Source organism: Bufo gargarizans, chromosome 6, assembly GCF_014858855.1.
Source record: "Bufo gargarizans isolate SCDJY-AF-19 chromosome 6, ASM1485885v1, whole genome shotgun sequence".
Classification (NCBI taxonomy): Eukaryota; Metazoa; Chordata; class Amphibia; order Anura; family Bufonidae; genus Bufo; species Bufo gargarizans.
The window spans coordinates 383,253,959-383,542,316 of NC_058085.1; the positions used below are offsets into that span (position 1 = coordinate 383,253,959).

Genomic DNA, 288,358 nt, shown 5'->3' on the forward strand with positions numbered 1-288,358 from the left:
ATGGGACTGTATATTGGAGGGGGCTGGAGAGATGATGTGATGTTATTTATATCTGACTCTATGGCAGAGGGAGGGAAATAATGTTATTTACATGGGACTGTATATTGGAGGGGGCAGGAGAGATGGTCTCATGTTATTTACATGGGACTATATTTTGGAGGTGGCTGTAGATAGAGAGGGGTGTTATTTACATGGGACTGTATATTGGAGGGGGCTGGAGAGATGATGTGATGTTATTTATATTGGACTCTATGGCAGAGAGAGGGAAATAATGTTATTTACATGGGACTGTATATTGGAGGGGGCAGGAGAGATGGTCTGATGTTATTTACATGGGACTATATTTTGGAGGGGGCTGTAGACAGAGAGGGATGTTATTTACATGGGACTGTATTTTGGAGGGGGCTGGAGAGATGATGTGATGTAATTTATATGGGACTCTATGGCAGAGGGAGGGAAATAATGTTATTTACATGGGACTGTATATTGGAGGGGGCAGGAGAGATGGTCTGATGTTATTTACATGGGACTATATTTTGGAGGGGACTGTAGACAGAGAGGGATGTTATTTACATGGGACTGTATTTTGGAGGGGGCTGGAGAGATGATGTGATGTAATTTATATGGGACTCTATGGCAGAGGGAGGGAAATAATGTTATTTACATGGGACTGTATGAGACGAGGCGGCTGAGAGAAGTTGTCCGGACTGAATGGAGAAAATGATGAGAGAGAAGATCTACATCGGAGGAGACGTCACCTGGAGGCCCTGGATGTGGTACGTGCTGCTGTATAGCTGTATAGCAAGTACAGCAAAATGTCTTCAGTGCTAGTGTTTGCAGGGGTGAGAGGGGCTTCGGGGACAGTTGGTTGACTTAGAGAATGGGCCATATGCATTGAGACACTAGCAACACCCCTGGCGCTCGGATTAACAAGACACACTTTACAATATTGATGAAATCATTACAGAAATGTCTCTTACCGGGAGTCTTCATGTCTATAGCCGCTCACGGGGATTTTTAAGATGCTGTAGAATGGTGTCAGGTCTTACAGACACTTCAGTATAAGATGTGTGGTGTCTTCTCTCAGGATGACACCCTTTCCTGTGTCTTGTGAAAAACATTTTGTCACCCACATCCGTCCAACCAACACGGCGGTCAGTAGTTATCAGCCTTCTGTACAGAGCAGTCAGTGCACAGAGGAGACCACAAGTTGTTTCCACTTCTGATCTCTGTGCCTCCATATACAGTCATGGGGAGAAGTAAGTGTCCCTCCTCGTGTGCTCCTCACCAGCTTCTATAGATCCTGATTAACCTCAGGTGGGAACAAAAACCAATAGACATCAATGTGGTGTTATTTCTCCAAAAAGGAAAACAAAATTCTGAAAGTAGAAGTAAATGCCCCGTCCTCCTTAAAGAGTTGTTAGGGGAGGAATCAGCAGTTTTGCTGTAACTTATTACTAATTAGTGGCCTCTCTGCTTAAGTCTTGTTTCTGTACTTTAGATCTGTTCTGGTGTCCTTGGATGGGGTGCCGTCGACTGTTATCCCCCTTCTAACACTCAGTAAATAACTTATCTTCAGCCGAAGAACTCTTCCTCTTGCTGATTTCTCTTATGGGGACCGAAGAACGATTTCCTCTGGCCCCTATGGCTTCCAGACATCTGCTTCCATGGTCAGCAGAGCTTAGGCTGCTCTGGCTGACATAGGCCCCCCCCCTCCCCACCTTACTTCTCTCCTGTCCAGACTAGAATCCTGCTCTAACTGGAACTTCTACCAATCCCTACTGGTAGGAAGCAGGACTGGCCCACTTCTGCCCAGAGAGGGTAGAATTGAATGGTGAGTAACATTCTCTCGAAGTACTGCTCTGCCAGATACACTCCCACCTGCTGGTGAACCAGGCATATTACATGAACAAACAGTTGCATAGTAATCATATAATTGCACAATTAAAGGACCTGGAAAGAAATACATAAGATGGCATTTATGTTAGCCCATTAGAGACAGTAGCAGGGTGTAGGAATGGTAACAGCACTCCAGGGTGTTACACTTGTGATTTACTACTGACTATCGGGACACACCTGGACTGAAACAATGGCAGGTCCAGGAGCAGTCGGCTGTCAGTGGCCTCTAATGATGCGATCAGATTCCACCTTTCATTTTTAATTTTATTTTAAATTTTTTGAAAAATAAAAGGTAGAATCTGATTGGTTGCTATTGGCAACTAAGCTAGTTTTCCTTTAAGCCAGTTTTGATAAATCTATGATTGCGGCAGCGAGTGGGGAGATAGTCTTCCCGCTTACAGTCAGGGGGGCACATTTATCAAGCTCAACTGTTTTTGGCCATAAAATTAAAAAAGGGGTATTTCATTCATTCGGCTGTCTTTTTTTTGCTTAGTATTTTTAATAGTCGCACAGCGGTTGATGAACTAGACCCTCCGAGTCCCTTGCCCAAATGGCCAGATGCATGCTGTCATGTTTGTGTAGTGACATGCTGTGTGGTCAGCTGGTCTCTGCCTACGAGCGCCATCACCCGTCCTCAGGAAGGTCTGACCTCTGCGCTCACGCTCCACTGCCATTGCCGGTGGGGGGGAGGGGGGGGGCAGGAGCAGTACCAGCTCCATAAGCAGCAACTTCAGTCTGGAGTCTATGATGAGCAGTTTTCTTCAGCCATCTACTGAAGAAACCAGCCAGCAGCAGCAGGACATGCAGCAGAACCTCAGCCAGCAGGAGGTGGCATAATGGACTGCACTCTGTCACCCATGATCCAAGATCCCCTGGATTACTAGGCATTCAAACTTGAAGTGTGGCCGCAACTGGCTGAGTTTACCATGTGCATGCTTTCCTGCCCAGCCAGTAGTGTGGCATAAGAGCGGGTGTTCAGTGCGGCGGGCGACCATAGCTACCCCTAAGATAACTTGCTTTTCCTCCCAAAATGTTGAAAGATTAACCTTCATAAAGATGAATTAGGCATGAATAACCACGGATATCCAGACAGAATAGATCTTTCTGCCACTAAGGATCATACTGTAGCGTGCTGCCACACCGGAATATTCTGCAAAATGGGCCGTTACTTCTGGCCACCTGCTACTCCCACCGTTCTGATTCTATCACCAACCTTATGCATCTACTGCCATTCCTCCAATGGATATTCTTGGCCTACTGATCATCGCTCCCAGCCGATTACGGTCCCAAAAGAAGCAAACACCGTCTACCGTAACCATGTTCCCCCAAGTCCTTGGAAGTTACAAGTGCGGACACCGCCGATGTAAATGCTGTAGTAACATCTCCTCCCGGGTCACCAGATTTTCAAGTAATGTCACCGGTGAACAATTCCAAATTAAAAGTTTTCTAAAATGCTCATCATCTTACGTCATCTACTTACTAGAATGCACTTGCGGATTACAATACATAGGCCGCACTACCCTGATTCTGAGAGAGAGAATAAACAAACACCGGTGGAACATTACAAATGGTTTCACAAAACATGGGGTCTCGCGACACTTTCTCCACTGCCATAACAAAAATCCTGTGGACCTTTCCATAACACCAATAGAACAAATTCCTACCGCCTATACCAACCGGTATCAGAAAATAAGAAGAAAAGAAATGTTCTGGATCTTCAAATTACAGACAATAGAGCCTTATGGCCTTAAACAAATCCCTTGAAAGCAACTGTTTCTAAACTTTTTGTTGGCCCCCCCTTTTTTTCCGCCCTACATCCACCGTCCCATACATTTCTATCCGCATCCGCCTAAATTTTATTATTTTTTTTATTTATTTTTATTTTATTTCATTTCCCTTTCCTTTTTTTTATTTTTATTTTTTAATTATTATTAATATTATCAAGTTTCACCTTCATGCCTTTATATTTTCACCTTGTCCTTTCAATTTACTACAGTGCCATCATCTTATACACTATTCCACCATCCCTTGCCTCAGTCATCCCAGCCCATTCTCCATTATGCACACCAGTACACTCACATTCAATTGTACTACCCATCCTCGTTAATTCACCCCTACAACATTACCAAGCACATATCTGCCATCCATACCCCTTATCTATTAGTGCCAGCACTCCAATACAGAGCGCTCTGACACCGCGCACACAGTCAGTTTCACTTCAGCGGTCCGTCAGTAACCCCGCCCCCGCCTTCCCATATCCTCCAATCGGCAGCCCGCAACCAGCCATGCCCCCCCCCCCCTCCTGCCCGGCTCAAAAAAAGCGTGCGCTCCCCCACACGTGGGAAGCCGCGCTACACACACAGGACTCGACACCAAAGTAATTCCTGTTCCCCTCCATTTCAACAGACTCATAATAATAATCTTTACTTCCATCTAGATCCACATATTCTAATTCACTATTTAAGTTCCTAATCATTAAATTTTCTTGACCCACAGTATCTGGATCAGTCGCGCCAACTGTATGTACCCGGCTCCAAAGGTAATTACCCCCATCACCCTCTCACCTGTGCCTCTTATCATAATTATTATCACATCTACCAAACATTAACCATCTTCATTAATTAACTATTCACACATTTATCTGGACGATGTCTCCCTCCTTCTCCCATGTGTGTGCATATGTGTATTTATATATATATATATATGTATATGTATGTATACGTGTATGTATGTATTCACATTATCTCATCTAATACTGGCGGAATTATCATGTCAATATAACGCCGTGATTATTGCTATTCACTATCGCTGTGATAATTGTCAATTTGCCTGTGTCAATGTGGTTAGTGCAATTACAATAATGTCAGTGACACGATTAGTGTAATTTTGTTTCCCCTAAAACTTAAATTTTATCAGTCTCCCTGTTTTTTCGGGCCCTGTTCCCTTGGGTCCCGTTTTTTGTATCAAGGCCACCACATTAGTTTTTCCTTTATTATCAAGTTATTACTATCGCTATTTTTTATATTATCAAGATTATTAATTTTAATATTAATATTCCCCAACTGCGAAAAAAAAATTTTTTTTGTTTTTTTTTATTACCATACAGCTACCCACTTTTAGATTATATCGGATCCTTCTCACTATGTCCATTACATTTATGTGATTATTTTATGTGTTTATTATATTGTCTATTACCCTCACACCATGCTGATGAATTATACAAGTCTATTTGTTTTATTTTTAGCTTATTTTAGTCATTCATGTTTTACCCTTTGGCATTATTACTTCACATACTACTGTTTCTTTTAGACTTGATAAAGGAGTACCCTTACTCCGAAACGCGTTGTCACCTGAATGAATAAATACCTTTCAAAAAGACGTCACTCGCAATTGTAGTTTTGCGCCAAGAGTTATCACACCTAGTACACAGCTTTTTACAGTGCTGGCAACTCCAAGGACTGAGAAGATACCGGCAGCATACCCCCCTCCTCCCCCCGCCTTTGCAAGTGTTGTACTGACACAAGCACAACACCAGAAGGTGAGTGTAACAATTGACACAGCACACTCTCTGAATCTGATATCCAAAACTTACTACCCTATGAGCGCCTTGTCTCCCGTTTATTTTGCCAAAATTGCTGGCCTACTGATATGTACATGTTTATTTAAACCGGCGTTTTAGACGCCAGTCCTAATACCCCTTTAGCTGGCGGTGGATGCACCGAACTTGTGTAGAGGCGCCGACCTCTACATAACTTCAGCATATCCACCACCTGTCTAAATCTATGCCCGCTCTCTGCCCGCTTCCTTGCTAGCATAGATTTAGACTATTCTCTATACCTAGAACAGGCGTAGAAAATGATAAATAAGATGGGCCTGATGGCCCGCCCCCTTTTTAAGACTAGTTCGCAGATTTGGCCGCAAATCTCCTTTCTAACCGAATCTGCGCCAGATATATGCCAAAAATTGTCATCTATCTGATAATAAATGGCCCCCTAAATTTTTTTAATGATATGCCTGCCATTGGGCCTTACTTTCCCACTGCCGTTTTTGGGTTCTGCTATTACTGTGATCTTCCACCATCTTGTGCTTTATGCCACTGCTGCTGTCCCCCCAACTCTCCTATGGGGCCACTATTGTCCCTGTTACTGCCACTGCTGCTGTCCCTCCTCCTCACTCTGTTATGGGGCCACTATTGTCTCTGTTTGTGTTGACATCAATGTTTATTTTTCTGTTCTTCTTAACCCGTAGAGGACCCGCGCTGTACATGAATGGCGCTGGTGGACGTGACTTAAGGACCAGCGCCGTACATGTACGGCGGGCTGATTGGGCAGGTGCAGGAGCTGCGCCCCCTTTTCAGCGGCGTGGACCAGGCCATACCAGGTTTTGAAAAAAGAAACCAACCCACCCAGCTGATGAGCGTCATCTAATTAGTAAAGACTTTATAAGGAGATTCAGAAGGGGGAGGCATTACCACCGAGGAAGGGGTAACAATAGACCCCGAAACGCGTTTGGTGCCAGGACCCCCGTTACATTTGGACGCCTAAGACTACTATACCGCTACTATCGGAACCTCTGCTGCTGCAACTACAGTCTTGACGCGCACTCTCTGGGAGCGGATTTTAACATCTAAACACGCTCACCAGCACAACGAGTGTAGCGCGAGAAAAGGAGGCTGTGAAAACATCTAAGCGCCGGCTCTTTCACCTACGGAGCGACGCTAGAGAAACAGCAGGGGAACCGCGGACTGCCGGAGAAATCCCTGATCCAAAGGACTTCCACAACAGGGGAGCTTAACGCAGGAGTTTAACAGTGAGTAACAGCGGGACGCCGCTTAATACAATCACTGCACCAATTTCTGATTGCAATAACTTGTTCTTGCGGAACTATATAAAGTCATTCTTCCTAAGGACACATACTTCAAGGAGTGATCTATACCCCGAATACCTAGAGGCCATTCATTCTATTTTAACAATATAGATTTTTATTGGTACCAATAGGTGGAGGAACCTATTGTTATTATCATTTTTATTGTTAGTATATGTATTTTTATGCTTAATGTATTGAAGTGTATATGATGTATTTTATTAAACTATTAGGTTCCATCAGTTAGAGAGTGCCCAGTAACTTTTTATTATTGATTTTCTATTTAAAGGAAGGGTGATATCCTTTTTACTGAGAGCACCTCCTGTGTCAGCACCAGTCCAGTGCGCCACTTCTCTTTTCTAATTTTTGCCACTTTTCACCCCGGTGGCAGCACGGACTGAATACTGACATGGACCTTTGGAACCATATAGATTTAAAAAAACAAAAAGTTGACAATTTCTTATTTGAAGACAATAATAGTGGGGAATTTGTGGATGATGATATCTATATAGGCACAGTGTTTAGAGAATTGGAGGGACTAATTGTTCGACAATTAAAACAAAGATGGGAAATAAAAACCCTTAAAAGATGTATAGAAATCAATCGGATCCCTAAAGGGCTGTGCCATTTAAAAACCCCAGCCCAGGATTTATGCAGCCCGGATTTTAATCAAGAGTGGGATAAATTACTACAAGAGCAATCAAAGCTCTAACCCACCTGATTATTACCAGACGCAGCAAAATCCTGGAGGAAACTACACAGAAAATCGCTGAAATTAAACTGATAACAGATAAATTTCCAATAAATGAAGAAACTAATATATTACAAAATAGAATATGTAATAATATAGATAAAATTGAACGAGAAATAATGGACAAAAAAATAAAAAAATTCTTTTCTTTTAAAAAAGATAGAAAGGAAAGGAACGAACATAATGTGGAACAAACAATGACAGAGAACGAAAATGACATACAAATAGGCACGAACACAGTAGAAAAAGAAAAGTCAAATAGAGAGACAAATAAACAACCTCACTACACCATTCCAGTACACAATAGATTTGAAATGCTTGAGGAGAGGGAGTCTTTTTTAGATCGGACTCCCCCACATCACCGCACTCGCACGAGAAATCCATCACCCTTGAGGAAAACACACAAAACTCACTACAACCCACCAATAGATCACCATTACAATTTGAGGGACAGACCTCAAACACATTGGACACAGCAGGATTACAAAACACCAAGAACAGGGAGACACCAACACCATCCAAATCTGCACAATCACAATGCACAAACCAGAAGGTATCACGAGGAAGTAAGGGGAAAACAAGGAGAAGTAGGAGGAAGAGAGCACTATCACAGATAAAAGACATCACAATTAACAATGATGCAATTATAAATTTGAGTTCTACCACATTAACAGGAGTCCAAAGTCAATTATTAAATAAGGGTCTGAAGTTTGCTCCAACCGAGAAATTAAATAAATTTACAACTTTTATTGGGATTGAGAAATTTATTAGACGGTTGTGTTTGAAGAAATACTTTGCCAAAAATCCGATAGGAAGGGAACAAGAAACGATAGTAGAAAACGAGAAGTATACCCACACTAATTTAAAAAATGGTTCCAAAAAATACCCAAGAAATGAAATTAGCCAAGAAATGGCAACATTTAGAGAAAATGTGGGTAACGATATACGTAAGTTAAAAAATACCAATAGATACAAACGCCAGAATTTGACGAAAGGCGAAATTGGAATTATAAAACAATTTCAAAAAGATAATAATATAGTCATCCGACCTGCAGACAAAGGAGGGTCTATAGTTATACAAAATGCTGAAAACTATAACTCCGAATGTCTCAGGCAATTATCAGATATTAGTACCTATCAAAAACTTATGAAAGATCCCACAAGTGAATTTTTTGAGGAACTTGTTAACCTGTGTGAAGAAGGCAAAATGAAGGGTATTTTAAAAAATGAAGAATACAATTTTATTTTAAATAAGCACCCGAGAATCCCTATTTTTTATTGTATACCAAAAGTCCATAAGGATATGAAAAATCCCCCAGGTCGCCCAATAGTGTCAGGGATAGACTCATTAACATGCAATCTGTCCCAATATATTGACACACATCTACAATCAAAAGTTAAGAAAATTCCCTCCTACACCAAGGACTCTACAGAAATAATTAAAACTATAGAAAATATGTCATTTCAAGAAGGTTGGTGGATGGGATCCCTAGATGTGCACTCGTTGTATACGATCATCAGACACGAACAAGGCAAGGAGGCAGTGAGCGATCTGTTAAAAAAAGAAGGTAGCCTTAAAGAAGAACAAATCGAGTTTTTAATAAGAGGGATTGATTTTATATTAACACATAATTATTTTTATTATGAAGGTAACTTTTATCTACAGACCCAGGGCACGGCGATGGGCACCAGGTTCGCCCCCAGTTATGCCAACCTTTTTATGGCATTTTGGGAAGAATTGGTTATAGCCCCTCGACTGGGGACGGACCTGGTGCTCTGGAAAAGATATATAGACGACGTGTTTTTTATTTGGAAATCGGGCAAAAGTAGTTTGGAAGATTTTTTAACCAATATTAATGTGAACAATTTTAACCTCAAATTCACCCATACTATTAGTCAAGAAATGTTAGAATTTTTAGATTTAAAAATATATGTAGAAAACAGTTGTATTAAAAATTGCACATACATTAAACCTGCCACTAGGAACAGTTACATCCTTTATAGTAGCTGTCATCTTCCAAATTGGTTGATGAATATCCCACAAGGACAATTTCAACGAATCAAACGTAATTGTACTATGGAAGAACAATTCGAAAAAGAAGCAGCAGTGATGGTAGAAGCGTTTAAAGAAAAAGAATATCCAGAGACATTAATTAAAAGATCCCTAGACAAAGTAAGAGGAATGCAAAGGAAAGATTTTTTTGAGACTAAAAAAAAGGAAAATAAAGAAGAAACAATTGAACAAATTAGGATTTTATTACCGTTTAATAATGAATATAGAAAAATCCAAGGAATCATACGCAAACATTGGCACATATTAAAGAAAGAAAAAACTATAGGCGCCTTGATTCCATCAAAACCATGTATTACATTCACTAAAGCCCCCAACTTGGCTAATTTGGTAGCACCAACCATAAAAAAAGTAAAAAGAACTGAACCCTCCATACAAAATTGGATGCATATGGAGGGATTTTATAGGTGTGGGCAATGTAATAACTGCAAATTAACAACATTCCCTCGCAAAACAGGAGAAATAATTTCCTCTGTCAATCAATATAAACATGTCATAAAGGATTTTTTAACCTGCAGCTCCGAAAGTGTAATTTACATTATAGAATGTCCCTGTGGGAAGCAATATGTCGGTAGGACAAAAAGGACTTTGAAAAAACGTATATCTGAGCATGTGGCTAACATTAAAAAAGGATTGGAAACACATGTATTGTCCAAACACTTTAAAACGACACACAACCAAGATCCATCAGGGATAAAATATGCTGCAATAGATAAGGTGACTAAAGAATGGAGGGGAGGGGATCATATATGCAGGATGTCTAGGGTGGAAACACAGAGAATATATGAGCTAAACACTCTTGTGCCGGGAGGACTGAACTCAGAGTTCGAACTATTCGGATTCTTATGAGATAGGGGGGGGCCCGCGGCAGGGGTCGGGATCCTTCCCAGTGATTTTATTTCTGGGGGGGTCCGGTCCTCCGCGGCGGACCTCCACCGGTCATTCGGTCTCACTATCCGACACATCACGTATGCGCTCTGTGGATCCACAATACCATCCTTCAAATTTGACTATGTTAATAATAACACATATATGTTTAATATCAGAAACAGATTGCCCCTACCTCCACAAAAAACTATATAATACACCAAATTAACAGATGCAAAGAAAAACTGAATTGGAGAAGATTTAAGAAAACTTTTAACAATAATAAAAATAAACAAAAAATGACATCCTAAGGATGTAATGAAGGTTAACAAAAATACTGTATCTAGAAAGACACTGTTTTTCTTGTCTGTTTTATTCTCTTATGAACTTTTAGACATATATTAAAAACAGTTTTTTATTCCTATATAAACATTTTATAATAATTTTGATGTACATGTAAATGGAATTTATTTGGTATATCCTTTCCAAAACCGCATTAATACCGCAGATGAGATTGCGGTAAAAAGAAAATACCATATAAAATCGTACAGGGTGTAATAAACCTGCGCAGACTTGGGAGTCTGTTCCACGCTAATTAAATATCTTTTAGCCAGCAAGTAGCACAGCAAGTGTGCCATAAAGTTCAACATAAGAATATATATGTGAATAAAGGACTGATGGCGAAGATAAATATTCTCTTGACAAATAGATGTTTTTCGGGGCCATACCAGGTTTTGAAAAAAGAAACCAACCCACCCAGCTGATGAGCGTCATCTAATCAGTAAAGACTTTATAAGGAGATTCAGAAGGGGGAGGCATTACCACCGAGGAAGGGGTAACAATAGACCCCGAAACGCGTTTGGTGCCAGGACCCCCGTTACATTTGGACGCCTAAGGACTACTATACCGCTACTATCGGAACCTCTGCTGCTGCAACCTACAGTCTTGACGCGCACTCTCTGGGAGCGGATTTTAACATCTAAACACGCTCACCAGCACAACGAGTGTAGCGCGAGAAAAGGAGGCTGTGAAAACATCTAAGCGCCGGCTCTTTCACCTACGGAGCGACGCTAGAGAAACAGCAGGGGAACCGCGGACTGCCGGAGAAATCCCTGATCCAAAGGACTTCCACAACAGGGGAGCTTAACGCAGGAGTTTAACAGTGAGTAACAGCGGGACACCGCTTAATACAATCACTGCACCAATTTCTGATTGCAATAACTTGTTCTTGCGGAACTATATAAAGTCATTCTTCCTAAGGACACATACTTCAAGGAGTGATCTATACCCCGAATACCTAGAGGCCATTCATTCTATTTTAACAATATAGATTTTTATTGGTACCAATAGGTGGAGGAACCTATTTTTATTATCATTTTTATTGTTAGTATATGTATTTTTATGCTTAATGTATTGAAGTGTATATGATGTATTTTATTAAACTATTAGGTTCCATCAGTTAGAGAGTGCCCAGTATCTTTTTATTACAGATGCCAGTGTGTTAACCCCTTGTTTACCGTGGTCAAAGCTGTACCCGATGGCAGAGAAGGCAAGCCCGATGCCTTCCATAGGCATCGGAGCTTGCCTTCTACAGAAGCCTTAGGCTGGGTCTCACAGGTAGGCTGTCAGCATAAAAGCCAACATGTAATGTATTACAATACAGGATCTATTGTAATACATTGCATAGGGGATCAGACACCAGAAGTTGAAGTCCCAGAATGGGACAAATATAAATTTATTTTTAAAAAGTAAAAAAAATGCTTTCATAATAAAAAAAAGTTTCAAGTAAAAAAAAATCCCAAAATAAAACACATAAAGTTGTAAAATAAATAAACTAAAACCAGACATATCGGGTATTTCCGCATCCATAACAACCGGCTCTACAAAAATATCACATGATCCATCCCCTCACCTGAATGCCATAGAATTTTTTTTAATAAAAACTGTTCTAAAACAATAGTGCAACACCAAGCTATCAAAAAGGTGTATGTCCCCCAAAATAGTACTAATCAAACCGTCACCTCATCCTGCAAAAAATGAGCCCCTACATAAAACAATCGGGCAAAAAAAAAAAAAAAACTATGGCTCTATGGAGACACTAAATAGGATTTTTTTTGTTTCAAAAATGCTTTTATTGTGTTAAAAGTGAAAAAAAATGTAGACATATTAGTTATTGCCGTGTCCGTAACAACTAGGTCTATTCAAATATCACATGACCTAACCTCTCAGCGGAACACCGTAAAAAAAAAAACGGTGTCATTTTTTGGCACCTTACATCTCAAAAAGTGTAATACCTAACGACCAAAAAGTCATACGCACCCAAAAATTGTACCAATCAAACCGTCATCTCATCCTGCAAAAAATGAGACTCTACCTAAGACAATCGTCCAAAAAATAAAGAAAAATTATGGCTCCCTTACTTTCAAAGTTTTCCCAATTTTTCGGCTGACTGACTGACCTTCATTTCTTAGAGTAATGATGGCCACTCGTTTTTCTTTACTTAGCTGCTTTTTTCTTGCCATAATACAAATTCTAACAGTCTATTCAGTAGGACTATCAGCTGTGTATCCACCTGACTTCTCCTCAACGCAACTGATGGTCCCAACCCCATTTATAAGGCAAGAAATCCCACTTATTAAACCTGACAGGGCACACCTGTGAAGTGAAAACCATTTCAGGTGACTACCTCTTGAAGCTTATCAAGAGAATGCCAAGAGTGTGCAAAGCAGTGATCAAAGCAAAAGGTGGCTACTTTGAAGAACCTAGAATATGACATATTTTCAGTTGTTTCACACTTTTTTGTTATGTATATAATTCCACATGTGTTAATTCATAGTTTTGATGCCTTCAGTGTGAATCTACAATTTTCATAGTCAGGAAAATAAAGAAAACTCTTTAAATGAGAAGGTGTGTCCAAACTTTTGGTCTGTACTGTATGTGCACCACTTATCATATGTACAGCACTATGGAATGAATGGCGCTTTAATTATAATAAATAATAATAACCTGCTGTATAAAAATTTCACATGAACTAGCCCCTCAGGTGAACAAAGTATATGGAATATGAAGAATATGGAGACACTTCAAAAATGCTGTTATTGTGTAAAAACTTTTAAAAAAGTATACATATTAGGCATTACCGCGTCCGCTGCTGTATAAAAATATCACATGATCTAACCCCTCAGATGAACACCGGTAAAAAACTAAAATAAAAACTGTGTAACACCTTACATCACAAAAAGTTTAATACCAAGCGATTAAAAAGTCATATGCAACCTAAAATAGTATCAATCAACCCGTCATCTCATACCGAAAAAAATTTGCCCCTACATAAAACAGTCGCTCAAAAAATAAATAAAAACTATGGCTTTACATAAAAATGCTTTATTAAGTAAAACTGAAACAAACAACCCAAAAAAAACTCAGCTGCTGCAGAACATCATATTTGGTATTGCCGCGTCCGTAACAAACTGCTCTATAAAAATAGCACATAATCTATCATGATCAGTATTTGTAAGTAAAAAGCAGAAGTGGGTTCAAGACACAGAAGAGATACAAATATTTCAAAAAATGTACAGTACAGACCAAAAGTTTGGACACAACTTCTCATTTAAAGAGTTTTCTTTATTTTCATGACTATGAAAATTGTAGATTCACACTGAAGGCATCAAAACTATGAATTAACACATGTGGAATTATATACATAACAAAAAAGTGTGAAACAACTGAAAATATGTCATATTCTAGGTTCTTCAAAGTAGCCACCTTTTGCTTTGATTGCTGCTTTGCACACTCTTGGCATTCTCTTGATGAGCTTTAAGAGGTAGTCACCTGAAATGGTTTTCACTTCACAGGTGTGCCCTGTCAGGTTTAATAAGTGGGATTTCTTGCCTTATAAATGGGGTTGGTACCATCAGTTGCATTGTGGAGAAGTCAGGTGGATACACAGCTAATAGTCCTACTGAATAGACTGTTAGAATTTGTATTATGGCAAGAAAAAAGCAGCTAAGTAAAGAAAAACGAGTGGCCATCATTACTTTAAGAAATGAAGGTCAGTCAGTCCGAAAAATTGGGAAAACTTTGAAAGTGTCCCCAAGTGCAGTCACAAAAACCATCAAGCGCTACAAAGAAACTGGCTCACATGCGGACTGCCCCAGGAAAGGAAGACCAAGAGTCACCTCTGCTGCGGAGGATAAGTTCATCCGAGTCACCAGCCTCAGAAATCGCAGGTTAACAGCAGCTCAGATTAGAGACCAGGTCAATGCCACACAGAGTTCTAGCAGCAGACACATCTCTAGAACAACTGTTAAGAGGAGACTGTGTGAATCAGGCCTTCATGGTAGAATATCTGCTAGGAAACCACTGCTAAGGACAGGCAACAAGCAGAAGAGACTTGTTTGGGCTAAAGAACACAAGGAATGGACATTAGACCAGTGGAAATCTGTGCTTTGGTCTGATGAGTCCAAATTTGAGATCTTTGGTTCCAACCACTGTGTCTTCGTGCGACACAGAAAAGGTGAACGGATGGACTCTACATGCCTGGTTCCCACCGTGAAGCATGGAGGAGGAGGTGTGATGGTGTGGGGGTTCTTTGCTGGTGACACTGTTGGGGATTTATTCAAAATTGAAGGCATACTGAACCAGCATGGCTACCACAGCATCTTGCAGCGGCATGCTATTCCATCCGATTTGCATTTAGTTGGATCATCAATTATTTTTCAACAGGACAATGACCCCAAACACACCTCCAGGCTGTGTAAGGGCTATTTGACCATGAAGGAGAGTGATTGGGTGCTGTGCCAGATGACCTGGCCTCCACAGTCACCGGACCTGAACCCAATCGAGATGGTTTGGGGTGAGCTGGACCGCAGAGTGAAGGCAAAAGGGCCAACAAGTGCTAAGCATCTCTGGGAACTCCTTCAAGACTGTTGGAAGACCATTTCAGGTGACTACCTCTTGAAGCTCATCAAGAGAATGCCAAGAGTGTGCAAAGCAGTAATCAAAGCAAAAGGTGGCTACTTTGAAGAACCTAGAATATGACATATTTTCAGTTGTTTCACACTTTTTTGTTATGTATATAATTCCACATGTGTTAATTCATAGTTTTGATGCCTTCAGTGTGAATCTACAATTTTCATAGTCAGGAAAATAAAGAAAACTCTTTAAATGAGAAGGTGTGTCCAAACTTTTGGTCTGTACTGTATGTGCACCACTTATCATATGTACAGCACTATGGAATGAATAGCGCTTTAATAATAATAAATAATAATAACCTGCTGTATAAAAATATCACATGAACTAGCCCCTCAGGTGAACAAAGTAAAAAAATTAAATAAAAACAGCGTAAAAAAAGCAATTTTTTGTCGCCCTCTATCACAAAAAGTGTAATGCGAAGCGATCAAAAAGTCATACTCACCCCAAAATCGTACCAAACAAACCGTCATCTCATCCCGCATAAAATCAGACCCTACCTAAGACAATCGCCCAAAAAAAAATGGCTCTCAGAATATGGAGACACTTCAAAAATGCTGTTATTGTGTAAAAACTTTTAAAAAAGTATACATATTAGGTATGACCGCGTCCGCTGCTGTATAAAAATATCACATGATCTAACCCCTCAGATGAACACCGGTAAAAAACTAAAATTAAAACTGTGTAACACCTTACATCACAAAAAGTTTAATACCAAGCGATTAAAAAGTCATATGCAACCTAAAATAGTATCAATCAAGCCGTCATCTCATACCGAAAAAAATTAGCCCCTACATAAGACAGTCGCTCAAAAAATAAATAAAAACTATGGCTTTAAGAATATGGAGACACTAAAAAATTGCTTTATTATGTAAAACTGAAACAAACAACCCAAAAAAAACTCAGCTGCTGCAGAACATCATATTTGGTATTGCCGCGTCCGTAACAAACTGCTCTATAAAAATAGCACATAATCTAACCTGTCAGATGAACATTGTAAAAAAAAATTTTAAAAGTGCCAAAACAGCTATTTTTTGGGGTTACCGTGCCTCACAAAAAGTGTAATCATATGTACCCTAAAATAGTACCAACAAAACTGCCACCTTATCCCGTAGTTTCCAAAATGGGGTCTTTTATTGGAGTTTCACCTCTAGGGGTACATCAGGGCGGTCTTCAAATGTGACATGGCAATTTAAAATTATCCCAGTGAAATCTGCCCTCCAAAAAACATATGGCATTCCTTTCCTTCAGTGCCCTGCCATGTGACCATACAGCAGCGCCCGATCTGCACCTGCCCGATCAGCGTGCCGTAATAGTACGGCGCTGGGCGGCAAGTCACGTCCCGCTGCGCCGTACTATTACGGTGCTGGGCGGGAAGGGGTCAAAAGCAGAAAAATAGAAATTTAGTAAATTGCTAATTTTTTATTATTTTTTGTAAATTTGGTATTTTTTTTTAAATAAAAATGAAATATTTTGACTCAAATTTACCACTGTCATGAAGTACAATATGTGACGAGAAAGTCCTGAAGGGGTTAAATTAAAAGATCCTGTGTTTTGAGAGTCTGTAAGGCCTATTTCACATGGTCAGTATTTGGTGAATATATGATCAGTATTTGTAAGTAAAAAGCAGAAGTGGGTTCAAGACACAGAAGAGATACAAATATTTCAAAAAATGTAGAGTACAGACCAAAAGTTTGGACACAACTTCTCATTTAAAGAGTTTTCTTTATTTTCATGACTATGAAAATTGTAGATTCACACTGAAGGCATCAAAACTATGAATTAACACATGTGGAATTATATACATAACAAAAAAGTGTGAAACAACTGAAAATATGTCATATTCTAGGTTCTTCAAAGTAGCCACCTTTTGCTTTGATTACTGCTTTGCACACTCTTGGCATTCTCTTGATGAGCTTCAAGAGGTAGTCACCTGAAATGGTTTTCACTTCACAGGTGTGCCCTGTCAGGTTTAATAAGTGGGATTTCTTGCCTTATAAATGGGGTTTGTACCATCAGTTGCATTGTGGAGAAGTCAGGTGGATACACAGCTGATAGTCCTACTGAATAAACTGTTAGAATTTGTATTATGGCAAGAAAAAAGCAGCTAAGTAAAGAAAAACGAGTGGTCATCATTACTTTAAGAAATGAAGGTCAGTCAGTCCGAAAAATTGGGAAAACTTTGAAAGTGTCCCCGAGTGCAGTCACAAAAACCATAAAGCGCTACAAAGAAACTGGCTCACATGCGGACTGCCCCAGGAAAGGAAGACCAAGAGTCACCTCTGCTGCGGAGGATAAGTTCACCAGCCTCAGAAATCGCAGGTTAACAGCAGCTCAGATTAGAGACCAGGTCAATGCCACACAGAGTTCTAGCAGCAGACACATCTCTAGAACAACTGTTAAGAGGAGACTGTGTGAATCAGGCCTTCATGGTAGAATATCTGCTAGGAAACCACTGCTAAGGACAGGCAACAAGCAGAAGAGACTTGTTTGGGCTAAAGAACACAAGGAATGGACTTTAGACCAGTGGAAATCTGTGCTTTGGTCTGATGAGTCCCAATTTGAGATCTTTGGTTCTAACCATTGTGTCTTCGTGCGACACAGAAAAGGTGAACGGATGGACTCTACATGCCTGGTTACCACCGTGAAGCATGGAGGAGGAGGTGTGATGGTGTGGGGGTTCTTTGCTGGTGACACTGTTGGGGATTTATTCAAAATTGAAGGCATACTGAACCAGCATGGCTACCACAGCATCTTGCAGCGGCATGCTATTCCATCCGGTTTGCATTTGATTGGATCATCAATTATTTTTCAACAGGACAATGACCCCAAACACACCTCCAGGCTGTGTAAGGGCTATTTGACCATGAAGGAGAGTGATTGGGTGCTGCGCCAGATGACCTGGCCTCCACAGTCACCGGACCTGAACCCAATCGAGATGGTTTGGGGTGAGCTGGACTGCAGAGTGAAGGCAAAAGGGCCAACAAGTGCTAAGCATCTCTGGGAACTTCTTCAAGACTGTTGGAAGACCATTTCAGGTGACTACTAGAGTTGAGCGAACACCTGGATGTTCGGGTTCGAGAAGTTCGGCCGAACTTCCCGAAAATGTTCGGGTTCGGGATCCGAACCCGATCCGAACTTCGTCCCGAACCCGAACCCCATTGAAGTCAATGGGGACCCGAACTTTTCGGCACTAAAACGGCTGTAAAACAGCCCAGGAAAGGGCTAGAGGGCTGCAAAAGGCAGCAACATGTAGGTAAATCCCCTGCAAACAAATGTGGATAGGGAAATAAATAAAAATTAAAATTAAATAAATAAAAATTAACCAAAATCAATTGGAGAGAGGTCCCATAGCAGAGAATCAGGCTTCCCGTCACCCACCACTGGAACAGTCCATTCTCAGATATTTAGGCCCCGGCACCCAGGCAGAGGAGAGAGGTCCCGTAACAGACAATCTGGCTTTATGTCAGCAGAGAATCAGTCTTCATGTCATAGCAGAGAATCAGGCTTCACGTCACCCACCACTGCAACAGTCCATTTTCATAAATTTAGGCCCAGCACCCAGGCAGAGGAGAGAGGTCCTGTAACAGACAATCTGGCTTCATGTCAGCAGAGAATTAGTCTGCATGTCATAGCAGAGAATGAGGCTTCACGTCAGCCACCAATGCAACAGTCCATTGTCAGATATTTAGGCCCAGCACCCAGGCAGAGGAGAGAGGTCCCGTAACAGAGGATCTGGCTTCATGTCAGCAGAGAATCAGTCTTCATGTCATAGCAGAGAATCAGGCTTCACGTCACCCACCACTGTAAGAGTCCATTTTCATAAATTTAGGCCCAGCACCCAGGCAGAGGAGAGAGGTCCCGTAACAGACAATCTGGCTTCATGTCAGCAGAGAATCAGTCTTCATGTCATAGCAGAGAATCAGGCTTCACGTCACCCACCACTGCAACAGTCCATTTTCATAAATTTAGGCCCAGCACCCAGGCAGAGGAGAGAGGTCCCGTAACAGACAATCTGGCTTCATGTCAGCAGAGAATTAGTCTGCATGTCATAGCAGAGAATCAGGCTTCACGTCAGCCACCAATGCAACAGTCCATTGTCAGATATTTAGGCCCAGCACCCAGGCAGAGGAGAGAGGTCCCGTAACAGAGGATCTGGCTTCATGTCAGCAGAGAATCAGTCTTCATATCATAGCAGAGAATCAGGCTTCACGTCACCCACCACTGCAACAGTCCATTTTCATAAATTTAGGCCCAGCACCCAGGCAGAGGAGAGAGGTCCCGTAACAGACAATCTGGCTTCATGTCAGCAGAGAATCAGTCTTCATGTCATAGCAGAGAATCAGGCTTCACGTCACCCACCACTGTAAGAGTCCATTTTCATAAATTTAGGCCCAGCACCCAGGCAGAGGAGAGAGGTCCCGTAACAGACAATCTGGCTTCATGTCAGCAGAGAATCAGTCTGCATGTCATAGCAGAGAATGAGGCTTCACATCAGCCACCACTGCAACAGTCCATTGCCATATATTTAGGCCCAGCACACAGGCAGAGGAGAGAGGTCCCGTAACAGACAATCTGGCTTCATGTCAGCAGAGAATTAGTCTGCATGTCATAGCAGAGAATGAGGCTTCACGTCAGCCACCACTGCAACAGTCCATTGGCATATATTTAGGCCCAGCACACAGGCAGAGGAGAGAGATCCCGTAACAGACAATCTGGCTTCATGTCAGCAGAGAATTAGTCTGCATGTCATAGCAGAGAATGAGGCTTCACATCAGCCACCACTGCAACAGTCCATTGGCATATATTTAGGCCCAGCACACAGGCAGAGGAGAGAGGTCCCGTAACAGACAATCTGGCTTCATGTCAGCAGAGAATCAGTCTTCATGTCATAGCAGAGAATCAGGCTTCACGTCACCCACCACTGTAAGAGTCCATTTTCATAAATTTAGGCCCAGCACCCAGGCAGAGGAGAGAGGTCCCGTAACAGACAATCTGGCTTCATGTCAGCAGAGAATCAGTCTTCATATCATAGCAGAGAATCAGGTTTCACGTCACCCACCACTGTAAGAGTCCATTTTCATAAATTTAGGCCCAGCACCCAGGCAGAGGAGAGAGGTCCCGTAACAGACAATCTGGCTTCATGTCAGCAGAGAATTAGTCTGCATGTCATAGCAGAGAATGAGGCTTCACGTCAGCCACCACTGCAACAGTCCATTGGCATATATTTAGGCCCAGCACACAGGCAGAGGAGATAGGTCCCGTAACAGAGGATCTGGCTTCATGACAGCAGAGAATCAGTCTGCATGTCATAGCAGAAAATCAGGCTTCACGTCACCCAACATTGGAACAGTCCATTGGCATATATTTAGGCCCCGGCACCCAGACAGAGGAGAGGTTCATTCAACTTTGGGTAGCCTCGCAATATAATGGTAAAATGAAAATAAAAATAGGATTGAATGAGGAAGTGCCCTGGAGTCCAATAATATATGGTTAAGGGGAGGTAGTTAATGTCTAATCTGGACAAGGGACGGACAGGTCCTGTGGGATCCATGCCTGGTTCATTTTTATGAACGTCAGCTTGTCCACATTGGCTGTAGACAGGCGGCTGCGTTTGTCTGTAATGACGCCCCCTGCCGTGCTGAATACACGTTCAGACAAAACGCTGGCCGCCGGGCAGGCCAGCACCTCCAAGGCATAAAATGCTAGCTCTGGCCACGTGGACAATTTAGAGACCCAGTAGTTGAATGGGGCCGAACCATCAGTCAGTACGTGGAGGGGTGTGCACACGTACTGTTCCACCATGTTAGTGAAATGTTGCCTCCTGCTAACACGTTGCGTATCAGGTGGTGGTGCAGTTAGCTGTGGCGTGTTGACAAAAGTTTTCCACATCTCTGCCATGCTAACCCTGCCCTCAGAGGAGCTGGCCGTGACACAGCTGCCTTGGCGACCTCTTGCTCCTCCTCTGCCTTGGCCTTGGGCTTCCACTTGTTCCCCTGTGACATTTGGGAATGCTCTCAGTAGCGCGTCTACCAACGTGCGCTTGTACTCGCGCATATTCCTATCACGCTCCAGTGCAGGAAGTAAGGTGGGCACATTGTCTTTGTAGCGTGGATCCAGCAGGGTGGCAACCCAGTAGTCCGCACAGGTTAAAATGTGGGCAACTCTGCTGTCGTTGCGCAGGCACTGCTGCATGTAGTCGCTCATGTGTGCCAGGCTGCTCAGGGGTAAGGACAAGCTGTCCTCTGTGGGAGGCGTATCGTCATTGTCCTGCCTTTCCCCCCAGCCACGCACCAGTGATGGACCCGAGCTGCGTTGGGTGCCACCCCGCTGTGACCATGCTTCATCCTCATCCTCCTCCACCTCCTCCTCGTCCTCCAGTAGTGGGCCCTGGCTGGCCACATTTGTACCTGGCCTCTGCTGTTGCCAAAAACCTCCCTCTGAGTCATTTCGAAGAGACTGGCCTGAAAGTGCTAAAAATGACCCCTCTTCCTCCTCCTCCTCCTCCTCCTGGGCCACCTCCTCTTCCATCATCGCCCTAAGTGTTTTCTCAAGGAGACATAGAAGTGGTATTGTAACGCTGATAACGGCGTCATCGCCACTGGCCATGTTGGTGGAGTACTCGAAACAGCGCAACAGGGCACACAGGTCTCGCATGGAGGCCCAGTCATTGGTGGTGAAGTGGTGCTGTTCTGTAGTGCGACTGACCCGTGCGTGCTGCAGCTGAAACTCCACTATGGCCTGCTGCTGCTCGCACAGTCTGTCTAGCATGTGCAAGGTGGCGTTCCACCTGGTGGGCACGTCGCATATGAGGCGGTGAGCGGGAAGGCCGAAGTTACGCTGTAGCGCAGACAGGCGAGCAGCAGCAGGATGTGAACGCCGGAAGCGCGAACAGACGGCCCGCACTTTATGCAGCAGCTCTGACATGTCGGGTAGTTGTGAATGAACTTCTGCACCACCAAATTCAGCACATGCGCCAAGCAAGGGATGTGCGTCAAATTGGCTAGTCCCAGAGCTGCAACGAGATTTCGCCCATTATCACACACCACCAGGCCGGGCTTGAGGCTCACCGGCAGCAACCACTCGTCGGTCTGTTGTTCTATACCACGCCACAACTCCTGTGCGGTGTGGGGCCTGTCCCCCAAACATATGAGTTTCAGAATGGCCTGCTGACGTTTACCCCGGGCTGTGCTGAAGTTGGTGGTGAAGGTGTGTGGCTGACTGGATGAGCAGGTGGAAGAAGAGGAGGAGGAAGCCGAGAAGGAGGAGGTGGAAACAGGAGGCAAAGAATGTTGCCCTGCGATCCTTGGCGGCGGAAGGACGTGCGCCAAACAGCTCTCCGCCTGGGGCCCAGCTGCCACTACATTTACCCAGTGTGCAGTTAGGGAGATATAGCGTCCCTGGCCGTGCTTACTGGTCCACGTATCTGTGGTTAGGTGGACCTTGCTACAGATGGCGTTGCGCAGTGCACACTTGATTTTATCGGATACTTGGTTGTGCAGGGAAGGCACGGCTCTCTTGGAGAAGTAGTGGCGGCTGGGAACAACATACTGTGGGACAGCAAGCGACATGAGCTGTTTGAAGCTGTCTGTGTCCACCAGCCTAAATGACAGCATTTCATAGGCCAGTAGTTTAGAAATGCTGGCATTCAGGGCCAGGGATCGAGGGTGGCTAGGTGGGAATTTACGCTTTCTCTCAAATGTTTGTGAGATGGAGAGCTGAACGCTGCCGTGTGACATGGTTGAGACGCTTGGTAACGGAGGTGGTGGTGGTGGTGTTGGTGGTACATCCCCTGTTTGCTGGGCGGCAGGTGCCAACGTTCCTCTAGAGGCGGAGGAAGAGGCCGAGGCGGCAGCAGCAGAAGAGGCCGAGGCGGCAGCAGCAGAAGAGGTAGCAGGGGGAGCCTGAGTGACTTCCTTGGTTTTAAGGTGTTTACTCCACTGCAGTTCATGCTTTGCATGCAGGTGCCTGGTCATGCAGGTTGTGCTCAGGTTCAGAACGTTAATGCCTCGCTTCAGGCTCTGATGGCACAGCGTGCAAACCACTCGGGTCTTGTCGTCAGCACATTGTTTGAAGAAGTGCCATGCCAGGGAACTCCTTGAAGCTGCCTTTGGGGTGCTCGGTCCCAGATGGCGGCGGTCAGTAGCAGGCGGAGTCTCTTGGCGGCGGGCAGTGGCGTAACTAGAACTGACTGGGCCCCACACCAAATTATTATTGAATGAGGCCCCCCCCCCCCCTCACGGGCAACTTCTTCAAACCCCCCCCCCATGCAAGCCCCAGTCCTGCAGCTAGTCAAAAACATTCACTCAGACCAGGCCCGGCTGCGACTTCGTCCGTTTCCCACACATATACTGCATATCATGTCACTGTATATAATACTATTGTGGGGGTCCTTTTACAATTTAGTCCTCATCTTAGGTGGGCCCCTTTTGAGTTCAGGCCCCGCAGTAGCTGCGTCCCCTGTCTCCACTATAGGTACGCGCCTGCCTTTCACAATATTACAGCTATACACACTATACAATGCCAATAAAAGGTCTGTTACCATAATTACAAGAAAAATGCAAAAAAAAGTACTCAAAACAAATATAAATAGGGAGAGTTTACATTTCCGTTCTTCTGATGTGTCAAATGGATCCTGTTGCATCCGTTATGCACATTTGGCATCTGTTTGAGCCATTTCTGAGATCTGTTCTATCAGACAGAAAAAAGTACTACTTTCTTTCTGTCTAAAAAATGGATCTCAGGTAGAAATGGCTCAAACGGATGCCAAATGTGCATAACGGATGCAACAGGATCCATTTGTTTACAGGATCCTTTTTTCTGTTCTTCTGACGGATCAGAAGAACCGAAAATGAAATGGAGATGTGAACTCTTGCTTACTTGAATACACAGAATAAAATAGCATAACCAATTTCAAGCAAGTACAGGAATAGCATCCACTGGGCAGTGTATTTCCCCTATGCCTCCTCAGTATGTATATACACAGACATTCATTATATAGTCTTAGGCCTATTTCTCATTTCACATATGCATTGAAATTTCCACCAAATGCCTCCACTGGTGAGAAAACTAGGTTCTGTTATATATATATATATATACACAGTATATTAGATAGGAGATAGATAATCACACACACACCTTTCACATACATACACTTGCCTTTTAGGCAGGCTAGATGGATTTGTCAGGCTGTGGAGGATCCAGAAGAGTTTCTAACCCCCCGAGCACATGGCTGGGTGTCTCCTCCTCAGAGAGCAGTGCAGCCCCCTCACTGTGTCCCGACGCTGACAGCAGAGCAAAGAGCACTACTGCCCTGCCGTAATATGACCGTAAGTGAAGAGGAGCAAAACGGGGGGGGGGGGGGGGGAGTTCTTAAGGAAGCTCCAGGGAGATTTTTTTAAGGTAGCAGCTGCTGACAAGAGCTGCTGTTATCGTCAGTGCGGCCCTCCACTATACGCTGCCTGCTGCCTGTGAGGCCAGAAGTTTACATGCAACCCTGCCCTGCTGACACCCCTGCTACTGCTCCCGGGCCCCTTCTAAGCTCCCACTGCTCCCTCTTTTGCTACGCTGTTGGCTCGGTCTCACCACTGCCTCTTCCTCCGAACTGTAAAAGTCAGTGGCACGACCTTCATTCCATGTGGGGTCTAGGACCTCATCGTCCCCTGCATCGTCTTCCACCCAGTCTTGATCCCTGACCTCCTGTTCAGTCTGCACACTGCAGAAAGACGCAGCAGTTGGCACCTGTGTTTCGTCATCATCAGAGACATGCTGAGGTGGTATTTCCCATGTCCTCATCATCAGGAAACATAAGTGGTTGTGCGTCAGTGCATTCTATGTCTTTCACCGCTGGGGAAGGGCTAGGTGGATGCCCTTGGGAAACCCTGCCAGCGGAGTCTTCAAACAGCATAAGAGACTGCTGCATAACTTGAGGCTGAGACAGTTTCCCTGGTATGCATGGGGGTGATGTGACAGACTGATGGGGTTGGTTTTCAGGCGCCATCTGTGCGCTTTCTGCAGAAGACTGGGTGGGAGATAATGTGAACGTGCTGGATCCACTGTCGGCCACCCAATTGACTAATGCCTGTACCTGCTCAGGCCTTACCATCCTTAGAACGGCATTGGGCCCCACCATATATCGCTGTAAATTCTGGCGGCTACTGGGACCTGAGGTAGTTGGTACACTAGGACGTGTGGATGTGGCAGAACGGCCACGTCCTCTCCCAGCACCAGAGGATCCACTAACACCACCACGACCATGTCCGCGACCCTTACTAGATGTTTTCCTCATTGTTATGGTTCACCACAACAACAAAAATATTATTTGGCCCAATGTATTGTATTCAAATTCAGCGGGATATAAATTTGAGGCCTAGTATTTAGGCGCTGGGTGACCGGTATGGATTTAGTGACAGAATTAGACTTGGAAATGCACAGTAGCGTGTGTGTGAAGTTATTCTGAATGACCCTATGTGCACCTTGAATATTATATACCCTTTTAGGGATAGATTTCAAATAGCTCTGATATAGCAGAAACCACTAAATTATGAAATTGCTAAATTGGGAATTGTATTTCAACCCAGAACAAAAAATGTGCTTTGACGGACACTAAATAACTTGCCCATCCACAACAGGACAGCGGTAACGACAGATTTAGCGGGATATAAATTTGAGGCCTACTATTTAGGCGCTGGGTGACCGGTATGGATTTAGTGACAGAATTAGACTTGGAAATGCACAGTAGCGTGTGTGTGAAGTTATTCTGAATGACCCTATGTGCACCTTGAATATTATATACCCTTTTAGGGATAGATTTCAAATAGCTCTGATATAGCAGAAACCACTAAATTATGAAATTGCTAAATTGGGAATTGTATTTCAACCCAGAACAAAAAATGTGCTTTGACGGACACTAAATAACTTGCCCATCCACAACAGGACAGCGGTAACGACAGATTTAGTGGGATATAAATTTGAGGCCTAGTATTTAGGCGCTGGGTGACCGGTATGGATTTACTAACAGAATTAGACTTGGAAATGCACAGTAGCGTGTGTGTGAAGTTATTCTGAATGACCCTATGTGCACCTTGAATATTATATACCCTTTTAGGGATAGATTTCAAATAGCTCTGATATAGCAGAAACCACTAAATTATGAAATTGCTAAATTGGGAATTGTATTTCAACCCTGAACAAAAAATGTGCTTTGACGGACACTAAATAACTTGCCCAGCCACAACAGTACAGCGGTAACGACAGATTTAGCGGGATATAAATTTGAGGCCTAGTATTTAGGCGCTGGGTGACCGGTATGGATTTAGTGACAGAATTAAGTGGCCTGGTCATTAAAGAGGACCTTTCACCAGAAGAAAGCTTCTAAACTGACTATACAGAAGTGTAGAGCGGCGCCCAGGGATCCCGCTGCACTTACTGTTATCCCCGGGCGCCGCTCCGTTCTCCGGTTATAGACTCCGGTATGTAAGTAGTTAGGCTCCACCCACTTGATCCTGCCGGCGTCTCTTTCTCCTATGCTGTAGCGCTGGCCAATCGCAGCGCTCAGCTCATAGAGGACCGTGGCTTCTGGTGAAAGGTCCTCTTTAAGGGTCTTTAAGCTAAGGGGGCTAAGGTGGTTAAGTAAAATCTCTTAATTTTTTCCATACCCCCCAAACCTTATCAAACAAAGTAGTATTATTAATCTCCCAGTGTGCTATCTGCTCTAATCTATATACTTGTTCGCAGCGAGCCATCCATTGAGGGATATCAGGCACATTTCTAGACTTCCAATTTGAAGCAATGAGGATTCTGGCCACCGCCAAGAGATGTTGTTGAAGGCGATTAGTATGCATTGAGCTACAATTTGGTGGCTTTAGGCCAATCAGGCAGTGTTGTGGCGACATAGGGAAGGGCTTATCCTGCAGTTTAGAGATGACATCGCAGACACCCTTCCAGAAGGGTTCTATTAAATGGCAATCCCACCATATATGGTTGAACGAGCCTTCAGAGTCAAGGCATCTCCAACACAATGGCGAGGAGTCAGGAAAAATCCTGTGTAGCTTTGCTGGAGTGTAGTACCACCTAGTGACCATTTTGAAATAGTTCTCCTGCAACCGCACACATCTGGATATTTTGTTGGTTTGTGATAAGAGTATTCTTATTTCATCAGAGGAAAACGTGATACCCAGGTCCTTCTCCCAACCCTTGATGAATGGGGGGGCAATTGTTTGGGGAGATTCGAGTAGTGAGGCGTAAATTTTGGATATTTTTTTGCTTGGTTCCCTCCTCTCCAAGGCCATTTGCTCAAAATGAGTAGGTATACTCCTGATCTGTGTTAGTCTCCCCGAAGTAGCTTTGACTATGTGGGCATATTGGAATTGGGTTAGATTCCCGATTTGGGGTTGACCCAGAGACCCGTCATCACCCTCAGGAGGATTACCCAGTAGGTCAAGTATTGGGGTAGAATTTGCTTTGTGTCCTTCCCCCAACGTGGATCTAAATTCCGGGGAGGAATCCCATAAGACATCTCTAACCTGCAAGAGTGGGGAGATCAGTCCTGGGACCAGTTTCCCTGATATTCCAGCAAACCATACTTTGAGAGTGTTGCGTATTAGGGGATTAGTTATTTGTTTCATGATAGCCTGCCTGTGGCCTGTAAGTAGTGCTAATGAACGCAAAGGGAAGCTCACTAAATCTTGTTCTAACCCCACATCCAATCTTTCTGGTGGACTACGCATCCAATCTAAGACCCTCAAAGCATGGATGGCTTTATAGTATAGAAGGAAGTCTGGGATCCCCAAGCCTCCTAGTTTCTGAGGTTTGATCACTTGGTTGTACGGTAATCTAGGCCTGGCACTGCTCCAGAGGAAACGTGACAATATCCCTTCAGTTGAATGGAAAACACTCTTGGTATAAAAATTGGTAACGCCTGCAGGTAGTACAGGACCTTTGGAAGGATCAATGTTTTAATTAAGGTTCCTGCGGCCGAACCAAGATGTAAATGGTAGATCCCAAGATGTCATCAAATCTTTAATTATTCGGGGAATATTTTTTAAAGTTTTCCGTATACAACTTTGAATAATGGGAAGTAATCTTCACTCCCAGGAAGGGAATACTACTATTAGACCACTTGAATGGTGTACTAAGCTCTAAGACAGCTTGTAGTTGCGCGTCAAGAGTTATGTTCAAGACTTGCGACTTGGTGAGATTCACTTTGAAATTAGAGAGGGACCCGAAATACTCCAGCATCACATGAATCGCCGGGAAGGCTTCAGCAGGATTTGTAATGATGAGGAGGAGGTCGTCTGCAAATGCTGCAAGCGAGTGGGTTCTCCCTTTGATGGTCATTCCCCGGATCTTTTCATCTCGCCGGAGAGCCTGTAAAAGTGGCTCCACTGACAGGATGAAGAGGAGCGGAGAAAGAGGGCAGCCCTGTCTAGTACCATTGCTAATTGTAAAGGGTGGAGAGAGTATGCTATTTACAAGAACTCTGGCAGCTAGGATTGTTGTACATAGCCATTACTACTTCAATGAAGCTTAAAGGTATGCCAAAGACTTTCAACGCCTCACCCATAAAGGTCCAATCCACTCTGTCAAAAGCCTTCTCGGCATCTGTGCCGAGAAGGACTAATGGAGTGGTAGTGGCGTGAGCATGATGAATGATATTGATCAAGCGGCAAATGTTCATCCTTCCTTCACGCCCTCCCACGAAGCCCACTTGCTCCATGTGGATCAAATGTGGTAGGAGCGACTGAAGGCGGGAGGCCAGCATCTTGGCTAGTAATTTTAAGTCCGTGTTAAGCAGGGATATCGGCCTATAGCTGGCACATAGCGAGGGATCTTTCCCTTCTTTGGGAATTATCGTTATTTGGGCAGCTAGCATATGTGGATGTAGTGGTTTACTTTCCCATAATGAGTTGCAGACTAATATAAATCTAGGCAGGAGTGTTTTCTGGAAGGAGTCATAGTATTTCATTGGTAACCCATCTGGGCCTGGGCTCTTATGAAGGGGGGAGTCTTTAAGGGCCTTTTTCAGTTCCTCAGAATTAAAGGGGCGGGACAATACTTGTGATTGTTCACTCGTTAGCTTAGGGAGGTCAAGTGTTGCGAGCCAATTCTTCATATCTGAGAGTTTAGCTATCTGATCTATTGGCGATATCCCTTGGTTCAAATTATACAGCTGAGTATAACAATCCGTAAAGCACGTTGCAATCTGCTCAGTTTGATAGACCGTTTGCGCTGACGGGGATTGTATTTTCTGGATATATGATTGGGCTTTCCGTTTTTTAAGTTGGGACAGCATAAATTTAGAGGCCTTATCACCATGTGCATAATATTTGAACTTGGTGGACAAAAATAATTTAGCTGACTTAGTGTTCAATAAGTTTTTCATTCGTGATCTAAGGAGATCAAGCTGCATCAGAGCATCAGATGTCAGCCTTTTTTTATGCAGAGATTCTGCTTTAGAAATCTGGCTTTGCAAATCTATTATCTCTGCCTCTCTACACTTTTTAAGATAAGAGCCTAGGGATATAAAGTGACCCCTCACCACTGCCTTATGTGCCTCCCATACCGTCCCGGGGGATATTTCCGGGGAGTCATTGAGGGCAAAATATTCCTCAATCTTTCCCTTCATGATATCTACGTGTTGTGGATTTTGCAGTAGGGTTTCATTGAGTCGCCATATCATTTCTCTTTTTGGGATATTAGGCGTTTGGAAACTCATGAAAACCGGTGCATGATCCGACAATAATATGGAGCCAATTGAAGTCTTAGTACAATAAGGCAGTAGTGAGGTGGACACAAAGACATAATCCAGTCTTTGATAAGATTTGTGTGCTGGCGAATAATAAGTGTAGTCTTTTTGTCCTGGGTGATGCGCCCTCCAACTATCAACTAATCCGCTATTGTTGATGTAACTCTTAATAGATCTCAGTGCTCCATGGGGGAGTGACGACCTTCCAAGAGAGGTGTCTACGTCAGGGGAAATAGCAACATTTAGGTCCCCTCCTAGGATTGTCAGGCCTTCCACGAAGCCCTGGAGCAACCAAGCCGCTTGTGTTGTATTTGGTGCATAAATACTACCAAACGTGTACATTTGCTGTCCTATCAGACCTTTGATGAAAATATACCTGCCCTCCGTATCCACCAGGGACTGAACGCACCTCCAGGGGGACATGCCTGTGGACTGCTATACTGACCCCTTTAGAAGCAGATTTCGACGAGGTGCTATGAAACCACTGATTATATGTTATGTGACTCAGCTTGGGCACATGCTTCGTCCTGAAGTGAGTCTCTTGTAAAAGTAAAATATTAGCTTTTTGTTTTTTCATTAAAGCACAGATCTGTCCCCTTTTGGCAGGCGCGTTCATCCCTCGCACATTAAAAGAACATACGCTGGTTACAGCCATTCACAGTATAAGGCACGCAAGCTATTGTAAGCTATCCAAGAAGGTAATACTGATCTACACAATATAAGAACATCTCTGTCAAAATTAACACAACAGAACAGTGTTGACATCTGAATCGCTGCATGTCTCCTAATTATCGCAGTAGGGACTGTAATCAGCTGACTCTGCCACGTTGCGATTAGAGACATCATACAAAAATAGAAATAAAAATAAAAATAAACTAAAGCTGACAGAACCAAAAACATAGCTCCTTTAAGGAACAACTGATGATCCACACAGAATAGTGTGGGAATTGTGGGCGTAGGCTGCCACCTAGAGGATCTAGGGAGGTGAGCAGGCAGCTAATGCAACACAGAATCAGTGAAGGATACATATCAATATAAGGCCTCATGCACACGTCCGTTGTGTGCATCCGTGGCCGTTGTGCCATTTTCCGGTTTTTTTTCGCAGACCCATTGACTTTCAATGGGTCCGTGGAAAAATCGCAAAATGCACCGTTTTGCAGCCGAGACCGTGATCCGTGTATCCTGTCCGTCAAAAAAATCTGACCTGTCCTATTTTTTTGACGGACAACGGTTCACGGACCCATTCAAGTCAATGGGTCCGTGAAAGAACACGGATGCACACAAGATTGGCATCCGTGTCCGTGATCCGTGGCCGTAGGTTACCTTCATACAGACGGATCCGAAGATCCGTCTGCATAAAAGCTTTTCCAGAGCTGAGTTTTCACTTCGTGAAAACTCAGATCCGACAGTATATTCTAACACAGAGGCGTTCCCATGGTGATGGGGATGCTTCAGGTTAGAATATACTAAGAACTGTGTACATAACTGCCCCCTGCTGCCTGGCAGGTGCTGCCAGGCAGCAGGGAGCAGGGGGCAGGCCCCCCCCCTGTAGTTAACATATTGCTGGCCAGTGCGACCGCCCCCCCCTCCCTCCCCTGTAGTTAACTCATTGGTGGCCAGTGGCCCCCCTCCCTCCCCTGTAGTTAACTTGTTGTTGTCCAGTGCGGCCGCCCCCCCCCCCTCCCTCCCCTGTAGTTAACTCGTTGGTGGCCAGTGGGCCCCCCTCCCTCCCCTGTAGTTAACTCTTTGTTGTCCAGTGCGGCCGCCCCCCCCCCTCCCTCCCCTGTAGTTAACTCGTTGGTGGCCAGTGGGCCCCCCTCCCCTGTAGTTAACTCTTTGTTGTCCAGTGCGGCTGACCCTCCCTCCCTCCCCTGTAGTTAACTCTTTGTTGTCCAGTGCGGCTGGCCCCCCCTCCCTCCCCTGTAGTTAACTCTTTGTTGTCCAGTGCGGCTGGCCCCCCCTCCCTCCCCTGTAGTTAACTCGTTGGTGGCTAGTGGGCCCGCCCCCTCCTAATTAAAATCTCCCCCCCTATCATTGGTGGCAGCGGAGAGTACCGATCGGAGTCCCAGTTTAATCGCTGGGGCTCCGATCGGTAACCATGGCAACCAGGACGCTACTGCAGTCCCGATTGCCATGGTTACTTAGCAATATGTAGAAGCATTATACTTACCTGCGAGCTGCGATGTCTGTGTCCGGCCGGGAGCTACTCCTACTGGTAAGTGACAGATCATTAAGCAATTAAGCCACACAGACCTGTCACTTACCAGTAGGAGGAGCTCCCGGCCGGACACAGACATCGCAGCTCGCAGGTAAGTATGAAGCTTCTACAAATTGCTAAGTAACCATGGCAACCAGGACTGCAGTAGCGTCCTGGTTGCCATGGTTACCGATCGGAGCCCCAGCGATTAAACTGGGACTCCGATCGGTACTCTCCGCTGCCACCAATGATAGGAGATTTTAATTAGGAGGGGGAGGGAGGGGGGAGGGCCCACTGGCCACCAACGAGTTAACTACAGGGGAGGGAGGGGGGGGGGCGGCCGCACTGGACAACAAAGAGTTAACTACAGGGGAGGGAGGGGGTGGCCCACTGGCCACCAACAAGTTAACTACAGGGGGGGGGCCAGCCGCACTGGACAACAAAGAGTTAACTACAGGGGAGGGAGGGGGGCCCACTGACCATTAATGAGTTAACTATAAGGGAGGGAGGGGGGCCCACTGGCCACCAATGAGTTAACTACAGGGGAGGGAGGGGGGCCGGCCACACTGGACAATAAAGAGTTAACTACAGGGGGAGGGGGGGCCGGCCGCACTGGCCACCAATGAGTTAAAAACAGGGGGGGGGGGGTCTGCCCCCTGCTGCCTGGCAGCACCTGCCAGGCAGCAGGGGGCAGTCATGTACACAGTTTTTCAGTATATTCTAACCTGAAGCGTCCCCATCACCATGGGAACGCCTCTGTGTTAGAATATACTGTCGGATTTGAGTTTCACGATCTAACTCATATCCGACAGTATATTCTAACATAGAGGCGTTCCCATGGTGATGGGGACGCTTCAAGTTAAAATATACGATCGGATTGGAGAAAACTCCGATTCGATGGTATAAAAGGGACTCCTGACTTTACATTGAAAGTCAATGGGGGACGGATCCGTTTGCAATTGCACCATATTGTGTCAACGTCAAACGGATCTGTCCCCATTGACTTGCATTGTAATTCAGGACGGATCCGTTTGGCTCCGCACGGCCTGGCGGACACCAAAACGACTTTTTTTTCATGTCCGTGGATCCTCCAAAAATCAAGGAAGACCCACGGACGAAAAAACGGTCACGGATCACGGATCTACGGACCCCGTTTTTGCGGACCGTAAAAAACGGTCTTGTGCATGAGGCCTAAGGCACATATCAGATAAAATCCTATGCATAAATACTATATACTCAATCATTGTCCAGTGCCGGGCTGCAAGAGCGATGCTTCTTCATTCTTTTCCTCTGACGCTGGGGTCGTCCCGGGCCCACCGGTGTCCAGGGGGCTATCAATGGTAATGCTGGAAGCTGTGTTAGTTCCTGGACCGGGTTCCAGTCTTCAATCTGTAGGTCAGCTATATCAAATTTTTCATAGACCCTTCTGAGGTCGGCAGGTGACCTGATTGTAATCTTTCTATCTGGAAAGCTTATCAGCAGACCGAATGGGTATAGCCAGCGGTAGATGATTTTGCGTCCTCTCAAAATGTCCAATAAGGGCTTGAGTGCTTTCCTTTTTCTTAGTGTCATCGGTGAGAGGGCCTGGTAAATCAGGATATTAGAGCCCGCAAATGAGACTTGTGATTTGGCTCTGGCAGCTTTAAGCACATATTCTTTCGCCTGGAAGCTAAGCAGCTTACAGACAATATCTCTTGGGGGCTCAGTCGGGCCAGGCGGTGGGCGCAGGGCCCTGTGTGCTCTTTCTAGAGTAAAGTCCATGTTGTCCCCCTCCTGCAGTAAGCTCTTGAAAAATTCCATTAGAGTGGGCATGATGGCGTCTGCCTGAATAGACTCTGGGAATCCTCTTAGCCGCAAGTTATTTTGCCTGCCCCTATTGTCCTGATCTTCTATCTGGCTGTATAGAGAATTTAGATGAGCTTGTGCATGATCCATATTATGGGAGACTGCGGTATTAAAATCTACAATGGCCGCTTGTGCATTTTCCAGCACCTCCACCCGGTCATTTTGTTGTTTGAGATCATGTTTGAACTCTTTTAGTTCCATAACCAGGGGATCTAGTGCCTCCGATAACAATTGCCTCATAAAGGTTCTAGAGACAGGTAAGTCCTCTTTTACCCCAGGCGCTGCAGCTTCACTGCCTGCTCCGTCATCTGAATCGGAGGCCTCCGGCGTCTCTGATCTCTGCGCCATTTTGTCATTGCGCCTCACACTCTGGGGGGCCGCTTTTCTCACAAAACGGTCTAAATCTCCTTGACCAGGCAGCGCTTTGCCGGTTCCAGGGGTCTCCTTTGCCTTATCCCTGGTAGTTTTGCCCATGTTGGTGCTGTAAAAAGGAGCTAAAAAGCCTGCTCACCAGCGATCCTCTGCAGAGCTCACGCGGGTGCGTGCATCCGGCTCTGCAGCTAGGCTCCGCCCCTGTGAAGTTAATAGTAATAGGTCACATCCTGCCGGTTTTTTCGGGCGGTCGGAGCTCTAGTTTCTAACATGAAAATCCCACATGTTTCTCTGGCCAAAAGCTTCTCCTGTGATCTCCACCTCTGAATGGTCGAGACGCCCTTTCTGTTCCACTACAAGTGAAGGAGGATAAATCCCCCTTGTGGACATCAGTAAAGTGTCTAGATACTGCTGACATATTCTCTTACCTTGATATCCCTCACTGTGAAATGATATTATAGACATTCAACAATCTTTGGAATCACATAAAATGGATTGTTATATTGATGGCCGTCCTCAGGATAGAGCATCGATATCAGTTCGGTAGGAGTCTGACTCCCGGCCCCCCCGCCGCCGATCAGCTGTATGAAGAGGTGACCAAGCACAGCGCTGTACATCGTATACTGGCTGTTCCTGGTATTACAGCTCAGCCAGGGGCGTAGCTAGAACTGACTGGGCCCCACAGCAAATATTTGTGCAGGACCCCTCCCCAACTTAATGGACGCACTCACCACATACATGGACGCACTCATACACGCACTCACCACATACAGTGGATATAAAAAGTCTACACACCCCTGTTAAAATGTCAGGTTTCTGTGCTGTAAAAAAATGAGACATAGATAAATCATTTCTGAACTGTTTCCACCTTTAATGTGACCTATAGGCTTCATGCACACAACCGTTGTGTGCATCCGCGTCCGTTCCGTCATTTTTCACAGTTTAGCGGAGGTCCCATTAATTTCTATGGAGCTGTGAAAAAAAACTGATAGTCCTCTGTTTTTTCTTCGCGTCCGTGATTCCAGTCCGTCAAAAAAATATAACCTGTTCTATTCTTGTCAGTGGAAAACGGAGGACAGACCCATTCAAGTCAATGGGTCCGTCAAAAAAAACGGATACACAACTGGTATGTCATCCGTGTCCGCGTCCGTTTTTTTCTACAAAACCTTGGTGCAATAAAATTACACTTTTCATTAACCTTCCTTTTTTTTCCCCTGTCAGACAAAAGAAAAGGAAGACACAAGGAAACACAACTGAAGCAAAATCGGACACGGACCACTGAAGCCAAATCACTGACAGTGAAAAAACACTGTCGTGTGCATGAGGCCATAAACTGTACCACTCAATTGAAAAACAAAATGAAAGCTTTTAAGTGGAGGGAAGAAAACAAAAAATAAAAAATAAAATAATGTGGTTGCATAAGTGTGCACACCCTCTTATAACTGGGGATGTAGCTGTGTTCAGAATTAAGCAATCACATTCAAAATCATGTTAACCCCTTAGTGACCACTCATACGTGTTTTTACGGCGGTCACTAAGGGGCCTTGGGCTGGAGCGCCGCCTTTTTACGGCGGCACTTCAGCCCAAGTTAGCGCTAAAATCAAGTGCTGTACCTCCGGTAGCTGCGGGCTCGGGACAGTGATCAGAGACCGTGACAAGCGGTCTCTGATCACGTGATCGCCGTGATACACTTTATCACGGCGATCACAGAAAATGCCGGCAGCGGAGCTGCCCACACTAAACTTTCTCCCTCCTCTCATGTAAGAGAGGAGAGAGAAAGTCTCCGGTGCAGCGATCGGGTCCCCCAGCGCTTCTGCTCCTAAACTGGGTCCCAATCCTCACCCCCCACCCCCACTTACCCGCAAGAAAGATGGCGGCGGCCCGGTGCATGCGCAGACTGAAAGCCAGCTGCCGCCGCTCACAGCTGGTATTAGAAAGGTCTCGCTCCTCAGGAGAGGAGAGAGAAGTTAAAATTATGCCCCGATCGGGTCTCCCAGATATGGCCCCAGATATATTAATTAAATAAAGTTATTAGGGCGCCCCCCCCCCATCTAATAAAAAAAATATAATAATGGTGCAGACATGCGCACTGGTTACTGTACTGAAGATCTGCCTTCAGCACAGTAACCATCAGGGACCAATAATAATGGTCCCTGATCATGTGGTCTCCATAATAACCCTATCATGGAGATCACATCCATTATATTTCCAAAACACAGCCAGGACAGGGGCCGCGCTTCTCTCTCCCCTCAGCGCAGTTGTTCTGTGAGTAGAGAGAGAGATCAGACTTCTGTCCTGGCTCTGTGATTATATACTGTGGAAAACAAATCTAATTATAAACTGTCCATCAGTAACTGGCGGTCAGTGGGTGTCCGTGATTAGGCGTCCGTCATTAGACATCTATTAGTGACGGTCAATTATCTTTATTAGAGACCCTGTGTCCGTCTGTTACTGGCGGTCAGTGGGTGTCAGTCAGTTGGTGGGTGTCAGTCAGTCGGTAGGTGTCAGTCCGTCAGTGGGTGTCAGTCACTTGCCGTCCATTACCAGTCTATTAGGGACAGTCAGTTATTTTAATTTCTTTCTGAGCTTTACAGAAAAAATAACTGGCTCGGAGATTGTTAAGTGCGGAGCAGGCCTACGAATTTCTCTGCTCTGACCACTCAGAATCTGACACCGCTTCAGAGGCGGAAATATTTTCACATAGCGGGGACTCCGATTCCAACCCCAGACCCCATAGCCCTATGGTGGTAGAAGTCGCCACCTCCTCTACCCCAATTTTTATCCACTCCCCAAATTATTGTGGATATCGCCAATTTTACCCCTTATGATTTTTTTCATTTATTTGTGGATGATAAAGTCCTTGAGTTAATTGTGCAGCAAACTAATTTGTATGCCACATAGTTTGCTGTACAAAAGCCCACGTCTATTTTATGTAAGATGGTGGACCCCCACAAGTGTCCCTGAAATAAAAAAAATTTGGGGGCTTACCCTGGACATCGGCATCGTAAAAAAAAAACTCTGTCCGATCCTATTGGGCTGCCAGTACTGTCCACTCATCCCCTGTGTTTGCAGCAGTTATGTCCCGTAACCGCTATGAAGTCCTAATGCGGTTTATGCATTTTTCTGATAATTCCCAAGCCCCCCCAGAACTGACCCAGCCTTCGACCGCCTAAATAAATTGAGACCCATTATTTCCCTCCTTACAGATTTATTCTTGAAATTATATACCCCTGAAAAAAATTTATCCGTTGATGAGTCCCTTTTTAGTTTTAAAGGCCGCCTTTCCTTCTGTCAATATATTCCCTCCAAGCGTGCCAGATATGGGGTAAAATTGTATAAGGTGCGCGAGAGCACAACCGGCTACACCTGCGGTCTGTCTATTTATGAGGGCAGAGACTCCCAACTTAACCCCCCAGGCTGCCCCGAAAATATTGGAACATCAGGCAAAATTGTGTGGGATCTATTGGTGCCATTCCTGCACAAAGGGTACCACGTGTACACAGATAATTTTATACCAGTATACCCCTTTATAAATCCCTCCATTCTGCAAACACAGGGGCTTGTGGGACAGTGCGCAAAAATAGAGTTGGATACCCACAACCGCTGGTCAACAAACGTTTGGGGAAAGCAACATCCTTCGCCCTCGCAAGTGACCAGCTGCTTGCCGTGAAGTGGAAGGACAGGAAGGATGTCCACATGCTGACCACCTTGCATGCAGACACCACAGTGGCAGTTAGGGAGAGGGGGGGGGGCTACGGCAGACAAGCACAAACCAGTCTGTGTGACAGACTACAATAAATTTATGGGAGGTGTAGACCTCTCGCACCAGGCGCTTCAACCCTACCTGGTGAAGGAAAAAAACAGGGCCTGGTATAAAAAGGTAGCAATCTACCTCATCCAGATTGCTACCTACAATAGTTTTATTTTATTTAAAAAGTCCCAGGGAAACCTCAACTTCCTCGAGTACCAGGAGAAGGTGATTGAGAGTCTCCTGCACCTGGGCAAGCCTTCGAATCGGAGGACGTTTGAAGGCTTTCAGAACGCCATTTCCCTCACCCCGTCCCTGCCACTACCAGCAAAACTTACCCACAGAAAAGATGCCGGGTGTGTAGCAAACATGGAAAGAGGAGAGACACCCGGATTTACTGCCCCAGTTGCCCATCACAACCAGGCCTCTGTAATTACCCCTGTTTTGAAACGTACCATACGGTTGCGAATGATTAATTTTATTTAATACCAAAAAGAACGGGGGGGGGTCAGGAATTCAATTTATTCTCATTTTCTGTTTAGTTTGTGGGTTTTCCAGGCAGGAAAGGGATCCCTTTGGTATGGGTCGTGGAGCTAATTATTTTTTTAGACATTGGATCTAATCGTACCTTTTCTGATTTGTTTCCTTAATTTTCCTAATTTCATTTTTTATGACTATGTCCTGCCACACAAAGCTGTTATGACATAATTTTGGGAATTAGTGATCCATTACTGTTCCTACAGACGGTTCTGGACACTGTCCCTTTATATACTCTGTAGGTGACTAGTTGATAGCGGTTTCTACCTTGCCGGGCAGGGGCCTGTTATGGTGCACCGCGTCATATAGGGATTGATGGGGCTAAAGAGACGTTGTACGACCAGTCACTATCCTTGAGTGCCAGCTTGTCATTACAGCCCTATCTGTGTTCTTGTATCTTGTGAACAAACTGGAATTTGCAACATAGCTGGAGACATGTTGCTCCATTTTCTTGGACTTGTTGCCTTTCACTACAGTTCAGTTTGTGTGCAATGGGGCCTGAACCATTTTCAGTTTATCTGAAAGACCCTAGGTGCTCCTTTATGTTTGGGCCCTGCCATGTGACAAGACATAAGATTAGGGCCACAATGGGGGTATTTCTGTGCATCTTGGGAGTTGTAATTTTACCACAGCTGGAGTGCCAGAGGTCAGCCGTCACAGGTGTAGACTATAATGTACCTACAGAGAGATATTCATGCAGGTTTGTAATGAAGGTGAGATACAATACCAGATGCAACAGATGTGGCCCCATTTCTGGAAGAAAGCAGATATGTTTTTCTAACCTCCTTAACCATTGAGCAATGGCCCACATGCTCCTTCCCTTTCCAGTCCCTACAGATCGGCACTGGGGTTATGCCGGACAGAAGTATTATAATCTATGGCTGCGCTGTGAGGGAATCTTGGACACTTGGGGATGAGGAGTCAGGAGACTTGTTTGGCATGTTATAAATATTTAATTGCAAAATTTCACACTCTGCGATCAAACCATCACATTTGTAGAGGGCATGGGCTCTGCATAACTTGTCTAAGCACCGCTTGTCTAAGCCCGCTCCCTTGCTAGCGTAGATTTAAACTATTTTCTATGCCTAGAACAGACGTAAAAAATGATAAATAAGACGATCCTACCGGCCCGTCCCCTTTGTTAGACCTGGTGTGAGCAAGTCCCAAATTAGGCAGTAAATCTCATTTGCAACAGAATCTGCGCCCGATATACGTCAAAAATTGGCGTATATCTGATAATATTTATTTTTAATCATATGCATGCCACTGGGCCTTGCTATCACACTGCTGTTTTTTGGTTCTGCTACTACTGTGATTTTTTTTGTGTCTCCATACAGTATTCTGAAAGCTATAGTTTTCATTTTTTTGGGATGAGATGACGTTTGATTGGTACTATTTGGGGTGTGTATTAATTTTTGGGGTGTGATATTAGGCTTTTTTAACACCTTTTTTTTTTTTTTTTACGATGTTCACCTGAGGGGTTAGGTCTTGTGATACTTTAATAGACCTGGTTGTTATGGATGGGGTGATACCTAATATTTGTAAAAAAAATTGTATTTTTTTCACTTTTAACACAATAAAAGCATTATTGACACAAAAGAAAATCATGTTTTAGTGTCTCCATATTCTAAGAGCCATAGTGTTTTTATTTTTTGCCCAATTGTTTTATGTAGGGGCTCATTTTTTGTGGGATGAGGTGACGGTTGTATTAGTACTATTTTGGGGGGCATACGCCTTTTTGATCGCTTAGTGTTGCACTTTTTGTGATGTAAGGTGACAAAAAAATGGTTGTTTTAGCACAGCGTTTATTTAATTTGTTTTTCCGGCGTTAAGGTGAGGGGGTGGATCATGTGATATTTTTATATAGCCGGTCGTTACAGATGTGCCAATACCCAATATGTGTGTTTTTCATTTTTATCTTTTTTTTTATTTATTTTTTACAATTTTATGTGTTTTATTTTGGGGAAAAAACTTTTTTTTTTTACTTTTTACTTTTTATTTTTGTCCCACTCTGGGACTTCAACCTCTGTGGTCTGATCCCCTCTGCAATGCATTACAATACATCTTGTATTATAATGCATTGCTTGTCAGCTTTTTTGCTGACAGGCTTCCGTAGAAGGCAAACCCCGATGCCTATAGAAGGCATCGGGCTGCCTTTTCTGCCATCGGGTCCCCGTCACTGCAGCACGGAGACCTGATGGGGAAGTGGAGGAAACCCGTACCCTCCGCAAACCCTCTGCGTGCCGCAGCCAGCTTTGACCATGGCATGCAAGTGGTTAATACACCGGCATCAGTGTTTTCACGGATGCCGGAGTATGCAGCAGGGGCCCGGCTGTCAGTGACTACCGGGTCTGTGCCGCTGATCGGGCGGGAGCAGCTCATGCACCCGTCCGATCAGCCCGCCATACATGTACTGTGCTAGTCCTTAAGTCACGTCCACCAGCGCCGTACATGTATGGTGAGGGTCCTCTACGGGTTAATGTTCTGTTATTTTGATGTAGAAAAAGATTGTTGGATTTCTTAGAGAAATTTCTAAATCTCAAAAAAATTTGTTCCAATTATCAAGTTGATGATTCTCTGCCGGCTCCAGTCAGAGGAATGAGACAGAAATGTCTGTAACAAATCTGCCGTGTCTGCAGTCACCCGAACCCACAGATCTAATGGAAAGTTTTTATAACTTTATTCAGCTTCATGTACATTACATAAAGGTCAGATCCTCACGGCTTTCTTTAGACAAATCCATCTGTATGTAGAGCTGCAGTCCTCCTGATTATAACCAGATCTAATCATTAATACACAGCGTCCGGATGGTCGTGTCTGGATCCTGAGCAACAAGAGAATAAAACAAGGAGAAATTATGAGAAATCAGTAATTATAAGAGAAGTCCAGACCCTGGTAATTATCTATATTCCCAGTAATGACCAGTGTGTGCTAGTGTCAGGAGGTCACTCACAAGCTGCTGTTATAATGTTCTCCATCCACCCATCTCCAGCCGTCTCCATCACGGTGAAGTCCTATCCAGAATGTGTCCTCTATCCACCACAGAGGGAGATTTCTCTCTATAAACTCCTGTAATAAATGAGGAACAATCCTGACATGACAGATATAACTAGATGTGATGACACAGCGGACTGCGGCCGGTCTTCTCCTCCTATAATCTCCTCATACATGGACATAGACGCCATACCTGCTGTTCCTGGTTCTTTATGACCAGTAGATCAGCTCCCATCTTCTCACACTGATCCCGGCTCTGGTTCCATGTTCTGTATGGTACATCTGAGTAGTAATAACAGTCGTCTCCATGTAGAATCCAACCATTAGGACACAGAAGACAACCTGGAAGAGTTTGAAGCTTCTTTATAGATCCAGTAATAGTAGGAGCGCCATTTACATTCATAAGACGTGTGTAAGGAATAATGCGCAGCGCTGAGGTTTTACTCCAAGGTGTTCGGCAGATGTACCGAGAGACTAAGGGTGGATTTACCCCGGGCGAGGACAGTCGGCTGCTCGTTCAGTGGAGGTGAAGCTCTGTATTTACATGCAGCGATCTCCTCCACAGTATGAGGGGGAGGGATCGCTGCTTCTATCGCTCGTCCCTATACAAAATGATTGCTCCAGGGCAGTAGAGAGCTGATTAGAGAGCACCGTCTGCTGCCCGGGAACGATGATTGAGGCGTCCTCGACTCTGATCATTTCACCCAATGAACGAACGTTTCACTTTGTTCATCAGGTGATCTGCGGCACCTTTAGACGGGACGATTGTCGGTAACGAGCGTTCTGCCCGAACATTGGGCCATGTAAATCTACATTTAATGTCCTTATACACGTAGCAGTTATCAAGGAAAAACTTTTGGGGCGTGACGCGTGACTTCACCGCGCCCGATCAGCGGGCTGACGTCATTGTGTTGCTGCATAATAATTTGCACGGTTTCTTCAATTAAGATGGCCACGTCATTTTCTAAAGGAGCGTTAGTGTCCAGCAATGTCAAATGGTGACCATCCTCTACAGGTTGGAGCAGAGGCCACGGTTGTCATCCAGATTCTCCCCAAAAGCAAAGAACCAAAAAGCAGTGAGAACCATCTACATAGAATTGTTGAAAAACACAATGAATTAACACATTCAGGACCTTGGATAAGAATGCTCCTCCTAACTTGCAGGTACTTCAGGCACTAGGACCCAGCATTCTTGTCCTGGGTAAACAGACAGTGACAGGACAGTGACATCAGCTGATTGTCTCTGTCATAGGTGTTGTGACCAATCACAGCTGTCCCCGTCTGATGCTCGCTGTGATTGGTCAGTCAATCCAGACAGTGCTGAGGAGCTGGAGAGTGTGCGCTATAAACCCTCCGCGGTATACTCCTAACTGCTGAGGAGATCGGAGCTGCTTGTCAGTCTCCTCTCCAGCGCTGAGGAGAAAGGAGCTATGGAATTGCCCTCCCTTCCCCCTCAGCTACAGAGTTAACCCCTTCAGTCCCCCTCACACATTCATAGCCCTTCCTTTGTGCTCCCTGATGTTTGGGGAGCTGTGTGACCAGTGAGCTGTGCCTGCCCTTCCCCCTCCGCTGCAGTTAACCCCATCAGACACCCAAACCCCTTCCCTGTGAATAAAAAAAATAATAATAATCTAAATATAATACAGTAAATAAAATAAAATAAAAATATATAGTTAGAATATAGTATATATATATATATATATATATATATATATATATATATAGAATCCAGAAGAAGGACGGCACTCCAGTAAGGTGAAAAAAATGATGATACCTTTATTCAACCATCCGGTGCAACGTTTCGGCTCTAAATGAGCCTTTTTCAAGCAGAGATACAAGGTGAGTGGAAACAAACTTATAGGTGAATCAATTAACAAAGGCACACCCAGGAGGTGGCTACACAATTACAAACATGTGAGTAAATCCTAAAGACACATCCCACATCGGGTGTGTTCACAAAACAAATCAATGTCATGATAAGAAAGTGCAAAACACTAAGTGCTGGATAAAAAACATATATATCACATAGTTACACATTGCAAGTGCATTTCTAAATTATATAATCCATGTGGATCCAGGGACACATACATCGATCGGGCACACATGACTAATCGATGCGTGCGTCCGGTAACCCATACGTGTAAAGAACAGAGTGGGAGCATAGAGATATGGACATATTCGACATCACCTGGAGACACATTCCATGTGGCTATACAGTATGGTAAACATTTCGACACATAGACGCGGCGTAACCTTCATCCCGGACTTGAAACGTCATCAAAGCCTGCCGACATCACTGCGTCATCAAGATGCCCTTGGCTGGTAACGGCGCATGCCCAGTATCGATCTATGTTACAGAGCGCCATCTTAAAAGCTGGCAAAATACCCTTAACCTGTGTGACAACATACTATGATGTATTAAAGCATCAAACCTGTATAAAACTCATCGATCCCCCGGGACGTCCCATAGTCTCGGGGTCTGATTCCATCTCCAGCAACATAGCTATCTTTCTGGACAAAACACTACGTGAATTTTCTATTGGGGGGGGGTCTTCCTATATACAAGACACCACCGATTTCCTTGTCAAATTACAACATATTGATGTACCACATGATTCTTCCTTGATATTAGCATCATTCGATGTAACTTCATTGTACACATCCATTGTACATGAAAGTTGTCATCAACATATACTCCTCAAGCTTCCGGGTTTATCATCACTCTGCTTGATATTGTTCTTCGGCGTAACTACTTTCTTTTTCAAGACACATTTTATTTGCAGTTGCGTGGCGTGGCAATGGGGTCTCACGTGGCCCCCACGTATGCAAATATTTTTATGCAGTGTTTCGAGGAAGATGTCGTCTTTCTATCCCACCACTTCAGACATGTGCTGAGGTGGTGGCGATACATCGACGACATCTTCCTAATGTGGACTGGTAGTGAAGATCAGTTGATTGATTTTTATACCTTTTTGAATAGTCATGACTCTAGTCTGCAATTCACTCTTGTCCATTCAAAAACTGATATTCAGTTTTTGGATACCAAGGTTATACTCTGCGGGTATATAGGGATAGGTCCAAAATGCTTAAACGTCGGGAACTGAGCTGGATCCATAGACTGGACAGCCTAAAACCTAAAGGCTTGAATATTGAGTTTTACTTTGGTGACGTGGTATGAGGGGTGGTTTGCCTCCAGTAGTCATCAGGTTAATGTCCTGTATCGTGTGTGCACACTAAGAGATTATTAACATCTGTTTCAAGATTTCTCTTTTAAAAAAATGTATATTCATATATTTTTCTATTTTATTTTTAGATCACTATTTTACACTTCAGCACTTTCTTGGGCAGGAGCAAGTGGAGGAATTGGACACAGGAGCATCATACACAGGAGCGTTATTTCCATGGGCTATGTGTATAGAATATTATGATTTATTACAGTTTTATTGTGCTTTTTATATATTTTTCCATATCACTAGGACCGGCGAACCTCCTGGGACTTATATATATATACACATATTCTGTGGTACTGGTTTGCGGCGTTGCAGCCCAGATTTTTTCTTTTGGCCGGCTGAATTTACCCCCTGTGGCATCTGTATACCTGGAGAGGAGAGCCCTCTTGAGTGTTAGCTGTGGTATGACACCCATGGTGTGTACCTGTTTACACACTGCGGTTCCCGTGTGTGTACAGGATTGATACCAGGGTATGGTTTGTTGACACATTGGTTTACCTTGTTGTCACTACCTGTCTTGACCGCCACACTCTGGTTTTATACAGGTTTGATGCTTTAATACATCATAGTATGTTGTCACACAGGTTAAGGGTATTTTGCCAGCTTTAAAGATGGCGCTCTGTAACATAGATCGATACTGGGCATGCGCCGTTACCAGCCAAGGGCGTCTTGATGACGCAGTGATGTCGGCAGGCTTTGATGACGTTTCAAGTCCGGGATGAAGGTTACGCCGTGTCTATGTGTCGGAATGTTTACCATACCGTATAGCCGCATGGAATGTGTCTCCAGGTGATGCCGAATATGTCCATATCTCTATGCTCCCACTCTGTTCTTTACACGTATGGGTTACCGGACGCACGCATCGATTAGTCATGTGTGCCCGATCGATGTACGTGTCCCTGGATCCACATGGATTATGTAATTTATAAATGCACTTGCAATGTGTAACTATGTGATATATATGTTTTTTATCCAGCACTTAGTGTTTTGCACTTTCTTATCATGACATTGATTTGTTTTGTGAACACACCCGATGTGGGATGTGTCTTTAGGATTTACTCACATGTTTGTAATTGTGTAGCCACCTCCTGGGTGTGCCTTTGTTAATTGATTCACCTATAAGTTTGTTTCCACTCACCTTGTATCTCTGCTTGAAAAAGGCTCATTTAGAGCCGAAACGTTGCACCGGATGGTTGAATAAAGGTATCATCATTTTTTTCACCTTACTGGAGAGCCGTCCTTCTTCTGGATTCTATTTGTGGGGTGAGAAGTCTATACCCTAGGATCGTGCACCCTATTTTCATTTGTTTGTGGCCAGTGCCGCCATTTTTCCTTTGTATATATATATTATATATATATAAAAGGACGTATGTGTGTGTGTATGTATGTATGTATGTATGTTCCGCGAAAACTCAAAAACGCAACCACCCATTTCAACGAAACTTGGTATACACATCCCTTGCTACCTGAAAAGAAATCCTGCGGGGGTCTCAGGTCTCTAGGACGTACCGTTCTCGAAATATTCCCAGAAAATGACCTGCATTATCTAATACAAGCCTGCCAGCCTTCACTTAAAGGGAGTCTGTCACCAGCATTTAACTTTTTTAACCCTTCCCACAGCTCCCTAGCACGCTTACAGTTAATAAAAACGTTACCTCTGGCATCAATCCTGGACTTATAGAACCCTCAAAAACGATCTTTATAAGATATGCAAATGAAGGCTCGCAAGTGCCCAGGGCGGCGTTACTCTCTTAGGTGCCCTGCTTGCTCAGCCTTCTCATTGCATCCCCCCGCCCCTTCCTACCCTCCGCCCGCCCATCCTTTCCCTCTGACCGCCTTTGTACTAACTTGTTATGCTGCCGATATCCCGCGCCGGCGCACTCATTCCTTTGGCCGGCGCATGCGCAATAGTTACTGTGATGCCGTACAAGGAATGGGCATCGCAGTGCGCATGCGCCGGCCAAAGGAATGAGTGCGCCGGCGCGGGATTTTGGCAGCATAACAAGTTAGTACAAAGGCGGTCAGAGGGAAAGGATGGGCGGGCAGAGGGTAGGAAGGGGCGGGGGGACGCAATGAGAAGGCTGAGCAAGCAGGGCACCTAAGAGAGTAACGCCACCCTGGGCACTTGCGAGCCCTCATTTGCATATCTTATAAAGATCGTTTTTGAGGGTTCTATAAGTCCAGGATTGATGCCAGAGGTAACGTTTTTATTAACTGTAAGCATGCTAGGGAGCTGTGGGAAGGGTTAAAAAAGTGAAATGCTGGTGACAGACTCCCTTTAAATCCTAACTGCCATTACCACGGTCACATGTCCCTTATCAGCCAATAGAAGCTCGCAGGTCCTACTACATTGTAATCGATATTAAATTGTGCCATTAGAAAATACTACTTGTCCCACACAAACAAGCCTCATTAAGGCTATAAGAACGGAAAATTAAAAAAGTTATGGCTCTGGAAAGTGGGGAGTGGAAAATGAAAATGCATAAACAGAAAATCGTCTTATTCTCTAAGGGTTAATGTAAATATTTGAACTGTCAAAATATTTGATTTACCTGAAGCACTCTCAGCCTTGTTCACACAGAGCTCCTGACGTAGTTCTTTACATTCAGTATTACTTTGTTTTGTTGGATGGTGGTTATAAAGGCGCTGACAAACTGAAAGACACAAGAGTCAACCAGACATCAAAGAGTGAAAAAATAAGAGTGAGACATTGGATCATTGAGAAAAAAAATATATATATCATTTTTTTTTCCCCATTTAGCAGAAGCAGAATACAAGAAACATAACATGTAATACATTGTACTAGTGGAAAGGAGCATCGTGCTTACCTTCCTGCAGCCTGTCGCTTCCTCTCTCTGCCTGCAGGCTATCTGCAAATGTCCTATCAGAGACTCCTCACCCAGTGGTGGGAAATAACGGGATGCAGCTACAGTATCTCTGGTGGAGAGCAGTGCAGTACATCAATGGCGTGCTTAGGTTGTTGGGCACCCGGGGTTGGTCCTTTATCTGGCACCCCACCCCCAATACTTAAAAAAAGCATACCCCCTCACAGTAGTATTGCCCTCATTGTACAACCTTCACAGTAGTTTTGTACAGATGTGTGCCCCCTAAGGACCCTTTCACACGGGCGAGTATTCCGCGCGGATGCGATGCGTGAGTTGAACGCATTGCACCCGCACTGAATACCGATCCATTCATTTCTATGGGGCTGTTCACATGAGCTGCGATTTTCACGTATCACTTGTGCGTTGCGTGAAAATCGCAGCATGCTCTATATTCAGCGTTTTTCACGCAACGCAGGCCCCATAGAAGTGACAGGGGTTGCGTGAAAATCGCAAGCATCCGCAAGCAAGTGCGGATGCAGTGCGATTTTCACGCACGGTTGCTAGGAGACGATCGGTATGGAGACCCGATCATTATTATTTTCCCTGATAACATGGTTATAAGGGAAAATAATAGCATTCTGAATACAGAATGCATAGTAAAATAGCGCTGGAGGGGTTAAAATAAATAAATAATTTAACTCACCTTAGTCCACTTGATCGCGATGCCGGCATCTCCTCCTGTCTCTTTTGCTGAACAGGACCTGTGGTGAGCATTCATTACAGGTAAAGGACCTGTGGTGACATCACTCCGGTCATCACATGATCCATCACATGATCTTTTACCATGGTGATGGATCATGTGATGACCGGAGTGACGTCACCACAGGTCTTTTACCTGTAATGAATGCTCACCACAGGTCCTGTTCAGCAAAGGAGACAGAAGGCGATGCCGGCATCGCGATCAAGTGGACTAAGGTGAGTTAAATTATTAGTATTATTTTTTTAACCCCTCCAGCGCTATTTTACTATGCATTCTGTATTCAGAATGCTATTATTTTCCCTTATATACTATGTTATAAGGGGAAATAATACAATCTACAGAACATCAATCCCAAGCCCAGAACACCGATCCCAAGCCCGAACTTCTGTGAAGAAGTTCGGGTTTGGGTACCAAACATGCTCAATTTTTCTCACGCGAGTGCAAAACGCATTACAATGTTTTGCACTCGTGCGGAAAAATCGCGGGTGTTCCCGTAACGCACTCGCACATTTTCCCGCAACGAGTGCGTGAAAAAAGAAAAAAAGCTGGTCGGTCAGGAGAGACAAGAGTGTCTCCCTGAATACTGCTCAATAGACAAATCGAAAAACTATGAGGGGCAGTATACTAAAATAAAACTTCACTTTTAATGACGTATAGGAGATAAAAAGACGGCCCCTACAGACATACAACGAGTAAGACCTGCACACACTCGACCTGGTGTGGTGAGTGATCAAAAACAGTTACATAACAAACATACATACATGTAGGTAGTGGACTGGACTAATTATATGGAGAGGCGGGCAAGACTGTGTTAGAAGTGCTAACAAACTGGCCCTATTCCCTCCCTGCTTGTCCTGGTCCGCCCTACAGATTGTGTCCAAGGGACGGGGTCCAAAAAAGCCCCGCAAGGGGTGGCCCAGACTGGAACTCTCTTCCTGTTAAGATGACCCTAGTAAGGCCCTAACACAGGGGAGAAATTCCGTCCAAAGGATTCACATATATACAAAAATAATTAACAAAAATGAATAGAGATGTTACCCCACTCAGACACCACAAGAGGGGAGAGGGTGGGGATATACTCATGTGTCCCAACGCGTTTCTTCACAGGATGCCCCAGGATTCATCAGGGGACACGGGGCAATGGTGGCGGTTATCCCTCCCGGCTAGTTCACCCAAGGACGGGGGAATAGCCTGTGTAGTTACAACAGTCCTGGTGTGGCTGAGTATTTTGTTGGCAGCGGTCGGCGTATAGCTCTAGGTCCACCTTCAAAGCAAAGACCCAGGGTGGTGGTGTCTGCAGTGGTGGGGTGACCGGTCACAGGGGGTTAAACCTAAAAAAGAACCACGTATTCCATTAATTGTCAAATATCATCCCTGGACCCAGAAATTGAGGGGAATTGTTAATAAACACTGGCATGTTATTTCCAGGTCGTATCCACAGATGATGGAAATCCAACAGTCCACCTATGATGTGTTACAAAAGAGCCAATAATATTAGGGATAGAATAGTTAGGGCGGACATCGGGGGCAATAAGACCGCATTGAGACAGAGTGCACTATCCGCCCCTAAATATGGCACTTGCCCTTGTTTAAACTGTATAAATTGCTCTAGTATAATAAAAGGTACACATTTTTCCCACCCACATTCAGGTGAAAGTATACCGGGACGGGGCAGGTTTACATGTGATAGTCGATACGTGATCTATATCCTCAAATGCCCTTGTGGTTTAATAGGGGAGACTTCAATGAGGATGACGGACCGGCTGAGCAAACACAAGTCCACTATCAGAAAGGGCAATTTGTTGCTCCCCATACCATACCATTTTCACCAGCAGAAACATACGGTAGCACAGTTACTGTAACAGAAGCCCTCTCTTTGTCTGTTGGAATATTGTGGATTTTGGGGTACTTTTTAATGCGTATAAAAAATAATGGTTTTACTGTCTGGAGATGATTAGGTTACCTACAGTGTCTAACCTGATTGTCTCCCAGGCAGAGGGGAGACATTGTGTAGGACTGTCCCAGATTGTGTGATTATTTCATTGGTCTGTGTGTTTGTAACGCAGTTCTCCATCAGGTCCACGGGGGAGGGCCCCTTCCATGGAGACTTGTATGTAAGGCCAAGGGTGGCACCAACAAATGTTGTTCTTCTTACCCTCAACTCGCAGCCTCGTCTTCTGTTGTAGGGAACAGCTTTATCACTACTAGATCTTGTAGGAGCTGCACAGCTACTGGAAATCGCAACTCGGCTTGGAAGTCTCTGGAGCAGCTCTATAGCGCCACGCTAACCAGGGGAGAAGGACGTCGCCAACGGTTGATACAGTTACAGTTACGTTACCAAATCACTGAGGGGGTCTCATTATCTCATGGCGGTGGTGACAGGAACAAGTTACTATTAAAAAGGGAGGCTTATTGGATCCACCGGTAACAAATGTTGGAACCAAGAGGCCTCAACCGTGATTACAATGTGTATGGCTTCCTATGATTTGTTACTTTAATGTCATTTTATTTTAGCGGAATTGAAATATAATGCTACTAAGTTTTCCATCGCACATCTATAAACTTCCACGTTATGGTTCGCTGCTGCTGATTTGATGTTCACTCGTGTATTTGTATATATGTTACTCGCTACATTGTTGCACTTGGGGGTGGAGTTATTGTGATGACGTCGGTTCCTTTGTATTCTGGTGGTCTATTTAAAGAAGTGATTTCTTTATATGTGTGTATAGTCTGATGAAGGCACATAGTGCCGAAACGCGTCACTAACCACTGATATGTGACCAATAAATCTAGCATCCTAAAAGCTACCTTGTGTAAGTGCCGTCCTTTTCATATTGCTTCATAACTGAACTGTTCCTTAAAAAATTGGGTTTTGGAAATTTTCTTAAAAATGTTAAGATTTGCTTCTAAACTTCTAAGCCTTCTAACATCTCAAAAAAATAAATGTAATTTTCAAAATGATCCAAAAATGAAGTGCACATATGGGGAATGTAAAGTAAGAACGATTTTTGGAGGTATTACTATGTATTATAAAAGTAGAGAAATTGAAATTTGCTAATTTTTCCTTTTTTTTTTTATGTGGTATTTTTTTATAAATAAAAATGAAATATTTTGACTCAATTTTACCACTGTCATGAAGTACAATATGTGGCGAGAAAACAATCTCAGAATGGCCTGGATAAGTAATAGAGTTTTAAAGTTATTACCACATAAATTGACACATGTCAGATATACTAAAAATGGCCTGGTCCTTAAGGAGAAAAAAGTCTGGATCCTTAAAAGGGTTAAAGGGAAGACAATGAAATTTATGGAGATTTTATATTATTGTTTTTGTTGTAATTTCTTTTAATCCAATAATATCAGGTAGTAGTATTATCTGTTAGTATCATCTGTAAAGGCCCGTTCACACGTCTGCAGTGCCGCCATGCCTGTGTTGTGGACCACAAACCATGGGTCAGCAGAACAGGGCACTGGCTGTGTGAGCGTCGCATCGTGGTGCAGACCCTTTGACTTCAATGTGGCAAGTGTTCTGCAAGATACAGCAAAAGATAGGACATGTTCTGTACAGAGCGGAGACACTGTAAAAGATATGACACCTTTTATTTTTCACCGTATCTCGTGGATAGCAGACCCAATGAGTTAATGGGTCCGCACCATGATGCGCTGGTGTTTTGCAGACCCTCGGTTTGCGGTCCACAACACCGGCATAGCAACACTACAGCCTTGTCAATAGGCCCTAACAAGATACCTTATTTTTTGCTTTATAAGATGGACCTGATCATAATATTCACCTAGGTTTTAGAGGAGGAAAATAAGAAACAAATATTTTTCATCAGACCTCAAATCAGATCCCCAGTCTTCACGAGATCCCGAAATCAAACCCCAATCTTCGTCAGACCTCAGAACAGACCATAAAATAAATAAAACTACTTACCTCCCTGGCTCCAGACGGCTCTTCCTGCTCTCATGGCTCCCTGGTCTCCTGCTGGCACCGCTCTGCACTGTGACCGGTGCACTACGTCCTGGCGCTATACACAGTCAGGACACAGCACAGCAGGCACCGGAAAGAAGACCAGGGAGCGGTGAGTACAGTCAGTGCTACACTCACCGCTCCCCGTGCTCCTGTATACTATGTCCTTATTAAGACACACGGCCATATCGCCTCACTTTTGGGGAAAAAAGGAGTCTTATTTAGAGAAAAATACAGTATATATAGTAGTATGTTATATGTTACTCTTCATAAAGAAATCAGCGGTTGAGGAGTTAGCGTTCTCTGGTACTCACCTCCGGGCATGTCACTGCTGTTCATACAGAGCTCATGCAGAATTTCAGAGTGTTTAGCTTCAGAGAGTTCCCGATTATAAACTAGGGAAGGAAACATGAATATTAGTAATTAGTAATATCATCAGTGACAATGAGCCGACCCTCCTGCCTTCTATAGGAGTTGTCAGACTTACCGAGTGCTTCGATAATACGGATGAGAACAATATTGGCTCCTAGGAGGACAGTAATAATCAGGAATTTCCAGGAAGGCGTCCAGATCTTGGTGTTATCTGTGGGCATTATGAGAACGTTCATTAGGTAATTCTGAAGTAACAGAGGGAGAGCCCCCTGTTCAGGACCCTCATCTATTAACCAGTGCGAAGAGCAGCCACAAAGGGACATCTCTGGTTCTGGAGGACCCGGCATCTCTATCTATAACACTGACAGGCCATTCAGTTCCATGGAGAGAGTGTAATACATCTTTTCCCCCTGTGGTGGCGCTGCAGGAAGTTTGGACACATAGGACATCATATAGACAGATTATTGTTGTGGACTCATCCAATAAAAGGGATTGTCCAAATCGGAGTTTAGTTTTAGTTTACTTAGAGAAACCTTCTTACAACCTACATCTGGTCTGACCTTATAATAGAAAATATTGCACAGAATTCCTGATTTTTTTTCTACCTTAAAACCATCAGATTACTGTTGACGGATCTGTCATTGTTCAAGTGACGGATCTGATTTTATCTTATGTGACAATTTATTGTTTGTTGTATCTGTATTACATAGTTACATAGTAAATACAGTTGAAAAAAAGACATAAGTCATCAAGTTCAACCCAAGGGATAGGTGGGGACGCGACTCCCAGAAGGAAGTGAGACTCAGATTTCTACATATTTTCATAAGCATTAATGTCATGTACTTATAAGAATTCATCTAGACCCTTTTTAAACCCGTCCCCTGTTCCTGCTGTGACCTCGTCCTGAGGAAGTCTATTCCACAGATTCACCAGTTCTTACAGTAAAGAAGTTTTGACGCTTCTGGAGACTGAGCCTGTAGTCGGCTCTTATATTATTTCCTTTGTATCTCTTACATGCACCACAATGTAACTGTACTGTGTAAGCGTGTAGAGCAGGTTTACCAGCTCAGCCTCCTCCATATTCGGCGAGTGGCGGCTGTGTAATAGCAACTGACTCTGGTTAGTATCACAACCTTGCAAAAGGTTCCCTGGGCTGCCATAGTGGGGTGCCTGAAAAGCCATGCCTGAGGCAGCCTTAAAAATCCCATTGACTGCAATAGTATAATATTGCAGTCTATGGTACAAGCGATCAGAAGAGTCCTGGGGGGGGGGGGGACTAAAAAGGACAGTTAAAGAAAATAAAAAAGGTTTTTTTAAAAATATAAAAAAATACATACAAATTTAAATCACTCCCCTTTCCCAATTTTACAAAAACATAATTGGTATCGCACGTTGAAAAAAGTCTGAACTAATAAAATATATAATATATATTTTTGTGTGGTGAATGCTGCAATAAAAATTAAAATTAAAATGGCGATATTGCTGGCTTTGGGTCACCTTGCCCCCCTCCCCCCAAAAAAATGGAATAAAGCATAATCAAAAAGTCATACGTACCCAGAAAGATACCAATAAAAATCATCCTGCAAACAAGCCCTCACAGAGCTCTGCAGATTAAAACTTCTCAGTGTCAGAATATGGTGTTGCAAAATAAATAGCTTTTTTCAAAGTTTTTTATTTTTAAAAGTAGGAAAATATTATAGCAGTTATATAATTCTGGTTTTCTAGATCTCTGCTGCTGTCAGTGAATGGAATCCTTCTTCTGCCCGTGTCCTGCTCACACATCGGCAGGGCTCGTTACAGTGTATGGAGGGTTTATAATGAAATACAGCTTCTCCCCATTCTCAGTCATCTCCTGGCGCTCGGATTAACAAGTCACACTTTACAATATCAATGAAATCATTACAGAAATGTCTCTTACCGGGAGTCTTCATGTCTATAGCCGCTCACGGGGATTCCTAAGATGCTGTAGAATGGTGTCAGGTCTTACAGACACTTCAGTATAAGATGTGTGGTGTCTTCTCTCAGGATGTCGCCCTTTCCTGTGTCTCTGAAGAGCATTTTGTCACCCACATACGGGCAACCAACACGGTGGTCAGTAGTTATCAGCCATCTGTACAGAGCAGTCAGTGCACAGAGGAGACCACAAGTTGTTTCCACTTCTGATCTTTGTGCCTCCATAAAAAATAAAAAAAATAACAGAAAACAGAAAATAATGCACTAACACAATAGATGCAAACATTATATATGGACTAAGCCACCACTCTGATATGATAAAATCTGAGACGCTTAACCAATATATTTTGATCAAAACACATCTGTGCCCGCCTACTCGCGGCAAGGTGGTCTCAGTCAGTCAAGTCCTAGTCTAAACCTACCTATGCCATTGGGCATCTACATTCAGGAGAGCAGACCCTGCACATATAGTGTGCTGCTCCTAGTTACCTCTGTGTGCATTAAACAACCAATGAGAGGAGAAGCATGCACAGCTATATGTACCACCTTTAGAGTAGCACCTGCCTGACTGAGACCACCTTGGCGTGGGTAGGCAGGCACAGATGTGTTTTGATCAAAATATATTGGCTGAGATACTCATATTCTATCATATAAGAGTGAGGGCTTAGTGTATATATATTGTTTGCATTTTTTTTTTTCATAGATGAAGCCATGGACATCCGCATATTTATTAATCATATCACGCAGGATGTTTTTATGTTAGTTTTTCTCTGTGATTTTTGCTGTATGCCTCCATATACAGTCAGTAAGTGCCCCCTCCACATGTGCTCCTTACCAGCTTCTACAAATCCTGATTAACCTCCAGTGAGAACAAAAACAAACAGATATAAATATGGTGTGACTTAAGGATGTAAGATCCTTTCAGACCCCTACCACACCAACATCTCCTCACCTCCCCAAAAATAACACTCTGAGTCCAACTTCTTGGTGAAAGGCCATAGCAGCCATTTTATTAATCCAAAACATTATCCAACATCTTTTAATGGAGACATTAATATAAACATATAATACAATGTAATAACATTCACATTGCGGAAGGATCCTAGAAGGCAACCCAAGCAAGCTGCGTTCTTCACTCCCCACATCTTTTCCTTATCCTTGGCCGCACTCACCGACCCAAGGGCACCAAATCCTCCAAAATAAATATATCCATTTACCCGTGTAGCCCTTGTTAGCCCAACAGGAGCCCCCAGCTTTCAGCTTACCGAACCTCATAAGATGCACGCTCCAACGTGTCATGCACCTATTAAACATTGTATTGCCTCCCAGGACCCCCCGTTAACCTGTCACCGACGAACATAGGAGACACCTCACCTATGGACGTCCTGCCACACCCTAAAAGCTGTCTCCAAACCCTCTTGAAGCCCTAAAGCCCACAAATCCGTACCGACCTCGTTAAGATGGACCCCATCAGCCCTGAGGAATTGAGGCGATGCCACCTCTAACTCCCTATGGCGCACCACAAAACCACCTTTCCGACGTACAAAACGCCCTACCTCTTTGTTCAGCTTCGCTCGAGCCCAATTAATGCGGTCAACCGACCTTGCAAAACGCCATGACCTCCTCACCACCACGTCTGACCAAACGACCAGCAGATACGGAAACTCACTCAACAATCATAAAATGTCCAATTTAATGTCACGTATCACATCCCTCGAACGGCGTACTCCTATATCGTTACCGCCCACATGCAAGACCACAATGTCAGGGTGCCTATCCAAGGAAGCATACGCATGGAATTCAGGTAGCACTCATCCCCACAAAAGGCCCCGCAAACCTATCCACCGGACCTGCAACTTAACCGGCTGGAAACCTAACTGCCGTCCATTTCCTCGCAACGCACCCCAGTGAACATAAGAGTGACCGAAAATCCACGCCAGACATGAAGGTGACCCTGCAAACAAACAAAATAAACTTTGGCCTCTACATTCCATTAAACAAATAACAAACAGACAGCACCACCCATCATGAAACAGCCCTTACAACATATGAGGACGAATATACGAACGAAAACACGCCGATTCCCACCGGCCAATCCGCATAATGGCATCCTCACCTAGATCCCATCTGGCAGCCTCAGTTGCCGCGCCTATACGGAAGGAATGAGATGCAAACTCACTTGCTGGATAACCCACTGCTGTCAAACATCTTCTAAAGACTGCAACAAACTGGAAGCGAGACAAAGCCTAACCATCCTGATGTACCAACAATGAAGCCCCCACACACGGCCGAAGCGTAAAAAATTCCTCCAAACACCGAACTGGGCACAACACCGACCCGAGCAAAGGCCGCAACAAAATGCATGCCCCTCTACCCACCTGGTCAGTTTTTGACCTACGCAATACACATCGTAATCCGTCTTCGCAAAAACATTTGCCAGCAACAAACCACCACCCCGCACTCGACTGCTAGCCACAAGCTCAGAAACTCGAAAAGCACCAAAGAAAGCCAAAGAAAACGCTGCTCGAAACAAACACACCTCATGCCATGACTTACACACACTTCCCACCTGATCCCACAACGTCTGCAAAACCTGAATAGAAACTGGACGCCGAGTGTCCTTCTTCACCACACTGCGACGATACCCCTTCAAAGCCTGTCGCACCAAAAAACTTCTTGACACGTCCGCCAAACCAGGCAGCCGCAACCAAAAAACGACTGCCGCTACCCTTTTTGACACCACCGAAAAAGACACACCCGCACGAAAGGATATTCCCACAAAATAAACCAGTAACAAATGAAAATCCTCAACTACCTCACAACCCCCCACCTGCTCCACTAAACGTTCCCACTGAGACCACACAGAAGAATAAGCCGACCACGTACTGCTACTCATGGACTGCTGAATCAGATCTAAGGAGACCCCAATGCCACGCTCCAGAGCCACTGAGGACACGGCAGACCCGTCCCGTCTGCGCCCGGTACCAATCTGCGAAAACAATCCCACTGGAAACGAGAAAGAGCATCAGCAATAGAATTATCAACACCAGGTACATGCACCGCCACAAAACAAGCATTCAACTTTAAACCGTTAAGAAACAAGTGCCGAAACAGCTGCACCACTGGGGGCGAGTTAGCCGACTGACTATTAACCGCTTGCACCACCCCTAAATTGTCGCAACAAAAACGCACACGTTTATTCCTCAACAAATCCCCCCATAACTCGGTAGCCAAAACAATAGGGAACAACTCCAACAAAGCTAAGTTTCCAAGTAAGCCGGCAACCCTCCAGTCCTCCGGCCAAGCTTTGGGCCCGGAAAACCAGATTTTTTTGTGGGTAATCCACCATTCCTCCCGCCAGCACCTTTAGCGGGATAAAGAGTCTTATTTCTCTCCTCTTTTCTTTGGTGACCTGCAAAAAAACACCTTGTGGTTTGACATCTGGCTGCAAAGCTAAGTATCGCAATTGTCACACTGTGTTTATCTATTCCTTTACTCCCTGATGAGCCTGATAAATGTTAGGCGAAACACGTCGGGGCTTTGTGTATATAATTAATTGTTCTTTGGTTTAAGAGAGTAATGGTGACATTCATCCATTAGGATTACCAGCCACTCTCCACCGTATCATCGTTTAGTATCTTCCTGTTTAGGGATTTCTAGGGACCGGGTAGCATTAGGTTCGGGGACAGGGAACCTCCACCATCGGGGGGTCGCCCTGGGCTTAGCAGTCCTCTAGGGCCTCTAGGGTAAGTTTTTTCCTTCAGCCCTGTAATCTTTTTTTGGGCTAGAACGTACTTTCCTTTACCCGTAGCCACGTGTCTACCCCGTCACCATGTATGTTTTTCTTTTTGGGGGCCACTACTCCCCCACTGATTAATTTTGGCAACTGTAGTACACCACTGTTGGTATATACATACCTACACCCGCTTAAATATTAAATAAAGGTAATTTTAAAAGTCACTCTTTTCATATATGCTATTTACCTCCGGCCAAGTACCCGCATTCCATTGCCCCCGACAGAAGGCGCCGTATCCAAACGAACCCGACGCATCCGCAAACAATTCCAAATCCACACTAGAAATGGGAGCCTCTATCCATAACGAACGTTCGCTAAATTCACTCAAAAAACGCTCCCACACTTCGCCTTACGCAAGAAAACCACCTCGCTACTCAAATCGACTATTTTATCCAAAGGCAACCTACACTCCAAAAATCAATCACAACCCCCAAAAATGGCACTGTTGTAGACGGCCCTTCAGTTTTCTCCGGCGCCAGCGGCACCCCAAACATCGCAGCCACCCGTTCCATAGTGCGCAGCAAAACCGAACATACCCTCGACCCAGCCGGCCCAAAAGCAAAAAATAGTCGAGGTAATGCAACACCGAACTCCATCCCGCCTCTTGCCTCACTACCCATTCCAAAAACGAACTACACGTTTCAAACAACGAACACGAGATAGCACATCCCATTGGTAAACAACAATCAACAAAGAACTGCCCCTCCTATTTAAAACCAAGCAAATGAAAACTATCCGGATGAAACAACAAGTGAAACGCAGCCTCAATATCCATCTTAGCTAACAATGTCCCCTGCCCGAAACGATGCACCCACCGAACCGCCTCATCAAACGACCTATATGACACAGAACATAAATCATCATCGATACCATCATTCACAGAGCACCCAGCTGGATAAGACAGATTATGAATGAGCCGAAATTTGTTAGGTTCTTTCTTCGGGACCAACCCCAAAGGCGAAACCCATTATTCCTGCAAAGGACACTCGACAAAGGGGCCCACTACCCTCCCTGCCGCCACCTCTTTTGCAATCTTATCAGATACCACCTCCGGACGTTGCAATGCAGAGGACAAATTATGCGCAGCAACCCCCGACCCCACTGCAGCACACTGGATCCTAAATCCATCCCGAAACCCTGCCAACAAAAAATCTGCCGCCTCCCTATTTGGGTAATTCCTTCGAAACGGCTCCATCAGGTCCACCCTCACCGGTGTCACCCCTCTTCTGTGTAACCTCGAATCCCCTCCCTCTACGGCGCTTGAAACACCGCGCCAAGCTGTGGGCACCGCCGCAACCTGAGCACTCATGCTTGAAACGGCAATCGGAAAGATACTTGCAGTATCCTTCGTTGATATGCCAGCAGCATCCCTTTCTATTCCCACTGGTTGCATCTGACGCCGAGGAACCCCCGGCCACACCCCGAAATGGCTGATTAACCCCTTTCGGAGCCGTCATCAACCGCATCCAAAGACCGATGTCTTTATGATCCCAACGTATACTAGGCCTGACAGCTTTCCTCTGGCGAAACTGCTCGTCGTACCTGAGCCACGCCACCCCCCCATACGTCCGATATGCCTCCCCTATGGCATCCATAAAGCAAAAAAGAGCAGAACAATGTTCAGGCGCCTTTTCACCCACCACACTCTCAAGAATAGCAAACGCCTGCAACCAATTTTAAAAAGTATGCGGAATCAGCCTATATCGCTGCTTCTCCTCCTCCTCTTTTTTGCTCTCGCCTGGCTTCACCCTATCCAATTGAAACTTGTCTAACGGAAGCAACGAGAATATCTCTACATACTCGTCCTTCTAAATCTTTTCCCTGACCTCAACCTTCAAATGAGCCCCAAGGGGCCTCTCAAAACATACTTAAACATCCCCTTTCGCAGCATCTGCCAGCCTGACCTCCTCCCCAACATTTACTCTACTACCCCCGCTCCCGGCCACTTCAACCACTGACGAACCCGCCCCTATGGCAGGAGTGCCCCCCACGCCAACCGCACTCAACCGCTCCACTGCCCCGGCCACAGACGCAGAAGCCCATACTGCAGCAGGAGACGACACCGCACCCGATCTCCAACGCGTCAAAAGTGTCCACGTACCTGACAACAATTCCTGCGCTAGACCTTCCTCCCCCAACTGTACACCCCCAACCCCCATAACCGGAGCCTGACACGACGTCCTCTAACCTGGCTGTCCCTGGGGCATCCTCCCAGTAGCTGCTGTCCGCACCATTGCTCCTCTCAGTGGCGACCCAGCCGATGTCCTGGATGTTGATGGACATGTGCCGTCTGCATCCTCCAGCCTTCCCTCGACTTCCCAAGCCTCCTGGCTGACTTCTCCTTCATCCAAGGACTGGTCCGCCATGAACCCACCGCCACGATCCGTATGAGGGGGTTGTAATGCCGATAATTCAACGTTTATGGGCCCACCACCACCAGGTAGTCCCCGATTGTCTCTAAACTCTGCTACGGCCAATCCCAGCTCCCCGGCATGACAACCGTGAGCCGCATCCTGGCACCTCATTGCCACTTCTTCCTCCAGCTGCACTGGGGCGGAGCTAAGTCCAGGCCCGCAGCCAACGAACTACTCAGGTGACCTCTGCCTGAACCACAGAACTGCCCAGCAGGTGGCGCTGTCCCGGAAACCTCACACTGCCGCTGTCCCACAGAAGCTTGCCGCCGGCCGGGATGCACCGACCGTGACGCTGCCCGCCTCTCCCTGGATGACCCGCCTGCAGCAAGGCACCCCCAGAGGTAAGTGAGGTAAGTCTCTTACTCCCCCGCCGCAACTCCCGCCGGTGTCCCGCTCTGGAATGCCTTGGCCGCCAGCTCACACCCTGCTCTGACATTCCGCACTGCTCTGCCCAACCCCTCCCCCCCCCCCTCCCGCCGAGAAGGAGGCCGAATACGGGCTGCACCGGCTGGCAGAAACACCTGCAACCCCAGCCGACGGCAGCGGAGGGTCCCTAGGGGGGCTCCTTAACGTCACCGTACCCGGGGGGTCGCCTCCGGGCTCAACCGCTCGGGCGGTACAGATCTCCTGGCCCTGACTCTTCCCACAAGCGCTGCCGGAGGTGCACTAGGAGCCTCCAAAGCAGCCTGCAAACTTCTCTGCAGCCAGTCAGAACCGTTTTGACCGGACCGCCACCAACAAATCATCCAACGACGCCAAATCCCTGCACTAACCTGAAGATCAACTACCCACTTATTGACCCAACTTGCTCAGATACAGAAAACGGCCACTGGTGCCGCCCCCACCCCTACCCCAGAATATATACAGCCCGCGAACCTGCCGCACCGCTCCTAAACCCTCCCATACATCACTCCTCCCAGACTACTAAACTTAACCCTTTCCTGTTCTTCACACTTCCCCCTAAGTCAATTTCCACTGCGCTACGTCTGCGCCTTGCTTCGTTGTCATACTTCTTTTCTCCAAAAAAGAAATCTCAGAAAGCAGAAGTAAATGCAGTTGTTAGGGGGGTTGCTCCATAGCAACCAATCAGATTCCAACTTTCATTTTTATTTCATTTTTGAAAGGTAGAATCTGATTGGTTGCTATGGGCAACGACGCCAGTTTTTCTTTACGCCAGTTTTGATAAATCTCCCCCACAATCTTCCTGCATGATTGTGGTCGCAGATAAAGAGAGTCTCCACCTATGATTGTGGCAGCGGGTGGTGAGATAGTCTTCCTGCTTACAGTAAGTGGGACACATTTATCATGCTCGCCTGTTTTTGGCCATAAAATTAGACAGGTGTATTTCATTCGGTTCTTTTTGCTTTGCCGAGTATTTATTAATAGGCAGAGGCATGACTACTGGCTATCCACATTGTTAGACCCTCGCTAATTGTCTAAAATGGGGGCATTTTTTTTTTACCTTCTGAGAGGGATGCCAAAATGGATTACTATAAAGAAATGCTGTGTAGTCAGTTAGTCACTGCCTACAACCACCATCACCCGTCCTCAGGAAGTTCTGACCTGGGGTCCCTCTGTGCTCACGCTCCACTGCCATTGCTGTTGGGGGAGGAGGCAAGAGCAGTACCAGCTCCATAAGCAGTAACTTCAGTCTGGAGTCTATGATGAGCAGTTTTCTTCACGCACCTACTGAAGAAACCAGCCAGCAGCAGCAGGACATGCAGCAGAACCCCAACCAGCTGGTGGTGGCATACTTGCACTCTGCCCTGTCACCCAGAGCCAAGATTCACTGGACTACTAGGCATTGAAACTCGAAGTGTGGCTGCAACAGGTCGAGTTTGCCATAGGCATGATTTCCTGCCCAGCCGGTACTGTGTCATCAGAGGTTCAGCGCTGCCGGGAGACTAACCTTAATAAAGATGAATCAGATGTGGGTCAACCTGGATATCCAGACACCGGTGCCTGAAGCGACAGAATAAATCATTCTGCCACTAATAATCAATGTGTATTACACTTTTTGATGTAAGGTGACTTCAACTTTTGGGGGTCTGATCCCCTGCAATGCATTACAGTACATGTGTATTGTAATACATTGCCTTTTAGTGTATTACTCTGTGTAATACACTAACAGTTGCCTAAGAGACCCAGCCTGGATCTCCTAGGCTTCCATAGAAGGCAGGTCCAGATGCCTCTGCAGCGTGGGGACCTGATGGGATCCCTCACTGACTGCAAACACAATCTATGCCACAGTCAGCACTTTAAAAGCCAATGTCGGTGGATACAGCAGGGGCCCGGCTGTTAGTGACTGTAGAAATACGCCAAATTGCGGGAAAGTCATATGAAGAGAAAGGGTTAAAAGCCATTGCACTGCAGGGGTGCGCACGGATCTTTACTGAAGGCTGCTGTATGCTTTTATTTTAGTTTAACAGAAGGGATTAGATATGAATCTTGGTGCGCTGCACAGTGATGTAGATGGCGATAAATTACACCTGTAGTAGTGACGGCACAGTACCTATAGGACGGATTAACTATGAATGTGGGGGTGTAATGATGTGGGGCAATTCTGTTATGTTGTAAACTGCATAAATACTGCAACATTTCCCTTTGGTGAAGAGATGGCAGCAAAGCATAAGCCAGTCTAATGCCTTATTCACACGTCAGTGCTTTGGTCAGTGATTTCCATCTGTGATTTTGAGTAGTGTTGAGCGCGAATATTCGAATAGCAAATATTAATCGCGAATATCGCAACTACGATAATTCGCGAATATTACGAATATACTGCTATATATTCGTTATATCGAATATTCGTCATTTTTTACATCTGAACAAATGATTCCTCCCTGCTTAAAATGCTCGTGGTCAATCAGTCATTGGCCCACAAGCAAGAAGCCGGGAGGAATCATGACTTTAGATGTTGAAAAAAGACTAATATTCAAAAAAAACAAATATATAGCACTATAGCGAATATATTCATTTTGACATGTTTTTAGAATATTCGTCTTTTTTTTTCTTCTCCAAACAGTACAGTTAAACCCCTTTGGCATACTCCTCCCCACAAGCGTCACCGTCACCATGGGAACGCCTGGTGGTTAGAATATACCATCAGATCTGAGTTAGATTGTGAAAACTCAAATCCGATGGTATATTCTAACACAGAGGCGTTCCCATGGTGACGGGGACGCTTGAAGTTAGAGTATACCAACAGGCGCATACATACTGGGCCCCTGCTGCCTGGCGGCACCTGACCTCTGTCCGGGCACTGTGATCCACACAATTAACCCCTCAGGTGCCGCACATCTAAAGTCATGATTCCTCCCTGCTTCTTGCTTGTGGGCCAATGACTCATTGACTACAAGCATTTTAAGCAGGGAGGAATCTATATTCTATCATAATCTAGGAATCTATATTCTACCATATATTCGGGAAATATCGCAAATTTGAATATTGCCCCTGCCGCTCATCACTAATTGTGAGCCAAAACCAGGCGTGAAGCCTTCACACAGATCAGGTATAAGGGTCAGATCTGCACCTGTTCTGTGTTCAGAGCCGCACATAGTTTGAGCTCAAATCCACTGATAAAAATCACTGACCAAAACACTGACGTGTGAACTTATTTAGGTTGCAAAGTTTGGAAATAGCTAATTTCTGGGCCGTCTTGGACTCTTCCAAGTTTATTATCAAACTGAAAATGCAGGTTTGGCGCTGCACTGAGTAAATGGCTTGTTGCATCGTGTACTCCCTGTGTGAGGGGAGGAGGTTCCTGTGAGGATCGGGAAGTGTCCAGACGGGGTCTCTGGATGGTGGTGCTGATGAACAGTGAGGGAGCAGCTTGGCTGATTCTACAAATGAACGGACTGGCTCACGGAGAATGGCGACATCACGAAGTGGAGGTTTGCAGCAACGACCTCAGGAGTGTAGTGTCTTAAGGGTCCAGTTCTGGAGGGGTCCAGGAAATAAGGAAATGCCTCAAGAATCTGCTCAAGGAGCTACAATTGCTGCTTTAGTATATCTATATGTGAGGGGGCACACTCAAAGGGACTACCAGACGGATGGTACAATTATAATGATTATTTAATACTTTAAAAACATACCCCTAAAATTGGTAAAAAATGCATACATAAAAATACATCACATGTGGAACATCGCATAACACTCCTAATAGATGGTTGCTAATCATAGGTCCATGTCATAGTAATGTCCCAATTAGAATGATTGTAGTGAATGCTAAAGATGTTGCATTAATGTCCCGATCAGAATGAAGTCATATAGGTATGACCAAAACAATTAATTGTATAGCCTTTAGATGGTACTGTGACCAATTCTGATAGAGCAATTCTATTATTGCAATGGCGTAATGGCCAAATCTTGGTAAAATGATGGTGGTACGGTATGCCCAATATTAATGTCCGGTGGTCTGATTATGCAGAATAGGTCGCTAATTTGAAATTTCCTGATTGGACTATCAGTCCGATTACTCACTGTTTCTTGTCGCTTGTGGTATGTATCCAATCTTTGGCTGCTTCTCCGCAGCAGCGATACTCCAAGCGGCCGTACACTTGCAGCGTCTCGCGTAGTGTATCCGGCCTAACGTGGCGTCCCACGTGGTCCGGTTGCCTAGGTTGCTGGTTAGACGCTGGACTGACGTCACTATTATGCGACTTGTGTTTCCGTTCTATACCGGCACACGAAACTTAAATCTTTAGACCCTTTGGGTATTCAGCTTTCTTGTGTATCCTAAGAATCCACGCTCACTCTGCTTATGCCAGACGCGTTTCAGGGTCATACACCCCTTCCTCAGTGGCCAACCAAGTGAGTGGATTCTCACTCTTTTTAAATCGAATCCATTACCCACAATCCCGCTTTTTTTACTCCTCCTATTGTGGGATAGGCTGAATTGCTCTTTGAATCACCTGTTGCATTCACAATGAACTCTTGTAGCAGTTAAAATATACTTTAATAACACTTAAAATAATAAATAGCAAATAACATTCCCCATTTATGCTTAAAACGAATTTATGGAGAAGACTGTACAATCTGATCATTATTCCGGAGGGAACCACACCAAAAACGCTTCAGAACCGCATCAATATGTATTGCGTTCTAGATGTGGTTGTTCCTTAATAATAATTCTTATTAATCTTTGTTATTCAGGCCGATGTCCGTCAGACTCGCTAGTGGATATCTTGTGAATATAGTATTGATTAGTTTTTTCAATTTACGGATTTTTGTAGTTTTGTAGTTCCATACGAAGCAGGGGTGAGCCGCTGTATTTTTCTCTATTTTTCTCTATTTTGCACAATTGCTGCTTTGCCACATCACATTGCACCACACGGTTGAAGTGGCGCGTGGGCATACAGATAAAACATCAAGTAGCGTTTCATTGTGGCGGACGGGCTGCAGGCTAAAGCGTAGCCAGAAGAGACTCAAACGCTGACACCTTCTTATCCTAGGAGAGTCTTGGCTGCTCATCGGGTGTCGCACTACTGGAGCTGGAGCAAGGATTAGAGCTGCAATTAAAGGGACAGACATCAATTACTGATTGATTACAAATAGCAAAGCCTTATTTAAAGGGACAGACGTCATTTACCTGTGGATTACAAATAGTATAGCGCAATACTTAGGGTGCCCCAAAAGGAGAAACTCGTCCAGGAGGAACATACAAGTGCAACTACGCTGATTAACGGACTTTGGGGAAAAAGTCAAATTGACTGTTTTACTGTTAGGCCGTGTTACAATTACTGATGGTTCATTCTCTGTTACCAATCTGCTTTATATATTTTCCCAGGTCCTAGTTCACTACCTCGTCTAGTAAACTTAAAGGGAACCTGTCATGTGGATATTTGATTATAATCTAACTAATTATATACATTCATTAACTACTAAAAAGTTCCTTAGATGTATTCACTTACTGGTGTGACAGATGGTTATCTCATAATATACACACAAAGATGCTGCATGCTAATGAGCTGATTCGAGTCCGGCGTGATGTCATTGAGTCCAGTGTATATTTAATTCAGAGCTATAGCCACTCCCCTGCAAACCTGCTGCTGATTCATATGGAAAAAAACTGTCAATCAGCTACAGGTGGGTGGGGAGAGTCAGGAGCTCATGAATATTCAGGACTCATCATTAGGAGCTGGAGCTTTTCAATACAAGATGTTGGCAGATTGACTGGGTCAATTAAAGAAAGTGACCCAGCATTTTGCTAAGAGAATCAGTCACTTATTTATGTTGCCCATAGTTAGGACACCATAAAACTGGTGACAGGTTCCCTTTAAGTGCTGGGAAACAATCTTTATCATTCATTATGGTTTTCCAATTTGTTTGTAAAAAATGTTGGCTGTCCGTGGTTTTGGGATAAGTTGTCCAGAAAAAATGAAAATTCTGGTTGGCAACCCAGTGACCTGGTTATACCTGATTTATCACGAATTGTGGCATGATTTATCGCGATTTGTGGCAAATTAATTTGTAACAAAACAAATGTCTTATAGAAGTTCAGCGAATCAACCGAATCGACTTTTTAAAAACTTCGCTCATCAATAATTGTTAGTTATAAAGTTGTTGAGGTTTAGAGGGGTGCCATGTGCCTCCATGTGCCATTGGTGTCATCTATGTTGAGGAAAAACTGTACTATCTTAATGTCTAGGGTGGATCTTGTATACTCACTGTTCACTCAATGGTTTCTCTGCTGAAGCAGCACAATCTTCTCAGGAATCTAAGAAAAGAAGAAAAGTGATAGGTTGTCAGGAGAAGACTCTTGTGGTGTAAGCGGTGGTTGGCAGTCAGAGATTAGACAGGCTGGAGGATGGACATGGGCCCCGCTTCTGGAGAACCCCTTATTGAAAGACAGGACCCGGGATGATTGATCATCAAGCAAGACACCAGGGATAGTAAAGCAGTCAATGGGTGCACTGAAATGTGTAAGTGTCCATGCAAGACATGCAGAGAAGTCCTCTAGAATGACCGCTACTATCTGCAGATGTCAGCTACATCTATGAGATGGAAGTCACCATCAGTCCTGCTCTATTAGCTCCATATGTCCTAATAGGGAAGAGCAAACTAAGTGCGTGCAAAAATTCATAAAAACCTGCACTTACCTTAGCCCCCAGCTCTCCCCTGTGCTGCTAATGGAGGAAATAGAAAAATATAAATATATAAGATATTATAGTAACATTAAGAGAATAACAAGGGAGAACTACAGGGGCCATGTCCTGCAAGTACTCACAGGCCTCTTGGACGGTTCCTCCTAAAGCACTTGGGGACCCAGGATCTTCTTCTTGGTCTACAAAAAAATCCAAAAAGAGCAAATGAAAGGTGTGATGAGCGGAGGATGGAGGATCAGTCTATACGATATGATCAGCTCATTATCTCTGGACTCTGCTCTTACCTTTCCTCCCCCTCTTCTTCCATTTCTTCTTCTCTGTTGGACATAAAACATAATTAATAAAGTTAAATTTATAATATATGGGGATGCTCATTATGAAGAGCTCTAGGTCAAGATGGAAGGAATTATTAAGAGTAGTCATTCGGGGGTCAAGTCATGGAGAAGGCTTTTAGGACACCAAGGGTTGTGGTCTGGCTGTAACCTCAGCCTTACTCCTGTTATAACCTTACATGGTCTCCATGGTATAAAATGTGGGACATCGGCTGATGGTTCTTATCCTAAAGGACAAAAGACAGATCTGGTTAACTGGACACTCTCAGTACATTTGCCCCATATACCCATCATGCTAGCCCTAGAATGTGCTGCAGGACTGGTGCCCACTAATGGAACTTCTATCTGGAGTTACCAGCAATAATTATATCTCTATAATGTATTATAAGCAGAAGATTTACACTCAGAAAGTGTAAAAGTCAGATAATAAATCCGCTGCATGGTGAGTACGTCAGGTCTGGGGTAAATAGGGGCAGAATTCTGGGGCATTTAGTAAATCTCCCCCATGGTTATTAGCTACAGAATCTATTCCTTCCTAATTACCCATATATTATAGGAGGATTGTTATTAGTTCACACATCAGGACTACTCCCCCATCATCCTACAAGGAAGACTCCTATATTCTAACAGTATAGAAGAAAGTTGGTTATGGTGAAGTATAGTTACCGTATTGTGGGCTGGGACGTGTACACTCTGTACCACCACCTGATGGAGAAAGAAGAGGACAGATATGACTTCTACTTCTAGAAATTTTTATCCCCAGAAATGATAGAATTGGCCTCGTTATTGAGCAGCAGCGCCATATTCTACAGCAGCCAATCAGATCTCGGCATTTACCCCTCTTTTATGACCCCCTTGGCCTTGAGTTATTTGTCTATTGGGATAATGTAGGTTCCAAGAGGATGAACACCATATATTGGGGCGATCAGACTATGTGGCAGATTTATCACGTTTGGAGTTTCACATATCTATTTTCCACAATAAATTGTTTTAGTACAAAAAAGCAAACTTCCTTAATAGTCGTCGCCTACTGAGAGATGTTTTCTCAGTGCAGAATCAATGCCTGCTTTGAGCTGACACTAGAAATAATAAATATGTCAGATATTAGGTGGCCACGCCCCTCATGGATAACCCTGCCCATTTGTCCCTCAATGTCGTCAACAATGTTTTGAATTTAAAATACTTCACAGTGATGTACATACCTCACATCACAAAGTTCTCCGAACTCTTTCTCTGCCTCCTTGATAAGCTCCTCTGCAATGCGTTTCTCCTCATCCGGATGTTTCTCCTCCTTCAGATGTTCTAATTTGTTCTCCTTATCCTCATTTGCCCCATGATGTTTCACCTCCTTTTTTTTCTCCCCCACTACCTCCTCCAGATGTCCCTTCTCCTTAGCTTCCTCCTCCAGATGTTCTTTTTCCTTATTTTCCTCTTCCCCCATCTCCATATTCTCCTCCTCCTCCAGATGTTTATCTTCCTTTTTCTCCTCCTCCCTGACCAGATGTTTATCCTTCTTATTCTCTTCATCCTCCTTCTCCTTAGTCTCCTCCTCCTGATGTTTATCCTCTTTATTCTCCTCAGTCAGATGTTCCTCTTCCTCCTTTTTCTCCATTTCCTCCTCCATCCTGTAAAGAGTAAAAAAAATACAGGTTAGAAAAAGTAATTAACTGATGTAATTTACCAAAACTCACCCACAACCTCTATCAAAATCCCACTGTGTCTAGTTGTCTAATCTATTCTCAATTGTGACGGTATGCGAGGTGAGGTGGTGGATGATAGGTATGTTTCACCTCGCATGCGCTCTGTTGTCAGGGACTGAACCGGAATCCGGCCCGGGTTTTTCCAGCCTCTGTGGCAGGCTTGGTTCCGGTCCAGAGATTATGGTCCACTGGAGTTCACCTCCAGGTGGACTTTAAATAAACAGGAAGAGAGCACAACAGGGCTCTCATGTGCTGAGTCTCAGGACTGTAACCTGTGTTGCTGAAGAGAGAGCTATGTTTGGATGCGGGAAAAACAAAAGGTTTGCTTCACCATTTGTGTTGTGGATGTTGGGGAGCAGCCCCACACCGTATAGTCAGGGCACGACTGTATAGCTTAGCGCCGGACGGCAAGGATTTACTTTATGTTTTGTTTGTTTTCTGCTGTGCAAACCTTTGTGCCTAAATAAACCTGGCAACAAGCCAGATTTTCAAGGAAACTGCCTGCTTACAGACTGTCTGTTCAGAAAAAGGTGATCCCCACGAGCTAATCTCCCACACGTGGTGGACTCAGCGGGCATTTTCTGAAAATGGAGGAAATGTTAAAGGCCCTGCTACAGGCCAATGCCGCTCAGCGGGAATCCAACCGCCAAGTCGCAGAGGCCGCTGCAGCACAACAGGCCGCTCAACAGGAGATGAACCGGCAGTTCGCAGAGGCTCTTGTGGAACTGAAAAAGGGGTTCGCACCTCCTGTGCCAGGGGAACCAAAATTGGTACGTGCCTCGTACCACCTACAGAAGATGACACCTACTGATGATGTTGAGGCCTACCTTGCGACTTTTGAGAGAGTTGCTGTCCGCGAGGAGTGGCCAAAAGAACAGTGGGCGGGTCTAGTGGCCCCGTTCTTGACCGGGGAACCTCAAAAGGCATACTTTGATCTCGAACCGGATAAGGCCCAGGACTATGAGACACTGAAGACGGAGATACTTGCACGCTTGGGTGTCACCATGGCAGTCCGAGCCCAGCGTGTGCATCAGTGGAGTTACTCCAGCAGCAAGCCACCTCGTTCTCAAATGTTTGACCTGATCCATCTCACCAGGAAGTGGTTGCAGCCAGAGACCTTGACCGGCCCTCAGATCGTGGAGCGGGTAGTAATGGACCGGTACCTGCGTGCGCTCCCTGCGACACTGAAGAAGTGGGTCGGACAGGGGGACCCCAACACTGCAACCCAGTTGGTGGACCTAGTGGAGAGGTATCTTGCTTCTGAGGACTTGCTGAATCCGTCTATGCCCCACCGTGGAGCGTCTTGGGACGCAAGATCACCCCCAGGATCTGGTAAGACTGTTCCAGTGTTCAAAAGCAGGGGTAATGTTAAGACTGATTGTGCAGCTAATGAGACTGTGGGTCCTAGACCTGGAGACTGGTCCAAAGAAGCCAGGAAGGTCTTTGGGACCCTTCAAAGGACTGGGGGTAGAGCACATACAGTGTTATCGGTGCCATGCATTTGGGCATATTGCTGCAAACTGTCCTTTAAATGATGAACCTATGCAGTGTGACTATGCTTACAGGAAAAGACACATTTCTCTTTTTGCACAGGTCGCGTGTACTGCAGCATGTTCGAGTCACACCGAGAGACAAATGTGTGCTATTTCTGTGGATGGAAAACCACTCACAGCCCTGCTAGACTCGGGTAGTGTGGTGACACTAATCAGGAAGGATTGTGTAAACCCCACCAAACTACACCCCAGTACTATCGGGGTCATTTGCATTCATGGGGACACACGGGACTACCAGACAGCAGTGGTTGAGGTTGATACCCCTTGGGGCAGTGTGACACATTCAGTCGGGGTGGTGCCGTCGCTGCTTCACGAAGCGTTAGTGGGGAGAGATTTTCCCCATTTTTGGAGCTTATGGGAAGGCAAGGGGAGATTGGTAGATAGAGCTCCCCCTGCTGGGGAAGCACGGGAGCTTTCGCCAGATCCTTTTTTCCAAAAGGAAGGGGACATTGTTGAAGAAGCAGGAGATCCTCTTCCTTTCCCTGTCCTGGCTGGGGAGCCGGAGGACCGGGAAGCTAGCCCTCAGTTTGAGTGTAATGAACAGGAGAACATCTCTGACCCTGACAGTGAGAGTAGTCCAAATGTTATGCCAGATTTAGAAGTCAGGAGAGAGGATTTCTGTACCGAACAACTGCGAGATGTCGCCCTCATTAGAGCTAGGGAAAATGTTAAGATGGTGGATGGGGAACCGGTGGTCCCTAACTGGGTGGTGTCCTTCCCCTACATGGCCCTCAACAACAATTTACTGTATCAGGTGATAAAACGTGGAGAAGACGAGGTTGAACAGTTACTGGTTCCCAAACCCTTCCGCAGGGTCGTACTAGACCTGGCACATAGTCACGTGATGGGGGGACATCTCGGGGTTGAAAAGACCAGGGAGAGAATCGCCCAGAGATTTTTCTGGCCTGGGTTGCATGCAGATGTCAGGCAGTACTGTGGGTCGTGCCCCGAGTGCCAATTGTCAGCACCGGCACCCCATTTTCGCAGTCCCCTGGTCGCTCTACCAATAATTGAGGTCCCTTTTGAACGGATTGGCATGGACCTGGTGGGGCCAGTGGTGAAGTCTGCCCGGGGTCACCAGCATATTCTGGTGATCCTGGACTACGCGACACGCTACCCTGAGGCCATCCCCTTGCGTAACACCTCCGCTAAGACTATCGCCAAGGAGTTAGTCCAGGTGTTTAGTCGAGTCGGGATCCCAAAGGAGATCTTAACCGATCAAGGCACCCCATTTATGTCCAGGGTCACCAAGGAACTGTGTAAAGTATATAAAATTTCCCATCTCCGCACCTCTGTCTACCACCCCCAAACGGATGGACTTGTGGAGCGATTTAATAAAACGCTGAAAAGTATATTGAAAAAGGTGGTTGACAGAGATGGGAAAAATTGGGATTTTTTGCTACCATATCTTATGTTTGCCATACGCGAGGTTCCGCAGGTGTCCACAGGTTATTCCCCCTTTGAGCTTTTGTATGGAAGACATCCCAGGGGGCTGCTAGATGTCGCTAAAGAAACATGGGAAGGAGAGGCCACCCCGTATCGAAGCGTCATAGAGCATGTCTCCTTGATGCAGGATCGAATCGCAGCTGTCTTGCCCCTGGTTCGTGAACATATGGAGCGAGCCCAGGAGGCCCAAAGGAGGGTCTACAATCGGGGTGCCAAGGTTCGTACTTTCAGCCCCGGGGACCGAGTGTTGGTACTGGTTCCCACGGTTGAAAGCAAGTTCCTGGCTAAGTGGCAGGGTCCCTTTGAGGTGGTTGAAAAAGTAGGAGAGGTAAACTACAGGGTCTACCAACCCGGGAAACGGAAGCCACAACAGATTTATCATGTAAATCTCTTAAAACCCTGGAAGGACAGAGAGACTTTGTTGGCCACGTCTCCGGCCGCAACAGTCCGGCGACCGGTGATCCCTGACGTCCCCATAACGGAGTCCCTATCCCTGGTGCAGCAAAGTGATGTTAGGGCGTTTTTGTACAAAAATAGAGACTTTTTCTCCCCCTTACCCGGACGAACCAACGTGATTCAGCATGACATAGTGACAGAACCTGGGGTTCGCGTAAATGTAAAGCCATATAGAATACCGGAGGCCAGACGAGAGGCAGTCGCAAAGGAAATAAAAATGATGTTAGAATTGGACGTGATAGAAGAGTCCCACAGTGATTGGTCGAGCCCCATAGTGCTGGTCCCAAAACCCGATGGCACTGTTAGGTTTTGTAACGACTTTAGGAAACTGAACAGTGTCTCCAAGTTCGATGCCTACCCGATGCCTCGGGTCGACGAACTCGTGGACAGGTTGGGACAAGCCCGCTACATAACGACCCTAGACCTGACGAAAGGCTACTGGCAGATACCCCTAACTGAATCGGCCAAGGAGAAAACGGCCTTTTCCACTCCGGAAGGCTCGTTTCAGTATAAGCGCATGCCTTTTGGTCTGCATGGAGCTCCTGCATCATTCCAACGAATGATGGATAAAACTTTGAGCCCACATCGCCCGTATGCAGCTGCTTATTTGGACGATGTGGTCATCCACAGCCCAGATTGGGAATCGCACCTGCTCCGGGTACAAGCAGTGGTAGATTCCCTTAAGAAAGCAGGTCTTACGGCCAACTCCAAAAAAGTGTGCCATAGGCCTGGAGGAAGCCAAATACCTTGGCTACGTTATTGGCCGGGGACTGGTCAAGCCCCAGACCAATAAGGTTGAGGCAATTCAAAAATGGCCCCAACCGATAAACAAAAAACAAGTTCGGGCCTTTATTGGCATTACGGGGTATTACCGGCGGTTTATACCTGACTTTGCCACCATTGCCGCCCCTCTGACCGACCTGACAAAGGGCAGAGGGTCGGCCATGGTTAAATGGAATCCTGAAGCTGAGGAGGCCTTCCAGAAGTTAAAGCGGGCCCTTTGTGTACTACCGGTGTTGGTAACCCCGGACTTCTCAAAGGAGTTTGTGGTACAGACGGACGCCTCTGAGGTGGGCCTAGGGGCTGTCCTATCCCAAACCAGAGATGGTGAGGAGCACCCAGTGGTATACCTGAGCCGAAAGCTGAACAAGCATGAAAAGAACTATGCCATTGTTGAGAAGGAGTGTCTGGCTATTAAATGGGCCCTAGACTCGCTGAAATATTACTTATTGGGAAGGTCGTTTAAGCTCGTCACCGACCATGCACCCCTAAAGTGGATGTGTGACAACAGGGAAAAGAATAGCCGTGTGACAAGATGGTTTCTGGCCTTACAGCCCTTTACGTTTTCAGTAGAGCATAGGCCGGGCAAGCTCCAAAACAATGCAGATGCCCTCTCCCGCATGCATTGTATGCTGGGGACAGTTGCTCAGCCGCAGGGGCTAGAGCAGAGGGGGGGGATATGTGACGGTATGCGAGGTGAGGTGGTGGATGATAGGTATGTTTCACCTCGCATGCGCTCTGTTGTCAGGGACTGAACCGGAATCCGGCCCGGGTTTTTCCAGTCTCTGTGGCAGGCTTGGTTCCGGTCCAGAGATTATGGTCCACTGGAGTTCACCTCCAGGTGGACTTTAAATAAACAGGAAGAGAGCACAACAGGGCTCTCATGTGCTGAGTCTCAGGACTGTAACCTGTGTTGCTGAAGAGAGAGCTATGTTTGGATGCGGGAAAAACAAAAGGTTTGCTTCACCATTTGTGTTGTGGATGTTGGGGAGCAGCCCCACACCGTATAGTCAGGGCACGACTGTATAGCTTAGCGCCGGACGGCAAGGATTTACTTTATGTTTTGTTTGTTTTCTGCTGTGCAAACCTTTGTGCCTAAATAAACCTGGCAACAAGCCAGATTTTCAAGGAAACTGCCTGCTTACAGACTGTCTGTTCAGAAAAAGGTGATCCCCACGAGCTAATCTCCCACACAATGTTTACGATTAATTCTCATACTGTAGCTAAAACTATCAGTCCTCCCTCACTGGTGATCACACCCAACCCCTACCAGCCCCTGAGGACTTCTACACGCCCATAACACTCAGTGCCCAATCATTGTACCCATCCTGCACCGGCCCTTCACCATCTGTACCCACATACAGGGCGCTCACAGGTATCAACACTGGATCTTGCACTTATGGGTTTATATTCCCTCCTGTCTATGATCAGATATAGGATAACATGTATTAGATGTATTTACCTGAATTTCTCTATGTCGCTCGCTATATCGCCAAATCTTAAAAAGGGAGAGAAGAAAAAAGACAAGATAAGAAGAGAGAAGCAGAGACCTTACATGGACGAGGCCTATAGGAAGAGGGGAGAAATGAGAGAAAAAAAAGGAGTCTAAGACAATTAAGTGCTGCAGTTTTCCTCCATATCAGGTTATGTCCCCGAACACTGTCAGCACTGATTGGATAGTATGTCATATAGGCAAGGATAATGCTAACACCCAGTTGGTGTTTCTTGGAGGAATAACTGAGGGATTCTACAATGCTGAGTTCTGAGATTGAGCCAAAATTTTATTTTATGGAGCATACAAACATTTACTAAATCAGACGTGTCAGGAGAGCTGACCGACCATTTGTAAAATACTCTATAAAATGGAAGTGAGGAAGAGAAATAAGGAAGGATGGACGGACAGACGGACGGGTGAACTCAAATTATTAATAAAGATGAAGGTTTCTATAGAATGTGAATGAAGGAGGAGACGGGACAGAGAAGCTCAGACGGCCTGACATTACAGGAGGAGACCTATAGGAAGAGGATGAGGAAGGACAGAAGGAAATGAAGACACAACAGGGGCCTAAGTCAGAGTGCACTTACCTCTCCACCACTAACTGTAACCCTCAAGGGAGTGCCAGCTCTGCAGCTCCTTATATAATGTGTGTGATGTCATAATAACTGGGCGGGGCTGAAAAATCATAACATTCCGTGACATCATAGGCAGCAGCAGCTGTGGTTTAACCCCTTAATACCACACATATGTAATGCACTATAACTCTGTATGTATGTTATTTCTCTATGTAAATTTCGCCCAGAATTTCGGGGGCAGACGGCGCTTTCTTTCTGTGGTTTATATCTATAGGGGACGTTTTTGTTTATTGTTTTATAGTCATGGAAAAGCTGAAAATGTCTAGAAATTGTTCTCATATTATTGTCTTGATCCTGGAAACAAGGACACGTAACCATAGTTAAGAGGTCGGCACCTGCACCAGCAAAGTTCTTATTAAGACTGGTGTCAAATGGGCCCCAAACCCTTATTCTGGGGGCTCCCTGTGTGTAAAGCCTCCACATTGTATAAAGTACAGGATATAAATGGATCATTTTGCAGCCGCTGTGAAACATTGTAACACGCGCTGAAACATTGACGCTGTTCACATTCTGCGGCTTTTCTTGTGTACGGGGGCCCCTGATATATTCCGGGGATAACCTGCAGGCAGGGGCGGACTGGCCATAGACCCTACAGGGAAATTTCTCGGTGGGCCGATGCCCAGGGGGCCGCCCGAGCCCTTCTCACAGCTGGTGGCCAGGTACAGTACATAATGATCTAATGCTAGGAGTACAAGGTCCTTATGCCCCCGGCCAGCCGCCATGTGCCCTCCTGAATTCCACTTTATCGCCATCCTCAGTATGGTAAGGGGGCAGCATTTTATCCTGCACTGTGGTATTTTGCAACATGGGGCCCCTCTTATGTTTTTTTTTTCCAGGGCCACTTCACATTCCCAGTCCACCCCTGTGTGCAGGACATAAACCATAGGGAGGTCTCCTGACCAGTATAAACCTCCTGGAGCAGGGTCATTATGGCGGAGGCTTCATGAGATGGGAATATGTGAATGAAATGACCTAAAACACTCCAGACCTCCAGTGCTCAACTAGGGGGATTGTGGGTCATTGTTGGGCTGGGGGGGGGGGTTCAATGTGGGGGATGGGAGGCAATGATAAAACTGTAGGGAGGGCAGCGACTAAAACAAGTGAATTAGGTCCCCCCCCCAAGACCCCATCACTTCCATAAAACCATCTGAGACCCTGTAACTACAACTCCCAGCATATCCTGAACTGTTTTTTGGGGGGGCTGGTAAACCCCACTTACCAGCTCCAACTCAGGATAAAATAGTATGTTAATAGTTTGAAGTACGCCTCTAATGAGATATTAACCCCTAGTTTTGATAGAACAGAATTGAGTCAACGAAAGACTAAAAATATTACAATTTCTATAACACATAGTCGAGTACAGACAGGTCACAGATATCATTAGTAGGTACATCCGTATATTATATCAAGATGAGATTTTTTTCAAATGCCTTACAGGAAGGTGTGAATTGTGTTGCTAAAAAGGCACCTACCATTGACTTATTTTTTTTATGAACAACCTTATTGCACATGGATATAAACAAAAGTTTTTTTTAAATGTGGACATAATATATGCCGCTGTTGCGATTTCCCGAGAATTATAAAAAACCTTTACTTCTTTTAAATACCAATAACATCTAGAGAATATCTTCATACATCATTTGTTATACCAGATTTGTGGTGTACCTCATATGTAAGCTGCAGTATGTAGGTTGCACCACAAATACCTTGAAGATCATGATACGGAAACATCTGTCTGATGTAAATAGTGAGAAAGCTTTGACTATGTCAGCAGTATCTAGACACTTTACTGATGTCCACAAGGGGGATTTATCCTCCTTCACTTGCAGTGGAACAGAAAGGGCGTCTCGACCATTCAGAGGTGGAGATCACAGGAGAAGCTTTTGGCCAGAGAAACATGTGGGATTTTCATGTTAGAAACTAGAGCTCGGACCGCCCGAAATAACCGGCAGGATGTGACTAGTGTTGAGCGCGAATATTCGAATATCAAATTTTTTTGCGAATATCGGCACTTCGCTAATTCGCAAATATTTCAAATATAGTGCTATAAATTCGATATTTCAAATATTATTTATTTATTTTTTTCTAATTCCTTATAGCAAACCGATAGGAAAGTAGTCTTATGTTACAATCGCAATATGCGATTATTTAAATCGCATATTAATCGCAATAACTAGAAAAATGACAAATATTCGATTTCGACGAATATGAAGCCAATATTCGCGAATTTCGTCGAAATCGAATATGGCACCTCCCGCTCATCACTAGATGTGACCTATTACTATTAACTTCATATCAGATTGATAGTTATTATTACATGTTATGCATCTTATTACACGGTGTGTGGGGATTTATGCAATTTTCCAACATGTTATTTTTTCTTTTTGATCATTTATATGATTTGAAGTTTTATATACAAAGCATTGCTCTTGAAGGAGTTTAAGCATGCATGGGATAGGCATAAGGCCATCCTTCATATAGGGCCAAGGGCTATTCATAGTATTCAGTATATTGGGCAGACTAGATGGGTCAAATGGTTCTTTACCTCTATTTCAGCTCATTTTATCTGTTATCTTGTGGGATATTTTATTCTTTTGACAAAGGGCCAGTGCTGCCCAAAACGTGTCAAGAAAATCCAGTTTTTATTGCATGTGTACATTTCAATAAAGTCTCCAGTTAGAAGAACGGCAGGGCTGGACTTTTGTTTATCGAAACAGTTTTTTGTTTTTTTTTGTAAGTATCATAAGGACTATGGACGTATCAGAGCGAAAACTATCTCTCTCAGACTAGTGAAGGTGCTCTGTGACTAATTTAGACGGTGGTGACGCCGGCTGTTTATCGAGATTTTTTCTGATGATCCCATAAATCAGATCTGTGATTTTTTGCTCAAGTGCATAGGAAGGAGCTGTCCCAGAGAAGTGAAGGAGGACGCCATACTTGTAATTACACCATCTCAGCGCTGCGATATCTATGGCGATCAGGTGTAAACAGAGCAGAGGAGTCAGCGCTCGTACAAGCTCAGCCTTCTATTCAAACAGCGGAGGAGCCGGAGTTGTACCCTGCCGATGTGCATTTGATGACCTATCCTGGATATATCTCATCAATTGTAAGAAGCGCAGAAACACTGTGACTAAAATAAAAAAATAACCACAATAAATGTATTTTACACACCACCAAATTTATCACAAATTAATCAATATTAATGTAAACATCAATTAAGAACAAGGCCAAAAACATCATTAACTGCATTAGAAAACATGAAAACATATCTTCTTGCCGGAGTCCTGAGCCTGCAGGAGAAAGAAAGTAATCCTGCAATGAATTACCAGCTGCAGTAGCCGTGGCCCAGTGGGTTGATGATCCTGGCCAGTTGAGATTGGTGCGTGTGAGAGTGGTTGCCTAATGGGTGTAGTAGTTGGTACTCATGGTTTTGAAGCTCCCTTGGTCAATGTGCCACAAGATGGAAGGCACTGGATTCCTTTGGGGCCGTCTCTGGGTTAAAGGGGTTCTCCTGCCGGATGGCGGTTGACGTGCCCTTGATGTTTAACCTCTTAAGGTACTTAAGGACACACGGGGCGTACCTGTACTTCCTGTGAATTCCCAATTACCCAAGATAATTGCTCAAAAACTGAAAAAACTATGGCTCTCAGACTATGAAGACACTAAAACATGATTTATTTAGTTTCAAAAATAAAATCATTGTGTAAAACTTAGGTCTCATGCACACGACCGTTTTTTGGGTCCGCATCCCAGTCGCAGTTTTTGCGGCTCGGGTGCAGACTTATTCACTTCAATGGGGCCGCAAAAGATGCGGACAGCACTCCGTGTGCTGTCCACATCCTTTGCTCCGTTCCGTGGCCCCGACCAAAAAATATAGCATGTCCTATTCTTGTCCGTTTTGTGGACAAGAATAGGCATGTCTACAATGGGCCCGCCCGTTCCGCAAATTGCAGAAGGCACACGGCTGGCTTCTGTTTTTTGCAGATCCGCGGTTTTCGGACCGCGAAAAACAGAACGGCGTGTGCTTGAGGCCTAACAGAATTTAAAAAAACGGTGCCAAAACAGCTATTTCTTGTTACCTTGACTCACAAAAAGTGTAAACAAAAATCATATGTACCCTAAACTAGTACCAACAAAACTGCCACCCTATCCCGTAGTTTCTAAAATGGGGTCGCTTCAAATTGGACATGGTGTAAAAAAAACAGTCCAGCAAAATCTACCTTCCAAAAACCGTATGTCATTCCTTTCCTTCTGTGCCCTGCCGTGTGCCTGTACAGCAGTTTACGACCACACATGGGGTGTTTCTGGAAAACTGAAGAATCTGGGCCATAAATAGTGAGTTTTGTTTGGCTGTTAACCATTGCTTTGTAACTGGAACACCTTAAGGGTTAACAAAGTTTGTAAAACCAGTTTTGAATACCTTGAGGGGTGTAGTTTCTAGAATGGGGTCATTTTTGGGTGGTTTCTATTATATAAGCCTCACAAAGTAACTTCAGACCTGAACTGATCCTTAAAAAGTGGGTTTTTGAACATTTCTGAAAAATTTCAAGATTTGCTTCTAAACTTCTAAGCCTTGTAACATCCCCAAATAATATCATTCCCAAAATGATCCAAACATGAAGTAGACATATGGGGAATGTAAAGTAATAACTATTTTTGGAGGTTTTACTATGTATTATAGAAGTAGAGAAATTGAAACAATTTTTTTTTGTAATCTTGGTATTTTTTTTATGAATAAAAATTTAATTATTTTACCAGTGTCATAAAGTACAATATGTGACGAAAAAACAATCTGATAATGGCCTGGATAAGTCAAAGCGTTTTAAAGTTATCACCTTATAAAGTGACACTGGTCAGATTAGCAAAAAATTGCCTGGTCCTTAAGGTGAAAATGATTCCGGTCCCTAAGGGGTTAAGGTGCTAGACGCAGGGTCTCTGTTTGTTGTCTGTTGCAAAGAGTAATAGGATGATGAAGAGTCTGGTTTTGGTAACAGATCCACAGTACTTTACTGAAGCCAGTCCACAGGTGGTCCACACAAGCACTATGCACATAATAGGCAGACTTTACAGTTACTTCCAGTATATGGAGGTTTGCTTCTCCTATTTAAGTGACTTGAGCCCTGGGTGCGGGTAGTTGGACCCCTGCCAGTCTGATCATAACATATTAACATCTTTTTTACGTAAATTAAAATGTGAAGATTGTTTTCTGGATATCATTTTTTGAAGCCACTCCATGTATTCTACTTCTTAGGACTTTCAGCGTAGCAGACTGTCTCTCTTCACTCTGTCAGACCATCACTGGTGACCAGAGAGAATCTCCCTGTAGTGACTCCATTAAGGCATCACACATGACGCTAACCAGTGCAATGCTCTTCTGTGGGCATCTTTATCTAGACCTATCAAGAGAAAAGTAGAGCTGTCATACTGTTATCCCAATTCTGCACCTACTATTATCATGAGGATGACCTTGCTGATACCATCTTCCTCTTACAGCAACAGTAAGCTGACAATGGATTACCTATCTACCGATTGTATCTCTCTGCGCTGACTACTACAGAAAGACATGAGTTTCTATTTAAAAGGATTATCCTTATGACTAATGTAAAAATGAAAATCAGACCTCATTGTACAGGACAATCTCTTTCAAAAAAAAAAAAAGCTAGAACCAGCCCTGGACCTCACATGGATCCAGAGATCTCCGCATTCATTGCTCTGCTAGATTTATATCAAACTGACAGCTCAGGGGGCGTGTCTTTTCTGCTGCATCTCAGGGGGCGTGTCTTTTCCGCTGCAGCTCAGGGGGCGTGTCTTTTCCGCTGCAGCTCAGGGGGGCGTTTTTTCGCTCTCCTTATCACAGCTTAGGAGGCAGTTGAAGGATGAAACTGAGCATGTGCGGCCTTCTCAGTGAGCAGGTAGTTGGGTCCAATATGATGGAAGGCAGGGCCAGCAATACCATATTGCGGCACATTATACCGCCTCAACATAGCCAAATACCGCAGTCCATCACAAAATACTGCCAGCAGCACTAAATACATCCCCATAAACTTCCATGGGCCGGCTATGAGGAGGGCTCAGGCTGCCCCCTGGACATCAGCCCACCAGGAAATGGCCAATCCGCCCCTGACTGTACAGTATACTGTTATATGAAAACATAAAATTGCTACCTCCTTTAAAGGGTTGTCCAGCCATTACATGTCATATTCATTGTATGTCATAAAAATGATACAAATTTTCCATTTACAGGTTGTCCAGATGTCCAGTGAAGTAACATTTATTTTTACATAGTGTGGCGCCACCTGTTGTTTAAAGTGTATAGCCATGTGCACGACCATCTGCTGAGCTGAGGGCTGGTGGTCACACATGCTCAGTCCGTCACTCTCCCCACAGCCAGGTCTCTGCACAGTGATCCTCTTCTCACCGCAGGGCAGCCAATAGGAATAGGGCTTTGTAGGTAAGGGAGACATTTCTGTGATCTCCTCTGCAGCGGACACAGGGCAGGGAGATATCATTGTGCTCATTATTTTACATTTTCTCTGTATTCATTTGATAATTCATTTTTTTCTAAACAGTTCTGCTCAGCTCTTGAGAAGTTCCATCTCTTTCATGGTCCAAAATAAAGACTACGAGAGGCTGTGGACATGACCTTCTATTAGACCAGCAGTTATATATCCCCAGCACAGTATAGGTGTGCTGCCCGTTGCTGTATTGTGGACCGCATTTGTGGATCCACAATACACGGGCACCATTCCGTGTGCATTCCACATCACGGATGCGGACCCATTCACTTCAGTGGGTCCGCAAATCCGGAGATGTGGAACGGAACACTATAGAAGCACTACAGAGTGCTTTCTGGGGTTCCGTTCCGTGCCTCTGCACCGCAAAAAAAGATAGAATGCTCTATCTTTTTGCGGAACGGAGGGATCGCGGACCCATTCAAGTGAATGGGTCAACGATCCCCATGCGGCTGGGCCATGGTCGGTGCCCGTGCATTGTGAACCGCAATTTGTGGTTCACAGCATGGGCACGGGCTTCAAACGATCGTGTGAATGAGTCCTAACACGTGGTAATACTGACGTCAGATCCTCACGGCTTTCTTCAGACAGATCCATGAGTGGTTGGTACTGCAGTCCTCCTGATAGTAACCAGATTTAGTCATTGATACACAGCGTCCTGATGGTTGTGTCTTTATCTGGATCCTGAGCAACAAGAGAATAAAACAAGGAGAAATGATGAGAAATCAGTAATTATAAGAGAAGTCCAGACCCCGGTGATTATCTATATTCCCAGTAATGACCAGTGTGTGCTAGTGTCAGGAGGTCACTCACAAGCTGCTGTTATAATGTTCTCCATCCACCCATCTCCAGCCGTCTCCATCACGGTGAAGTCCTATCCAGTATGTGTCCTCTATCCGCTGTCTGAGATCTCTCCGTATAAACTCCTGTAATAAATGAGGAACAATCATCATATTAGACGCTGAATAATACGATGTCACTATGAAACGTCGGGATCTATACAGGACAGATGAGTAAATGTCCTCATTTTCTGGCTTTTGTTCCTCCAATTTTGGATTTTGTACCTGGTTCACCTATTTTACACTTGGTTTTAATTGGGTTTTTAATTTGCTATCAGTTGTAATTATAATTTTTTTATGTGCAAAATATGGCATTAAATGAACACCTGGTTATAGGACGTTTTATGCCTTTCTATAACAATTTCATTTTATTCTAAGCAATAGTGTTGAGCGCGAATATTAGAATATCAAATTTTTTACGCGAATATCGGCACTTCGCTAATTCGCAAATATTTTGAATATAGTGATGTAAATTCGATATTTCGAATATTCTTTTTTTTTTTTTTTTTTTTTATTGTTATATTTTTTTCTTTCCCACTTCCCTAAAGTTGTTCTTACCTGTCCTTTGGATTCCTGGCTTCCTGGCTGCTCCAGTCAGTGCCCGTTGCCGCTTCTGCCGACTTCCGTGCTCATGGAGCGTCCCCATCACCATGGGAACGTCTCCATATACTAGAATGTACTGTCGAATTTGAGAATTACGTTGAAATCGCAATTCGATTATTTCAAGTTATAATAATCGAATTTCGATTTTTAACTTAGCACTGCTATATTCCCTATTCGTTAATTCTAGCCTAATATGGAATATAGCAGTGCTAAGTTAAAATCGAAATTCGATTATTATAACTTGAATTAATCGAATTGCGATTTCAACTTGGACCTGGTTTACTATGGTTGGCTTGATAGAATTAGCGAATATGACGAATGTATTCGTCATATTCCACAAAACGAAGATAACGAAGTATTCTCCATCTTCGTTTTAGCTCCATATTCGTCAACTTCGCTAATTCTAGCAATCATATAGGAAAGTTTACTATAGAGACAGCTAAGTTTAATTCACTATGCGATTATATTACTTAGCTTTTTTTTTATAAATAGAATAATTATAATAATTTTCAGGTATTATAATTATTCTATATATTTTTTTTTTTAAAGCAGTCATATAATCGCATAGCGAATTAAACTTAGCTGTCTCTATAGTAAACTTTCCTATATGATTGCTAGAATTAGCGAAGTTGATGAATAGGTAGCTAAAACAAAGATGTAGAATACATTCGTCATATTCGCTAATTCTACCAAGCCATTGAAACCAACCATAGTAAACCAGGTCCAAGTTGAAATCGCAATTCGATTAATTCAAGTTATAATAATGAATTGTGATTTCAGCTTAGCACTGCTATATTCCATATTAGGCTAGAATTAACGAATATGGAATATAGCAGTGCTAAGTTAAAATCGAAATTTGATTATTATAACTTGAATTAATCGCAATGCTATTTCAATAGGAGAGTAGCCTTTAAGTTACAATCGCAATACGCGATTATTTAAATCGCATATTAATCGCGATAACAAGAATAATTACGAATATTCGATTTCGACGAATATAAAACGAATATTCTATTGAATATTCGCAAATTTCGTCGAAATCGAATATGGCACCTGCCGCTCATCACTACTAAGCAACTGATGAAGAGAAGGGCAGTCCAGAGGGTTACAGCTAGATGGTTGTATTAGTGGGGCTCCCACCTACCCATGCTCCTCACACTCTACAACGTCCCACTCTTTTATTAATGTGGTTATCAAGGATTTTTATATTGATGGCCCATCCTCAGGATAGATCATCAAAATCAGTTCGGTAGGAGTCTGACTCCCAGTCCCCCCGCCGATCAGCTGTATGAAGAGGCTGCAGCGCTCCGGTGACCAAGCACAGCGCTGTACATTGTATACTGGCTGTTCCTGGCATTACACCTCAGCCCCATTCACTTGAATGGGACTCAGCTGCCTCTGGGTCATGTGACCGATGAATGTGACATCACTGGCCTAGGAAGGGGCATAACCGTTCACGGATTGGTGGGGGTCGAGGGATTCAGACTCCCATAAATCTATCCTGTCCTGGAGAACCCCTTTAAACTAAGAAATAATATCTTAAAGTGAGGACATGGGGGTCTGCATTGGAGGACAGTTTATCAAAACTCTGTCTACAGTATCTCTCTGTATCTCTAAACGTCTCTGTAATCGGGTGCTGAGACTATACGGAGAGGCGGTAGACGAGATTAGGATAGGGATCCTTTTGGCAGAGTATACGCTGATCTTGTAAATTCTCTGGAGTGGCATTGTACCCCCATAACAGTAACAAGACGCCCAACACAGAGGCACCTACAGTAATAGCGATAACCACAGATCCTCGGTGACATCCACAGATACTCCATTAGCTGTGCCAGATACATGGAACCAGGGAAAGAATACTTTGAGGAGGCGGAAGACTGTAGCAGACCACCATGATGACAGGAGGAACAGAGGAGCATGACCTTACCCTTCCCTTCTTTGCTTCTCTGCCAATCACAGCAGAGTTTGTATAGTATAGACCAGTGATGGCTGACCTCCGGCACTCCAGCTGTGGTGAAACTACCACTCCCAGCATGCTCCATTCATTTCTATAGAGTTCTGAGAACAGCCTGGCAAGTGTGCATCTTGGGAGTTGTAATTTTACTACCGCTGGAGTGCCAGAGGTCAGCCGTCACAGGTGTAGACTATAATGTATTTTTTGAATCCAGAGGGAAAAAAAAACAGGCTTGTGTAGTGAGCTTCATTTATATTAATATAAGCAGATATATAACGCGGGTTTGACCGCGACACGTAGTTAATTAAGTGTGTGGTTGTCTAAGTGTCTTAAGATTAAGTGACTTTAGTTTCAGGGACTTCAGTGGGGGACTGTAATTAGCCAGTTTCTTAGTACTACATTATATTGTATTTTTTGCTTTGCTGGTGTAATCCCCATTTAGTATATGTTGCACCATTGACAACGCAGTCCAGTGCACATCTTGCATGATGTATGCAGTCCTGGAACAGCGGTTGGAGGGTGCATATCTTTGTTCAAGATGTGAGCAAATTACCTGTTTGGAATCGCAAATCAAGTCTCTAAACGGGCAAGTTGCAACACTGAGAGGCATTGATAATTTGCAAAAGAGTTTGCTTCTCACCGAGCAAGCACTCTTTGGGGTAGATGAGGGGGAGGGTGACAGAGAGGAGGCTGAGGATTGCTAGCTGGGTAACAGTTAGAAAGCGGGATAGAGGGAAGAGTGCCAGGGAGGCTAGCCCTGATCTGACACACCCCAACAAGTTTGCACGTTTGGCAGATGAGGGGGATGTCAGTCCGGGGACGGCACTGCTGCAGCCGGACCCTTCCTCTGCCAGTCAGGGGAATGTCAGCTCCAGTAAGCAGGGGACCAGGAGAGCAGGGCAGGCCAGACAGGTGCTGGTAGTGGGAGACTCAATTATTAGGGGAACAGATAGGGCGATCTGTCACAAAGACCTTGATCGCCGAACAGTGTGCTGTCTTCCTGGCGCTATAGTTCGACACATCGCGGATCGGGTTGACAGATTACTGGGAGGGGCTGGAGCAGATCCAGCGGTCATGGTCCATATCAGAACCAATGACAAAGTTAGGGGTAGGTGGAGAGTCCTTAAAAATGATTTCAGGGATTTAGGTAAAAAGCTTAGGGCAAGGACTTCAAAGGTAGTGTTTTCCAAAATACTACCTGTACCACGAGCCACACAAGAAAGGCAGCGGGAGATTAGGGAAATTAACAAGTGGCTCAAGAACTGGTGTAGGAAGGAGGGGTTTGGGTTCCTGGAGAACTGGGCCGACTTCTCTATCGGCTACAGGCTCTATCATAGGGACGGGCTGCACCTCAATGGGGAAGGGGCAGCTGTGCTGGGGGAAAGATGGCCAGAAGGTTGGAGGAGTGTTTAAATTAGGGACTGGGGGGGAGGGTAATTATGTTATAGAATGGGAAGATAGTGCAGATAGAGACCGGGGACAAGGTAGTGGGACAGAGGGAGTAATGGAAGAAGGGACTAGAACAGTTCAGAAGGAAAGGTGTAGGGTAAAAAATATACATAAACCTCTCAAATGTATGTATACTAATGCCAGAGACCTGACTAATAAAACTGGGGAGCTGGAATTAGTGATGTGTGAGGAGAACTATGACATAGTGGGAATAACTGATGACAGAAAATTGCAGCACACAGTTTTTTTCTCTTTGCTTATTAAAATTTTAATTTTGTATCATCACATGATCAGGTTCCAGTGCAATTTCACAGCTATGTATAAATCAGAATGATGACCGGACGTTTCGGCCTGTCAGGGCCTTCTTCAGCGGTCTTAATCTTTAATGCTGCCTCTCAGGTGTGTTGCGCTGGATGCAGTGGGAATAACTGAGACATGGCTGGATGATAGCTATGACTGGGCGGTTATTGTACAAGGTTACAGTCTGTTTAGAAAGGATTGTCAAAACCGGAGAGGGGGAGGGGTCTGCCTTTATGTAAAGTCCGGTCTAAAGCCCACACTCCGTGAAGATATAAGTGAGGGACATGAACATGTGGAGTCACTGTGGGTAGAGATACATGGAGCTAAAAACAATAATAAATTACTAATAGGAGTTTACTATAAACCACCTAATATACCAGAGTCCACAGAAAATCTACTACTAAACGAGATAGATGAAGCATCAGATCATAATGAGGTGGTTATTATGGGGGACTTCAACTACCCAGATATAGACTGGGAAACTGAAACGTGTATATCTCATAAAGTAAACAGGCAATAACGAAAGACAATTACCTCTCCCAACCGGTTCAGGACCCGACTAGAGGGACGGCCATACTGGACTTAGTACTAACCAATAGGCCTGACAGAACTACAGACGTGCGGGTTGGGGGACACCTGGGAAATAGTGACCATAAAGTAATAACCTTCCAATTATCATTCAAAAGAGCGTTTCTACAGGGAGGAACAAAAATACCAAACTTCAAAAAAGCTAAATTTAGCCAACTAAGAATTAACTGGGACAGAGTCCTCAAAAATAAAAATACAGCCACAAAATGGGATATCTTTAAAAACATCCTAAAATCTAATTGTGAGAGGAACATACCTTATGGGAATAAAAGGTTAAGGAACAAAAAGAATCCAATGCGGATAAATAGAACTGTAAAGAAAGCAATACATGACAAAAAGAAAGCATATAAATCACTAAAACAGGAGGGTAGCACGGAAGCACTGAAAAACTATAAGGAAAAAAATAGAACATGTAAAAAACAAATAAAAGCCGCCAAACTAGAGACCGAGAGATTAATTGCCAAAGAGAGTAAAACTAACCCTAAAATGTTCTTCAATTATATAAATGCTAAAAAGTATAAATCTGAAGGTGTCGGCCCTTTAAAGAGTAATGAGGGGGAAGTCGCAGAGAGCGATGAGGAGAAAGCAAAGCTGTTAAATATTTTTTTCTCCAATGTAATCACTGAGGAAAATAAACAGATGAAATGCAGAATGTAAAAGTAAATTCCCCATTAAAAGTGTCCCGTCTGACCCAGGAAGAAGTACAGCGCATCTTAAAAAAATTTAAATAGACAAATCGCCAGGACCGGATGGCATACACCCCGGTATCCTAAGGGAATTAAGTAATGTCATAGCCAGACCCTTATTTCGGATATTTGCAGACTCTATACTGACAGGGAATGTCCCACAGGATTGGCGCATGGCAAATATGGTGCCAATATTCCAAAAGGGTCCAAAAACAGAGCCCGGAAACTATAGGCCGGTAAGTTTAATATCTGTTGTGGGTAAACTGTTTAAAGGTTTTCTAAGAGATGCTATGTTAGAGCATCTCAACGGAAATAAGCAAAGAACGCCATATCAGCATGGCTTCGTGAGGGATCGGTCATGACAAACTAATTTAATCAGTTTCTATGAGGAGGTAAGTTCTAGACTTGACAGCGGCGAATCAATGGATGTCGTGTACCTGGACTTCTCCAAAGCATTTGACACTGTACCACATAAAAGGTTAGTATATAAAATGAGAATGCTTGGACTGGGAGAAAACGTCTGTATGTGGGTAACTGGCTGAGTGATAGAAAACAGTGGGTGGTTATTAATGGTAAATACTCAGATTGGGTCACTGTCACTAGTGGGGTACCTCAGGGGTCAGTACTGGGCCCTATTCTCTTCAATATTAATGATCTTGTAGAAGGCTTGCATAGTAAAGTATCAATTTTCGCAGATGACACTAAACTGTGTAAAGTAATTTACACTGATGAGGACAATATACTGCTACAGATGGATCTGGATAGATTGGAAGCTTGGGCAGATAAGTGGCAGATGAGGTTTAACACTGACAAATGTAAAGTTATTCACATGGGAAGGAATAATGCAAGTCACCCGTACATACTAAATGGTAAAACACTCGGCAACACTGACATGGAAAAGGATCTAGGAATTTTAATAAACAGCAAACTAAGCTGTAAAAACCAGTGTCAGGCAGCTTCTGCCAAGGCCAACAAGATAATGGGTTGCATTAGAAGGGGCATAGATGCCCGTGATGAGAACATAGTCCTAACACTTTACAAATCACTAGTCAGACCACACATGGAGTACTGTGTACAGTTCTGGGCTCCTGTGAACAAGGCAGACATAGCAGAGCTGGAGAGGGTCCAGTGGAGAGCAACTAAAGTAATAACTGGAATGGGGCAACTACAGTACCCTGAAAGATTATCAAAATTAGGGTTATTCACTTTAGAAAAAAGACGACTGAGAGGAGATCTAATTACTATGTATAAATATATCAGGGGTCAGTACAGAGATCTCTCCCTTCATCTATTTATCCCCAGGACTGTGACTGTGACGAGGGGACGTCCTCTGCGTCAGGAGGAAAGAAGGTTTGTACACAAACATAGAAGAGGATTCTTTACGGTAAGAGCAGTGAGACTATGGAACTCTCTGCCTGAGGAGGTGGTGATGGTGAGTACAATAACGGAATTCAAGAGGGGCCTGGATGTATTTCTGGAGTGTAATAATATTACAGGCTATAGCTACTAGAGAGGGGTCGTTGATCCAGGGAGTTATTCTGATGCCTGATTGGAGTCAAGAAGGAATTTTTTATTCCCCTAAAGTGGGGAAAATTGGCTTCTACCTCACAGTTTTTTTTTGCCTTCCTCTGGATCAACTTGCAGGATAACAGGCCGAACTGGATGGACAAATGTCTTTTTTCGGCCTCATGTACTATGTTACTATGTTACTATGTACCTACAGAGTGATATTCATGCAAATTTGTAATAAAGGTGAGATGCAATACCAGATGCCACAGATGTGGCCCCATTTTTGGAAGAAAGCAGATATGTTTTTCTTACCTCCTTAACCAATGAGCAATGGCCCACATGCTCCTTCCCTTTCCAGTCCCTACAGATCGGCACTGGGGTTATGCCGGACAGAAGTATTATAATCTATGCCTGCGCTGTGAGGGAATCTTGGACACTTGGGGATGAGGAGCCAGGAGACTTGTTTGGCATGTTATAAATATTTAATTGCAAAATTTGACACTCTGCGATCAAACCATCACATTTGTAGAGGGCATGGCCTCTGTGTGTAATCATGTCTATATAGATGTGGTATTGGATCTGTGGCATACTGTATAGTCATAAATCAGGGCTGCTATAAGAAGCCACCCAACTTAAAGGGTTTCTGTCACCTGAAAAATTGGTATTAGTGATGTGCTAATGTCAGCTGAACAAGACTATATTAGTGCCATCTCACTGCCTGCCGCCGTTATTTAGAAAAATGAACTTTTTTAATGTGCTAATTAGCCTCTAGGAGTGGGGGGGGGGGGGCGTTGCTCCTGCTCCTAGAGGCTCCGTTCCCTCACCTGTGGCCACGACCTGCTATATTAGATTGACTGGGGCAGGAAGCGTTGCTCTCCTAACTCTGGCCCTGTCTGCAGTGTAAATCTTGCGCCTGCGCCGTCCCGTTCAGTGTACGGCACAGGCGCAGTGAGTGAATGGCTGAGTGAATTCCTCACTGTGCCTGCGCCGAATACTGAATGGCGCGAGATTTACACTGCAGAAGGGGCGGAGGTAGTAGACCAACGCTGCCTGGCCCTGTCAATCTAGTGTAGCAGGTGGTGGTCGCAGGTGGGAGAACGGAGCCTCTAGGAGCAGGGGCAACGCCCCCCCCCAGCTCCTAGAGGCTAATAAGCACATTATAAAAGTTCATTTTTCTCAATAACGGCGGCAGGCAGTGAGATGGCACTAATATAGTTATGTTCAGCTGACATTAGTACATCACTAATGTCAGCCAGCTTAATACCCAGGTGACAGAAACCCTTTAAAGGTCATAACGACCACCTGGCTCTCTAGCCACTGGTTGGGAACCCTGCTCATAGACATAGACGCCATACCTGCTGTTCCTGGTTCTTTATGACCAGTAGATCAGCTCCCATCTTCTCACACTGATCCCGGCTCTGGTCCCATGTTCTGTCTCTTACATCTTCTGAGTAGTAATAACAGTCGTCTCCATGTAGAAGCCAATTATAAGGGCAAAGAGCACATCCTAAAAACACAAGAGTGAAAAAGTACAGAATTTTATTTCTTAGGCCTCATTCATTCAAACATATTTATCTTCAGCGTTTACAACAGATAGCACCACGACCCTTACAAGTCAATGGGGATGTTCCCAAATCTTTTTTTTTTCTTTCATGGATATATCTGATTTTCAAGTATACATTTTGTGAGAACTATAAAGCTAAGGGCTTGTTCACATCATGGGTTCCGTTATTGTTTTCCGTTATAACATGGTTATAACGGAAAATAACGGAATCTATAAGACGGAAATGAAAACAGAAGCCTTTAAGAGGCATTCCGTTTTGATCCTTTATAATACAAGTCTATGGGCAGCATAACGGATCCGTCCTGGTTTCCATTCTTCAGGAGTCCAGTCCTGCATAATGGAAACGAGACAGATCCGTTATGATTGCCCAAAGACTTCTATTATGATGGAAAGCAAAACGGAATGCCTCTAAAAGGCTTCCGTTTTCATTTCCGTCTTATAGATTCCGTTATTTTCCATTATAACCATGTTATAACGGAAAACAATAACGGAATCCATAACGGTGATGTGGACCCGGCCTAACATATAGTGGTAAATGTTGTCCCTTCAAAAGGCAAATCTGGAGCACAATCTGCATTCCTAAAAAAGGGAAATTCTGTGCAGAATATATATTACTTGCATTTGAAGAGTAACAATTTATTTTTGAGCATCAATATACTTACCTCTAGATTTTCCTGAATTCACACAAATCTCTTTCTTAATTCTTGACAGCTCAGTATCTTTAGTTTCCAGATTGTGATCTAGAAGAGAACGATGGGCTTTCATGTGGTACAATCAGGAATATAATCTGACATTGTATGACGCTGCCTTATCGTACTTACAAAGTGCTCCAATAATGCGGATGAAAACAATATTGGCCCCTATGAGGGCGGTAATAATCACAAATTTCCAGGAAGGCGTCCAGATCCTCATTGTATCTGTGAGCATAGGGGGAAATATCAGGTATGATAACAAGACATTTCAGGACAGACTGTGAAGGTTTTTAAGAGCAACAAGTCTTTATTTCCTTCAATGCTATAACCTCGTTACAAGTACATTTACATGAATTTTAGTTTCAACTTTCAACTAAAGAGAATGAATCAGAAAATTATTACTCATATCAGGGTTTTATCCCAAGCACATCTTTATGTACATTATTTTTGTGAAAAATAGAAAAACCTGGAACTTTCCATTCCTGTTTTCTGTATCTGAGCTTTACCTTTGCTGTGTAGACTGGTGCAAAGTCAGCAGAGTCATCTCATTATCAATAAACTGTGGCAGGAGGATTGAATGACAGATGACAGCTCTATAGGTGAAGGCCTAGATAAGACATTGTAGCCCCCTTCACACTTCCCGGTCTCACACTCTTCTTAGAGACTGTATTTGTCATTGAGGCCCATTCAATGAGGCTTCCAGGTAGGACACCCTGCCCTGCTGCACTATTTCTACAGATAGTACAGGAGGGATGTGTGAGCTCCAATATGGCTGCCCTCAGAGAAGTTATTAACTATAAAAGTAAGTTGCGTCAGCACTTAAAAAAATGGAATAAACACAATATTTTTTCTTTTAAATAGAAAGTCTAATCAATGAAACTAAAATTGAAGAGCTTGTCAGAATGGCAACTTCATGCTAACCAACACCCCAACCCCACCCGGGGACACCCCCTTATGGGCCAGGTTTGTGTTAGCCCCATCTATTTTTGGCCTGGGACACTGCAAATTTGCTGGAACTGTCCAGTTGAAAATATGCAACTTATCACCCATCCACAGAATAGGTAATAAGTGCCTGGTGGGCAATGCTTTGACTGCTGGGATCACCTTCAGATATGGGTCACAATTAAGGACAGAAATATGAGGGTCCTAAACGCGTAGACTGTATTCTCGCTTATGAGGATTGGAAAGTTTTTTCCGCATTAATAAAGTGGCTCCTGTTGTTATAGAGCTGGATTTTTTCATCGAATATTTTACTAGTTTGCAGCAACAGCCGTGTCCAGGCTGGTGTCCGTGCTCACAACAGGTGAAACAGGTGGGAACTGCTATTTTCTAATATTGATTGTTTCCACCTTCAGATATGTCATACTTCCTGTTTGAATAGAGCGGCAGTTGAGCATGCGAACGGTTGCTCCTTTCATAGTCTATGGGACTGCCAAAGCTAGCCGATTACAGTATGCAGTCCTATAGAGCTTGAATAGAGCGACAGTACGCATGCTCAACTGCTTCTCCATAACTGCCGAAGGGCTCAGGAGCTGAGCTTGTTACATGCGGGTGTTGGCTGTGTATTACAGCTAAGTCCACCCATAGTGACCAGGAGCAGAGATAACTCTGATCCCAGTCATAGTGACCACTAATACGCCTTTTTACTGACGTAAACAAAGGGGGTTTTAGCTAAACAACTGGCTTTAATCAGTCATCACATGTACTCAAAATTGTGCATTAAAAACTATAACTTGTTCTGCAAAAAATAAGACCTCATACAAGTACATTGATGATTTTTTACAAATGTGTGTGCTCACAAAGGTGGCAAACCCCTCAGATGTTGTGGTCAGTAGCGATTGTAGCATTTAATCAGTCAGTCCATAGGAGGGGTTTCCCTCTAACCTCTGACCTTCCCGCCCCTGAGGCAAATTTGGGGTTGCTGATTAGTGAAGAACGGCTTAGGCAATATTAGAATTAGCAATATATCGCAAATTTTTGGCTGAATATTTGCCATAAATTCACAAATTCGAGAATTTGTGATCTCTAGTCATTGTTTACTTGATTGTGAAAATCGGTAATGTAATATATTTGCGATAAATTCATCATAAATTCGCAATTATAATATTCAACACTATTCGCGAAAATGAATATATAGCACTATATTCGAAATATTCTGGAAGTGGCGATATTCGCTATTAAAATTCGCAATTCAAATATTCGCGCTCAACACTATTGCTAATTTGTTGTTATGGCAGCCTAGAATCCCGAAGACAGCAATAGTAAACGATTGAAGCCTGTGTCTTAAGTCATTGAACGATCTTATGGTTCAGTCCACTAGAAGGACTAAAAATAAAAGCTATTCAAAAATGTATATAAAAAAATTTACAAATTCAAATTACCCCTTTTGTAATTTTGTATATAAACCATAGCAAAAAGACCAAAAATCTATAAACTACATATAACATTTCTGATTCCACTACATCTTTTAAAAATCTACATCTTGCTTTGATTTTTCTTTCTTTTTTTTGGGGGGGCTTTTTAACTTGTAATTGATAAATAATTCATTTAAAGATAAAATTAACCAAAATGAGTCAATCTTTACTTAAAACTTAGTCTCAATATTTCGAGCTATCTATGAAATGAAAGTTTGTAGTAATGATACCAAATGAAATTTTTGCAAAAAAAAGTTACTTTACCAGAAATCTCTGTATATCCAGGTGATGCTCTAGATCGTGAATGTTTCTAGTCTGGGCGGTACAAGGTATGTGCAGCAGCTCTGCAGACATCCTGCCCACGTTTCCTGTGTGTGGTTTAAGCTGAAGGACATTTAGTCACCAATAGCCACAAAAGCAAGTCAGTGGTCAGCAGCAATGCACAGTGCCTGCAAAGAGCTTGTGCTCAATGTACTCATCAAATGGAGGATTCAGCTTCTTCCTAATGTGAAGAGATAAATAAATTGATTTTGATCTGACTTTTAAAAAAAAATCATCAAGTTGCATCCGAATCTGAAATAAATAAAAAAGAAATTAACAAAAAGTTTTTTGTTTTATATTTTTAACTGAGAGACTTGAGGGAGACAATATGGTCCTAGGAGACCTCAAAGTGTCATCTAGAAATTGTCAGGTCGATTGTAGCACTTTTAAATCCGGCAGAATCAGTTCAGAACCAAATGGAATCGTTCAGCCAATTCAGCCTCATCGAACTGAACAGAATTTTGAGCGTTTCGCTCCTCTGAAGTAATGTGTCGTTATTGTCTTTTTTGTGTTGTGTTCAGCTAATTTTTTAGCTGTTTTATCGCTAGTAGAAAATACTAATCTATTGCAGAGGGAATCCATCAGCAAGCAGTTCAGATGCTGATGTCTGACCTTGATAAACAGGACCTTAATGAGATTGGGTAATATTGTGTTAATATCAGATTATTCAGGGTAATAAAGGGAGAGGCTAATCCACAGGCAGCCCATTTACAGCAGGTGAGGACCCTTCATGGAACACACACATAATATTATTCTTACGCCACTATTTAACCTGCTTATTGACAGTTTTCTGCTAGCAGCAGTTTTTTTCTACCTTGAACAATAAAAAAAAGCTAAATAAACATTTTATTTGCTAAAATGCAAATTACAACAGAACAACACTGAAATATGTTGGTAATCTCCATTTGTACAGTAAGAGGTCTTGCAGATCATGTGACGATGATACCTACATAATGCGATGCGATGAAATGATTCATATACTCATTAAGGGGTTCTATATACCTGTTTCCACAAAATACTGATAGAGGGGATTGATATAACGGCTTCCACCAAATATTGAGGCCTGCAATATACAGTGGATATAAAAAGTCTACACACCCCTGGTAAAATGTCAGGTTTCTGTGATGTAAAAAAATGAGACAAAGATAAATCATTTCAGAACTTTTACCACCTATAAACTGTACAACCCAATTGAAAAGCTTTTAGGTAGAGGGAAGAAAAAATATAAAATTAAAATAATATGGTTGCATAAGTGTGCACACCCTTAAACTAATACTTTGTTGAAGCACCTTTTGAATTTATTACAGCACTCAGTCTTTTTGGGTAGGAGTCTATCAGCATGGCACATTTTGACTTGGCAAGATTTGCCCACTCTTCTTTGCAAAAACACTCCAAATTTGTCAGATTGCGAGGGCATCTCCTGCAGTGATGGTCAATTTGCAGTGTTCGCCAGCGAACACATGCAGGCTGCCATCTTTAGTAAGATAGACTCACCTGTCCGGCGATGCACAGGTAAGCCCTTACCTGTGCCTGTGCCGGGAGCCGGTCTGAAATCAAATGCAGTCACCGGGAGCAGGCAGTTCCGAGAACAGCCGCTGGGGGCCTTCATCGGGCTGTTCTCGGAAATGCCTGCTCCCGGTGACTGCATTTGATTTCAGACCGGCTCCCGACACAGGCACAGGTAAGGGTTTACCTGTGTATCCCCGGACAGGTGAGTCTACCTTACTAAAGATGGCAGCCTGCATGTGTTCGCTGGCGAACACTGCGAACTGACCATCACTGATCTCCTGTGCACAGCCCTCTTCAGATCACCCCACAGATTTTCAATCGGATTCAGGTCTGGGTTCTGGCTGGGCCATTCCAAAACTGGAATGGCCATTCTGGTGAAGCCATTCCTTTGTTGATTTGGATGTATGCTTTAGGTCGTTGTCATGCTGAAATATGAAGTTCCTCTTCATGTTCAGCTTTCTAGCAGAAGCCTGAAGGTTTTGTGCCAATATTGACTGGTATTTGGAACTGTTCATAATTCCCTCCTAGCTTAACTAAGGCCCCAGTTTCAGCTGAAGAAAAACAGCCCCAAAGCATGATGCTGCCACCACCATGCTTCACTGTGGGTACGGTGTTCTTTTTGTGATGTGCAATGTTTTTTTTGCGGCATACATATCTTTTGGAATTAAAAGGTTGGACAAAAAGTTCAAACTTGGTTTCATCAGACCATAACACCTTTTCCCACATGCTTTTGGGAGACTTCAGATTGGATGTTTTTCTTCGTAAGAAAAGGCTTTCGTCTTGCCTCTCTACCCCATAGCCCAGACATATGAAGAATACGGGAGATTGTTGTCACATGTGCCACACAGCCAGTACTTGCCAGATATTCCTGCAGCTCCTTTAATGTTGCTATAGGCCTCTTGGTCGTCTCCCAGACCAGTTTTCTTCTCATCTTTTCATTGATTTTGGAAGGGACGTCCAGTTCTTGGTAATGTCACTGTTGGGCCATATTTTCTCCACTTGATGATGACTGTCTTCACTGTGTTCCATGGTATATCTAATGCCTTGGAAATTCTTTTGTACCCTTTTCCTGACTGATACCTTTTAACAATGAGATCCCTCTGATGCTTTGGAAGCTCTCTGTGGACCATGGCATTTGCTGTGGGATGCGACTAAGAAAATTTCAGGAAAGACCAACTAGAGCAGCGGAGCTTTATTTGGGGTTAATCAGAGGCCCTTTAAATGATGGCAGGTGTATGCTGACTCCTATTTAACATGATTTTGAATGTGATTGCTTAATTCTGAACACAGCTACATCCCCAGTTATAAGAGGGTGTGCACACTTATGCAACCACATTATTTAATTTTTTGTTTGTTTTCTTCCCTCCACCTAAAAGATTTCAGTTTGTTTTTCAATTAAGTGGTACAGTTTATAGGTCACATTAAAGGTGGACAAAGTTCTGAAATGATTTATCTTTGTCTCAATTTTTTACAGCACTAAAACCTGACATTTTAAGAGTGGTGTGTAGACTTTTTATATCCACTGTACCTCCAGACACATTATCACTTGTTCTTTTCTGTACGGTGAATGCATAATTTTTGGGGCCTGTACTCCACTGGCCTAGAGTAAAATTGATATCCAATGACCGTCTAATATACCTCCAGCCACATAATCACTTGATGTTTTCTGTCCGGTGAATGTCTAATATTTGGGGCCTGTATTCCACTGGCCTGGAGTAAAATTGATATCCATTGACCCTCTAATATACCTCAAGCCAAATAATGACTTTTTGTACTTTTCTGTACGATGAATGCATAATTTTTGGGGCTTGTAATTTAACTGGCCAACAGTAAAATTGTTATAAGGTGACCGTATACGGTAAAAACAGAGGTTATTAACGGTACACACTCAGATTGGGTCACTGTCACTAGTGGGGTACCTCAGGAGTCAGTATTGGGCCCTATTCTCTTCAATATATTTATTAATGATCTTGTAGAAGACTTGCATAGTAAAGTATACATTTTTGCAGATGACACTAAACTGTGTAAAGTAATTAACACGGAAGAGGACAGTATACTACTACAGAGCGATCTGGATAGACTGGAGGCTTGGGCAGATAAGTGGCAGATGAAGTTTAACATTGACAAATGTAAAGTTATGTACATGGGAAGGAATAATGCAAGTCACCCGTACATACTAAATGATAAAACACTCGGTAACACTGACATGGAAAAGGATCTAGGAATTTTAATAAAGAGCAAACTAAGCTGCAAAAACCAGTGTCAGGCAGCTGCTGCCAAGGCCAATAAGATAATGGGTTGCATCAGAAGGGGCATAGATGCCCGTGATAAGAACATAGTCCTACAACTTTACAAATCGCTAGTCAGACCACACATGGAGTACTGTGTACAGTTCTGGGCTCCTGTAAGCAAGGCAGACATAGCAGAGCTGGAGAAGGTCCAGAGGAGAGCAACTAAAGTAATAACTGGAATGGGGCACCCTGAAAGATTATCAAAATTAGGGTTATTCACTTTAGAAAAAAGATGACTGAGAGGAGATCTAATTACTATGTATAAATATATCAGGGGTCGGTACAGAGATCTCTCCCATCATCTACTTATCCCCAGGACTGTGACGAGGGGACATCCTCTGCGTCTGGAGGAAAGAAGGTTTGTACACAAACATAGAAGAGGATTCTTTACGGTATGAGCAGTGAGACTATGGAGCTCTCTGCCTGAGGAGGTGGTGATGCTGAGTACAATAAAGGAATTCAAGAGGGGCCTGTATGTATTTCTCTAGCATAATAATATTACAGGCTATAGCTACTAGAGAGGGGTCGGTGATCCAGGGAGTTATTCTGATGCCTGATTGGAGTCGGGAAGGAATTTTGTATTCCCCTAAAGTGGGGAAAATTGGCTTCTACCTCACAGTTTAGTTTTTTTTTGCCTTCCTCTGGATCAACTTGCAGGATAACAGGCCGAACTGGATGGACAGATGTCTTTTTTCGGCCTTATGTTACTGTGTTACTTTGTTACTAATGTACCCCCAGCCACATAATTACTTGTTCTTTTCTGTACGGTGAATGCCTAATTTTTGGGCCCTGTACCCCACTGGCCTGCAGTAAAATTGTTATCCAATGACCGTCTAATATGCCTCCAGCCACATAATCACTTTATCTTTTCTGTACAGTGAATGCCTAATGTTTGGGGCCTGTACTCCAGTGGGCTACAGTAAAATTGTTATTCAATGATCGCATAATGTACCTCGAGCCACATAATCACAATTTCTTTTGTCAGGTGAATGCTTAATTTTTAGGGCCCGTACTCCCGTGGCCTAAAATATAAATTTTCTAGGCTCCAGCAGGGCACATTTTTGAGAATTTCCCTTTAAGACTCATAAAAATGGCCCATGATTAAAATACATATTTTTTGTGGGAATTTTTGTCATTGATCCCCCTCTAGTATGTTACTGTCCATATTGTGGGACTATTTGTGCACTTCTACTAAGTATTTGGTGGCTGCAAATATGACCTGAAGGTTTTTCAAGTTTGCCTGTCATTAAAGTGAATGGGGCCCGCCGCAAACTTGCGGTTCACAAAAAAATTGATAGCGATCGCGTTCGCGATTCGTCCCGGCCGATGTTCGTCCACCACTATTTCTGACTAATGGAGTGCCTTCCTGGCCATACACCAGTACCAGTGATAGTCTCTCACTCACTAGCTGTGTTCCTTGTTTTCTGTGCTTATTGAATTGCTAGTTCCTCTGACCCAGGCTTCTCTTCTGACCACTCTCTGTCTCTTGTTTGGTACTACGTTGTCCGTCTGGATCTGATCTCGGCTTGTCTTCTGACCAGACTCTGTCTCTCATTTGGTACTGCATAGCCTGCCTGGTTCTGACTCATATATGTAAAAGCCTGTTTTTTTTGTTTGCCTCTGCACATAAGTTGCCAAGGGGCTGTCAACCAGTTGTGGTCTTGCTACCTAGGGGTTGTACTGCAAGTTGAGATGGAAAGCAGGCTAAATTCTAGTTCAGGGCTCAGTGCCCCTGTTTGTCCCTACCTACAGGCGTTACATTATCACTGGCCTAAAAAGACTGGTACCTGTACTATTATGGACACCATGGCAGCCTTAGCCTCACAAATGGAGGACATTGCTCAGTTGATGCAGGATTTAGAGGAGAGGGTCCATCAGCAGAAATCCCCCCAAACCATTCCCTCTGCATCCGCAACCCAGTCACCAATGGAGCCTAAGATTAAAGGGGTTGTCCCACTTCATTAAATAGGGTTACATTAAATCATTGCCCCCCCACTGAACATTTCATCTAATACATGTCATTAAAAAAAACATAGCATTCAGCCTAAAAACGCTCCTTTCACTCTCCTTTGTTTGTGCTGGTATCCCATGGATACGGCCGCATCTCGCCGGCCGCATCCATGCCGCACCTGCGCACTGGTAACTATTGCAATCCTACAGCCGGCCTCTCACTCACACTGTGAGCGCGCACGTCGCATAGTTCTGCACATGCGCGGGCGCCCGATCATATCAATGTATTACTGTTTTCTTGTAGCAGGAGGGAGCGCACGGCGTCATAGCAACCGAGGACGCCGTGCGCTCCCTCCTGCCGCCGGAATACAGTGATACACTGCTATGATCTATAAGAGATGATGACATGATGTGCTGCTGCTGCGTCGTGCCTGCTGTGCTGTCTGTGCACTGACTGTACCGGGTGTAATGCGGACTTGTCAGGCAGGGCCGGCGCTTCCATAGAGGCAAGGGGGGCATTTTCCCCCGAGCCCCCAAGTCCTTAAGGGCCCCCCGCGCCGGCCCGCAACTAACTATAGGCATGGACGGCGTCGGCGCTTCCATAGAGGCGGGGGAGGGCTCTCTCCCTCCCCCCTGTGCTGCTGCTGCCGCCTCCGCCAATAAGAAGAGACATGGGAGGAGGAGGGGAGGGGCTGTGGCCACTGCGCCACCAATGATGAAAACTGACCTGTAATACAAATACAGGAGGCGGGTGCCGGAATCAAATAGCCTCTATGACAGGGAGCGGCACCTTAGGGGTTAACTGCCGCTTATCGCAGCCCCCTATCATAGAGGTCGGGTGTCGGCTATTTCACTCCGGCACCCACCTCCTGCATTTGTATTAACATTGGTGGCGCAGTGCGCCCCCCCCCCAACACCCCAGTATAATAAACATTGAGTGCGGCCCCCCCAGTATAATAAACATTGAGTGCGGCCCCCCAGTATAATAAACATTGAGTGCGGCCCCCCCAGTATAATATACATTGAGTGCGGCCCCCCCAGTATAATAAACATTGAGTGCGCCCCCCCCAGTATAATAAACATTGAGTGCGCCCCCCCCCCCCCAGTATAATAAACATTGGTGGCGCAGTGGGAAGTGCCAATGAGGGTTAAAAAAATAAATAAAAAATTAACTCACCTCCACCAATTGATCGCGCAGCTGCCGGTCTCCTGTTCTTGCTTCAGGACCTGTGGTGATGTCACTGAGCTAATCACATGGTCCATTACCATGGTGATGGATCATATGATGTACCATGTGATGACTACAGTGATGTCACCACAGGTCCTTTGACAGGTCCTAAAGAAAGAACAGGAGAGCGGCAGCTGCGCGATCAATTGGTGGAGGTAAGTTAATTTTTTATTTATTTTTTAAACCCTCATTGGCACTGCCCACTGTGCCACCAATGTTTATTATACTGGGGGGCGCACTCAATGTTTATTATACTGGGGGGGGCGCACTCAATGTTTATTATACTGGGGGGGCGCACTCAATGTATAATATACTGGGGGGGGGCCCGCACTCAATGTTTATTATACTGGGGGGGGCGCACTCAATGTATATTATACTGGGGGGGGGGGCGCACTCAATGTTTATTATACTGGGGGGGGCGCACTCAATGTTTATTATACTGGGGGGGGGCCTCACATACATTGTCGGCTCCAGAAGGATGACTCATCCACATGAACGAGCACGCAAGGACTGAGCTCTCAGGGTGAGTCATGAGGAGGCGTGGCCGGCCTTCACTCAACTGCCGGAGCCAAACCAGGAAGTTATCAGGACATCTACTGCTGGTAAGATTGAAAAAGCAAAGTGGAACAACCCCTTTAAGTCAGGCGACCTGTAGAGGAATATTGTTCTGAGTTCCATAGGTGGTGTAATGGCTCGGGTTGGAATGAGCCGACTCTTAGGTCACAATTCAGATTAAGCCTTTCAGACACTCTGAAGGACCTTCTAGTTAGCCAGGGTCTTTAGATGAGGCCATGTCTCTGGCTATCCGACAGGAAACGTGAATGTGCTGTCTCTGTTCATCCTTCTTAATTTCCTTCTGTCTAAGTCTTCAGTGGTTAAGGAGCGAGTGGAGTCTATGGAGCCTATGCAATTGGGTACACTGACTCCCCAGCAAAGGAAGGAACATAGTTTGAGAAATGGCCTTTGCTTCTACTGCGGCATCTACTGTGATCCTATCCTACTAGGCCGAAGGAGGAAAACTTCTAACTCTGAGTGATGATTGGGGAGGTCACTCAGAAGCACAGATAAAACTGGTTTAGCCTTTGTGGATTTGGGGGCTGCAGCAAATTTCATTAATTTAGATTTTTTGTCTGCATTGGGTCTTATGGTATGTAGATCACCTGAACCCATTTTGGTATCTGGGGTGGACACTACTCCTTTAGTCAGAGGGTTTATTGAGTATAAAATCCTTGACTGGGTCTATTCATTGTAAGAAATGTTAATTTTATGTCATGAAATATTTGTCTGCGGATGTCATTTTGGGATTACCCTGGTTGAGAGCACATAGACCAGTCTTTAATTGGAGTTCTGGGGATTTAACTAATGGGTTCCCCAGTGCTCTAATAATTGTCTCTCTATCCAGCTCTCTGGTCTGGAGCTGGAGGAGGGACCACTACCATGGTTCATCAAGGACTTTCAGGATTTGTTTCCCAAAGAGGCCTCTGAAGTTTTGCCCCTTATCGCAACTATGACTGCGCCATTGAACTTGTCCTTGGTGTGAAACTTCCCAAGGGCCGAATTTTTTTTATCTTTCCAGGCCTAAAAGACAGGCCATAAGGGATTATATTTAGAATAGCCTGAAAAAAGGGCATATTTGACCATTTGTACATATTTCCCATAAATGCTGGTTTCTTGTTTGTGAATGAAAAAGACGGTGGATTGTGCCCCATGTTATGATTACCAGTGATGAGCGGCAGGGGCAATATTCGAATTTGCGATATGTCACAAATATTTTGGGGAATATTCGTCATATATTTGCAAATTTGAGAATTCGTTATCTCCAATCATAATTTTTTTGATTGTGAAAATCGGAAATCGGAAACTTAGCAATAAAAATATGCGATCGACACTACTCCTCAAGCCAAAGATATTGCAGCCTTCTTATTGGCCAACAAGCAAGAAGCAGTGAGGGATCATGGGTACTGATTAAAAAAATCTAGAATATTCGTGATTAAGAAGATATAGCACTATATTCTAGATATTCGCGAATTCTCAAAGTACCAAAATTCGTGATTAGAATATTCGCGTTCAACACTATTGATTACAGGGACCACCTTTCTCTTATTCCTGATCTGTTAAATCAAATTGTTGGGGTCAGTTGTTCACTAAAATTGACCTCAGAGGAGCCTCCAATTTGATCAGAATGTGGGAGGGGGATGAATGGAAGACAGAGTTCGATACCCCAGAGATAATTTTGAATATCTGGTGATGCCCTTTGTAACTCCCCAGCTGTGTTCCAAAACCTTGTTAATGATATTTCCTGGGAATACCTGGATCAATTTCTTGTTGTATATCTGGACGATATTGTGGGGTTTTTTTCCCCTACATTGCTTGTCTCATGTTCTACACATGAGGAAAGTCCTCCAAAAATTAAGTTTGAGTAAATATGAGTTCTGTGTCAGAGAAATCTTCTTCCTGGGTTATATCCTAAAATTTCTGTATGGATCGTGGAGCTAAATTGCGAGCCATAGTTGATTGAGCCAGGCCTACCTTTCTCAAGGCCAAACATGCCAAACATTTGATTGACTTAAAGGGAACCTGTCATCTGCAAATGCATATTAAACCGACCACAGTACCTTACAGTGTCCCCCAGTGTGTTGCTAATCATGTTTTTCTTTCCTCGTTGTGTTTCTTCATACTTGTTAAAAACACAGTTTTAATGTCGGTTGGCGCTGTCTCCAAGTCAGGCTGGAAGTCAAGGGGGCAGCGGCCTCCTTGCTTCAAGTAAAGCTAAGCCCGCCCCTTACCCCTCCTCTCTACAATTAGATGGACATGCTGCCGTGAAGCCGGGATCGCGCATCTAGCGCATGCGCTGTACGCTGCCTGTTACAGCGCCATCCTCACCCGCCTGCATTTTGCTGACTGCGGATACGCCGGACAGTTTGATCGCGCGCGAGCCTGGCTGTCACGCTGTAACAGGCAGCGTACCGCGCATGCGCTAGATGCATGATCCCGGCTTCACGGCAGCATGTCCATCTAATTGTAGAGAGGAGGGGTAAGGGGCGGGCTTAGCTTTACTTGAAGCAAGGAGGCCGCTGCCCCCTGGACTTCAAGTCTGACTCGGAGGCAGCTCCAACTGACATTAAAATAGCGTTTTTAACAAGTATGAAGAAACCCAAAGAGGAAAGAAAAACATGATTGTTGAAGTCAATGCTTCTGAGGTAAGAGTCGGTGCTATATTATCTCAGGGGTTGTCTTCCCTAATTTGCATCCATGTTCATTTTTCTCCAGAAAATGTTCCTCTGCCGAGAAGGAACTATGATATTGCCAATCAGGAACTGTTGTGTGTGCTATGTGACACCCTGCGGGTTTACTTTGTCCCCATTCCACAGAAACCTCGGACCCACATCTCAATGGATTTTGTTATGGACCTTCCCCTCTCTTGGGGAAAGACTGTTGTCTGGGTAGTCATTGATAGGTTCTCTTAGATGTGTCATCTGATTCCATTGAAGAAACTTCCTGACACCTAAGAATTGACTTCTTTATTTGTCTACAATATTCTTACAATATTCCTAGATTACATGGGATTCCATTGTCTCAGATAGAGGTTTCCAGTTTGTATAAAAAAATTCTGGAGAGAATTTAGCAACAGGCGAGGGATCAAACTCTCTTTCTCATCTGCGTTCCATCCTGAGACAAATGGACAAACTGAAAGGGTCAATCAGGTTTTGGAGCAGTTTTTAAGATGCTTTGTTTCAGAACGTGTAGAAGAGGTTTTGCCCCTAGCGTTGCTACTAACAACCATGTCAGCTCCTCTAGTGGCATCTCACCTCTTTATTGTAATTATGGCTTTAATGCATGCTTTTCTTCAGTCTCTGTATCAAATTCTGTGAACTCTGCAGTGGATGCGATCGTAAATGATCTGTGCACAGTTTGGGCCCTAGGCTCTCAAGAGCCTGGAAAAAGCTCAAAGCATCCAATTTAAACAAGCTAATAGAAAGCTTCGGGTCTGAACTTCGTGTTGGGAGAACTCGTCTGGCTTTCTACAAAAAATTAGCATCTCAAAGTACCATCTGGTAGTCTTACCATACAAAATCATGTCTGTTATAACCTGTTATAGTTATGTCTTCAATTGCAATCCTTGCTCAAGGGGAGGGGTTGGTAATGTCACAAACTTACCGGTCCGAGCTGAGAGACACTCTTAAGCCATGCCCCCTAATGACATGAGCTGCATCCTTAGCAACAGGATGCAATGCTCTGTTTCTCCCCTGGGGGAGATTAGTGGTAGGATGATTGCTGAGCTGCTCTAATACTGTGGGCTAGTATTCTGACTGATGGAGCACCGAGTCATGACCTATCAGGTTCTGATCCTGGAACTCGGTGCTCTATTTAAACCTCTTACTGGCCTTATACCAGTGATAGTTTTTTCCTCCCTAGCTGTGTTCCTGGTTCCTGGGCTTGGATGCGATTGCTCTTTCTGTCTCTCCTATGGTACTGCATAGCCTCTGCATGTAAGTAGAGCTGGGGCTGTCGATCAGTTGCGGTGTTGCTAACTAGGGCTTGTTCTGCAAGTGGGTAGGGAAAGCAGGCTGGGTTCTAGGTCAGAGCTCACTGTCCATGTCTGTCCCTACCTACAGGCGTTACCTCTAGTCTAAGTTTACATCACCTATAAGTTGCATAGTCTTACTTAAAAAATGCACCAAAATGTTGCGGCATGGAGGTGTAATTAAACCAAGAACAACGCCACACCTTTTCCTACAAAGTCACGCCCCTTGACAGGTTAGGTGCAAACAGCTTAGAAAAGTGTGTAAAATAGTTGGTAAAAGTAATACAAAGCATGCACTAGTTTTTTGGGATAAAAATGTGCCAAAAACTGGCACATTTTCAATAGTAAATCTGCCCCACTGTTTGTTGATCCCAGTCTTTGTGACAGACTGCCCTATCTGTATCCTCAATCATTGGCTCTGCCACCTTCAGCCCTGTCTGGCCTGCGCTGTATTCCTATTCCACACCTACCTGGCAGAGGAAGTGTCTTGTCTGCAGCAGTACTACCCTTCAGCTAACCCCCCTCATCCACCAACTTGACACTCTTGTGTCTACCCCTTCCTTCTTTGAGCCAGCGAGCAGCCTCATTTTCCCGCCCCCCTATGCTACCATCCTCTCCTAGTGCATCAGTAGAGCTTGACTATTCCCAAAATCTTTACATACGGTAGGCTCTGCGGACGTGACGATCATCTCAAACTGACACAGGAAAAGTAATGGCTTCCACCTCCCTCCGTTGACATTCCACCCCCCCCAGTTTTTCACTGTGCTCTGTGATGTGCCCATAGTAATGTCTTATGGCTCTGTCCTTCATGCGGAAAAGATGGTGGTTGTAGTAGTGTTGATGGAGGGATAAAAATTGACAATTCTGTGAAAACCATAAAAATAGCCCACAGGACTTTCAATTTGCCAGTGCAGACAAATTTTGTTTCTACAGGATAAAACTTGAGGACACGACATATAATGCAGTATTTCAAGTTTATTAGTTTGCTCCAAGTACTTAGGCAGCAGATATCATACACATGTCCACAGGAGATGACATCTTCAGGGTGTGAGCAGTGGCCCTTTAAGTACAGGGATAGGCGCGAAATTCTACAAGGGACGATCCTTCATATTCTCCTGTGTGCAGAAATAAAGAGGTGAATTTCAGCAATAACAACCCGACACACGCACTCCACTACTAGTCACAATAGGATTCGGGTTAATGATGCATCAGAGCTGAAAATGTCATTAATCTATACCGGGCTGCAGTGCTGGTGGAGGCACATAGATAGGGTATTCCACAAGGTCGTGGTTGGTGGGGTCTGATTACTGGCCATGCCTCTGTATGTACAGTAAGACATGGATAGATTGATCCTGTCAGGAGGAGAACCCTTTGGCTAGCAGGGGTTTTCTGGCTCATAGATGGGGTTGTTAGCAGAAGACCTCCTCTCCGCTATGATGTCTATAGGGCATAATAGGGAGTATTATCAAGGGATGTCTTGATGAGACAAATAATTACTGATAAATACTTTTAAGGGTCCGATTTTCTTTTGCATAAACAGCGCCCCTCTTGTTCGTGGCTCTGACTGGAATTGCAGCTCGGCCCGTTTCTGCAATATCCGATACAGGCCATGGACAGGAGTGGTGCTGTTTCTAAAAAAGATTATGTTTTCTAATCCTGAACACCTCTTCATAAGACTTTGTTGTAATGGACACTTGGTTAAGCACAGCAGAAGTAGCAGAAGTGCATTGTGGGTATAAAGGAGACCCCAATCTAACACTTTGATAACCCACTCAATATTTATGACATTACCTCACCTCCGATCACTAGGTAGAGCAGGGATGGCGGAGAAGTGCTATACCGTTCTCCTCTGGAACAGGAAAAAATGAGAAGATAAGTGAATATACAGTAACTACAAAGAGCCGGTATGCAGCTCCACTGCCGCTACTACTACATACTTATAATACGTATTACATATACTGTGTGTATTGATATTCCTCATCTTGGAGACCCCTCCTTTCTGTATTCATAGGCTATACTAAATCACGTTACCTAGCAACCCCTTATGTTCCTCACTGAGTGACCACTGATTGACTGCACATAGCTAGATGCACATTAGTGGTCACAGGAAGGCCAAATGTAATTCAAATAAAATCTGTAGTATTACTTTCCCCTAATATGTCTGTTTTCCCTGAACCCTTGTATTTCCCATCTTTTTTAAGAACTCTGCATTGTGCTGTTTCTCTGTTATTGTTCTTGGAAATGTATGACTAGTGGGCATGTCCCTACAGTATCAGCACTCATTAGATATGTCTGACTGTGTATGGGCGCCCCCGATTGAGAAGGACATTCCCAGGAACAATAGCAGAGGAACATTGTCAGGAATAACGACCACCTTATCCCTAGTTATTATAAAGTCTGCTGTCATATTATATCTTTCATAGTTATAGAGATGCTAACAATGATGGGCCCGTTTGCTGGTCACACTCGGGACAGGGGACAGCAGACTTGTGTCAGCATGGGGGCTTCCTAACCAGAGCATGAACCATAATCCAGAATCCTTTATAACTTGTTCAGGAGGGATCAGATGCCCCCAAAATCTAGCTTATCATCTCTGGCATGATGGGACACCAGACATGGCATATCAACTCGCCTCATCTTCCTAAAAGAAGGATCTCATCTTCCGAGCGTCCTGGACGTGTAGCGTTTGATATGCTAGGACTCGGAACGATGAGATATGAATTATGAAGACGGGCTGGGGTCTGTATCTTCACCAGGGCAACTGGGAAACTATCTTTTTGATATTTTCACATCTGTTCCCTAGTTGGCCAGTGGGCCGGCTGCATGGGTAATGTAGCTTGGCCCAGAGGGGGTGAGCCGGAGGTGGGAGTGAGAATCCCCCTCAGGCCTGCCCCTGGAGGAAAGGCATAAAAGTGGGAGATCCAATCAAATTGGTTTGTGCACCATTACTCTGCCCAAATCTCCTGGGAGGAAAGGACTTTTACCAAACAAATGTTAAGTATTAGAACTTTCTTTGTTTTCTCCTTTTTATTTTACAATTGTTTGCCATTTATGTTTTTTTTGTTAATAATTTTTTTTGTAAACAAGCACTGTCTATTTTCTATACATTAAACCTAAAAGTTTGATGGTTTGTCTTGTAACCTTAAGAACCTGTTATCTCCATGAAGAGTGTGTGCCGTCTGAGGCTGTATGCTTTTCCGTGAGGCTTGCTACCGTGTATGTGTGTGTCTGCTTGCGAGTGGAACACTCAGGGGTGTCCTGTCGACCTTATAACTGGCGGGTGGTAGCAGCAACATTTTCGTGTTATTGTGTGGATGTGCTTGCAGGCTTCAGGTGGCGATTTATGCTCGAGTTACGGCCCGGCGCAGGGCGTAACAGCGCGTGAGAGTGAATCGGCCTGAAGCGCTTGGGCAAGCCTTGTCACATGACACAGTGGGCCGGTCTGGTCCCCGGTACGTGACAAATATCAATAAGCAGTGTTTCTAAGAAAAAATGATCCAGAATTTTTATTTCATGAGAGAATGCAAATGTGTCTGGAGAGCTGTGTATTAAGATGTTCTGCAGCAGCTGAAGTCTGGGAGTGAGTGATTCTTACCTTTCTCATAGATGTCCGAGACACGGACATATTTTGGCTGAAAGTTTTGCAACCTTGAACCCATCTCTAGTAAAATTTTGAAGGCGGAGACGTTGTTTTTGAGGAACTTTTGAGCAGAAAAAAAGAATTGTCAGCCCATTATACAGGTCACGAATCAGCGTTAGTCAGTGTGGCTATTCACACAGATTTATGTCCATATTGCAAAGGGAGCAAAGAAACAGCGCCACCCTTGTCCATTGGCTGTGTGTGGTAATGCATCTCAGCCTCATTTGCAGGAATATTACAATACCAGAAACAACCTGTGGACAAGAGCGGTGCTGTTTCTAGTAAAAAAAATAAGGCAAACCCTTTTCACACATGTTATATAAGCCTTTTAACAGTTTTGTCTCATGAAGAGAACTGCTTTCCATATGTTCTGCTAGGGCACATGGACATCATAAAGGGTTTTCCCATGCTCAGGATCCATCTCTACCAGCCAGAGATATACTCCAGCAGCACTGTATCCCCAAATGGTGCTGGACCTTTGAGCCCACTATGTCAGAGTTCAAACCAACTGGAGGAGGAACCTCTGTTACTCTGAAGGTCATACTTGGCAACATTAGAGTTGGGGCTTTTGGGATAGGTAATCCCCACCTTGGGAACTCCATGAACCCCACCCAAAATTTATGGGTAATGCTTACATAAACCCTGCCATTCCTCTGCCCAGGGCAGCCCGAAATAGCCAGGACTGTCTCTGAAAATTAAGGACAGTCCCAGCAAATTAGGGATTGCTGGCAACAATGGAATGGCCGGTCTATATTTACAGATGTGGAGAGGGGAGGTAACTCACTTTTTCAACATAGATGATGAGGTGATCGTTCTTCTCTTCCACTTTGGCCACATTGCTTCTCAACTATAAGAAAATACATTTTTAAAATCTGTGATGAGACATGAATATAAAATAGCAAATCTTCCCATTCAATGTTGGCATGCTGAGTAATGACATGTGCTATGTGGGAAGTACATGATATCCATCAGAAGCCAACTGTGCTCGATGGGGCCCAGTCAGAGTGTTGGGCACTGCCACCTCTAAATCAGTTCACCACTGTCTACTGCATTGCATATAAAGGACTAAGTTCACGAATTTTGTAGCTCACAATCCTGTTGGGTACTTATACAGGTATAAGGAGGCTATTTAACAGTGATTTTAGAGCAATCGGCCCATAGGCTGCTCTTGCACAGACTATAGATAAATATGAATCTATAGTTGTAGCAGTGCTCAGTGTCTTTATTATTTCTTTGTTGCTACTTCTTTGCCGATCCCTGGGGATCGGTGCAGTGGAAAGTTAGTACAGGCTTGGTGTTAGATTGGCCTGGAAGAGGTCTAGGTGGTGGGTGTCTGAGCCAGTGTCCCTCACCTGCAGCAGGGTCTATAAAGCTGTGGTTTTGCTGATCACTCTGCTGTCTTTGTACACTGTAGCTTTTTGTAAAGCTTGATTCTGATAATCTCCCTGGAGTAATGATCTCACAGGAAAACTGGTTAAGGTCCCTTGGAGCTCTGGCATGTGCTTCCTATCTCCTCTTAGTCTGGACTGGAACTCCCCCTCCTTGGACCAGCCCACTCCTACCAAGAGGGATAGAACAGGATGGTTATCCCTGTTCCTGCCAACCATTGCCAACCATACCTCTCATGCTGATGTACATGACAGAAATAAGGTATAATACAATACCTAACATAATAGTTGCAGATACCCCCAGGTCTGGGGTACTGCACATATGCAAAATGAATTATTACCTGGGTTAATGACTCGAATTCCGGACTGTACCCAGAGGGCATTGCGATGTCTATTATGGCAATGTTGGACTCATTTCGGGGGCCATTATAACTGTAGAGGAAATGGGATAAATGATGCACTATACAACTATATTAAATCGAAATGTCTTTATTTTTAATAACATAAAACCTTTCCCCTAGATTTGGATAAATGTGCCACTATGAATAGGCTGGTGTGAAGGGCAGATTGAGTGAATACCGTCCCAGAGATGCAGGTGGAGAATATGGCTTTGGAGTCCTGAGGAAGTGTGGCTATCCGCCAAAACACTCAATTCAGGCCGGGTGTAGGAGAGCAGCTATGTCTGTCTAAATTATTGTCTACAAAGCCATGCCTCCTACCACCCGAAATACTCTCCAATCCATACAGAGGATACGTTGCGAGTGTGGAATGTAATATTGTAACGTTTCACACTTCAACGCACTGCATATCTCTCCACAGGTATCGGTATGGATCGCAAATCTCAAGTGGGAATATGTGCTATTATTCCTGTCTCCGAATAGCCTCCGGCACACCGTACCAAGAGAAATGCAATGATTCCCACTTGTATTGTGGAACATACTGTAACAATGTGTCTTTGGTAGTGTGTGCTATTGTTGTTGGCTGAAAAGGCACGCTATACCAAAGAGACAGTAGTTCCCCCTTTTTGAACTGAATTCTATTCGCCATGCTAATAATGGCGCATATCATCCTATAGTTCTGCGTCTGCTCGACGCGTTTCTGTGCCGACAAACTCATGCTGGCATGTCATCAATCAGGGACAGATGTACAATTGGAATCAACTTGGCAGTGTTCAGTGAAATGCGGGGACACACGGACCCAACACAAATCCATCAGGGACATCTTTATCCTCCATCGTTGACCACCTTTTCACAGATTTAAGCACGGACACAGACGTGTGACTGAGGCTTTATGGTAACAGCCAAGCAAACTTGTGTGACTGCTTCTAATCTTCCCTGAGTGAAGAGGTCGATGGATCGATCAAATGCCAGATAAAAATGGCGCCTGGCAGATTCCATTGACTTTTAAGGGTCTCCGTTGAGTTTCTCCGACATGTCTATCAGTATGCAGCCCGATATCCTCTGTCAAATTGGAGGAATCTGCACAGAGGCTCCCTATAGAGCAGGGGTAGGCAACCTCCGGCACTCTAGTTGTTGTGAAACTACAACTCCCAGCATGCATACTTGCTCTCCTGCTCTCAGAGCTACCATTGAAATGAATGGAGCATGCTGGGAATTGTAGTTTCACAACAGCTGTAGTGCCGAAGGTTGCTGACCCCTGTTATAGAGTATCTGACCTGAATGCGAACAGAGTCTGATCGGCAACACTCATTTTAACCTGTAGGGCAGAGAGAAGCCATTATTTGGCACCCGCAGAATTCCTCTATGGCCTGATGTTTATTGGCGTTCTAGGTGGGAGGCGACCCTGCCTGCCCCCTGTCCTGCCCTCAATACATACCTGACATTTATGTGCACGGGCATGGTGTAGGCCACTCCGTCCACACAGCTCTCAGGAGGAATAGAAACCGACACTTGGAAAGCAGAGTCTTCCTCTATCACTGGAATATTGTAGTTCACCGTGGTCTGTGGGAAGACATGGTCACAGGCAGCACGTTAGAGACATTGTGATGGTTCCTTCTAATAGAACAGGCCCGCTGCATATACATCCCCATCATCTAGGCACTTGCTTGAGCTTTGCTTAAAAGCTATCAACACCTTTTAAGTATTCTTTTATGATACAATTTTACTTATTTTGGGCCAAATATATATTTTTTTAATTGATCTTTATTAAAAATGTTCAGCGGTTTCTTAGATACAAGGGTTATAAAATCAGTTTGCAAGCTGTGACTTTCTGGTTTCTCTGAATCCCATCATCTGACGGCTCATGTGTAGCTCTGATCTCTGATCTTCTGACCTCATAAACACTTATTTAAGCCATAGCCTTTAAAGATGGATAAGAATTGAGCTATAATGAGTGCTTATGAGGTCAGGAGATCAGAGATAAGAGCTCTACATGAGCCGTCAGCTGACGGGATATAAAGAAAACAAAGTGATAGCTTGAATGCAGACTGTTTTTTTTTTAGCCCTTGAATCTCAGAACAGGTAAAATAAAGAAAAAGTTGAAAAAATGATTTTAGCCCAAAATGAGTAAAATGCAATAATAAAAAATGCCCCACAGTTGCCCATACCCTTTAAATTCCTCCAAGTCCAGGACACAAAGCAGGGCCGTACCTACCATGGAGACAGACCATGCAGCTGCTGTAGCGCTCGCTCCGTATAGTATTAAACTACGTTTTATGTGAATCGACTTTGGATGTTTCATCCGAAGTCGATTCGCTCATCCCTAAATGTAACCATCAATATCTCCCTTTATGTCCGCGACCAATGGGCGGAGAACACAGTTATGGTATCATTTCGGAGCGTGGCTATGTCACCATGCCTTATGTGTGGCATATATTACCTGGAGCAGGACACACCCATTCCACTGACGACCATGTTATAATCTCCGGGTATGTTGGCCAGAGAATGAGTCTGCAGAATGTTCCTGTTTGCAGAGTCGAGGGTGAATTGTTTGACGACCTCATTTCCATTTTTTACTTCAACAACATTATTCGCATCTGGTTGGTACACCAATGCACCATAGCTAGACAAGGCTTTTATGGCAGCCACAGTGTCCTAAGGAAGACAAATGCAGGGGATTAACAAGACGAAAAATAATGCGGCTGATACATAGCGGTAATTGCTAAAATTCAGTCTGCTTTCAGCTGCCACTAGGGGGAGCTTGCTGTATGCTGTTTACACTGAACCCTATATAATAAATCCTGCAGGAAGCTCCTAAGCTCCCTCTAGTGGTGACTGCAGGCAGCATGTTGTATTGTAACACTACAAAACATTAAAGTGTAACTGTCCTTTTTTAATTTTTGTAATGTATAGGGGCAGTGATGCTGATCATTTTTATAATATACTTTAATTACTGAAATCGTCAATTTCTATTAGGAAAAATAGCTCTAAAGTGGCCCATTTTGAGCCTTAGCATCGCTCCTCTGTCTTCTGTTTACATAACACGGTCAGTAGGTCTCCACTGTTATGTAAACAGAAGACAGAGGAGCGTTGCTAAGGCTCAAAATGGGCCACTTTAGAGCTATTTTTCTAATAGAAATGGACAGTTTCAGTAATTAAAGTATATTACAAAAATGGTCAGCATCACTGCCCCGATACATTACAAAAATAAAAAAAAGAACGACAGTTACACTTTAAACTCAAACACCTTCTTAAACTTGTTATTACCGATGTAGAACTGTATGCTCCAAGGGAGGTCTGCTGCTCAGACAAATAGCGAGCGATCTTTGACGCATAGCTGAGATCTTCTGTGGATTTAGATTGTCTTAATCTTATGACATGTGCCTGTAGTATGAGGGAAGTGATCTCAATATCTCTGGACGAAGCGCGCGGAGAGAATACAGAGGATGTTGGGTTGTTTGGTTTGGTGAGATGCTCCCAGTGAATGGTGCCTCCTGTAAGATATCAGAAAGTTAGCGGAACATTTGCATGTTAGTTCTGTATGTGACACTTCTGCTCATTGCACACCAGGAACATCTACCTTTGTCCAGTTAAACATGGTCTCTATGTCTGTAATTGGCAAAAACAGGGATTGCACAGTGTAAAGCCTCATTCCACACGTCAGCGTTCCGCGTACGTGTGCTGTATGTGTTCTCCGCGGAATGCGCACGGGCCCTTTCATTTTAATGTGTGTATTCACACATCAGTGTTTTAGCGTGGTCCGCGCGTCTGTGGTTTTAGCATGCAGCACGCTCCATTTTGTCCGTGTTCACGGATCCATCACACCCATTATAGTCTATGGGTCTGTGAAAACCACAGATGCCGTCCGAGCTTTCACGGACCATTAGGAAGAGATGCTTTGAAAATTATTTTTCAGCTGCACAGTGTCCGTGAAACACGGATGACACACGGACAGCATAAAACGGACACATGGACCACACACGGATCCTTCACAGGCAGCTTCATGGATGCATCACTGATCACCTTTTCACGGATTACATCACGGACGTGTGAATGAGGCTTAAGGGTCCATTCACACACACATAAGCCATCCGTGCCCATACGCCGCAAAAGTCCGATCCGCAATTTACAGGCAACGGCCGTGATGTAATGTGTGAATGCGACGCAATGTGGAGGAACGGATTGTAAGCCCACCGAAGCTCTTCAGATTGCGTCTTTTTTGTCTGTATACGCTATATACATTTAAGTCGATGGGTCCATGCCACAAAATATGGGATTCACACGCTTGGTGTCCATGAATAGCAGACCACAATTTGCGGTCCACAGTATGTACACAGACAGCTTGTGTTCGTGTGAATGGGCCCTTAGAAAAAAAAATTCTGCTTTCCAATAGACACAGTTACACATCTGCCTATGGGTTGTGTCTGATTTTGTAGTGCAGCTCCATTGTAGTAAAAGAGGACGAGCTGCCGTACTACCCATCACCTGAGAACATGTGTGGCACTGTTTCTGGAAGAAATCAGCCATGGTTCTATAATGCTGCACAATTCTCTAGTAATTTTCCTTTAATACAGAATTCACCAGTCTGGTGCTTATTTCTAGTGATGAGCGGCCGGTCCTATATTCGAATTTGCGATATTTCGCAAATATTCGGTAGACTATTCGTCACATATTCGCGAATATTTGTCTTCGAGATAATTTTTCGTGATTGTGAAAAATCTTCATGCCAAAAATCACGTAATGCGAAATTAATAAAAAACGAATATATATAGCACTATATATAGTGCAATATATTCTTTTTTTAGAATATGACGAATATTCGAAAAAACGAATATATAGCAATATAGCGAATATTCGTAAAATTCACATATAGACTGCAACTTTGCTAATATAAAGCTAGTAACCTTTTTTTTAAGTTGTCATTTTTCTTAAATCTGAAGTCCATAAGAGAAAAAAAATTACGACTATGAAAAAAAGATTATAGCACTATATTAGCTAAATTGCAGTCTATATGTGTATTTTACGAATATTCGCTATATTGCTATATATCCTGCTTTAGAATATGACGAATATTCTAAAAAAAAGAATATATAGCTATATAGCAAATATATTCGTTATCTAGAATCTTCATTTTTAGTTTTTTTTTCAATCTGTACAGTTGTTCATCATACTCCTCCCCGACAAGCGTCCCCGTGACCATGGGAACGCTTGTGGCTTAGAATATACTATCGGATCTGAGTTTTTCTTGCGATCGTGAAAACTCAGATCCGATTGTATATTCTAATCCACAGGTGTTCCCATGGTGACGGGGATGCTTGTCGGGGAGGAGCATGCCGAAGTGGAATAACAGTGGGCATTGAAAAAAAAAAAAAATAATATTCTAAATAACTAATATATTCGCTATATTGCCATATATTCGTTTTTTAGAAAATTAGTAAAAATTTTTCCATATGAAAACAAGATTCCTTCCTGCTCAAGTTGCTCAAGTTGCTTGTGGGCCAATGACTCATTGACCCACAAGCAAGAAGCGGGGAGGAATCATGTTTTCAGATGTTAAAAAATGACGAATATATATAGCGAATATATAGCACTATATTCAAAATATTCGTGAATTAGCGAAGTTGCGATATTCGCGATAAATATTTGCTATTCGAATATTCACGCTCAACACTGCTTATTTCCACCATAGACTTCTGTGTTGTATGGAAAAGTCTGAAAGCATCAATGGACGGACTGCATATCTGCCCTCTTACCTACTGTTATCTACTGGTTTCAGTTCATAATGTGAAATGTCTTAAAATACACGATGGGGGATATTTTTGGAGAGGCTGGAGGTTGGGAGGGTATTTGTCCCTGCTTCTAGATAAAGCCACACAGAATAGACCAGAGTGTTCAGATACAGGGAGCAAAGTCTTTACGCAATGACTCCAGTATCAGCAGGTCCTGTTCATGGACATTTTCAGGAAGGTACCTTGTTCTATCTGCTCTTCTCTCAGCTGCTCAGACATAGCATTGCTTCTCTCCTCGTTCCCAGCCGCCACGAAAGCGTTGAATAGCAGAGCCTTATTGTAGACATTTTGATTCCTGCGAGAGGCTTCATCCAGGAATTTCATGGCATCACGAAGTAGTGTGGGCTAAACAGAAAACACACGAAATTCATGATAGAAATAATACTACAATTGTGTAATCCAGTCATTAAAGAGGCTCTGTTACCCGGATCAACACTACCCTACCAGGCATATAACCTGACGCTGACAAAAACCATACCTTTCTTTCTGCTGTCGGTGGTCCGGTGGTGGAGGACAATGAACTGTTCGAGCACCAGGAGGCGGGATTATGCGGTTCGAGCACCGCTCCAGCGACACCACTGGTGCTCCATAATGAACCACCCCCCCGCTGTAGTTCACGCCTTTAGATTGACAGTGCACCTCTTCAGCTTCATTCCTGACTTGCGAAGATGCATAGTGCGCACGCGCTGTCACGGCACCGTTGCACAGGCACAGGATCTCAGCGCTAGACCAAAGGGAGCGTCAACTACAGCAAAGGGGCATCATTATGGACCACCAGGGGCGTCGCTGGAGTGGTGCTCAAACCACATTAGCCCGCATCCTGGTGCTCGAATACTTCTTTTGGATAATTTTTCTCCACCACCGGACCACAGACTGCAGAAAGAAATATAATTTTTGTCAGCGTCATCAACCCTATGCTTGGTAGGGTAGCGTTTATCCGGGTGACAGAGACTCTTTAAAATGTGTGTCAGTTACAACCCCTCTAACAACATGTATACTGTAGTGTCACACTGTCATTCTAATACTGCTATAAGGTGCCCAAATAAAGGTCAGTGTGAATTTGATGCTTATGGGATTTGAACCCATGGTTCCAGGACAGTTTTACAGCAGATGACTGAGTCCCCATGCCAGAATGCAACCTTCAGAAAGAGCCATGTAAAGGGATCAATGTAATAACTTACCGCGGCTGCATAATCTCTCTGGAGCAGGACATATACAACTGATGCAGTAAAGCTGACATGATCTTCATCACCGCCCTGAAAAATAATACACAAGTCAGATAATAGCCTGGAGGTAAAAAAGGTATAAAAATATAATACAGGGGAATAAGGGGAATTCAGCTGCATAGACAGAAATTCTGCATGTCCAGCGTGCCACAAACATAGCCCTATGGGCCTAATTTATCTCATTGCTCATTATAAGGCCTCATGCACACGGCCGTTGTTTGGGTCCGAGCCGCAGTTTTTGCGGCTCGGGGGCGGACCCATTCACTTCAATGGGGCCGCAAAAGATGCGGACAGCACTCCGTATGCTGTCCGCATCCTTTGCTCCGTTCCGTGGCCCTGCACAGTTACAGTCAGTCCCTCACAGTTACAGAAATCTAACAACCCCATAAGCGACAAATGCACGTAATTATCGGGGGATATCATCTGACTGCAGAACATATAAATCACTCTGACCTGCAACATGGATCAAAAAGTAATTACCATCAGGGCATTGTTAATCGGAGACCCTTGAGGTTTGAAAGCCCCGGTGTTCCGATCCATCAGTCCTTCTAGATACACCAAGGCTTGGTTAACTATTTTGGGTTCTACCAAGGTGTACGGCTCAATGGACTGAAGCGTTTCCAGCGTCCGTAGAGTCAACCTGAATACAAGAACATAAGCCAAACAGATGTGTGAGGACTGCATGTAAAGCATAACTCTATCCAAAATGACATTTTTCAATACTTATCTGATCTGAGTTTGTAAAGAATGGGAGCAACGGAGCTAGGCGCAGCCTTAGCATAGTGCTGTTTGACTTGAGGGGAAGTTAGGAAGTTTAGGGTTAAGGTTAGGTTGAGGGGAGGGGTCATGGTCATGGATTCCCGGGCAGTATATGAGGGGAGTGGGGGCGGAGTTTAGTCAGACGGCGCTCGTGGAAGAAGTGGAACGTTTTTGCCCGCCCGCCCGGTATAGCGGCTGGGGGTTGTAGGGTTTGCTGTGGTAATGGAGGGTCCTGGAAGGCAATGATAAGTTTAAGAGGTGCATGCCAAGGTGGAGTGTGCATCTCAGGAGGTTCGGAAAGCTTGTGCATGGGGATCCTGTTGGGCAGATGGGCCTACAGGGGAGATTAATTACAGTATGGAGTATTCGGTGCTCTTGGGTCGGTGACCGCGGCCGAGGGTAAGGCGGTATGACAAGTGGAGGTGAATGGTGGAGAACACAGCTTACCTGTTGCCTTCTAGGATCCTATGCAATGGTTCATATGTTATGGTAATTGATATGTTATGCGTGTTATTACATATTTCTGTTAAGTGATAATTAATAAAATGGCCAAGAAGGCTCTTTTCCCAAGAAGATGTCTCTGTTTGTTAATTGTGGGACAGGAGGGGGCAGTAAGGTAAGGGGCAGGTTTATGGGCCGAAGTATCTTCCACCCCATAAGTCAGTATTCCTACAGTACCTTCTACATTAAGGGCATATCTGCAGGACATGACAGATGCATGTCCCAACTCTGAGACCTGCACCTATATAGGAACCAGGGTCTTTCAGTTCATCTGTTGACCTGCTTTCTGTAACCTCCATAGATGAACATGTGCAGCTAGCTCTCCTTTCAGTCTTTACCCGATTTGACAGTTATTGGTTAACCCCCATTATCCACATGAGTGCATGGCCTAGAGGTGGCATCCAAGTTAGGGATGAGCGAACTCGAACTGTATAGTTCGGGTTCGTACCGAATTTTGGGGTGTCCGTGACACGGACCCGAACCCGGACATTTTCGTAAAAGTCCGGGTTCGGGTTCGGTGTTCGTCGCTTTCTTGGCGCTTTTGTGACGCTTTCTTGGCGCTTTTTGAAAGGCTGCAAAGCAGCCAATCAACAAGCGTCATACTACTTGCCCCAAGAGGCCATCACAGCCATGCCTACTATTGGCATGGCTGTGATTGGCCAGAGCACCATGTGACCCAGCCTCTATTTAAGCTGGAGTCACATAGCGCCGCCCGTCACTCTGCTCTGATTAGCGTAGGGAGAGGTTGCGGCTGCGACAGTAGGGCGAGATTAGGCAGATTAACTCCTCCAAAGGACTTGATTAACTGATCGATCTGCAGCTGTGGATCATTGAGCTGCTGATCCTCAATTGCTCACTGTTTTTAGGCTGCACAGACCGTTTGTCAGTCTCATTTTTCTGGGGTGATCGGCGGCCATTTTGTGTCTTGTGGTGCGCCAGCACAAGCTGCGACCAAGTGCATTTAACCCTCAATGGTGTGGTTGTTTTTTGGCTAAAGCCTACATCAGGGTGAAGCTGTCACACCAAGTGCATTTAACCAGCAATAGTCTGTTCATTTTTTGGCCATATACAAAATCAGGGGCAAGCTGCGCCTGTCACCAAGTGCATTTAACCCTCAATGGTGTGGTTGTTTTTTGGCTAAAGCCTACATCAGGGTGAAGCTGTCACACCAAGTGCATTTAACCAGCAATAGTCTGTTCATTTTTTGGCCATATACAAAATCAGGGGCAAGCTGCGCCTGTCACCAAGTGCATTTAACCCTCAATGGTGTGGTTGTTTTTTGGCTAAAGCCTACATCAGGGTGAAGCTGTCACACCAAGTGCATTTAACCAGCAATAGTCTGTTTATTTTTTGGCCATATCCCAGTCTAATTCTGTCACTAAATCCATACCGGTCACCCAGCGCCTAAATACTAGGCCTCAAATTTATATCCAGCTAAATCTGTCCCTAGTGCTGTAGCTGGGCGAGTTATTTAGTGTCCGTTCAAGCACATTTCTTGTTCTGGGTTGAAATACAATTCCCAATTTAGCAATTTCATAATTTAGTGGTTCCTGCTATATCAGAGCTATTTGAAATCTATCCCAAAAAGGGTATATAATATTGAAGGTGCACATTGGGTCATTCAGAATAACTTCACACACACCCGCTACTGTGTATTTCCAAGTCTAATTCTGTCACTAAACCCATACCTGTCACCCAGCGCCTAAATACTAGGCCTCAAATTTAAATCCCTCTAAATCTCTCGTTACCGCTGTACTGTTGTTGCTGGGCAAGATATTTAGTGTCCGTCAAAGCACATTTTTTGTTCTGGGTTGAAGTACAATTCCCAATTTAGCAATTTCATAATTTAGTGGTTCCTGCTATATCAGAGCTATTTGGAATCTATCCCTAAAAGGGTATATAATATTGAAGGTGCACATTGGGTCATTCAGAATAACTTCACACACACCCGCTACTGTGTATTTCCAAGTCTAATTCTGTCACTAAACCCATACCTGTCACCCAGCGCCTAAATACTAGGCCTCAAATTTAAATCCCTCTAAATCTCTCGTTACCGCTGTACTGTTGTTGCTGGGCAAGATATTTAGTGTCCGTCAAAGCACATTTTTTGTTCTGGGTTGAAGTACAATTCCCAATTTAGCAATTTCATAATTTAGTGGTTCCTGCTATATCAGAGCTATTTGGAATCTATCCCTAAAAGGGTATATAATATTGAAGGTGCACATTGGGTCATTCAGAATAACTTCACACACACCCGCTACTGTGTATTTCCAAGTCTAATTCTGTCACTAAACCCATACCTGTCACCCAGCGCCTAAATACTAGGCCTCAAATTTAAATCCCTCTAAATCTCTCGTTACCGCTGTACTGTTGTTGCTGGGCAAGATATTTAGTGTCCGTCAAAGCACATTTTTTGTTCTGGGTTGAAGTACAATTCCCAATTTAGCAATTTCATAATTTAGTGGTTTCTGCTATATCAGAGCTATTTGAAATCTATCCCTAAAAGGGTATATAATATTCAAGGTGCACATTGGGTCATTCAGAATAACTTCACACACACGCTTCTGTGCATTTCCAAGTCTAATTCTGTCACTAAATCCATACCGGTCACCCAGCGCCTAAATACTAGGCCTCAAATTTAAATCCCTCTAAATCTCTCGTTACCCACCGCTGTACTGTTGTTGCTGGGCAAGATATTTAGTGTCCGTCAAAGCACATTTTTTGTTCTGGGTTGAAGTACAATTCCCAATTTAGCAATTTCATAATTTAGTGGTTTCTGCTATATCAGAGCTATTTGAAATCTATCCCAAAAAGGGTATATAATATTGAAGGTGCACATTGGGTCATTCAGAATAACTTCACACACACCCGCTACTGTGTATTTCCAAGTCTAATTCTGTCACTAAACCCATACCTGTCACCCAGCGCCTAAATACTAGGCCTCAAATTTAAATCCCTCTAAATCTCTCGTTACCGCTGTCCTGTTGTAGCTGGGAAAGTTATTTAGTGCCCGTCAAAGCACATTTTTTGTTCTGGGTTGAAGTACAATTCCCAATTTAGCAATTTCATAATTTAGTGGTTCCTGCTATATCAGAGCTATTTGAAATCTATCCCAAAAAGGGTATATAATATTCAAGGTGCACATTGGGTCATTCAGAATAACTTCACACACACGCTTCTGTGCATTTCCAAGTCTAATTCTGTCACTAAATCCATACCGGTCACCCAGCGCCTAAATACTAGGCCTCAAATTTATATCCCGCTGAATTTGAATACAATACATTGGGCCAAATAATATATTTGTTGTTGTGGTGAACCATAACAATGAGAAAAACATCTAGTAAGGGACGCGGACGTGGACATGGTCGTGGTGGTGTTAGTGGACCCTCTGGTGCTGGGAGAGGACGTGGCCGTTCTGCCACATCCACACGTCCTAGTGTACCAACTACCTCAGGTCCCAGTAGCCGCCAGAATTTACAGCGATATATGGTGGGGCCCAATGCCGTTCTAAGGATGGTAAGGCCTGAGCAGGTACAGGCATTAGTCAATTGGGTGGCCGACAGTGGATCCAGCACGTTTACATTATCTCCCACCCAGTCTTCTGCAGAAAGCGCACAGATGGCGCCTGAAAACCAACCCCATCAGTCTGTCACATCACCCCCATGCATACCAGGGAAACTGTCTCAGCCTCAAGTTATGCAGCAGTCTCTTATGCTGTTTGAAGACTCCGCTGGCAGGGTTTCCCAAGGGCATCCACCTAGCCCTTCCCCAGCGGTGAAAGACATAGAATGCACTGACGCACAACCACTTATGTTTCCTGATGATGAGGACATGGGAATACCACCTCAGCATGTCTCTGATGATGACGAAACACAGGTGCCAACTGCTGCGTCTTTCTGCAGTGTGCAGACTGAACAGGAGGTCAGGGATCAAGACTGGGTGGAAGACGATGCAGGGGACGATGAGGTCCTAGACCCCACATGGAATGAAGGTCGTGCCACTGACTTTCACAGTTCGGAGGAAGAGGCAGTGGTGAGACCGAGCCAACAGCGTAGCAAAAGAGGGAGCAGTGGGCAAAAGCAGAACACCCGCCGCCAAGAGACTCCGCCTGCTACTGACCGCCGCCATCTGGGACCGAGCACCCCAAAGGCAGCTTCAAGGAGTTCCCTGGCATGGCACTTCTTCAAACAATGTGCTGACGACAAGACCCGAGTGGTTTGCACGCTGTGCCATCAGAGCCTGAAGCGAGGCATTAACGTTCTGAACCTGAGCACAACCTGCATGACCAGGCACCTGCATGCAAAGCATGAACTGCAGTGGAGTAAACACCTTAAAACCAAGGAAGTCACTCAGGCTCCCCCTGCTACCTCTTCTGCTGCTGCCGCCTCGGCCTATTCTGCTGCTGCCGCCTCGGCCTCTTCCTCCGCCTCTGGAGGAACGTTGGCACCTGCCGCCCAGCAAACAGGGGATGTACCACCAACACCACCACCACCACCTCCGTCACCAAGCGTCTCAACCATGTCACACGCCAGCGTTCAGCTCTCCATCTCACAAACATTTGATAGAAAGCGTAAATTCCCACCTAGCCACCCTCGATCCCTGGCCCTGAATGCCAGCATTTCTAAACTACTGGCCTATGAAATGCTGTCATTTAGGCTGGTGGACACAGACAGCTTCAAACAGCTCATGTCGCTTGCTGTCCCACAGTATGTTGTTCCCAGCCGGCACTACTTCTCCAAGAGAGCCGTGCCTTCCCTGCACAACCAAGTATCCGATAAAATCAAGTGTGCACTGCGCAACGCCATCTGTAGCAAGGTCCACCTAACCACAGATACGTGGACCAGTAAGCACGGCCAGGGACGCTATATCTCCCTAACTGCACACTGGGTAAATGTAGTGGCAGCTGGGCCCCAGGCGGAGAGCTGTTTGGCGCACGTCCTGCCGCCGCCAAGGATCGCAGGGCAACATTCTTTGCCTCCTGTTGCCACCTCCTCCTTCTCGGCTTCCTCCTCCTCTTCTTCCACCTGCTCATCCAGTCAGCCACACACCTTCACCACCAACTTCAGCACAGCCCGGGGTAAACGTCAGCAGGCCATTCTGAAACTCATATGTTTGGGGGACAGGCCCCACACCGCACAGGAGTTGTGGCGGGGTATTGAACAACAGACCGACGAGTGGTTGCTGCCGGTGAGCCTCAAGCCCGGCCTGGTGGTGTGTGATAATGGGCGAAATCTCGTTGCAGCTCTGGGACTAGCCAATTTGACGCACATCCCTTGCTTGGCGCATGTGCTGAATTTGGTGGTGCAGAAGTTCATTCACAACTACCCCGACATGTCAGAGCTGCTGCATAAAGTGCGGGCCGTCTGTTCGCGCTTCCGGCGTTCACATCCTGCCGCTGCTCGCCTGTCTGCGCTACAGCGTAACTTCGGCCTTCCCGCTCACCGCCTCATATGCGACGTGCCCACCAGGTGGAACTCCACCTTGCACATGCTGGACAGACTGTGCGAGCAGCAGCAGGCCATAGTGGAGTTTCAGCTGCAGCACGCACGGGTCAGTCGCACTACAGAACAGCACCACTTCACCACCAATGACTGGGCCTCCATGCGAGACCTGTGTGCCCTGTTGCGCTGTTTCGAGTACTCCACCAACATGGCCAGTGGCGATGACACCGTTATCAGCGTTACAATACCACTTCTATGTCTCCTTGAGAAAACACTTAGGGCGATGATGGAACAGGAGGTGGCCCAGGAGGAGGAGGAGGAGGATGAGGAAGAGGGGTCATTTTTAGCACTTTCAGGCCAGTCTCTTCGAAGTGACTCAGAGGGAGGTTTTTTGCAACAGCAGAGGCCAGGTACAAATGTGGCCAGCCAGGGCCCACTACTGGAGGACGAGGAGGACGAGGATGAGGAGGAGGTGGAGGAGGATGAGGATGAAGCATGGTCACAGCGGGGTGGCACCCAACGCAGCTCGGGTCCATCACTGGTGCGTGGCTGGGGGGAAAGGCAGGACGATGACGATACGCCTCCCACAGAGGACAGCTTGTCCTTACCCCTGGGCAGCCTGGCACACATGAGCGACTACATGCTGCAGTGCCTGCGCAACGACAGCAGAGTTGCCCACATTTTAACCTGTGCGGACTACTGGGTTGCCACCCTGCTGGATCCACGCTACAAAGACAATGTGCCCACCTTACTTCCTGCACTGGAGCGTGATAGGAAGATGCGCGAGTACAAGCGCACGTTGGTAGACGCGCTACTGAGAGCATTCCCAAATGTCACAGGGGAACAAGTGGAAGCCCAAGGCCAAGGCAGAGGAGGAGCAAGAGGTCGCCAAGGCAGCTGTGTCACGGCCAGCTCCTCTGAGGGCAGGGTTAGCATGGCAGAGATGTGGAAAACTTTTGTCAACACGCCACAGCTAACTGCACCACCACCTGATACGCAACGTGTTAGCAGGAGGCAACATTTCACTAACATGGTGGAACAGTACGTGTGCACACCCCTCCACGTACTGACTGATGGTTCGGCCCCATTCAACTTCTGGGTCTCTAAATTGTCCACGTGGCCAGAGCTAGCCTTTTATGCCTTGGAGGTGCTGGCCTGCCCGGCAGCCAGCGTTTTGTCTGAACGTGTATTCAGCACGGCAGGGGGCGTCATTACAGACAAACGCAGCCGCCTGTCTACAGCCAATGTGGACAAGCTGACGTTCATAAAAATGAACCAGGCATGGATCCCACAGGACCTGTCCGTCCCTTGTCCAGATTAGACATTAACTACCTCCCCATAACCATATATTATTGGACTCCAGGGCACTTCCTCATTCAATCCTATTTTTATTTTCATTTTACCATTATATTGCGAGGCTACCCAAAGTTGAATGAACCTCTCCTCTGCCTGTGTGCTAGGCCTAAATATATGCCAATGGACTGTTGCAGTGGTGGCTGACATGAAGCCTGATTCTCTGCTATGACATGCAGACTAATTCTCTGCTGACATGAAGCCAGATTGTCTGTTACGGGACCTCTCTCCTCTGCCTGGGTGCTGGGCCTAAATATATGCCAATGGACTGTTGCAGTGGTGGCTGACGTGAAGCCTGATTCTCTGCTATGACATGCAGACTGATTCTCTGCTGACATGAAGCCAGATTGTCTGTTACGGGACCTCTCTGCTCTGCCTGTGTGCTAGGCCTAAATATATGCCAATGGACTGTTGCAGTGGTGGCTGACGTGAAGCCTCATTCTCTGCTATGACATGCAGACTGATTCTCTGCTGACATGAAGCCAGATTGTCTGTTACGGGACCTCTCTGCTCTGCCTGTGTGCTAGGCCTAAATATATGCCAATGGACTGTTGCAGTGGTGGGTGACGTGAAGCCTCATTCTCTGCTATGACATGCAGACTGATTCTCTGCTGACATGAAGCCAGATTCTCTGTTACTGGACCTCTCTCCTCTGCCTGTGTGTGTGCTGGGCCTAAATATATGCCAATGGACTGTTGCAGTGGTGGCTGACGTGAAGCCTCATTCTCTGCTATGACATGCAGACTGATTCTCTGCTGTCATGAAGCCAGATTGTCTGTTACGGGACCTCTCTGCTCTGCCTGTGTGCTAGGCCTAAATATATGCCAATGGACTGTTGCAGTGGTGGCTGACGTGAAGCCTCATTCTCTGCTATGACATGCAGACTGATTCTCTGCTGACATGAAGCCAGATCGTCTGTTACGGGACCTCTCTGCTCTGCCTGTGTGCTAGGCCTAAATATATGCCAATGGACTGTTGCAGTGGTGGGTGACGTGAAGCCTGATTCTCTGCTATGACATGCAGACTGATTCTCTGCTGACATGAAGCCAGATTGTCTGTTACGGGACCTCTCTGCTCTGCCTGTGTGCTAGGCCTAAATATATGCCAATGGACTGTTGCAGTGGTGGCTGACGTGAAGCCTCATTCTCTGCTATGACATGCAGACTGATTCTCTGCTGACATGAAGCCAGATTCTCTGTTACTGGACCTCTCTCCTCTGCCTGTGTGTGTGCTGGGCCTAAATATATGCCAATGGACTGTTGCAGTGGTGGCTGACGTGAAGCCTCATTCTCTGCTATGACATGCAGACTGATTCTCTGCTGACATGAAGCCAGATTGTCTGTTACGGGACCTCTCTCCTCTGCCTGGGTGCTGGGTAGTGTTGAGAGCGAATATTCGAAAAGCAAATTTTTTTCGCGAATATCGCAACTTCGCGATTTCGCGAATATTTCGAATATAGTGCTATATATTCGTAAAAACGAATATTCGTTTTTTGTTTTTTCCCCCCCCCCCCACAAAATTACAGTACACATTTAATTGATTGTTTCCCAAAGGTCCAACAGCTCAGATCTTACTCACATTGCCTAAAAGTGATTGAGGCGCGAATCTTCGTAAGGCGATTTTATTAGCGCACATGCGAATATCGGCACGTCCCAGAACAGAGGCAAAGGGCTTTGCATTCATACATTAGTGAATTGAGTTGCGAATCTTCGTAAGGCGATTTTATTAGCGCACATGCGAATATCTACACTTGTCCCAGAACAGAGGCAAAGGGCTTTGCATTCATACATTAGTGATTGAATTGAGCTGCGAATCTTCGTAAGGCGATTTTATTAACGCAAATGCAAATATCTACACTTGTCCCCAGAACAGAGAGGCAAAGGCCTGTGCATTCATATAGTATAGCACCATATTCGCGAATACGTAGAACTTCGTAAAATTCGATTTACGAATATTCGTATTTTTTATTTTACTTTCCACCTTACAGATTACATTGATCTGTACTCTGTCAACTACTGTCATCACCCCCCACTGTATCTCGATTGATTCCCAAAAGTCTCACATTCCCTAGAAAGTGATTGAGGTGCGAATCTTCGTAAGGCGATTTTATTAGCGCACATGCGAATATCTACACTTGTCCCAGAACAGAGGCAAAGGGCATTGCATTCATACATTAGTGATTGAATTGAGTTGCGAATCTTCGTAAGGCGATTTCATTAGCGCACATGTGAATTTTGCATAGCATATGTATTATGCGATGCGAAAATTCGAATTATCGCATATGCGAAATAATAACGAATTTGAATAATCGCGAATATTTTACGAATATTCTTTCGAATATTCACAAAATTTCGCGAATTCGAATATGGGACATGCCGCTCAACACTAGTGCTGGGCCTAAATTTATGACAATGGACTGTTGCAGTGGTGGCTGACGTGAAGCCTCATTCTCTGCTATGACATGCAGACTGATTCTCTGCTGACATGAAGCCAGATTCTCTGTTACGGGACCTCTCTCCTCTGCCTGTGTGTGTGCTGGGCCTAAATATATGCCAATGGACTGTTGCAGTGGTGGCTGATGTGAAGCCTCATTCTCTGCTATGACATGCAGACTGATTCTCTGCTGACATGAAGCCAGATTCTCTGTTACGGGACCTCTCTCCTCTGCCTGTGTGTGTGCTGGGCCTAAATATATGCCAATGGACTCTTACAGTGGTGGGTGACGTGAAGCCTCATTCTCTGCTATGACATGCAGACTAATTCTCTGCTGACATGAAGCCAGATTCTCTGTTACGGGACCTCTCTCCTCTGCCTGGGTTCCGGGGCCTAAATATCTGAGAATGGACTGTTCCAGTGGTGGGTGACGGGAAGCCAGATTCTCTGCTATGGAACCTCTCTCCAATTGATTTTGGTTAATTTTTATTTATTTAATTTTTATTTTAATTCATTTCCCTATCCACATTTGTTTGCAGGGGATTTACCTACATGTTGCTGCCTTTTGCAGCCCTCTAGCTCTTTCCTGGGCTGTTTTACAGCCTTTTTAGTGCCGAAAAGTTCGGGTCCCCATTGACTTCAATGGGGTTCGGGTTCGGGACGAAGTTCGGATCGGGTTCGGATCCCGAACCCGAACATTTCCGGGATGTTCGGCCGAACTTCTCGAACCCGAACATCCAGGTGTTCGCTCAACTCTAATCCAAGTCTATCTGACATTTATGGCATACAGTGTCACCTGCAGAGACCAGGGAAGTAAAGCACAGCTGCATACAGGACCCTATGTGTGTTTATGGTGTAACAATCCTGCCTCCAGCATTATGGGATAACTGTCCCCTGTCCTCTAATATCATGATGACTCTGCTCTTTCTGCCCAAGTCTATACTGCAAAGCTGAGCTGCAGAAAACAGTGTCAGATGGCCCCCCTTGACTAGTGGACCACATCCTATCAGCTGTGCATGCTACCCAAAAACATACAGTAAATAATGGTGGACGGGGTAAGGGCAAGGGTTCATATGACCTGAAATTCACATGGGGGAAAATGTGGCAATTTGACCAAAGTGGAACCGCTCTTTATAAGAGGGCAAGGCGTAAACCTATTGATGGAAGAAAATCTATTAAATGAACAATTTTTCATGTGATTATTGCAATCAGCAAGGTTCACCACCACGTATTCCAACAACAGCACAATTTTGTTAGGAGAAAAGTTATAGCCTCTATGCCATAGAATTATTAAAGAAACGTTTCTGTCACTTTCTCTCAAAAATAATCATTCAATGTGGAGCAGCATGTACGTGACCACCTCACAGACATGCACTCCCCCTACACTCTTCTCACTGCCGTACACCATTACTCGTAAACATGTCCTTTTAAAGAGCGCTATGGGTGAATTTATGTTCCTCTCCTTCATGTCATATGCTCTTACCATGAACTGGATTTTCCTCCTCCAAAAGAGCTGAAACCTCCATCAAAATTTCGGAAGCGCAGCTGCCTCCTGTAACCTAGAATGAACGCAGGAGGAATACCTAATTATTCCACAGAGCCTAATATTAAATTTATTCATCAAGGCTATGCTCACAACATGTTTTAGAACAATAAGAGGAATTTAGCATGCCCTCAGGTCAATTCTGTAGATTGCAAACACATATACATTTTTGTCTTTTTATATTCTTGGCTCTTTTTGTTTTTTACTTGCTACAATGGTGGTTAGGCATTGTTTGAACAGATTCATGTTGATGTTTTTTTCTCTCCTTTCGCCCCAAGCAAACACAACAAAGGTCTAATTTACGAAACGTTCTGAGATGCACTGCAGTGGTTTCACCACTGTTTACCTGGGATTGCACTTGTGTGCTCAAAGCTTAACGACCAGACGGTACTCTGTTCAAGAAATTTACGTCAACCTAGTGATTATAGTCCACATTTCATACTAGCTATACTTAAGACGAACTACAATCTGCATCATAAATTTGATTGTTGTCCTTGAAATATAGTAAATGTTTTTCTAATACTCTTCAAAAATATTCAACACTCTACACTCTACATGTTAAAAAACAGCTTTACTTAAAGAGAAACCATGGAAGACTCATCACCCCCTGACCTAGACCACATCAAACTATGTTCTTCTGTTATCCTTCATGCCTCATCTTTCTTGATTTTTATAAAACAGACCAACTTCTGTCTACATCTGGATTGTAGAAACCAAAGCTCTGGTAACTACTTGTATCAGAAACTATAGTAGAATACAGTAGGTCATTCCACATTGTGTGCAGAATGCTGGAAAGGCAGAGATGCAGGCGTGAGATCAGGGGCGGACTGGGAACCTAAAGTGGCCCTGAAAAATAAAACTAAAACCAATTTTGTAGACTGGTCCAAATTAACAGAAGGTGGGGCAACACAAGTAGGCAGGGTCAACAATACTATAGTGCCAAATACCATCACAGCAGAACCAAATAACACAGTGTAGCGCAATATACTGTCCCAAAAGCTGGCCCTCTGTGGTGATCACCAATAGCTACCATTTTCTGTCCTGATCCTACAGTTGTCTTTGATTAAGTTATGGAGTAGGGGGCTTAGGAGGTGAGATGTGGGCCACAGTAGTTGAATTCAGGAGGGCATGTCCCTGGCCGAGTACATGATTCTTACAGCATTAATTACTGTTGAGAGCTCATTATATACCCTGTAGGGTCTATGGCCAATCCAAACCTGTGTGAGATGGTGAAACAGCTCTCATTATGTGAACACTGCTTTTGTGAAAAAGACGTTAAAAGATCGTCAATGACATTCTGCTGTTTGGCCACAAGATGCCGCTGTTTCCTAAGCTCAGCCACAGACTGCATTTCATGTGATGTTAGAAACTCCCAAGGGGTGGAGTTATACAAAAGCCTGGAGAAGGAAGTGACACAGCGACCATTTTAGAGTCAGGCTGAGAGAGACACTGAGGACTTGTCTGACCAGAGGATCCATCGACATCCAGGTGTGGGAGCATCCTTCAGTAACCAGAGCTGAAGCCAAGTGAAGCTGATCTTGTCCAAAACCCTGATCCTGTCCAGAGGAAGGAGGATTGCTGCCAGGAATGCTGATGAGAGCTGAGGAGCAAAGCAACATACACTGCGGTACCGCACGCTTGTTGGAGAAGCTTTTTCTCGACTCACAGTCACCAGCTGATGCAGAGCGGACCCAGGTCGGTAAGACTGATCGTGCACGCACCTCAAGTGCATGCACCTTAAGTGAGCCCGCCAGTAGGTAAATTGCCGCTCTAACCTCCAGCATACAACGGAGGGTGCTGCGCTGTGCAGCCAAAGGTCTCAGCCTACTGGCTGGGTGTATGTAAATTTAATTGTGTGTTACCAGCATTCGTGGTCGTGCTCATTATTAGTAAAATACTGTTTTGGCAAAAACTAGAGTTGGAGTTGCTTTCCTCGTTCTTGACCTTGCTGCATCTTGGGGAGCCCTCCCCGGTACACGGCTTACACAGGTCTCATACCCAGGAAAGGATGCAGGCTGCACTGTGCAGCAGCATTGCTTTCACAAACAGTATGCCAACTCTATCCCTGGGAGTAGGGAGGGGAAGAGATGATTGATTGGCAATAGTCTTACATCATTTGCAAGAACCAGTGAGAAACCTGCCGGATTCTGTCAGATGTGTTATCATTCATAAAAGTACAAGATACCGTTGTGACTTCCGACATCATCATCATTGGGAGTAATACATATGGGAGAAATGATTTTTACTGGAGTCCCCTGGAGATAAAAGTTATGGAGCCATAGGGATAAAAATACAATGAACAGACACTATGTATACTATAGGTGTAAGAGAGTAGATATATTACCAATCCCCATAAACTCCACGCTTCGGGATCTAGCCTCCTCCGTCAGGCGCCCGGTTATATTCATGTATTGAAGAACTACAGGTATTGGCATCAAGGTGGCGAGATTCTGTTCACCAGATCCTGTGGGCTCATTGGTCAAAGACTGTGGGTTGACTATTGCACGACCCACAACGTCTCCTGTGAATTTAAAAGATGGAAAAATAATATAAAACAGATGAACTCAGTATGTACAGTATAAGTAACCATGACCAAGGACAATATGGGGATTAATAACCACCATAATGTAGGCAGTGGGACTGATCCCCTTCAATAGAATGGAGAGCAGTCCATCACCCATTTTATGTTTGGTTACATGTAGTAGCGTCACATATAAATAGGTTAATTAGAGATATTTCCATATCAGCTCATCTGTACACACCTATTACTGTAACTGTTGCTTTTACCGAACCCTCCACAGAATTTGCAGGAAGTGAAATGCTTAAGGGAGTCTCTGTAGTTGAATCTGAAATAGACAGAAACATCAAAAATTATCAAGTATTATACAAAATATCTAGCTGTATCTACCAGGGTAGTAAGTGTGGAAGCGACTGTAGGGATCGGCAGCATGTTTGCCCATTGAATGTCTCTGGTGTTGCAACTCAACTCTATACAAGTGAATGGAACACCGCTGCAATGCCAGCCACATGGCTAAACCCCAGCTAAAGTCACATCATGTCACTTTCAGATCAAGTAACATATGCAGAAGTATCAGAGCTGATACAGGGAAATCCTTCTTGTAAATGGTAGTGCCTACACTTTAGTACCCAAGTTACAATCTTACCTTGTACACAAACTAAGGAGGTCTCGGTTTCTTCTTTGGGAATGCCTGGCAGCTTAAAAAAGTAAAAAAACACAATTAAAATGATCAGTTTGTATATTGTGAACAATAAATCACCACAGCTAAGAAAACCCCACAGTATAGGGCATGATCAGAGGGCACAGGAAGAATGCTTTTTTCTGTCCCTGTGGCAGAAGCAGGACTCACAGGCTTTCTCTATGAGTGGTGGAGGATGCAGGACTCACAGGCTTTCTATTAGGGGTGGGGGAACCCGGACTCACAGGCTTTCTCTATGAGGAAGTGGAAGATGCAGGACTAAAAGGATGTTTCTATGAGGAGGTGGAGGATGAAGGGCTTGCAAGCTTTCTCTGAGTGTGTGGAGGATTCAGGACTCACAGGCTTTCTCTATGAGGAAGTGGAAGATGCAGGACTCACAGGCTTTTTCTATGAGGAAGTGGAAGATGCAGGACTCACAGGCTTTTTCTATGAGGAAGTGGAAGATGCAGGACTCACAGGCTTTCTCTATGATGGGGTGGAGTATGCAGGACTCACAGGCTTTTTCTATGAGGAAGTGGAAGATGCAGGACTCACATTCTTTCTCTATGAGGGGGTGGAAGATGCAGGACTCACAGGCTTTCTCTATGAGGAAGTGGAAGATGCAGGACTCACATTCTTTCTCTATGAGGGGGTGGAAGATGCAGGACTCACAGGCTTTCTCTATGAGGTAGTGGAGGATGCAGGACTAACATAATTTCCTCATGATGGGGGTGGAGGATGCAGGACTCACAGGCTTTCCCTATGTGTGAGGAGTAATTAGGACTCCCAGGCTTTCTCTATGAGGGGGTGAAGGAAGCAGGGCTGACAGATGTTATCTTTGAGTAGGGGAATTAAGTCTTACAAGCTTTCTCTATGACTGAGTGGAGGATGCAGATCTCAGTGGCTTTCTCTTTTAGTTGTGGAGGATGCAGGTCTAATTGGTATCCATAGCAGAGTTAGACAATATTTTACAGGTAAATACTAAATGAAATCATTAAAAACTCGTCTCTTCCCCTCTGTGCCTGTCCTCAAAATAGGAGACCTCGCAGAGCTACCTTTTCTGGCTTGTCAAAATCACGATGTTATACTGTACATCAGTGTTAACTCTAGAGTTTGAATGGGTTAAGGCTATGTGTTTTGCAGTCCGCAAATTGCTTTTGCAGTATACTTTGGGTCATTGTCCATCTGCGCTGTGAAGCGCCGTCCAATGAGTTCTGAAGCATTTGGTTGAATAGGAGCAGATAATATTGCCCGAAACACTTCAGAATTCATCCTGCTGCATTTGCCAGCAGTCACATCATCAATAAATACAAGAGAAGCAGTTCCATTGGCAGCCATAAATGCCCACGCATGACACTACCACCACCATGCTTCACTGATGAGGTGGTATGCTTAGGATCATGAGCAGTTCCTTTCCTTCTCCATACTCTTCTCTTCCCATCACTCTGGTACAAGTTGATCTTGGTCTCATCTGTCCATAGGATGTTGTTCCAGAACTGTGAAGGCTTTTTTAGATGTCGTTTGGCAAACTCTAATCTGGTCTTCCTGTTTTTGAGGCTCACCAATGGTTTACATCTTGTGGTGAACCCTCTGTATTCACTCTGGTGAAGTCTTCTCTTGATTGTTGACTTTGACACACATACACCTACCTCCTGGAGAGTGTTCTTGATCTGGCCAACTGTTGTGAAGGGTGTTTTCTTCACCAGGGAAAGAATTCTTCGGTCATCCACCACAGTTGTTTTTCGTGGTCTTCCGAGTGTTTTGGTGTTGCCGAGCTCACCGATGCGTTCCTTCTTTTTAAGACTGTTCCAAACAGTTGTTTTGGCCGCGCCTAATGTTTTTGCTATCTCTCTAATGGGTTTGTTGTGTTTTTTCAGCCTAATGATGGCTTGCTTCACTGATAGTGACAGCTCTTTGGATCTCATCTTGAGAGTTGACAGCAACAGATTCCAAATGCAAATAGCAAATAGCAGACTGGAAATGACCTCTGGACCTTTTATCTGCTCATTGTAATTGGGATAATGAGGGAATAACACACACCTGGCCATGGAGCAGCTGAGAAGACAATTGTCCCATTACTTTTGGTCCCTTAACAATTAGGAGGCACATGTGCAAACTGTTGTAATTCCTGCACCGTTCACCTGATTTGGATGTAAATACCCTAAAATTAAAGCTGACAGTCTGCAGGTAAAGCACATCTTGTTTGTTTATTTTCAAATTCATTGTGGTGGTGTATAGAGCCAAAAATGTTAGAATTGTGTCCATGTCCCAATATTTATGGACCTGACTGTAAGTAAATAGATTTATAAATGGCACATAATGTGCTACCGTAGATTTGGATCCCTATTATAGATTTTACACAGGGGTCCAGAAACTTCAAGTTATGCTTCTTCTCAAAGTAGAGGAAAGCAGCTTGGTAACAGTCATATCATGTAAATCCAAATCTCAGCATGCATTAGTAATCAGATATTTTATTACATTTCCCTCTAGTCTTGTAGGATCAGCAAACATTACATTAACAACGCTGTGAAACAAGTTATTTGAATATAGCACATGAAGCACATTCTAGATGGCAATCATTAATGCACATGTCTACCGGCCCAGATGCCCAAAATGCTCAACACTACTCCACCTACATTCAGGTCTCATATGCAATCTTCTAACATTTCTACATTGTGATTATTCAATCATATTTTATATTAGAAATTGGAAATAGACATACCTCTACAATGACTGAATGTAAGACGGTATCTATACGCGCGGGCTCATTGGGATCGGGATTGTCACATGAATCTCCAATTCCCTCAGTTTCTGCAGTTACATTGACTGATATGATGTCTGTGTTGAAGCAAATATGTTAATAAGTTGAGTAAATGTTATTGTAGAGTCTGCAGTTCGATATGGTGGAGATAAAAAGCGTTTGCAAATATTGGAGAAGAAATACTACTTCCATAATGGCTGCTGTATTCGCAAAGAGAACATTATCAATTGGAACTCCCCTCGCCCCCTCCCTATGCCCTGTTAGTAAATATGGAAATCATAGAAATGGCTTTTTGAGTGCGATCACATTTTATAGGGCCGCCTATTCATTTAAATGGTCATGTAATACCACTTTTTACCAGTAGGGGCTCCTTCAGCTTGATCTGTTATATCTGCAGCAATCAGCTGATCACTAGTAGATCCACACATGGAAGGGGTCTCGTGCTACTACTTAGAGAGCTGGTATCGAGAGCTCTTCTAGTTTTGGAGGACCCAACACAACCACATAGTACCTGATACCCCATTTACATTAGACGCAATGCCGTGTAATATAGCATGTCTTCTCTATTACTCATTGCTAGAGAAATTGTACAGCAGCTGTGCTTGATTTTGTAGCTCAGTGAAATGAATGGGACTGAGCTGAAACTAGGCCATATGACCGAAGTAGGGTGATGTCACTGGCCTAGGAAGAAGCCCAAATTCCATACCCTAGTGCATCCAGGAGGGTATCTTCAATTTAGTTTGTATTGTTTGTACTGTGTGTAATACTGATGTAATGGAACACAAACTCAATTGTTCTAGCATGAGCCAGGCATGGCTAGTGTTAACCATCCTGGCCCAGCCATCTCTAGAGCTTAGGGTGTGTACTGGCCGCAACCCCCTAGTTCTAGAAGATTCCAGTCAGTCTAGATGTAGAGAGGGAGAAGGTACTGTAATGAGCGGTCTTTATGTGCTCCTCTCCTGCAGACTCCAACACCAAGACCTGGAACCCCGTCACCTCCACAAACTCCATGAGATGAAAGAGAGCAAGAACTAAAAAAGGAGGATTTCCATGGCTACAACAAGAGAGGGACAGCAAGGTTAACCAGCTTAAAGCATTCCAGATCTTGCTGCAAAGGGGAAATAATAGGTTAAGATGCCCGTGATGAGAACATAGTCCTAACACTTTACAAATCACTAGTCAGACCACACATGGAGTACTGTGTACAGTTCTGGGCTCCTGTAAACAAGGCAGACATAGCAGAGCTGGAGAGGGTCCAGAGGAGGGAAACTAAAGTAATAACTGGAAAGGGGCAATGACAGTACCCTGAAAGATTGTCAAAATTAGGGTTATTCACTTTAGAAAAAAGACGACTGAGAGGAGATCTAATTACTATGTATAAATATGTCAGGGGTCAGTACAGAGATCTCTCCCATCATCTATTTATCCCCAGGACTGTGACTGTGATGAGGGGACATCCTCTGCGTCTGGAGGAAAGAAGGTTTGTACACAAACATAGAAGAGGATTCTTTACGGTAAGAGCAGTGAGACTGTGGAGCTCTCTGCCTGAGGAGGTGGTGATGGGGAGTACAATAAAGGAGTTCAAGAGGGGCCTGGATGTATTTCTGGAGTGTAATAATATTACAGGCTATAGCTACTAGAGAGGGGTCGTTGATCCCGGGAGTTATTCTGATGCCTGATTGGAGTCGGGAAGGAATTTTATTCCCTTAAGTGGAGAAAATTGGCTTTTTGCCTTCCTCTGGATCACTTGCAGGATAACAGGCCGAACTGGATGGACAAGTGTGTGTGTGGGGGGGGGGCTACTTTAACGGCTCATATCTAGAGTTGAGCGGACACCTGGATGTTCGGGTTCGAGAAGTTCGGCCGAACTTCCCGAAAATGTTCGGGTTCGGGATCCGAACCCGATCCGAACTTCGTCCCGAACCCGAACCCCATTGAAGTCAATGGGGACCCGAACTTTTCGACACTAAAAAGGCTGTAAAACAGCCCAGGAAAGGGCTAGAGGGCTGCAAAAGGCAGCAACATGTAGGTAAATCCCATGCAAACAAATGTGGATAGGGAAATGAATTAAAATAAAAATTAAATAAATAAAAATTAACCAAAATCAATTGGAGAGAGGTCCCATAGCAGAGAATCTGGCTTCACGTCACCCACCACTGGAACAGTCCATTCTCAGATATTTAGGCCCCGGCACCCAAGCAGAGGAGAGAGGTCCCGTAACAGAGAATCTGTCTTCATGTCAGCAGAGAATCAGTCTGCATGTCATAGCAGAGAATTAGGCTTCACGTCAGCCACCACTGCAACAGTCCATTTTCATAAATTTAGGCCAAGCACCCAGGCAGAGGAGAGAGGTCCCGTAACACAGAATCTGGCTTCATGTCAGCAGATAATCAGTCTTCATATCATAGCAGAGAATCAGGCTTCACGTCACCCACCACTGCAACAGTCCATTGTCAGATATTTAGGCCCAGCACCCAGGCAGAGGAGAGAGGTCCCGTAACAGACAATCTGGCTTCATGTCAGCAGAGAATCAGTCTTCATATCATAGCAGAGAATCAGGCTTCACGTCAGCCACCACTGCAACAGTCCATTGTCAGATATTTAGGCCCAGCACCCAGGCAGAGGAGAGAGGTCCCGTAACAGAGGATCTGGCTTCATGTCAGCAGAGAATTAGTCTGCATGTCATAGCAGAGAATCAGGCTTCACGTCAGCCACCACTGCAACAGTCCATTGTCAGATATTTAGGCCCAGCACCCAGGCAGAGGAGAGAGGTCCCGTAACAGAGGCTCTGGCTTCATGTCAGCAGAGAATTAGTCTGCATGTCATAGCAGAGAATCAGGCTTCACGTCACCCAACATTGGAACAGTCCATTGGCATATATTTAGGCCCCGGCACCCAGACAGAGAAGAGGTTCATTCAAATTTGGGTAGCCTCGCATTATAATGGTAAAATAAAAATAAAAATAGGATTGAATGAGGAAGTGCCCTGGAGTACAATAATATATGGTTAAGGGGAGGTAGTTAATGTCTAATCTGGACAAGGGACGGACAGGTCCTGTGGGATCCATGCCTGGTTCATTTTTATGAACGTCAGCTTGTCCACATTGGCTGTAGACAGGCGGCTGCGTTTGTCTGTAATGACGCCCCCTGCCGTGCTGAATACACGTTCAGACAAAACGCTGGCAGCCGGGCAGGCAAGCACCTCCAAGGCATAAAAGGCTAGCTCTGGCCACGTGGACAATTTAGAGACCCAGAAGTTGAATGGGGCCGAACCATCAGTCAGTACGTGGAGGGCTGTGCACACGTACTGTTCCACCATGTTAGTGAAATGTTGCCTCCTGCTAACACGTTGCGTATCAGGTGGTGGTGCAGATAGCTGTGGCGTGTTGACAAAACTTTTCCACATCTCTGCCATGCTAACCCTGCCCTCAGAGGAGCTGGCCGTGACACAGCTGCCTTGGCGACCTCTTGCTCCTCCTCTGCCTTGGCCTTGGGCTTCAACTTGTTCCCCTGTGACATTTGGGAATGCTCTAAGTAGCGCGTCTACAAATGTGCGCTTGTACTCGCGCATCTTCCTATCACGCTCCAGTGCAGGAAGTAAGGTGGGCACATTGTCTTTGTAGCGTGGATCCAGCAGGGTGGCAACCCAGTAGTCCGCACACGTTAAAATGTGGGCAACTCTGCTGTCGTTGCGCAGGCACTGCAGCATGTAGTCGCTCATGTGTGCCAGGCTGCCCAGGGGTAAGGACAAGCTGTCCTCTGTGGGAGGCGTATCGTCATCGTCCTGCCTTTCCCCCCAGCCACGCACCAGTGATGGGCCCGAGCTGCGTTGGGTGCCACCCCGCTGTGACCATGCTTCATCCTCATCCTCCTCCACCTCCTCCTCATCCTCGTCCTCCTCGTCCTCCAGTAGTGGGCCCTGGCTGGCCACATTTGTACCTGGCCTCTGCTGTTGCAAAAAACCTCCCTCTGAGTTGCTTCGAAGAGACTGGCCTGAAAGTGCTAAAAATGACCCCTCTTCCTCATCCTCCTCCTCCTGGGCCACCTCCTCTTCCATCATCGCCCTAAGTGTTTTCTCAAGAAGACATAGAAGTGGTATTGTAACGCTGATAACGGCGTCATCGCCACTGGCCATGTTGGTGGAGTACTCGAAACAGCGCAACAGGGCACACAGGTCTCGCATGGAGGCCCAGTCATTGGTGGTGAAGTAGTGCTGTTCTGTAGTGCGACTGACCCGTGCGTGCTGCAGCTGAAACTCCACTATGGCCTGCTGCTGCTCGCACAGTCTGTCCAGCATGTGCAAGGTGGAGTTCCACCTGGTGGGCACGTCGCATATGAGGCGGTGAGCGGGAAGGCCGAAGTTACGCTGTAGCGCAGACAGGCGAGCAGCGGCAGGATGTGAACGCCGGAAGCGCGAACAGACGGCCCGCACTTTATGCAGCAGCTCTGACATGTCGAGGTAGTTGTGAATGAACTTCTGCACCACCAAATTCAGCACATGCGCCAGGCAAGGGATGTGCGTCAAACCGGCTAGTCCCAGAACTGCAACGAGATTTCGCCCATTATCGCACACCACCAGGCCGGGCTTGAGGCTCACCGGCAGCAACCACTCGTCGGTCTGTTGTTCTATACCCCGCCACAACTCCTGTGCGGTGTGGGGCCTGTCCCCCAAACATATGAGTTTCAGAATGGCCTGCTGACGTTTACCCCGGGCTGTGCTGAAGTTGGTGGTGAAGGTGTGTGGCTGACTGGATGAGCAGGTGGAAGAAGAGGAGGAGGAAGCCGAGAAGGAGGAGGTGGCAACAGGAGGCAAAGAATGTTGCCCTGCGATCCTTGGCGCGGAAGGACGTGCGCCAAACAGCTCTCCGCCTGGGGCCCAGCTGCCACTACATTTACCCAGTGTGCAGTTAGGGAGATATAGCGTCCCTGGCCGTGCTTACTGGTCCACGTATCTGTGGTTAGGTGGACCTTGCTACAGATGGCGTTGCGCAGTGCACACTTGATTTTATCGGATACTTGGTTGTGCAGAGAAGGCACGGCTCTCTTGGAGAAGTAGTGGCGGCTGGGAACAACATACTGTGGGACAGCAAGCGACATGAGCTGTTTGAAGCTGTCTGTGTCCACCAGCCTAAATGACAGCATTTCATAGGCCAGTAGTTTAGAAATGCTGGCATTCAGGGCCAGGGATCGAGGGTGGCTAGGTGGGAATTTACGCTTTCTCTCAAATGTTTGTGAGATGGAGAGCTGAACGCTGCCGTGTGACATGGTTGAGATGCTTGGTGACGGAGGTGGTGGTGGTGTTGGTGGTACATCCCCTGTTTGCTGGGCGGCAGGTGCCAACGTTCCTCCAGAGGCGGAGGAAGAGGCCGAGGCGGCAGCAGCAGAAGAGGCCGAGGCGGCAGCAGCAGAAGAGGTAGCAGGGGGAGCCTGAGCGACTTCCTTGTTTTTAAGGTGTTTACTCCACTGCAGTTCATGCTTTGCATGCAGGTGCCTGGTCATGCAGGTTGTGCTAAGGTTCAGAACGTTAATGCCTCGCTTCAGGCTCTGATGGCACAGCGTGCAAACCACTCGGGTCTTGTCGTCAGCACATTGTTTGAAGAAGTGCCATGCCAGGGAACTCCTTGAAGCTGCCTTTGGGGTGCTCGGTCCCAGATGGCGGCGGTCAGTAGCAGGCGGAGTCTCTTGGCGGCGGGTGTTCTGCTTTTGCCCACTGCTCCCTCTTTTGCTACGCTGTTGGCTCGGTCTCACCACTGCCTCTTCCTCCGAACTGTGAAAGTCAGTGGCACGACCTTCATTCCACGTGGGGTCTAGGACCTCATCGTCCCCTGCATCGTCTTCCACCCAGTCTTGATCCCTGACCTCCTGTTCAGTCTGCACACTGCAGAAAGACGCAGCAGTTGGCACCTGTGTTTCGTCATCATCAGAGACATGCTGAGGTGGTATTCCCATGTCCTCATCATCAGGAAACATAAGTGGTTGTGCGTCAGTGCATTCTATGTCTTTCACCGCTGGGGAAGGGCTAGGTGGATGCCCTTGGGAAACCCTGCCAGCGGAGTCTTCAAACAGCATAAGAGACTGCTGCATAACTTGAGGCTGAGACAGTTTCCCTGGTATGCATGGGGGTGATGTGACAGACTGATGGGGTTGGTTTTCAGGCGCCATCTGTGCGCTTTCTGCAGAAGACTGGGTGGGAGATAATGTGAACGTGCTGGATCCACTGTCGGCCACCCAATTGACTAATGCCTGTACCTGCTCAGGCCTTACCATCCTTAGAACGGCATTGGGCCCCACCATATATCGCTGTAAATTCTGGCGGCTACTGGGACCTGAGATTATATACCCTTTTAGGGATAGTGTCACGACCCTTGGTCATGGTCGTGACTCCTTGGGAGCCGCATGCAGTTACCCGCGGTTTGGTGTTGTGTCAACCGCAGCTGGGGGCACTTAGTGGTTTGCCTCAGGTGCGGTTGCCGCGGACAACAGGCATGCGTGCGGTTGCCCTTGGCAACGTGTTTTATGTGCACTCCCTTTGTCGTTTTGTGGTGCACGATGTTATGTGTTGTATGCACGTAGACACCTTCCTTCACCTGCGGTTGTCCGCGGCAACGTCTGTTGTTGTAGGCATGTGGTGGCAGGGTCTCGGCCTGCTGGCTGTTCCCCAGAACATGGTTGCCACGCATGCCGTTGCTGGCGGTAACAGGTGAGTGTGTTGGTGTGTTTTATGGATTGTGTGTACTTCCCCTTTTAGTTGGTGTTTTCCCTTTCCTGTGGTGCTGGAAGGGTTAATTCTCTTCCCAGTGTGTGTGATGTCACTGGGTGTGTTCTGACCGGTGGGTGTGGCCACTTAGGCCTATAAAGCCTCGTTCGATGGCTTGGCTCAGTAGGTTGCTTTCAGCCAGGCATGGCTGGAGCAGCCTCCTGTGTGTTACCATCTACCAGTGGGGGCCTCCCTTCTGGTCATAAAACTATGTTTCACAGTGTTTTGAAGGTGTGTGTGGGGTTTACTTATTATTGCAGCTTATGGTCCTGGGTTCCTGTGTGATGTCTGGTGTGTGAGGTGTCCGTTGGTGTTCAGAACTGCAGCACCTGCACATGGGTTCCAGGGTTTGTTGTCTGTGGCAGGTGAGTGATGTGTTGGTTCCATTTGCCTGTCACTGCCATAAGGTGTTTTCTGTTTCCCCTTGTTGCTTGGCCATTGAGACTCCTGCTCCTCCGTGCCAAGGAGGAGTAGGTCGTCTCACCCAGCTCCTAGGTCAGGGATCTGCGGAGGGTCAGCAGGGATCCGAGGTTCCTGAGTATGGGCCCTCCTACCATCAAGGTCGGCCCATGCAGGTAGGAGACAGGGTCAGAGTTAGGGACGCAACAGGAGGTGACCTGCTCCCTAATTCTGTGTTGTTTGGCCAAGTGGTAACCCTACCATCTCCTGGCACCGCACGGCTGGGGGTTTCCCCCACCGCCAGCCGTGACAGATTTCAAATAGCTCTGATACAGCAGAAACCACTAAATTAGGAAATTGCTAAATTGGGAATTGGATTTCAACCCAGAACAAAAAATGTGCTTTGACGGACACTAAATAACTTGCCCAGCCACAACAGTACAGCAGTAATGACAGATTTAGCTGGATATAAATTTGAAGCCTAGTATTTAGGCGCTGGGTGACAGGTATAGATTTACTGACAGAATTAGACTTGGAAATGCACAGTAGCGTGTGTGTGAAGTTATTCAGAATGACCCTATGTGCACCTTGATTCTGATATACCCTTATAGGGATGTATTTAAAGTAGGCCTGATACAGCAGAAACCACTAAATTAGGAAATTGCTAAATTGGGAATTGTATTTCAACCCAGAACAAAAACTGTGCTTTGACGGACACTAAATAACTTGCCCAGCCACAACAGTACAGCAGTAACGACAGATTTAGCTGGATATAAACTTGAGGCCTAGTATTTAGGCGCTGGGTGACAGGTATACGTTTACTGACAGAATTAGACTGGGATATGGCCAAAAAATAACCACACTATTGCTGGTTAAATGCACTTGGTGTGACAGCTTGACCAACCACACTACTGAGGGTTAAATGCACTTGGTGACAGGCGCAGCTTGCCCCTGATGTAGTATATGGCCAAAAAAATAAACAGACTATTGCTGGTTAAATGCACTTGGTGTGACAGCTTGACCAACCACACTACTGAGGGTTAAATGCACTTGGTGACGGGCGCAGCTTGCCCCTGATGTAGTATATGGCCAAAAAATAAACAGACTATTGCTGGTTAAATGCACTTGGTGTGACAGCTTGACCAACCACACTACTGAGGGTTAAATGCACTTGGTGACGGGCGCAGCTTGCCCCTGATGTAGTATATGGCCAAAAAATAAACAGACTATAGCTGGTTAAATGCACTTGGTGTGACAGCTTCACCCTGATGTAGGCTTTAGCCAAAAAACAACCACACCATTGAGGGTTAAATGCACTTGGTCGCAGCTTGTGCTGGCGCACCACAAGACACAGAATGGCCGCCGATCACCCCAGAAAAAAGTGACTGACAAACGGTCTGGGCAGCCTAAAAACAGTGAGAAATTGAGTATCAGCAGCTCAATGACCCACAGCTGCAGATCGATCACTGGATGGAGTCTTTTGGAGGAGTTAATCTGCCTAATCTCGCCCTACTGTCGCAGCTGCAACCTCTCCCTACGCTAATCAGAGCAGAGTGACCGGCGGCGCTATGTGACTCCAGCTTAAATAGAGGCTGGGTCACATGGTGCTCTGGCCAATCACAGCCATGCCAATAGTAGGCATGGCTGTGACGGTCTCTTGGGGCAAGTAGTATGACGCTTGTTGATTGGCTGCTTTGCAGCCTTTCAAAAAGCGCCAAGAAAGCGACGAACACCGACCCCGAACCCGGACTTTTACGAAAATGTCCGGATTCGGGTCCGTGTCACAGACACCCCAAAATTCGGTACGAACCCGAACTGTACAGTTCGGGTTCGCTCATCCCTACTCATATCTTGATATTGGTAACAGCTTGAAATATGGGTCTGGCAATCCAGGCTTTTAAACAAGACCAGAATCAGAGGCTTATCTCCACTATATTAGGAGATATAGCTGTTAGAAATTGGGTCGGGAGCAAAAACAGCTTTCACTTTCAGCTGCATTCACTCCAGTCCCGCAGGCCCGATTGTAATATAGTGAGGATAATGCTGTGACTCTTTTTAAAAGCTTGCAGCAACAGCTTTCACATAGTTCGAGGCTCATATCACTGCTACCAATCCTGAGATATGGGGGGTTAAAGCAGCCATCCTCCTTCAGTTGGGGGGGGGGGGGCAGTTGGAGAGCTGAGATGCTCACAGCTTGCAGGTGGAAAGAAAAAAAAAATCAAATATAACATATATATATATATATATATATATATATACACAGTATATATAAACTTTAGAAAATGAGGAAGCAGCACACTATAAACACAAGGGGTGCACGTCCAGTATGGACCAGCACCTGGGTCCAGTAAAATGGAAATAGAAAAACAGCCAGCAGCACTCCAGATTATCGAAGAAAACATTTAGTTTATTGACCCAAAAATGAAGCGACGTTTCAACAGCTTATTGCTGTCTTTATCAAGGCTTGATAAAGACAGCAATAAGCTGTTGAAACGTCGCTTCATTTTTGGGTCAATAAACTACACGTTTTCTTCGATAATCTGGAGTGCTGCTGGCTGTTTTTCTATTTACAGTATATATATATATATATATATATATATATTATATATTATTTTTTAATATGCAAATGAGCCTCTAGGAGCAACGAGGGTGTTGCTGGTATGCCTAGAGGTTCTGCTCTGTCTGCATCTCCTGCACCCTCTGCACTTTGATGAACAGGGTCAGGTGTGATGATGTTTTTATTGCCTGGCCCTGTCAATCAAAGTGCAGAGGGTGCGGCAGTTGCAGAAAAGAAGTAGAGCCCCTAGGTGTAACGGCAATGCCCCGTTGCTCCTAGAGGCTTATTTGCATATAATAAAACATAATTCTCTCAGCAATGAGGCCACATATAAACATGGGACCAACACAGATGCCTTTATCTGCCAAGCGCACATGCAATAGGTCAGCCAGTGTCATAGGTACAAATCTGCTAAGAGATGTCCTTTAATGCAAAAAATTGTCACTGGGGGGATTAAGAATTCTGAAGAGACGGGACAGAGTAACTGCCATAGAAAAAACTGTGGAGGTCCTGGAGAGGGAAGCCAAAGTGTTTAAAATGGAAATCCCTATCTTGTGATCCGGGGGCAATATCCTAAAAAAATATAAAAAAAGAAAGGTTGATTTGGAAGATAGGTCTCGGCGATGTAACATCAAAATTGTGGGCCTTCCGGAGGGTATGGAAGGGGACAATCCTGCCGACATGATACAGAAGATGGTTATTCTGCCCCAACTACTGTATATCCTCATGAACTCCACAATATGAATTGAAGATACATTTTTGAAATTGATTGAGAGAATTATTAATGATGTACTTTGGGGGAGAAAGCGAGTCAGGCTTAAGTTGGAGCATTTTTATAGGCCGATGGAGCAGGAAGGATTAAATCTTCCCTGCTTCAAGGCCTATTTTATAGCATCACATCCATGGCTGTATTATGAATGGGAGAAGAGCCCACTTTGCAGAACTCTGGTGAAGAATTCTTCACATGACAATATCTTTGTTTTATTGAATTCTGGCCAATTAATCAATTCCCATCAGGAATATAGGATTGCTGGAGTACCATTAGAGATTGGTTGGAAATAAAAGGATCCCTTTGTTGTACGCCCCTTTGGCGTAATTAGTATTTACAGGCCTTAGATGAACTGGTTGGGGATCAGTATTGGCAAAATAATAATATTTGCTATCTTGCACAGGTGGTTGGGAATGGGCATATTTTTTCTATCTTGGAGTTAGCACAAAGAGAAAATATATACAATCTATCTTGGTTTCGGTATTTTCAGGTTATGTTTGGCACTCTCTAGTATAAAATAAAAATCCCTTTTTCATATAGACACTTCCACATTTCTGCATAATTTAATAGTAAAGCCAGCACAGAGGGTTAATATTTCACAATGTTATAAATATTAACCTAAAGCATGATTTACTAATCTACAGTCTCCTGGACAAAAGGCCTGGGGAAGGGACCGCCCAATGATTCAATTGGATGATTTGGATAATATATTGGTTAATATGGGACTAGTTTCCTATAATTTTAACCACATAATGGTTCAAAATAATATTTTACACAGAATTTATGCTACACCTTTAGGGCTTAATAAACAACCACACCCAGATATCCAGCACACCAGTTACTGCCTGGACCCCCATGCAAACAGGACGCATGGCGGCCCCAGACAAAGCTGCATACAGACTTGTAGTTCCCCCTCCAGGGAACCCTGTTACCCCATTCCGGAGGACACACTGATAGACAAGACGATGTCTAGCAAACTGGACAACAAACACCACCAGACATGAAACAACAACCAAACATAACACCTACCCCTACAAACTACACCACACATAAAGTAGGGTAGAGAAGGGAAGGAGACACTGGGAAGACATAGGTGAGACATTGCTGAGACCTTGATGTTCCACAAGGTGGCCCTCAAGCACTGGGCAACTAACTCCAGCCTAGAGGCCCCAGGCAATATAAACCTAGTTGTCACACCCAACCTGGGAGTTAACCCCTCCAGAGCAAGACAGGGGAGGAACTAAGATATAAGGGGGAGTGCACACACATGCAGAGTAAACGACACGTTGCCCCTGGCAACCGCATGCATGGCAAACGTGTCACGGCAAACAGCAGCAAGATCGTGACACGTTTACGGTAGAGATTTGGATTCTAAGTGATTTTTATGAGGTAGGGTGCCATAAGTACAAACAGATTCTTTTGGTTAAAATAATATTTTTAGCAAGGCTTTTGATTGCACGGGCTTGGTTCTCTTCTACTGCTTCAAGTATGAATACATGGTAAAAGTTTGTTAATAAGATAAAAAGGTATGAAAACATCCTATACAAACAAAGAAAATCTGAAGATAAATGGTTTAAGGTATGGGGAGAATGGAACCTTAAATTTTTCCTACTTCAAACTTTTCACTATCCCCGTCCTTTTTGTTGGGGAGGGGGGGGGGACACACATCGCAAAGGGGTGGGAGTTTGGGAGGGAATTGAGGGGGGGTTTAAGGGAATAGAAATTATAATCTTGTTGTTTTATTTTGTATTTAAATATTAATAAAAAGGGAAAAAAATTGGGGAAAAAAAAGTAACATTTTCAGGAAGGTTTTTCCAATTTTAATGTGACTGTTGAGAGGCTAATGGGTTTTATGGCATTTTATGGCATTTTGATAGGCATGATCCATTTTTGGCATATCCCACGTCTAGGGCTGTTCTTGAGACAGGAGCAGTTCCTGGAGGTGGGACCACCACCCATCAGACATTTATGGCATATCCTAATGATACAGTATGTCATAAATGTCCTAGATGGGAAGACCACTTTAAGCCCCGATACCACTGATAAGGAGTGTGGCACTAGAATTACATTTTATCGCCGTGGAAAGTGCTTGCTGCAAGAGAAAATTCTGTGTTTTATGTTAAAATACATTTCTGTCCATATAGTACATGGATGGGATAGGTCTTTTAGAGAGTGGGACCCAGTTTGTTATCTCCCTTTTTCTATCTGCTCGTCTCTACCTTCCATATGTCAAAAAGAAAGGGTTCGTCTCATTTAAAGAACCACTCATTTAACATTTTATTTTGAAAGCAGAAGACAGTAATTGACCATTCAGTATCAGGTTAAACATTTGAGAAGTTTTAATGAGCAGATTTGAGTAGACATTACTTACCGCTTGCTTGGGCTTTCATGCTGAAGGAGAACGAAGCTCTTCCCCCAGAAGAAACACATTTGACTAGTTCCTCATCCAGTGATTCCACTGTAAAGTCAGCAGAAGGCGCTACTGTTACACGAATCTAAACGGACAGGAGATGACAGAATTTTTAGGGATGAGTTGCTCAGTACAGCATAGTGTGTATATATTCTGTGAAGACCAATACTGATTACAGTCACAAAAGTTTAGTACCAACTGTACACATGGCTCAGAGCCACAAGTAAGTGCCCTATCATCCAGGATTTGGTTTTGAATCCTCATGCCAAATTTTGCCTGGTTTGCTACTGGTGCCCCTTACATCAGAGTCATGCATCAGGCTCCACAGGACTGGGTGGGCAGTTTGATCATGTGCCATGTATGGCCTTTGGTTGCCAACAATCCATTCTGCCAGGGTATATAGACACAGAGCTTGGCATTTTACATAATCTTTATCAATGTAAAAAAAAAAAACTTTGCTACTGCTAATCCCCGAATTTATAAAGAAAGTGTTGTGTGTAAAATTCTCAACTTTTTTTGTGACTGCACCAAGCAGAGTGAGCACATGCCCTTACAGATTCCTCCCTCCAGCTGCACCCCTGAAGAGAACACAGTGGACGGCTAATTCTCATGCAACAAAGTGGAATTTGATCCGAATTTCAGGATAAATTTGATTATTCGCGAAGCCGAGTTTCCTCATGCTTCGTGGCAGCAAATTGATTTAACCTGAAATAGTGTAACAAACCCCCAAAAAATAATCATACTTACCTTCTCCATTTGCTCGCGACGGGCTGGCAGCCTCCATCTTGATCGAAGATCTTGGCCGAAATCCCGTGCGTGGTGAGACGAGCGAGATTTTGTGCCAGATCTTCAAGAAGGATGGCAACGGCCGGCCTGTCACAGAACAAATGGTGGCGGTAACTATGATTTAATTTTTTTTCTGTTACTTTAAGGCGACATGCATAGGACCGTATGTGTTTTGTGGTCCGCAAATTGCATATCTGTAAAAAAAAAAACGGGTGACATCCGTATGCCATACTTTTTTTTTGCGGATTCAGTGTAACAACGCCTAAAACGGACAAGAATATCACATGTTCTATTTTTTTTACGGGTCTACAGCACACAGTGTGCGGTCTGCATTTTTTGCTGACCCATTGAAATGAATTTGTCCGCATCCTATCCGCAAAAAAAATGGAACGGACACGGAAACAAACAACTTTCGTGTGCATATAGCCTTACACTGTTTTTACTCACAGATGCCGCGGTACTGTATGAACCCGGAATCAGAGGGGTACAACGATGGAGAGCTGCGTTATCGCAGCTCCCTGCCATTGCACCTGCTACTTACAAAAAAATGCGCTTTGTGACAAAGTAATTTGTCACAAAACATTTTTTTTTTGTTTTCATTTGGCGAAGCACCTGAATCGAATTTTCCAAAACTTTGCTCATCTCTAATTCTCACCTTAGCACTCTTGTCCATAAAATTTGACACTACAGCAATTAGAACTACAATCTCATCTCGGAGTATGGAATAAGGAAGAGCAACATCTACAAACATCTCCTGGAAGGATGTGAAGCTGGTCGGGGATGTGTTCATTCCAAATCCAGTGTTAGAATCCATGCAGGCTATTTCACCATTCCATTTAGTGATAGTGCCAGGTACCTCCACTGCCACTGACTGTGAACCATTTTCACTACAAGAGATTCCAAAAAGAAAAATGTATTACACTACTGTGTGGTGTAACCTGTTTGCTTGTAAAACATTATTGCAATTTCTGTGCAGAATTAGACAATCTCCCATAGTTCCCCTCACTAGCGACATATGCATACAAATCCTCAGAAGCCAATTTTAGATGTGTAGATTTTAATGTTGTCCAGTGTCCTACGTAAAGACGGGAATATCATGCACCAGCAATCTGACGTCAGCTTAGTGTCTTAAGGCATTGTGCTAGGCTAGTGCTACAAAACCTGGTGTGAAATCTGCAGTCATCCTCTGAAATGCTTGAACTTGTATTGTTTTCAATCACTAAAACTTACTTATAGTTCAATGTTGGGAATGAATCAGCGGTACATGTGAAAGCATTAAACTATGTAATAATTAATGGCAAAACTAATAAAGTTCATTTTCTGTAGGCTCTGTGAAAAAAGTTCATAATTTGCTACAGAGACAAGCAGACAAAACAAGTAGTATAGAGAGGAAGGAGGGGGTTGCAATTGCAATCTCTCCCTCTCTCTGTTTTTGAGATTGCTTGCAGTAATTTGGACGAGTTAGCTGACGTGGAAAGACAACTGGTAGGCTCATATTGTTAGCACCAGCTTCCCTCATGAGGAGTGCAGCCACCCACGAGACAAACAGAAGGGAGACCTCCAGGCCTCTGGACAAGTTGGCACAATTTTCCCAGTGTTACAGAAGCCCAGAACCACAGAAAGCAGCTCTTCATGAAACTTTCTGGAGTGTGCTGTAGAGATGAGAAACTAGGTTGTAACAGGTTTGTTACAAACTTTTCAAAGTTTCGGCCGGCAAACGAACCTGAACCTGTTCAGGTTAGTTTCAGGTGAATCCAGTAAAACAGTGCACATTTTACTGCAATTATTGGTGGGAAAAAGGACTAGGGAGGAAGAAGGATGCTCATATGACACTGAGAGGTCACCCAGACAGCCTGGAGGAGCCAATCAGTGCTGCAGCAGGCAAGGAGGTGCCTTAGCAGAACGCCATTCTGTGCTGTGAATGAGGGTGGTAGGTAGTATTGATCGAGCACCAAAGTGCTTGTGTGCTCGGGTAGAACACTTTGTGATGCTTGGGAGTTCTACCGAGCACAATGGAATTCAAAGGGAGAACCCCAGGCACCCCCTGCTCTGAAGAGGAGAGGGTGTCGGGACTCTAGTTCAGCTTAGGAGTCCCTGCTCTGACTCAATATATAGCTATATCCATTTATGGAGTCAGTGCCTGGGGATTTAAAGCTAATTTCTGAAAAGTTTCTGCTGGGATTTGAACTCCCAACATTGTGCATTAGAGACAAGGACCTTATCCACTCAGCTATAAAGCTGAATGCTAAACTGTGTCCGAAAAACCTCATAGTAGTTTCTAATTTAGTGAGTATTCCTATTTAGCAGAAGACTTATTTTATATTTCTGTGCAGGTTAATACATAGCTGTATAGTGCAGTGGTTAACATCGTCCTCTAATAAACAAGTTTGGGAGTTCAAATCCCAGCAGAAACATTTTAGAAATAGAGATTAAATATATATATATATATATATATATATATATATATATGATGAAATAACGAGGCAGCACTTCCAGCTTTTGTTGTACGGGTGAAGACCCCAAACTTTAATCCAAGCGACGTTTCGGCCTGCTCAATGAGGCCTTTATCAAGTAGAGAAACGTCGCTTGGATTAAAGTTTGGGGTCTTCACCCGTACAACAAAAGCTGGAAGTGCTGCCTCGTTATTTCATCTTTGTATATCGTGGAGGAGGGGCCTACCTCTGTGGGGATTTGCACCCAGTTCGCCAACTCTGACTGTGCTGCTGCATTATCTGTGTTATATATATATATATATATATATATATATATATATATATATTTGTATTAGTCATTGTAAAAAATGTATGGCACAAAATAAATGTGTAATTACAAAATAACATCTTTTGTGCAGTAAAATATATATAGCACATACAAGAGACAAACGGACGGCACTCACCAATGCTTGCTGAAACACAAGTGCTCCAGCTGAGTTAGGCTTTCGCACCTCAGTGCTTCGTCATGTTCCAGACAAAGCACTGAGGTGCAAAAGCCTAACTCAGCTGGAGCACTTGTGTATGTTGTCCGCTCTCTACCAGGACGAAAGGAATTTTTTCAGCAAGCATCGGTGAGTGCCATCCATTTGTTTCTTGTATGTGCAATATTATTGAAGCAGTAACTGCCTGGTTACACGTTGGACAGAGCACCACCAGCAGCAGCGATGTCGCTTATATATTCCTGCTAAGTACCCCGGTGATGAGTGAGTCGACATAAGGGATTCATTATTGGTCAAGTGCAGTGCCACTCTTTTCTTTACTACAATCGCAAAATAAATATATATATATATATATATATATATATAATCATACTTCACTAGTGGTAGGGTATTAAATTTTTTGCCAGAAAAAAACATGTTAGGGAGTGTAAAAAAAACAATCAGGGACAGTGAGAAATCAACCAAGGTTGTATTCTACTGCCAGGGAGAGTGACGGGAAAGGCTAGAAGAAGAATTGTGAGTGTAGAATAGGGACAAGCAGGGAAAGCTGTCAGAAAGGGGGTGAGAAGTGAGGAGCTGAGGTTGGGTGTGCCTCCGCCCTACTTGCTGGTAGCAAGGTAATTTACATATTTTAAAAATAGCTTTTTATAAAATTCTACTGAACCAAAATGATTATGTAACTTATGTATAGGGAGCTCGCAGTGTAGGGATTATTAGTAAACCCAAAAAAAAAAAAACGGTTTAGTGGGGTGACAGAAGCCCTTTAAAGTCTTACTCAGTTTGCGCTTGACTAAAGAGCAACACTTCAGGAAAGAGTGTCCGCACACTTCGGATCTCACCACCCGGGACGTTAGGGCTATTCGGGATGTTGAAGGACGAAACATCTGACGCAAATGATAAGGAATGGAGTTCAAGTCCTGTTTAAAAGAACATTTTACAAGTTAATCAGCAGTTCAGAAGTTTTGTCATCAATAACTATGATCTGACAGACAAATGTTTTAGTAGAAATCGCATTACCGGGCCGTCTGAAATTGTTGTTGACAAAAATTGATCCACCACACAAGGTAGGTTTTTTCAATCTTATACTTGTAATAAAATGCAAGCCGACGCTCTGAAAGAGAGGGAAACCCGTTTCATGATGATATAAGGACAGTAGACACATGCATGGCACCATTTTAAAGGGGCGATCTTATCTGACCAGTAATGCCCAGAATTAGAGATGAGCGAATTTCCCAAAAATTTGATTTGGCTGGTTTGTCGAATTTTCAGAAAAATTTGGTTTGTTCTGAATTTATTTGTGGCGAATCGCGTTAAAAACGTCTATTTCCTGGCTGCAGAGAGCCTTTATAGGGGTGTAGAACACTGTGCCTTGCAGTAACACGCATAGGGAGTCTGCTGTGGTAGTGAAACAATACTGTGAGTCCGTATGACATGCAGATGGCAGGCGTCATTCTTAGAATCACTGCAAATAACTCCAGTTTGAACTCAGCCTTACAGGTCAATGTTAGCGCCAGGTATAAAGAGCTGTGCAGAGCCCCAAGATCCTACTATAGCGTGAAAGAGCGCACTCCTTTTACACCGATTCACTGATTCCACATAGATGTCTACAGAACCTGTTCTATTAAACGCTTATACAAGTAGAGACCCCCCGACAGAGTGGAGAGGGGGTCAGCAGTAAGTGTGTTTTGACGTCACAGATTATTTTGCCCTTCCTCTGATCCGTCAGAACAATAACCCCCAAAAAACGGATCCTGTCTGTGGAGCATATGCCTTTACTTGGTCAGCATTTGGTCGGTAATCCATCAGTATTGCTAAAGCCAAAAAAAACAGGAGTGGATCTAAAACAGATGACACGTGAATGGAATATTTGCATGTCTTCTGTGTTTTGTACCCACTCCTGCTTTGGCTACCAAATGATAAGCCAATTCTCATGCGAAATAGGGACCATGTCATATAGGCCTTACAGCTGCTACACAGACAGGATCCGATGTGCTTCTCATTTCCCTTCTTTCTGACAGATCAGAAATTCGGCTGTCACTACCCAGGCAAGTGAGCATGCATCAGGCCATTTGTGCAAGTGACTCGGAGGGACTTCCTGCCTCCATCTCCACTGCATACTGCCATGGTGTGTCTGGGTCCTCTAACTCGTCTTATCACCCTGTAGCTCCTCTGGCTGCTCCTGCTCCTCTTCTCCTGTCACCTGTGTATAAAAAACACCCATTTCGCTACACATTGCTTGTGCTCCAATGTCCTCCTCCAGTATAGCCCCCACAGGGCTCATGTGGCCATGAGATCTAGGTGCAGATGGGTGAAAGACTTCAGGAACCGCTTGACAACCAGATTGAACACGTTTGCACTGCAGGGCGCATAGCTCAGCCCTCCTTGACGCAGCACTGACACCATGTTCTTCCTGGTTCCGATTTTCAGTTGTCGATTTTCAGTTGTCGCGGAGAAAGCCAGGATTTGATTTCTTGATGAAGGATATGGAGCAGTTACTCCCCTGTGTGACTCCGTTCGACCCAGGTAAACCAGGTGCAGAACAATGTGACTCCACCGTGCCCTGCTCATGTGGTATGCTGGAGGTGCACTGTGAATTGTCCCTGCAGTGGAGGATGAGGATGCAGAGGCGGACATTGTCACAGGACCAAAGGAGTGAGAATGTGGAGGCAGAAGCCGCGTCACCTGCCCAAGTTGCTGGTGTGGCTGTGCAGGAACCATATTCACCCAGTGGGCCATAAAGGACATGTATTGTCCCTGACCATAGTTACAGCTCCACACGTCGGCGCTGCCGTGCACTTTGGCAGACACCGACAGGCTCAAGGACTGACCCACCTTCCGTTCTACACACGTGTGCAGGTCTGGTACTGCCTTTTTCACAAATAAATGATGGCTTGAGACTCTCCAGCTCGGCACAAGCCATTAGTTCTCTGAAAGGTGCAGTCCACCACTTGGAAACGGAGGAAAGGGAGGGACTGCAGCACCAACAACTTGGCCAGGAGCACATTCAGCTTCTGCACCGTTGGATGAGTGCACGCATACTGTTGTACGCTTTGATGATCAATTGCTTATGGAATGACTGACGAGAAGTAGGAGGAAGAGCAGGAGCATGTAGGACCAGCAGATGATGGGAAGGACAGACAGCTCCCTTCAGCTGAGGTGGTGTAGCCTTGACTGCCTTAAATCGGGTGCATGCCACTGGGTGATGCAGCGGTTGCTGCGGCAGGCTGGACTACCACATCGGAGCCACAATTCTCCAAGGCCACTTTATGGTGATGCTGCATATGTTGACGCAGTGCCGTGTTGCCAACATTGGCATCCTGGCCACGCTTCAACTTCTGCCCACAGATTCTACAAATGGCCATGTTCACCTACTCCTGCTGCTTAATAAAAAACTGCCACACCGCCGATTAGGTGATTTTACCCACAACACTCCACACTGACTGACTGCTACCGCCGCTACTTCCGTGTACCCCTGCACCACTACTTTACGGGCAAGTAGGCCCTTGAGAAGGGGGTGGTTTACCCCGGGCACGTTTGGCTCCCGACCTTCAACTGCTGCCACCCTGCTGACTCCTGGGCATGCTACCGACTTGCTGGCTCCACTGCTGCCTTACGGGCAAGCTTCCACCCTCTTCTACCGATGATGATGAAGCACCTAATTCACCCGGCTCCCAAGTGCGATCAGCTACATCATCATCATCGATGCACGTCACTGATGTCCTCCTCAACGGTCTCTGGGTCAGGAGCCTGACTGCATGCAATACCAGCTGCCATGCCACTCTCCTCATCACTACTTCCCCGCCTACCAGAGGGAGCGGCGGAAGTCTCTTCTACATCTTGGCTGGCCAGTAGCTTCTGACTGTCCCCTAGTAGTTCGCCCTCGCTGTATAGTGGAGCTGAGCCCACAGCATATAATACTTGTCTAGCTGAGGGAACAGAAAAGGACAGAGGTAGGTTGAGGACAGGTAAGTGCACAGGACCTGCTCCCGGGCCATGCCAACTAAGGGTTGTGTCTGACAAACCCACCGACTCTTGGCTGGGGGTGTCGGATGTCACTTGAGACGAAGTGGGTGACCTAGTCAACCATTCAATAACCGCTGGGTTGCTGGTCAAGACATGACCGCTAGATGACACTGGGAGCTCAGACCTCACGTAGTGACCCCTGCTGCCAAACCCCTTACTCTGCTGCGACCTGTGCCTGCGCCAGAAACATTTAGGCCTCTGCAACTCCCCTGGCACTTCTCTGTCTGACATACTGTTAGATCAAATAAATTTACCAAAAAGGAAATTAAAACACCCCAAAAAAGTCTGTAATTTTCCCACTTCACCACACAATGGCTGTTTTTTTCCCACTAATACACGCCAAAGAAGGCTATAGAACATATAACTGCACCGCTGAACGGCAAATAGGCCCTTACTTTTTTCCACTTATATACGCCACAAAAGGCTTAAGAACATATAACTGCACCACTGAATGGCGAATATATCTTTTTTTGCAGCTAATACACGCCAAAAAGGGCTGTCATTTTCTCACTTCACCACACAACAGCTAATAAGCCCTTTTTTTCCCACTAGTACAAAGCAAAAAATGCTTTAGAACATATAACTGCACCGCACTAGGGCAAATAAGACGTATAAATATTTTCTTGTAATAAACCCTATTAATGGCTGTATCAAACAGCACTTGCACCCTAATAAGAACGGTTTGATGGAATTACAGAGCTATTTAATGGTAATTTGGATCCGCAGTCAGTGCAGCAAGGTGTAATCGGATTGCTCCTATTACCCAGTCTGTAACCTCCCCTACTGAACCCTGTTCTGCTTCAATACTGTGAAATGATTCCTCCCGATCCTTTCCCTGAACTTTTTTTTAAAGTTTTAAAGTATTTTCTAGCACTGTCCCTAGCGCCTGCTGACGTCTCTGCCTGCACTTCGTACACTGGAAAATGGCTGAATCCAAGATGGCTGAGGCTATTTATAGGGCTGTGACATCACAGGGCTGGCTGGCTGCTGATTGGCTGCATGCATGGTATTGTGGGCGATACCTCGTTCCCAGAGTTCCTTGTCCATTTCCTAATACATGCAGCAGCCATTTTAGGAAAAAATGTGATTCGTTACCACGAAGCGTGAGGAAATTCGGATTCGGTGCGAATCACACTTCATCAACTTTGATTCGCTCATCTCTACCCAGAATATTACCAGAATATATTTTTTTGGGGGTACAATTGTATTTGACAATACATTTAGCAGAGCAGGATCGGAGAGTCTGTTAAAACATTGAACCAGCCCCTGCTGAAATCATAAACCTTGCTTATCTCTGAATCTCTATGGAAAGTCTCTGCTGGATCACCATTCTTGCAGTTGCTAAGTTTTCAGTGCAGACTCTTCAAGACAGTTTATCAATGAGATCAAAAAGTTATTTGGTGACCAGCCAGGAATATGTTGCCATTTGGCAGTGTTGATTTGTCTGTATGCAATCACATGTATGCTCTAGTAATGGCATATGTTATATGTACCATGGTCCTAGACAAACTGTCCTTCTACATTTACTGTGCTTTCCTTGTGGAATGGCTGTGATCATTCAGTCAGTCCAGAAACTGTAGATACTTACGCTTAACTGCTCAAAGGTGTCTCTTTCATTCGGGGACTCAACAGGTGAATAGTACAAACCATCAATCAGGAGTTGTTTACTACCATCAACACAAGGAGGGTCTTGTGGAGCTACATTGTACCCCTCAAAATAGTATCCATCCAGACTATTGTATTGTAGAGATGAATACACCTGAAAAGATAAAGTAGGAGATGTAATACTGTGAGCTAGAAGACTACTACTACCGTTGGTTTTGTTGCCTGGATTAGTGGCTACATAGATGACTGGTCATTGTACATGAATGTATGTCCTGTCAATTGGTCACAGCGTCAGTCAAAGCCAAAATAAGGAAATAAATCGGAGGGTGACCCAAAAGTTCAAATCCACTCTAGTTGTAGTCTTAATTGAACATGCAGGACACCATACATGGTCATGTATCGATTCAGCCTCTACTGGCAAGTGTTTGGCTCCAAGTGGGTTTGCTGGATTTTTTTGGGGGTCCATTATTGTGTCAAAGTGGGTGGGGCCCACTAGCATTTGCGTGGGCAGTTTAACTCTCACTCATTATGTGAAACTTAAGGTTTTTTGCTATTAAATTACTATTGGGTTTGTAAAGTCGAAGTTAGCAATGTAAAACTTTAGCTTTTAAACATCTAAAAATGGAGAGCAGTAATGGAATGAGTTGCCATTGGTAATTCTTACACTTTTCTGAGCTTGTTTTGCTATATTTTTCAGAAAGTGTCTTACCATTTCAGGTGTGAGAAGGTTTTCTTGGCGGAGAAACTGAAGACTTGAATCATAGACCCTCATGGCACAAAGAGAGTTTGGTGATGATGTAATGTCCAAGTTAATAGTGGAACCGGGTTTTGCTCTTTCTTCTGAGAAATGCAAGGATGCCTGTTCAAAAAAGATTTGAATACTGGAATTATGAAAGTTGTCACTTTTACTTCAGGCGACCATCAACTCTATATAAGCTGTGCTAACAGTGCCATCCATATCTCCATCCCTTCCAAGCCATTGTTGCTGAACCACAAAGAAAAAACGTACTTGTTTTGGAAGAGATGATGACGTCTTGGCTTGGTAACAATGGCTAAAAATTACTCATCACTGAAATTAAATAACATGTGCTAGTTTCTAGGACTACCCTTTCAGTGACATAGCTGAGGCCACGGATACATTGCAGTCCAAGTCTGCTTATGTTTTATTTAGAGGTGCTTCACATACGGTAGCTTTAGTCTTCTATTCTGCTGCTAATATGCAACATGGGAAGCAGGATCACGCATAACACAAACATTATTTTACATCATTGTTTGGTCTATCCATGAATTCTTCTTGGGTCACAGATGGAAAAGCTAAATTTCAATGTCGGTGCACAGGACACCTAAACTATGTACATATCTATGACTGGACTGTGCCAGTGGTAGATGAAAAAAAAAATCTGGGAAATAAAATCTATGGAACCCTGCAAAGTGCCCTTTAGTTACACCCCAAATTGCCCATGTCACAGATGGAAAACATTGCCAGAATCCAAATGCATCTATTTATAGTTTAAATAAATGCCAAAATAGTCAGTCATTCAGAAATTGGTCTGGGAAGTAGAGATGAGCAAAAAGATTCTACAGAATCAATTTGTCCAATCAGCAGGACTTAGACAAATACAGAAACCCCGCTGATTGGACAAATTGATTCTGTAGAATCTTTTTGCTCATCTCTACTGGGAAATAGTGAAGCTGATATGGTTCAGGTGAAGCAGCGCTATGCCATGACTTGTTGTAAGGACTCCCTTTAAGGTCTTGTTTACACTATCATTTGATCATTTGCCAAAAATAACAATAGATTCCTGAAGGATAAAGAAGATTTATTTTTACAAACTAAAGTTCTCCTGCTGGTTTTATTTTTGTGTAAAACAAAAAAAAAGTGAGTTCTGCTTCCAACCAGAGATATGGTTCACCCTTTCTGAGAGTATTAAAGAGGTATTCCAGTGTTAATGATTATATTCATTTATTTAGAGAATAGGGTGTTGAGAAAAAAATCTATTATACTTCTAGTTCAAATTGTTCTTACAGACCTTTATTATAGCCATTATAGTCTCTCTCGAAAATAAAAATGGCACAGCCTTTATTAGTCCTGTAAAAACCATCCATGTTGGTCATGTCCCCCTCAGATGTGTTATGTGACCTTTGGCTTTCAGTAAACTGCCCTAGTAGTGTATGGAGGAGCAGAACATTTACATTATATATAGTATTATTTCCTGCAGCATCAGCATGTCTCTCAGCATCTGTGTAGAAGAAAATCTGTGTGTGTTATGTTTCTTTTTTTTTTTACACTAAGCTCCAACAGTATGACAACATCACCTAGAGACAGGCAGTCATTGTACTAATCACTTAGAGACAAGTAGCCCTGTCAATACACACAGTGATGTATTTACTGTAATAACCATAGCAAAAATCATTATTCCACCACTAGTCCTATTTAGTTATCACATTGAGCTGTCCTGTGTGCTGACCCAGCACATGTAAGTCATGTTACAATGCTGGTTACTGAATGTCAGGTATGGCTACTTTCACACAGGTGTTTGGGCTTTACGTTTGTGAGATACGTTCAGGGCTCTCAAAAAGCGGTCCAAAACGGATCAGTTTTGCCCTAATGCATTCTGAATGGAAAGTGATCCTCTCAGAATGCATCAGTTTGCCTCAGTTTACCTCCGTTCCGTCTCCATTCCGCTTTGCAGCGTTTTGGTGTCCGTCTGAAGAAACTGAGCCAAACGGATCTATTCTGACACAAATGTAGGTCAATGGGGACGGATCCGTTTTCTATGACACAATCTGGCACAATAGAAAACGGATCCGTCCTCCATTGACTCTCAATGGTGTTCAAGATGGATCTGTCTTGGCAATGTTAAAGATAATACAAACGGACCCGTTCTGAATGGATGCAGATGGTTGTATTATCTGAACTGATTTGTCTGTGCAGATCCATGACAGATCCGCACCAAACGCGAGTGTGAAAGTAGCCTATTTTATGATGTGAAGAGTGTCACATGATTGATGCCATGGATGCATTACATAGGACTGATAAATAGTAGTATTGAGCAACTAGAAGTCCACAAAGTGGACTTCGATCCAAATTTTAGGGGAAATTCGATTTGTCACAAGGCCAAATTTCCTAGTGGTAACAAATCAATTTTCCCTGAATGGCAGTAAAAAAATAAAAAATAAAATCATACTTACCTCATCTATTTGAGCGCGAAGAGCCAGCCGCTGCCATCGTGATTGAAGATCTCACGCAAAATCCTGTGCGCAATGACATATGACGTCTCCACTCCAGCCAACGTGATGATGTCATCACGGGCTGAGCGAGATTTTGCGCTAGATCTTCAATCAACATACCGACTCTTCACGATCAAATGGATGAGGCAAGTATGATTTTATAAATTAGTAAAAAAAAATTTACACTGCAAAATCAATGTGAGATGCCGTGATCAGCTATGAATGTGGCATCTGAGGGGTACAAGGGGCACCCACTACTTACAAAGAAATGTGCTTCTCGACAAAGTAATTTGTCACTAAGCTAATTTTTTTTGTAAAATTAAGTGAAGCAGCCAAATCGAATTTATCAGTACTTTGCACTTCTCTAATAAATAGACTATTCAATTCTACTGAATATCTACTTATATGTCTGCTATAACTTATAGACATGCAGAATTTTAAACAAATGTATATTAGAAAATTGTATGATTAAATAAATATAAAGAATTTAAAAAGAGACAGTTAATTCTTCAATAATTATTGCTAAACCCAGGTTGTCTTCTGTGAAAGTGTCCAATGAGTCTTCAAATAGGTCCATCAAATATTATACTATCAAATTTGGTCAATCACATAGAATTTTTCTTTACCTTGTTCCCGAAGCATTTTTCAGTATTGAGGCGAAGGGTGTGTGTCACAACCTCTTTCTCCAATGTGCAGTAGGCAACAATGTCAATAACCGGAACAAGTTCTTCAGTTACCTCTATGGGGATTGTAAATTCTCCTTTCAGAGCTGGAATGTAGCAGTAGAAAGAACTAGTCAATAGATACAGTAGGTAGATAGATAGATAAATAGAAAGACAGATAGATAGATAGATAGATAGATAGATAGATAGGTACGTAAATAGTAGAAAGATGCCCTCTTTGAAACCAATAGCAATACTCACAGTTGGTCAGATCTGCTGAGACTGTTCCGGACCTCATAATCTTTCCCCTTGACATTATCTACAGTAACAAAATAACCAAGAATAAGTCTTGAAGGTACACTGAACATTAAGATTAGACATGAGCGAATTTCATGTTCTGAAATTTGTGCACGCTTCATTTGGTGGTAAAAGCAGAATTGCATTATGGATTCCGTTACCATGGACCATAACGCAATTCTATGATGGAATGCATAACGGAATGCCTTTAGAGGCATTCCGTTATTCATTTCGTCATGATAGAAGTCTATGACCTGCATAACGGATCCATCCCGTTTCCATTATTCAGGATCAGGAAGGGACTCCCCTGCATAACGGAAACGGGACGGATCCGTTATGCTGGCCATAGACTTCTATTATGAAGGAATGAATAACGGAATGCCTCCAAAGGCATTCCGTTATGCATTCCGTCATAGAATTGCGTTATCGTCCGTGGTAATGGAATCCATAACGCAATTCTGCTTTTACCATTTAACGAAGCGTGACCGTATTTCAAAATATGAAATTCGCTCATCTCTAATTAAGATCAAGTCCAACATCCACATATGTATATCTTTCCATATCGGTAAAGGAATTTTCCACAGTTTAGTTTCTTGCAATGTCCTTAGTGATTACAGTTATTGTCATCTCCATGATCTCTAATATCCAGCCTCTTAGAAACCAGTACTCACTATGTATTTGAAATCTGCGGTGGTTTCCCCTTCTTGAAGGCCTACTTGGCCAAATATGTACTTGGCAGTAAGAGTATATGTTTGCCGACATTGAAGCTCCTCTTTGGGTCCTTCGATAAGCACAAAGCTTGCAGATGGAGAATAGTACCGTTCGGCTGTGTAGAAGTCATTGGAATAAGTGGGAGTAATAAAGTTGGGGTCGTAACATTCTTCAGAGTTCTTGTAACTGACCTGGGAAGAATAGAGACACAATTTAGGTCATGGGAAAACTACAAAATGTACACCGAGATTTGCCAGAACTATAAGGATTCTCCATCTATATTATAAGGTTTAATCTTACATGTTATCATAAAAGGCTGGTCAAATGTTAATTGATGGCCTTCTAGAACCTTCTATTAATTCTCTCCTTACAGTGTGCCACATAGTCCCCATATAGTACTGTACAATCATGCAGTGCCATTAAACTAGGAGATGTAGCTGAATTCTGTGCTCCAGATATCTAGTCCATCAAGGTCAACGGTACACCCTTCTGTAGTTAAAAGTGATGCACAGTCCTCATACCCCTAAGGCTGGACTTGTTTACATGAGATGAGTAAAATGAATTCTAAGTCACATAATTACACTTATCTAGAAGTGGACGAAAAAGCCCAATTTTACACTGCACTAGACCTGTCTAGAAGTATGACCACATATCTGCTGTTTACAAAGCTATTTCAATGTGTGCCTGATGACATTGATTGTAACTTAGCTTCACACGCCATACGGGTGCACCTTATATCATTGATCTAGATCAGGGCTCTTCAGACTTAAAACTCAGTTAATAAGTATGTATAGACAAAAATGTATGTTTTATAAAAATAGACCCATTTGGGTGAATTGACATTACTTAGTACTCTTTGTATTTTAATAATTTTTTTCAAATCTACCTAAAAGTACATATTCTTAGTTTTATTAGTTAATTAATAAAAATAAAAAAATAGATTTAAACAAACCAGGGTACATGACTTCTTGGAGAAACATAAGCTGCTGTATTCCAGCAATATACACAATGAGTAGAAGCAGCAGTGTCAGCACTATGTAGCTTCTAGTTTTAGAAACCTCTGCTGCCACTTCAGAAACATGCAGCAGAGGTTGCTTTTCTTGGCAGGCAGGTACTAAAATACAACTAAAAATCCAAAGGAAACAAGCATTTGGGTGCTAATACTTAAAAAAATGATGCTTTTATCTTACGGCATGTTCATGTTTATAGGGCTCTAGATCATTTTCAGATTTAAAAATGTTTGTGGGACTTTGATATTGATGGCTTAAGACAGACCAAGAGTGTCACACTAATGTGGGTCCACTGATCTTCATCATCTTCCAGACATACTCCATACATAAAGACCTTATTCTTATTTGGGTAATCAGGATTTCAACAATACCTAATTCGTACAGTATTTATTATGTTTTACTACTTTATCTTCTGCAGTACACAGCCATTTTTCACCTTAAGGATCTGTCACTACCAGAGCTTTGAGACGTTCTCACAGCTCTGTGTCTCCACCCCTGTGATGATGTCACTTAGGGTTGGAGGTTTTCTCACTGTTCTGTTTCTCCGCCCCTGTGATGAGGTCTTACTCCCAGCTGTCTCTCCTGCGTTTGATTTCTCTGCCTTTAAATCACCCCTCCTCCTATTGCAGGGCGTGGATTATATTTCTCTTTTCAGTTGTAGCTCTGCCTTGAGTATCTTCACTTCTTTAGCTACTAGTTCTCTGGACCTGTGTTCTTCTGCTGCAAGCACTCCAGGTAATTGTCAGCGGTCCTTGGATCCGTCTTCTCTGCGGCTGCAGCTCCATCAGCTAAGTGTGCAGACTTTGTTATGTACCTGGTGATTTCCTGACTGGATCTGAGGTGGCCCCGGTTCCCTCCATATTCTGTGCAGGGCATCGGTGGCCGTGCCCCTTCCACTATTGTAGGGGTTACAGGGCTCATCAGTCTAAGGTACGCGGGCATGCCTCGTTCCACCATTTGGATCCGGGCATGTGCTTTAGCAGCATAGGGAGAGTGTTGAGGGTCTGACAGGGGTCACCCTTTCTCTTCCCTAGTTTGGGGTCCGGTCAGTAGCTCTTTTTACTGTGTATACTCTTGTTACCCTTAAACAGCCGTGACATTATAATCCACCAAAACCGTCCTTGTTGACATGGATCCGCTTTCTGACCTGGTTGACCGCATGCAGGGTCTTTCTTTGGAAGTAGCGGATCTCCGTCAATCTCTGACTCAGCTACAAGCATTGGGCTCTGCTCCGGCTCATGGAGTCTGTTGCGAGCCAAAGGTCTCACTTCCGGAAACGTTCTCCGGGGGCAGTGAGAATTTTGTTCGCTTCAGAGAGGCATGTAAACTCCATTTTTGTTTGTGTCCCCACTCCTCTGGTAATGAGGAACAGAGGGTGAGGATTGTCATCTCCCTGCTCAGAGGTAATGCTCAGACTTGGGCTTTTTCGCTGCCATCAGGGGATCCTTCCCTGCGATCCGTGGAAAGGTTTTTTGTGGCCCTGGGGCAGATATATGATGACCCGGATCGTGTTGCTCTGGCAGAATCGAACTTACGTGTTCTATGCCAGAACAAACTGTCTGCAGAGCTTTATTGTTCTGAATTTCGGAGATGGGCAGCTGATTCAGGCTGGAATGATGCTGCACTCCGAAGTCAGTTCTGTCATGGTCTCTCAGAGGATTTGAAAGATGCCTTTGCTTTCCATGAGAGACCAACATCCTTAGAGTCTGCCATGTCATTGGCGGTACGCCTTGACAGGCGTCTAAGGGAAAGAAACAAGACCTCTCCGTCCAGCCATTGTCAGTCTAGGGGCAATGGTGCGGACTCATTCAGTATGCACTGGTCTCATCCTGTCTCGCTCCCCTCTGAGGAGGAGCCCATGCAGCTAGGCCGACTTGCCCCTGATAAAAGAGGATTTAGTCCTCAGAATATGGTGTGTTTTTGTTGTGGGGGCATAGGTCATTTGGCAAATGTTTGTCCGTCTAGGAGATTCCTGAACTGTACTAAGAGCGATAATAAGAGAAAAACCTCAAGAGGTGGATCATCAAGTTCTGCTTCATCTGCTACTTTGGGCAAAGTTGATGTGGGAATTGATGCTTTTCCTCTGACCTGCAGTTCCCGTTTTCTCCTGTCTGCCAGGGTGGCGCTAGAGAGCAAGGTCATTCCTTGTGAGATTTTTGTCGATAGTGGAGCGGCCGTCAATCTTATTGACACTCAATTTGTAGCCTTGCATGGTTTTCAGGTTTGTACATTAGAAAAGGATATACCTGTTTTTGCTATTGACTCTGCCCCACTCTCGCAGAGATCTCTGAAAGGCATTGTTCACAATATCCGGCTAGCTGTAGGTGACACTCATGTGGAGGAGATATCTTGTTTTGTCCTTAACGGATTGCCTTCTCCTCTAGTTTTGGGGCTACCCTGGCTCACTAGACATAACCCCACTATTGATTGGCAAGGAAGGCAAATAAATGAGTGGAGTGACTTTTGTAGAGAGAATTGTCTCACAGCCACTCTTGCAGAGGTGTCTACTAAAACTCTGCCATCATTTCTCTCTGATTTCTCGGATGTGTTTTCCGAGAGCGGTGTTCAGGAGCTACCTCCTCACCGGGAGTTTGACTGTCCCATTAACCTCATTCCCGGCGCCAAGCTGCCAAAGGCACGCCTCTACAATCTCTCACAACCGGAAAGACTCGCAATGCGAACCTATATCTCCGAGAGTCTCGAGAAGGGGCATATTCGTCCCTCAAAGTCGCCTGTTGCCGCGGGTTTTTTTTTTTGTTAAAAAAAAAGATGGCTCTCTGAGACCTTGCTTAGATTTTAGGGAGCTGAACCGTATCACGATTCGCGATCCCTATCCCCTTCCTCTGATCCCGGACCTCTTCAACCAAATTGTTGGGGCCAAGGTGTTTTCCAAATTGGATCTGAGAGGCGCGTACAACCTGGTCAGGGTCAGAGAGGGGGATGAATGGAAAACGGCCTTTAATACCCCTAACGGGCATTTCGAGAATCTCGTTATGCCTTTCGGCCTGATGAATGCTCCGGCCGTCTTTCAGCATTTTGTTAATAGTATTTTCTATCATTTAATGGGGAAATTTGTATTGGTGTATCTTGATGATATTTTGATTTTTTCCCCTGATGTTCAGACTCATCAGGATCATCTTTTTCAGGTCCTGCAGATACTGCGGGAAAATAAACTGTATGCCAAGCTGGAGAAATGTCTTTTTATGGTATCAGAGATTCAATTTCTGGGTTTTCTCCTCTCTGCTTCTGGTTTTCGCATGGATCCGGAGAAGGTCCGTGCTGTGCTGGAGTGGGAGCTTCCTGAAAATCAGAAGGCATTGATGCGCTTTCTGGGTTTTGCTAACTACTACAGAAAGTTAATTTTGAATTATTCCTCTATTGTCAAACCCCTTACTGACATGACAAAAAAGGGGATGGATTTTTCCTCTTGGTCGGAGGAGGCGCTTGCAGCCTTTTCTAAGATTAAAGAGAGTTTTGCGTCTGCTCCCATCTTGGTGCATCCCGATGTTTCCTTACCTTTTATTGTTGAGGTGGATGCTTCCGAGGTGGGTGTGGGTGCAGTTTTGTCCCAGGGCCCCTCTCCTGCCAAATGGCGACCTTGTGCCTTTTTCTCTAGAAAACTCTCCCCGGCAGAGAGAAACTATGATGTGGGAGATAGGGAGTTGTTGGCCATCAAGTTGGCTTTCGAGGAATGGCGCCATTGGTTGGAGGGGGCCAGGCACCCTATCACCGTTTTTACCGACCATAAGAATCTGGCGTACCTGGAGTCGGCCAGGCGTATGAATCCGAGACAGGCCAGATGGTCTCTGTTCTTCTCCAGATTTAATTTTGTTGTTACTTTCCGCCCTGGGATCAAGAATGTGAAGGCTGATGCTCTCTCTCGCTGTTTTCCGGGAGGAGGAAACTCCGAGGACCCGGGTCCCATTTTGGCGGAGGGGGTAGTTGTTTCTGCTCTTTATTCCGATTTGGAGGCCGAGGTCCAGGCTGCCCAGTCTGAGGCACCTGCCCGTTGTCCCTCCAGGAAGTTGTTCGTGCCTCCTGAGCTACGTCACAAACTCTTTAAGGAACATCATGATACAGTTCTTGCTGGTCACCCCGGGAGTAGAGCCACGGTAGATCTCATTGCTCGGAGATTTTGGTGGCCGGCTCTTCGTAAGTCTGTGGAGGGTTTTGTGGCGGCTTGTGAGACGTGCGCTCGCGCTAAGGTCCCTCGTTCACGACCTTCAGGTTCCCTTCTCCCGTTACCCATACCTTCCCGTCCTTGGACACACCTGTCCATGGACTTTATCACGGATCTTCCTCGTTCCTCGGGGAAGTCGGTGATCCTGGTGGTCGTGGACCGTTTTAGCAAGATGGCTCATTTCGTTCCTTTCCCTGGTTTACCCAATGCTAAAACGTTGGCGCAAGCTTTTGTCGATCATATTGTTAAATTGCACGGCATTCCCTCTGAGATTGTTTCCGATAGAGGCACGCAGTTTGTGTCCAGGTTCTGGAAGGCTTTCTGTTCTCGCCTGGGGGTTCGGCTGTCCTTCTCTTCTGCTTTTCACCCGCAGTCGAATGGTCAGACTGAGCGCCTCAATCAGAATCTGGAGACATATTTGCGCTGTTTTGTGGCAGAGAACCAGGAGGATTGGTGTTCATTTCTCCCTCTTGCTGAGTTTGCTTTGAACAACCGTCGTCAGGAATCTTCTGATAAGTCACCATTTTTTGGTGCATATGGGTTCCATCCGCAGTTTGGGACATTCTCGGGAGGGGCTCTTTCTGGTTTACCTGAGGAGGAGAGATTTTCCTCGTCTTTGTCTACCATTTGGCAAAAGATTCAGAGTAATCTCAGAAAGATGAGTGAGAAGTATAAGCGTGTGGCTGATAAGAGACGTGTGCCTGGTCCGGACCTGAATGTGGGTGATCTGGTGTGGTTGTCTACAAGAAATATTAAACTGAGGGTTCCCTCCTGGAAATTGGGTCCCAAGTTTATTGGGCCTTATAAAATTTTGTCAGTCATCAATCCTGTTGCCTTCCGCCTTGATCTTCCACGGGTTTGGAAGATACATAATGTTTTTCACAGATCTCTCTTAAAACCATATGTCCAGCCCACGGTACCCTCCTCTTTGCCTCCTCCTCCGATTTTGGTTGATGGCAATCTGGAGTTTGAGGTTTCCAGAATTGTGGACTCTCGCATTGTCCGCGGTTCTCTTCAGTACCTCGTTCATTGGAAGGGTTATGGTCCTGAGGAGAGGATGTGGGTTCCGATGTCGGACATTAAAGCCACTCGCCTTATCAGGGCATTTCATAGGGCTCATCCTGGGAAGGTGGGTCCTGGGTGTCCGGAGTCCACCCGTAGAAGGGGGGGTACTGTCACTACCAGAGCTTTGAGACGTTCTCACAGCTCTGTGTCTCCACCCCTGTGATGATGTCACTTAGGGTTGGAGGTTTTCTCACTGTTCTGTTTCTCCGCCCCTGTGATGAGGTCTTACTCCCAGCTGTCTCTCCTGCGTTTGATTTCTCTGCCTTTAAATCACCCCTCCTCCTATTGCAGGGCGTGGATTATATTTCTCTTTTCAGTTGTAGCTCTGCCTTGAGTATCTTCACTTCTTTAGCTACTAGTTCTCTGGACCTGTGTTCTGCTGCTGCAAGCACTCCGGATATTGCCAGCGGTCCTTGGATCCGTCTTCTCTGCGGCTGCAGCTCCATCAGCTAAGTGTGCAGACTTTGTTATGTACCTGGTGATTTCCTGACTGGATCTGAGGTGGCCCCGGTTCCCTCCATATTCTGTGCAGGGCATCGGTGGCCGTGCCCCTTCCACTATTGTAGGGGTTACAGGGCTCATCAGTCTAAGGTACGCGGGCATGCCTCGTTCCACCATTTGGATCCGGGCATGTGCTTTAGCAGCATAGGGAGAGTGTTGAGGGTCTGACAGGGGTCACCCTTTCTCTTCCCTAGTTTGGGGTCCGGTCAGTAGCTCTTTTTACTGTGTATACTCTTGTTACCCTTAAACAGCCGTGACAGGATCAGGCCAAATTTTGGAAATCTGACATGTTTCAATTTATGTAACTTTGGAACACTTTTACTTATCGAAGCCATTCTGAGGTTTTCTTGTGACACGTTGCAGTTCATGATAGTGGTAAATTTGAGTCAATATAAATCACTTTTATTTATAAATTGATTTTTAGGACATTAAAAGGCTGAGAATTGTAGAAGCAATTCTTAAAAAGTGGGTTTTGGAAGTTTTCTAAAAACATTTTAAGGACTAGTTCAGTTATGAGGTCACTTTGTGGGGCTTACATAGTAGAAACCATCCATAATGACCCCATTATTAATGACCCCATTATAGAAACTACACCCCTCAAGTTATTCAAAACCGATTTTACAAACTTTTTTAACCCTTTAGATGTTCCACAAGAATTAAAGGAAAATGGAGATGACGTTTCTAAATTTAACTTTTTGGGCAGATTTTCAATTTTAATCCATTATTTCCTGTAACACATCAAGGGTTAATGGCCAAACAAAACTCAGTACCTATTACCCTGATTCTGCAGTTTACAGAAACACCCCATATGTGGTCGTAAACTTCTGTAAGGGCACAAGGCAGGGCGCATAATGAAAGGGAGGCCAGATGGTTTTTCGCAGATTTTCCTGGACTGGTTCTTAGACACCATGTCACATTTGAAGCCTCCCTGATGCACCCTACAGTAGAAACTCCAAAAAAGTGCCCCCTTTGGGAAACCATGGGATAAGGTCACAGATTTATTGGTAGTATTTTGGATTACTTATGATTTTTGAACGCTCAATATTACACTTTTTGTGAGGCAATTCAACAAAAAAGTGGCTGTTCTGGCACAGTTTTTACTATTATTATTTTTTTTTACAGTGTTCACTTGACAGGTTAGATCATGTGGTATTTTTATAGAGCAGGTTGTTACGGACACGGCAATACCAAATATGTGTATTTTTATATTTATTTCGGTTTGTGTCTCCATTTTCTGAAAGCCATATATTTTTTATTTTTTGGGGGCGATTGTCTTATGTAGGTGACTCATAGGTACTAATTTTAGGTGCATATGGATTTTTTTAATCACTTTTTATACCAGTATTTGAGAAGTGAGGTGGTCAAAATTGCAATTCCATAATAGTTTTATTTTTTATGGCGTTCACCTGGCGGTAAAAGTAGCATGATCCTTTTATAGATCAGGTCATTACGGACGGGGCGATGCCAAAATATTTAGTATATTTAAATTTTTAATCAATTATAAATGTGCAGCTATAATAAAGAAATTACATTTTTTATTTACTTTTTCCCACTTTTTTTTAACACTTTTTGGCCTCAGACCCACTTGGTTCTTGTAGATCTAGTGGGTCTGATGGCTCTACAATACACTGCGGTACACTGCAGTACACATTGCGGAGGGCGGGGGTTAGGTTGCGTCATTTACACATTTCACCAGGTTCTGATCCCCACAGTGATGAACTGTGGGGATAAGAACCTTTTACCGGCAGGTCAATCAGAGCGGTCACCGGCCCGGGGCCGGACCGGACAGGTTAGCTAAGATCCCTGGTTGTGTGTAACAGCCAGGATCTCAGCGCTGTCACCATGTCTGCAGACACAGTGAGAGATTGCTGCCATGACGAATCTGTACGTCATGGTGGCTTAATACAGAGCAGTCCATGATGTACCAGTCATGGTGGTTTAAGGGGTTAAAAAATAAAAACCAAAGAAAAACTTCTTTATATAGCCATATTCTGACTACCATAACATTTTTCTCCTTCCATCTACAGAGCTGTGAGGGCTTGATTTTTGCTGATCCTGGTCACTGTGGACAGATATCAGCTCTACTGCACACCTTGCCCCTTCATACATCCATTGTGCACTTCTGATGCACATTTACTTAAGGGTGCATTAAGAAGTTGAAGAGGTTACAGAAAATCTGAAAATCTGGCCATTTTCTTCAGAGCCACATTTCTACACAAGATGCTGCTCATAGTCTGTTTAAATATATTATTTATCTGGTAATGTCTGTATTATATATCCTATACACACATGTACAAGCTCCTTAGGCAAAATCAGAGAAGAAAAAAATAAATCTAAGGGATAATTCAACCTCTAGCCTTAACCTTCACAAGGGACATGACATAGCTAGAGGGATTTTGACATAGCTAGAGTGGTTGCAGAGTTGCATCCAGGCCTCATAAGAAGTATAACGCATTGCACATTGTTATAGGGAGGTGTAGTGCCCAGGAGCAGGGGTACTGTGTAGTCTGGAAATTTGTCCCTGAAAAGTTATAAACTTCTTACTTTATTTCATTTGAAAGGGTTAATGTGCACTGTTTAATACTGTATAACTGCATTTTATATGTATGTTGTAATATATATCTTGTTCATTTGCACTGTATTTGCGAGGCTATGTGGAAAGTTAATGAATACTGAGAAACTTTTGGGACTTTAAATAAAAAGCTGGTTTAAAGAAGAGCATGTTTTGGAGGGAAAAAGCCAGACTTGTTTACCACCAAAACCAGACAGACTGACCTTTTGAATGTCTGGTTTTAGCTCTGTTGTAAAGTCTGCTAACTTGTTTTTGTCTGGAAAAAATGCTGTATCAATGCCATTGAGTATCATTGAAGCTCTAATCTAAGTCTATGAGAGACGGAAAGTGTAACATTGTATTTGTTTGTGCTGAGTTTCTCCACTCCACTCCTCCCATTAGAAGGTTTTAGTTTGACCAGAAACCGTGTATAAGGAGAGCAGTCAGAGCCCCTAGTGTTCTGCAGTTAGGGATCAGTGCTTAGAAGAGACTCTGACAGACTATTGAATGACCAGAAGAAGATGCTGAGACAGAGATACTCTGCAATGGACCTAGAGTCCAAAGTCTATCACTGGCACTGGAGTATGGCTAGGAAGGGAATTAAATATACCACTAAGTCCCTGGATCAGAACCTGATAGGACCATGACTCGGTGCTCCATTAGTCAGAAACACTAGCACACAGTAATAGAGCAGCTGAGTTTTCAGCCCACTGCTAATCTCCCCGAGCACATGCCCCCTGCAGGGTGAAGCAGAGCATTGCAACCTGTTACTAAGGATGCGGTCGCATCACCAAAGGGTGTGGCTCAATAGTGCATCTCTCCCAACAAGACCGCGCCGAGGCTGAGGATCGCGCCCTGGAGCCCGTACAGGTAAGTTTATTACAATACTTCTGACCCTGACATAACAAAAAGCAGAGCAGGTTTTGCTAGGTGCATTTCATTGCAATTTTCTACCACTGTATCTCATTCACTCACCTGGATACTGATCTGTGATTTATCCTGATCAGATGTATCAATGAAGTCCTGGGCTGTGCCATTGGCATTTGTGGTCAGATTCTTAAGAGTTACCCCATTTAGTTGCAATTCAACTATCTGATCACTCAGTGGTTTTTCATGAGCATCTACAACAGCAACCTGCAAATTATACATACAGAAACTGAAAGTCAGTTAAACAGTTGCTAGAAAAGACAAATCTATATATATAAAGAAGGACGTATATATGTATGTATGTTCCGCGATCACTCAAAAACGCAATCATCGATTTCAACGAAACTTGGTATACACATGCCTTGCTACATGGAAAGAAATCTTGTGGGGTCACAGCTCTCTAGGACGTACCGTTCCTGAGAAATCCCCTAAAAATGACCTGCATTAGCCAATACAAGCCTGCAAGTCTTTCTCTTCATTTCCCAACTGCCATACACACGGTCACATGTCCCTTATCAGCCAATAGAAGCTTGCAGGCCCTTAGTCTTCACATACACCAAGTTTTACTCCAGATTTCCATAACAACCCAGCCAGCTTTAGGCTCGGGCTACACAATAACAATAAGTTGCATGACACCTAGAGCACAACTACACTGATACATGTGCCTGGCGACATTGATGTCGCACCAATGTCGCGCAACAATTTTTAGAATGATAGTCTATGGTGTTGCGCTGTGACATGTGACATGCTGCAACGCGACAGTCGCAGAAAAATCCATCTTGGATGGATTTTATGCAACTGTCTTGTCGCAGTCGCAGTATGTCGCATGTCACAGTGCGACACCATAGCTTATAATTATAAAAATTGTTGAGACAAAATGTCGCGTGACACATGTCGTAGTGTCGCTCTAGCATTAAAGGGGCAGGGCGCTGTGGAGGTCGCTGTTAGAGGGGCAGGCACTGTAGAGGTCACTGTTGAAGAGGCGGTCACTGTGGATGTTACTGTTAAGGGGGCAGGCCACTGTGGAGGTCACTGTTAAAGGGGGGAACACCGTGGAGGTCACTCTTAAGGGGGCAGGGGCCACTACTAAAGGGGCAACTGCTGTGGAGGTCACTGTTAAGGCAGCAGGGGTACTGTGGAGGTCACTGTTAATGGGGTAGGCCCCTTAGGAGGTCACTGTCATGGGAGTGGGGTGCTGTGAAACTTACTGTTAAAGGGGCTTGCTGCTGTGAAGGTCAAAGATAAGGGGATGGGCTGCTGTGAAGGTCAAAGTTAAGGGGATGGGCTGCTGTGGAGGTCCCATTTTAAAGTGGTGGGGCACTGTGGGGGGGTCAGTGTTAAGGGGTGGGGGACTGTGGAGTGCACTGTTAAAGGGGTGAGGGGCTGTAGAGGTCACTGCTATGGGGATACTGTCGATATCTTTTAACGACACACAAAAACATTAAATTAAATAGATGAAATATACCCGTGCAAAGCCGGGTCCTTCTGCTTGTAATATTATTGAAAAAATCCACTTTCACAGCGTTATATGTTTGTACAATTTGGGCAGATCATTTGTTTCATAAATAAGGTTCACATAAGATTTGATGGTTGTGGAAGTGCTGCCAATTTTGGTGAGATGAAAGGCTATGCTCCTATGCATTTTCATCTATGCTCTAGCTATGCTCTTATAGAGTTCCCAGTATGATCTGAAACTACACAGGTTCACTTGCTCTCTATAGTGCTTGCATACTAAAGGAAAAATCTCTGGCCTATGCACTCTCCCACGGCCCCGACCACCAGAGGCAGGCGCCTTTTCCCGTTAGTGTGCAAGCAAGGCCACCGCTGATGGATTGCAGGGTGGTCGTAACCCCTGGATATGAGTCGTGCATAATGTGATGGAGAAATTAATCCAGCCAGCAAAGGAAGCAATATGGACAATAACAATACATTAGTAAGTGCTTAGTATTAACTTTCTGAAGTGAGACAACCCCTTTAAGAACATAGGGGGTTATTTATTATGGGAAGTATGCCAAATTAGCGTCCAAATCTGCGACTTTTACCTGCTCGCTGTATTTTTCCAAGGTGGCGGAAAAAGAGGGCGTGGCGTGGCGAGGAAGAGGGCCGGCCGGCCAGCCCATCTCATTTATTATTTTGTACAGTTTATGGCGTGGCAAATAGTCTTAAACTATGCCAGCAAATGAGCTGGCATAGTTTATACCATGTCATACGGTCGGCAGAACCAAGCACCAAAGTTGTGCAGAGACCTGCGCGCCTACATAACTTTGGGGCATCCACTGCCAGCGCAGGGGTATTAAGATGGGCGTATAAATCACTTGTTTTAATAAATGACCCCAATACTTAGACATCGATAGTATTATACCTATGAGAACATAGTTGGAAGTCTGTAGGAGCTGTGGCAATGGAGCTGCCAGTGTGGCATATTGGTGCCAGTAAAACGGTGCATTGCACTAAAGCTGATAGAGAAAGACAAGTCTGGAAAATTTGAGTTTCCCTCTGTTTATCCCAGATATAGAGGCTTAATTAGCAGCCAACTGAAGAGCTCATCCAAATATGGGTTAAGCTCTTCCAACAGCACCCAGTCTGGAGAAGAGGCGGGTTGTGACGTGGCCTGTGGTAGATGAAGCACCAAACGTAGGGTATGAACTGTGACTTTTCATTAGAAATGCAACTAAATATGGATCAGTGCTCCTACAGGGTTCCAGCTCTGCTCCTACAGAGTTCTATGTTCCTATATATTTCCATCCATTCTACAATATCTTTTTATACAGTTCTTGGTATGCTTCTATGGTAATACAACTATGCTACTGTGAGTTTACTGTATGCTTCTAAAGTGTTCGTTATGCTCCTATAAAGTTCCAGTAGTGTCATTTACAATAAAGCTCTAGTTTTGATAGACGCTTTCATCACCTCCATTTTTTAAGATCATAGCCCCCATTTTCCATGCTTTGACCCTAGATTACCAAGCTGGAGGTTGAGAAGCAGAAGGATAGATGTTATATCCCTGATAAGAGAGGATTTCTTTAAGGACCGTCTCACCTCTACATACATTGGAATTCCTCTTTTGAATTGCAGTTCCATGTTCTTACGGTTAAAAAACACCCGGGCCAACTGATTGGTAATGCCTATAACCTTTGTCTTCTTTGCTTGAATTCCTATTGAAGAGTAAGAAAGACACAACATTAATAAGAAACGTCACTGTTACCACAAACAAGCATACATTTGTACATCTGTCGCAGTCTTAGCTTTTATACATAAGCTTGAATGATGAGTAAATAACTAGTAAATATATACCACAAGATACTAATGTATCTCAAAGCTATAGGAGAAGGCCTCATGCACCTGACCGTTTTGGTCCGCATCCGAGCCGCATTTTTTGTGGCTTGGATGCGGACCCATTCACTTTGATGGGACCTCAAAAGATGAGGACAGGACACCATAAAATGTTCACACCTGTTGCTCCTATGGCTCAACAAAAAAAATAGAACATGTCCTATTCTTGTCCATTTTGAGGACAAAAAAAGGATTTCTATAATCGGCATCCCGTTCTATTCTGCAAATTGCGAAATGCACACGGTTGCCATCCATGTTTTGCAGATCTGAAAACACGGCACGGTCATGTGCATGTAGCCTAAAGCTTATAAAAAAAATATACAATAGGTCAACACTTTCAATTCCTACCTATCAAAAGACAAAACCGTACAAAATTCAGGCATCTAACCATTTTTCATTTACCTGTACCATTTTCAGTCACAATTATATCCATATTCATTGACATAGTGTATCCTGACAGACCAAGCTGGAAAGGTGCCAGGTCAAGTTCTCCATTGAATGTACCTTCGGAGTCCAACTGCAAGGGAGGTTAAGACAAAGACAGGAATTATTATACTGTACTGAGATCTAATCCACATCTGTGCCCCAATAACACTTTAATACCGTACACAGATAATATGGTCATGAAATGGCCAGAGAAGACTCTTTCACATTTTGTGTCTGCTCTAAAAAAAACTCTGGGTGCATGAGGCCTCCTACACTCAGAATATTTTTACAATGGAAGTCAATCAGAGATGCACAGTATGCTGCTTTTTGCCTATAATGTCACACGTCATTGCAAAGCCAGTTTTTTATTTTGTCCTTCCCTTCTCATGAAGTTATTTAGAGATGTCCGATACTTGGCCACATTTCTGCAGAATGAGGTAACTGTACATGCATACTAACCTTTAGCTGGGGCTAGGAGAGTAGAAAAGACTTATGGGGCCATTTATTAAACTGGTGTAAAGAAGAACCTGCTTAGGTGGCCATAGCAACCAATCAGATCCCACCTTTCATTTTTCAGAGCTCATTTGGAAACTGAAAGGTGGAATCTGATTGGTTGCTATGGGCAACTAAGCCAGTTCTACTTTACACCAGTTTGATGAATGACCCCATTGGTTTTGGAACAAAGAGCTTGGGTCCATTGAAGACATCATCAGGGTAAGATGTCTTGCTACCAAAACCTCTCTTTGTATAATATGGGTGTCGACCAAGTGCCATGTTCGGCGCTGGTCGATGGGGGCTTGCTCATCTGTCTCATGACTTGTGGTGACTGTTACATTATCTTTGTGTCTATATATATTTTATTATAGTTTAGTAATCTCTTTATACACCTAAGTTTTGTTAAGCCTATTCTTTCCCAAACGTCCGATCTCACGATAATACAGTAAGAGACCATAGTAGCTAGAAAAGAGACCTACATTTCCAGTGACGATAGAGCAAAGACCATCAGGATTCTGTTGCAGGCATTTCTTCTGTTGAAATTGATTGACTGTCTGCAAGTTCTGATTGAAACCTTCCCAGGGACTGCCTGGCCATAGGAATACCTAGGGCAGAAGACATGAAATGTCATCATTAGCATGAAGAAATAGCCTACATGATGTATATATGCATGATAGTTGCTGCTTGGACAAAATTCACAATTAAAAATGGCCTTTCTGTCATCTTCTTGGGTTGCATCTTCATAGACATGAATTTACAAGAACATATGTACCACTGCAGACCTTAATTCAGGTTTACTTCATCAAAGAGGTTTGCAAATCTATATGAGAAGCCCCTCTACTCAAACACTGTAGTATTACATGGAAGAATGGGTGAATTAGACAAACAACTTCTGTCCAGGACTTGAGGGAAGAGTCGCCATATTTTGCTTTTTGCTTTTGGACCTTCTGCATGTGCAAGCCTCTTCTTCTTATGACTAATAGAACAATGGCACGTAGTAAGGGCAGATGTATGAACAATGTTAAAATTATAACAGAAGAGGGCCCCTGTGCTGAATGGAAGAGTATATGGGCACCTTGATGTCCAATGCAGCTTCACTTGTGTTGGCAAAAATCCTTGCCACAGCCCTGTTTTTATAAATATTCATGGGGCTCAGTCCATCCAGGGACAAGCTGACAGATCCTGTAGCTCCAAGACATATAATAGATTAGTGATGTTACACACACAATTGGCTTAATGCAGAGGCAAAGGCTGCAGCTCCTGTGCCCCAATTCAAGATCTGTAACAAACTCCCAATTGTTCTACAACTTCCCCATTCCACAAACAGATTTAGACGGGAAATCACTCCTGGGCTCCATCATATGTATGAGATAGAAAGGGGCACACAAGGGGCATATAAGTGCATCCAAACTCATAAGTTAAATTATTAGAATGCTGACTAAAACCTGGTGGACATCTCATGAGATACAGCAGTAAGAAATGTTGACAAGAGAATAAAATATGGAGACAAGGCTTTGTTCAGAACGCACATGCTTTATAGGGCACTTACTTGGCTATGACTTGAATTGGAAGCATCTCGTCCATGGTGGTTATGGAATTGGGACCTGATATTTCAAATGTAAATTTAGGCAAAACTGAAAGACAAGAGGATGGATAATGATGATAATTCTATACAAATCACCTATTGGATTTTTATTTATTTTTTGATTTTTTTTTCCATAATTCTAACAGTCAAGTGTTCTTAAAAGTTGAATTCTACTTGCTTTACTTCTAGAACTTCATAGACCTCAATAGAAAGTGCTGTGCTCCTCTTCATTGAAGTATAGAGAGAATGCTTTCGCTGTCGATTGGTCAATGGAGGTTACTAAACCAAAGGTGGGACCAGTGACCACCAGGCACATATGGCCTAAATAAGAATCCCACTTTAAAGTGTACTATTATGTAAAACATTGTCAATGCCTCTTTAGGCAGCTGGAGACATACAGTAGATGTAGTGCAGCCAAATCTTGCCTCCCCTTTGATGTTCTCCTTCTCTTCTCTCAGCATGCAGTCTCACACATAGACTAAGTGAGAGAAACTGCTGCCGCATCTCCTCCTCTGTTTTACTCTAGATGGATTTTCTATTGACTGATGAGGTTTCTGGACATTTACAGAGAGCCTGCAGGCAGGAAAAGGAAGCAACATGCTTCCACATTGTGCCGTTTCCACCCAATAAGATGTCGATCCTGTCTTGGGAGAAAAGGAGGGTTCATACAGGGATATTTAAAGGGCTTTTCCTCCAAATAAATACATGATTTCTTATCTTCTGGAAAGGTTATCAATATCAGATTGTTGGGGTCCAGTTCCTTGCTAACTCTCTAAATCAGCTGTTTGAAGGGTCTGCAAGAGTTACAGCCATTGGTCACATTGCCTATGTGAAGCTCAGTCCCATCCAAATAAATGGGATACCAAGCACAGCCGCTATTCAATGTATGCTTCTATGCTTGGCATACTGTGAAGATAATAGCTGATTGTTGTGGGCACAGGGAGTTAATGATCCATAATTAGATTTTGCCCACCTATCATGAGGATAGGTCCTCTGTATTTAAATGAGTGGTGCAGTGCTACAAGATTGATGACCTATCATCAGGCAGTAAATGGGACGAGCCACTATGAGCTAGGTGGCGTGCTATTAAACAGTGAGGAGGATGCAGCGCACGCACAAGAGGTATGAACACTTCAAACAGCTAATCGGCGGAGGTATTGACGGTCGGACCCCCGCAGATCTGATATTTATTACCTATCCTGAGGATCGATCATCAGTATCATCACACTGCCCAACCCTTCTAACTACTGAAAAACGCTTCACGGTTAACAAGAAGAAGGCCAACTGCTGCTTCCAAAATTGCACTAATGACTACAATAAGTCGGCACATACCATATTTTTCAACATTGGCAATTTGCGAAACGGATTCTCCAGACTCTCTTTCAACTTGTATTCTGTATCCCCCGAGCTCTGGGTCAGGGAGTAAATCGAAGGATAAGGCAAGAATGCTGTTATTTGTTTCCTGGTTTATCCACTGAAATTGACGGTTTCCAGCAGGATCCTATATATACCAGACGTAGAAGAAAAAATGCAAGCATATATAAAAATAGGTCATCAATATACCGGCAATACTGCAGTATTGTTCTGTGTGAGGTACCGGATTTATGGCAATCTATGATATTCTGTATAAGAATCATCCTATCTAACTTGTATGTGCTATTATTGACTCCTGCATTCCTTACTGTTCATATTGGTTTTCATGGGTGTTTTTAACTATTTGTGCTAGCTGTGGTAGTAAACAAAATGTATACTAATTTGTCTATGTTGTGGCATTCACGTGTTGTACACACCGCAGGGGGATGTAGTAACGTTCTGCTCTCTGATGCTGCGTTGCCATGTTTGTGGGCTCATCTTTTTACGATAAGGGCTACTACTTCAGAAGCAGCAAATGTTAACTTGATGGTTAATCTGCTCATACACAATTGTAGCAAAGTTTAAATTGAAACAACAGAAAATGTTACGTTCGGTTTTGTTGCACTGTATATTTAGCACATTAAGAGTCAAGTTAATGTTTGCTGCATCTGCACGCCAGGTCTTGCATGCCTTTTAGAGGGACGGGTGGTGGGAAACATCTCATACAGTACTTGTGCCAGAAGGCTACATCTTCTGGGAGCCATCATACATAGGACTCCATGGCACCATTTTTTCCCAGTGTCGTTCTCCCAGATACTAAATTTGCTTGCATTGACACATGACCCCCATTCTCTAGAGATCTGTCAATGTAACAGGACAGAAGTAATAATGATAAAAACATATCTTTTTTAGTTTTTAGGACTACGGGGAACACTTTGGTTTGTGCACTGTTAAGACAGGACAATCACACATGCACTCATCATACTTTTGGCATATGATATACTATATTCAACCTTCATGACACAGCTGTTTCATTTTTGTTTTTGAACTCCAGGCCTTCCCTGAGCCCAACTTTTTATTTTTTTATGTTTCTGTTCTTATAGTCATATGAGGGCTAATTTTTTTGTGCGACAAGTTGTACTTTGTAATGCCACTATTTAATATTGCATATGATGTCGTATGAAACTGGAAAAAAAATCCAAATGGCATGGAATTGGGAGAAAAATGCAATTCTGCCATAGTTTTATGGGTTTGGATCTTACAGCGTTCCCTATGAGGCATAATTGACCTGCTATCTTCATTCTATGGGTCAGTACGATTACAGATACCATATTTTTTTTTTATAGTTTTTCTTCTGTTTTAATACTTTAAAAATATATAAAGAATTTCTTTGCATCAACATGAGACTTTTTATATTTATGTCTTCAGAGCTGTTTAAACAGCATCTGTCAGCAGTTTTGTACCTATGACACTGGCTGACCTGTTACATGTGCACTTGGCAATCTAAGTTTTAATATATGTAAATGAGCCTCTAGGAGCAATGAGGGTGTTGCTGTTATACCTAGAGGCTCTGCTGTCTCTGCAACTGCCGCGCCCTCTGCACTTTGACCGACCCAGGTGTGATGACATTTTCACTACCTGGCCCTGTCTATCAAAGTGCAGAGGGCGCGGTAGATGTAGAGCACTGAGCCTCTCGGTGTAACGACAACACCCCTGTTGTTCTTAGGCCTCTTTCAGACGGGCGTTGCGGGAAAAGGTGCGGGTGCGTTGCGGGAACACGCGCAATTTTTCCGCGCGAGTGCAAAACATTGTAATGCGCTTTGAACTTGCGTGAGAAAAATCGTGCATGTTTGGTACCCAAACCCGAACTTGCTTGGGATCGGTGTTCTGTAGATTGTATTATTTTCCCTTATAAGGGAAAATAATAGCATTCTGAATACAGAATGCATAGTAAAATAGCGCTGGAGGGGTTAAAAAAAATTAAAAATAATTTTACTGACCTTAATCCGCTTGATCGCGAAGCCGGCATCTCCTTCTGTCTTCATCTTAGCTGTGGAGGAACAGGACCTGTGGTGACGTCACTCCAGTCATCACATGATCCATCACATGATCTTTTACCATGGTGATGGATCATGTGATGACTGGAGTGACGTCACCACAGGTCCTGTTCCTCCACACAGCTAAGATAAAGACAGAAGGAGAAGCCGGGCTGCACGATCAAGTGGACTAAGGTGAGTTAAATTATTATTATTATTTTTTTAACCCCTCCAGCGCTATTTTACTATGCATTCTGTATTCAGAATGCTATTATTTTCCCTTATAACCATGCTGTAAGGGAAAATAATTATGATCGGGTCTCCATCCCGAACGTCTCCTAACAACCGTGCGTGAAAATCGCACCGCATCTGCACTTGCTTGCGGATGCTTGCGATTTTCACACCCCCTATTCATTTCTATGGGGACTGCGTTACGTGAAAAACACACAAAATAGAGCATGCAGCGATTTTCATGCAACGCATAAGTGATGCGTGAAAATCACCGCTCATGTGAACAGCCCCATAGAAATGAATGGGTCGGGATTCAGTGCGGGTGCAATGCGTTCAACTCACGCTTCGCATCCGTGCGGAATACTCGCCCGTGTGAAAGGGGCCTTAGAGGCTCACTTGCATATATTATAACATCCTTTTTCTTAGCAATGCGGGCACATATGAACATGGGACCAACACAGATGCCTTCAACTGCCAAGCTCACATTGAACAGGTCAGCCAGTTTCATAAGTACAATTTTTTTCACTTTTGTTTTTTAACACTCCTGAGTCCCCTAGGAGCATTTAAGATGAGATCCTCTGATCATTTCTTCCATAGACTGCAATAATTTTACATTGCAGTCTATGGGAGATTCCCTACGTTCCTATCAGGCAGGGTCTAATAGGAACTTAATTACAGCAGGCCTTGGCACCTTTAGAACGCCCAAGGCTACCATAGCCACCAAACAGTTCTCTCAATCTCAGTACGGTTAAGCTGTTCAGTTCCTGAGAAAAGACCTTTCAGATGCAGTGGTCTCAAATGGCCAAGACATTTGAGAGGTTAAATTGTCAGTGATCGGTATTATCACCAATGACAGAGAATGCCTCTGGGTGTCTGATGTGTGAAACACCAGGCACCCAGGGGCTATGGAGCCCACTCACCTCCTGAGCGGGTGTCATCTTTAAAGCCTTAACTCGTGCTGTACATATATAATGTTAACATACAAAGCGTCCCTATTAGAGATGAGCAAATCGAAGTTGACGAAGTGGAATTCAATCCGAATTTCAGGAAAAATTTGATTTGCACCGAATCAGAATTTCCTCACGCTTCGTGGTAACGAATTGCATTTTTTTCCTAAAATGGCTGCTGCACAAGTTAGGACATAGAGCAAAGAACTCTGGGAACGAGGGATCACCCACAATGCCATTCATGCAGCCAATCAGCAACCAGCCAGCCCTGTGATGTCACAGCCCCTATAAATAGCCTCAGCCATCTTGGCTTCAGCCATTTTCCAGTGTACGTAGTGCAGGGAGAGACGTCAGCAGGCGCTAGGGACAGTGCTAGGAAAGACTTGAAAACTTTTATTTTGCTGAATAGAAGTTTAGGGAAAGAGCATTAGAAGTGTAGGGAACGGATAGGGAGGAATTATTCCACAGTATTAAAACAGGGCTCAATAGGGGAGGTTACAGCCTGGGTAATAGGAACAATCCTATTACACCTTGCTGCACTGACTGGGGATCCAAATTGCAATTATACTGCTGCTTTTAGGTTTTTAATAGATAATAATTCCAGCAAACCTTTCTCTTTACTGGGGTGCAAGTGCTGTGTGATACAGCCATTAACAGGGTGTATTACTAGGAAATATTTCTACATCTTACTAGCTCTTGTGCAGTGCAGTTATATGTTCTAAAGATTTTTTGGGCGTCTATTAGTGGGAAAAAAGGGCTTATTAGCCGTTGTGTGGTGAAGTGAGAAAATTACAGCCCTTTTTATCGGCAAAAAGAAGCATTATTTGTCATTCAGCGGTGCAGTTATACAGTCAGGTCCATAAATATTGGAACATCGACACACTTCTAACATTTTTGGCTCTATACACCACCACAATGGATTTGAAATGAAACAAACAAGATGTGATTTAACCGCAGTCTGTCAGCTTTAATTTGAGGGTATTTACATCCAAATCAGGTGAACGGTGCAGGAATTACAACAGTTTGCACATGTGCCTCCCACTTGTTAAGGGACCAAAAGTAATGGGACATAATAATAATAATCATAAATCAAACTTTCACTTTTTAATACTTGGTTGCAAATCCTTTGCAGTCAATTACAGCCTGAAGTCTGGAACGCATAGACATCACCAGACGCTGGGTTTCATCCCTGGTGATGCTCTGCCAGGCCTCTACTGCAACTGTCTTCAGTTCCTGCTTGTTCTTGGGGCATTTTCCCTTCAGTTTTGTCTTCAGCAAGTGAAATGCAGCTCAATCGGATTCAGGTCAGGTGATTGACTTGGCTATTGCAGAACATTCCACTTCTTTCCCTTAAAAAACTCTGGTTGCTTTTGCAGTATGCTTTGGGTCATTGTCCATCTGCACTGTGTAGCGCCGTCCAATGAGTTCTGAAGCATTTGGCTCAATATGAGCAGATAATATTGCCCGAAACACTTCAGAATTCATCCTGCTGCTTTTGTCAGCAGTCACATCATCAATAAATACAAGAGAACCAGTTCCACTGGCAGCCATACCTGCCCACGCCATGACACTACCACCACCATGCTTCACTGATGAGGTGGTTTGCTTAGGATCATGAGCAGTTCCTTTCCTTCTCCATACTCTTCTCTTCCCATGACTCTGGTACAAGTTGATCTTGGTCACATCTGTCCATAGGATGTTGTTCCAGAACTGTGAAGGCTTTTTTAGATGTCATTTGGCAAACTCTAATCTGGCCTTCCTGTTTTTGAGGCTCACCAATGTTGTGGTGAAGTGAGAAAATTACACCCCTTTTTGGCTCCACTATACAGTGAGGACGAGCTACTAGAGGATAGTCAGCAGCCTCTGAACAGCCAAGATCTAGAGGAAACACCCGCCGCTTCCCCCGGTAGGTGGGCAAGTAGTGATGAGGAGAGTGGCATGGGAGCTGGTGTTGCAAGCGGTCAGGCTCCTGGATCAGAGACCGTTGAGGAGGACATCAGTGACATGCGGACAGTACTCGATGATGATGTAGCTGTTCGCAATTGGGAGCCAGGTGACGAGGGGGCTTCATCATCATTGGGAGAAGAGGGTGGCAGCTTGCGGGTGAGGCAGTGGCGGAGCCAGTATGTTGTTGAGTGGCCGGTAGTCAGCAGGGTGGCAGCAGTGGAAGATCGGGAGCCTAACATGCCCATGGTAGACCTCCTGCTTTGCAGGAAACTACCTGCCTGGAAAGTAGTGGTGCAGGGGTTCACAGAGGCAACTGGGGTAGCAGTCAGTCAGTGCGGAGTGTTGGGGGTAAAATCACCTACTCGGCGGTGTAACAGTTCTTTGTTAAGCCGCTGGAGGAGGTGAACATGGCCATTTGTCAAATCTGTGGGCAGAAGTTGAAGCGTGGCCAGGGTGACAATGTTGGCACAACGGCCCTGCGTCAACATATGCAGCGTCACCATAAAGTGGCCTGGGAGAACCGTGGCTCTGATGTGGTAGTCCAGCCTGCCTCAGCAACTGCTGCATCACCCAGTGGCACGCACCCGATTTCACGCAGTCAAGGCTCCACCAAGCCGTCATTTCTTTGCCAAAAAGGCAGTACCAGCCCTGCACATATATGTAGAACAGAACGTGGGCCAGTCATTGAGCCTATCGGTGTCTGCCAAAGTGCACAGCAGCTTCGACGTGTGGAGCTGTAACTATGGTCAAGGAAAATATATGTCTTTTACTGCCCACTGGATAAATGTGGTTCATGGCAGGTCACGCCGATTCAGCCTCCACGTTCTCACGCCGTTTGTCCTGCGCCAATGTCCACCTCTGCCTCCTCATCCTCCACCATGTCCTCAGCCTCTACTGCAGGGACAATTCACAGTGCCCCTCTAGCATACCACATGTGCAGGGCACGACAGTGTCACGCTTTTCTACACCTCGTTTGCCTGGGCGAACTGATTCCCACAGGGTTGGAACTGCTCCGTGTCCTTCATCAAGAAATCGAATCCTGGCTTTCTCTGCGACAACTCAAAATCGGAACCATTGTGACTTACAACGGGAAGAACATGGTGTCGGTGCTGCGTCAAGGAGGGCTGAGCCATGCTCCCTGAATGGAAGGAAGGAAAAACGAGACGCACAAAGCATCCTGTCTGTATAGCAGCTGTAAGGCCTGTATGGTCCCATCAGAATTGGCTTATGATTTGGTAGACAAAAGCAGGAGTGGATACAAAACACAGAAGACATGCAAATATTCCATTCACGTGTCATCTCTGATTTGGTTCCAGCTCCTTTGGTGGGTTTTATTCAATCAAGATGGGAGCAAATGGTCTCTCCACGATTAAGTGGATGAGGTGAGTATAAGTTTTGTACTTTTACCCGCCATTTTAGGAACAATTGATTCGTTAACACGAAACATGAGGAAATTCAGCTTTGTGGCAAATCAAATTTTTCATGAAATTCGGATCGAAGTCCACTTCGGATACTTCGATTTGCTGGACACTAATTTATAGTATAGTGAGAGCAAATGTGTGTGAATCTGTTTTTGTGTGTACATGCTGCTTATGGAAAGCCAAGCTCCATTTATACAATCTAAGTGAGACTTCATTAGGGACATCTTGTTTTTGCACATTGTGTATGTCTTACAAAAGGTCAGTTAGTTTAGCTGTATATTCTTACAGATAGGCAAAACAAAATAGACAGAAAACTTGCATAGACGTGTTAAAATTAATGGCCACTCTGTTTTCTTACCGTTACGTAGATCATAGGATACTAAAAAAAGGAAATTAAGAAACATATTAGTATATCTAATGAGAAAAATAAACACCTACCATGATCCTGTTTACTACAGGCATGAATATAATTACTATACTACCTCATATGGAAAATAACATAACTACATAATACTGTCCCAAAGTACAATATTATAATTACTAAAATACCATCCTTTATGTAAAAGAATATAACTACTATAATACTGCTCCTATGAACAAAAAATAACTACAATAAAACTCCTCCTATGCAGTGGCGTACCGACAATAGCAGCAGACCATGCAACTGCTACGGGGCCCATGGCAGGAGGGGGCCGGGAGTGGATTGAAAGCCCCACCCCCTACAATGTCTGGAGCATGGCTTGTCTTCTATCCGAGGCTTGGGTGGGCCCTGCTTCTCCTCTTGTCAAGCCCCCCTCCCCTCTTCTCTTAGATATATTGTGTGCACTGCAAATAATGCACTGACCGGACAGTCCGCAGGCAGGTGAGCATACCACTCGCTCTCCTCTGCCTGCTGGGCCCTGCACTGGCCAATCAGCTTTTAGCAGTGCTAGTCTCCTGCTGCTGATTGGCTAGTGCATTGCAGCAGCAGGAAAAATAAGTTAGCAAATGGGCCGGGGGGGGGCGCTGATGCATATTATAGAGAGAACAGTGTGCACAAGGACTCCCTTCCACCCAATGAACTCTGCTTGCTGCATATATAGAGGACAGTGTGCCCTATGCAGCCCCCCTCCGCATGAACTCTGCCTGGGGCATATTAACCATCAGAAGCAAAAATATATATATAATAAATAATTAAATATATATATATATATATATATATATATATACACACTGTATATATTACTTAAATTGTACTTTATATTTGTGCGGGGAGGGAGGGGCCCAATACTGAGTTTTGCTATGGGTCCACATGATTTCTATGTATGCCCCTGCTCCTATGTACAAGAATAAAACTGCTATAATACTGATCCTATGTACAAGAATATAACTACTATAATACTGCTCCTATGTACAAGAATATAACTACTATAATACTGCCTCCTATGTACAAGAATAAAACTGCTATAATACTGATCCTATGTACAAGAATATAACTACTATAATACTGCTCCTATGTACAAGAATATAACTACTATAATACTGCTCCTATGTACAAGAATATAACTACTATAATACTGCCTCCTATGTAAAAGAATATAACTACTATAATACTGCCCCCTATGTACAAGAGTATAACTACTATAATACTGCTCCTATGTACAAGAATATAACTACTATAATACTGCCTCCTATGTACAAGAGTATAACTACTATAATACTGCTCCTATGTACAAGAATATAACTACTATAATACTGCTCCTATGTACAAGAATATAACTACTATAATACTGCCTTCTATGTACAAGAGTATAACTACTATAATACTGCCTCCTATGTACAAGAGTATAACTACTATAATACTGCTCCTATGTACAAGAGTATAACTACTATAATACTGCTCCTATGTACAAGAATATAACTACTATAATACTGCCTTCTATGTACAAGAGTATAACTACTATAATACTGCTCCTATGTACAAGAATATAACTACTATAATACTGCTCCTATGTACAAGAATATAACTACTATAATACTGCTCCTATGTACAAGAATATAACTATTATAATACTGCTCCTATGTACAAGAATATAACTACTATAATACTGCTCCTATGTACAATAATATAACTACTATAATACTGCTCTTATGTACAAGAATATAACTACTATAATACTGCTTCTATGTACAAGAATACAACTACTATAACTGATAAGGTGGACCAGATCTACCGTTTTTAGGAGCTAGCGCATTGGGAAACTAACTCTCGCTCTCGCTTCCTAAAACTGTGGTCTCCGTGGAAAGCGTATAGAAACTTTACATAGAAAGAGCAGAAGTTCCCTACTTCCCTGTTCTCCCTCCCCCTTCTCTCCTGAATGTTCCCTTTCTATGTTCCCTTTCCCCTTTCTAGCTATTAATCTCTGATTGATAAATATGATCACATTTAATGTTTATACATGATATGTATGTTTGATAGCCATCTTGAGACTCATTGTCATCATACTGTTGTCATGTGTAGGCGTATGGCCTTTGCTTTTTCTTTCAATAAAAAGAAATATGGTTAAGAATATAACTACTATAATACTGCACCAATGTACAAGAATATAACTACTATAATACTGCTCCTATGTACAAGAATATAACTACTATAATACTACCTCCTATGTACAAGAATATAACTACTATAATACTGCACCTTTGTACAAGAATATAACTACTATAATACTGCTCCAATGTACAAGAATATAACTACTATAATACTGCTCCTATGTACAAGAATATAACTACTATAATACTGCCTCATATGTACAAGAATATAAGTGCTATAATACTGCTCCTATGTACAAGAATATAACTACTATAATACTGCCTCCTATGTACAAGAATATAACTACTATAATACTGCCTCCTATGTACAAGAATATAACTACTATAATACTGCCTCCTATGTACAAGAATATAACTACTATAATACTGCCTCCTATGTACAAGAATATAACTACTATAATACTGCCTCCTATGTACAAGAATATAAGTGCTATAATACTGCTTCTATTTTCAAGAATCTAACTACCATAGTATAACATTTGTGCTCTTCATGGGTTTACTAGAATTGTGAGACCCATGATGCTCTATAGTATGTAGGCATGCGCTCTGCTTGTCTTCAGCTCTCTTCTCTGGAGGAGACTGACTCTGAGTACTCATTTGCCCAGAATTGAGCAGTAGATGTAGTTTGGTCTCCATAGCAGGGATACATTTTTATAAGGCCTGTCCACAGCAGAAAATCCCATGAGTTTCTGCAAAAAAAGAAATCCCTGTACATTGAAGACACCTCCCCTTCCAAGTGAAGGCATTCCTAGCACAGACTTGTAGACTTTACTCACCTTGTCCTCTACTGGTTTCAAGTTATTATCCAATGAAAACACATTGAAACGCACTGTAAAAGAAATGAAAAATTCACTAATAAGAAATAGAAATCTTGTTAAATGTTCTTATCTTGTCTAAACACTACACTACTCTAAAAATACATGGGATGTTATTTATACGCCAGATATACGCCAGATGTAAAAAAGTGGGTGCGGCGTGGGTGGGGAAGGGGGACAGAAAATGGTCTAAATGTAAGACAGCAAGGAAGCTGTCTTACATTTAAAATCAGCGTTGGATGCGCTGAGAGGCCTACAAACATGTCCATTATAACAAAATAGAAAATACTGCACAGATTCTTTCTAAGCCAATGGGATCCTTTAGAGGGAACCTGTCATGTGGATATTTGATTATAATCTAACTAATTATATACAATCATTAACTACTAAAATGTGCCTTAGATGTATTCACTTACTGGTGTGACAGATGGTTACCTCATAATATACACACAAACATGCCGCATGCTAATGAGCTGATTTGAGTCCAGCGTGATGTCATTGAGTCCAGCGTACATTTAATTCAGAGCTATAGCCACTCCCCTGCCCACCTGCTGCTGATTCATATGGCAACAAACTGTCACTCAGCAGCCGGTAGGCGGGGAGTGTCAGGAGCTCATAAATATTCATGACTCATCATTATCAGCTGGAGCTTTTCAATACAAGATGTTGGCAGATTGACTGGGTCAATTAAAGAAAGTGACCCTGCATTTCGCTAAGAGAATCAGTCACTTATTCATGTTGGCCTTAGTTAGGACACCATAAAACTGGTGACAGGTTCCCTTTATGTCCCATTAGGAGCAGTTACAAATGTAAAATGAAAACGTACCTTTCTGTCCAGGCTTGTAAGAAGACCGTTCCAATTGTATTAATGTAACTTTTTTGGTTGGATACACCACCACAGCCCTGCGCGCTGTATAGTTGTAGTTGGTAGCAACTGCATTGACTGTGATAAAGACCGGCACAGAAGAAGATATTTTCGGGACCTGATGAGCAAAAGAATGGAAAAACAACAATAACTAAGTTAATCTTTACTTTATAGGGGGGCTTTAAAATGCTATTATTTTATGATGTGGATAAGACTTACAGTTTTCTCTAAAAACATTTATGACATTTCTATCAAACCAGGCGAAGACATACAGTATGCTGCAAGCCCCAGGGAAGTGGAGTGGACGGTTGGAGTGGAATTAGCTCTGACTGCTACAGTTGTTCACAGTAGCAATCCTCAAACAGAATCTTGCCTGGCCCAGGACAGGAGGGAGCACCCTTTGTTTTGCCTGATGGTAGTTGAGGTGCCCTTGTTATGAGAAGTGTCAGCCAAATATCCCATTGCCCTTCTGAGTAGCAGACTCGACAAAAGCATCTGGTTACAAGAGAATGTTTTTTACTTTAAGGGAAGTCAGTACAGAGATCTCTCCCATCATCTATTTATCCCCAGGACTGTGACTGTGACGAGGGGACATCCTCTGCGTCTGGAGGAAAGAAGGTTTGTACACAAACATAGAAGAGGATTCTTTACGGTAAGAGCAGTGAGACTATGGAGCTCTCTGCCTGAGGAGGTGGTGATGGTGAATTCACTAAAAGAGTTCAAGAGGGGCCTGGATGTATTTCTGGAGTGTAATAATATTATAGGTTATAGTTACTAGAGATCGGTTTTCCTAAAGTGAGGAAAATTGGCTTCTGCCTCACAGGGTGCTTTTTTTGCCTTCCACTGGTACAACTTGCATGATAACAGCTTAAACTGGATGTACAGATATCTTTTTTCAGCCTTATAAACTATGTTACTATGAGTGTTGTATAGATGCAAGGCATAAGGTGTAGGTGCTGTAGCCGGCAAATTGAGCTGGAGTCAGTAACCAGGTCAGAAAATAGATAAGTCTCTCTTTACTAAAGTACAAAATGGGAATTGTAGTACATCCAACGGTATCAAACACAGTTCCAAACAATTCACTGTGAAAATCTTTTCAAATCGCGATGTAAGGATATACAAACCAGATTCCCAAAAAGTTGGGACACTATATAAATCGTGAATAAAAACTGAATGCAATGATGTGGAGGTGCCAACTTCTAATATTTTATTCAGAATAGAACATAAATCACGGAACAAAAGTTTAAACTGAGAAAATGTACCATTTTAAGGGAAAAATATGTTGAATCAGAATTTCATGGTGTCAACAAATCCCCAAAAAGTTGGGACAAGGCCATTTTCACCACTGTGTGGCATCTCCCCTTCTTCTCAACAGACGTCTGGGGACCGAGGAGACCAGTTTCTCAAGTTTAGAAATAGGAATGCTCTCCCATTCTTGTCTAATACAGGCCTCTAACTGTTCCATCGTCTTGGGCCTTCTTTGTTGCACCTTTCTCTTTATGATGCACAAAATGTTCTCTATAGGTGAAAGATCTGGACTGCAGACTGGCCATTTCAGTACCCGGATCCTTCTCCTACGCAGCCATGATGTTGTGATTGATGCAGAATGTGGCCTGGCATTATCTTGTTGAAAAATGCAGGGTCTTCCCTGAAGGAGATGACGTCTGGATGGGAACATATGTTGTTCTAGAACCTGAATATATTTTTCTGCATTGATGGTGCCTTTCCAGACATGTAAGCTGCCCATGCCACACGCACTCATGCAACCCCATACCATCAGAGATGCAGGCTTCTGAACTGAGCGTTGATAGCAACTTGGGTTGTCCTTGTCCTCTTTGGTCCGGATGATATGGCATCCCAGATTTCCAAAAAGAACTTTGAATCGTGACTCGTCTGACCACAGAACAGTCTTCCATTTTGCCACACTCCATTTTAAATGATCCCTGGCCCAGTGAAAACGCCTGAGCTTGTGGATCTTGCTTAGAAATGGCTTCTTCTTTGCACTGTAAAGTTTCAGCTGGCAACGGCGGATGGCACGGTGGATTGTGTTCACTGACAATGGTTTCTGGAAGTATTCCTGAGCCCATTCTGTGATTTCCTTTACAGTAGCATTCCTGTTTGTGGTGCAGTGTTGTTTAAGGGCCCGGAGATCACGGGCATCCAGTATGGTTTTACGGCCTTGACCCTTACACACAGAGATTGTTCCAGATTCTGAGAATCTTCGGATAATGTTACGCACAGTTGATGATGATAGATGCAAAGTCTTTGCAATTTTTCGCTGGGTAACACCTTTCTGATATTGCTCCACTATCTTTCTGCGCAACATTGTGGGAATTGGTGATCCTCTACCCATCTTGGCTTCTGAGAGACACTGCCACTCTGAGAAGCTCTTTTTATACCCAATCATGTTGCCAATTGACCTAATTAGTGTTAATTGGTCTTCCAGCTCTTCGTTATGCTCAAATTTACTTTTTCCAGCCTCTTATTGCTACTTGTCCCAACTTTTTGGGGATTTGTTGACACCGTGAAAATTTGAATCAACGTATTTTTCCTTAAAAATGATACATTTACTCGGATTAAACGTTTGATCTGTCATCTACGTTCTATTACAAATAAAATATTGACATTTGCCATCTCCACATCATTGCATTCAGTTTTTATTCACAATTTGTTTAGTGTCCCAACTTTTTTGGAATCCGGTTTGTATATTAAAAGATGAGGATGTAGTACCCCTTCACTATATTTATTTTGCTCACTTATAGAACGCTGACATATTACTCAGCACTTACAGACATTAGCATCAAACTTTCCCCAATGGGGCTCACAGTTCCTTATCAGTATGTCTTTGGAGTGTGGGAGGAATCCGGAGTTCCTGGAGGAAACCCACACAAAAACAGGGACAACATACAAACTCCATACAGATGTTGTCCTTGGTCAGATTCAAACCCAATATTCCAGTGCTCTAACTCTCCAAAGTCTCTCTGTAGCACCTATTCCTGGCAATAAGGTTCTTGCAAACTTGTCTGTAATTTCCAGCTGGGTGGTATATCGCCAAACCATGTCAAAATGTGAAAGGCTGTATTAACAATGTACCTCTCACTGTAGTAAAGTCTCTATCAATTTTAAATGGTGAATACCTTACTGACTGACTTCAATGCTCGGCCGTGAACATGTTTCACCTTCTAGTTCTTTCTCTCTCTAGAACTCTCTCTCTTTCTCTCTCTAGAACTGCAGATTACAAATGGCTTTCTTGCTGTAAATTTCTCAGAGATAGCTATTCTCTGTAGATCTCTCAGAGACAGTGATTCTCTGGTACGTAGGCCTAGTACTCTGAAGAGCGAGTACATCTACAGTAGCTTCTCTCATTTTCTCATCTGGAAAACAGACTGAACGAACTAGGGTCCGGCCTAAGTCTATCACCTAGCTTCCTACAGGGGAAGAGTCAGAAATAACAATTATATAACAAGAAACAAATTGCAAGTACCCGATTCTGGGCTACTGTATATATAACCGATGCAGCCTCTTCAGCTGCACAAGTGGTCAGAGGGAGGAGACAGCTACACTCTGAGTAAAGGGCATTTTAAAGGGAATCTATCACCACATAACTGCTGTAGGAAAGTGCAAGGGGCCGGAAGATATGTGTCACCGAGGTTCCTGGCCTTGGTGAGGTAAGAGCCGGTAATTTTAAGTGTCAGCTAGTGCTGACTGACACTATTTATTATATAGTCTGGCTGTAAAGCCGATCTGGGCTGGCTCTTACTGGGAGCAGCCAAAGTGCAGGGTGGGTGGCTGTTCCCCATGTTCCAGGCCGGGTTTTGGTTTGGGATAAAAAACTCAGCCAGCAGTCTCAGCTGTGTGGATTATCCTCCATCTGATAGTGGAGCTTTGTCAGTCTGAGTGTTGGAGCCTGAGAGTTTGGGCCAGGACTAAGGCCTGCTATATTGTTTGGGAAAAAAGCACGTGGACTTCTGCTTCACTCAAGGACTTATGTGCTGCAGCCTGGTGTGAACAAGCAACAGACTCAAGGTGACAGTTTTTCCCTGAAACTGCCTTTTTTGTTGTCACTTTACGTATGTGTGAATAAAACACTGCACTGTTTAAGTTAAAGTTGTTGTCATTGCCTCTGTACTGCGTCCGTAAGCCTGTCTACCAGAGCAAATCCCCACAATTGGTGTCGGATGCGGGCAAACGCAGTGAGGCAGGCCTGAAGGCCAAAAATGTTTTGTTTTTCCCCGGCACAAGTGCATGTCCTACACTAAGCCGGCAAGGTTACGACCCGTGTCCCCTGACAAAATGGAGGCGGTCGTGAAGGCCCTCGTGGAGGCTAACCTGCAGCAGCGGGAGGCTAACAAGCAGCAACAAGAAACTAACCAGCTGCTATTGCAACATGTAATGGTGTTGCAGGCAGCAGGAGCGTCCCAGAATGTCCACGATGCCCGGAAAGCTGTCCGCGCGGTGATTCTGAAGATCACCCCCTCAGATGATGTTGCAACCTATCTGGCGGTCTTTGAAAAAGTGGCCGTGAGGGAAAAGTTTCCCCGAGACCAGTGGGCTGAGGCCATTGCTCCATTTCTGGCATCTGGTCCCCAGCAAGTATTGTTTGATCTCCCCGATGATCAAGCGGTCGGCTACCCGACAGTAAAAGGTGAGATCCTGGTGAGACTCGGGGTGAATGTATTGGTCCAGGCCCAGCAGACCACAATATTATGATCTGCTGCACCGATTGCAAAAATGGCTGCAGCCTGACATATTGACTCCCACTGCTATGTTGGATCGGCTGTTGGCGGATGTGTTTTGGAGGGATTTTCCGTACCCTCTCCAGCACTGGATCGGCCAGGTGTCTCCCAATAATGCCTTGGAGATGGTCGACCTGGTGGAGCTCTATGAGGCCACCAGAAATCTGTAGGAGGGTTCTTTTGGGAGGGGGCCAGCTAAACCCCAGAAACCCAGCGGCTGGTGCCAGCCAAACCCGCCCGGAACGTACCCCCTGCAGACCCAGCCCCAGTGGTCTGCTGGTGGTGTTACGAACCTGGACATATAAGAGCCGACTGTCCCCATCGGGGTGAACCCATGGATACTAATTATGGCTACCACCACTCATTGTATGCCAGGAAGCTATGTGCCATAAGTACCTCCGAGATTGTAGACAATAGTCACCTGTGCCAGGTGGAAGTGGGGGACACTCTGGCAGTGGCACTCCCTGGTAAGAGCTGCCCTGGTGCGGCCCCCCCAAGTATACTGGCTGAAAAGTCGGCATTGACTGTATTAATGGGGACTTAAAGGAGTATCCCACCGCCATGGTCTCTCTGTCAACGGCGGCTGGCAGGTGGATGCATGAGGTGGCTGTCTCCACAAAGTTACCGTATGAATTGATAATTGGGAGAGACTTTCCTGGTTTCCTGGCACTCTGGCCGGACACGAAAGTTACTGATACCCGGGAGACAGATGTAACCCTAGCAGAGTGGCCTGGCTCAGGGGGGAAACCATAACCTTGGGAACCTGAGTCAGAAGGGCCAGCAGTAGGGGTAACTTTGGTGGAAGAGGGGGAGACAACTCTGCTAAGTGTGATGGTGGGAGACGTGGAGGCCTTGCCGCCAGGTCCCGAGCTGGCAGACCTCAATGTCTCTGGGGATAATTTTGGTACAGCACAGCACCAGGACTCTATCCCAAGCCTGGGAGAATGTAGTAGTAGTTGAGGGGGAGCCGCAACAACAGGGAGCCGAGTCTATGTTCTCATGTTATGTGGTTCAACAGGAGTGTCACGAGGGTGTCAAGAGCCACGCCTGACTCCGTTGTACCCGGGGTCAGGAGATCGCAGCGGTTGGCTGCACGCTCTATGTCAGATAGGGAAGTTTCCTTATTGTAGCTTTCTGGGTTTGCTTTACAAACCCTTTTGGCTCACTCAGGGATCCGTAGCTCCTTCTCTCAGCTGTTCCTTGTCCAGCACTCCCAATCCTCCTTATATTCCCCTCTCACACTTCTCTGGTTGCCAGATATAGAGCTTCCTGCCTGGACATCTATTCTGACCCACTGGAGCTGTGTTGCTGCGTTCTCTGAGTGTTGCCTTAGAGCGCTACCCTCCGGATCCCTGTTGGACCTTTGTGGACAATTGTTGCCGTCCACCTGGGTGTTTGTGTTTGTCTGTGTTTGTCTGTCCTCTCCCTGGTGTTTCCCTCTTAGTGCAGTGGTGAGGACTAGCGATCCCACCGGCCCGTTCATTATCTAGGGCTCATTTCAGGGAAAGCCAGGGTTTAGGCACGTGATCGCCGCACGGGTGAGGAACCCGTCTAGGGACGTCAGGGCAGGCAGGTGCCAGCTGCAAGGTGAGTTAGGGGTCACCACCTTTCCCTCTCCCTTGGGCAGGGCTTTCCCTGTTTTCCTCCCTGTGCGTGTTGCCGGTCATTACATTATATCTGGCCCTTATTTTTGTGTAGGTAAAAAAAAAAAAAATTTTTTTTTACCTACTTAGAATCCAGTATGGATCCAATTGCTGCTCTGTCCGAACAATTTCATGGCCTGTCTTTGGAGGTGGCAGGATTGAAGGCGTCGGTCCTCCAGCAACAGCAGCAATTACAACAGACCGCAAGCCCAGCGGTTGCTACTGGTAACCAGGTTGTTGCGGAACCCAAGGTCCCTCTCCCTGACAGATTTTCTGGGGGAAGGGACAAGTTTTTGACGTTCCGTGAGGCCTGTAAACTAAACTTTAAACTGCGTCCTTACTCCTCTGGTAATGAAGAACAGCGGGTGGGTGTTGTTATTTCCCTGCTGCAGGGGGACCCGCAGTCCTGGGCGTTCTCTTTACCTACTGATTCCCAGGCTCTTCGGTCAGTGGATGAGTTTTTCGGGGCCTTGGGTCTCATATATGACGACCCTGACCGAGTCGCACTGGCTGAATCAAAATTACGGAGACTCCTACAAGGAGAGCGGCCAGTAGAGGAGTATTGCTCTGACTTCCGTAGGTGGGCTACGGATACCCAATGGAACGACCCGGCTCTCAGGAGTCAGTTCTGCTCTGGGTTATCCGAAAGGGTTAAGGATGCGCTTGCATTGTATGAGACCCCCTTTTCCCTTGATGCAGTTATGTCCCTTTCTATCCGTATAGATAGACGCCTTAGGGACAGGTTGAAAAAACCGGAGCCATTGGTAACCCCTCCCAAGCAGCAGTTAGTCTGTACGGACTTAGACCAGCCTATGCAGCTAGGAGGAACTACTCGTCAGGTCCGTCCTCCTGAGGTTCGCCGTAGGCGTGGGGGTTGTTTTTTTTGTGGGGAGAGGGGTCATTTCATTAATGTCTGTCCTTCTTTCCTCAGAAACAAAAAAACCGTCGGAAAACTACTAACCCCAGGCTGTGTGGAGGATGTCAGCCGGGGGGTATACGTTTCCTCCATACGTACATCGCAATTTGTGTTGCCAGCGGTTATTGTTTTTGGTGATAAGACAGAGACTGTTTCTTTCTTTCTAGACAGTGGAGCAGGGGTAAATTTGATAGATGCCCATTTTGCCCGCACTATGGGTTTGTCTCTCTGTACGTTACAGAGACCTATTCCCATATTTGCTATAGATTCTGCTCCTCTGTCTCAGAGAAACCTCACCCACATCGTTCATAATTTACACCTTCGGGTAGGGGACCACCATAACGAGATGCTCTCATGTTATGTTCTGGAGGGGCTTCCCACTCCGGTGGTGCTGGGCCTTCCCTGGTTGGTAGCGCACAATCCAGTGGTGGATTGGCAGGCCAGGGAGATATTGGAGTGGAGTGAGCCGTGCAGAGAAAATTGCTTAAATAGCAATTGCTTAGTCGCCTCCATAACTACCCTACCTACATTTGTTTCGGACTTTGAGGACGTTTTTTCTGAAAAGGGTTGTCAGAAGTTACCACCTCATCGTCCTTATGATTGCCCGGTTAACCTTATTCCCGGCGCAAAATTACCCAAGACCAGGTTATATAATCTTTCAGGTCCAGAGAGACAAGCCATGAAGGATTATATCTCCGAGAGTTTGGCTAAGGGACACATCAGACCCTCTTCTTCACCCGTGGCTGCAGGGTTTTTCTTTGTTAAAAAGAAAGATGGGGGCCTGCGTCCTTGCCTAGATTTTCGTGAATTAAATCGGATAACCATCCGAGACCCATACCCTCTTCCTCTCATTCCTGACCTGTTTAACCAGATTGCGGGTGCTAGGTGGTTCTCCAAACTCGATCTTAGGGGGGCCTACAATCTGATTCGTATTAAGGAGGGGGATGAGTGGAAGACAGCGTTTAACACCCCTGAGGGGCATTATGAAAATCTAGTTATGCCTTTCGGCCTGACCAATGCTCCTGCCGTCTTTCAACATTTCGTTAATGACATTTTTAGTCATCTAATCGGCAGGTTTGTGGTAATATACCTAGATGATATCTTAATTTATTCGTCTGATCTGAAAACACATGAGGAGCATGTCAGACAAGTACTACAGGTCCTACGGACGAATGAATTATATGCTAAAATTGAAAAATGTGTTTTTGCCGTTCAGGAGATACAATTCCTAGGTTATTATTTATCTGCGTCAGGTTTCCGTATGGATCCTAGGAAGGTCCAGGCAATTTTGGATTGGGATCTTCCTGAGAACCTCAAAGCACTACAACGGTTCTTGGGCTTCGCAAATTTCTATAGGAAATTCATTAAAAATTATTCGGTGATCGTAAAACCCCTTACTGATATGACTAGGAAGGGGACTGATTTTTCTAAATGGTCTGACGCCGCTAAAGTTGCTTTTTCCTCTCTAAAAGAGAGGTTTACCTCGGCACCTGTACTAGTCCAACCTGATGTCTCTCAGCCTTTTATTGTTGAAGTCGATGCATCAGAGGTGGGAGTGGGGGCTGTGCTGTCTCAGGGTCCGTCTCCTGGCAAATGGCGTCCTTGTGCTTTCTTTTCTAAAAAACTATCTGCAGCAGAACAGAACTACGATATTGGCAATAGTGAACTGTTAGCTATTAAACTTGCGTTTGAGGAGTGGCGTCACTTTTTAGAGGGGGCAGTCCACCCCGTCACTGTGTTTACAGACCACAAAAATCTGCTGTACCTCGAATCAGCTAAGCGTCTCACCCCTAGACAGGCTAGGTGGTCGCTATTTTTTACCAGGTTTAACTTTGTGATTACCTATCGTCCTGGGGTAAAGAATACCAAGGCTGATGCACTATCTCGTTGTTTCCCTGGAGGGGGTAATGTGAGTGATCCGGTACCCATTCTACAAAGAGGAGTGGTTGTCTCTGCGGTACACTCTGCTTTGGAGGGGAAGGTGTTAGAGGCCCAGGGGGACGCCCCGGTCTCTTGCCCCTCAGAGAAATTGTTTGTACCGTTGAACCTACGTCTCGAATTATTAAAGGAACATCATAATTCGGCACTTGCTGGGCACCCGGGTAGTAAAGCAACCTTAGAGCTATTGTCTCGTCGTTTTTGGTGGCCAAGGTTGCGTCAGGATGTAATGGATTTTGTGTCCTCTTGTTCTACCTGTGCGCGCGCAAAAGTTTCACATACACGTCCTGCAGGGTCTCTATTACCACTCGTCATTCCCAATAGACCATGGACACATCTGTCTATGGATTTTATCACTGACTTACCTTTGTCTGCGGGTAAAACAGTGATTTTGGTAGTAGTGGACAGGTTTAGCAAAATGGCACACTTTATTGCGTTACCCGCACTACCTAATGCTAAAACTCTTGCTCAGGTATTCGTCAGTGAGATCGTGAAGCTTCACGGGGTCCCCTCCGATGTTGTTTCGGATCGGGGAACCCAGTTTATTTCTAAATTTTGGAAAGCTTTTTGTTTCCGTTTGGGGGTTCACTTGTCCTTTTCCTCAGCTTTCCATCCTCAGTCGAATGGACAGACTGAGCGTACCAACCAAAACCTGGAGACATATCTAAGATGTTTTGTGTCTGAAAACCAAGAGTTGTGGTCGTCATATTTACCGTTAGCTGAGTTTGCCATAAATAATCGCTGTCAGGAATCCACTGGCAAGTCACCTTTTCTTGGTGCATATGGTTTTCATCCCCAATTCTGTACTTTCAAAGAGGGGGGGGGTCTTCTGGGGTTCCCGAAGAGGAACGGTTTTCGTCATCTCTTTCATCAGTATGGCAGAAGGTGCAAGCTAACTTGAAAAATATGCGAGGTAAATACAAATGCATGGCTGATAAGAGACGGTCGCCAGGTCCGGACCTAGGAGTGAATGACTATGTGTGGTTGTCTACTAGGAATATCAAGTTGAAGGTTCCCTCTTGGAAACTGGGTCCTAGGTTTATTGGTCCTTACAAGATTGTAGCCATCATCAACCCCGTGGCTTTTCGCCTGGAGTTACCTCAGACTTTTAAAATCCATAATGTCTTTCATAAGTCGTTACTCAAAAAATATGTTCCACCTCTAGAACCGTCACCGCTGCCACCCCCTCCTGTTGTCGTGGATGGTAGTTTGGAATTTCAGATATCCAAAATTGTTAATTCTCATCGGGTCCGCCACTCTCTCCAATATCTGGTGCACTGGAGAGGTTACGGTCCCGAGGAAAGAATGTGGGTTCCTGCGTCTGAGGTAAACGCCGACAGGCTAGTCCGGATTTTTCATGCCTCTCATCCTGAGAGACCTGGTCCTGAGTGTCCGGAGGCCCCTCGTAGAGAGGGGGGTACTGTCACGAGGGTGTCAAGAGCCACGCCTGACTCCGTTGTACCCGGGGTCAGGAGGTCGCAGCGGTTGGCTGCACGCTCTATGTCAGATAGGGAAGTTTCCTTATTGTAGCTTTCTGGGTTTGCTTTACAAACCCTTTTGGCTCACTCAGGGATCCGTAGCTCCTTCTCTCAGCTGTTCCTTGTCCAGCACTCCCAATCCTCCTTATATTCCCCTCTCACACTTCTCTGGTTGCCAGATATAGAGCTTCCTGCCTGGACATCTATTCTGACCCACTGGAGCTGTGTTGCTGCGTTCTCTGAGTGTTGCCTTAGAGCGCTACCCTCCGGATCCCTGTTGGACCTTTGTGGACAATTGTTGCCGTCCACCTGGGTGTTTGTGTTTGTCTGTGTTTGTCTGTCCTCTCCCTGGTGTTTCCCTCTTAGTGCAGTGGTGAGGACTAGCGTTTAGGCACGTGATCGCCAGGGTTTAGGCACGTGATCGCCGCACGGGTGAGGAACCCGTCTAGGGACGTCAGGGCAGGCAGGTGCCAGCTGCAAGGTGAGTTAGGGGTCACCACCTTTCCCTCTCCCTTGGGCAGGGCTTTCCCTGTTTTCCTCCCTGTGCGTGTTGCCGGTCATTACAAGGAGATGCTGTACCGCGTAAATAAACTATGGGGTAAGCATATTGAACAGCTGGAGTGCCCAAGGCGTATCGCAAGCTCGTGTTGGAGTTACCCCACCAACATGTTCTTGGGGGACACCTGGGCCAGCAGAAAAGGCAGGACCAGATTCTACAGCGGTTCTACTGGCCCAGTGTGTTCAGAGAGGTGGAAGAGTATTGCAAGTCTTGCCCAACCTGCCAGGTAACCAGCCCCCAGCCACATTTACTTAGTCCTCTGGTCCCTCTCCCGATTATTGAGGTTCCATTCGAGCGGATCGCTGATAGTGGAGCTTTGTCAGTCTGGGTGTTGGAGCTTGAGAATTTGGGCCAGGACTAGGGCCTGCTATATTGTTTGGGGAAAAAGCACGTGGACTTCTGCTTCACCCAAGGACTTATGTGCTGCAGCCTGGTGTGAACAAACACCAGACTCAAGGTGACAGTTTTTCCCTGAAACTGTCATTTTTGTTGTCACTTTACGTATGTATGAATAAAACACTGCACTGTTTAAGTTAAAGACGTTGTCATTGCCTCTGTACTGCATCCACAAGCCTGTCTACCAGAGCAAATCCCCACACAATCCCCATCCACATGATGTACACTTGCCTAATGATTCAAATGCACATTCCCCAATCTTGATCGGTGGGCCCATTACAGAGGAATTTTTGCTTTTATTTTATGAAAATGGCTTGCTTACTGTATTGAGGGCATCACCTAAAGCACCTCTGCCTTTGGTGGTTGGCCATTTTCCCCTCAGCTTTTAGTCACAGGGCCAGGCAGTGATAACTTAACCACACTTGGCCCTGAACTCTTGCATCTGCTTATTTTCCTCCGGAATCAGCAGGTTCCTTCTCTACAGGAAGTAACAGACCTGTACAGATGACTGCATGGGTATGGGCGTTCAGGGACAGGTGTGATTATGGTACATTGCCATGGTGGTCATTAGAGATGAGCGTGGTTTTAAAAAATTTGATTCGGCTACTTCGCTGAACTTCAACAAGAAATTTGATTTGTTACGAAGTAACAAATCGCAGTCACCACATCACTGCGTGTGAGATTTTGGGCTGTTTCTTCAATCAAGATGGCAACTACAGCCTCTCCACGAGCAAATGGATAAGGTGAGTATGTTTGTTTTTTTAATGCCATTTCAGGAAAAATTTGGAAATTTGGCTTTGGGAAATCTTCCCGAAATTCGGATCGAAGTCTACTTTGTTAACTTCGATTCGCTCAACACTGTTGGCCATGATTGCATACTATAGGAAAAAGTGCTGGCCAGAGAGGCCAGGACCATGGGAGCACACATAAGCCAGCTCTTTTTCCTATAGTGTGCAAGCATGGCCACCTCTGCTGGATTTCAGAGTGGTTTTAACTCATGGATACAAGCAATGTATAATGCAATGGAAAAATACCAAATGCTGTCAACAAGAACCCATTATTCTCAATTATTCCCAACAATTATCCAGTGGAAAGGTGATTTCTCATTAATTTCAATGGGGAATCTCATTGGCTTTATCACATATCTATTGAATATCCAGATCAGATAATTCCTTCTTAACGATTTCTTAAAAATCTTATTATATGATTTTCCATGAAACTCTCTTCGAGAGAAAAAACACCTTCTATCACTTTTATTAATAATATGACAAACCTGGAATTCTGGACAATTGAAGTTGGTCCCAACTGGTACTTGTCCATTGAAGATTGTGTAATTCACATCTCTGACCTCAAGTGTGATATCAACATGAACAGGTTCTGTATGGCGCTTGACCTCCAAGCATCCTCTGGCCATCTCCCCACTCTTTAGAAGAGAAGGGATTGAGAAGACACATTGTCTGTAGAGAGAACAAGACATATGAAGTGGTATGTAGTGTAGAATGAAGCATATGTCAGCTGTTGAGCATGAGTCATATAATACAGAATACAGAGAAAATGTTGCAGTCCTGATGATAGCCTCTACTTAACTACACTACTGGAACCAGCTGAAATGGAAAAGGCTGATACTCAGCCAGAGGTCAGAGTCGAAGGTCACATTAACAATGATACTAACAAAAGCATAAGAAACAAAAGTCACAAACAATATCCAAAGGATTAGAATTAGACTGTCCGAGAAAATGTCACAGCAAAGGAAAAGCATGGATATAGAAATAAAGCAAAAGGGCAGAGTCCAGAGAATCAGAAAGGGATCAGGGCTAGAGGCAAGCACATTTAAGGTGACCGATGTATGGACGGGCAATAAGAGAGCACTGGAGAACAGCAATGGAATTGGTAAGATGCACTGGGTGGTGAAGCTTAAAACCATTAGTAGAAGGTTAGAGGAGGCCCAATAATATCAAATAATCCTTCCTTAGGATGGCTCTGATTTCTCTTATTGATCATATATCCATGGTATGTATGTTTTTATCAATCTCAATGACATAGCAGAGCTGGAGAAGACATAGCTGGTGAGGGTTCAGAGGAGGGCAACTAAAGTAATAACTGGAATGGGTGGATTACAGGACCCAGAAAGATTATCGGTTTAGAAAAAAGACAACTGAGGGGAGATCTAATAACTATTGCATAGTTACAGAGTTACATAGTTGTTAAGGTTAGAAAAAGACAAAAGTCCATCAAGTCCAACCTGTAATCCTGCTATATCGATCCCTGGATCAATGTCCATCTTCCTTTTAAAAAGGGGTTGGGCCAAAGGGAAAGCGTGTGTAGAACAAGATTACTATACATTGTCATAAGCCTCGATGTTATTTTGAATTAAAAAGTCATCTAAATCTTTTTTGAAGCAGATTCACATATCTTACTGTAAAGAATGCTTGTCACCTCTTATGCCTGAATCTTTTTTTCTCCAGTCGTAGGGAGTGGCCCCTTGTTTTTTTAGGGAGTTTAACACAGAATAGCCTCCCTTGATATTTTTTGTATGGTCCGTTTATATATTTGTATAGGTTAATCATGTCCCCCCTTAGACGTCTTTTTTCAAGGCTAAACAAATTCAGTTCATTTAATCTTTGCTCATAACTAAAATCTTCCAGGCTCTTTAAGAGTTTAGTTGTTTAGTTTGCGCTCCTCTGTAGAGTTTAGAGTTTAGTTTGCTCTTCTCTGTACTCTTTCTAACTTCAGGGCATCCTTTTTATGGACTGGTGCCCTGAACTGAACCGTGTATTCCAGTTGAGGCCGCAGCAACGCTTTGTATAGTGGCAATATTGCATCCCTGTCCCACGAGTCCATGCCTCTTTTAATACAAGACAAAATTCTGTTTGCCTTAGAGGCAGCTGACTGGCATTGAATGCTGTTATTTAGTCTGTGATCTACTAATACACCCAGATCCTTCTCAACAAGTGACTCTCACAGTTTTACTCCCCCTAGGACATATGCTGCATGCAAATAATTAGCCCCCAAGTGCATAACTTTACATTTACTGTACCTATATTGAACCTCATTTGCCAAGTGGAGGCCCAAACAGTAAGTTTGTCCAATTCAGCTTGTAGCTTATTAACATCTTCCATAGACTGGATTGTATTACAAAGTTTAGTGTAATCTGCAAAAATAGAAGCAGCACTACTACTCCCATCCTCTGTCATTAATGATAAAGTTAAATAATAGCGTACCCAGCACAGAACATTGGGGTACACCACTTATAACCGGGGACCATTCAGAGTAGGAATCATTGACCATAACTCTTTGGATATGATCATGAAACCAATTTCAAACCAATTCAATAGACCTCAATTTACCCATTAGTTGTCCATGTGGGACAGTATCAAACGCCTTTGCAAAGTCCAAAAAACACAATATCGACAGCCTTCTCTCTGTCCAGGCTTCTACTCACCTCCTCTTAGTAAAATCATGTTGGCTATCACTTAATATATTATTGACAATTACATAATCCTGTATGTAGTCCCGTAGAAGGCCCTCAAACATTTTTGCCACTATGGATGTTAAGCTAACTGGTCTATAATTTCCTGGTGAAGACCTAGCACCCTTTTTGAAAATGGGCACCAAATTGGTACAGCGCCTGTCATTAAAGAATTTGTAAATATTATGAACAGAGGCAAAGCAATAACTGAACTGAGCTCCTTGCTAATTTTTTATTTTTTTTTAGCATATTAAGGAAAATATCTACAGTCAGCCAGGTAAGTATGTTATTTGAGGTATTTTGGCAAGTGGCACCACTCTCATGAAATGCCCTCTCTTCTTTTGTATATACAGAGCTAAAAAAAAACATTTAGGAGCTCTGCCTTCTCTCGATCCCCAGTGACCAACGCCCCGTTACCATCATTTAGGGCTCCAACATGTTCAGACCTTGTTTTTTTTGCATTTATGTATTCGAAGAAAGTTAAATAATGTATTTCTTTATACTTTTTAAAGGCTACAGCTGCCCCCTCCGATTTGTGTTTCTTAAAGGCCCTCTTTTTGTCATGTATTGCGCTTATTACACTATTTTTAAGCCATGTGGGGTTTAATTTTATTCGCTTGTACATGTTACCTCTAGGAATGTATTTAACAATCTATCCAAAGTAGATTTAAAGAACTCCCAATTAGCATTAGTGTCATTATGTGACAATAGTTGCTCCCAGTCTATGTCCTGAACTGCAGCACTTAACTGTGTGAAATTCGCCTTTTTGAAATTAAGTGTTTTTGCCCTACCAACCTGAGTTTGTTTTTTACAGTTGGAATATACAGGTGAAACTCGAAAAATTAGAATATTGTGCAAAAGTTCATTGCTTTCAGTAATGCAACTTAAAATTAGAATTTTGTGAAAAGGTTTAATATTCTCGGCTCAGTGTCACAATCTAGTCAGCTAATAAATTCATACCCCCTCAACAAAGGGTACCTGAAATTGTGACTTTGGGGTTTCATAAGCTGTAAGCCATAATCATCCAAATTATAACAAATAAAGGCTTAAAATATCTCGCTTTGCATGTAATGAGTCTATCTAATATTTTAGTTTCACCTTTTAAGTTGCATTACTGAAATAAATGAACTTTGCACGATATTCTAATTTTTCGAGTTTGACCTGTAATTATATTGTGTTCACTATTACCAAGGCTTTCATGGACAGTGACATTTCTCACAAGCTCTGCATTGTTAGAAATGACTAGATCCAGAAGAGCATCGGCTCTAGTAGGATCTTCTACAAACTGGCCCATAAAAATACCCATAAAATTATCACACCAATAATTATTTTTTCATAATTTTTTTCCCTCTGAATTTCCATTCACAAGGTTTCAACACCCTCACAACCTTCATCGACAATTGTTTCTTTCACACTTACTTTCCTATCACTCCTGGCTTGCAAACATACACCACCACCTTTGCGTTTATCCCTATCGTTTCTAAAGAGTGTAAAACCTTGAAGATTTACAGCCCAACCATGAAAAGAGTCCAGCCTTGTCTCAGCAACACCAACTGGATCAATATGTTTCTCCAGTCCCATTTTGTTTGCTAGACTTCTGGCATTTAAGAACATACATTTTAAGTTGTCATCAAATTTTACTTTTAGGAAATGTATTTTTTTATTTTTTTAATGATCATTTTTTCCTCCTTCAGAATTGGTTTGTGACTGACAGATCTCCTTATCCACTTTTCTAATGCTCCCCCCATCATCCATTCCCCGCACCAATATATTCTGACCCCTCTCTAACATGTCTACCTCCATATTTATAGCGATATCCTCCCCCCTCATCCCTAGTTTAAATGCATTGCCACCCCAGCCAGAAATCTCTCACCCAACACAGCAGCTCCCCTTCCATTGAGGTGCAAATTATCTGCGGAAAACTGTTTGTACCCCAGTGAAAAGTCAGCCCAGTGGTCTTGGAACCCAAACCCTTCTGCTCTACACCAACCCTTAAGCCATGCATTTAACTCCCTAAACTCCCGCTGACAGCCCTGTGTAGCACATGGCACAGGCAGTATTTCAGAGAACACTACCTTGGAGGTCCTTCCCTTCAGTTTACAGCCTAATTTTTTAAAATATCCTTAAGGACGTTCCGCCTACTATTTATTTTGTCGTTGGTACCAACATGGACCACGACAGCTGGGTCATCTCCAGCCCTTTCCAGTAATTTATCCACCCGTTCCACTACATGCCGAACTGTGGCACTAGGGAGACCGCAAACTATTCGGCTGTGGCGGTCTTGGTCACAAATTATTCTATACGTCTACCTGATTATAAAATCCCCTATAACCACTAACTGTCTAGGCCTACCTGCACTACCATCCCCCCCCCCCCCCCGACTACTAGCTAGGCTGTTCTACCAGCTGTTAGGGACACAGTATACGCTAGGGCTGCCATTTCTAAAAACTGACACCCTTGCATCATTGCCCAACTTGCCAATCTTGCTTGGAAGCACAGAAACAAGATTGGCCTTCCTCCTCTTGGATCCCTTTCTACTCCCTCTAAATACATTAACCCAGCTACAGTACTTGCCTGTTCCTGATGATCCACCAACTGATCTCCAATTTCCATATCTACCCCACTAACTGCTTGCTCAGTGAGCAGCATGCTCCTCTCATGATTGTCAATCGCCCTCGGTGTTGCATTTTGCTCTTCCAGATCTCTAACACAAGCTTCCAGATGGGCAACATGCTCACACCTTTTACAACGGTATTCACCCTGGAACACCTGCTCCAGTCGTGCATACATATGGAAGACTGTGCACTGAAGAAAATCTCCAATGTTGCTTTGACCTACAAACTTAAAATAAGGAGGGTAAGCTTGTAGCAATATGGAAAATGAATGTAAAATTGTAAAAAAGAAAGGGTAACCTTTCAAAAGTTCATAATGGGTCCTATTAACCTCAAGGAAAATGAGGATACCCATGGTAGACATTCTGTATTTCTATCCAGCTGAGAAGAGGCACAGACACCCCTTTAGATCTCTTATTTGAAGCCTTTAAAGAGAATCCCTTGCTCAACTTCTCTATATTTCCTATCAACTTCAATCGAGAATGACCCATGCATGTTCAGACACTTCTCTAATATGGGGTTACGATAAAGGACAGCAAGGTCCTAGTTCCCTCTCATGCAGCAGAGTGGCCTTTAGGTCCCTCAGTCACCAAGAATTGGGGAGTGACTGCTACCTCTGTGCCCACTGTAGCTACATCCGTGGAGGGAACCTTAAAAATTATTTTCTCTGGTTTGTCCAAAGAATCCAAGACCAACATAGTGCAATAGTGGAAGATAATTAGAGATAAGCAAATTTCTCAAAAATTCGATTCCGTCAATTCGCTGAATTTTCTGAAAATATTTGATTCAATCAGAATTTATTTGTGGTGAATTGCATTAAAAACAGCTATTTCCTGGCTGCAGAGAGCCTGTAAAGTGGTGTAGAACACTGTGTACTGCAGTAACACACATAGAGTCTGCTGTGGTAGTGAAACAATACTGTGAGTCAGTATGACTCGCAGATGACAGGCGTCGCTCTTAGAATCACTTCACACTTCACTCATTTGGTCAATTATGGGGCCAAAACTGACCTAATAACTCAAGTGTGAACTCAGCCTTACAGGTCATGTTAGTGCCAGGTATGAAGAATCATGCAGAGGCCCAAGGTCCTACTATAGCGTGAAAGCATGCACTCCTTTTACACAGTTGTCAGCACAATGAAGTCTTTCCTAGCACTGTCCCTAGCGCCTGCTGATGTCTCTCCCTGCACTAAGTACACTGGAAAATGGCAGAATCCTAGATGGCTGAGGCTATTTATAGGGCTGTGACATCACAGGGCTGGTTGCATGCCTGGCAGTGTGGGTGATCCCTCTATCCCAGAGTACTTTTCTCCATGTCCTTACATGTGCAGCAGACATTTTAGGAAAAAATTTGATTCGTTACCACAAAGAGTGAGGAAATTTTTCCCGAAATTCGGATGGAATACACCTTTGTCAACTTCGATTAGCTCATCTCTAAAGGTAATCATAACCTGGTAAATGTAGTATGATATGTGGAAATAGGGATTATTTTGTCTCCTCAGTTTCTATATTCGAGAACAAGTCATTGGAGATTCTGGGAATTCTGAAATACTGGAAATGCAAGTTCTCTCTTTGGGACAGCATGACACAGAAATGTTCACGCGCATGGCTGATTTCTATGTATACATGTAGCAATCCGCCTGTAAACTTGTGTAATTAACTGCTACATTGTAATAATATGTCCTCAGCGTAATAACAGGATTTCTGCACATCCTGTACATTGCCTAATGTTTTGGATCTATGCTCTTGCTTTACAATATATTAGTCTGTTATCCCACAGGTTCCTAATAAATCGAGTGAATGCAAAAATGTTGGCTGTTCACATTTTCCTACAGAACAGGTAAGACAACATCTTCAAAAAAATTCTCATCTAATCGTAATACAATAATAGTCTATTCAATCTAAAAAGCGGGAGGCTGTAATAAATGAGATCATGTTCTCGTCACTGCAACCAGAAGACTTCTGTTTAGTAAACACAAGAAGATCAGCAAATATGGCCTAATGTCAAGGGATGGAAAGAAGGAATGGACAGAGAGGGAAGGAATAGGCACAGATAGCAGATAGACAGAATGACAGACAGATAGATAATCCACTGTCAGCGTATGGAAGCAGAGACAGCTGACAGAAAGCGGGACATAGCTCCCCCGTACTGGTACAGCCACTGTAATCCAGGACTGTCCTGCTGGATCCAGGACGGTTGGGAGGTATGAGATAGGTAGATAGATAGTACTAGTTTGCCAGCCACTGAGGACAGGATCAGATCATCAAAAATGATTAAAAGAAAACCTGCTCTGGTAAACTGGTAGCTGCTCTGTGATTGGTGGCTATAGGCAACAAAGACAGTTTATGTTTGAGAGAGTTGAGAAGTGTAATACCCAGGCCTGTCTGCAGGGGTCCTGCTGTCTGGCATGTGTATCTAAGCCTATCATCTGTGATACTGTCTCAGATAGGCAATACATTTCCTGTCATGCCATATAAAGTGACAAAGTAGCCTTCAATACCTATGAAAGTGACTATGCAGCTTGCAAAACATGCTGGGATTTGTAGTTCTACACATATACAAGTATAATATTATCTGACTTACGGCTCAGATCTCCCTCCAGTGATGAAGCACAGGAGAGCCAGGCTCAGGACGATCCTCTGGAGGTACATGCTGACAGATACCTCAAGCTCTCACCTGTTGCAACTTATTCTGCTCCACCGATCTATATGTACCAGGGAAAAGGGTGGAGACTTCCTTGTTTCTCACAGTACTGTGGGAGTAGATTCTGTTCAAGCTATTGTATGAGCTGAGGAGACTTGTGGACACAACGAGGACCTTGTCAATACAGAAGGAGCCATGCCAGCGGAAAAATAATCAGGTCCTGTTCATGAGCAAGAATTGGAATATCTCAAAAATAAAACCACCACTAGTCTGTACATCTGGCCTACAGAAAGCTGACAACCAGCAGAGCTGCCACTGCAGCTCCGTGAGGGGCTTCATGTCCACATACAAAATAATTCCTATAATTCAACATCTGATAATCTAGAAAGTAGGACCTCTGAATGCACCTGAACATTCATTTCATAATTAGATGGGGGGGCAGATGCACATTGAGGTACCTTGGGGCTTAAATGCCCCAAATTTACCAACAAAATGTTGGTAAGTATGTTTGGGCCCTCAGAGGAAATCATTCTGATGGTCCATTCTCCATTTATATAAAATGTTGGCTCTTTATGTTAAGGTAAACTCTGCTATTATTGCACATGCAGACCAGATCAAAGGCTTTGATTAATGTTAATAGAAGGCCCTGGGCAAAAAATGTAACTTGGATGCCCAGCAGGAACACAAACTCAACCTGATTTTTATCACATCATATAAAGGGGAGATGGTCTTGACAGAAGTTGTTGGAGGCCCCTATACCATATCTGGAACACTAACCCCACCTGACTTCTACCACACCATGCATAGGAGGGTTACCATAAGGCAATGCGTGATGTGAACACATTGCACCCGCACTGAATCCGGACCCATTCATTTCTATGGGGCTGTGCACATGAGCGGTGATTTTCACGCATCACTTGTGCGTTGCGTGAAAATCCCAGCATGCTCCTCTTTGTGCGTTTTTCACGTTACGCAGGCCCCATAGAAGTGAATGGGGCTGCGTGAAAATCTCAAGCATCCGCAAGCAAGTGTGGATGGGGTGCGATTTTCACGCATGGTTGCTAGAAGATGATCGGGATGGGGACCCGATCTTTATTATTTTCCCTTATAACATGGATATAAGGGAAAATAATAGCATTCTTAGTACAGAATGCTAAGTAAATTATAGATTTAAACTCACCTTATCCACTTGTTCGCGCAGCCATGGTGATGGATCATGTGATGGACCATGTGAAGTGCGCAGTGACGTCACCAAAGGTCCTTTTCTCACAGGTCATCAAAGAAGAAGAAAGAAGAGAAGCCGGCTGCGCGAACAAGTGGATTAAGGTGAGTTTAATTTATTCATTTTTTTTAACCCCTCCATCTCTAATTTACTTAGCATTCTGTATTAAGAATGCTATTATTTTTCATTATAACCATGTTATAAGGGAAAATAATTAAATTTACACAACACCGATCCCAAACCCGAACTTCTGTGAAAAAGTCTGGGTTCGGGTATGGGTACCAAACATGCCGATTTTTGTCACACGCGTGCAAAACGCATTAAAACACTTTGCACTCGCGTGGAAAAATCACGCATTTTCCCGCGATGCACCTGCTTCCTAACCGGCCCTCACACGCGACGCCTGTGTGAAAGAGGCCTAACTACTAAAATTTATAGAGTTTTCCATTACTTAACCTCATGGATTCTGTTATTTGGGCTTTAATATAAACATTTTCCATTCCTTGACTGTCGATGAGCCTATTGTTTTGCCCGTATTATAAACTACCTGAAGGACCTGGCTTCGCTCGGGTATATTTAATCTATTTAATTTAATGTTTGTGTGTGTGTCGTTAAAAGATATCAACACTATCCACTATAACAGTGACATCTACAGCGCCCCGCCCCCAAAACAGTGACCTCCACAGCCCCCACCCCTTAACACTGACCCCCCCCCACAGTGCCCCATCCCTTAAAATTGGACCTCCACAGCAGCCCACCCGCTTAACTTTGACCTTTACAGCATCCTTCCCCTTTAACAGTGACTTTCACAGCATAACACCCCCTTGACAGTGACCTCCACAGGGGCCCGCCCCCTTAACAGGGGCATGTCCTTTTGAACAGCTCACTCTAAGACAGCAGAAATCCTTGTCGGCTCAGGAGTGGGAGGGGGCATGTCCTAACCAGTTATAGGAGTGGCTTAGCAAGACCTAGAAGTTGATTTTTAACTTCTTTTTTTAAAATCTGTCGGCTGAGGTGTGGGAGGGTTGTGGCCTAATCGAATCGGGGGCGTGTCCTTTTGAACAGCTCACTCTAAGACAGCAGCACTGTGCTGTCTGAGTGTGAGCTGCAGGGAGAAATTCACCCTCTCTCCCATTCTTGCACCTGACAGAAGTTGATTTTTACCTTCATTTTTTCAATCCTCGTCGGCTCAGGAGTGGGAAGGGGCGTGGCCTAACCGGATCCGGAGCGTGTCCTTTTGAACAGCTCATTCTAAGACAGCAGCACTGTGCTGTCTGAGTGTAAGCTACAGGGAGAAAGTCACCCTCCCTCCCACCTCTGCAGCTGACAGAAGTTGATTTTTACCTTCATTTTTTCAATCCCTGTCGGCTGAGGAGTGGAGGGGGCGTGGCCTAACCGGATCGGGAGCGTGTCCTTCTGAACAGCTCACTCTAAGGGTCCATTCACACGTCCTTAGAATGGGTCCGCATCTGTTCCGCAATTATGCGGAATGGGTGTAGACCCATTCATTCTGTATGGGGCCGGAAGAGATAATGGCAGCACACAGTGTGCTGTCCACATCCGCCTTTCCGGAGTGCAGCCCGGACTTCCGGTCTGCAGCACCGGAAAAAAAATAGAGCATGTCCTATTCTTGTTCGCAATTGCGGACAAGAATAGGCATTTCTATGGGGGTGCCGGCCGGGTGTATTGCGGAACCGTAAAGCACTACAGACATCTGAATGGAGCCTAAGACAGCAGCACTGTGCTGTGTGAGTGTAAGCTGCAGGGAGAAAGTCACCCTCCCACCCCTGCAGCTGACAGAAGTTGATTTTTACCTTAATTTTTTCAATTCCTGTCGGCTCAGGAGTGGGAGGGGGCGTGGCCTAACCAGATCATGGGCGTGGCTTAGCGGGGCATGGTGGCAGGGTTTTAAGTCTGAGGGTGGACACATTGTGGCAGGGGGCGTGTCTGGGCTCCTTCCTGCAAGAGTGACTTCCTTACTGGCTCATTTGCATACCAAATAAACTGGATTTTCAGAGAATAAAATCATCTATTGCTGGAACAAAGGCACATCTTGAAATAAGGTACTAAGTGCTATTAGGCCATAGCTTTACTTTAATAGCAATTATCCTGGTGACAGATTTCCTTTAACGCTCTCCTACAGCAGTGAAGATAAATGGCTGGGTTGTTATGGAAACCTGGAGTAAAACTGTGTATGTATATGTGGAGACTGGAGGACCTGCGAGCTTCTATTGGCTAATGCATTTTTGGGGAATATCTCAGGAATGGTAGGTACATCTTAGAGAGCTGAGACCTGGTCTAAAACCTTCCCGGACACCTGATGTACCTGTGTGCCAAATTTCGTGATTGTAAATGCGACGGTACAGATTCCTTTTACACACACACACACATACACAGCTTTATATATTAGATATGTTCCATACCTAGAGCTCATAGATAGTGTTGGTTGGTTTTACTATAAAGATTTTCCATACCTTGTTTGGGTCTTACTATGAAGGTTTTCCATACATTGACCTCATTGATCCTCTTGTTTGAGCCCTACTATCATGATTTTCCATACCTTGATATCACGGATCCAGTACTTTGAGTCTTGCTATAAAAAATTGCCATACCTTAACCTCATTGATCCTGTTGTTTGGGTCTTACTATCAAGATTTTCTATACCTTGACCTCATGGATCAGTTTGTTTGGGCCTTACTACCAAGATTTTCCATTCCTTGACCTCATGAATTCTGTTGGTTGGGTGTTTCTATGAAGATTTTCCATATCTTGCCCTCATTGATTCTGTTTTTGGGCCCTACTATCAAAATTTCCCATTCATTGATATCATGATTCTTGTTGTTTTGGATTTACTATCGAGATTTTCCATACCTTGATCTTGTGGATCCTGTTTTTGGGATCTTAAAGGAATTCTGTCACCTCGTTTTAGCTTATAGAGCTGCGAACATGCACGGCTAGATCGCCGTAATATACCTGTCCCATAAAGCTGTGTCCTGGAGAGCACCCGACAGGGTAAGGAGGGTGATGAGGGACTGTTGGTCCCCCTTCCCCCTCCCCCCCTTATGTTTCCCTGGTTAGGGGTAAAGAATAGGCCCTGGTTAGTGGTTAGGAAGGAGAATAGTAAGGGGTTAAAGAAGTGGTAAGTGGAGTAAGGAAGGAAGGGGAGAGCCGGTGGGAGGAGGAGTATGGGTGGATATATATAGGAGAGGTCAGTGTAAGGACTTCCTCTTGACAGGGTAAGCCGAGTTGCCCGCCCTCCCGCCCTTAGGGTTTAGGTTTATTTTTATATCAGATTTATTTTTATACGTTTATCAAATAATATATAAAAAAAATAATAATGGTCATATGTGGTTTCAAGACCAGTTCGGTTCATTATGTCTCTCTTTTGAGGTTCGGTGAGAGGTGGAAAGTGGAAGTCACAGCTGGCGACATTTGAAAAGGAAAGTTTGTGGTGAAGAGTTATTGGCGTACATACACCCTGGGGAGCCAGGGTGGTATACCGCATCGGAGGAATGGTTCGTGGAGGAGGTGGTGTTTTTTTATACCGTTTTGTTAAAGAAAAAATTAGCTGTGGCCGATCATCACCCAGTAAAGGATTGGTTGATAAAACTAAGTTTTAGGAGTCTTTTTTGGGTTAAGTTGGAGGGGACGGTGGGGTCCTCCCTCCTTTCCCTCTTTGCCCCATCCCCATTTTAGTACCAGCAGTCTTTTATTGTGTTTAAAAAATAATTTTATAGATGTAAATGAACCTGGTAAGGAGCCCAAGAGGCTGTACTAACCTTCTTGGAGCCCAGCCACGCCTCCTGTGAAGGAGCCCAGCACCGCCTGCATCCTCCAAAACTCCTCCTTGCTCACAGTTAGATTGCTGTAATCTCGCGATGCGCGAGCTTGCACATGCGCAGTTCCTTCCCTGCGGCTGATGCATGCACAGGGAAGGAACACTATATCAGCACTGAGCATGTGCGAGCTCGCGCATCGCGAGATAACGGCAATCTAACTGTGAGCAAGGAGGAGATTCGGAGGACGCAGGCGGTGCTGGGCGTGGCTGGGCTCAAAGAAGGTTAGTACAGCCCCTTGGGCTCCTTACCAGGGTCATTTGCATATCTATAAAATCTTTTTTTAAACACAATAAAAGGACACAGCTTTATGGGACAGGTATATTGCGGACATGCTAGCGGCGATCTAGCCATGCATGTCTGCAGCTCTATAAGCTATAACAAGGTGAGAGAGATTAATATTAAGCCAGAGCCTGGGCCAGCTAAAGGATCTTTCTGTGTAATGGTGGACCAACCTAACCATGAAGATTTGGGGTACAGCCACACATTCAGATTTCCTAATACAGGTTTCAAACCCAAAATCATAAGTGGATACATCTTATTTTTTTAATTCACTACTGGTTTTGGCTTCCTCTTTTCAAAAGCCCTATTGCAGTCAGATTTTGGGTGAAATTTCAGAAGGTCTCTTCATTGATTCTCCAACCTGCCACTTAAACTCTAGTAACCCAGGTTAATCTGTTCACTATATAAGGTAAGCCTCAGGCGACAACCACACAGCTGCACTATAGCATTCAGTGTTGCATCTGTAATAACAAAAAAATTCTACTCTGTTAGGTCCATCGAAGGCTGACCTTCTGTCCATGTAATTCTTGAGACTAGGGATGAGCGACTTCAGATTATAGATAGAAATCACTTCGCTCAAAACTTTGTCGGTAATGAAGTCGACTTCGGATGCCGTTTTAAAATGATTTTCCAGTTTAATAATGAAATGCCAAAGTTATTCACCGAAGTCTCACGACACTTCGGTGATGACTAGAGATGAGCAGATTTTTCAAAAATTTGATTCGGATGCTTCACCGAATTTCCCTCAAAAAATTATTTTGATTCGAATAAATTTGTCACAAACCATGGCTGTAGAGAGCCTGTATATGGGTGTACAACACTGTGCATTGCAGAAACATGCAGAGCTAGTCCGCTGTGGTAGTGAAACTGTTACTGTTAGTGTTGATCGAGCACGGGTGCTTGGGTGCTCTGGCCGAACACATCGGGATGCTCGGATGCTCTACCGAGCACCCGAGTATAAGGAAAGTCAAGGGGAGAACCCGAGCATTATACCAGGCGCCCCCTGCTCTGAAGAGGGGAGGGTGCCTGGTTCATAGGAAAAGGTCAGAAATTTATGGAAACACCACCAAAATGTTTCAGGAACAGCATGGGGAGGATGTCTCTATGCATCTTGGACTCCCAGGTCGCTGCTGGGAACCATGTTGTCCGAGTAGTATGCCACTTTTACAGACTGACAATAATACACACAAAACCCCCCCAAAAAAAAATTTGAGGAAAAATTGTTAAGAAACATTCTTTCCTGTTTATTTACTTGTATATAAAGTGCACGTGCTGCCAAAAATTGCAAGGAAGAGGTACTCCGATACAACCTGTATATCACATAATGGAGGGCCTCATTCACATTGTGGTACAATAGTTCAGGTAGTGGGACTCCTACACTCAAAGTCTATGCACTAAGTGTAAGGGCTGCCAAAAATTACAAGGAACCAGCACGCCAGAAAACCCATTGTTACACATAAAATAGGGCATAATACACACCCTTGAAAAATTATGATTGTTGGCCTGCTGGTGACCCTCAAACACATTTAGAGCAAGGGCCTGCTGATCTGACCATCTAAAACATTAGGGGCGAGGGCCTGCTGCCGCATTGGTAACTCTAGATAACCTCTGGGCAATTGCATGTCCCCGTGACGGCTTACGATCCATCCTTTAGATGTTCTTTTCTGCGCCTACCATGGTGATCACGGGTAACGGGGAATCAGGGTTCGATGCCGGAGAGGGAGCCTGAGAAACAGCTACCAGCTCCAAGGGAAGTCAATGGCTGAAATCTGATTGGCTGTTGTTGCCTTGCCCCTTTTTTTCCCTAATTGTGAACCACCCAGAGAGGGTGGGTCAAGTTATTAAAGCACAAGCGTCCAAGGAAGGCAGCAGGCGCGTGACAATTACCCAGTCCCGACTCGGGGAGGTAGTGGCGATAAATAACAAGAGGCCCCGTTATTGGAGTGAGTACACTTTCTGTTAACGAGGATCTATTGGAGGGCAATCTGTAAAGAATAAATCAAGGCAACTGGACTTACTGTAGATTTCTTGAAAGCGTTTCACTCGTTCTTCCAACGAGCTTTCTCAATTCTGAGTGAATTGGGAAAGCTCGTTGGAAGAACGAGTGAAACGTTGAGGTCACTGATGTGGTCGCTGATGGTGCTTGCGAAGGTCCAGGTGCAGGGCGGGAGGCATCCTCGCCTGCACCTTCGATAGGCGTTTGGCCAGCACGTACCATAGTGGAAGAGGAGGCAGTGGTCTGACCCGCAGATACAGATTGTGGACCCAGGCGTTTGTCCCACTTGATAAGGTGCCTGGATGCCATGTGGCGGAACATGCTGGTGGTGGTGAGGTTGCTAGTGTTCACGCCCCGGCTCATTTTGGTGTGGCACAGGCTGCAAACTACTATTCTTTTGTCGTCCGCATTTTCCTAAAAAAAGCGCCATACTGCGGAACACCTATCCCTTGGCAAGGAATATTTCCGCAAGGGGGTGCTCCGTGGAACAGTTGCGGGCCTGTGTGATGTGGCCACCCCATTGCCTCATCCAGCCTGTTGCGGTGCTGCGGATCCCTTCCCCTTTGTACTGCAGTATTCACTCGGCTTTCCACCTTCCCAGGTTGGGTCAGTGACCTCATCGTCAACCACTTCCACTTCCTTACTCTGATCATCCTCTTGATTTGTTGACCTAACTCAGTGATTAACAACTGTGTCTCATCCTCTTCATCAACCTCTTGAGACAGTAATTGCGTTGACTCATTGGCAAATGTATCTCATCATCCTCCACCTCATTAAATACTCCATCATCATGTTCTGACTGTAAATGCTCAAGAGGTTGGGAATCAGGGCACAAGATCTCATGTCCTCTTCAAGCGTGCTTGGAGAGAGGGCAAAATCAAGTAATGGCAATGAAAAGAGCTCCTAGGAATTTCCGAGTGTGGGATCACTTGTTTGGCCAGACTCTCCATGGTAGGAGGAAGGAGGATCAGGGTAAGGATTCTGTTGAACAGACTCTGAGACTGGACTTGGTGGAAGACAGGGTGGTGCTTACCCGACTGGAAGCAGCATTATCTGCTGCAATCCAACCGACCACCTGGTCGCACTGGTCTGACTTCGAGAGTGGTGTCCTGCGCCGCCCTGCAAACTGGGAAATGAAGCTAGGTATCATGGATGATTGTTTTTCTTGTGCTCTGGCAGCAGGCATAGTTTCAACGCGCCCAGGGCCACGGCCTCTGCGTGAACCATCAGCATCACGGCCACTTCCCTGTCCCTTAATGCTCGCCTTCTTCATATTAAATGTTATATGCATGCTTGACACACAAGATGTGGCTAGGATATCACAGTTCACAGCGAGCACAGTATATGGAAAAAGTACGTAAAAGTATGGAAAATAGATTTCACTTATATTTTTTCTATCTCTGGCCCTGAAACACGTAAGGTATTGCACAGATGTCACAAGTCACTGCAGACACCATCTATAGAAAAAGTATGGAAAAGTATGGAAAAATTATACTAGTTTTCACTTATATTTTTTCTGTCTCTGGTCCTGACACACACAAGGTATTACACAGATGTCACAAGTCACTGCAGACACCCTCTATAGAAAAAGTATGGAAAAGTATGGAAAAAAAAAATGACGGGTATATTATATTTCTGCCACCACACACAATAGTCCTTAAAAGGACTTTTGGGTCTTTGAAATGTTTTTCAACTAAATAGATTCGATCACACTCCCTACACTATCTGTCCCTTCCTAAGAGCAGCTCTCCATGACTAATAATAGCCGAACATGCGCCATCGGGTGCTATATAGCACCCAATCAGGACCGGCGTCATAACCCGGCAAACCCGGGCAAGTGCGGGGCCCAAAGCTCCTGGGGTGGGCCCACTAAGCTGCTATGAGCACTTCCATCAATACCGATGGAAACTCTCATTGCTGTCATTTCACTTACGCAGTATACCTTTGGTGGGCCCTCTGAGTCACATGAGGCCGGCTGCTGCAGAGACTCAGACACGCCCCTTCTACACAGGACATGCTGCCTGAGGAGAGAGACCGGCAGGGCTGGAGCAGAACTGTGAACACAGGTTGTCAGTGAGTCTGCACTGTGAAGGGCTGGAGCAGAAGTGTGAACACAGGTTGTCAGTGAGTCTTCACTGTGACTCTCTCTACTCTGTGGGACAGGCGGGGGGGGGATCATTATACTGTGAGGGCCCTTTACATTGTATAATGACCCCCATTGTCCCCCATTTAGTATAATGATCCCCGATGACTCTCCATTCAGTATAATGACCCCCAGAGCCCCCATTCAATATAATGACCCCCAGTGACCACCATACAGTATAATGGCCCCTAGTTCCCCCTCCATACAGTTTTTCCCCAGTGTGGGGGCTACTGGGGGTCATTATTCTGAATGGAAGGCCGCTGTGGGGTCATTATACTGTGTGTGGGGCCACTGGGGGGTCATTGGGGGTCATTATACTGTGTGAAGGGCCACTGGGGGTCATCATACCGTGTGGGAGCCACAGGGGGACATGTAAATGTAAATAAAATGCCCAAGGGCCTACATGAACCTGGAGCCGGCCCTGCACCCGATCACATGTTCCGGCCAGCCAATCACTGTAATGCCAGTAACCAACAAGGCTATGGCATTACAGTGATGCCAGTACTTACCTGCACGTTTATTGGCTGCAAAGCAGCCAAGAAACGTGCGGGAGGAGACTCGAGCATGGCGCTCGAGCACATGGCGGTACTCGACCGAACAGCAGTTTGGCCGAGCATGCCCACTCATAGTTACTGTGCATGAGTATGACAGGTAGATGACAGGCTTCACTCTTAGAATAAGTTCACACTTCACTTATTTGATCAGTTACGGGGCCCAAACTGACCGAATTACTCAAGTGTGAACTAAGCCTTAGAGAAAAATGTTAGCGTCAGGTATAAAGAACCGTGCAGTGGCCCAAGATTCTACTATATAGAGTCGTCAACTGATTCCACATAGATTTCTACAGAACCTGTTATGTTACACATTGATACAAGTAGTGGCCCCATGACAGGTGTGGAGAGGGTGTCAGCAGTAAGTTTGTGTTGACGTCACTGTATATTTTGCCCTTCTTCTGATCCGTCACAAGAAACATTTGAATCCTGTATTTTGAGCATCCGCCCTCACACGGTCAACATTTGGTCAGTAATAAATCAGTATTGCTAAGGCCAAAAAAAAAACAGGAGAAGATCCAAAACAGAGATGACACGTGATTGGAATATTTGCCTGTCTTTTGTGTTTTGTACCCACTCCTGCTTTTGGCTTCCAAATCATGTGCAAATGCTGATGCAAAATAGGGACCATATGATAGAGGCCTTATGGATGCTCCAAAGACAGGATCCAGGGTATTTCTCATTCTCAAAGGACAGATCAGAAGAAGGATAAAATAAATGGTGATGTCAACAAGGCCAAACAGGGACACTAGTTGCCCCGTCACAGTGTGTGGAGGGTGGCAACAGCATGAGGAGTCAACACAGTGGCCCAGTCGCAGAGTGGGGAGGTGGGGGGGGCAACAGTAGTGGCAGTAACAGCACAAGATGGTGGGTGGCAGTAGGAGAAGGAGGCAGCAGGTGTGTGGCAGAATCAGAATAGTAGCTGAAGCAGGGAGCCAGGAGAAACTGGTCTTTTTTCACAAAGCTTTGGTTTGACACCCAGAATGATCTAGGCTGATGCATCAGGCACTGGCGTGTGGAAATTCTTGCTGATCCACACCTGATTCATTTTTACAAAGGTTAGTCTTTCAACATTTTGTGCTGAAAGGCAAGTTCTCTTTGGGGTAACTATGTCCCCCGCCGCACTAAAAACCCGCTCTGATCCCACACTACTGGCCAGGCAGGAAAGCTTGTCCAGGATAAACTCGGCCAGTTGCTGCCACAAATCAAGTTTTTCTGCTCAGTAGTCCAGGGGATCTTGGATCTGGGGTAGCAGAGTGCAGTCCAAGTATGCCACCACCTACTGGTTCAGGTTTATGCTCCATGTCCTGCTGGTGCTGGGTGGTTTCTTCAGTAGGCGAGTGAAGAAAAGTGCTCATTAGAAACTCCAGACTTAAGTTGCTGCTGTTGGATCTGGTGATGCTCCTGCCACCCACCTCCCTCAAGCAGTCATAGCAGTGGAGTGTGAGTGCAGAGGGCCCCCTCCCCCGGTCAGACCTTAATGAGGATGGGCAATGACCCACATAGGCAGCAGCCAATTGACTACATAGGATGTCTCAATAGTAGTTGAATTTATACTCCCTCCCAGCAGGTGGAAAAATGCCCTCATTTTGGACCCATAGCGAGGATCTAACATGGTGGAGAGCCAATAGTCATCCTTCTGCCAAATGATAATGATAATATGGCTGTCACTACGCAAGCATGCAACTGGCCATTTGCGCAAAGGGACTCGGAAGGACTCCCTGCTTCCATCTCCACTGCATACTGCCACGGTCTGTCGGGGTCATCTGCTTCTTCATCGCCTTCTGCTCCTCTACTGTCATGTGTGCAGATAAACCACCAATTTCTGTATACATTGCTTGCGCGTGAATGTCCTCCTCCTACTCCTCTGCCAGCCAGATTTAGCAGCATCTGCTCCAGGACATGAAGGAGTAGAATGATGTTGTTCATCCCTTTGTCCTGGCAACCGACAAATAAAGTGGCCTCCTCAAAGGGCCTGTGCAAACAGCAGATGTCACGCATGAGCTGCCACTGGCTAACGTTGAAGTTACACAATGGAGTGCCCCTGTCTGCCTGCATCATCAAGAAATCATTCATGGCCTTCCTCTGCTCATATAGTCAGTCCAACAAGTGGAGGGTGAAGTTCCAATGGTGGAAACATCACATATCAGGTGATGTTGGCGAACGCTATTTCTGCCTTTGCAGCTAAAGGAGGGCTTGTTTTACAGTGTAAATGACTGAAGTGCATGCCCAGTTTCCTGGCCCTTTTCAGGATGTCTTGCAGTTTGGTGAAAGACTTCAGGAACCCTTTTACAACCAGATTAAAGACATGCGCCATGCAGGGCACATAGGTCAGCCCTCCTTGACTAAGTGCTGATACAATGTTCTTCCCATTGTCAGTGACCAATTTTCTGATGTTGGCGAGGAGATAGCCAGAAATCGATTTAATCTTGAAGTATGCAGAACAGTTCCTCCCCAGTGTGACTCCGTTCACCCAGGCCAGATGCAGAACAGCATGACACCACCATGCTCTGCATAGGTGTTATGCTGAAGGAGCACTCCGAATTGTGCCTGCAGGGGAGGCTGAGGACAAGGTGGAGGATGAGAAGGCAGAGGAGGACATTGGCGCAGGACTCACAGCTTGAGAACGTGAAGGCGGCATTGCCGTCCTCTGGCCATGTTGCTGGTGTGGCTGGGCATACCGTATATCGTCCTTGACCATAGTTACAGCTCCACACGTTGGAGCTGCCGTTAACTTTAGCAGACACTGACAGGCTCAAGGATTGGCCCACCTTCTGCTCAACATACGTGTGCAGGGATGGTACAGCCTTTTTGGAGAAGTATGACTTCTACCAATCCCCTTCTTCTGCTGCTACTTCTCCCAGTTCACTGCCCATTCCCTTAAAAGGCCCTGGCACCTGTCTGTCGGACATACTGTGCTGTAACAGTAACTGTAACTGTAAAATAACAGTAGGGTCGAGCTGCAATTTTACCTAAGAATCAAGGATGAATGGATGTCCTTATATATGAGAGAATGTGAACACCCCAAAATATGTAATATCAAGCTGCTATTTCATGCCAATTACACAATCAAATTAACGGATTTACTTATGTCTAAAAAAAGTGAACACCGCAAAATCAGTAGTATCAGATCCCAATTTAACCCCAAGAAATTGTTTATGTATAAAAGAATGTGAGCAACCTAAAATCAGCAGTATTAGAGCACTTTTTAAGCCCAATTAGTGAAGCAAGGTATTAATACGTAGAATAGTTTTTCTATTCTCTAGCCAAGCTATACACTGTTCAATTGGTCCATGCTCTCTTCCATAAATTGTGGATAAAGCCTCCCTATTATATCCCTACACTATCACTAAGCTGTCCCTGAACTGCTCAATAGTAATATTTTGTAAAGTCTTCCCTAATCACTGTCCCTAGTGCCTGTAACGTCTCTGCCTGCACTAAGTTCACTGGAAAATGGCAGAGACCGGGCAGGATGAGGCTTTTTATAGGGCTGTAACATCACAGGGGCTGGCTATCTTCTTATTGGCTGGCTGCACAGCATTATGGGTGACCCCTCCTTCCTGGGCTTCTTACTTTCACTTTGTAACATGTGCAGCAGCCATATTAGAAAAAATTTCATTTGTTACCACAAAGCGCAAGCAAATTCGGCTTCATGACGAATAAAATTTTCCCTGAAAGTCGGATCGAATTCTACTTCATCAACTTCGATTCACTCAACACTAATTCCAATAAATACTTGATTTGATCTCAACCATCCGTGAAGGAGCTCACCATATCTATGTATTGCAATAGATACTTGGACTGATCTCAACCATCAGTGAAGGAGCTCACCATATCTATGTATTCCAATAGATACTTGACCTGAACTCAACCATCATTAAAATTCCCTACCATACCAATGTATTTCATTAGATACTTGGCCAGACCTCAACCATCAGTGAACTGCTGTACCTAGACCTTGTTGTGACTATTGTTGCTGTTCTAGTCATTTATGGTTCTGTAAGGCTCTTGTATTTTTCTTGGCAGTGAGTGTTCATCCGATCTCCAAGTCCAATGCTGATAACCTCAATTATATATTGTTCTATTGGATTGTAAAGCGAAGTTGCATCATTTCAGACACACACATCTTATTGACCAATGTTCCCTGCTATGAATGGCGTTCAATTATTTGAATTTAGCAATATCATGTCTTGTGAAACACCTACGTAATTGAAAATCAGTAATTTACTCCTATCTGTAATCTCTGCCCTAGGCACTTGTGGATTTTGTCAGAGTACTCTGATTTATGACAGTAGAGATGATGAGATGTCATGAAGGGAGATGCCCTGTAAAGATTTTTATTTTAGCTAACCACTGAGCCACGGTGAAAATAACATAGTAACATAGTACATAATGCCGAAAAAAGCCCTCTGTCCATCCAGTTCGGCCTGTTATCCTGCAAGTTGATCCAAAGGAAGGCAAAAAAATAACTGTGAGGTAGAAGCCAATTTTCCCCACTTTAGGGGAATAAAAAAATTCCTTCCCGACTCCAATCAGGCATCAGAATAACTCCCTGGATCAACGACCCCTCTCTAGTAGCTATAGCCTGTAATATTATTACACTCCAGAAATACATCCAGGCCCCTCTTGAACTCCTTTATTGTACTAACCATCACCACCTCCTCAGGCAGAGAGCTCCATGGTCTCACTGCTCTTACCGTAAAGAATCCTCTTCTATGTTTGTGTACAAACCTTTCCTCCAGACGCAGAGGATGTCCCCTCGTCACAGTCACAGTCCTGGGGATAAATAGATGATGGGAGAGATCTCTGTACTGACCCCTGATATATTTATACATAGTAATTAGATCTCCCCTCAGTCGTCTTTTTTCTAAAGTGAATAACCCTAATGATAATCTTTCAGGGTACTGTAGTTGCCCCATTCCAGTTATTACTTTAGTTGCCCTCCTCTGGACCCTCTCCAGCTCTGCTATGTCTGCCTTGTTTACAGGAGCCCAGAACTGTACACAGTACTCCATATGTGGTCTGACTAGCGATTTGTAGAGTGGTAGGACTATGTTCTTATCACGGGCATCTATGCCCTTTTGATGCAACCCATTATCCTTTTGGCCTTGGCAGCAGCTGCCTGACACTGTTTTTTGCAGCTTAGTTTGCTGTTTATTAAAATTCCTAGGTCCTTTTCCATATCAGTGTAACTGAGTGTTTTACCATTTAGTATGTACGGGGGACTTGCATTATTCCTTCCCATGTGCATAACCTTACATTTGTCAGTGTTAAACCTCATCTGCCACTTATCTCTCCAAGCCTCCAGTCTATCTAGATCCCTCTGTAGTAGTATACTGTCCTCTTCAGTGTTAATTACTTACACAGTTTAGTGTCATCTGCGAAAATCGATACTTTACTATGCAAGCCTTCTCCAAGATCATTAATAAATATATTGAAGAGAATCGGGCCCAATACTGACCCCTGAGGTACCCCACTAGTGACAGTGACCTAATCTGAGTGTGTACCATTAATAACCACCCTCTGTTTTCTATCACTCAGCCAGTTACTTACCCACATACAGACGTTTTCTCCCAGTCCGAGCATTCTCATTTTATATACTAACCTTTTATGTGGTACAGTGTCAAATGCTTTGGAGAAGTCCAGATACACGACATCCATTGATTCGCTGCTGTCAAGTCTAGAACTTACCTCCTCATAGAAACTGATTGAATTAGTTTGGCATGACCGATCCCTCACGAAGCCATGCTGATATGGCGTTATTTGCTTATTTCCGTTGAGATGCTCTAATATAGCATCTCTCAGAAAACCTTCAAACAGTTTACCCACGACAGATGTTAAACTTACCGGCCTATAGTTACCAGGCTCTGTTTTTGGGACCCGTTTTGAATATTGGCGCCAAATTTGCTATGCGCCAATCCTGTGGGACATTCCCTGTCAGTATAGAGTCTGCAAATATCAGAAATAAGGGTCTGGCTATGACATTACTTAATTCCCTTAGGATACGGGGGTGTATGCAATTCGGTCCCGGCGATTTGTCTATTTTAATTTTTTTAAGTCGCTGATGTACTTCTTCCTGGATCAGACAGGACACTTTTAAATGGGGAATTTTTTTTTTACATTCTGAATGTCATCTGACAGTTTATTTTCCTCAGTGAATACATTGAAGAAAAAATATTTAACAGCTTTGCTTTCTCCTCGTCGCTCTCTGCGACTCCCCCCTCATTACTCTTTAAAGGGCTGACACCTTCAGATTTATACTTTATAACATTTATATAATTGAAGAACATTTTAGGGTTAGTTTTACTCTCTTTGGCAATTAATCTCTCAGTCTCTAGTTTGGCCGCTTTTATTATTTTTTTACATGTTCTATTTTTTTCCTTATAGTTTTTCAGTGCTTCCGTGCTCCCCTCCTGTTTCAGTGATTTATATGCTTTCTTTTTGTCATTTATTGCTTTCTTTACAGTTCGATTTATCCACATTGGTTTCTTTTAGTTCCTTAACCTTTTATTCCCATATGATATGTACCTCTCACAATGAGATTTTAGGATGCTTTTAAATATATTGCATTTTGTGGCTGTATTTTTATTTTTGAGGACTTTGTCCCAGTTAGTTAGGCCTATGGCTTCTCTTAGTTGGCTAAATTTAGCTTTTTTGAAGTTTGGTATTTTTGTTCCTCCCTGTAGAAACGCTCTTTTGAATGATAATTGGAAGGTTATTACTTTATGGTCACTATTTCCCAGTTGTCCCCAACCTGCACGTCTGTTGTTCTGTCAGGCCTATTGGGTAATACTAAGTCCGGTATGGCTGTCCCTCTATTCGGGTCCTGAACCGGTTGGGAGAGGTAATTGTCTTTGGTTATTGCCAAGAACCTGTTTCCTTTATGAGATATACACGTTTCAGTTTCCCAGTCTATATCTGGGTAGTTAATGTCCCCCATAATAACCCCTCATTATGATTTGCCGCCTCGTCTATCTCGTTTAGTAGTAGATTTGCGGTGGACTCTGGTATATTAGGTGGTTTATAGTAAACGCCTATTAGTAATTTATTATTGTTTTTAGCTCCATGTATCTCTACCCACAGTGACTCCACATGTTCATGTCCCTCACTTATATCTTCACGGAGTGTGGTCTTTAGACCGGACTTTACATAAAGGCAGACCCCTCCCCCTCTCCGGTTTTGACGATCCTTTCTAAGCACACTGCAACCTTGTACTTTAACTGCCCAGTCATAGCTATTATCCAGCCATGTCTCAGTTATTCCCACTGTCATAGCTATCATCCAGCCATGTCTCAGTTATTCCCACTGTCATAGCTATCATCCAGCCATGTCTCAGTTATTCCCACTGTCATAGCTATCATCCAGCCATGTCTCAGTTATTCCCACTGTCATGGCTATCATCCAGCCATGTCTCAGTTATTCCCACTATGTCATAGTCCTCCTCACACATCACTAATTCCAATTCCCCAGTTTTATTAGTCAAGCTTCTGGCATTATTGTACATACATTTGAGCGGTTTATGTATATTTTACACCTTTCCTTCTGAACTGTTCTAGTCCCTCCTTCCATTCCTCCCTCTGTCCCATTACCTTGCCCCCCGGTCTCTATCTGCACTATCTTCCCCTCCTATAATGTAACTACCCCCCTCCCCCAGTCCCTAGTTTAAACACTCCTCCAACCTCTTCTAGCCATCTTTTTCCCCAGCACAGCTGCCCCTTCCCCATTGAGGTGCAGCCCGTCCCTACGATAGAGCCTGTAGCCCAGGGGTGGCCAACCTTACATACACAAAGAGCCAAAAAACAACAACATGTGACTAACAGGAGCCACAAGATATACAATTACACATGAGTCACCGTATTTTTCGCCCTACAAGATGCACCTAGGTTTTCACAAAGAAAAATAAGATAAAATAAATATTTTTCATCCGATCTGAGGTCTGCTAAAATATTTTTTTATTTTTGATTAGCAGAGAAAAAAACTAAATATATATTTCTCATTAGACCTCAGATCAGACTCCTAAATCAGATCCCTAATCCTAATCTGACCTACAATAAGATCCCTAAACCTCATCAGACCTTCAAATCAGACCCCCAAAATAAGACCCCCAATGCTCGGATCAGGCAGCACAAATCAGACTCCCAGTGTCAGACCCCCAGTGCTCAGATCTCCCCCCATGCTCAGATCTCCCCCCTTCTCAGATCTGACCCCCCATGATCAGACCTGACCAATCCATGCTCAAACAAGACCCCCATGATCAGATCTGCTCCCCATGCTCAAATCTGAACCCTCATGCTCTGATCGTCCCACTCAGGCTCAGATTAGACCACCATTGTCTAGATCAGGACCCCCCATGCTCAGATCAGAACCTCCCATGCTAAGATCAGACCCCCATGCTCAGTTCTATAATTAAAAAAATATATCTTCCCTCCTGATCAGGCACTGGGCTCCTGCTACTCTGCAGGTCTGACACGCTCTCCACTGTGACCTGATGAGCACAACGTCAGGTCATAGTGTGTGTCTCCACACACTACGCTCTCACACTATGTGCATCAGGATGTAGTGGAGAGTGAGCTGGAACTGCAAAGTTGTAACAGTGCCCGATCAGGAAAAGAGATCTGAGCATGGGGTGGAGAGTGAGCCGGCCTGACTGCTTCCTGGCTTCACAGCTGGAGCCGCAGGTTGGCCACCCCTGCGTAGCCGATAGAGCAGTCAACCTAGTTCTCCAGGAACCCAAACCCCTCCTTCCTACACCAGTTCTTGAGCCACTTGTTAATCTCCCTAATCTCCCTCTGCCTTTCTTGTGTGCCCCGTGGTACAGGCAGTATTTCGGAAAATGCTACCTCTGAGATCCTTGCCCTAAAATTGAAAAAAAGTAAAAAACGTAACTGAACAAAACGGAATGCTCCAAATTGTATTCCGTTCTGTTAGGTTGCGTTCTCATACCAAAGAGCAAACCCGCAGCATGCTGGGGTTTTCTTTCCGTCATGGGATGCGGAACAAGACGGATCCGTCATGACCCTCAATGCAAGTCAATGGGGATGGGTCCGTTCTACTCTGAAACTATCTGACACAATAGACTTTTAATGGTATTCATGACGGATCCGTCTTGGCTATGTTAAAGTTAATACAACTGGATCCGTTCATAACGGATGCAGATGGTTATATTATCAGTAACGGAATCATTTTAGCTAAACCCTGCCGGATCAGGCAAAACGCTAGTGTGAAAGTAGCGTAAGCCAGATGAGACTCCGGTTAGAGTGTTGATTAGTGATGGACGAACATCGTCCGTGACGATTCGCGAACTCGCATTCGCGATGAAATGTGCGGGAACCGCGCGTTTGTGGCAGGCCCCATTCACTTTAATGGCAGGCCAACCTGAAAATCCTTCAGCTCATATTTGCAGCCAGAAAACACTTACTAGAAGTACACAAATAGTCCCACAACATGGACAGTGACATACCAGAGGGGGATCATTGGCAAAAATTCCCACAAAAAATATGTATTTTAATCAGGGGCCATTTTTATGCGTCTTAAAGGGAAACTCTCAAAAATGTGCTCTGCTGGAGCCAAGAAATTTTTTATTTCCTATCGGTTTGATGTATACAAATGTGCAGCACTCCACATTTTTGTATCCTGCAGAGTCCATTTAATAAAATGCATACGTTAACGTAAATTTTCTTTCCACCATGGAACTGTATGGTTAACGAACGCCACTGTACGGCATCAGTCTGAGGCATCTGTTAACGCATACATTTTTGGTATGCATTAAATGGATGGCACAAATAGGATGTGATCCCAGCCCTAGTGTCAGAATAAGCACCAGTACACAGCGGAGCAGCGTGGCGGAGAGGGGAGGCCGCCATGTACTGACAGAGCGCTGCCTGGTCCTGGTGGTCAGGAATGAGAACTGTGTTTCCCAAGGATCATTTTCTACTGGGAAATACAGGGCACAGTATAATACACTAGAATCTATATAATATAAAGATATTAGCGCTACCCCCGAATAATAATACAATTAGGGGGTCATTTATTATATAGAAATACGTCTATATTAGGCGTATTTCTGACACAGATTGTGGCGCAAAGGTCTTTAGCACCGCAATCTGCATATTTTTCCAGCTCATGCCAGGTCTAAAAAAGGATGGCGTGGGCAGGGAAAGGGATAAAGTTATGGCCATCCAGTTATTGGATACCACCGCCATACATTGACCTGATAACACCTCTGTACAGTGACAGGATAACACCGCCATACCGTGACCGGATAAAAGAGTATAGGAGGGCACAGTATAGGGAACGACTAGGGGCACTGTACAGGGTGTGGTAAGAGGGCACAATGCAGGGTATAAGGGGGCACAGTACGGGATGGGGGGCACAGTACAGGGTGGGGGGCACAGTCACATGACCCTGTGACATTAAAAGGTCCTTATGGTGAATGCGGTTCATACGCCACCATAATGAGAGGCAGAGGAGTGAGACAAGGGTGTGATAATGTGGCTAGGAATAAAAAATGTAACTGTCGGCCAGTACAGGCCACAACAATTAGGCAATAGGCATTCATCTGACAGCAAAGAACTTTAGATTCTGTGGCTGGAGGTACATTAGGCGGTCACAGGATAAATATGTAACTGTTGGCCAGCACAGGCCCCAAAAATTAGGCATTCAACGGACATAAAAAGACTTTTATGCCGCTGTATATACATAAGACAAGGACCATTCTTTGTTCTGGGTGGTTGCGTATATGTGTGGGCTGGTATGAGGAAATTCAATTGCAGGTGGTCATCATAGGTGTTGAATTCCTCCGAGATCCATGCCTCATTCATTTTTAAAAATGTGAGATAGCCAGCATAGCGGCATGACGTAAGCCCGTTGCCGTGCCGCGGTCCCGCTCTCGGCCTCCTTCCTTCTCTGCCTCCTCCGCGTCTCATGCTCCCTACTCTGGACGGAGAAATGCTGGCCCTGATTGATGCTGCATAACGCGCCATTCCAAATACCTGTTTGAGCCTGGGTCCCGCCTAAGTCATCGCCAGTTACCTGCTTGAGCCAGAGGCTAATCCGGACATCGCTACTTGTACTTCTGATTGGCGGTGTCAATCGGCTTCAATCTCTGTGTCGCTGCTGTATGGGTCCCGATGCCGTGGCTATCAATGGTTTCAAGAGGGCTGAGAGGACTGTGGTGATCCTCGCTGACGTCCCCCCCAACCCCTCTGTGGAGTGTGTCAACTGCCGTATTCCGGTCTCGTCTGCACGGGTGAGAGGCCCGCCGGCAGAAGATTGGAAGTGAACATCGCGTCCAGGGCAACGCAAGTATCTGCAATGTTGTAACACTAACCACTCTAAGCATACTAACTCCAATTGTCCTAAACTGTCTTCTCATGACTTACTTTTTTCCCTGCCATTTTGTTTTTTTTAACCACCTTAACCAACTGGATCTAACTAACCTCTATTCATGTTCTATGGTTTCGTCTCTTTGACTATAATTGATGCCTGTAGATATATGGGACAGATGTATGATTAGATACTGGATTGAAGACCTTATTACTCGGCCGTCCTTGCCCATTTTTAAAGGAGTTTACTGACTATCGGCTTTTGAAAGACTCTCTCCAGGTTTCTTTTTGAAAAGCCGCATAAAAAAACTCTTTGAGAAGCCCTCGATCCTCCGCCCCCCCCCCCCACCTCCATTGGTCTTAATCTAATGTACTCATTTATTGATTTAAATCCTTTGAGCAGTGGTTTATGTGAGGACTGGGGAGAGGGGAAGGGGGAGGAAAAAGAAAGAAAGAAACGGGAAAGAAGGGGAAAAATAAAAATAAAAGGGGAAGAAAGAGAGGAAGAAAATAAAATAAATAAAATGTCCCCTAAATCCTATAACAGCTAATCAGAATGTGGGCCGTCCCCCATGGGGAGTTGAGCCGATAGCCCTTTAACAAAAAATGGATACATTTCTTAAATCTCCCCCCCCGCCAAAACTAGAGGGAGTCAGAAACCACAATCTCAGACTGCTTCGAATAAAGAGCCTGAGCTGCGCTTAGGCGCAGCAGAATCAAGACCCTGATAATAAAATGGGCATTATAGATAAGAAGTTGGAAGACATTCTTTATGCTATTAAAATGACTAACCAGTCTGTAGGAGCTCTCTCCGTCACTGTCGCCGCGGTTCAATCGGAAATTTAATTGATATAAGAGGACATGAATAAAATACGGTTAAGGGTTAAGGATACAGAAACCTCTATTGATGAAACAAAAAAAGAGGTGGTTAGAATGAGTAAAAGGATTGAAGAAATAGATCTGAACCGTAGGCTATTGAGAGACATACTTACGGATCTGGAGGAAAGATCTCGGAGACATAACCTCAGATTGGTGAGTAGAAAAGGAAGATCCAGTGGGGTTCACGCAAAAATGGTTACAGGAAACTCTGGGGCCAGAACCACTGTCACCGTTGTTTATGGTGGAGCGTGCTCATCGGATCCCATACAAGAAACCCCCGATAGGAAGCCCCACAAGGTCACTTTTAGTGAAAATGATGTGTTCCAATGACAGGGATTATGTACTAGGACGTAAAATGGAGAAGCAAGAGATAGAATACAATGGGAATAGAATTGAGATCTACCCAGATTTTTCAAGTGTAACTCATAATAAAAGGGCGCAATATCGTGAGGTTTAGGCTCCATTCACACATCTGCAAATGGGTCCGCTTCCGTTCTGCAATTTTGCCGAACGGGTGCGGATCCATTCATTCTCTATGGGGCCAGAAGAGATGTGGAGAGCACACTATGTGCTCTCCGCATCCGCATTTCCGGAGCGCGCCCCAATTTTCCAGTCCACAGCTCCTCAAGAAAATAGAGCATGTCCTATTCTTGTCCGCATTTGCGGACAAGAATAGGCATTTCTATGGGGGTGCCGGCCGGGTGTATTGCGGATCCACAATGCACTACGGACGTGTGACTGGACCCTAAGAAAAGGCTTAAAGAGGTAAACATTAAGTACTCGATGATGTGCAGTATGCCAGTCCTGCAGGGTGAGCGATTGTGAGGTCACAGTGGCAGTTAACAGACCGAGGGTTGCTATTGGTACTCACAGTTTTTATTACCCTGGGCAGGCGTACAGCAGTGATGGAGAGGCTGGCCCATAGATCCTCTGGGGCACTCTCTGTATATAGGGACCAGGCCGGTGGTAGTTGAGGTGGCCTGGGTGTTGCAGGTTTAGTGTGCTTGTGGCAAGATCCCTTATAGTTCGTGACGCTAGTGCCTGTAACAGTGGCACACCGATTTTTTGTAGGAACAATTGAGATACACACAGTTGTAGTGAACCAGAACTTCTGTTTACTGAACAGTTCAACTATATACAGGTTTCAGTTAGTTCCATATGCAGGGTCTTGATAACAGGCAGGCTTCACATAAATGGCAGGCAAAGTCCTTGCAAGATACTCAGAATAACATTTACAGATCAGGCTGTACTTTCTTCAGATCCTGTCTGGCTTTCTCCAAGGCCCGTACGCCCTATTGCTGGCTTTATCCTTGGGAAGGGAAACCTTCCTCTGGTATAAATCCTCTTGCTGTAAATATCCTTCTGCCCTTCAGCTTCCTACTTGGTTGGATAAATTTGGCTCTGCTCTGTACTCTGCAAGAAGCTAGATATCTTCAGGAGGCAACTTCTTCCCCTGGATGCAAGCTAGGAACCTGGGCTATCTAGCTGCATGTTAGAAGCTGATCTTCAGCTGCTCTCTAGCTAAAGTGCACACTGGCTTCTAACCACACACTCTACTTCACTGACCCTCCCTGAACTGGACCTGACTATATATACTAGGGGGTTCCCTAGCTCCCTCTACTGCCTAGGAGGAGGAACTACACCCCTAACAGGCCTGGTACAGGAGAAAACAGGAAAAACACATTAAAAATACCATACAAAATACAATGACCATGTTCCACAAAAGGTGGGGAACAACGTGACCCAATTGACCCTTGAGTAGTGCCCACATTTACGTAGTGGGACACTACATATGTATTCGGTGAAATTAAGGATTGTTCACACAGATTCTGTGTTGTTCTTTATAAATCCGGCGGCCGCTGTGGAATGGCTAGACTCTACACTGACAAATGTAAAGTTATGCACATGGGAAGGAATAATGCAAGTCACCCATACATACTAAATGATAAAACACTCAGTAACACTGACATGGAAAAGGATCTAGGAATTTTAATAAACAGCAAACTAAGCTGCAAAAAACAGTGTCAGGCAGCTGCTGCCAAGGCCAATAAGATAATGGGTTGCATCAGAAGGGGCATAGATGCCCATGATGAGAACATAGTCCTACCACTTTACAAATCGCAAGTCAGACCACACATGGAGTACTGTGTACAGTTCTGGGCTCCTGTAAACAAGGCAGACATAGCAGAGCTGGAGAGGGTCCAGAGGATGGCAGCTAAAGTAATGACTGGAATGGGGCAACTACAGTACCCTGAAAGATTATCAACATTAGGGTTATTTACTTTAGAAAAAAGACGACTGAGGGGAGATCTAATAACTATGTATAAATATATCAGGGGTCAGTACAGAGATCTCTCCCATCATCTGTTTATCCCCAGGACGGTGACTGTGATGAGGGGACATCCTCTGCGTCTGGAGGAAAGAAGGTTTGTACACAAACATAGAAGAGGATTCTTTACGGTAAGAGCAGTGAGACTATGGAACTCTCTGCCTGAGGAGGTGGTGATGGTGAGTACAATAAAGGAATTCAAGAGGGGCCTGGATGTATTTCTGGAGTGTAATAATATTACAGGCTATAGCTACTAGAGAGGGGTCGCTGATCCAGGGAGTTATTCTGATGCCTGATTGGAGTCGGGAAGGAATTTTTTATTCCCCTAAAGTGGGGAAAATTGGCTTCTACCTCACAGGGTTTTTTTTTATTTTTTTTTGCCTTCCTCTGGATCAACTTGCAGGATGACAGGCCGAACTGGATGGACAAATGTTTTTTTTTCGGCCCTATATACTATGTTACTATGTATTGTGAATTGGAAAAGATGCTGTAATAACCCTTGATATCACAATACTTGAAGTTTGGAAGAGGGGGGTTATGGGGGATGGTCAGGGGGGGGATTTGGTGTTATGGAAGAGATTTATTAGGTGTTTCACGCTCATAAATCATGGTTGGGAGGTTTTGAGGGGTAGGGAGGGTATAAGGAAAGGGTACTGTCGCTGGAGCTGCTGAAGGGGAGGTAATCGTCCCAATTAGGACAGAAGGTTCTCCCCCATTTCAATGGTATACAAGCTATATAGGATATTGACCTGGAATGTACGTGGACTGGGAGACATCACAAAAAGGAGAGTTGTGTTTGATTTAATCTATAAACATCTTGCGATCTTCCTGCGATTGTGGGTCCTCTGGAAACACATGTTCCATTTGATAAGATGCAATGAGAAGGAAATGGGCCCAATACGAATATCACTCTTGTCTTTCTTCCTATTCTAGGGTGTGGGGGTCAGCTCAATAGTAGTAGGCACATCAGTCAGAGACAGTGACACAATGGCACAGTTCACATAGGGATTTGCCTGTTTTCTTTATTTTTGTCCACAAACAAAATATAAGGCCTTTACATTCAGGCAAAGATACAAAATAAATTCCTGCTCGACTGAGCACTAACTAAACATAAAATCACCCTTTCTATACGGGCGGCCTACTACCAGCCACACGACACAATTCAAAATAAACTCACAGTGTCCTTTTGTTGCTGTAGCAGACTTCTGTAGCAATGGTGAAAGCCACTTGTACAAAAAAAAGCAAGGATTTTTACAAGGTGGCAAGCTCTCAGAGAAAGTCCAGTTGTGCACACGGCCTGCACGCACATGCATGTTTACTCCAAGTCGAGCAAGTATCTCACCCTTAAGTTTTGCATAATTTCTCGCATCAGGCTCACCCAAATCGTAGTAGGCCTTCTGCGGTTCCCCAGTTAAGAAAGGCGCCACCACATCCGCCCACTGGTCGACTGGTAACTTTTCACGCTCTGCTACTCTCTCAAAGACCATGAGATAGGTTTCCACGTCATCTGTGGGCGTCATCTTTTGGAGTGAACTTTGTACCGCAGCCCGTGCTGTTGGTAACGCTCCCCGGCTTCCTGACACGGCAGCATTTTCACCGGTAAGTCGCAAAGCCGCCATTGCCTCACTCAGCACTGCCAATTTCTCCATTAATTGGCGATTCATCTCATCCTGCCTGGCCTGTGCCTGGTGCTGTCGTTTGTCAGACTGTTGCTGTTGAAGAATGGCTTGTCCAAACTGTTTGCCAAAGTCCTCTATTACACCAGACGTGAAGTGAACTGGCAGGTCTGTGCAAGAGGTAGCGGGATCGATGCCCGCATTCTCCACCATATGTGGGGGTTAGCTCAATAGTAGTAGGCACAGCAGTCAGAGACAGTGACACAATGGCACAGTTCACACAGGGATTTGCCTGTTTTCTTTATTTTCGTCCACAAACAAAATATAAGGCCTTTACATTCAGGCAAAGATACAAAATAAATTCCTGCTTGGCTGAGCACTAACTAAACATAAAATCACCCTTTCTATACGGGCGGCCTACTACCAGCCACACGACACAATTCAAAATAAACTCACAGTGTCCTTTTGATGCTTTAGCAGACTTCTGTAGCAATGGTGAAAGCCAGTCAGTTCTACCAGTCCCCACCACGACATGCTCATAGTGCAAACCTTTATAGCCCAGAAATGAGCTGAGCTCCATCACCTGGCTGAGAGCTCTATATGAAACCTGTTCTGGACAGGAAGGGAATGAGGAGCCCCGCTACCAACCTGCATCCTCCTTCCATTAAAATCCAGGCCCGACAACACAATTTACCAAAGTCCTCAGCAAACTATGCTTTGCTAAGGCAACCCATCTTTTCCTGGATTTCTGATATCTCACCCAGTTTCCCAGTTGAGATATCCACCTCCTGTAGCATAGTACATGGTATATGAAAGAAACCTAGGGGAAATATAACAATTCGCTACTACTTTTCCAGTCACTCTCTCACAAGGGGTATTAGCATGTATATACATAAGAATATTTATTACGCTCCATTAGCACAACTTATTGATATGGAGGGTAGATACGTTTTTCTTTATGGGTGTTGGAATGGCCTGAGATGTATATTAGCCTTTGTGTATATCCCTCCCCACTTTTCATCTTATGTGCTGAATAAATTGGCGGAGCTTATCTCAGGTAAAAATAAATGCCCTGTGCTGTAATGGACGCTGGGATTGACAATCTACCTCGATAGATTATAAGGTTAAAATAGGGCCCACATCTCTTTTATACACCACCTGTCAGGAAATGGCTTTAATTGATGTGTGGCGACATCTCTATGGAAGTAGAACAGCCTTTCCTGCTTCAGCCGTACCTATAATGCAATGTCCAGAATAGACCTTGCCCTGGCCAGTAGTGATTTCATAGATGAGATATTACTGAACGGGAAATTAGGTTGGAAAGTAGGCGTTTTAGGTTAAACTCACATTGGTTATAACTAGGGTTGAGCGAACCCGAACTGTAAAGTTCGGATTCGTACCGAACTTTAGGGTTTTTTGTACCAGGACCAAACCCGAACATTTTTGTAAAAGTTCAGGTTCGAGTTCGGTGTTCGTCAATTTAATGGCACTTGTTGAAAGGCTGCAGAGCAGCCAATCAACAAGCGTTTAACTCGTGTGCCCTTAGAAGCCGTCACAGCCATGGCTACTAATGGCATGGCTGTGATTGGCCAGTGCAGCATGTGACCCAGCCTCTATATAAGCTGGAGTCACCTAGCGCTGCACGTCACTCTGCTGTTACTAGTTGTAGGGATAGAATGCTGCTGCTGTGAAGGAGAGATTAGGAAAGACTCTGATATCTGCACTTGGTGTGAAGTCTGCGGTCTACCGCGTTTTTTGTTTGGGGGTGCAATGCAACATTTTTGTACCCTGCCCTGAGCCCAGTGAGAATGAAAAAAAGTTTGAATCTGTCTGTTAATTAGGTGGGCGTCGGCGGCCATTTTGTGCAACAGCAGTGCACCAGCACTGCATATGTGCCAGGGACAATCATTTAATCCTGTTCTTGTAGTTCAGTGGCTGACATATACCCATTTTTAAAGTGCACCTGCACTGCATATGTGCCAGGGGAAGGAAAATAATACCGTCTGTGAGTTCAGAGACCCAGGGGGTGACATATCCCATTTTTTTTAAAAAGTGAAATATAATCAGTTAAATCCATCTGTTCCATTGTGGGGTGACATATTTACATTTTTTGTTGTAAAGTACCTCTGAGGCCTGCACTGGATATGTGACAGGCAGGCACATAAATTCAGCAAATCGATCTGTTCCATTGTAGGGGTGACATATCCACCATTTTTTATGTTAAAAATCCCTGTGCTTAATTTGTGAGATTGAAATATAATCTCAGTTAAATTCATCTAGGGTTAAAAAATTTTTTTTGGGGCAATAAAGTAAAACATTTTGTTAAAAAATACACATTTTTATTGCTATAAAGTACATTTGCGGCCTACGCTGCCTTCCTGTCAGTCAAATAAAACCATTAAATAACGCTGTTACATTTTTGGGCTTTAAAATCCCATTTTTGGGTGTAAAGTACCTCTGAGGCCTGCACATGTGACAGGCAGGCACATACATTCAGCAAATCCATCTGTTCCATTGTAGGGGTGACACATCCACAATTTTTTATGTAAAAAAACCCTGTGTCACTACCAGAGCTTTGAGACGTTCTCACAGCTCTGTTTCTCCACCCCTGTGATGATGTCACTACTAGAGCTTGGAGGAGTTCCCTCTGCCCTGTTTCTCCGCCCCTGTGATGAGGTCGTTACTTTCGGTTTCCTTCCTCCCAGCTGTCTCTCCTGTGTTTGATTTCGCTGCCTTTAAATCACCCCTCCTCCTTTGTAGAGGTGCGGATTATACTTTTCATTTGAGTTGTATCTCTCGCTTGAGTATCTTCACCTGTGTGATATCTTTTCACTGGATCTGTGTTCTGCTGATGCAAGTACTTCGGACATTGTCTGCTGACTTTGGATCTGTTTTCACAGCAGCGGCAGCTCCTTCAGTTAAGTGTACATTCATTTGTGATTTTCTGTTTGCTGGATCCCAAGTGAACCTGACTCCCTCCGTGTCTAGTGTAGGGAGCCGGTGGTCGTGTCCCCTCACTAGGGTGTTCAGGTGTTATATAGTCGAGGTACGTGGATATGCGATCATCCACCATTGGGGTGTTCGCATAGGCGGAGCAGCTTAGGGAGAGCTTTTAGGGTCTGACAGGGGTCACCCTTTATCCTCCCTAGTTTGGGTCCGGTCAGTTGCTTTTCACAGTGTAGGCTCTAGTTGCTCACTTACAGCCATGACACCCTGTGCGTCAATCTTGGTGTAGTGATGACTGTGCTTCATTTGTGAGAGTGCACTATAATCTCAGTTAAATCCATCTGTTTCATTTAGGGTTAAAAAAAAAACATTTTTTCTGGCAAGAAAGTACCTTTTTGCCCTGTGCTGCATTCCTGACAGTCCAATAAAACCGCCAAATACTGCAGGTAAATTATTTTTTTTGGGCAATAAAGTACATTTTTGCTCTGTGCTGCATTCTTGACAGTCCAATAAAACCGCCAAACACTGCAGTTTTGCCGGTGCTGCAGGTAATTTTTTTTTTTTGGGCAATAAAGTACATTTTTGCTCTGTGTTGCATTCCTGACAGTCCAATAAAACTGCCAAATACTGCAGGTAAATGTTTTTGTTGAAAAATTCTAATTTTTGTTGCTAGAAAGTACATTTGCGGCCTACGCTGCCTTCCTGTCAGTCAAATAAAACCTATAAATACCGCTGTTGCATTTTTGGGCTTCAAATTCCCATTTTTGGGTGTAAAGTACCTCTGAGACCTGCACATGTGACAGGCAGGCACATAAATTCAGCAAATCCATCTGTTCCATTGTAGGTTTTGTCCCCTATCAGGGACCGGTGTATGGAATAGATTTTAGGAACCGGGAGATGGAAAAAGATGCTTGATCGGTCCTCTTACTTCCAATTTGGGGCACTGCACGTACGGCTTGCAATGTACAATGCAATCCCAATATGCATGGAATAGATTTTAGACAACCGCAAAGAGTTGTCAATAGTTGACAAACTCATGACATAAACGTGCGCACGTTCTGGAGATTGCAGGCGTTGTTTTTTTTTCAAAGCCTATGGTCGTGCTGAGGTAGTTCAGTGACAGTTAAGTGACCCAGAAAACAATGATTCTGCAGTGTGGGCCCATTGTTGGCCTAGTAGGCTTTAATGATCACCTTAGATGATCACAAAGAAAATGTATGTTTTTTCTATGCAAAATTATCCAGCCGATCGCTTTTGGTCTGTTCACAATGAAGCAACGACCTTATCATCTGGGGTGTGCCAACATTGCCAACACACTCATAGAGGTGATCGCTTCATTGTGATACACAAGCCCCTTCACCACAACAAGGTAACGATCACGAAGGGGAATTGACACATGTATGTGCCTTTTTTATTTTATTTTTTTGTAGCCACAGTGCAGCACCAGAGGCCAGAAAAATTTGGCATGTACACACACCAGAAAAATGTGGTATTGTTGCAGCCGCTGCTGTAGCAGCGGCCAGAAAAATCGATGTTTTGCAGGCAGAAAGTGCACTAAAACATTGTGGCTTGAACCCTAGTTGGTGGCGGACAAGTCATGCAAGTCATCCGGCATGCAATGATAAAATACATGGACCATTTTTAGCCCAAGGCAGCTCATCTCATTAGGCCTTTTTTAGTCAAATGTATCGCCCATTGTCAGTCCCTTCGGGATCCATGCCTCATTCATCTTAATAAAGGTGAGGTAATCTAGACTTTTTTGACCTAGGCGACTTCTCTTCTCAGTGACAATACCTCCTGCTGCACTGAAGGTCCTTTCTGACAGGACACTTGAAGCAGGGCAGGCCAGAAGTTCTATCGCAAATTGGGATAGCTCTGGCCACAGGTCAAGCCTGCACACCCAGTAGTCAAGGGGTTCATTGCTCCTCAGAGTGTCGATATCTGCAGTTAAGGCGAGGTAGTCTGCAACCTGTCGGTCGAGTCGTTCTCTGAGGGTGGACCCCGAAGGGCTGTGGCGATGCGTAGGACTTAAAAAGCTCTGCATGTCCTCCATCAACAACACGTCTGTAAAGCGTCCTGTCCTTGCCGGCCGTGGTAGGAGGAGGATTACTTTCACCTCTTCCCCTGTTAGATTCCCATTGTGCTGTGACATCACCCTTATACGCTGTGTAAAGCATACTTTTTAATTTATTTTGGAACTGCTGCATCCTTTCCGATTTCCGGTAATTCGGTAACATTTCAGGCACTTTCTGCTTATACCGGGGGTCTAGTAGCGTGGACACCCAGTACAGGTCGTTCTCCTTCAGCCTTTTTTTTACGACGGTCCCTCAACAGGCACGACAGCATGATAGACCCCATTTGCATAAGGTTGGATGCTGAGCTACTCATGTCCCGTTCCTCGTCCTCAGTGATCTCACTGAAGGTCTGTTCTTCCCCCCAGCCACGTACAACACTACGGGTACCAGATAGGTGACAACGAGCACCCTGGGATGCCTGCTGTGGTTGGTCTTCCTCCTCCTCAAAGCCACATTCCTCCAACTGATGTGTAAATAACTCCTCTGACAGATCAAGTGAAGCAGCTGTGGTGCTAGTGTTGGTGGTGGCAGCAGGCGGGCTTGTGGTAACGTGAGAGGTACCCGAAGCTGAGCTGGAGGAGGATAGTGCGTCAAGGTTACGAGTGGAAGCTGTAGAAGATTGGGTGTCCTGTGTTAGCCAGTCAACTATGTCCTCAGAACTTTTCGAGTTCAGGGTACGTGGCCTCTGAACACTGGGCATTATTCTAGGGCCGAAGGGAATCACAGCACCACGATCACGACTGCCCCTGCGGGGTGGCCTGCCTCTGCCTGTCATTTTTTTTTAGTTTAGTTGTACTATGCGTGCAAGCTACTGTGACACCAGATATGAGTGGTACTGTGCACTGGCAGTAGTTGGCAGAGTAGACGCTGTAGGCCTGATACACACGCTTGCAGACAACTAACTGCTATTATATTACAGTCAAAATTGTTGTTGTTTTTTTAAATGCAAGCTACTGTGACACCAGATATGAGTGGTGGCACTGGGCACAGTATACGCTGTGAGCCTGACACACACGCTGGCAGGCAACTGCAATTAGATTACAGAGGGAAAAAAAAAAAGCAGACTGATGTACTAGCCCTAAAAAGGGCTTTTTGGGGTGCTGTCCTTACAGCAGAGATCAGATGAGTCTTTCAGGACTGGAGTGGACACTGAATACACTGGCCTAGCTATCGATTTCCCTATTGAATCAGCAGCAGCTGCACTGTCCCTCCTCTCACTAAGAATGCAGCTTCCGAATGAATCTAAAATGGATGCTGTCCAGGAGGTGGGAGGGTCTGGGAGGAAGGGTCTGCTGCTGATTGGCTGGAATGTGTCTGCTGACTGTGAGGTACAGGTTCAAAGTTTGCTCAATGATGACGAATAGGGGGCGGACCGAACATCGCATATGTTTGCCCGCCGCGGCAAACGCGAAAAAGCAATGTTCGCCGGGAACTGTTCCCCAGCGAATAGTTTGGAACATCTCTACTTACAACTACTGGGTACTTGCGCTCTACTCCTTGGAGGTGCTGGCCTGCCCTGCCGCCAGCGTTTTGTCGAAGCGTGTATTTAGTGCTGCTGGTGGCATTATAACAGATAAGCGTATCCGCCTGTCCTCTGGCAATGCTGACAGGTTGACTCAGATAAAAATGAACAAGGCCTGGATTGCCCCTGACGTCTCAACTCCACCAGAGGAGAGCTGAGAAAGCTGAGCTGATGATGTACATAAAGGCAATTTCAATCTATCATTTATAATGTACTCAATCTACTGTAGTGTATTCCCATGCGCCTTTTCCACCACAAAAAAAGAGTATATGGTTGAATCTTGTTTTCTCCTCCTCCTCCTCATCCAGATTGTCTATGTTTCCTCCTCTCTAATTTTTTTTATAGGGTCAGCTCAACTGCAGGCCCTCAACATTTTTTTATGGGGTCAGATCACCAGCAGACCCTCACCCCTAATGTTTTAGAGGGTCAGCTCAACAGCAGGCCATCGCCCCTAATGTTTTAGAGGGTCAGCTCACCAGCAGGCCATCGCATATAATGTTTTAGAGCGTCAGCTCTGCAGCAGTCATTTGCATATAATGTTTTAGAGCATCAGCTCAGCAGCAGGCCCTTGCCCCTAATGTTTTAGAGGGTCAGTTCAGCAGCAGGCCCTCACCCATAATGTTTTAGAGGGTAAGTTCAGCAGCAGGCCCTCGCCCCTAATGTTTTAGGGGGTCAGTTCAGCAGCAGACCCTCACCTCTAATATTTTAGAGGGTAAGCTCAGCAGCAGGCCATTGCATATAATGTTTTAGAGCATCAGCTCAGCAGCAGGCCCTCGCATATAATGTTTTAGAGCGTCAGCTCAGCAACAAGCCTTCGCTCCTAATGTTTTAGAGGGTCAGCTCACCAGCAGGCCCGTACATAAAATCTTTTACTTGGTCAGCTCACCTGCAGGCCCGTACATAAAATCTTTTACTTGGTCAGCTCACCTGCAGGCCCGCAACTCAATGTAAATGAGGCCCGCTTTTATGCGATATACAGGTTGTATCAGAATGCCTCTTCATTGTAATTTTTGGCAGCACTAGCACTTTATATACAAGTAAATATACAGGAAAGAATGTTTTCAATCTGTTTTTCCTATAAAATCAATTTTTTACTTTTGTTTTGTGCGTAAAACCTTAATTCGATTCTGGGCCTAGTGACCACTTTAAGCCATTTTAAGCTGCATGAGCAGCAGCATGGTGAGGAAAATGAGTGGCAAAATGACATGGTGTGGAGATGGCAGCATGAGGAGGCCACATAGTGGCACAATGACAGAGTCTGTATAAAAGACTAAGGCCACAGATTGCTTAGAAAGATGCAGATGGAAACAATCTGTGGAGCTGTATCACGGTCACCTGCAGATTAATGCAGACCAGGGGCGTAGCTATAGGGGAAGCAGGGGATGCTGCAGATTTGGGGCCCTGACCTCCTGAGGAGGAGGAGGGCTAAAGGATTTGGTCAGGGCCCCCTCAACAGTATTACACAATTAAATTAGATACAGTGACAGTATAGACAGTGTATAAAACTGATGGAACAGCAGCCAGCCCTGGTCTGAGAGAGCGATCTTTACTAGCAACAGGAATGGGGGCGGCATGAAAGGAAGGGGTCACTAAAAAATAACTGTGGAATGCAGCCCCATTCAAAAAGTTGCTGTGGGGCCCAGTCAATTCTAGCTACACCACTGATGCAGCCCACAAAAGCAATTTGGGTTTGTTGATTCCAAAACCTTAATTAAATTGTGGGCCTGGTGATCAGTTTAAAGCCTTTTAAGCAGCAGCAGATGGTGATAAAAATGACTGGCAAGGGATAAAAGACTGAGGCCACAAATTGCTTAGAAAGATGCAGATGGAAACAATCTGTGGAGCTGTATCACCGTCAACTGCAGATTAATGAAGCCATCAAAATCAAGTTGGGTTTGTCGGTTCCACCTCAGCTCACCAGCAAGCCCACACCTAAAATATTTTACTGGTTCAGCTCACATGCAGGCCCGCAACTTAAATCTTTTACAGGGTCAGCTCACATGCAGGCCCGCAACATATGCTGACTTGCTTTGAAGTAGTAGCCGTAGCCGTTTATCAGGCTCCCTCTCCGAAATCGAACTATGATTCCCCGTTATCGGTTATCACCATGGTAGGCGCATAAAAGAACATCAAAAGTTGATAGGGAAGATATCCAAATGAATCGTGGACGTCACGGGGACGTGCGATTAGGCAGAAGTTATCTAGAGTCAACAAAGCGGCAGCAGGGCTTCTCCTGTATAATATTTCCTCAGTGACATTCCCTGTATTTTTGTATTACTCATACCAATAACAGGGCATCTTAAGAGTCCTGTATTGTTATTTACCGTCACTACCTCCACGAGTTGGGAGTGGGTAATTGCCGCGCACCTGCTGCCTTCCTTGGATTCTTCTGCTTTAATAACTTGACCCACCATCTCCACTCAATCAGATTTCAGCCATTGACCTGCCTTGGATGTGGTATCCTTTTCTCAAGCTCCCTCTCCAGCATCGAACCCTGATTCCCCGTTACCCATGATCACCATGGTAGGCGCAGAAAAGAACATCGAAAGCTGATAAGGCAGACATTAAAATGGATCGTCGCCATAACGGGGACGCAAAATCGCCCAGAGGTTATCTAGAGTCACCAATGCGGCAGCAGGCCGTTTCCCCTAAGGTTTTAGATGGTCAGATCAGCAGGCCCTTGCTCCAAATGTTTTTGAGGGTCACCAGCAGGCCATCAATCATAATTTTTCAAGGGTTTGTATGATGCTCTCCTTTATGTGTAACAAAGGGTGTTTTGGAGTGCCGGTTCCTTATACTTTTTGGCAGCCCTTTGACTTAGTGCATAGGCTTTATGAGTATAGGAGTCCCACTACCTGAACAATTGTACCACAATGTGAATGAGGCCCTCCTTTATGTGATATATACGCTGTTTCGGAGTGCCTCTTGCTTGTAATTATATTGCAGCACTTGCACTTTATATACAATTGAATATACAGGAAAGAACATGGTGTCGGCGCTGCATCAAGGAGGGCTGAGCCATGCGCCATGCATGGCGCATGTGTTTAATCTGGTTGTAAAGCAGTTCCTGAAGTCTTCACCCCATCTACAAGACATCCTGAAAATGGCCAGGAAACTTTGCATGCACTTCAGTCACTTGTACACCGCAAAGCACACCCTCCTGGAGCTGCAGCGGCAGAAAGACGTCCCCCAACATAGGCTGATATGCGACGTTTCAACCCATTGGATTTCCAGCCTTCATATGTTGGATCGATTATATGAACAGAGAAAGGCCATAAACAATTTTTTGATAATATAGGCGGACAGAGGTACTCCCCTGTGTAACTTTGATCTTAGCCAGTGGCAGCTCATGTGTGAGCTCATGCCTTTGCTCGGGCCCTTTGAGGAGGCAAATTTTTTTGTCAGTCGCCAGGACTACGGGATAAACAACGTTATTCCACTGATTCATGTCCTGGAACAGCTGCTGCTAAATCTAGCTGACCAGGTGACAGGAGACATGGCAACTACATCTCATGGCCACATGAGCCCTGTGGGGGCTGAACTAGAGGAGGAGGGTGACATTCGAGCACAAGCAATGTGTAGAGAAATAGCTGGTTTTTCTACACAGGTGACAGGAGAAGAGGAGCAGGAGCAGACAGATGAGCTACAGGGCGATGAGGAGGACTAGGCAGATGACCCAGACACACCGTGGCAGTATGCAGTGGAGATGGAGGCAGGGAGTCCCTCCAAGTCACTTGCGCAAATGGCCCGTGCATGCTCAGTTGCTTGAGTAATGACAGCTGAATTGTCACCATTCGGCAAAGGATGACTACTGTCTCTCCACCATGTTAGACCCTCGCTACCGATCCAAAATGGGGACCTTTTTTACACCCACTGAGAGGGAGGACAAACTGAGCTACTATCGAGACATCCTATGTAGTTAGTTGGCCGCTGCCTATAAGCGCCATTACCCATCCGCATGCAGGTCTGACCGGGGGGCCCTTTGCACTCATGTTCAACTGCCATGGCTTCTGGGGGGGGCAGTAGCAGTATCAGTTCCATCAGCAGCAACCTAAGTCTAGAGTCGCTGATGAGCAGTTTTCTTCACCCACCTACTGAAGAAACTACTCACTAGCAGCAGCAGGTAGACATAGAGCAGAACCTTAACCAGCAGGTTGTGGCATACTTGGAGTGCACCCTGCCACCCCACATCGAAGATCCCCTGGACTACTGGGCATACAAACTTACTGCTGACACCCTCTCCACTTTGTCATGGGAGCTCTACTTGTATAAGCGTTTAATAGAACAGGTTCTGTAGACATCTATTCTGGAATCAGCTGACGACGGTTTAAAAAAAGTGCACTCTTTCAACGCTACAGTAGGATATTGAGCCTCTGCATGGTTCTTTATACCTGCCGCTAACATTGACCTGTAAGGCTGAGTTCACACTTGTTATTTGGTCAGTTTTGGCCCCATGAAGTGTGCAGTGATTCTAAGAGTGATGCCTGTCATCTGTGTGTCATACTGACTCACAGTATTGTTTCACTACCACAGCAGACTCCATATGCGTGTATCTTCAAGGCACAGTGTTCTACACCACTATACAGGCTCTCTGCAGCCAGGAAATAGCTGTTTATTAATGAGATTTGCCACAAATAAATTCAGATTAAATAAAATCTTTTTGGAAAAGTTGGCGAACCGACCGAATCGGATTTTTGAGAAATTCACTCATCTCTAGTCACCACACAGGCTGATTTTTACAGTTTCAATGTTATGAATTTTACTGCACATGCAAGAATTATCCTTCTGAAGGTCTGTCTGCTACTTCCCACTTTGTACAGTACCACTAGATCTCCAATCTATGAGGCCCATGAAACAACTTCCTTTAGCTTCCTAGACTGTATGTTTGAACAGATGACTTAGATTTTTCAAGAGTGGCACAAATTCTTGGTAGTTACAAGCATATAGAGTGGTACAACATGCCTCATTGTTGCTATACTTAACTTTGCAAATCACTTCACCTAGGAGTTACATACTGGGTGGCATTTGTATAGGTCTGCTTTGTACCTCCATGGTTCCCTGTGACTGCAAGACCACCAGTCTTCATACAATTACTCTCAACCACCAATGGTTACTAGCACGTGAACCTGCATGTCACCAAAACCTTCTGCACATCAGAAGTTTGGTCTCAGAGTGTTCTCATGGTTCCGGACCAAGTCTTAGTTGTTAATTGGATACTGATTCTTTAAAGGGAACCTGTCATCAATTTTATGCTGGACTCACCAAGGGCATAATAAAGTAGTGACAGACGCACTGATTTCCGCGGTGTGTCACTCATGAGCTGAAAGTAAGTGGGTGCCAAGAACCAGCATCATAATCATTGCAGCCCAGGCGTGGAAAAGAGTCAAATCCACATTTGAAGAGTCAGAGTTATTCATAATCTTCTGGTCTCCCCACCCATATGATAATGATTGCCAGTTCTCTTCTAGGGTAATAGGTAAGGAGAAGACTGTCAATCATCAGCTAATGGACGGGGGAGCAGGAGTAACTGTGACTTTTTTCAAGTAAATTTGACTCTGTTCAAGGCCTGGGCTGAAATGATTATGATGCTGGTTCTCTGCAACCACTTACTTTTAGCTCATGAGTGACACACCGCTGAAATCAGCGTGTCTGTCACTGCTTTGTGATACTCTAAATGAGGGTAACATAAAGTTGATGACAGGTTCCCTTTAAACCTACTCATATTTTACTGGTGATGACAACAATACAGCAGTACAATTAAGAGCCCAATAGCTTTAACAGTCTTGCTCTAGATTCTACCAGTCCACTAGTTTCACAGGTCTAGAGTAACAAATTTCTTACTGGCCATAGGGTAGACAACCTTCCCTCTTAACACGGGTCACTTAGGGTCTTAGGGTTGAGGCTGCTCACAACCCAATCTGACCCAGCTATGTCTCTACTCAGTGTGGAATATCTCACATAATCCAGTCTTACAAAGTTGATCCCCCTCAAGGTGAAAGACTCTCCGAGTAGGATCCACTCAGGGACTGAGATTTCTAGTCCTTCAGTCCTAATGGTTACATAGGCCAGGGAAAGGTTCTTCACGCACCTCACATTTTCTCATTGCACTCTGTCCACTAACAAGCATGCATCTCTGCAGCCTCAGCACACTTTTCAAAAACATCCAAGTCATCCCTGTTTGATAACGTTCAGTATCCATTAGTGGGAGCTCACTAAAAATGTATGTAATTATTATTTAACATAAAGCAAGCGGTGTAAATGCATATGCACTGCGCTTGCCATAGTGGTAGCTGCTGGAATCTAGAAAGTTGTGTGACTTGTTTGGCTTCTGCATCAGAAGGCTATTTTGGGATGATGTATCACAGTTTAAAATAATTGACTGATGCCTTTTCGTTACGCAAGTATCCTCCAGTGAAGCGTCAATTTAAAGTTATGTAAAAAAACAAGTGCAGACGGAGACTGGATCAAGGTTTCTGGAGGTCCCTGGACAAAATACTTATTGAGCCATATGAGAACATTAAGACAATTATTTATTTTTTTCAGCTGGGAAATGACTGGAGTATGGAAGCTTCCTTTGGCAATAACCTTGCTTGACCTCCAAATTTCTTCTCGTAGTGCAGACAGATCAGGCGTCGGAGCTCCATGCATGGGGAACAGAGTTCTGGCTCATAATCGCATGTGTTTTGTCATATATCAAGTTTTAGTAAACTTTTCTTTTGTCTTTTTGCTGGAAGTATTTTAGATGAGCTGTAGGAAACGGGGTGGTGGAGATCCCTAGTCGGTGGATGCTTCTGAGAGTTGGTGAATACATCGGTGGCCCTGGCTGCACTGACTTGTAAGTACTTCTGAGGGCCCTACCTGCCTGACAGCAAGTGCCACTACTTGACGATGCATATGCATCATCTGCTAAAGAATGTACATAGGTAGGCAGCGGGCAGGCAGCTGATGTCCTCCTATGTATTTACAAGGTATGCTATTAAATTAGATTTGGGAGGGGGGGGGTGAAGAGAAAGAAATGGCAAAATGTGCATGAGGCCATAAAATAAACAAGTAATTTTTCCATGTAGGGTAGCAGCAGGGTGGGTCCCCAAGAATCAGTTCCACTGGTGGGCCCTAGAAACCCCAGATGCTGTTCCTGGGCAACTGCGACGTTTTCTCTCTTCCTAATCTGGCACTGGTCTAGGCAAAACCTGGTATTCCATATCAACCAGATCACGGTTATATATTTGCTTTAGTTACGTATATAGCGTGAACTTATTCCTCCCCACTGTACAGACATTATCATCACCCGGTGTCCCCAAAAGAGCTTGCAATCTAAATTCCCTAAGGGTATGTCTTTTTGGAGTCTAGGAGACTTAATTGTTCCGACCCACAGACTGAAGTGAAGCTTTCATGTCATTTTTTTCATTTGTTTGTGCACTTGCATGCTGTAAGCACAAAACAAAACTAAAAAGAAACTTGGCAAAATTGCATTTTCTTTTTCAATTTCACCCCACAAAGACTTTTTTCCCTTTTTCCAACACAAGTTACAACTTGTCCCACAAAATATGAGCCCTCTTATGGCTATGTGAATAGGAATGTGAAAAATCTAAAAATTGAAGATTGGCTCGATCCTTAAGGGGTTAAGTAGGAAGTCCCTGATGATTACACTTAAAAAAAAAAAAAGTGTCATCAGTATTGTTGAGCGACCCTGAGTTATAAAGTTTATTATTTTTGGTACCCGGACCTGAACCTGAACTTTGCCGGAAAAGTTTGGGTTCGAGTCCGGTGTTCGGGCATTTAATAAACCTTGTTGAAAGGCTGCAGGGCAGCCAATCAACAAGCTTTTAAGTTGTGTGCCATTAGAAGCCATCACAGCCATGACTACTAATGGCATGGCTGTAATTGGCGGGTGCATCATGTGACCCAGGCTCTATATAAGCTGGATCACGTGTAGCACCCCCCATTAGCTCTCAGTAGTGAAGGGACAGAAAGCAGGCAGCTGAAGTGGAGGACAGTGTTTTATTTGTGGGTGCAATACACGATCTTTGCACACCTGACACAGAAAGCTAATAAAAATCTGGCTGTTAATTCTGTGGGTGACCTACAGCGATTTTTGTGTGGGTGCAATACAACATTGTTCTTTGTACCCCTGACACACAAATAAAATAGTTAATCCGTCTGTTAGTTAGGTGCACGTCATATACCCATTTATTGCGTTATGTACACCTGCACTGCATACGTGACAGGGAAATTGATATAGTTAATCCATCTGTTAGTTAGGTAGGAAGAAGGAAAGGACGTGGTCAATCTGTGCCAGCTACACTCCCAAATGAAACAATTTCCTCAGGTGCACGTAGGTGACAGAACATTCAGCGTTATTTTGTAGGCCGGAATATCAGTGTGCGAATGGTGAGGCCAGAACAAGTAGAGGTGGTATTAGATTGGGTTGCTAACAGTGCCTCCACATTTTCTCCCACCCAGTCTACTGCAGAAAGATCAAAGTTGGCACCTACAGCCCATGGCCATCTGTCTTTCACCTCACCCCCTTGCAAATCAGCCAAGCAGTCTGACCCCCAAGTCATGCAGCAGTCTCTTATGCTTTTTGATGACTCTGCTGGCCAATCACTTATGTTTCAGGATGTTGACATGGGAGGACCACCGCAGCACGTCTCTGATGATGACGAAACACAGGTGCCAACTGCGGAGGCTTTCTGCAGTGTGCAGACCGACAAGGAGGGCAGAGGTGAAGTCTGGGTGGAAGATGATGTGGAGGATGATGAGGTCCTAGACCCCACATGGAATCAAGGTCATGCAAGTTACGTGTGCAGTTCGGAGGAAGAGGCGGTGGTCGCAAAGATGCACTAGCCGCACAGCAAAAGAGGGAGCAGGGTGCAAAAGCAGAGTGGCCGTCCCCTAGCCAGTACGCCTGCTACTGCCCACCGCAGCAAGGGACCAAGTACACCAAAGTCAGCTCCAAGGAGTTCCCTGGTGTGGCAGTTCTTCAGACAATGTGCTAACGACAAGACACGAGTGGTTTGCACGCTGTGCAATCAGAGCCTGAAGCGAGGCATAAATGTTCTAAACCTGAGCACCACCTGCATGACCAGGCATCTAAATGCAAAGCACGAGCTGCAGTGGAGTACACACCTCAAATAACACTAAACAACTGGTCACTCTTCTGTTGCAGTCTCGGCCTCTTCCTCCCCCTCTGGAGTGATAGTGGCACCTGCCACCCCGCAAACAGAGGATCTTCCAGCAACACCACCACCTGGGTCACCAAGCATCTCCACAATGTCCCAATGTAAGCGTTCAGCTGTCCATTGGCGAGAAAGAGGAAGTACCCCTCTACCCACCCGCAATCCCTGGCCCTGAATGCCAGTATTTTAAAATTCCTGGTCTTTGAAATGCTGTCATTCTGTCTTGCGGAGACGGAGACTTATGGCGGTGGCTGTCTCACAGTACGTGGTTCCCAAGTGGCGGAAAAAAATTAGGTGTGCACTTGCCAACGCCATCTGTTGCAAGGTCCACATAACCACCGATACGTGGACCAGTAAGCATGGGCAGGGAAGTTATATCTCCATAAGTGCACACTGGGTAAATGCAGTGGTGGCAGGGCCTGAGGCGGATAGCAGTTTGGCGCATATCTTCCGCGACCAAGGATTGCAGGATGTTTCTCTTTGCCTACTGTTGCCTCCTCCTACTACTCCGATTCCTGCTCTACCGCATCCTCATCTGGTCAGCGTAACACCTTGACCACCAACTTCAGCACAGCCAGGGGTAAACAACATCAAGCTGTTTTGAAAAACTCATCTTTTTGGGGGAAAAACCCCACACCGCGCAGGAGCTGTGGATGGGCATGGAACAACAGACCGTTGAGTAGTTGGTGCCACTGAGCCTCAAGCCCGGCCTGGTGGTGGTGTGCGATAATGGGCGAAATCTCGTAGCAGCTCTGGGCCTAGCCAGTTTGACGCACATTCCTTGCCTGGCGCATGTGCTGAATTTGGTGGTGCAGAGGTTCCTGAAAAATTACCCTGATATGTCAGAGCTGCTGCAGAAAGTGCGGTCCATCTGTGTGCGCGCCACTAGCCTGAAGCCTATGAGGAAGAACGGAGGGGACGGGAGCCATAGGCTCCGGTGGCCCTCATTGAAGTGCTTGCTGCCTGGCGCCCCCTGCAATTTTGTACCCGGGGCAATGGCCCCCACGGTCCCCCCACACTACGCCCCTGCTGCTATGCCTGCCTTGTTCACAGGAGACCAGAACTGTACACAGTACTTCATGTGTGGTCTGACTAGTGATTTGTAGAATGGTAGGACTATGTTCTCATCACGGGCATCTATGCCCCTTTTGATGCAACCCATTATCTTATTGGCCTTGGCAGCAGCTGCCTGACACTGGTTTCTAGAGCTTAGTTTGCTGTTCACCAAAATTCCTAGGCCCTTTTCCATGTCAGTGTTACCCAGTGTTTTACCATTTAGTATGTACTAGTGACCAGTGATGGCCAGTTCGCCGTGTTCGCCCGCAAACACATGCGGGCTGCCATCTTAACTCACAAGTCCGGCGAGGCACTGGTAAGCCCTTACTTGTGCCTGCGCCGCGAGCCGGTCTGAAACAAATGGGGTCACCGGGATCAGGCAGTTCCGAGAAAAGCCTGATGAAGGCCCCCGGTGGCTGTTCTCGGAACTGCCTGCTCCCGGTGACCCCATTTGTTTCAGACCGGCTCGCGACGCAGGCACAGGTAAGAGCTTACCTGTGCCTCGCCGGACTTGTGAGTTAAGATGGCAGCCCGCATGTGTTCGAGGGCGAACACGGCGAACTGGCCATCACTGCTGGTGACTTGCATTATTCCTTCCCATGTGCATAACCTTACATTTGTCAGTGTTAAACCTCATCTGCCACTTCTCTACTATGGAAGCCTTCTACAAGATCATTATTAAATATATTGAAAAGAATAGGGCCCAAAACTGACCCCTGAGGTACTCCCCTAGTGGCGGTGACCCAATCTGAGTGTGTACCGTTAATAACCACCCTCTGTTTTCTATCACTGAGCCAGTTACTTACCCGCATACAGACATTTTCTCCCAGTCCGAGCATTCTCATTTTATATACTGACCTTTTATGTGGTACAGTGTCAAATGCTTTGGAGAAGTCCAGATATATACGACATCCATTGATTCACCGCTGTCAAGTCTAGAACTTACCTCCTCAAAGGAACTGATTAAATTAGTTTGACATGACAGATCCCTCATGAAGCCATGCTGAATGCTGATATGGCGTTATTTGCTTATTTTCATTGAGGTACTCCAAGATAGCATCTCTTAGAAAACCTTCAAACAGTTTACCCACGACAGATGTTAAACTTACCAACCTATAGTTTCAGGGCTCTGTTTTTGGACCCTTTTTGAATATTGGCACCACATTTGCTATGCGCCAATCCTGTGGAACACTCCCTGTCATTATAGCGTCCTTAAATATCAGAAATAAGGGTATGGCTATAACATTACTTAATTATCTTAGGATACAGGGGTGTATGCCATCTGGTCCTGGCGATTTGTCTATTTTTATCTTTTTAAGACGCCGCTGTACTTCTTCCTGGGTCAGACAGAGCACTTTTAATGGGGAATTTACTTTTACACTGCATATCATCTGACAGTTTATTGACAGTGAACTACTGATTGCCATGACAGTGTCATAACCTGCAGGTGCCACCAGGGAGAACACTCAACATGCAGATTTATACAGCTCTTAATAAGTAGGGATGAGCGAACTCGAACTGTATAGTTCGGGTTCGTACCGAATTTTGGGGTGTCCGTGACACGGACCCGAACCCGGACATTTTCGTAAAAGTCCGGGTTCGGGTTCGGTGTTCGTCGCTTTCTTCGCGCTTTTGTGACGCTTTCTTGGCGCTTTTTGAAAGGCTGCTAAGCAGCCAATCAACAAGCGTCATACTACTTGCCCCAAGAGGCCATCACAGCCATGCCTACTATTGGCATGGCTGTGATTGGCCAGAGCACCATGTGACCCAGCCTCTATTTAAGCTGGAGTCACATAGCGCCGCCCGTCACTCTGCTCTGATTAGCGTAGGGAGAGGTTGCGGCTGCGACAGTAGGGCGAGATTAGGCAGATTAACTCCTCCAAAGGACTTGATTAACTGATCGATCTGCAGCTGTGGATCATTGAGCTGCTGATCCTCAATTGCTCACTGTTTTTAGGCTGCCCAGACCGTTTGTCAGTCACATTTTTCTGGGGTGATCGGCGGCCATTTTGTGTCTTGTGGTGCGCCAGCACAAGCTGCGACCAAGTGCATTTAACCCTCAATGGTGTGGTTGTTTTTTGGCTAAAGCCTACATCAGGGTGAAGCTGTCACACCAAGTGCATTTAACCCTCAGTAGTGTGGTTGGTCAAGCTATCACACCAAGTGCATTTAACCAGCAATAGTCTGTTCATTTTTTGGCCATATACTAAATCAGGGGCAAGCTGCGCCCGTCACCAAGTGCATTTAACCCTCAGTAGTGTGGTTGGTCAAGCTGTGACACCAAGTGCATTTAACCAGCAATAGTCTGTTCATTTTTTGGCCATATACTACATCAGGGGCAAGCTGCGCCCATCACCAAGTGCATTTAACCAGCAATAGTGTGGTTATTTTTTGGCCATATCCCAGTCTAATTCTGTCACTAAATCCATACCGGTCACCCAGCGCCTAAATACTAGGCCTCAAATTTATATCCCGCTAAATCTCTCGTTACCGCTGTCCTGTTGTGGCTGGGAAAGTTATTTAGTGTCCGTCAAAGCACATTTTTTGTTCTGGGTTGAAATACAATTCCCAATTTAGCAATTTAAAAATTTAGTGGTTTCTGCTGTATCAGAGCTATTTGAAATCTATCCCTAAAAGGGTATATAATATTGAAGGTGCACATAGGGTCATTCAGAATAACTTCACACACCCGCTACTGTGCATTTCCAAGTCTAATTCTGTCACTAAACCCATACCTGTCACCCAGCGCCTAAATACTAGGCCTCAAATTTATATCCAGCTAAATCTGTCCTTAGTGCTGTAGCTGGGCGAGTTATTTAGTGTCCGTTCAAGCACATTTCTTGTTCTGGGTTGAAATACAATTCCCAATTTAGCAATTTCATAATTTAGTGGTTTCTGCTATATCAGAGCTATTTGAAATCTATCCCTAAAAGGGTATATAATATTCAAGGTGCACATTGGGTCATTCAGAATAACTTCACACACACCCGCTACTGTGTATTTCCAAGTCTAATTCTGTCACTAAACCCATACCTGTCACCCAGCGCCTAAATACTAGGCCTCAAATTTATATCCTGCTAAATCTCTCGTTAGTGCTGTAGCTGGGCGAGTTATTTAGTGTCCGTTCAAGCACATTTCTTGTTCTGGGTTGAAATACAATTCCCAATTTAGCAATTTCATAATTTAGTGGTTTCTGCTATATCAGAGCTATTTGAAATCTATCCCTAAAAGGGTATATAATATTCAAGGTGCACATTGGGTCATTCAGAATAACTTCACACACACCCGCTACTGTGTATTTCCAAGTCTAATTCTGTCACTAAACCCATACCTGTCACCCAGCGCCTAAATACTAGGCCTCAAATTTATATCCTGCTAAATCTCTCGTTAGTGCTGTAGCTGGGCGAGTTATTTAGTGTCCGTTCAAGCACATTTCTTGTTCTGGGTTGAAATACAATTCCCAATTTAGCAATTTCATAATTTAGTGGTTTCTGCTATATCAGAGCTATTTGAAATCTATCCCTAAAAGGGTATATAATATTCAAGGTGCACATTGGGTCATTCAGAATAACTTCACACACACACGCTTCTGTGCATTTCCAAGTCTAATTCTGTCACTAAATCCATACCGGTCACCCAGCGCCTAAATACTAGGCCTCAAATTTATATCCCGCTGAATTTGAATACAATACATTGGGCCAAATAATATATTTGTTGTTGTGGTGAACCATAACAATGAGAAAAACATCTAGTAAGGGACGCGGACGTGGACATGGTCGTGGTGGTGTTAGTGGACCCTCTGGTGCTGGGAGAGGACGTGGCCGTTCTGCCACATCCACACGTCCTAGTGTACCAACTACCTCAGGTCCCAGTAGCCGCCAGAATTTACAGCGATATATGGTGGGGCCCAATGCCGTTCTAAGGATGGTAAGGCCTGAGCAGGTACAGGCATTAGTCAATTGGGTGGCCGACAGTGGATCCAGCACGTTCACATTATCTCCCACCCAGTCTTCTGCAGAAAGCGCACAGATGGCGCCTGAAAACCAACCCCATCAGTCTGTCACATCACCCCCATGCATACCAGGGAAACTGTCTCAGCCTCAAGTTATGCAGCAGTCTCTTATGCTGTTTGAAGACTCCGCTGGCAGGGTTTCCCAAGGGCATCCACCTAGCCCTTCCCCAGCGGTGAAAGACATAGAATGCACTGACGCACAACCACTTATGTTTCCTGATGATGAGGACATGGGAATACCACCTCAGCATGTCTCTGATGATGACGAAACACAGGTGCCAACTGCTGCGTCTTTCTGCAGTGTGCAGACTGAACAGGAGGTCAGGGATCAAGACTGGGTGGAAGACGATGCAGGGGACGATGAGGTCCTAGACCCCACATGGAATGAAGGTCGTGCCACTGACTTTCACAGTTCGGAGGAAGAGGCAGTGGTGAGACCGAGCCAACAGCGTAGCAAAAGAGGGAGCAGTGGGCAAAAGCAGAACACCCGCCGCCAAGAGACTCCGCCTGCTACTGACCGCCGCCATCTGGGACCGAGCACCCCAAAGGCAGCTTCAAGGAGTTCCCTGGCATGGCACTTCTTCAAACAATGTGCTGACGACAAGACCCGAGTGGTTTGCACGCTGTGCCATCAGAGCCTGAAGCGAGGCATTAACGTTCTGAACCTGAGCACAACCTGCATGACCAGGCACCTGCATGCAAAGCATGAACTGCAGTGGAGTAAACACCTTAAAACCAAGGAAGTCACTCAGGCTCCCCCTGCTACCTCTTCTGCTGCTGCCGCCTCGGCCTCTTCTGCTGCTGCCGCCTCGGCCTCTTCCTCCGCCTCTGGAGGAACGTTGGCACCTGCCGCCCAGCAAACAGGGGATGTACCACCAACACCACCACCACCACCTCCGTCACCAAGCGTCTCAACCATGTCACACGGCAGCGTTCAGCTCTCCATCTCACAAACATTTGATAGAAAGCGTAAATTCCCACCTAGCCACCCTCGATCCCTGGCCCTGAATGCCAGCATTTCTAAACTACTGGCCTATGAAATGCTGTCATTTAGGCTGGTGGACACAGACAGCTTCAAACAGCTCATGTCGCTTGCTGTCCCACAGTATGTTGTTCCCAGCCGGCACTACTTCTCCAAGAGAGCCGTGCCTTCCCTGCACAACCAAGTATCCGATAAAATCAAGTGTGCACTGCGCAACGCCATCTGTAGCAAGGTCCACCTAACCACAGATACGTGGACCAGTAAGCACGGCCAGGGACGCTATATCTCCCTAACTGCACACTGGGTAAATGTAGTGGCAGCTGGGCCCCAGGCGGAGAGCTGTTTGGCGCACGTCCTTCCGCCGCCAAGGATCGCAGGGCAACATTCTTTGCCTCCTGTTGCCACCTCCTCCTTCTCGGCTTCCTCCTCCTCTTCTTCCACCTGCTCATCCAGTCAGCCACACACCTTCACCACCAACTTCAGCACAGCCCGGGGTAAACGTCAGCAGGCCATTCTGAAACTCATATGTTTGGGGGACAGGCCCCACACCGCACAGGAGTTGTGGCGGGGTATTGAACAACAGACCGACGAGTGGTTGCTGCCGGTGAGCCTCAAGCCCGGCCTGGTGGTGTGTGATAATGGGCGAAATCTCGTGTCAGCTCTGGGACTAGCCAATTTGACGCACATCCCTTGCTTGGCGCATGTGCTGAATTTGGTGGTGCAGAAGTTCATTCACAACTACCCCGACATGTCAGAGCTGCTGCATAAAGTGCGGGCCGTCTGTTCGCGCTTCCGGCGTTCTCATCCTGCTGCTGCTCGCCTGTCTGCGCTACAGCGTAACTTCGGCCTTCCCGCTCACCGCCTCATATGCGACGTGCCCACCAGGTGGAACTCCACCTTGCACATGCTGGACAGACTGTGCGAGCAGCAGCAGGCCATAGTGGAGTTTCAGCTGCAGCACGCACGGGTCAGTCGCACTACAGAACAGCACCACTTCACCACCAATGACTGGGCCTCCATGCGAGACCTGTGTGCCCTGTTGCGCTGTTTCGAGTACTCCACCAACATGGCCAGTGGCGATGACACCGTTATCAGCGTTACAATACCACTTCTATGTCTCCTTGAGAAAACACTTAGGGCGATGATGGAAGAGGAGGTGGCCCAGGAGGAGGAGGAGGAGGAGGAGGAAGAGGGGTCATTTTTAGCACTTTCAGGCCAGTCTCTTCGAAGTGACTCAGAGGGAGGTTTTTGGCAACAGCAGAGGCCAGGTACAAATGTGGCCAGCCAGGGCCCACTACTGGAGGACGAGGAGGACGAGGATGAGGAGGAGGTGGAGGAGGATGAGGATGAAGCATGGTCACAGCGGGGTGGCACCCAACGCAGCTCGGGTCCATCACTGGTGCGTGGCTGGGGGGAAAGGCAGGACGATGACGATACGCCTCCCACAGAGGACAGCTTGTCCTTACCCCTGGGCAGCCTGGCACACATGAGCGACTACATGCTGCAGTGCCTGCGCAACGACAGCAGAGTTGCCCACATTTTAACCTGTGCGGACTACTGGGTTGCCACCCTGCTGGATCCACGCTACAAAGACAATGTGCCCACCTTACTTCCTGCACTGGAGCGTGATAGGAAGATGCGCGAGTACAAGCGCACGTTGGTAGACGCGCTACTGAGAGCATTCCCAAATGTCACAGGGGAACAAGTGGAAGCCCAAGGCCAAGGCAGAGGAGGAGCAAGAGGTCGCCAAGGCAGCTGTGTCACGGCCAGCTCCTCTGAGGGCAGGGTTAGCATGGCAGAGATGTGGAAAACTTTTGTCAACACGCCACAGCTAACTGCACCACCACCTGATACGCAACGTGTTAGCAGGAGGCAACATTTCACTAACATGGTGGAACAGTACGTGTGCACACCCCTCCACGTACTGACTGATGGTTCGGCCCCATTCAACTTCTGGGTCTCTAAATTGTCCACGTGGCCAGAGCTAGCCTTTTATGCCTTGGAGGTGCTGGCCTGCCCGGCGGCCAGCGTTTTGTCTGAACGTGTATTCAGCACGGCAGGGGGCGTCATTACAGACAAACGCAGCCGCCTGTCTACAGCCAATGTGGACAAGCTGACGTTCATAAAAATGAACCAGGCATGGATCCCACAGGACCTGTCCGTCCCTTGTCCAGATTAGACATTAACTACCTCCCCATAACCATATATTATTGGACTCCAGGGCACTTCCTCATTCAATCCTATTTTTATTTTCATTTTACCATTATATTGCGAGGCTACCCAAAGTTGAATGAACCTCTCCTCTGCCTGTGTGCTAGGCCTAAATATATGCCAATGGACTGTTGCAGTGGTGGCTGACATGAAGCCTGATTCTCTGCTATGACATGCAGACTAATTCTCTGCTGACATGAAGCCAGATTGTCTGTTACGGGACCTCTCTCCTCTGCCTGGGTGCTGGGCCTAAATTTATGACAATGGACTGTTGCAGTGGTGGCTGACGTGAAGCCTGATTCTCTGCTATGACATGCAGACTGATTCTCTGCTGACATGAAGCCAGATTCTCTGTTACGGGACCTCTCTCCTCTGCCTGTGTGTGTGCTGGGCCTAAATATATGCCAATGGACTGTTGCAGTGGTGGCTGACGTGAAGCCTCATTCTCTGCTATGACATGCAGACTGATTCTCTGCTGACATGAAGCCAGATTCTCTGTTACGGGACCTCTCTCCTCTGCCTGTGTGTGTGCTGGGCCTAAATATATGCCAATGGACTGTTGCAGTGGTGGCTGACGTGAAGCCTCATTCTCTGCTATGACATGCAGACTGATTCTCTGCTGACATGAAGCCAGATTGTCTTTTACGGGACCTCTCTCCTCTGCCTGTGTGCTAGGCCTAAATATATGCCAATGGACTGTTGCAGTGGTGGCTGACGTGAAGCCTCATTCTCTGCTATGACATGCAGACTGATTCTCTGCTGACATGAAGCCAGATTCTCTGTTACGGGACCTCCCTCCTCTGCCTGGGTGCTGGGCCTAAATATATGCCAATGGACTGTTGCAGTGGTGGCTGACGTGAAGCCTCATTCTCTGCTATGACATGCAGACTAATTCTCTGCTGACATGAAGACAGATTCTCTGTTACGGGACCTCTCTCCTCTGCCTGGGTGCTGGGCCTAAATTTATGACAATGGACTGTTGCAGTGGTGGCTGACGTGAAGCCTGATTCTCTGCTATGACATGCAGACTGATTCTCTGCTGACATGAAGCCAGATCCTCTGTTACGGGACCTCTCTCCTCTGCCTGTGTGTGTGCTGGGCCTAAATATATGCCAATGGACTGTTGCAGTGGTGGCTGACGTGAAGCCTCATTCTCTGCTATGACATGCAGACTAATTCTCTGCTGACATGAAGACAGATTCTCTGTTACGGGACCTCACTCCTCTGCCTGGGTGCTGGGCCTAAATATATGCCAATGGACTGTTGCAGTGGTGGCTGACGTGAAGCCTCATTCTCTGCTATGACATGCAGACTAATTCTCTGCTGACATGAAGACAGATTCTCTGTTACGGGACCTCTCTCCTCTGCCTGGGTGCCGGGGCCTAAATATCTGAGAATGGACTGTTCCAGTGGTGGTTTCAAAGGAAAGGACCGGCACTTCGCTGATGTAGATCACAATGTAGATTTATTCAGTCACATATTCAAAATGGCATAGTGACGCGTTTCAGCACAGATGTGCTTTCATCAGACTGCATAAAACATCTTACACTCCAGCTATTTATACATAAATGAAACACAAAGGAACTGACATCATCAAAGAAGCTCCGCCTCCCTCATTAAATAAAATTCGCATATCAAATAATCGCAATGAAAAATTCGCATTGAAAAATTCGCAACTGAAAATTCGCAATTGAAAATTGAAAATTCGCAATTGAAAATTCGCAACTGAAAATTCGCAACTGAAAATTCGCAATTGAAAATTCGCAAAAAACATATCCACTCTATACTGGCGAAGATTTTCAGTCACATAGTCCATTCTTGCAGTGATTAATCACGCTGAAGAAAATAAGAAATATATTTATCAGATTGCATAAGGCCGAATGCCTTATAGGAAGCAGGACACATTGTACTCACGATTGAGGCCCCTGGGCTCCATTGTCTGAAGACGATGGATCCAGTAAGCCTCCCTTTTCAATAACAATTTATTTCTGTCACCCCCTCGACGGGGTAATGATACACCTTCAATAATCTGATACCTCAACTGCGAGATGTTGTGTTTTTTATCATAAAAATGAAGGGGTATTGGGAGTAATAAATTCTGTTTACGGATAGTAGATTTGTGTTTACTTAGTCTGTCCTTCATTCTCATCGAGGTTTCCCCCACATATAGTAATCCACATGGACATTTAAGAATGTAAACCACAAATCTACTATCACAAGTGAACGTGCCCCTTATTGGAATATTTTCACCTGAGTGAGGGTGGGAGAAACATGAACCCTTTATAACGCTGGAACAATTGACACAGTTTAAACAAGGAAAAGTGCCCCGTCTAGGTGTAGATAAAGTACTCTGTCCTCTTTCTATTTTATTACTTCCCACATCCGCCCGGACTATTTTATCCCTAATATTTTCTGCCCGTTTATAGCATATCATGGGTGGCCTCTGGAACTCTCCTATCCGTGGATAGGACTTAGATAATATGTGCCAATGTTGATTAACAATAGTCCTAAGGCGCTGGGACCAGGGATGGTATTTAATCACTAAGGGGATCCTTGTTTCTTTCTTAGTTCTATCTGGTGGTGTAATCTCAGCTTTATTACGCTGTATTTTCAATAGATCAGGGGGGTAGCCTCGCTCTCTAAATTTATTGGTCATATCGTCTAATCTTGTTTGACACATATCCCTATCACTAACGATCCGTCTAACCCTCTGGTATTGCCGCCCTGCTTCTTACTAGAATTGTTCCAGTGGTGGGTGACGGGAAGCCAGATTCTCTGCTATGGAACCTCTCTCCAATTGATTTTGGTTAATTTTTATTTATTTAATTTTTATTTTAATTCATTTCCCTATCCACATTTGTTTGCAGGGGATTTACCTACATGTTGCTGCCTTTTGCAGCCCTCTAGCTCTTTCCTGGGCTGTTTTACAGCCTTTTTAGTGCCGAAAAGTTCGGGTCCCCATTGACTTCAATGGGGTTCGGGTTCGGGACGAAGTTCGGATCGGGTTCGGATCCCGAACCCGAACATTTCCGGGATGTTCGGCCGAACTTCTCGAACCCGAACATCCAGGTGTTCGCTCAACTCTATTAATAAGTTAAAAAGGGTCATTGAGTTTTCAAAAAACTTTTGCTATGTTAGAGACTTATGGTAAAAGATGACTCTCGTTCAGAAATATACTTAAAGTGTGCATTGTCCACATAACAGGTATTTACGGGACCCTGTGTATGATTGAGAGCAAATTATTGCCTCTCCAATAGACATTTTTGGAAAGGTGAGCTTCTCCTACCTGGCAGGAAATTCAACTCCAAATAGGAGCTCCTAGAACTTGAACTTACACATTCAATTCGCCAACTGTCAAGGATGCTGGGATTTGTAGTATCACTCACAATAGCTCAAAACCAACAGTTCGGAACCTAGAGCACATACTGAAGATGCTTCCTTGATTCATTGCTGTTACTCTTTATCTTTTTTTTACTGCTATTTACATTCTAGACACCACCTTAACTCCCCCATCAGATCCTCATGTGAAAAGTCAATAAAAATTGAATCATCTACATTAAGGATTTTACATCTAATATCTTTCTTCCTGTCCCCTTTAAATGGGGTTATTAGACATCTTAAAAGAAGCTATGTACCGTATTACACTAAGGAAATGCTCATTTCTGTGGGTGGATCGTGAATCAGGATTATGTCATTAAGGATCATCTCCCAGTTAATGTGTCAGCCAGCAAAAATACTTTTCACTTGTATCAAATAAACTTATCTGCTGTCATGGCAGCCAAGAACATGAAAGAAGATTATAAGGAAGAAAGAATATCTTCTATATGGCTTCAGAGCTGAAAATTTCTTCTGGGGTTCCTTGGGCCACCAGAGGAGATGATTCTGATGTCCATAAACAAATAGCACCACATCCAGCAACAGTTTGCACAAAGTACAATCTCTCCTCCCAGATAATGAGGTATGATGGCTGGCAATGTGGCAGAATATGACACTCAGAAGTCTGCTGGCTGACAAAGTGTCTCTACTGATTCCTTTCCCTATGGCTGTGTTCAGGCACCTTTGGCTGCAGGTGTTCACTGTATGATGCAGATTCTAGCTATGCCTCTCCTGGACTGCAGTAATGGTGTCTTAGCGTGTTTCCCCTCACTTTGCAGATGAGTCGGTATAGCTTGATTGCTTGATTACTCTGCTGCCACAAACATGCCATCGTTTACAAGATTTCTGTAGTCTGCGACCCTGCAGGCTCTATAAAGTAGCGATGCTTTCAGATGGATATAGGTAAAAAGAAGCCAGATGAACCCCTTCTGTGGGCGCTGCCAAGGATACCGTCACAGTAGAACGTATTCTTCCAAAATATTTTATTGTCTACGCGTTTCAGGGTTGAATAACCTCCTTCATCAGGACAGTGTTACATATATGACAAACAACATACATATACATAGTGCTTTGAAACAGTTTTTGGGCGCCAACATGTGTGTGTGGGGGGGGGGGGGTCTGCAGGAGGGGCACCCCGGGAGTGACAGAGTTTGTCAGAGTGCTTATGGTGCAGGTCACACCCCACTGTGTGTAATCCTGGATACGTGCCGGGCGTTGGAACGCTCAGTGAGCTTGAGGGGCGTGGTTAAAGGTCCAGCCCTCGTTCGGGACAAGCGAGATAGGTTGCACTTGCTTCTCTAATGTCAGAGTTGAGGGGGCGTGGTTAGGGGACTGGCCCTCACTCGCGATGCCTTCACAAGTGCCGGAATAGCCACGCCCCTGTGTTATGTTTCAGGATCGCTCTGTGCTTCCTGCGCTGACCGACTCGAGACAAGCCATGATTCAGCGTCAGGGGCGAGCGCTAGATGTTACCGGGGCATGGTCCGTGCCTCAAAAAATGGCTGTAGGATCCTGGATGACCATATTTAGCATCTAGGGTGGCTCTATATAGTTATTTTTACTTACAGTATGACTCGGGTATAGGGGTAAGATATATGCAGTATCCCCTACACCTGGGGCTGCAGAACAGAGTTTTAACCACCCCATTTTTGAGATTATGACATTATAAGTATTATGAGCGTTATTACATGTGCATACATACTGGCAAATGCATGATATAGTGTAGAAATTTGTATCTTTAGCCCTACTGAGGCGTCTCGGGTGCCTAATATGATAATTTAGGTCGGAATTGTAGGGGCAAGGCTACAATTCAAGATCCTTCATTCATGACATATATATATATACAGTACAGACCAAAAGTTTGGACACACCTTCTCATTCAAAGAGTTTTCTTTATTTTCATGACTATGAAAGTTGTAGATTCACACTGAAGGCATCAAAACTATGAATTAACACATGTGAAATTATATACATAACAAAAAAGTGTGAAACAACTGAAAATATGTCATATTCTAGGTTCTTCAAAGTAGCCACCTTTTGCTTTGATTACTGCTTTGCACACTCTTGGCATTCTCTTGATGAGCTTCAAGAGGTAGTCACCTGAAATGGTCTTCCAACAGTCTTGAAGGAGTTCCCAGAGATGCTTAGCACTTGTTGGCCCTTTTGCCTTCACTCTGCGGTCCAGCTCACCCCAAACCATCTCGATTGGGTTCAGGTCCGGTGACTGTGGAGGCCAGGTCATCTGGCGCAGCACCCCATCACTCTCCTTCACGGTCAAATAGCCCTTACACAGCCTGGAGGTGTGTTTGGGGTCATTGTCCTGTTAAAAAATAAATGATGGTCCAACTAATCGCAAACCGGATGGAATAGCATGCCGCTGCAAGATGCTGTGGTAGCCATGATGGTTCAGTATGCCTTCAATTTTGAATAAATCCCCAACAGTGTCACCAGCAATGCACCCCCACACCATCACACCTCTACCTCCATGCTTCACGGTGGGAACCAGGCATGTAGAGTCCATCCGTTCACCTTTTCTGTGTCGCACAAAGACACGGTGGTTGGAACCAAAGATCTCAAATTTGGACTCATCAGACCAAAGCACAGATTTCCACTGGTCTAATGTCCATTCCTTGTGTTCTTTAGCCCAAACAAGTCTCTTCTGCTTGTTGCCTGTCCTTAGCAGTGGTTTCCTAGCAGATATTCTACCATGAAGGCCTGATTCACACAGTCTCTCTTAACAGTTGTTCTAGAGATGTGTCTGCTGCTAGAACTCTGTGTGGCATTGACCTGGTCTCTAATCTGAGCTGCTGTTAACCTGCGATTTCTGAGGCTGGTGACTCAGATGAACCTATCCTCCGCAGCAGAGGTGACTCTTGGTCTTCCTTTCCTGGGGCGGTCCGCATATGAGCCAGTTTCTTTGTAGCGCTTGATGGTTTTTGTGACTGCACTTGGGGATAATTTCAAAGTTTTCCCAATTTTTCAGACTGACTGACCTTCATTTCTTAAAGTAATGATGGCCACACATTTTTCTTTACTTAGCTGCTTTTTTCTTGCCATAATACAAATTCTAACAGTCTATTCAGTAGGACTATCAGCTGTGTATCCACCTGACTTCTCCTCAACGCAACTGATGGTCCCAGCCCCATTTATAAGGCAAGAAATCCCACTTATTAAACCTGACAGGGCACACCTGTGAAGTGAAAACCATTTCAGATGACTACCTCTTGAAGCTCATCAAGAGAATGCCAAGAGTGTGCAAAGCAGTAATCAAAGCAAAAGGTGGCTACTTTTAAGAACCTAGAATATGACATATTTTCAGTTGTTTCACACTTTTTTGTTATGTATATAATTCCACATGTGTTAATTCATAGTTTTGATGCCTTCAGTGTGAAACTACAATTTTCATAGTCATGAAAATAAAGAAAACTCTTTGAATGAGAAGGTGTGTCCAAACTTTTGGTCTGTACTGTGTATATATATATATATATATATATATATAAAAAAGAGAAAGTCCAATGGGAGCACCAACCTGAGAATGGGTGCAAAGTCCAAAAGGGGGTGACGGCAATCCCCAATAGTATAAAAGAGAAAAAAGAGGACTGCACTCCAAATTGTGATGAAAATCCAAGCTGTTTTATTCACCCATAGTATGGCAAATCTTTCAGCTCATACGAGCCTTTCTCAAGCATAGAGATAGTGAAAGTGAAGACTTATAAAGCATTTACAAAACGTGTCCCACCCATCAGGGTGTGGTTACAATTAATTTAAATTACAGACACATGATACAAATATAAGGTGCATATTTCCAAAGTGACATACAATCCCCTTTATATAGAACAAGACATATACAAAACTTTATTCCAATTAGAATAATAAAATAGTGACAACTTATTGGATAAGGATCATAGAAATGAAAACAAGGAAAGCCATGGAGCCCACATATACCGTCATGTTCCATGAGCGTCTTGATCTCCTCAGTACGCATGCCCAGAATGACATCATCGTGTGCAATTTGACAGCATCGTGTGCAATTTGACGATCGTGCGCATGCGTTCTGCAAGGTATTCACTTGTTAACGCCATTTTACTTAAGGGATACTACGAGAGTTCTCGACAGCTGGAAAATCATATATTCAGGACACAGGACATTTTTTGCAACAACTGAGAGCGGTGGATGCTACTGGCTTGCGGACTGTCACTCTCGTGTCCTTTGACGTTGTATCTTTGTACACGTCAATAGGACACGAGAAGGGCATTTCCGCTGTCAATAAATATTTGGATGATTCGTCCATAACACAACATGCAAAGCATTTTATTAATGTCCTGTTGAAATTAATTTTGGAAAATAATTATTTTCTGTTTCAAGATACCTTTTTTAGTCAAAAACGTGGCGTTGCGATGGGGTCCAATGTGGCCCCAACGTACGCAAATATCTACATGCGGCACATGGAGGAGGACTTCATCTATGTATCCCACCACTTTCAACATGTTGTTGGGTGGTGGCGGTACATAGATGACGTCTTCCTCCTGTGGTCAGGCACAGAACCACAATTGGTTGAGTTCCATACATATTTGAATAGCATTGACTCTGATCTTCAATATACTGTGACTTATTCCAAGACACAACTGTCCTTTTTGGATACTAATGTTAGACTGGTCGATGGTTCGATTAACACAGGCCTTTATGTCAAGTCAACTGACAGGAATACAATTCTGCGGTATGAAAGCAATCACCCCCGTAGTTTAGTCAAACACCTCCCACATTCACAATTCCTGCGTGCAAAACGCATTGTATCGGATCAGACCGAGCTAGCGAGTACGTTGGAAATGATGGCAGGTAAATTTAGGGAGCGGGGGTATCCCCATGGATTACTAGATGCCCAAAAAAATGGGATTTTACGTGATAATGCAAAAAAAACATCAACTGCTTCTAAAAGGATCTGGAGGATACCTTTCATGTCCACATACTCTGAGTGCAGTGTGGCGATGGGACGTATCCTCAAGGATAATTGGAGTATTTTTGGTAGATCTATTAAAGATGTACCAGAATTTAAGTTTCCTCCCCTTCTATCATATCGGAAAAGTAAAAACATCAAAGATCATCTAGTTAAAGCGGATGTTGGCCCCAAGAAAATCAGCGTACATTGTCGCACTTGGGACTTGGATGTTTTCCTTGTCTCAATTGCGTCAATTGCCGCTATATATGCAAATCCAGGTCTTTTATACATCCCTCCACACATAAGGAATATTCCATCAAATTTCACTTGAATTGCGCATCATCCAATGTAATTTATGTGTTGGCATGCCCTTGCAACTTGATATATATTGGTGAAACGTCCACAGAACACTGGTGTGCCATCCATGAACACTAGTGTTGAGCGAATCGAATCATCCGAAGTGGAATTCGATCCAAAGTTTAGAAAAATTTGTGTGTTAGCAAATAAATTAGTATTTTTTTAAATAAATTAGTCCGGCTCCAGTATTACAATTCCAGATCCCGATGATAAACAACGTTGAACAGATAACCCGTACCTGTCGACAAAGGATAGATACACAGCAATCCCTTCAGTGCAGCTTGTGTAAAGCCGCAGACATGTAAGGGAATCACAGAACAGTTAGTGCTGAATGCCACTTGATCTTAAAGGAGGTTGGACGCGGAACGCCTGGGGTCAAATAACTCTTTGTATTAGGGATAAAACCAGATGGGCCGAACTTGCTAGATGGATCAAACATGGCAGTTGGATTATTGCCATACAGGAGGAGTGTTGTTGGTTGTTGGAATAAACTGCACAAATCACTCCACCAACTTGACCCAAATTCATTATAGCTAATAAGATCTTTTAGTCAATGTTTGGCCAGTGTTTTGCATCAGTATTTGAACAGAATTTGTAAGCCAAAAGCAGGAGTGGATCCAACACACAGTGAGATGCAAAAATTTCCATTACATTTTATCTCTGTTTTGGACCCTCTCCTGTTTTTGGCTTACAATTACTTATCAAATACTGATGAAAAACATTGACAAAATACTGACCGGTTTTATGGATTCTCAAAATACAGGATTGTTTTTGTTTTACGGTATGTTCTTTTGATGGCTCAGAAGAATGAAAACATAAACAGTGATGTTACCACAACTTTACTGACACTGCTGCTGCCCACCCCTCCCTATTGGTGGGCATACGCCTTTTTGATCGCTTGCTGTTGTATTTTACAGTTTTTATTTTTTTATTTTTACGGTGTTTATCTGAGTTGTTAGGTCATGTGATATGTTTATAGAGCCGGTTCGATATGGACGCGGCGATACCTAATATGTAAACTTATTTTTTTCCCTAAATTTTACCCATTTTTTTTTTACTTTATTTGGGGGAAATGACGTTTTTTATTTTTTTACTTAAAACTTTAAATTTTTGGGGGGGAAAACTTTATTTTTTCAACTTTATTTTCACTTTATTTTTTGTCCTACTTTGGGACTTCAACTTTTGGGGGTCTGATCCCCTTTACAATGCATTCCAATATTGGCTGTATGAGTAATACAGTGTGTATTACTCATACAGCTTCCGTCCTGTGAGATCCAGGGGGCTGGATCTCACAGGCTATTCACCGGACAGCAGCGCCGATGCCTAAGGAAGGCATCGCGCTGCCTTCCATGCCATCGGGTCCCCATTACAGCTGCACGGAGACCCGATTGCACCGCCGATCCCCGCCGGAACGACCCTTAAACGCCACAAACCGCAGGTCTGAATTGACCTGCGGTTTGCGCGCATTGTCCCAGGGTGCCTGCTGATTGATTTCAGCAGGCACCCAGTTCCGATCACCGGTACGTCATGTGTCCCCAAGAGGTTAAAGAGTGGGCTTTTAAAAGTTTCTTAAATATTTTAAGAATTGCTTCTAAATTTCTAAGCCCTAACATCCAAAAACATTAAATGGCATATACAAAATAATGCAAACATAAAGTAGACATATAGGAAATGTAAAGTACTAACTATTTTATGAGGTAATGATTGCATTGAAAGTTTGCAACATGAGTTATAATAGTGAAGAAAGGTATTTTTTAAATCTACATTTTTTAATGCAAATAATGAAGTAGACAGAAATTGTGTCTGCCTTTCCTGCTTCATTATATTGGTGGTAGGGGTTGGGGGAAATAATCAGATTACAAGTTTGCAGTGTGTGTCTTAATAGTTAAAAATATTTTTTTGAATATGCACTTTTAAATGCAAATAACACAGTAGAAAAATCAGTTACTGGCCTTTCCTGCATCGTTAGATTTGTGGTGTGAAGGGGGGATTAATCACATTACAAGTTTGAAACATGTTTCTTAATAGTAAACCAAGGTCTTTGAATGTGCATTTTTTTTAAATGGAAATAACAAAGTAGACAGAAATCTTAGCAGGCTTTCCTGCATGGTTACATTGGTGTTGGGGGATGGGAGAAATAATTGCATTACAAGTTTGTAATGTGTGTCTTAATAGTAAAGAAAGGGTCTATTTTGAATCTTTATTTTTAAAAACAAATAAAACAGTAGGTTGAATTCTTACTGGCACCAATATTGCATTAGTCCCAAAGTATATATCTGTAAAGAATAAATCAAGGTAACTGGACGTACTATAGATTTCTTGAAAACGTTTCACTCGTTCTTCCAACAAAGAACGAGTGAAACGTTTTCAAGAAATCTACAGTACGTCCAGTTACCTTGATTTATTCTTTACAGATATATACCATGATCTGGATAAATGAGAACCTTCACAGACATTATTCCCAAAGTAAATTGTCAATAGCAGTGCTCAGTGTGTTTGTAGAAGTGGAAGGAAATTTAATTAAGCTGCTGTCTTTAAATTAGACTAAAACTTTTGCTATAATTGTTCCATAAATTGTGTGACTGTATATCAAACCCGTTACTTTTTATTTAATAAAATGTCTGGAATATGGAAGAGTTCAAAGCAAAAGACCTTGAAAAGCCATATACTTCCAGAGCCATAATGTGATCAGCAGCAGTTGCGGTGGTGGCAGCAGCAGCAGCAGCCATCCACAGTTTTCTATTGCTTCAAATAGAGGATTTTACTTGGATGGCTCCCTCCTACTCTCAGTCACAACAGGATGATGTGAAGGTCACCTCTGAGTCTGACACTGTCCAGAGTCCCAGCATTCCTCCTACTTACAGCCCCAGAGAAGCCTTTCAGTGGCATCCTGTCTGTCTTCACTGACCCTTTTTAGGGGGGTGCCTTCTTTTATTCTAAGAAGAGGCAATAAAACTGCACCACACACTATGGTAGATAGTCAAGAGATTCTCACTGTTGATGACTTGTGTGAAAGCAGTCAGCATTTGAACTGCGTTGAGGAGAAGGCTTGGCAGGAGGCAGGGGAGCCCAGGCATAGCTGTGTTGGTTATGATAATTGTAGCAAAGGTGGTGGCAGTAGGTGCAGTGGTAGCTACTGTGGCAGTTGGGGCAAATACATAGCAGGGAATCAGGAGGGGGTCAATGAGACCTCCATGAGACATCCCAGTCTGATAAAAGTTTTGAAGAGGGTGAGGACTCTTGTGTTGGACAGGACCTGGGAGACAGATAGAGGTGCTGAGGAGGAGCTAACATCAGGGGAGGAGGGTGGTTGCAGCAGCAACAGTAAAGTCCAGAGGTGACATATGGCCAGAACCTTTCTAAGAACTACCAGGTCTGCCTTGGGAACTGGTGATGCCGCCAATACAGTGGATGCAGTGGCCCAAAACATGCCAAAGCTAAGCAAAGTTTGGGCTACTACTAGGTGTGCATGAGTATCTCTTGTCTTTGCCCTGTGTAAGCTCTGCAAGAGCAAAATAAGCCATGGGCAGTCTAACACAAACATAGACACCACAGCTTTATCCATAAACAGCCAATCTGCTGCCTTGTACGTTCCATGCTATGCTGTTACTGCTGCCACTACTGTTGCAGCCACATGCCACTATTACCTTACCCTTTCTAGGCTCATTCAGTTCGAGACACCTTTTTATCTTACAGTTATTATTTGTGCATGTATAAATATGGCAAGCATTCTGCTCCCACTAACACATAATTTTTTGAGGCTTGATCCCAACAAGCCACTCTTTTTTTTGACAAGTAAGATTTGTGCTTGTCATATGGCCATACATTCTTACCCCTCTTGAACATACTTTTTAGAAAATTGGTCACCCAACAAGCTGCTGTTTTTCCCAATAATACCTTGTATGTTTAATATTATATGTTATATGCCAAATTCAGGGCAATTGGACCAACTTTGGTTTGGGTACCATAGATTCGGGTCAAAATCTAACTTTTAAAAAATTTAGGAGAACTTAAAACAAATTGAATTTCAAAAGATTCGCTCAGCTCTACTAATAACAATAGCTTTTGAAAATGTCATATTATAATTGCTAAGTGTCTTCAAGGTGGAGATGCTCATTCATTTTGCCCTTGGGCTTTTTCCATAGAGACTTTTTTTTTTACAAAGGAGCTGGAAACAAGCTACTTCCCTGTAGAGCTTGTAACTTAATCTACAATTGTTTTAACTACTGTCATGAATAGTGTTGAGTGAATGGACGAAGTATAATTCGATCTAAAGTTTAGGAAAAATTGTTTCGCACCAAATCTGAATTTCCTTGCTTTTTCTGGTAATAAATCGATTTTTCCAAAAACACGTTACAAAGTGAAAGTAAAAAAAACAGAAACGTGTGATCACCCATAATGCCATGCAGAAATCCAATCAGCAGCTAGCCAGCCCCTGTGATGTCACAGCTTTATAAAACCCTCATCCCACCCGGTCTCCATCATTTCCCTGTGAGCCGAGTATAGGGAGAGACGTGATAAGCTGTAGGGACAGTGATTAAGAAAGCCATTAATTATAAAATATAGGATACTAAGAGTTCAGGGACAGTGTAGGGAGATTGTAAGGAGACTTTTTACATAGTATAAGGAGAGTATAGGGAGACTGCAGGGACTAATTTAACAGTGTCCCCCTTGGTTAATAGATAAGCAATTCTAGTTCACTTTGATTCACTAATCTGCGTGAAAAAATGGTCTAATACTACTTCCATTGGGGTGTCCACATTGTTTTATTGATAAGAATTTCTATAACGCCTTGATTCTGTAATTGGGGTGAAAAAGTGGTCTAATACTTCTGCTATTGGGGTGTCCAAAACGCAGTCTAATACTATTGTTTTTGGGGTGTCCACATTGTGTTATAGATAAGAAATTCTATAATGCCTTGAATCTCTAATATGGTGAAATATCTGTCTAATACTACTGCTATTGCACTGTCCACATTGTTTTAATATTTAAGTAATTCTATAATGCCATGAATCTCTATTTGGAGTGAAAAAGCACTCTATTTTTACAGTTATTAGTTTTTCCACCTTGTTTTATAGATACGTAATTCCATTAGGCCTTGATTCTGTAATGGGGTGAAAAAGCAGTCTAATACTACTGTGATTGCGGTGTCCACATTGTATTATAGATAAATAATTCTATAGGGCCTTGATTCTGTAATTGGTGTGCCAGTGTCAGTGTCATCCACTAGTCATGTTTTGACCAGCAACCCAGCTGTCCTTGAATTGCTGACTCAGTCTTCAACATCAATTCATCAGACATCAGACACCCGTAGCCAGGAGTCAGTGGGTTCCTCTGACACCACAGGATGTTGGCATGGCTCAGGAACAAACTCTGTGACCCCTCCATGTCCTAAACCTGCCTCTTTCTTTTTCTGCGCCTTCTTCTAGGGAAGTATTGTATGCTGCCGGCGCTGCCTCGCTTTTCAGCGAGGTCGAGCTTATTAAGGACAGTCAGCAGCTACTTCCTAACCCAGATTTGGAGAGATCCATTGCTTCCTTCTGTAGGCAGGCAATTAGCGATGATGAGAGTTGCATAGGAGCAGGTGTTGCAAGCGGTCAGGCACGGGCCATGAGACTGGTGAGTGTGACATCAGTGACATGCAGACAGTAGTTGATTATGTAGCTGATGGCATGTGGGAGCCAGGTGAAGAGGGGGTTTCGTCATCATCATCAGTCGGCAAACTGCAGTGCCTGTCTAATACTGCAACAAGAGTTTCCTCCTTCACGCGATCTCCCTGCATGGGTAGTATGGTGTCTTTCACATCATCGTCTTAACTTTCTTCTTCTCCCGCTCAGACTCTTCTTCCACTCCATAATGGAATGTGTGGCCAGGAAACAACTCTACATGCCCAGCAATCCTGGCCAAGTTGCTGAAGCTGATTGCTGCCATATCATATAGTAGAGTCTGCAGCCTTTAGGGAGCTGATAGCATGCGCTCAGCCTCACTGAAAGATACCTAGCTGGTACCTAGCCATCCCTGCCTTGTACTCTTACATGGTAGAGAATAGAGGTTGTTTTTTGCAATTGTCACTATGTAACAAGGCGCACGCCACGGTGGACACCTGGAGCCGATGTTACATGGAGAGACAATACAAGTCTTTCATGGCTCACTGGGTCAATGCTTTTGGTGGCAGCAGTGAGGCAGCACCCCAGCATCAAGCCTGGGTCCTTGACACTGCCCCTCCACGATTGTGTCGGCCCCACATCCATACCAGGCACTTATTCACCTCTCCCACCTCCATAAACAGCCTCCTGTTCCCAACAGCAGCAGGGCAGAGCATCACTCCCCCTCCCCCTGCTTCCTATCATGTCTCAAGTCAAGCTTTGCCATGTGGTGTTGGAATTGATTGGCCTAGGCAAGAGTAAGGGCTCTTTCACATCTGCGTTATAGTCTTCCGGCATAGAGTTCCGTCGTCGGGGCTCTATGCCGGAAGAATACTGATCAGGATTTTCCTAATGCATTCTGAATGGACAGTCCGTCCTTCAGGATGCATCAGGATGTCTTCCGTTCCGGAACGGAACCTTTTTTGGCCGCAGCAAATAGCGCAGCATGCTGCGCTTTTTGCTCCGGCCAAAAATCCGGAACACTTGCCGCAAGGCCGGATCCGGAATGAATGCCCATTGAAAGGCATTGATCCGGATCCGGCCTTAAGCTAAACGTCGTTTCGGCGCTTTGCCGGATGCGACGTTTAGCTTTTTCTCAATGGTTACCATGGCTGCCGGGACGCTAAAGTCCCGGCAGCCATGGTAAAGTGCAGTGGGGAGCAGCATACTTACCGTCCGTGCGGCTCCCGGGGCGCTCCAGAGTGAAGTCGGGGCGCCCCAAGCGCATGGATCACGTGATCGCATGGACACGTCATCCATGCGCATGGGGCGCTCTGACGTCATTCTGGAGCGCCCCGGGAGCCGCACGGATGGTAAGTATGCTGCTCCCCCGCTCCCCACTACTACTATGGCAACCAGGACTTTAATAGCGTCCTGGGTGCCATAGTAACACTGAAAGCATTTTGAAGACGGATCCGTCTTCAAATGCTTTCAGTACACTTGCGTTTTTCCGGCTCCGGCGTGTAATTCCGGCAAGTGGAGTACACGCCGGATCCGGACAACGCAAGTGTGAAAGAGGCCTAACCAAACAGGCAAGCAGTTGTTTAAGTACCTCCAGCAGCAAACATTCTGCTGGCTGTAATGCTGCCAAGTCCAACTGGGCACGCGGTGGTCAGCGACAATGGCTGCAACATTGTGGCCGTTCTGAACCTGGAGGAAATAAAACATGCTCCCTGCATGGAGCACGCGATTAACCAACGCTTTACACATTACATTGCTTAATCCACAACATTCCAACTAATCGGAATTCAACACTGCACATGGTAGAGTGTCTGTACAAACAGCGGAAATCCCTGAATGATTTTGGCATGCACCAGACAGCCTCAGAAGGGAGCATGTGTTGTTTCAAAGTCAGGCATTGGCAACTCATCCAAGATGCCTGTTGGGTGCTGAAGTCTTTCGAAGAGGACACAATTTGTAAGTATAAACAACTGCAACATGAACAACCTCATTCTCCTCATAATTGTCTTAGAAAAGATGCTGACACTCCGCAGCAGAGGACCATGGCAGAAGAACAGCTAATACATCTTGCTGTTCACCCTGTAGTTGTTGGGGGCTTACAAGGAGAAACAACCTACCTAGAGACTGGCCTGTTTCTGGCTCATACCTCTTCCCTGATTCCAGCTTTTTCTGGCCAGGCAGACAACAGTGGCCCGAACTGGCTTAGTATGCTCTTTTGCTTCTTTCTAACTCGGCCTCCAGTGTCATCTCGGAGAGGGTTTTCAGCACTGCTGGGGATGTGGTGACTCCCAAATAGACCAAACTGTCCCCTGTCAGTGTCCAAAACATCACTTTTGTTAAACTAAACCAAGCCTGGATTGGGGAGGATTTTCACACTCCTCCGGCTGAGGCTGATAAGTGCTCCATGTTGATACTGTTGCTGCCTGCATGCCTACCCATCAACATATTTTCTATGGCTTCTACTGCCACCATCAAGTCACTGCTGCCACCATGCCTTCGGCTGCTTTCTGCCCGCCCGCCATATGGCTGCTGTTATTGTCACTGCTGCAGTGGCTGCTACTCGCTGCTAATCCCCTACTGCCACCCCTATTACTGCTACACATCCATGGCTACTACTACTACTACCAATGCCACCGCTATTACTACTATCCACTGCCTTATATGTTCCATGCTATACTGCTTCAGCTGTTGGTACTATTGTGGCCACATGCCTTTACTACCCTACCCTTTCCAGGTCAACATTGTACTGCTGCTGCTCTCAATTAAAGGGGGCATCGATACAAATGAGTACCTAACTCTAAACCTATTTCTATGCAATTCATGGGCATCTACTTTTAAGGAGAACTGAACCCATAATAGCGATGACTGAGGTTGGTTCATGGTAGAACATCAGTTGAACAAATAAACATCTGGTGAACATTGTTGTAGCCACAGACATGGACATACACAGTTTAGCCCATCGTGGCCATAACAGTAGTTTAAACTGCACATACACATTAAATGAAATCAGACGATGGACAAAAGATGTTTTTGGGAATGTTCTTTCAAAGAAAGATCTTTCATTCAAGAACGATCTTTCTTTGAAATATTAAAGGCTGGCAATCTTTTCAAATGATAATGGTCTGTCATTGGTTGGCTTAAACAACATTCAATGTTAACATTTCAACCAACAAACATTCATTTTGGTTGAAATTGTGCAATTACTAGGTCAATGCTAGACTAATGTGTTTGGCCAACTTTAGTCTGAAAGCAATAGTAAGAAGGCCTGGAAGAATAGCTATAGTATTTCGGCATAGGACAATGTAATGCTTGACTCTAATGGAAGCCACTAGACTTTATTTCAGACTGTGCCATCAATGATTGAGACCTGCTGAACTATAAGAGCTAGGTCTAAGATGAGGACCCTCCTTGCTGTATGGTCGTTCCTAATGAAATTGGTTGTGGAATATTAAAATAAACATGGCTGCTTTGGTCCAGAAACATCGCCATAAGGGAATGTTTGTAGCACAACGTATATTAGAAAGTTGCTGAACTGTTTATTCACAATACAGTCCACATGAAATCCCAAGTTCAACCTTTCAAAGATCAATTATCCTTAACTCTTTGTTAGAGTAATTATAACCCTCAATAATGGTTGCCATTATATAAGCATCTCACACTTTTTTAAATGCTGACATAGTTTCTGCCATTGCTACCTCTTGGGGTAGTGCATTTAATAGTGACTGCTCTAAGGGTCCATTCACACGTCCATAAGTGTTTTGCAGGTCCACAAAACAAAGATACCGGCAATGTGCATTATGCAATTTGCGGACCGCACATCGCCGGCACTATAATAGAAAATGCCTAATCTTATCCACGGATGCGGAATTGCAGTTCCACAAATGAGGATTTTAGATCCACAAATGCGGACAGCACATTCCGGCCCCACTGAAAATGAATGGGTCTGCCCCCGTTCCGCAAAATTGCGGAACGGATGCGGACCCATTTTGCAGATGTGTGAATGGACCCTAACTGTGAAGAATCCTTTCCTGTGTTTATGTCTGAATCATCTTTCCTTCACACATAATGAATGTCCCCTGGTCTTTTGTAAAGTGTCCCGACTTGCTGGTAGAGGAGTCCACTGCATTTGCATGCAGTGTTTCCTCTAGAGCAGGCATGCTCAACCTGCGTCCCTCCAGCTGTTGCAAAACTACAACTCCCATCATTCCCTGACAGCCTAAAGCTATCATCAAACAGAAGGGCATTGTGGGAGTTGTAGTTTTACAACAGCTGGAGGGCCGCAGGTTGAGCATCTCTGCTCTAGAGTATGGGGAGAAGCGATCGCTAATGCCATCACTCTTTTCCATACCGCTTTGTTGTTTCCCGGAGGCAGATCGTGTTTACACAGCACAATCTCCTGCCTGCAAACAACAATTTTTGTGTGTGCACAAACGATCAGATTTCCCAATGAAGGAGCATCTCGCTCGTTCATCCAGTAACCAGCAGTACATTTACACTGCCAAATATGAACACTCATTAGCAATTATCTTTGGAATTCTTGGCCCTTGTAAAGTTGACCAAGACCAATTTTTCAAGCCTCTCATTATGAGACCTAATCTTGCCATTGTTTATTCAACAAGTTAAAGGGGTTATCTAAATTCTACAAGATCCTGCGCCCGACACCCGCGTCCCTCCAGATCCCTGCACGGCTGCTGCTGCATCTCCCTGGCGCTTGGATCAAACCATCTGGCGACAGGAGAGGGGGGTTGAAGCAGTCAATAGTTGGCCGCCATGGGGATGAGCCCCCTTGAGGCCGGCCCCCTTCGCGACCTGCTTTTGGCAGCACCCCACCCATCGCTCAGATTAAAACAACCGGCGACTGGTGGGGTGCAGCCAATAGCAGGGGAGATACAGGACAGCTGTGCGGGGATATGAAGCGACGTGGGTGCTAGGAAGCAGGTAAGTATAATATATACGAGGGGCTTGGGCATTGGGGGGGATCTTTTCAAATTTTGATAACCCCTTTAAGAAACCAGATGTGGATCATTTTATATCAATGTTACCTCTCATTTTTATTATGAGATTAACTGGAAAACATGGACTTTAGAGATTGTTTGACTTGGACAACAATTTAGAAAAACAAGTCAAGCCTGGCACTCTTCTCTAGATGCCAGTAGGCATTCATTGATTTCAATGTGGAAATTCTGATAGGTGCCAGTATTCAAGTACACCCTGCTCATTATCAGAGTGATTCCAAAAATAACATAGCTTCTGACAATGTAATATTAATCGCTAAATGTCATCAGGGTGGATGTTCACCAATTTTGCTCTTGGGCTTTTTACATACTGAAATCATTCTTACACAATCGTGGCAGAGTCAAGCTATTTCCTGGGAAGCAATATTCCTGTTCTCACACTGTTTGTAACACCTGATGTGGCAATGTTTAGATAACCCTTTTTTAGACCTATGCACAGCAGAAAGAATAAGAGTGACTGTTCAGTAGAGCTTACAGCTTAATCTACCATGGTCATGTACAATGAATTACTGACATTGAAGTTGAGTCCACATATTAAAAGTCTCCACCTATTAAAGATCTCTAAACAACGAGCATCTAATAGGTGGCCAGAGGGGACAATTTAATTATTATTTGACAAATTGACAATATTGGTAATAATGAGAAGATCAGTCTGAGAGCAATAGTAAGAAGCCCAGGAAGTATAGCTATCGTATTTAGACTTGGGACAATGTCAATCTTGACTCAACTGGAAGCCACTAGACTTTCTTTTAGATGACTGTCCCATCAATGATTGAGACCTTTCCACCAATAAACATTCATTTTGGTGGAAATTGTCCATTTAGATCAATGATAGACTAATGTGTTTGGCCACCTTTAATCTGAAAGTAATAGTAAGAAGGCCTGGAAGAATAACTTTAATATTTAGGCATAGGACAATGTAATGCTTGACTCAAATGGAAGCCACTAGACTTTATTTCAGACTGTGCCATCAATGATTGAGACCTGCGGAGCTATAAGAGCTAGGTCTAGGATAACAACCCTTCTTGGTCTATAGTTGTTCCTAATGAAATGAGTTGTGGAAAATAAAAAAATGGCTGCTTTTCCTCCAGAAACATTGACATGGGTGGGTGATTGTTACACAACGTACAGTCTATGAATTGGATTTCCAGTGTAGCCCTATTTGGGGGGTGGGGGTATAAGTAATATTCCCCCCACAGCAGACTCTGGAGCTGACCTGTGTGTATAATGGGACCTAGAGCCTTTGCTGAATGGAAGAGTGGGAACATAAGTGAAGTATATCAGTGCCTCCACCCAGGTTAGAGCCTCTGTATTACAGGGAGGATCTCTTTCTGGGACTTACCTATGAAGTATAGTTAGCAGCCTTAACAAGGATTACTGTACTAATCTCACAGTCTGAAGAAAACATATAAATACCACATAAGCTTATAACAGTAACTTCATAAGGGTAAGAATGATAATAGTGCATACATGCAGTATACGGAGAACGCAGCAGTATTGCAATAACCAGAGATCATGCAACTATCTTAAGTTATATACCTGGGTATACATATATATATATATATATATATATATATATATACAGGACAAATGACGAGGCAGCACTTCCAGCTTTAAGTGATAGGGTGAAGACCCCAAAATAAACTTTAATCCCACAGCAACGTTTCGGCCTGCTCAATGAGGCCTTTATCAAGCTATACAACAGTGCAACATAACAGGTATATATACCCACAGTCAATTACAGATCAGTTACAATCAGTGATTTCACATGTCATTATTCAAGTCACATGATCCTCCACTTCCTTATCACATGACATTTGTGCATTATAAACAATATTAGACTATTCGTATAAAAGTGAAACAAATACATATCTTTGATCATCCAACAATACAGTGTATCTATATAGTAATAATCATGATAAGTACGTCCATCTAACTACATAGGGATCATATCCCTTACCTCAGTAGCTTCAGAACGCACAAACGTGCAAATGTGCTCAGTGCATAAATGGTTAAAAACATTAATCTATGATGCAGCTGCATCGTATATTTGTTTAAAAACATCCTGATGGAGCTCACCATCATTCCCCTGGTGCCAGTCGGCGTTAGCGTCCCTTGATCGGCATCGCGCATGCTCAGCGTCAAACGTGTCTGGCCCCGCCCCCGACGTCAGCGTACACCCGCGTGTCAGCTCCATGGACCGCAGCGTCATCCCATGGAACGCATCGCGGGCGTAACAGTGCAGAGGGGAGGAGGGCCACATCACGTGACTCGGCACGCGCGACGCGTATACAAGGGGCGTGTTTAGTGTCCATGGAGACATGAGAAACATTTCCCAATGCGGGAGACTGCGGAGGCGCCACCCCGGGCGTTAGTGCACATCAACTTAACCCTCAATATGTCAGCCACCTCACTGTATGGAAGGCGAACAGAGAGAAAGTTAGCAAACTAATTCAGCCCACTAGGCCAACCCAGATTGCTTCTTACTTCCCTGGATTTCTAACTCAATTATATTTATATTTAAATGAGTGCAGTTATCCTGGGACAAACCCTTCCCATCAATCTGCACACACTAAATATATATATATATGAGTAATGTGCACGATACCTCCAGGCAACAGAAGAGATGATCCGGGTGCGGGGGCCCCTGTGAATGACTGTAGATCCAGGACTCTTTCAGATGACAGACGAGGACGACGACGATGATAAAAGGATTTCTTCCAGGCAGTAAACAGGGCAGCAGCAACAGTAGTAGATTCAGGCCGGACTAGCCTAACACCTGCCAACTAATCTACCAGTGCAACCGGGCCTCTAACTATCTAGTTGGCTATCGGAAGCCTAACCTATCACTACCCTGAACTACAGTGGAAACAAAAAGTCTACACACCCCTGTTAAAATGTCAGGTTTCTGTGCTGTAAAAAAACAAGACAAAGATAAATCATTTCAGAACGTTTTCCACCTTTAATGTGACCTATAAACTGTACAACTCAATTGAAAAAGAAACTGAAATCTTTTAGGTAGAGGGAAGAAAACAAAAAAAAAATACTAAAATAATGTGGTTGCATAAGTGTGCACACCCTCTTATAACTGGGTATGTAGCTGTGTTCAGAAATAAGCAATCCCATTCAAAATCATGTTAAATAGGAGTCAGAATACACCGGCCATCAATAAAAAAAAGTGCCTCTGATTAACCCCAAATAAAGTTCAGCTGCTCTAGTTGGTCTTTCCTGAAATTTTCTTAGTCGCTTCCCACAGCAGAAGCCATGGTCCACAGAGAGCTTCCAAAGCATCAGAGGGATCTCATTGTTCGAAGGTATTAGTCAGGAGAAGGGGACAAAAGAATTTCAAGGCATTAGATATAACCATGGAACACAGTGACGAAAAGTGGAGAAAATATGGCACAACAGTGACATTACCAAGAACTGGACGTCCCTCCAAAATGGACGAAAAGACGAGAATAAAACTGGTCTGGGAGGCGACCAAGAGGCCTACAGCAACATTAAAGGAGCTGCAGGAATATCTGGCAAGTACTGGCTGTGTGGTACATGTGACAACAATCTCCCGTATTCTTCATATGTCTGGGCTATGGGGTAGAGTGGCAAGACGAAAGCCTTTTCTTACGAAGAAAAACATCCAAGCCAGGCTACATTTAGCAAAAACACATCTGAATTCTCCTAAAAGCATGTGGGAAAAGGTGTTATGGAGGCTGGCAAATCGCGGCAGGGCCCGGTAGCAGTCATTATATTACACCAGGCCCCGCGCACAGCAGTCTCTTTGTATGTAAAGTCTATTTCTTTAATGCTGAAGCAATCGCTCTCCTTTGATAAACTTGCCTAATCGCCTGAAACAGTACTCATTCTATGATTGCAGCGGTCCGACCAGAACTACTGGCTCTGTGTGAGGGAGATAAAGAGGAGCAGGTGGCGAATCTATTCTTATACACTCCAGCCTCACTAGCTGATCTTAAGGATAGAGATACTCAAAGATCTGCTTATCTATTCCTCCTAGTTATAAAGATTACACATGCCACTTGCCTTAGACTTCTGGAGACATAAGACGTCTCTTCCTGCAGCTCTGTCCCTCCTGGTCTGACTGATTGTGTTTACAAAACAAGCCTTGTACTGAATCCCTGGGGTCTCTGAAGCAAAGCAGCAGGGGAAAAGAGGCTAAATACACTACATCTCAGCAGTATTATCAGTTCCCTACACAGCATAGTGCTATTTTGTGTCTAGCAGCAATCAAAAAGTGTATAATTGATTGGTATTCAAATAGGAAATCCTCCAAACCAATTGATAACCGCGGCAGTTCTGGCGAGGAGGATATTGGAATTCTGCAGACCTCCGAGAGGAGAGAGAAAATCCACCCCCACAGTTCTTGAACCTTAGGACAGTTCTGCCATATGTGTATGTAAGAACTTTCTGCCATGTGACATCTCCAACAGATCGCAGGACAGTCTGGGAATATTTTATGGAGATAAGGATGAGTGTAGTATAATCTGTAGAATATTTTGAATATGTAGAATAAATGAAACTCTCCATTGGTCTGATGAGAATTGTTGTTTGAGATCTTCCTGCCATAAATCCAATACATGGGTTAATGGATCCAGTGATGGTGCTTTCAGGATTTGATATCCTTTATTGATGCCTTTATCAGATGGTCTCATGGAGATAATTCATAGAAGGAGAGTGAGTTGGGAATATTGTTAATAGGGTTAGTTGAGAGTAAAAGTTGGCGAATCTGGAGATATTTATAAAAGTCCTTATTAGGAATGTTAAAGGACTGTTTAAGGGAGTTAAAGTCTACCAATAAATTATTATTCCATAGGTGCGAGAAGGAGTGGAGGCCTGACTCTATCCAGTTTTTTATACATAAATCAGGAATTTCCAATTCGCATACAGTATCTCCAATGAGGATGTGCAAAGAGAGATTGGAATTAACCCATCTGATTTGATTCGAGATTTCCACATCCTTGATAGAGACTAGAGATGAACGAATTAGATCCGAATTTCAGGAAAAATTCAATTTGCACCAAATCCGAATTTTCTCACGCTTTGT

At 44.5% G+C, this 288,358-nt stretch overlaps 3 protein-coding genes and 1 long non-coding RNA gene across 5 annotated transcripts; all 4 read right to left on the reverse strand.

Moving 5' to 3' along the window:
- Positions 1-41,532: 41,532 nt before the first annotated feature.
- Positions 41,533-55,043, reverse strand: LOC122940017 (killer cell lectin-like receptor subfamily G member 1). 2 transcript variants are annotated; one of them, XM_044296313.1, is made up of 7 exons: positions 54,937-55,043; positions 53,134-53,229; positions 52,961-53,017; positions 47,644-47,745; positions 42,055-42,203; positions 41,821-41,936; positions 41,533-41,691 (listed from the first exon to the last, which is right to left on the reverse strand). In XM_044296313.1, the coding sequence occupies exons 1-7, from the start codon at positions 54,947-54,949 to the stop codon at positions 41,577-41,579; spliced, it is 648 nt and encodes a 215-aa protein (XP_044152248.1). In that variant the 5' UTR covers positions 54,950-55,043; the 3' UTR covers positions 41,533-41,576. The 2 variants fall into 2 exon arrangements, with proteins under 2 accessions (XP_044152248.1, XP_044152247.1); XM_044296312.1 differs by having other exon boundaries at positions 52,961-53,041.
- Positions 55,044-68,329: 13,286 nt separating this feature from the next.
- On the reverse strand, positions 68,330-70,228 carry LOC122942262 (vicilin-like seed storage protein At2g18540). The gene is made up of 5 exons (XM_044299765.1): positions 69,819-70,228; positions 69,283-69,321; positions 68,796-68,843; positions 68,569-68,601; positions 68,330-68,463 (listed from the first exon to the last, which is right to left on the reverse strand). The coding sequence occupies exons 1-5, from the start codon at positions 70,226-70,228 to the stop codon at positions 68,403-68,405; spliced, it is 591 nt and encodes a 196-aa protein (XP_044155700.1). The 3' UTR covers positions 68,330-68,402.
- A 13,577-nt stretch (positions 70,229-83,805) lies between these two features.
- Positions 83,806-92,608, reverse strand: LOC122940247. The gene is made up of 3 exons (XR_006390256.1): positions 92,480-92,608; positions 84,010-84,122; positions 83,806-83,880 (listed from the first exon to the last, which is right to left on the reverse strand). It is a non-coding gene; the product is annotated as an uncharacterized LOC122940247 (long non-coding RNA).
- Positions 92,609-108,575: 15,967 nt separating this feature from the next.
- Positions 108,576-213,913, reverse strand: LOC122940820 (ovostatin-like). Its single transcript, XM_044297605.1, is given in 38 exon segments — positions 108,576-108,733; positions 109,415-109,467; positions 111,214-111,319; positions 112,043-112,105; positions 112,988-113,078; positions 114,483-114,607; positions 115,485-115,504; positions 115,507-115,699; positions 116,312-116,538; positions 119,016-119,178; positions 120,015-120,089; positions 120,540-120,699; positions 132,030-132,105; positions 134,434-134,610; positions 134,852-134,935; positions 135,254-135,305; positions 138,009-138,124; positions 150,900-151,023; positions 152,380-152,611; positions 155,432-155,573; positions 155,674-155,767; positions 160,268-160,438; positions 160,994-161,143; positions 164,142-164,284; positions 164,439-164,496; positions 165,146-165,376; positions 175,468-175,626; positions 178,459-178,574; positions 179,155-179,269; positions 180,153-180,190; positions 180,193-180,278; positions 181,223-181,307; positions 182,591-182,759; positions 189,552-189,572; positions 192,559-192,611; positions 193,424-193,580; positions 206,402-206,585; positions 213,793-213,913. Coding segments are annotated over 37 exon segments (4,368 nt in total). The 5' UTR covers positions 213,861-213,913; the 3' UTR covers positions 108,576-108,733; positions 109,415-109,423.
- Between the last annotated feature and the right edge of the window lie 74,445 nt (positions 213,914-288,358).

Coding starts and splice junctions, on each gene's coding strand:
- LOC122942262 (XM_044299765.1), bottom strand. CDS start 70,228: ATGGAGAAAAAGGAGGAAGAGGAACATCTGACTGAGGAGAATAAAGAG. Junction 68,602..68,795: donor TTTTATACCATGGAGACCAT/GTAAGGTTATAA, acceptor TATGTCCAACAG/AGAAGAAGAAATGGAAGAAG. Junction 68,464..68,568: donor GAAGAAGAGGGGGAGGAAAG/GTAAGAGCAGAG, acceptor ATTTTTTTGTAG/ACCAAGAAGAAGATCCTGGG.
- LOC122940017 (XM_044296312.1), bottom strand. Junction 53,042..53,133: donor CCGTATTATCGAAGCACTCG/GTAAGTCTGACA, acceptor TTCCTTCCCTAG/TTTATAATCGGGAACTCTCT. Junction 41,692..41,820: donor GAACATTATAACAGCAGCTT/GTGAGTGACCTC, acceptor CTTGTTGCTCAG/GATCCAGACACGACCATCCG.